Source organism: Bacillus rossius, chromosome 6 (genome assembly GCF_032445375.1).
Source record: "Bacillus rossius redtenbacheri isolate Brsri chromosome 6, Brsri_v3, whole genome shotgun sequence".
Classification (NCBI taxonomy): domain Eukaryota; kingdom Metazoa; phylum Arthropoda; class Insecta; order Phasmatodea; family Bacillidae; genus Bacillus; species Bacillus rossius.
Genome location: NC_086334.1, coordinates 38,960,895 through 39,172,907, shown reverse-complemented (window position 1 = coordinate 39,172,907; position 212,013 = coordinate 38,960,895). Strand labels below are relative to the sequence as shown.

The following is a 212,013-nucleotide window of genomic DNA, read 5'->3' as shown; positions in this document are numbered from 1 at the left end:
TCTCGTGAACCTCGTATTTTTAAACTTAAATAAATCCTGTATGATGTGCTGAAGCAATTTGATATGTATTTTTAATGAGTTTAGTGTTTGTTTGTGACCAGTGGTTACATTTTCAAGTGCTAAACAGACACGTTTATTTACATATCGATCACAGAACGAGTACAATGGATGTGGAAAATGATGCGTTTAATGATGGTTGATGGTACTGACGCCGACCGCCAATGCTCCTCTGTCGCATAGACCGCTATGCCTCATCAACGTCTCGTAAAAACGTGTGCACCGAACGCGCTCGTGCGCGCAGCAAAGTGTAGTGCGTGCGACGAGGCGAACGCCATGCAACGAGTGCTGCGCCGGCGGAAGGATCCGGCCGGGTGTGGCATATCCCTCCGCCGCACTACAACAAATTATTTTAATTATGTTTTCCACAGGTTTTTATCAAACATTATTTTTCATTAATTAATAATTCAGTCTTTGCAAAATCATGTTTCACTGTGCGATTTGTCCCGAACCTGGCCGGTTCAGTTTCCCGCGAAATTCACACGTTTCCGCGGGAGGGCTGGCGGGGGAGGGGGGTCGCGCGCGGCGACACCAGCAGTGTTCTTTGAGAGCTCAACCAGGCCGGCAGCCTGCGCGCAACGCGGAACCTTCAACTTTTGCTTTCACCGACATGTAGTTTTGAATAGTGTAATTTCTTTTCAACCTTTCACGTACAGTTCCGCGGTCGGCCTAATTTTACCATGAGGTACTTAACTTAATTAAATTAGTGCTCCGAGATGAGTGTTCTACGTCATACGTAAGTACTGTGGGGAGTTTATGTGAATTTACGTCGGCGCTTCACGCCCCAACCTAGCCTACCGGCTACATAGTTTTGGCCCGCACGGGGCAGCCAGCAGGCGACGCGTGCCATCGAACTTTATAACGAGTCAGTCCCTGGGACACACCTAGACACCACGTAGAGTCGCCGGAGACACGTGCCTACGTGCTGCTAGCCCAGTTTACTAAGAGCTAGGTAATAGTGTAGTGTATTGTTCGTCAAGATATCATGTGCCATGCCAGAGTGTATTTTGTAACTTTCGCATCACGTGTACAAGTCCGCCCCTCACGCGCATTAAAATCGTGAGCCGCCACTGAGGAAGTTAGCTGCGCGTGTGACTAGTCGCGTCGGGCAAACCGTTACGGCCAGAACGGGCGGAACCATGTATTGGGCTGTGCTGTATTAAATTCACCAACTAAACTTTGTGTTATTCTTCAGGCGTCCCGAGTGGCCATAACAGCTCGGGGGGCCCTACTGCGTTAACCCCTACCTCTAGCCACAAGGCCGAACCTTCCCTGAGATCACGAACCCGAACAAAATCACGTCTAAATAGTCAGAGGTAGCGGGGACGGCGTCAGTACATATCACAATCAGAAAATTTAATTCTACATTTGTGACACCCAGAATACATTAAAAACAATTTAAGAAAAAATGGCATTACACTGTTGATATAAAATAATTTTCCACAAATATTCGTTAGAGGTCTGGTAGTTAATGGTTATGAAGTTATGTTTCAAGTCAATTAATAGAGGAAAATATACGAATGTGGTTCAAATCCTGGCTCTGACAGTACTTTTTTTTTATAGTTACAGTTAATGAAAAATGCAAATATAGCTTTATTGTTATGACGTCGTACCGACCATGGCCTTTAAGCCCGTGCTCCGCACCGCCAGTACCGTATCCCGTTTTCGGAGCGCGCCCCTTGCCCAGCCAGATTGAGTCAGGCGAGCGCCTCGGGCGTGACCCCAATAGACATAACGAAATTTAAAGGTACGGAACCCCGGAGGCTCGAACCCATAATTAAATTAAGGGAAAAGCCATCAGTACGAAATTACTAATTACCCGACATGTAATAAGTGCGTTGTAGCCACTCCGGGCGAATACACCACGCACGTCGCAGACAACAAACCTCATTAACAGTCACCGCGGCCACTGGCCTTAATTAAAATGCCCGTGACTATGATCAAGTCAGAATAGGAGAAATCCCTCTAAAACAATTCACAGTGGGACAATATGTTAGTAAATTTACAGTCGCCAACTTGATGTCACAATTTAAATAATTAAATACATTAAAACCATTGCTAAGCCTTAAGCACCCAATTACCAGGTGCTACATTTTAATTGGGCACCTGGAACTTGTTTTAACTGGTAATAGAGTAAATTAAATTAATATAAGTTATTTGATGCCGACTCACAAAGAAGAGAAAGTTTCTCTTCCTTGCGAGGTGGCCATGTTCGGCAGTCTCCAACCACTCCGTGCCGGGAACAGACGTGTGTCCGTGGGCAGCATCCAAGTTTTCTTTCTTTGATTATTTTATTCTATACTAAATCTTTAAATTTAAAACCTCTTATTAATTTATTAATTCATCGCTGCCCACATCGACTCGGCGCGTATTTTACGGAACCGGGCCTATCCCGACCGTCTTCATCGTGATACCGCGACGTATCGTATCACAGAACGTACGTTACCGGCCAACTCCAGCGAAAGTGTTTATACTTAAGGACGCGTGCATATGCCTGCCGGCTGCACACACGTAAGTGTTTCGCCGAATTTAGGAGCCCGCTCATAGAGCCCCCCCTGCACCCGTTAACTTTCGGCGCTGGCCGTCTCCAGCGAGCATCGACCCACGTCCCGCGAGACTGCCGCGGTAACCATTGTCACGTTGTGTTGTGTTTAGTGTTAGTGAGAATTTTTGTAGCGGGACTGAACCGCGGAGCGGACTTGTAGAGTGTACCGTGTACCCACATGGACCCCCAGTGAAACTCACAAATTAAATGTATTCTCGCCAAATTGTATATCATTTTCCATAATTCCCCGTCCTCCACACAGTCGAGCGGCCTTCACAGTCAAGCGTAGAACCATTCAGGTTACATTCAAGCCGTGTACCTGGCGAGGCACACGGGGGCAGAGTACCCACGACCCCACACCAACGGCCTAGCAGCCCGCTAGCCTGGCGCCCCTCCGGACAACAAGAGCATCGCGACGCCCGTAGCGCCCGTCAGGTACCCCCCGGGCCTTTCACAGAGGTCGGGTGACGGCAGTTACAATTGTTATATTATATTTAAATGCATAGCTCAGTTTATTGATTTGGTTATTTCATACGCAGTAGGCTTTGAGACATACTGTAGTCTATATATAATACGATTAAATTATAGAATCACAAGTAACGTGAACAAGAAAAATTAACCTATTATATGAGGAAATTAATGTCTTATATTATTGATGAACAAACAAACACTTTATAAAGAGTTTTACAAAATTTTAAGTTCCTTTCTATGTACCCTTATCAGATTCGTTCAAACTTATTGTTATAATTCTAAACATACATTTTTCTTACTTAAATTAAATTTTTTCTTTTACTATGTAGTTAAATCTGTGATAATTTTATTAAAAACATTTACTGTACCTTATCCTGAAGCTGAAGCAGAGTGACATTTAAAAAAAAAAAAAAAAAAGAAATTCCACTACCTGAAATATTTTTTGATAATTCTGTAAGGACAAGTAGCTTTTAAAAAAATAGTAATTCAGTATTAACAGTTCTGAAGACGTTAATTAAATTATATTATTTTTTAAAAGGGTATTATTAAATCATTAGATACATAATTTCTTAATGTTAAACTTACACAGGAAAGACAAAAGTCTATAAAGTACTTAATTTCATTCATCTCAAGTGACAAGTTGAGATGTACTAGAAGGTGTGCATATTTGTGGTCTCAAAACATCAATTTTTCCATGTGTGATTCAAGAGTATTTTAAGACAAACGAATTCCTCACATCAACGTACAAACACACTTCGAATGTAGTGATATATATTCACTAAATCTTGTTACTACAAATAGCCTCAAATTCTGGGGTTTCAGTGCTTGGTGTGAATAGTACCAAAATATTTAACGAAAACAGTTCAATTAGCAAAGTTCGTGTATGCTCGTGTCTTTTCAGCTGTCTCAGTAAGTGCTTTGTCAGCCGTAAGTATGGCAAACAAGTTCTTGCTTGAGCATGAAGTCTTCATGAAGCTCGTCTTGTTCGCGGACTATGAAACATGGAGATTGAAATCGCTGCCTTGAGAAACAAGACAGGCTTCGTCAAGACGGTCTCAAGTCATTGCTCAAGATGCGACTATAAATACCAGCCTTAAAACATATAAAAATGCTTCAGCTCTTCATATAGGATTTATATAAGTTTAAAAATACGAGGTTCACGAGAATAAGCCATTTTATAAACTGCGATCTGATCAAGCAATTAATTGCTTCAGACATGTGTTCAGTTGTCTTGGCTGAGACTGTCTTATTCGTGTTCTTAAGCAAGGCCTCAGCGACTATAAAAACATGCTTATGCGATGGTGTTCTTAGACAACGACTATGATACATGAGAATACCCTCACATGAATAAGAAATATGGGACTATAATAAGATGGTCTTCATCAAGACAGTCTTGCTTGAGATCACTTGAGACCATCTCAAGCAACGTTTAAGGCACCCAAATATTAAAATATCAATGCATATAAGAATTTATTGACGAAGAAATTGCTCAAGACATAAATATGAATACCACCCTAGGAGGTGAGTGATCTGACAACTTCACCAGGTCCTGTTTTAATTATTTGAATGAAAATAAACAGTTTTAGCATTTGACATTTTTGTGTAATAATTTTGCATATAAATAAATTTAATATAGTTTTTATGTTTTTAATAATTCTTAAAACGAATTTTGTTAGAATCAATTTTTTTTATTTACCAAACGAAATAGTAACTAAATTATATTTGTTTCTTAATCTTCATGACCATTTTCCTAGAGTTAAATGTATGAATAACAAAGATCTATTACCGCTCTTTGGATGGGATATAATCAACGATGAAAACATGGCGTATGTTGGTGGTTTATTGGTGTATGCATTCGCGCTTTGCGGTTCGGTGAAGGCAGTTAAGAGATAAACAAAATGAACTGTCTCACGTGAAACTCATGACCTCTTAAAAGTGTAGTTGTTATTGATTATAATTCTCGGATGTGTTGTTTTGCTTGAAAATAGGCCATGAGAAGTGGACTATCGCGCTGTTTAATTGTGTCTGCGACAAGACCAAACGGCAAGTGTCACAATAAATGCCACCTTACTTTGGCCTGTAATACGGGGGAGTTATCTTCTTCCAGGTATCAGGCGGTTGTGGGAGGATCTGGTGTCCATCCCAGGCGTGACGAATGCCTCCTTTATTGACGTCCATGGAACAAAACACACTGACGGCTTACGGGAACAGCAATGGCCGAGACGACTCATGTAGCAGCGGTTCGACTCCGAATACCATCAGCACGGCCCAGCAGACAAGTAACCACAACAGTCCTGTTAAACACAAGGCTGAGGGTTCGTTCAACAGAAAATCTAACGATTCCGGCAGTAGCTCACTTTCCAAAAAAAGTGCTTCGTCCTTATGGACTGCGCTGTACGACTACGAAGCCCAAGGGGAGGATGAACTCAGTTTGCGGAGAGGGGAAATCGTGGAGGTTTTGTCCAAGGACTCCAAAATATCGGGTGATGAGGGTTGGTGGACGGGTAAGATAGGTGACAAAGTAGGGATTTTTCCAGCAAATTTTGTCAGTGATGAATACACAATAGACAGGGTGAACAGTGTAATAAGAGATATAATTCCTGTAGAAATAGAATTTTCGGAGCTTGAGTTGGAAGAAGTGATAGGTGTAGGAGGGTTTGGAAAAGTGTACCGTGGCTTTTGGAACAACCAGGAGGTCGCAGTTAAAGCTGCGAGGCATGATCCCGATGAGGATATCAGTGTGACCCGTGAAAATGTGCGACAAGAAGCGAAGTTATTCTGGTTGCTGAAACATGAGAATATTGTGGCACTGGAGGGCGTGTGTCTTCAGTTGCCCAACTTGTGTTTGGTTATGGAATACGCTCGGGGAGGGTCTCTCAACCGTGTGCTTGCAGGTCGTAAGATCCGACCTGATGTTTTAGTGGATTGGGCCATTCAGATAGCACGAGGAATGAACTATCTTCATAATGGAGCACCTATATCACTCATTCATCGTGACCTCAAATCTTCAAATGGTAAGAGTCAACATTATCATTTTTGTTTTTGAGCAAATCTTATGGCTTGGGGGCTGCTGTAACTATAGACATTCATTATTTTGGTGTGTACTAATTTGGTGCTGTTTGTTACTGGATCTAAGAATCACAGCACTTAGTAATACTTGGACATTGCGGTATTTAGAATGGAAAGAAAAAATTAAAAAACATAGTTATCACACACTACACACATCCCTAAATTTACCCTGAAGGGAGTGGTTTCTTAATTCCTACTGGTTCATGAAAAATAACAGTTTAAAGCTTACATTACAATACCTGTGTTTTCACACTGTTATCCCATTTATTGTTTACCTGCGATTATGTATCTGTATTATGTATCTTGTTTAGCACAACTGTAGCCACCTAAGGAGAATAAAAAATACACTAATTATTCTGTTTCGTAGAGTGAAGTTTATCCCTGAATCCTGAAGGCATGATCTTGATGTCTAGATCCTGTGGTACATGATGCTTGCTGTTTTAATTCATTATGTCAAGATCCTGTTCATAAAAATATTGTAATGTAATAATAAATTAGAACCGCAAGTTGAACAAAAATGATTTTTTTAAACTTTCAATCATAATTCTTACTTATTCCACAGTTTCTTTCATGTGCAGGATCTTCTGACATACTGAACTAAAACAGCAAGCATCATGTACCACAGGATCAAGCCAACAGGATCATGCCATCAGGATCTTTCGATGTTCTGAACTAAAACAGCAAGCATCATGTATCACAGGATTAAGCCATCAGGATCCAGGGATAAACTGGGATACATGAAACACAAGCCATATCAAACACAGAATATATGACAGTAATCAAGTAATTCCTTGGAAAGACTCCAAAATTCAATGTGTCAGCCAATTCAGTGCACAGCACGTATTTCTCAGAAAAAAATTACGACGATAACAATTCTATTCAAAGTTTTGTCTTCGTCTGTTACATTGTGACTCAAAATAGTAAATACTGTAAATGCAGTGTAACAAAACAAACATTGTGTAAAACAATTACTTATTCTAATAAAATAACAAACATGAAATATAATCATTAGAAATTTCTTACAATTGCAATTCAGTCATTGTTTAATTTTTTTTCATTATAACAACACCTATATTGACTAAAGTTCTCTAAACAAAAAATTAAAAATAACGTACATGGGACGAAACCATCCCTTCGGAGTAAATTTATGGATGTGTGTAGTGTGTGAAAACTTTGTTTTCCAATTTATTTTTCTTTCCATTCTAAGAAGCCAATAATTATCCAGCAATCTGTGGTCATTGTGCACTTAGTGCATTTCAGATTACTTGCTGGGATCAGCTACTTATTGTAATTTTAAAGGTGTTAATTTCTTTAAAAAGGTCTTAATCATGCTAACTCGATTAAGTAAAGTAAAATTTTTCTTAAACTAAAACACAAAGGGAATTAACTTCTTGGAAAAATAATTATAAATCCCCTTTTATCGTTCATGATTATTTCAAATGACATTCCATTTTTGGTGTAGCATTGCTAATGAGAAGACTTTTTGTGTTCTTGGTTTTAGGTGTGTCTTCAGGCTCGAGAAATGCATCATATGATGCAGATAAACTATATTTTTGAGTTTTTTTTATGCAAAATGATGATTGGTGTTATCTATTAGAATATTTACTAGATCATGACGTACTAACTTAACAAGTAATGTGCATAACTTACAAGCGATTATAGGACAACACAGTTTCGTTGCCAATGAATGACGGATTCACGTATTAGTAAACCTGTTTACCAGTTTAAATGTAATTACAAAAAAAATGAGTGAAATAAAGTAGTTCTTTGGCTTGCATTAGTAATATTTTTTTTGTCTGATATTTTCTGCAACTTTAAAAACAATGCTTTGTTTATACTAGGATAGAGAGACATGTGATTTTTTTTGCTTAAGTGTTTTTAAAGTTTTTTTTAATTGGTAATATGTTTTGGTGTTTATTTTGTTTGCAGGTATAGGTGAGGTTTTTTTTTTGTTTGTGTTTCATTTTGGAGGTTTGACAAAATATTTAATGTCTGAGGGTAGGCAATAACTTCTATTTCTAAGGTAAATTATTAAATTTCTGAAATTAAGTTTATTTACTTGTTGAGGTGATGAAAGAGAAAGTGACAGCCATGTTAAGTCAGATACATTAAAATTACTTTGGAATAAAAAAAAAAGGCAAAATTTTGGTTCTGACTGGATTTTAGAAAACATGGCAGTGGCAAAAGGCCTTGAAGTCACAAAAATTGCGTGGTTTGCGAGTTTAAAGAGAGTAGGTCTAAATATTGATGGAAAATACTTTTGATATAAATTTCTGGTCTTTAATGGCCTTTACCCCACAATTTCCTTGATTTCGTAGCCCTGCCCACTACTGAGTTTTTCAAATTCAGTCTGAATTTCAGAACATGAATTTTGGGGAGAAACAATGAACATCTGGATTGCTCAAAAAATACCATTTTAATTTTTTTTTTAATTTTTTGAAAAAAAAAAAAATGTTTCCTTCTGTTTTACCCCAAGTATTTTACCCATGACGGAGATCTGGATTTGATAACTTTTCAGATTACTCGGTAATTGCAGATTTGACCCTGTGTGATTATTGGCAAAGTTGAGAAAAGCAGATAACACAAAAGAGCAGCAGAAAATGTAAACAAATATATATATATATATATATATATATATATATATATATATATATATATATATATATATATATATATATATATATCTACATACACAAACACATACACACATACTTATATAATGGTACCTAACTTAGTAGAGGCATTTAATTTATTGTGATAAAATCATAAGAAATGGCTAATGGATGGTTTGGCTGGGTGCATTTACACATTGATTCATTAGGAAGCAAAGTCTGGATATGTACATGTACAAGACTGAGAAACTAATGAGCTAGTGTAGGAAAGATATTTTTTTACTTTTCATCTGCATTTTTACGGTTCATGTAGAGTTGTTGAGCAACTGTATTTGTATGTATGAAATCTTCAGAAATTCCAGAGATTTGTTTTTCCCGGGATAAGAGTCTGTTATTACCCTGCAAGACAAATAAATGGAGATAGGAGCACTGGTATGAAGCACATTCACTAGCATAAAAGCATGGTATTGGACATTGTTGAAATAAACGGCTGTAGTAATTTATTTATTCCTTTGAGCCTTTGATTAGGGTAGGTACCATAAGGCTGTGAAACAAGTCATTTGTACATAAAACAGTGTTATATTTAGTTTACATTTCCAAACTAAAAATCAAAGTGGGCCATTGAGAAACTGAAGTACATAGGTATGCTTTTGCAATAGAATATGTACTTACCTTTAAATGATAATAAGTTCAGTGACCAATTTCAATCATTATTTGAATATGCCAAGTCTGTACAGAGGCAAGAAAGACACTGGACACATGTTCCATAGTACCTGGGTTCAAATCCTTGTCATGATGTGATTTTGGTTTTTCATGGTTTTCCAAGATCACTCTATGCAAATGCTGGCATTGGTTTGTTACTGAAGGCAATTATTGATTCCATTTCATGTTTCCCTAACTTTTTTTTGTATATTTCCATAGCAAATTATTTTGTTAACAAGTCAAACTTAAATTGAAAATTTAATTTTTAAATCTTGTGTTATAATTAATTGTAGGCCTTAATATGACAATGAAAAAGTATACTAGCTTACTAGACTGAGCCATACATATTTATTCCTCCCTAAATTATTTCAGTATTAAATTACTAATGAGTAGCACTATGCAAAGTAAATGTCCTGACTTTTAAAAAAAATATTACAATGGCCACATGCAGATTACACCTACAGGCAAGAAAAGTTTTCACCTACAGTTTACAAAGGATTCACAGACAAATATAATTTGTTTATGAAACCTTTTCAAGTTACGTAATTTTATTGTAGTCACACTATAGTATTATGATCAATGAATAACATACCTCCTTACAAAGATTTGTTCTAACAAACAGGTAAAGTTATAGGTCTAGACATATTTTGTATTTAGTTCTTTTCATTGCATCAATTTCTTATGCTTTTTTTTGTGTATACAAGTTTGCACAAAGATATTGGCCATGCAATGTTATAAAAAAAAGACTTGTTCAGTGTCAACAAATTGAATAAAGGAACTTTTTTTCTCCTTATTTTGTATTTTCTGGAATTAACACAGGCTCTGTGGTATTTGTAACTGCTCAGCAGTATCCATGTTGAGAGAAAATAAGGAAAGAAGAGGAAACATTCACTGAACACTAAATTTACAAATACATGTTATATTTATTGATTTCAACACAAATATTTCGGGAGTAGTTTAGATCTAGATACTCTAACAATATTGATGACATAACCAACATGGTGGCACTGATGTCATTAAAACCCCTACATTCTTATAGAACAAGAGTGGAAATATGGGGGTTTTGGGCTGCGAGTATTCACATGCTTATATTGCACAAAATACATTTTCTTTACTAAACAAACTTTTGGGTATCTTATTCTATACTACAGCCTCGCCAATTCAATTATAGAACACGATACTGAAGATATATTTCCCACGATATTGTATTACATACTATAATCCTGCCTGGTTTAGTATAATTTGCAATATTATTTTTTATAATTTAGGCAAATTAAACATTTTCAAATTAATTTTAATGTCACAGGTTCTTTTAAAATTTAGCCCTACCTGTTCTAGTATATAACACAATACCAGTCATATAATATCCATGGTATCATAGTCTTTACTACAGTCCCACCCGGTTTTGTATATTTTGCAATATCATACATATTTGTCTAATTTTTTTTTACTCTGTATTGTGATTTAAAATTCTCGGGTATCGTAAAAGTATACTTCAGCCTGACCTGTTCTAGTATAGAACACAATACCAAAAATACATTCTGTACACTAATTTATTTTTCTCAATAATGATATCTTGCACAAAACAAGAATTTTAACCTTTCCCATTTAAAATGCCCTGTTTCTGCCATTGTACTGTAAGAACAAAGATCTTTACTTCAGCACTGCCTTGTTGATGACTTCATCGATAACTTTACCATAGCACAATGTAATCATATTAAAATTTTCTTTAATTAGCTGAGTTATCCTTACCAAACATTTTGCTTTGTTTTTATTACTTCAACAATTGCAAAACTACACTGAGGAAAATTAGCAGTTTTCACATTACTTAATAAATTTCATGATTCACCTAACCAAAGAAGATTAATATATTTTGCCTAACATCGCAAATGAAACGCACACAACACATCTCTCACCTAACAAAGCAAACAAAATGTAAATAAAATATTACTGTAAATCACAAACATTTCAAAACCACAAACAACCACTTATCTTGTCTTTAAGACAGTAATTGTTTTCTGTCAATATTACTTTTGTATATATTATTATATTATATATATATTATATTTATGCAAAAAAAATTTCATTCCGCCAGTGAATATGATGAAACATGTTGCTTTCTTTGCTACTACTACTACACATTCTTTCTTTACATTGTACCGTTATATTAATTCAATATAAATTAACACAACCTTGCATTTCTTTCATGACTACTACACATTATCACACATTTCCAATAAATTTCTTACTACCTACTAAATACTTATTGTATACTTATTTATTAAATTTATATATATATATATATATATATATATATATATATATATATATATATATATATATATATTCCATTCCACTTATTAACTCACTCCTACTCGTTCCACAACTGCTACTATCGCTCCAAAACTTACACACACTATTTATACTTTCACTGTTACCAATATTACATACTATATTTTCCTTTGTTCCTCCATTCAAGTTTATCATTGGCCAAATTCCATGACAATGACATAATTAATTTTCCCCATGTTCTTTCCAACCAATATTAATGCACTGTATTGTGTAATGAACTTGACCAAATAGTCCTCAACAGAATATAAAGAATGGCCAATCATGATACACATTTATTTGTGCCTAAACATTTTCAGAATGATTCTCGTGATATAAGCACAGTGTTTTAGTCTGTTAGTTGGCAATGATAATCTATAAAGTCAGCTTGATTCCTTAATAATAAATACTAGTACACTTAATTACATTACATATAATCACAGACTGTTGATTTGACTTGAAGACTGATGCAGTTGGGTACAAGCCCGGTGGCAAGCATACACCTGTCTTTCCTCTCACTCTTCTCGTGAATAGAGCCACACTCTCATTGCCATCACAGACTCCCCATCAAGACAAATCATTCCCCTGTCATTCTCACTACCATCAAGATTTACCCGCTTTCAATTTTCCTATTTTTCCTCAAAACCTTTTCTAGATTCTGAGATATATTTTATAAGATATGACACAAGAACAAATTCCTGGCATTCTAACCAAGTTGAATATTAATCTGTAGGAATAAGAATAAACTTACTAAAAAAAATTTGAAGTGAAATCAGTATAAATTGTAAAAAGTTGTCAGACTCCCCATAATTTGTTAGACTTGAAAGTGTTCAAGAATTGTCTGTTTGAAAAGCATGTTTCTTATAAATGTTGAGGCAGATTGTTGTATAGCTTGCTTGTTGAGGAATAAGCGTTTTTTTGTTATAAGCCATGCTGCTCGTTACATTTTATTGTGTTCGACTTCCTGTTTGTTGACCCTGTTTTATATATGCTGACTGCACTTATTACAGTTACTTTAAATAAACCAGACAGGTAGTTAGAACATTAGCCTAGAGCTTATTACAAATAAAATGAAAAATAATAAATTCAGAGGATAGTTTAAGCTCAAGGTTTTTGTGGATTTGTGGATGTGAAGAGTAAAAGAAATTATTACCAGCACTAATATATTTTGGATTTAAATGTAGAACTAATGCTTTTGTGATTATGAGCTTAGCTTTATTCTTTGCTTTCATAACTACCTATAGAATTTACTTTTTTAACTGTACTCGTACATAAGAATCTTGACACTATTGTTACTTTGTACATTTATATGGAGTTTACAATTACATAGGTGCATAATTTTCAAATAATAGTAGGGTAGAGTTTGCTTTCAAGAATTTTTTTGATTGGTAGTTTCTACAGATTAATGAACAGAACAACAAGCTAACTGTGTTTAGTACATCAGGGGTGCATGGGAGGGGGGAGATATAATTTCCACCAACAAATGGTTTGAAAGCAAACAGCGGGCAAAGTGGTCCTGTTCCCCCCTTCCCGCCAAAAATGAAATTCTGTGTACACTCCGGGGCATTGTACTAAAATTGGTTAGTTAATTTACACTTATTTTTTTACGTTTCTGTAATTTTTACCCCTAGCCATACAATAGAACATTTCATGTGGATTTCCTTCCTCTCTTAAACTGTTCATGCAAATGAATGCAGATGCTATTGTATTTTGAGTTTTTGAATAATCATCCCTTTTATACAAAAAATTTAAAGAGTATTTATTGGTCAGATTTTAAGTCTGTTTAAAGTATTCCTTGATTTAAATATTTTAAATGTATAAATGTCTTATTTGGTATATATATTTTTAGTTTCATATAGTTTTAATATTTAACTTTTTTTTTTGCCATACAAAATAGCACACAGTATTTTAATTACTAAAGAACAATTTACTCTGTTAAATAACTAATTTGGATGTCTAGATTTTTACTACTATTTACTAGGACAGTTTGTTCATGAATATTGGAAGCTTTGTATGTGCATTAAATTGACTTCACCTTCAACCCTGTTTGCCTCACCAGCTTCTCAGATATGAACATTTATAGGTTACTGATAAATATTTTTGGTTGACAGATTTTGTCATATGCTACAGGAAACCATCACATTATTCATCTTTGTGATGGCAAATGATATTCCAGAAGACCAAATATTGGTTAATTTAGTCATTGCTTTTGATGGTCATCTGACAATAGGCCATTGTGAAAAAAATATGACCACGATTAGCTGAGATACCCCAGTTATCCTTTAGAGACATTTCAGTAGGCCTACAATCTTTCAGTTGTCAACATTAATTTTAATTACTTACAAATAAACTTAAAAAAAATGGAGTGAGGTTGCCATGGAAATTCACACTTCAATAAGCCATTGAATGATTGAACAAAATATTCAATAATTCTTTTGAACGAGACTAGTGCACAATAACATGCTAAAAAACTATTGGAAACTTCTATACAAATTGTTACGATTATATATTTTTTTAAGAGAAAAATAGTTGTTTCCGGCATAATAAAAAAAAATCCCTTTCTGCACAGCTTACAGGCATATGTCGATTTTGAAGTACCTATTTATTCTGGAAATATTTTGGAAACTTCTAAACTTCTAGAACATTTTAAAAACTTAATGTACATAACATATTTATGTTCATCAAAGTGATCAATGCAGCAAAAATATTAAGAAAATTTTTAACTCAATGTATTCAGCATTGAATAGCTTAGAACAAATTTCATAATATATGCAAACTATGATAATCATTTAATTTTTTTGACCGTAAACATTATTTTTCATCCCTTTACTAATAATGTTGTCGTATAAAATTTGTTTGCACCAAGGTTTAATATCATATTAAGATGGTTAAAATATATTTGAACGATTTTGATACTAAGAAAGTTTTGATTTTTTTTCAACCCCTGTTTTTACAGTAATTTGTTTCATAAAAAGAAATTCATCCAAAGTTTTAGATGAAGTTTAGGATTTATACAATAAATTACAACTGATTTGATAGTTATCTGTTAAAAAAAAAAAACTATTTTTTTACTTTCAAACCTTGTTATTTCCACTCCTTGCAGTAATAGTTGGTTAGATAAAAATTTATTTTAACAATACTTTTAGACAATATTTAGAAAGTTAAGCAAAAATAAGAATGATTAGTGTACATGGTATGGAAATTATGAATTTTTTTAGAATTCTACCCTGATTTTTTCAACCCCTGCAACATTGGCTCACATTATCAAATATTATTTCAGACAAAAGTTTTAGATAAAAATTATAGGATTTTCAGACAATTTGAACAGATTCAATCGTGTCCTACTCAGTGAGTTATGAATTTTTTGTATCTTCCAAACTTTATTTTTTCTACCCTTTGCAGTTATGGTTAATCTTATAAAAAAATAGTTTCAGACAGAAATTTAAATAATATTTATTTGTTTTACAAACAATTTGAATGGATTCAATAGTGTGCATATTAAGAGAGTTATTAATTATTTTGTCTTGCAACCTCTTTTATTTTCAAATAAAAAGGAATGGATTTAATAGTGTACAAGGTACTGAATTTATGAATTTTATTTTTAAAATTTTCACTCCTTTTTTATTGAACCCCTTACAGCCAAAAATTGTTTTAGACAAAAGTTTGAGATAAAAATTATAAGATTTACAAACACTTGGAACAAATTTGATGGTGTATATATGAACAGAGTTATGATTTTTTTTTTGTCCTCAAACCCTTGTTTTTTCCCCCCTTGCAGTTATGGCTGGTCGTATCAAAAATGTTTTTAGATAAAAGTGTTTGGTATTACTCCTACGAGTTATAATGCGTTCAAGCAGATGTGCTATTCAACATATTACAGGAGTATGTGATTTTTCTGTTTTTTAAAAAATCTTTCCCATTTCTACCCCTTTGGTTGGATATTGCCCATTAACGAACTCGACCAAAATTTTCATTGCTTATATTTTATGTATCAATGTATCAATTTGGAAGTGAATTGTGAAAAATTACAACACACATTGTGTCCACACACACACACACACACACATATATATATATATATATATAAATACACACACACATATATATATATATATATATATATATATATATATAAATACACATACATACATACATACATACATACATACATACAAAATAGCGACCCTAATATTGCTTTTAATTGTGAATGTTCAAAAATCTATTTTTGTATTAATTTGTATTGAAAATATGACACAAATTTGTCAAAAAAAGATAAATATGTAGTTGGGCGGTATTTGCAAAAAAAAATGTTAAAAATCCGAAAATACCTTTATTTTATGCTCTTCAACTTCCTCTTTTCATTAAAAGTGGCGGAGGTAAGAAATTCCAAATACTTTAGGAGATATCGAATTTTTAAATTTCATCATATGTAGTTGAGTGGCATTTGCGAAAAAAAATTGTTAAAAATCCGAAAATACCTTTATTATATGCTCTTCAACTTCCTCTTTTCATTAAAAGCGGCGGAGATAAGAAATTCCAAATACTTTTGGAGATATCGAATTTTTTAATTTTGCAATACAAGACCTGTGGAACCATTCGAGCGACGCCATTTTTGTTGTTTTGCCGTGTGTTCGTGAATACGTGAATCGTCAATGCGTAATTAACAAAATGGTTGATTAGGTCAGGTCAGTTACATTATTAATACTTTCAAACTAAGCCGACATCAAAAATAATGTGAATTAATTTTAATTATTCTTTAGTTTTAAATTATTTATAATGTAACTGACCTTACCTAACAAACCCGTAACAAAGGATGCACAGTAACAACTCACGTAATTTTTTTTGATACTTATTACTTGCGCAACAATATAAAAATAACAAATAAGACTTTAAAATTAGAAACGTTAAAAACTCACCTAAGTTGGAGGCGGTAATTAAACACCGTTTTAAACAATAAATGAACTAAATAATCACGAATTGGTTCGTTTGAATTCTGGCCTATCACGAACAATCACGTGACATCATTATCCAATAAAAAAAGTAGTTACTCGTACGTAAACAAGAAACAATAGTATACGCCATATCAATGCACTGGTATTGTGATGAAATTTAAAAATTCGATATCTCCTAAAGTATTTGGAATTTCTTATCTCCGCCGCTTTTAATGAAAATAGGAAGTTGAAGAGCATATAATAAAGGTATTTTCGGATTTTTAACATTTTTTTTCGCAAATACCGCTCAACTACATATGATGAAATTTTAAAATTCGATATCTCCTAAAGTATTTGGAATTTATTACCTCCGCCGTTTTTAATGAAAAGAGGAAGTAGAAGAGCATACAATAAAGGTATTTTCGGATTTTTAACATTTTTTTTCGCAAATACCGCCCAACTACATACTTACCCAAAAAAACATAACATCAATATATATAAACTTTTGAGTTAACGAGGTTTTTGGGGTCTATGGACCATGAAACGAAAAACTATATAAAACATTTTCGGTAGTCGCACCATGGTAACGGCTACATTAGGTAGTATTTCTTCGAAATTAAATCTACCTAAAAGAAACATGGTAAGCCGAGGCCACACAGAAAGCTACGATCGCGGTGTTCGCTATGTTCGCTGCGCCAGGTGGCCAGGCAGATCAGTCTAGTTCGCGATGTTGTAGAAACGCTTTCCTTGGGATTTAAGTGATGATTCCTACGATGATATTCTGCTGTCTCTCAGCACGTAAACGTAAAAAGAAATGGATTCATGAAGATAATCTAGAAACAAAAAAAAACATTTCAACAGTTTCATGAAGCATTTGTTTGTGAGGACGAATCCAAATTTATGGATTATTTCAAAATAAATGCAACTCAGTTTGATAGCATTCCTATGACATTTCAAGCATTGTAATGCATATATTACCTTATATAGGTATTCTTCCATGGATTTATTCCATAAACATGGATATTTTCGTAATCCCTCAATGAATTTTGCCGTCGACATTACTACTTGAAGCACAATACTTAGAAAAATTAAACGTCATAAAAAGCAAACGCAGAAGTACGTTACAATTACGCGCGAAAACATGTTTTTGCTTATCTGCGCATGCGCGAAGTCAACGACGTTCAGAATTTTTTTTTTTTTTTTTAGTTGTTTGTATGGTTAACGGCTTTCGCCCACAACCAGAACTAAATCATTCCAATCTTAATCCTGTCGTAGCAATCAAATCTCTTACTGTAAATTAACACCCATGCCTTACCCGGGACTCGAACCCAGAACGTTCAGAAAAATAGCCGAGAACCAAACACCTGTCGTCGTTGCCAGGATCGCCAACACAGCTTTGTGTGGCCAGTGACACCCGAGATGCAGCTGGCTATATTTTGCTCGCGTAGCGGACGTCGCGAACATAGCGAGCGTAGTCTAATGCTTGCCTGACCGTGAGGAGTGAGGCACTGAATATTCCCCCTCCTCCACACCACTCTGATGAGATATTATTGGATTATTGCCTCAACTTACCCGAATGGATTTTCTCGGGGTTCTCCAGTTTTCGTCACCAACGCCAGCAACTGCTCCATCTCACATGTTTGCCTTTCGTCCATCTCACATGACTCTGATGTTAACAATTTGTTGAACATTTATACATTCATACGGACAATTAAAGTCATAAATAATACAAGTTTATAAAGCCGCGTATGAAATGTATCACTGTCATTACATTCTCTTAAATTAATACCTATTTTTAAATGTGTTGTTCATGGAAGTGCAGGTAAATGAGGGTTCAGTGAGGGTTTTGGTGAAGCTCTGTGTACTCAAAAGTTTTTACATTTTCCATGTCTGAAAATAAATTTAGAAAGAAAAACAAATTTTGATAATTATATATTTTTTTGAATAGTTATGAAGATGAATTGAGTTGACTTATATGTACTATTTAAAAAGTTATATCACATTTAAAGACTTCAAAATTTCCATTAGACTTGCACATTATATTTGTAAGTAATAACGGTTATTGAAACAACGTAATCCCTAATAAATTTAATATCACAGAATTGTTATTGGTTTTTATTTTTAGCAATATTTCTGATCAATTTTTCATTGTGTATGGCGGTTAAATATTTAACTTCATGTGTTTTATTGGAGTATTTTGTCATATTTAAATTTTGTTGTGTTGTAAAGTTATAGGTCATAGCCTATCTTTTATAAATTTTACAAATTGTTACACACAACTTATTGATGTGGAGGATTTTAGCCATTTAGGTTGGTTTTCTGTGACCTAAAAACGTTGCTGTAGGATGTAACCAACGACCTAGAGATATATAGACTGCTTATCACCCTGCTTTCAGCGCCAATTGCTGCTGTCGACGGCATACTGGGGAACTACAATCCGAGCGAGAGAGACAGAGAGTTGATTTGACAGAATGGTGGGCAAAACATAGCTGTAAAAGCATTGGTTCTTATGGGAGAAAGATGCAAGTTGCTAGTAAATTCCCTAAAAATGTAGGCATTTCGCAATTTTACAGTTTTTGCGGGTAGTATTTAAAGATGGAACGAGTGAAATATAATTTTAAATACAGTTTCATCGTAATGCGATGTGTAGGTACGACATTAAATGCGCTAGAAAATAGCTAACCCTTCTTCGACCCAACATTTGTGACCAATATGTAGATCAGTTATTGAACCTATTATATATGTATTTCGTGTATGTAATTTGATACAGTACATGGAATTTATCTCATCACTAAGTACTATTAATTTAAAATAATCGACTGCAATGGAATAATGACCACTTTTAAATGATTTGTGTAGGTTTGTTATAATTGTAGTCGTATTCGTTCATTACGAGTTTTAGTTGTGTCTTTACTGTTAATATTTCAGATGCAATGCAATTAAACAATTAACTTAGTACACTGCCATTTTTCTGCTGTCAACGTACATCGTCTGCTGACAAAGCACTGCCAACATATTATTATTACTTAACCTGCAATTGGGCTTTCACCCGGTGGCAAGAACTCCCACTCACTCCCCTCTCCCCCCCCCCCCTCCATCAGCTTTCTCCTCAGCTCCCTCCCATCCCTGACCTCCACCATTTCCTCCCCCAGCCCATTCCACTCCCTCCCCGTCCTCACCAGGAAGGTGTTCCGCCCTCTCTCTGTCCGCCTCCACACCCTCTGGAGCTTACATCTGTGGTCTCTTCGTCCTCTGTACTCCCCTCTATGTACTTTGCTTCCCAATTGCCCCCATCCCCCTTCCCCCTTCAGCACCTTGAACATCCTGACCAACCTTTCCACTCTTCTTCTCCTCTGTAACGTTTCCCACCCCAACTCCTTAATCATTTCCGTTGGGCTATGCAGTTTCCCATCCTGCCCCTCCCTCCTTCTCCACATTCCCATCACCCACCTAGCCGCTCTGCGCTGTACCCCTTCCAGCTCCTTCACCTCAGTCACCAGGTAGGGGTCCCAGACCGCCGCCGCATACTCCAACATTGGCCTGACCAATGTGGAGTATGCCTTCTCCTTTGTCCTCCTCCCAGCTCCCTGCAGGGTCCTACCAAGCAACCCCAGCGCCTGCCTTCCCCTCCTGACCACCCCCTCTATGTGCTCCGCCCATCCTAGGTCATTTTTCAGTGTCACCCCCAGGTACTTATATCCTGCTGCCTCTCTTATCTCCTGCCCCTTCCAGTAATATACATTTCGTGTGACTTTCCTCCTCTTTGTAAATCTGACAACTTTTGTCTTACCAACATTCAAGGACATTCCATTTTTCTCCGTCCATTGCTCCAACCTTAACAAGTCCTCTGCTAAACATCCCCCTTCCCCCACAACCTCATACACTACACAGTCATCTGCAAATAGCCTCCATCTGGCTTTCATGCCCTCCCCCAGATCGTTTATCATAATTGTGAACAACAGAGGCCCCAGCACACTCCCCTGTGGCACCCCCGACGTCACTTCCCCCTCCTCGGAGCTTTCCTCACCCACTCTCACTCTTTGTCTTCTATTCCTCAGGAAATCACCCACCCAGTTTACCACCCTTCCATCCCTCACCAGCAACTCAACCTTTTCCATTAACCTCCTATGGGGGACCTTATCAAACGCCTTTTCAAAATCTATAAAGATTGCATCTATCTGCTTCCCCCCGTCCACCGCTTCCACCAGGTCTTCCAACAGCCCAGCCATCTGGGTCTCGCATGAGAACCCCATCCTGAATCCATGCTGCCTGTTATCCACCCACCCCAGATCTTCCATTTCCCCCTTTACGTACCTTCCTACCAACCTCTCCATCACTTTTCCTACACAGGACGTCAAACTGACCGGCCTGTAACTTCCTGGCTCCGCCTTATCATTTCCCCCCTTGTAGATGGGAACTACCACTGCCTCCTTCCATTCCATTTGTAGTTTCCCCTCCTCCAGAGACTGCTTGAAAACCTCCAACAGGTACTTCCCAATCTCCCTATCACCCAACTTCAAATGACTATTCCCTATACCATCTGGCCCAGCTGCCTTTCTCCCTTTCAACCTCCTGATCACCTTAATTACATCTGTCAGTCGCAGCTCAAAGGCCTTCCTGCCCATTAAACTGTCGTCCTCTTTACCCTCCCATGCCTCCCCCTTTGTAAATACTGCCAGATATTGCTCCTGCAGTAAGTCTGCCTTTTCCCTGTCCTCTGTATATTCCTGCCCCCCTCCTCCTCTGAGAACCCCTATTCCCTCCTCACCCTTCACTCTTCTTATGTATCTGTAGAGCTCCGTCCCATTTACCGTCCCCCCTTCCCCCATCAGCTGTTCCATGTAAGCATCCCTTGCTTCCCGCGATTTCCTCCCTAGTTCCTTCCCAAGCGCCTTCATTTCCGCCTCTATCTCCTCTCCCCCAAGCTTCCTTGCCCTCGCATGCAGCCTCCTACATGTTTGCCCACCATTCTGTCAAATTCAATTGGAATCAAAGATGGCCTCCCACTAGCAGTCTATATATCTCTAGGTCGTTGGATGTAACTCACTAAACTGTATTTACGTAGTTGTTTACTATTTCAGCATGTTAGGCAATGGATAACTTTCATTTAAATTCTTACAGTCATTTATTTATAGAACTCTCAGAATTATTGGAACTAAATGTTGCTGAGGATTTAAACTTTTGGAAATATTTTTTAAGCGTAACAGTTATCGTCTATTTTCATTATACATGCAAGGAATTTGAATTTGAAAAATCATAGAAACAAACATATCGCGAGTGCGCGGGAAAAAGGGGATATGTCAAAATTACTTAAATTAAGATATTAAACATTTAAAGTTCTTCCAAGTATGCAAGATCAATAATTAATCATTCCAAAAGTTCAGTGCCATAGAATAAGACACAAGGGTGCTAGACTTAACCCATTTGGACCAATTGTTCTCCTTTATTTCATACCATAAAAAACCATTTTTGCCAATATTTGACTTATCCCCTTATTCCCGCGCACCCGCGATATACATTATTTCAGAAGGCTCTATAATTTGACATTTTAACTTCAGATTTTCATTAATGTTATGTAATAGATTTTTTCTTGTAAGGTTTGAATTAAGCAGAAATAGTTCTAATATATAATTTGTAATTGTTTAATTATCGGGGTGCAGTTTTACTGTAACTTTTCTTCCAGCAATATTTCTAGATATAATACGAGCTATGTATCCTTGCTTTACCATCTTTAACTGTATGCACAGCACGTTGGCATTATTATTGTTTTTTGTCGCTCGCGGAAAGTTGTGTGTGTTCCATGTGCACGAGCGTCCCACCAGTGTGATTGGCGAACAAATCCGTATTTAACAACTTCTGTGCCGAGCCTGAAGCGGTGGAAAATATTACTTTTTCTGAACCAGGATTTTCCTCATTTGGAATATTGATATTTCCATTGTGTTAAGTCTGCAAAGAAAGACATGCGTTACGATGAGAGTTGTGTGGCGAAAATAATTTTTTCATGTCTCACTGACTTGAAAAAATATTTTTGGTTGCCTTGATCTTTTTAATTGGGGAGTTAATAGATTTGATATATAGTCACGAGTGGGAAAACCAGGTTCTTAAATAGCCCAGTCAGTTAAATAGAGTTTTATTTATGAATTATTATTTACGCTATTAATTAATTTGCAACACTTAAAATGTCTGCCCACAAATTAACCGCTCTGTGCGGAGACTTTGTACTAAATAGGGCCCACTTGGGTTGTCAATTGAATATGTGGGGGAACAAGTAAGCTTAATGTCCCACACACTAAAACGTTGGGCTGTGTTAAAACTGTGTAACAAATTTTATTTTACTTGTGTGGCTCTCTACTGGTAATTCTGACATCAGGTAGGCCACAGTTAGGTGTTACTTAATTGGGGTACAAACATACATAAATATACACTGGGATAGATGGAACTACAAATAACATGACACAACACTTTGAATATAAAATATATAATTATTTATTCCCAATGTAAAAACGATTTCAAAATTTTACTCTTATTAATATATTTAATTTAATTACTATTTATATCCAAAACAACAACCTAACTTATAATTGACATCATATAACTCCAAATAAAAGTTCAATTACCAGGATTTATGTTGCGCACATTTAAATATTTACAAAAGTCTTTATTCGGGTTCGTTGACGCTACACAGTTTTTAATTAATGTTTTAGGGAACTTAAAATCAATTTACCTCGGCTAGTTAGGTTCAAAATGTCATCGGCATAGCTCAGAGCCTCTTATCTATAGGACCTCTGAGTCTGTTAATTAGTGTGTAAAATCGTAAAATTTATATCCAAGTATTATTCAAATCATATATAAAGTCAATTTACTTCATAAAATCAATGTTTATATTAATTTCCGGCGACGATGTGACGTAAAAACGGGAGTTGCGTGATCTGTGCATAAGATGAGGACATAAAATCTGGGCACTTTTATTACTCACGATTTTCACTCCTATATTATTTATCTTTTTAGATAAATCCTACTCCAATATTCTGGACTCCCTAATGATACATAATTATCATCCTCTATCCGGGATGCCTGTTGCTAAATAGCTAAATTTTCAGGATTTATAATCGCCGACGTCACGAAGTTGCCGCTCTTTCCGCTGGCCATTGTAGAACTCTCTTTCTTACTAGCTTCTCCAAATAAGCCAGTAAAACTCAACTTTTAAATGGTGGCCTGTGATTGGCCGAAAACCAAAATCAGTTACTTAATTTCTTAACGAAAACGTGAAATCCGAACGCAACAATTGCGCGGATAACAAAATTTCACGTACAATTTAAATCAACAAATATTAAAATAATAATTTACATTATAAATAAACGGCGTTAATTTTACCGTTTACAGTTTCCATCTTCATTAGTCCTTAGAGGGGTATCAACAATACCTAGTTCTAATAGTCCGGTAGAAATCCAAAGAATCACTTTTCCATAGACATACATAACAATAAATTGCCGTTTCTGAAAATAAATAATATTAGACATAAAGCAAACAAAATAAATAAATCGTAAATAAACAAAATAAATAAATCGTAAATAATAATAAATAATTAAACTGTCAAAACAAACATGTTGCAGTACAGCTCTCACATTTAGTCCACTATTTACTCTCACCACTGGAGCTTGTCTCGACAGTGGCTCTCCATACTGCTCATTTCTTACCTCGAACCTCTGCCCCAACACACTGCCTCGCAACACTTACTCGTCCGTCGCACACAGCACAGTCCTGATGCACCAGTCTCTGGTACACGAAGCCCGTAGCTCGTCATCCGCTGTCGCTCACCAAGGGGTCATTCGACTTCTCATTTCAATCCCTAGGAGGCTGGCGTCGCCGATTTTATACATACCCCTCAGCCCCTCTCTGGAATGGTCTCCCACGGGTCGTTCCATTTCAGATCAACCAATGATCTGATCTGTCTTTGATATCTCATATTTGCTACTTACGTGGTTCCTAAAGTAAATATTTTCAGTGAATAGTTTTGTTCTTAATAAATTATTTAACATTTGAAAATATTGCTATTTTTGGTCAACATTGGTTCAGTTAAAATGCTTCTTGTTTTTTAATCACTGTAACTATAAATCTCAAATAGGGCTCAATTAAAAAAAAACCTTGAAAATAGCTGCAATTTAATATGCTACATGGGCAAATTTAGTAAAAAGTAACATTTACACAAAAAAAATTGGTTGTCTGTAAAGTCGGTTTACGGACGATAGTTTAACGTGACAACGTCATAACAAAACATTGATGAAATGATTGCATACTTTTATGAATAAAATTGAATCATTTTTATAGAATTATCACTTTTTTTGTATGGATACAAAGGAGGAGTGAAATGAAATCTACAATTTAATTGATAAATTTACTTTTATTTGCACTCATTAATTCAAATATGTTTATTACTTTAACGAAGAGATTATTATAACTATAACTTTTATACATGTTTGCTATTTAACTTCTTCCAATCTGTGTTATTCTGTTAAGGATAGGACGATGATAGGAAAAGTAGGAAACGAATGGGAGTGTTTCAAGTTTAATGTGCCTCGAAAAAGTCAAATCGATGGTTGTTCCAATCGAGTGGAAGAGAGATAGATGCGGCGCAAGTGTACAATGAGCGCAACGGGACACAGCGTAACGGGACAATGTGCGTAACGGGACACTTCTTCGTGCGTGCAGCCGGCGTTCATCGATTTATTAGACGTCACGTCAAAAGTTAATAAACCAAAAATCCCCCTCAAAAACACGAAATTTAATTTGTCTGGAAATAACACATGTTGATAATGCAAGTTTTGTGGTATGGTTAGCCTAATTTCATTTTGGGACAAGAGTGGGATCAAGCTTTAATAAATTTCTAACTGGCCAGACTCCTAAAATTACAGTTTAAAAACGAATTACTGCCCATCCACCCTCAGCAGATACTTATATGCTTTTCATAAACAAGCACCACTCGGATATCTTGAGCAGTTTCTAAACCGCGTGGTTTCTTCTGAAGCTCTGCTCACTACGTGTGTCTAGGTAGGCAGGCGCCTTACGTTTGTTATGATTTTAAGGGGGGTGGGGGGGAATTTAGGAATCTAGTGATGCCATCTTGAGTTCAGCAGACTTGGGCCGTTACAGTTTCCTGTCGTTCTTAGAAAGTTGTCTTTGTTAAAGCATAATATATGATTTGATGTAGTACCTGCAGAGAATGGTGACTAATTGCTACAAGTATTTTCCCCTGTGAATTAGTGTTTAGTATTGAATTTTATTTTGGGAAATGACCGCAACTTTAATGATTCTGTCAATAGTCACTATGCTGTGTGGTCGTTGTAAATGTCATGTGGTATTTACGTTTTAAAAAAAAGAAGCAAATCTTCAGTATTAAAGTATGTAACATTTTTATAGCATCAAAACCGCTGAAACCAATAAAAAAAACCCCTTAAAACGATTAAAGTACAGGAAATGAAAGCTGTACGAATCAGGAAATTAAATCTCACTTTATCCCACCTCCCCCTTGCGAGTTATTGAACGTTTTGTTTATTGTCATTGAAAGTATGTTTTTTTATGGTTATAAAAAAAAAGGGGGGGGGTGGTTACTGTCCAAAATCGCTACTCGGGGCGCCAGCGACCTGCGAGGACTGCCCTGTCCGGAGCATAGAGTAAATAAAGTACTAGTACAAAGTGGACACTCAATGCTATTGCAGTTCTACGTTTTTTTTAAATTCAAAAAATGCCCTAGTTGCTATACAAAAACGCAAACTTGACAAACATTAAAACGAAGTTGCAGTGGCTTAAAACCTAGATAAAGTACCTTCTGGAGTAAGACTTACGTTTCAAATTATAAGTAAATTTTAATTTAAATACAACATTAATCCTAGAAAGTACAATTTGCAGTTAATATGCTTAAAACACTAATTTGAATAGTAGGGAAATTTGCAGCTTCAACTGAATGTTGGCGAGCTTGTGACTTGTTTCGTGCATGCATTAATATTTATAAAAATATTGATTTTATTTTTTTTCCCTTATAAGCAAATCATTTAACTAAATATCGGTAAATGTAACATATAATTATTTAGGAGAGCAATATTTTTAAAACAATAAGTAAATTTCTTACCTTCGGGACAGTTTTTGCCTTAACCTCATTTCGCTTAAAAATGTTTTGTTTACGTAGCATAACATTTGTTAAAATGCATAACATGTAACATATTTTCGGATTATAATAACTTGCTGCCCTTTTTTATGTACAAGAAATAATTTCTGTTCTAGTAGAATCACGTTGATTGAAGTTAAGGTTAGGATTTTCGTAGGTACCTACCGAATTGCATTACAAATCGCAAACAAAACTAATGCATAAAAAACGTGCAGAAGTATTTAATCATTAACACATGCAATGTGTATTTCTGGCAAATTTAACTGCCTAAGATGTACAATTTTTCCACAAAAACTGAAATGAAGCTGTTACCAATGGCATCTAATTCTTTATGGATTAGGTGAAAGTACAAATCTTTCTCGTAACTTCACTTCTTGAAGACAGGTGTATATCAATTGTTAAGGGGAAAAAAACCTTAATTTCAACATAAAAATTTAAAAGACACTTCATTTTATCGCAATCCTCACCTTGATAATTGTTCCGTATCACGTATCCAAGTTTATCCCTTGATCCTGTTGGCAAGATCATGTATGATTTATCCGGTGGAACATGATGCATGCTGTTTTAATTAATGTTAAAACAGCAAGCATCATTACCACAGGATTAATGTATTCAGGATCATGCCATCAAGGGATAGACTTGGATACGCAATACAACATTTTTACCCACACCTCATTCTCGACCTAAAAATAAAATTCATACAAAACATTTAGACTAATTAAAGTACATAAGCAGCAAGTTTGAGCAGAATTTGAGACTCATTGACATTTAGAACAGTACCTAAGTATTTTTGTATTGTGTGCTTGTCCTCAATGTGCGACTACACACTACCTAAAAAGAGGAAATTCTGTAGGGCATGAAAACAAAATGCACATCACTATTTTAATTACACAAAACTTTTATTTTGTTTCGTTTTAATAATTTACACATACCTAGTTTCGTCAAGTGGAAACTTAAAGTAAAGTTTATTATTATCTCTTCTCTTGAAGCAGTAGTAACACAACACGTAGCTGAATCAGGCATGTTTCATAACAGTGATTTATAAAGTAGTTCATAAAATCATTGATAATATTTAACGAGATTACTATTTCAACAAGATTGAAACAAAATTTCCTTAATTTTTATTAAACCTAATATTGCTTAATTCAACGCCGACGCCATTAATTATGTTGTTGTTGGATAAACAAGTGGTTCAACATGCCAACGAAAACTTGTTTATTTTATTTTAAGTAAATATATTATTTTCATTTCAACAATATCTATTTATGCTATAAATGTGATAAAATGTTAAAACAAATGTAATAATTATTTAATCAACGTGGTATTTTGATTATAATTTTTGTGCTCAGATGTTGGATAAAACTGTATAGCAACTAGAAAAATGCGATTGCTATACCCTATGAAGTGTCCCCCTCCTGGTCCGGAGAGCCAATTGCCAGCAGGATCCGCGGACGACGACTGGCTCCCGGCCAAGCTCCACGCACCCTCCCCTTCCTCCCCTTCCCTTGTAGCGATGCGAGTTCCCAGAAGCCGTGTATGCAAATCACAGAGGCCTGGTTCCGTGCTCGCCGTTTTCCAATTTGCCTTTTAACATTTTTTTTTTTTGTAAATTATCCGGGAAAGTGTCTGCCCGACCTCGCGCGACGTCTCGATAGTGGTGTTTCCTTAAGGCTTGTTCTCACACGCCGAGTGGTTTATTTAATTTCCTAGTCATTGCTAGAGACCGGAAAAATTCGCGGATTCATTTCACGACAGCCTGAAATTCAAATAGTTATACCTCAGTGCTGCCTCTGCTGTTGGCTCACAACCCACCTGGATGACTCTGAACCAGTGAGAAACACTCAACCGAAGCTGTGTCGAATCACAGGCCGCTACATTGAGACACCTTCACAAGACAGCAGCCAATGAGAGGGTGACATTTGACTGAGTGTACGTAGAACTATAAAGTTCATCCTAGAGGTCATTTAACCCGCGAATTTTTCCGGTCCCTAGTCATTGCTATTATTTGGTTTTTTTTTCTCCTGTAATGGGTTATTCCAAAAACCCTGAAAAACTCGTATTTCTATGGTTTTAGGAACACATTTTTTATTGATATATTAATTATATTCCAAAAAATTGAAGAGTTTTAAGACAAAGGCTTCTTACGAACGGTTCATCCAAACCTGTTTACCACATGATCTGATGCTATCATTACATCCTAGGACTGACATTAAAAATTTGTATTTAAGATCAGAACAACCCATAAACTAAGGACTTGTTAGGAAAAGCTTTTTTATAAACAATTAAATGTGGTTGTATTATGAACTTATTTAAAATGATGTGCAAAAACACGAAAAATTAGAAGCAAAATAATTCAGGATACTATCCCGTTAAAAGAAAGTAAAGCTCCACGGAGCTGGGGTGTTGCGACAGGAATCGGCTCTGGCTTGTAGATAGGAGCCTGTAGACCTTAGACCGCGGAACTAGCCGGTATTCGAACCCGGGAACTCTGCGACCCAAGTCCGGAGTCTCGCTTATGGTTGGCACCTAACAGCTGATTATTTATTTAACACCCTCACGAAACATTTTTACTCGAAGGCTTTGTTGTGAGGCACGTTATTCTCATGAAATGACAAAAACCATTCCATGGAAATACTTTTTGCGTAATGAACTGTCGAAATCCCATTTTATAACATTTCTGCTTCCTATTCGAAAAGAAAACAATCTGGATTACAAAATCGATACTTTCCGGTATGCAAGTCAGTGTTACTGGCTTATTCGTATAATTATTAGTTATTACAGGGTATTTTAATCTAAATTTATTAAGGTTTCATAATTCTCAAACATGTCAAGAATGTGGACATAAAAAATATGTTATTTACATTTCTCATAGAGAAATTAAAATTATGTTATGAGGTAGCCATTTGAATTTAATATTAACATGGAAATATTAATACTGTAATCCGTTAATTTTATTTTTGGCGAGGTAGCCAGAATATTAAAAGTGAGACTTTGACAGCTAGTTCTGCGAAATATAATGAAGCGTGTGTGTATATATATATATATAATATGGCAGTTTTTAAAAAAATACCCTACAGATATAGTGTTCCACGTGAATATTATATATTTAATTAGCTTCTACGTTCCAACCGCCCTTGCCACCGCGACAGCTGGAGGTTGTTTCGCGTTCGAGGCGTAGCAGCGCTTCAGGTGTCCGCAAAATGGCCTCCGCAACATTGTCGACCAGTCTCTATGGCGCTCAAAGCCATGGGCGTTTATCAAGATGGAGTCGGGGAGGCTAGAATTTAACCGCCCCTCATTGAGGAGGCAATCGTAACAGTGAAACGGTTTTGATAAACGTAATAATAACGCCAAAATTATGTTTTAAAGAAAACTATTTGAATACTTTAAAGTTCTCCGCTTATAGCTAGCATACAGAGGCTTACACCGCTTAGTGAGGATGACGTGTGTCGGTTACACCCACGCGCGAAACCCTTGAACCTCTCTTTCTATCTCTCTCTCTCCCTCTCTCCCTCCCTCTCTGTCTCTCTCCCCCTCCCCCTCCCCAGAATCCAACAGATTTGCGCGTGTTTGTCATGAATATATAGGAATCGTCAGGAGATGCCATACTGGGGCATAGTTGAAGTCACTTTGTACACTGTTAAAAATTCTCACCTTCAATTTACGAAGAACGCTGGTTACAAATTATCCATAGATGTTCATAAATTTACCGTCATCTTCGTCAATTTTATGGTACTACGTTCGCTCATGTTGAACATGAATTCACGAGTATAATCTTGGTATATTATAAAAACAATCAAAAACCCTATCAAGACTCCTGTAAATACACCCTTATTTCTTCGACGTGTGTGTTTACCTTAAAAACAGAACTCGAAAGTCTGAATACGACGTAGTTTATATGAAGGTACAGTTTTATGAAATGTCGAAGAACTCTTCGTTGATTTGAAGTGTTTCTTCGTTGAAAAGTCTACATTTACTGTAATTTCTAATAGTGTGCCTCACCATCGTCATGTTGTAACACCTGAAACATTGCAGGAATGGTGTTTGACCAGATGGTAGTTATTTAGTATGACTATTATTTACGATTTCCGTCACTTCCATATTTTATGGTCTAAACGTGTAAATTGTTTCCACAGTGCAAACGCTGAACTTCAGCCAATGTCGTGGTTGTGCCGTTATCATGACGCTGATCGTCAGCTGGGCAAAAATCGGCTTCATGCAGTGTCCATGTATTATTGCATACATGGACACACCCCCTGGTATTCAACAAAGTGTAAAACGTATTTTTATAGAAAGTGAAATTAGCTGTAGTGGATGTTAGAAGCGCCATAAGGAATTGCATTTCACCTTTCTCTCCATTTACGCGCTTTAAAATGTTAAGGTCACCACTCAACGTAGGCTACTAACAGTTTGTTTATTGATACGTTCTTTGAGTGACTTTCACTGGGAAGAAAACTGTCTAGCCATTTACTTTTGACTTCGGCTGATTTTGGTATGTTTTCAGTGTATTTGCGTATTCATCTATTTTGTTCATTTCCGAGCTTTGTCTATAATAAAAAACGGTAACCATGAAATAAACTGTAACCAACAATTGCGGATGCCCCAAAAAAATAATAAAAATTCTGGATGCATCCGTTAGATATTTTGTATATATGTCCAAAAAAATACATTCGACAAGTCACATAAATGTATAATGAACATTACTTAGTGTATAATATGCGACGTATGTATATATACACTACTTGTTGTACCAGTGTAATCGCGTACTATCAGTTCCATCAACGTAACTATAATAACATTCTGGAGGATAAAAAAATTATTTTTTTTATTAAGTCTTTATGTTCACCTAGGGGGCATAACAATATGGTTTGAGTAGTAAAGTGTTCTCCACTCATTGGGCTCGGTCTCGATCCTGCCATCTAGAATGGAAGAAGAAAAGAACAGGCGAGTCAAAACACACTTGAACAGCATCTGCATGTGGGTTTAATATTTTAGAGAGCGGTAATCTTCAACGGTAATTTTTTTTTTGATAATTAGGAACGCTGCAACCTTTTGTTGAAAAGTTAAGGTCTTAAAGTTTGCCGGGGAAAGATTTAAGTTTGTGTGGTGTAGGGCAGCGGAGAGACCGCGCGCCAGTTACGATCTTGCAACAGTGAAACGTTGGGCTAACATTCATGAAGCTTCGGTTTCGGATCTTTACCGAGGTTTTCCATGGTTTCCATAATTCAACACGTGCGGATCACGTTGGCCGAGCGGTCAGATAATCCGTCTCCCGCCAATACCTGGAATCGATTCCCGCCGTGCGTTGGGGGTTTTCTCGGGGTACTCCCGTCTCTCTCATCCAGTCATTCCGTCGTGGTTCAACTGACATCTCATCGCCTTTAGTCGTCTCTGTTGCTCTCGCTGTTGACGATCCCAGGCAAATGCTGGTTCCTTACTTTGGGCCAATTTCTTTGATTTGGAATGTAAGCGTCCCTTTAATGTCGTTGTTAGCTCGACCCTAACTTAACTCATTACATAATATATCGCTTCATTAGGTTGGGAGAGAGATAATTTTTTGGGGGCAGGTGGAGGAAGGAACGATTGGATGCCATTTCGATTCCAAAAATTTTTTTTTTTGGCCATTTCATTTTTATATTGTTTAGTTTTCAAAATTATTTGGCTTCGTTAAAAATAATACATAATTTAGTGGAATGCTTGAAGTTAATAGTGAATTGGTTGCTAAAAATAATTTCCACTGTGAAGTAATTGGCGATTTGTATTGAATTCATTTCTGAGAATGAGTACATCAATAATATTACTGTTAGCAGCCACACTGTTAGGTCTTGTTGGTCTTTGAAGATCTCCGACTGTGCGAGGCTGTGCTTTAACGAAGGCGAATTTTCAACACTGTCCATTAAAAAGCTGTTGGAAAATCAATGTGCCGTCTTGAGGCGCCTATCTCCCGTCCTGAAAACTTAGCTCGGCCCGAGGTCCCTCATGACCAGTAATGACCTACTGGTAGTATCCTAAATTATTTTGCTCCTTATATTTCGTGTTATTTGCACACGATTTTTAATAAATTCATAATATAACAGTATTTAATTATTTTTAAATTTATTTCTGCTAAACAAGTTCTTATTTAATGTTTTTCTTTATGAACTTAAGGTAAATTTTTATGTCGGTCCTAGCATGTACTGAAGGTATGATGAGATCACGTTGTGTACATTTTTGTGGTTTCACCGTTCGTGTGTAGCCTTCGTCTCTAGACAGTTTTTTTTTGTTTTAAGTGTGCCATCCATAAATCAATAAAAAATAATGTTTGGCCAATGCCACAGAAGCAGGAGTAGGTAGACCCGCGCGCGCGCCAGGAGGCGACGGTGTGCCTCGGTCCACGGAGCGGTGTGGTAACCTGCCGCGGCAATTCAGCGTGTCCTTGAACGACGCCACCTCGCCGCCATGTATGGCACCCGTCTTACATTCCCCCCCCCCCCCCCGGCCGTCTGGAAAGAAAAAAAAAATTGTGGTGTTTCGCAGCCTCGTCGGAGTTTTTCATCATTCACGATTTGACTTTATATATGATGCCCATCTTCTCTTGTCTCTAATTGCGAACACGGTAGTGCTGTGCGCTTTAACATCACGCTGTGATTATGTTGATGCGATCAGTTTAACCCTCCCCTCCCCCCTCTTCGTTTCACTAAGTTTTTTTTACAGTAGCGGACTCTTGTTTCAAAGCATTTTTTTTTTAAGTTTTAGCATATATTTTTTTTCGCAGGGTTCTTCTAAAAAAAATTGTTATTTGATGGTTATATTTTCATGGTTTTGAACGAGATTGTGGATTTCAGATAGTGTTTTGTTTTTGCGTAGCTTTTAGAATTTTCGCCAATTAGCTTTTGGAACTTTCTTAAGGATCAAGAGGGTATCACGAATCAGTAAAAATACATTTAAAAAAAACGCATGAAGGCGGAAAAGCAATTTTTAAGTCATGTCAGGCTAAATTAGGGGCGACTTTCCAAGCCATAGTTTTCATGCATGCCCTTTATCCGTAGGAGGCACATGAAAAAAAAGGGGGTTTGGCGGCTGCACGTGCTGCACTTTTAATATACTTAAAAACTATGCATACGCCCATATTACCCGCGATTAGTTCCTAGGAATTCTCATCTCTTACCGCGCGTTTAGTCGGCCTGCTGGCAACTACAATCACAGAGAACATTTGGTAGGAAAAAATAATTAGATGACAAAAATAACAAATACCATGTGTTCATAGTTTTTTGGTGCCAAAAAATGTAAGGTTCCGCAGTAACCAGCTAGATCCTTTTAGACTCGCAGCCTTGTAGCCTCATAGTCTTTTAGACTCGTATTCTAGCCAAATACCATTGGAGCTGTTGAAACAAAAGGCAGTTGGAGCCAATTACTGTAGGAGCCCATGAATATTGGAGCCAATGACTTATGGAACTACAAACTGATGGATTCATAGACTGATGGAGACATTATATCCTAACTTAACATTGCTAGTAAGGCTTAAGTAACATAAATATTTATAATGACGCTCGCGTTCAACTGACACGTACACATACGAAATACATACGGTCGAATCGCCTCGCCTCAAAATCGAATAAAGTTATTACGATAATTATTATTTTCACAAAAAGACATTTAATTTTTGTAAATTTATTTTATGCTTTACTATATAATCAAAAGTTATAATGTCCTGCATTCAATATCTGATTAATTATATTAATAAGTTGTAAAATACTTATTAGTCGACTAAATGTTTTTAAAATATTTTCCTTCTCTAAAAATTAAGTATCTTGAAAATAAATACAATTTTTCGAAGACTTGAACACTAATGGCTGAGTCGTTTGGGCCTATCAGCACCGTGTGTGAGTGCACTTAGAGAAGTAACGCGTGACACGTGAAAACTCTATTTTGATTGCCTGGCTTGCGATGTAACACACGTTCATGTGTGCGGAGGTATGATTCCTCGCACGAACAGTTGACATCACATCTCTCTCTGCCCGCCAATGTACAGGTGTCTCAAAAATAACGTTCCTATCCTCGGATTTTTTTAAAAAAAATAGAAAAAATATAATTTGTTTAAATAAACTACCATTTAATACAGCACCACACTAATCCCCATCTTACGTGTTATGAAATGTTCATTCACTGTATTTCCAAGTATTTTAGAACATCCGCAATAAAGCGGAAACGGAAACGGATCACGAAAGAGCAAAATATTTCCGTTCGCCGCTTGCATAGTTCATGGAAACGTAACACATGGTCACCAATGGAATTGAATTTTCACGGTTACGAAAAATTAATTAAATTAAACAAACTGTCGGTATTTACATGTATAATAAAACTAAACCACAAAGTAATAGATAACACAGGCGATCTGTTACTTGGAATTGTTTTTAACTAATTTTAAACGTAACCAAACGTGGCACCGCGGCCAAGTAAGTAATTTGTTCTATTGATCGCACTGAATACGTAAATTGAAAAGCTGAGCATTGCCGATACGATCCGCACGAGTATGCGATCGCATGCGTGCCAGGTACCATTGTAGATACTTTGTTATGCGATATCCGTCTCCATTTACGTGATACGTTTCCACTTTCGTGTCATTGTAGAAAGAACCGGCTGGGTTTATGAACGACGCAAGAAACGCGATAACGCAAGACGCAATATTTTAAGCAACAAAGTTTTAAAATCCTCGTTCTTGCGTTTCGGCTTTCTTATCCGGCTTCCATGTTTGAAGTGAAGTGTTCCGAAAACTGTTAAAGACGTTATTTACATAGAAGGCCTGATATTTTTTTAATTATATACGTGACGTTTTCACTTGAACTTTCGCACATTGAAAGAAAATAACACTTTTAAATCAAATTATTGACAATTTCGTATGATTTTATGATAAACTTTAATGATCAAAATGAGCGTGGGGAAGAAATTCGTTTTCTACTGTTATACGATTTCCAGTTACAGGATTGGTAACGTGTTGTGACCTGCGTGCTTTGTAAATACCGCGATCATTGCTTCGTTGCGATCCCCGAGTAGGTTATAAAGCCGGCCTTCGACGTCGGCCGCGCTGCCGCGTGGTGAAACTGCGCGCGCGCGCTCAAATGATGCTCGGCACGACCACGCTACGTTTGTCACAACGACGCGCGCGGCGTAGTACGCTCTCCGGGTTCGAAGCCCGCGTGACTCACTTGTTCCGAGAACGCGGCGCAAACAGGAACGGCGCCCGAGTCGCGTCGCGTCGCACCCGCGGAGGATAGGCGGCGTCGAAACAGCTGGTATTCGGCTTAAACGGGCCGGCGCGCGGTTGTTTAAGTGTCGTCTCGCGCGCCGTGGGCGGGGACTCGTACCGGGAACTGCTCATCCCGCCGAGTTGTTACCAGTTCGCGAGCGGCGGCCCCGAAAAACTGCCGTCCCAGAGGGTGACGCGGCTCCTCGGTTCTGGCGCCTCTCGGTCGCTTTGGGGTCGTCCATTAATCACGTGATGTTTGAATAGCAAATTTTTAACCCCCCCCCCCTCCCCCTAGTGATTTGTGGTGAGTTTTTAGAATTACCACCCCCCCCCCCCTCCCCAATAAATCACGTGTATTTTTTTTGTATGAAATATATATATTTTTTGAAAATTTCTGAATATTATCTTTAAATATAGGTATAATCTAATTTAATTCTGGAAAATTAAGCACAGTGATAAAAATGGCGAGACACACATTAAGGTTGCAGGTTTATTCTCACTGGCATAAAAATAATAAAAGGAAAGGCTTATATATATGTGATTTACGCATGCATTCGGCGCCAAAATCACAGTCTTACTGGCGACTGGCAAGCCGAGCCGGGTGGTTCATGTTGCGGCGGGGCGGGGATATTGTTGCCTGGCTACGGCGAGTCAAGGTCACGTGTCGCTTTTCGGTTTAGTATAAATCGCGTGAAAAAAAATAAATACACGTGATATCTCTCTACACCCCCCCCCCTCCCCCTTGTGATATTTCGTGATATTTCCCGACCCCCCTTACCCCCCCCCCCCTTTTTCGAGCCTCACGTGATTAATGGACGATCCCTTTGCTTATCTCCGCGCGCGCCACGAGCGAGGTCTGGTTTCATCGTCAGATTGCCGAGGATCAAAAGATTTGGTCGTCTTTATCATTCACTTGGATTTTACCAGTTTGTCACATTTTGCTGTAGGGGCCCGCCTAGTCAGCGTGGCATTCGTGTTGGTGAGGCGGGAATGATAAACGCGACGCTCGATGGTGTTTCTAGCGCGTTTTCGCCTCTAAGCGCAAAGCTGTGGACTGGTGTTCAGCCTTATCGTCGTATATTAGGACAACTACGAAATTCGAGAGGTAACCATAACATTGTATGGTAGGGAAATGAAGATAAAACAGTGTAATGCAAGTCCTTTTGAGTGCTTTCTAGAATCTGTATCGGTTGTGCCATGCCTGAAAGTTATTCTGGAAACACGCATTTTAACTATTTTCGCTCTTCAAAAAAATTAAACGTAAAAACGAATTACGGACACCGAACTACTCATCCGCCCTTCAGCTTATTCTTAAATGGCTTTCTTAAGCAGACGCCACTCTGATATCGTGATCAGTTTTCAGATCGCGAGGCTTTTTATGAAGCTCTGCACACCGCGTGTGTACCCGGGTAGTAATTATAGACGACAACACACAGCGGTGCAAAACAGGAAACTGTGGATGGAATCGGCAATGGAACATAGTAACAAACTATTCCAAGCATTTTGCCTGGAATGATTTCGGGAATAAATGAAATGCGATTTCGTTTTAATTTTCCGTTTCTTCATACCAAGTTATTTTATCACGATGAAGATGTAGCCTTTTAATTAATCATTCAGAATATGTTGAGTTTGTTACATTTTGTTGGAGGAAATCGATGACGGGGAATTAATTTTACCGCTTAGGACCGTTCCACAAAGACGCGGAAACATAAAAATGGAAACGGATCACAGAAGAGTTATATATTCGCGTTTCACTATCCGTCTGTCTTTTCCGCGCTGCAAGGAAACGTAACATAATGACAAACAATGATTTGAATATCACGGTAACGAAACATTAGTTTTTTGAAATACGAGTAGAACACAACACGGTCGGGATTTAGATATATAATACAAATAATCATTTAGTATTAGAATGCTGGTCATGTACTCAAAACGGTTTTTAACTGATTGTAAACGAAAAAAAAAATAATCACCGTTTCCAAGTATTCGGCCTCTATTGGACGCACGGAGTAATGTCAACGGAAGGGCTGGGCATTACCGAGCTAATGCGTGCCATTTTAGATACTCCGTTCCGTGATTTACGTATCTGTTTACGTGATCCGTTTACGTGATCCGTGTCCGCTTTTATGTCGTTGTGGAACGGGCCTCAGATATAGTGCTTGGAAGTGGAATATCTCCACACATGCCCACATCAATTTACGCTGTGCATACTCACTTGGCTCCCAGTCGTAGAGTGAATATACAGATACAGCGCGGACAGAGCTGTGGCCAACATCTGCCGTGTTTGCAAACACGCGACACGCTTTCGTGACCAATCAGAATTAAGGATGTATGCCGGAAAAAGCAAACCTCTGGAAACGAACATTTCTCCCATTTAAGAAAGTGTTACAAATCTATAAATCACTTAATTACTTGTACGTGAGCTCAGAAATAACCATCACCAGTATCGGGGGGAGGGGGGGGAGGGATATGATTTGCCTACAAAGTGCCGTATGTCCGTGACACGATGCGAGGCCTAAAATTTATAGTCATATTGATTCTATGCTCCCAACTCACTGTAACCGCTCGACTTAGATTAGTCAGTTTTTTTTGCTGTAATTCATATGTTTGAATATTACATAAAAATCTTGGGTATGGTAGGCATGGATAATAGTACATATATATTTTATTTCGAGTTCACTGATGTTCTTACGGTTTAATATTAATTAGCAATTTTTATAGACTGTGTCATCTAACTTACCTTAAAACTGATAGTTCTCAAAATTAGTACCAGTGATCCTTCTGCCACGGTTGTTTAGTCACTAGTGTTTGTAAACAACTTCGTGGTGTTGTCAGTGTTCGTAACCTAACAGAACAAGATACTTTGCAAGTGACATTTGGGAAATTGGTACTCCTGCTACTACTTCTGAAAACCGTCGAATTCGATCGCCACACTTGGAATAAACGATTGATTTAGACTTACGGGTGGCTACAAGCGTAACAATAATAAAAGTTCATAAATGTTTTTTTTTTTGTAGTTTCTAATGACGGCCTCTTTCCAGCCATGAAATATAAATACCCAATGTTGCTGAATATTGGGATAATCCGAGATGACAAGAATCATTGTCCGTTAAAACAAGAATTTATTTAATAAAATGTTGGTTCTTGCTAAATTTGTATTGTAATATTTATTCATGATCTCTTATTTTCCTTTTGAAACTCCTGCATTCGTCACATTGGTACGTAACACATAAAGAAACCTAAGAATTTTCTTCTGTTTGTAGGTTTCTTACGGTTACAACTAATCTAGGTGTTACGTTGATACTGTAGCTAAAATAAATTCGATATGACATATTTTATTTGCTAGAAGCGTTTGTAAGCACTTCATTTTATTTAAGTGTGGTTAGTTCTATTAAGTATATATTTTCTAAAGTATGTTTGAATTTTTGACGTGACAACGTCTAATAAATCGATGAACGCCGGCTGCACGCACGAAAAAGTGTCCCGTTACGCTCTGTCCCGTTACACTCATTGTTCAGTTACGCTGTGTCCCGTTACGCTCTTTGTTCCGTTTCGCTATGTTCCGTTACGCTGTCGGCGAGTGCAGTAATAATAGATTATGTTACAATTGACTAAAAAAATTATGGTGATTCATATAATTGATTATAGATATTTGATTACAGTTTATTTATATGAAAACTGGTTCATAATTATATTTAAACTTTATAGCTAAACGCCAGTTTTTAAAATTAGGCCCTAATTACAAGTCATCTACACGTGAACTGTTTCGTCGACTGTTTATAAAGTGAAGTGAAAAGTTAATGTGGTTTTCATTTCTTATTACAACAATTTCGGCAATAAAGGTTAATTATTCTTGCATTTTAAAAATCTGATTACTAGTATAATTTCAAGTATTTATTCTTTTATTATTAAAATAAAAATGTATACATTTTATTCCTAAAAGTATGCAATCATTTCATCTATGTTTTGTTATGACGTTGTCACGTTAAACTATCGTCCGTAAACCGACTTTACAGACAACCAATTTTTTCGCACAAAGATATCGACAAGCCATACTAAAGAAAAAAAAAAATGCAGCGATACGATGACAGCGAGAACTGTTACTTTGGAGTCGGCTTGTGTGTTTGTTCGAGGACCGCTAGGTTTGATAAACGTTCATTCCACGACGAACGAGGAAGGTCGTGGCGCAGGTCGGAGGTCGCCAGATAACCGAACGTGAGGTCTCTCGGGAGCAGTAACTGCGGGAAACTCCCGCCAGTTTGCCGATGGCGGCCGCGGGAATGACCACCAGTGCGCAAGGGACGGTGCGGCCCGCGCCATGTTGCGTTGGCCCAGGTTGCCGACGACGACGGTGATTCCCGGGCGAAAAGAATTCTACGTTTTAAGCGTCTGTTCTAAATAGTTTTAAAAACGTATGCAGTCCGCCCGTTTTTATAACACGATTTTATAACAAATACGCATCCCAAATACACCAAACATATTTATAATGTGTTACAATATTTTTTTAAAACATTGTGGTAAAGATCCCGGGTGTAATTTGAATTATTATCTGTAACTGTAAAACACCATTGTTCGTTAAAAACGTATTTGAATATTCAACATTACTTTTAAATAACCGTACCGATTGTGCTGAAAATCGGTGGACGATCGTTAAATTACATAATATTAATAATTCAAACGACGAAAATATGATTGAAAAGTCAAATCGATGGTTGTTCCAATGGAGTGGGAGAGAGATGCCACGCATGCGTACAATAAGCATAACAGGACACATCCGTAGTGGGACATCCGTAGTGGGACAATGTGCGTTACGGAACACTTTTTCGTGCGTGCAGCCGGCGCCCGCGGTTTATTAGACGTCACGTCAAAAAAAAAAAAAACTCTACGTAAGGTTTCAGATAAAACAATTTTTTTTTTGCGATAATATTAGCCAATATCGAAAAATGAAATAAAATATGTCTGTCAGCGGCATAAGTGCACCCCGCAGGCAAAACTAGCGTATATTGGTACTCAAGCACTGGAATATGCAGGAGAGGTTTGTGGCTGGGGAAGAAACGAATAGTGGGGTGTCGTGTGATCTCTAATGAAACCAACAACGATATAAAAATTACGTTTATATTGAAAATAAAACTTTGAAATTTATCTTGACTAATAAAGTGATTGTAAAAGATAAAATGTAGTTTTATCTTGTATTCTGTTTTAGTTAACATCCTTTATATTATTTCAGCGATCTTATTCACGTCAAACCTTCTAGGATGTGCTTATGATCATACTATCTTATACTAAGTAAAAACAGTTATTAACATCAACGGCGTGTTGTAAACTGATATAAATAATCGAAAGTCTCAGAGGAAGAAACATGATTGTGTTTAAACTTAAAAGGCAAATTGTTGTGTAGGTTTATTTTTTGTTTTAACTCGTTCTAATCCAATTTCAATGAATTTCGAATGTAAGTAGTAAAATTGGTTTGTGTCGTTTAGCCATATCTGCATTTCACAACTGTTTGCCTAAGCCATGTTGGAAATGCTGCAACCTTTAAAATTATTGATAGTATAAACTATTTTATTACCTATGACATAAAACTATCCCAGACATTTGATTTGAGAATCCAAGACCGTAGACAAAAATAGTTGAGAATTTCCAGGAAATAATTGTCATGTTTGAAATCCGGATATTTGTGTGCGTGGTAACTATATCACGAGTATTTCCGGATGTAATATGGTGAAGGCGATTGGTGTGGTATAGTTTTTTTCCTTGCTGAGTTGAATTAAAGATGAATAAAATCATAAACAAATTTATGCTCCAACTAAACAATAACTGTTGCTTTTACAACATAAATTAAATTAATTTATGTTGCCAAATCTTTGTTTTTTAAAAGTGTGCCAACCACTACACTTGTCACACACGATCAAATCTTTAACTTGTTAGTGACAGTTTTGGACAAATGCCTGTTCTTAACTACTCGATACTTACAGGACTTGTAGCCTACCGTATGACAGTCGGGGGAAGGCGTGGCCACGGCAAGAGCCTGACAGGTATGCAACCCGCCAAGCCACAAGCCGAGGTGCCAGATGGTTTCAAACACGCCAGTAGCCGCTCCGTTCCCTCATCCAGGACAGTAACTTTACCTGCTGCGTATCTCGTTGAAATAATACTGTTATCAGCCCCCGCTGTAGTGTAGGCCCACATGCCGTCAAGGTGTCGGTGGGCACTATTATAACTATGTCAGTTTATCATAGTTGTAACTGGTTCTTATTTTCGTTACGCAGTTGGATTCCGTTTATTGCCATTGCAGCCACTGACTGCGCACTAGGTAATCATTTTATTTGCATAACTCAGACATGCTCAAGCTTGAAGGAGGAAAGCCGTAAGCCGGAGACCCATGGCTATTCGAATGCCGTGTGATGTCACCGTGTAAGCTTTTCCAGAGCGGGAGTGGGAAATATGTGTTCCGGCTTCGAGCCCCGGGTAAGGCGTGGGTGTGAATTTGTATCCGTTCTAATTAATCCCAACCCTGTCCGCAGTCAAAGAATTGTCAACTGTAAATTGTACGTCAACCTAATTTTTCAGATGTAATGTATTGAAGAGGAAATGGTTGAAAAAAAAAAAAATCATGAAAGTCAAGCGTTTTAAAGTTGAGAAAAAAAAAGAAAGGCGAAACTGTTACGTTGTTGGAATGATAATATAGAAATATTGCTAGCACGCTAAGCCTAAATAAAGAAAATCTTATTTTAGAAAACACCAATTTGAAAACATACTAACTGTATTATTTTTAATACTAAGTGAAGGCACTACTTCTCTTGATTTACTGCCAGGATAATTGGGTGCACGCCTGCTCCAGGGATGAACATGTTCTTTCACTCCCAGTTCAATGCGTTCAGGTAACACTGAACGCGGACTGTATAAGGGTGTATTTGGCCGGTGGCATTGATACATCTTGTTTTTCTATGTTTTCGTTTATATGAACGATTACGAACTACTATCTCTGCCGTGTTCGTGTTTCGCCATCTACCCTGCGCGCGTGGGTCGAACGCCAAAACGCTTCCAGCTGCTGTTTCAAAAGCAGCCTTCGACGCAGACACCTCGCCCCTCGTGACGCAACCCCGACTTCGCAACTTCGGAGGTGGTCGCGGGAGCCTGGAATGCGGCCGGCCTCCAGCTTTAAGGCATCTTCTTAAGAGCTTTAATCTGCGTGACTTGGAACTCGGCAAAACGTTTGCCGCGAATTGACAAGAAAAGGAAAATGTTTCACGTCAGGCTGACGGCGTACAGCGTATTCTTTTAACAGTTGTAATGGCAAATCTTAGGCCGGTTTTATCCTGACGCGCAGAAATCGGAAATCGGTCTCTTATCATATCTCTAGTCAGTGGTGGCTAGTGGGCGGGGCCAGCTAGGGCTCGTATCCGACTTTCGGCATGAACTTGGCTGTCCCGTTGTTGTTGTTTTTTTTTTTTTTTTTTTTTTTTTATAGGAAGGAGGAGGGGGTTGGGCGATAATTTCTGCTTTGGAGCCCGCGTCCAATCGCAACTCGTAGCTCTTCAGCAGTGGAGTTTGTTGAGCCCGCTGCAACGCGCAGTTGGCGGCGTATAACGGCGGAACTTTGACCTAGAGTTTTTAGAACGCGCTCTCAAGGACGTAAGCACGATATAAATAAACAGTTTACCGCAACAAAAAAACAATCATTGCTGACCCTACCAAATGATATTGTGTTGGCATCTAAATAATATTATAGTGTCTACAAAATTACATTAGTAAATATAGTTTTGTTGTGACTACTACTCATTTTGTTGTGATCACAGTATGATTTGGTATATTGACAATATATTTATTTAATATATTTATTATTATTTTTTATTTTTCTGTTCACTGTGGGTATAGTTGGCTAGCGTTTAAATGAAAGTTTTTTGTTAGCCCTGCCTAGGACCCATTCTGTACGGAATTTTCACACACATTTACATTTGCTTTTCAAGTCAAGAGTTGGGAAATGAATACCACTGGTACTACTTTCGAGATCTGTCAAATTTGAGACAAATTACGTGACATAGGTTTGATATATATATATATATATATATATATATATATATATATATAATTAAGCAAATACGGCAGCCACGAGATAAAAGTAAAGTGGGAAATTTCTTTTGCTGGGGCGCTGCCAACATAACTGGGTGTGTATACGTGACTCGTCATGTTGGTTATTTCATTTTATTTTAATTGCTATTACTTAATTTTAGTTCTTTTCCTGTAGATTTATCACTATCGCTCCCTTGAATATGAAGAAAAAAATCAAAAATTTCTTCTCAGATATTTAGTAAATAATATCTGATGTCGTTGAAATACCACGCGATTTTTCACAATTATAATCACTTGTGCGACCTTTTACAAATCTTGAGATAGCGTTTAGTAAATATCTGGTGGGAAATGATTTGGCTAGAAGTTAACGCTAGATGGTTAACGGTATAAATTACAAAGAAAATTCTTGACATGGCGTGGGAAATAGAACCTTAAGGGATCCGTCCACCTAGGTGCATATGCGGAGTGCTTAAGTCATCCGAGTGGCGTCTGTTTTCGAAAACCATTTAAGAATGCGCTGAGGGCGGAGAGTATTAGTGTTTCCCTAAACTGTATTTAGCTAAAACGCGTGTTTTCAGAATAATTTTTAAGCGTGAAAACTCCCGCTACATATTCTTGAAATCACTCAAGGAAGGGGCTTGCATTACGCCTTCATCTTCATTTATACGCTCAGATGTCGTGGCGATGCTATGCACGACGAGAAGACTGCGTGCCAGCTCAGATGCGACACCGCGCTAGAAGCACCGGGGAGCGTCGCACTTGTCATCCCGCCTCTCTGACAACAGACACGCCCCTGACTAGGCGGGCCCCGTCAAGCTCGTTTTAGCGTGAATGCATGCTCTGCTGGCGGCTCCTCAGACAGCTGTGCACGTGGTTCAGAATTATTGCGTAGTGACTCAACCCCGCGCGATCATTTCTGACCGTCACAGGGCCATCATCATCGCCGTGGCAAGCCCCCGGCCCGCATCGAACCGAGGGCTCGCAAAGATTATCAGGCCGCGGAAAGCTGCTCACTCACTACCTCTAGTAACAAGCTGTTATTTATTTCTGTATTAATGGGAGATGAGTGTTGTAATGGTTTCTGACCGTCAGGCGATCTGTATAGGGATGGTGGTTGTGAATACAGTAAATACGTACATTTTATGAGTTAAGCAGTTTTTTTTTTTTTTTTTTTTTTACGAAATCAACTGTTAAATTGAAACACACTTATACAGATGAATAAAAAAGAACTTTGGTATTAGTACAGAGTATGAGGCCTCCTGATACTTATTATTGCAATAGCGGGCCACGTGGGCCGGGGGTTTTGCAGGGCTGGTTAAGTTTTCATTCTGATGAGTTTAAATGAAGTTTTTAGATTGCTATGAAAGCAGTTTGAAATTTGCGGAAGAGATACAAACTGAGATGTGGGTTTAAATAACCCTAACATTTTTTTAAAATTTTTAAAAATTACACACGAATAAATTTTTAGACAGTATTATTAAAGTTGCAGTCATTCCCAAAAATGAATTAATTTCTAAACGCCAATGACTTCACAAGGGAATCTATTTGTAGCAACAAGTTACTGACAACTTGAGACATTGCATTAAACTATATGATATTCTTTAACGAAGCCAATTATTGAAATTTAAACGACAGTAAAAAATTTTATGGCAAAAATAAAATGTAACCAAGGTGGCGTCTTTCGATTTCTTTCTCTCTTGAATAGTTGGTGAGCTGAGCAAGGGCCTGGAACCCATGCTTGCCGGGTGTGAAAGACGTGAGAGGTGTGATGGAGGCCTTATGTAGCGACATTTCCCCTCCTGCCCCCCCCCCTCCTTCCCCTCCCCTCCTTCCCCCCCAGCACGAGGCTCTTCTTGTTGGGATCGGTCACGTCCGGTCCTCTCTGCGGCGTGCGTTATCGCGGTCGGCACCCGGCTATCTGCAAGCGGCCGCCGACCTGGCCCGGTGGCGCGCGACACGGGGAACCCCTCGCGGAAAAAAAAAAATACTTTTTGACGGAATACGTCTTAAAAATTGCTTCCATAGTGGGAGACAATTAAAAAAAATTGGTTGTCTGTAAAGTCGGTTTACGGACGATAGTTTAACGTGACAACGTTTATGAAATGATTGCATTCTTTTATGAATAAAATTGAATCATTTTTATTTTAATAATAAAATAATAAATACTTGAAATTATACTAGTAATCATATTTTTAAAATGCAAGCATAATTAACCTTTATTGCCGAAATTGTTGTTGTAATAAGCAATGAAAACCACATTAACTTTTCACTTCACTTTACAAACAGTCGACGAATCAGTTCACGTGTAGATGACTTGTAATTAATTTTAAAAACTGGGGTTTAGTATAAAGTTTAAATATAATTATGAACAAGTTTTCATATAAATAAACTGTAATCAAATATCTATCATCAGTTATATGAATCACCATAAATTTTTAGTCAATTTATTAGCGTAACGGGACACAGCGTAACGTAACAATGTGTGTAAAGGGACACTTTTTCGTGCGTGCAGCCGGCGTTCATCGATTTATTAGACGTTGTCACGTCAAAAACGAATAACAAAATCGGGGGATAGAGCTTGGTGTTGCAGCTACATATCTATCATCTCCATCCAAACTTTAATTACACCACTGGATAGCGAAAGGATCAAATAATTCGTTACGCTAAGTGAGGACTGTGACGCATCGCGCGCGGTGGAGGGGGAAGCGCCGCCATTTTGAGGTCGTTTTTCTGCGTTTCGAGATTTCCATTCAGTATAACTTTTGACCCGGAGAAGCTACGACGTTCGTTTGAGTTTCAATCGTCAGCGCTCGTCAAAATATATCGATTGCAAATATAAAACATTAGTGTAAAATAATTACAGTGAATATATGGTGTAAAAATAAAAAAATAAAAAAAATATATAATGTCGGCCTATACGCGACTTCTTAGTGTTCAAACATGATTATTATGACATACATAAAATAGCGTATTTTATATATTGTATAGAAGATATTACCTGTTACGTACACATATTCACGTATCACACACGGCCGTGTCCATGACACAGCCACACCCCATTTTTTTAACCGATCGCGTTTGTCACATCTGTGACTTACATCGCGACAAGAAATTGCGAACGTGATAGACTCGCCGATTAGAACCATTTTTTTAATTCTCCTCACGTCGCTGGTGCGACGCTACTGAAAATATTGTCAGAATTTTTTTAATTTTCATTGAATATCATCCATATCAAAAACATAAATTTCACCCCCTCCTGACTGAGAAACAAGTAATGGGCGTGTGATGTAGTAATTTCATGGTTGGCTGTATCAGCCTGAGTGAGACTTTCAACTTTGCTAGTAAACGTCACATGTATACTTAGGTTGAGTACTATTTGTGAGCTTCACCAGTCGAATTGACGTCTCATCTCACCTGTGTTGCCGCTGATGCCTCAAGCGCGAAAGGATCAGTTCGCATCTTTATTATTTAATATCGGTCATAAATTAAATTACATAAATATTATGCTGAAGACTAGTGCAATTGTCTGCCTCAAGTATAATGTATGTGAAATAATTGTCTTATTTTTATTCGCATTTTCGATGGCCGACTTTGCTTAAATCCTTATAGAATTGTCTTAAAAGTTAATTCAACTTAAATTTAAAAAACGCATGACGTAAATAGTCGTAACTGTGAAATTCTACTAAATTATATTTTAAATATTAAGTTTACGATTTTTTTGTTAACTTTTGAAATATCCAGCGCATTTGAAGGGAAGTAATACAGTATAATAATTGGGGGGGGGGGGGGGGAGACGATGCAAACTTTTACTATTTGTGTACATGTCATGTTTGTTTATTATTTGTGTGCTCTTATTAGGTCACACAACTATTTTTATGTTAATAAAATCAATCAAATAAAATATGTAATTAAAATATTTTGATTGTTGTATAACATTATGTTAATAACATTTTATCATCTTCTTAATTTAGACAGTTTACAGTCGTGTTCGTTACGTCACGTACGTAAAATGATTTTTTTTTTGTTTCGAACTCTTTTTTTTTTTCGTTGTTCGTCTGCGCAGCGTACCTTCTATTAAAAGACGCAAACAAGAGGTCGCAACAACATGCACAAACTTGGCCTTAGGTCAAGTGGCTTCTCTTCCTGGGCGTTTGTTGTCGGTAGCGTGCGGCGTTTACGCAAGCCTCTTGCACCTTAAACTCGGAGGTCACCGACTGGCGCGCGGTGGAGGCGACATTTAGATATGGTCGTAAATGTCAGTTGTTGGGACGGAGCGCCTTGACCTCCCTTAGCCTTGTAGAGGGGTGGGGGGGGGGAAGTGGTCATCGCCCGGTGTGCCGACAGTGCTCAATAATTATACTCCATCAACCATGGGTGAAAATATAATCCTTTAATTCTTTCCCACGAATCTGAAATATTTGGAATCGTATTCAGTTGGTATTTACTATCAGGAAAGGGCACAAAATTCAAATCTTACGCCGTACTCTTGCGTTTGTTTTCTTACGACAGCACAGCGTATGTAAACACTAAGCAAGAGTTCAAAATGTTTTGAGATTAGCTGGAGTGAACTGTGTAAAGTTTGGAAGGCACATAAACTGCACTTTATTTATAGAAAGAAGAAAAAAAACGCACAAAATAGTATTCCCCAATTGCCTATGAAAATCTTATCTTCGAATTCATAATATTTATAATAAATTCCACTATTCGAAACCCCAATTATTTAAGGGGAGGGGGGGTAGGCCTCGCCATCTTAGGTTTTTAAATATTCACAGCTTGCAGTACATTTTTCTTATGACATTTTACGACTAGACAAGTCATAAGACACTTGATGAAGGCAGCGTTCATGACCTAGTGTGACTGTTGTGAAATCTGCAGTTTCCCGCGTAAAATAATCAGCTTTTTTTTCTTTTCTTTCCGGCGGTTACAGCCGGGAGGCCGTTAGTAAAGTAATTAGACTTATGTTTTTAAAAGTTAGGGAAGGTAATATTAGTGTCATGTTGGGCCAACATTTTGGAAGTATAGCTCAAAATGTAAATGACATACATATTTGGAAATATTCCCCTTAAGTTAGTTTTCTTTTGAAAATTTTGCGGCGGTACTATAAAAATTACCGGGATTGCTAAGGTAGGCGTGAGCAGTTTTACTTCCGGCTTTGAGTTTAACATACGCCATGTTTCAAACAAGGGAAGCAATTTCGAAACACGTGCGTGTTCCGCAGAGCGGCTGGTCCTGGAGAGGGGTGGCGCCACGTGAAGGCGGAGGGAACAATAAATAATGGCCGACACGCCGAGACCTGGCATCGAGTCGGAGACCTCAAGATTCGAGTGCCATTGTGTCAACCGTGACTCCCCCACCATGGAGTGAACACACACATGCTGCACATGTAGCCAATTTGTACCCGAACACGAGCGTCCGGTATAATTTGTAAGCTTGCTGGGTAAAACAAGATTAATTTTAAATGTTAAAGACTGATCAGTTGCGAGAAGAATTATTTTATTGGTTTAATAATAAAAGCTTCCATGCATATGTTGTTAATTATTTTTAATTAATTGAAGTCCTGAGGGTAGTTTTACACTCTATGAAAACTCCCGTAGAGGGTTGGACTTACAAATCCCGTGGTAGAAGTAGAGTGCTAAGCCTCGGTGACATTAGGCTGATAACGATTGAGTAGTACCGAGCGTGGTGTAGAAAATGTCTTCTTTATGGCCACGAATAGTTTCAAATGTGTCTAGAATTTCTTTTTTTTCTATTTTTAATTTTTTTTAATTTTTGCAAAGGTCCCAAGGTAACATTTAATTTCGTAGGATTTTAATCGTCACTTTTAATGTATTCACTAGATGGCGCCCCATAAGCACTCGCACTTATTATATACATTAAAAAAAAACTATAACTTTGTCTCATGTCCACTCTAAACTCCGTCAACGCGAAATGAAACAATGTACTTTTCGGTACTAACAAGGAAACCGAATACTCCATTGCCCGCAGCTCTGCACTACAGCCGCTTGTGCGTTGCTGAGGCTCAGACTAGTAGCTGGCGGGTCGCTGCCAGCAGCTACCTGCCGGTCACGTGGCAGGCAGCTCGTGACACGTGCTCGCTGCCGGCTGCTGGGATCCGAGCGTGCGCTCCTTGAGACAGCGCTGGCAAGTCCACTCTCCGGCTGGCACAACGAGGCTTTACCTGTAGCACGAGTGCTCTCCAGTCGCTGCCATGGCTGGCCGGTCTCCGATTAAAGCACACGATGCATGGTTGAAACCCCGCATGATAAGGCGTAGACGTACTTAATCTTCCCTGACCCGGACCACTCCCAAAACAGTACACTTAAAGATAAGTTAGATTAGGAAAATAAAAAAAAATCCCTCCCTCGGAGTAATTAGGTTTATTGGCGAGTTTGACAGTTCTGAATCACACACGTTTTATTTATTTATCCCACCCTGTTACAATTTTTCAGAATTTTGATTTATTTTCCTGTTTGTGTGCGCGGTCGCCCGGTGCTAGCGCGCGAGCCACGGGACGTCGAGGACGATGGACGACTTGTCGGACGTTGCCCCGACGTGGTTTCCTCGCGGCTTCCGCCCCCCTCCCTATAGCCCCTCTCTGAGTGCTTCGCCGCGCGGCTATCTGAAGGTCGTCCTTGTGAAGGCCGCGCCAGAGGCTCAGAGCAGGCAGCGCGGAACGCCCACAACCCGGCACGGTGGATGTAGTGTAGATATTGTGTGTAGCGTTCTCACCGTGCCAAGATAAACGTCACTGGGTGGGCAAACACACGGCAGGCGGTGATGTGTTCCGGGCCTAAGCATGAGAAATTACGGAGGTGAGATAGGAACCGAGATAGGTACGCCATATTGGTTTCAAAATTTTTTTAAGCCACAACAATTTTTTTTTATAATTTTTAATATTGAAATTTTGATTTTACAACAGCAGAGAACACACTTTAAGAGATGTTCAAAGACCACAGCATAGTGTCCATGGGCGTATATCCCGGAGGTGGGGGCAGGGGGTTCGCCCTCCCCCCCTGGAATTAAAAAGTCCCTCTCTGAGGGGGATCAGCTTGCGCTTTCAAAATCGTGACACTGAAACGGGATTGATAAACGATAACGTCAAAAAAATTCTGGATATTTTAAAGTTTTCTGCTTGTTGAATTCATACAGGCCAAAACATGGGCTGTATACAACATACAAGCACCCTTTCCAGATATGACTTGTGTCGATTAAAATCCACGCGCAAAACTCTCGGGCCGCCACCCCCCCCCCCTCCTTTTTCTGAGAATCCTCCAGATTTGCGCCCCTGATAGTGTCTATCGTCATAATTATTACAGTTGTAGTGATTTCAGAAAAAAAAAAAGAATCAAATATATACACCAAATATCTGTTGACAATATTTGTGGAACAATAGCACATGCAAGGGAGGGTTGGATTTAAAATTAGAAAAATAGCCCTTAAATAAAAGTAATAATGAAAAAAAAAACAGATAAATAATAATATTGTGTGTGAGGCCAAGACTTAAGGTATTGCCATGTTTTTTTACTAATTTTAAAAATAAATTTTGGGTGTTTGTATACATCTTTTCTGGTGATGAAAGCGAAAGTACTCTGAAATATACATATTATGTTTTCGACCGGTTTCTTTTTCGGTACACATTTTTCATGCTGATTGGTCAAGCGAAAGTGACTGTAGCGGTTGGTTACGAAAAGTTCGGTGCTACGCAGCCTCGCCCGCGCTGTTCGGCGAAGTCGCTGAAGGCAGCATCATTTTTCGTCTTAGTGCAGGGAAACTGGGGAAGGAATCGCAATGACCTACAGTGAGCGGCCATCCCAGAATTTGCTTGGAGTGATTACGGGGAAAACATTGAAAACATAAAACAGAAATACCAGACCAAAATTTTCACCCGACTCCTCTGGAATGCGAGTACAGTGTCTTACCACTACTCTTCTTACCACTACGCTCCTTACCACTACGCTCCCTGAATCGCCAGCCATAACATGAAATTAGTTTTTTTTCCCCCCTTTCAATTTTGTGTGAATGCCTTACGACTGTTCACATGGGAAGGGGGGGGGGGGGGGAAAGGCGTACCACCACATAACTTGGCCCGTGCGTGTATTTGTTGTGTTCGTGCGCGCACTTGTGGGTGGCAGCCTGACACCAATGTCCTGCGACTTGGTCGCCGTGTGAGACTCCGTAGTCACCTGGTGAGCGAACAACAGCAACAGCACCCGCACACGACGACCTTCGAAGCATACTACGACGTGGCGGGCCCCTGCGTTCTGACTCCGGTCTATCCGTGTCCATGTGCGTTGTTGGTAATGGAAGATGCAAGCTTCTCTTTTCGCTCGTCCCTCCCTTCATCACTTTCCATGGAGTTGGGGGTCTCTTATAAAGTTAGTCGCTTTGGTTAGCGAAACAAAACCGTAGCTGTATTACAAAGTCCAATATTTACAGGTTTGTTAAATAGTATGAAAGTAACTCTCTGGGAAGAATCGTTAAGTGAGTGTTGTTAAACAAAGATTTTAACAACACAGTAGCTAGGATTTAGCATTCAAACTTAAGGGTAACAAAAAATAAACTTTTGCGGAACTTTTCCCCTAATATTCTGGGTCCCCCGCATGTATCATTTCCGAAGATTTCCTCCCCCCCCCCCCCCCTGGCTGTTAGTCTTGTCTATGATTAAAGGTAGAAGAGTCACGCGTGACTTGTGTAGAAATTTCAGGAAAATGTTACGGATAAGTATCATAAATTCAGCGAAGACAAAAGAAGACATGCAGGATCTCCATTTTTTCACGTACGGAATTTTCTGTATTTTTACTTTCGCTCCATGAGCCCGGGAAAAACATTGCCACGCCGGCGAAACTCGAAAATGCATTTTTCCCCCCCTACTGTGAATCCCCCGTAACAGGATCCGTACTTCTCCTTAATATCCTTAATTTATCTTTAAATGAATATAGGTCCTTAAAAGTCCATAAATTTCACTGACAATTTTTTAAAATTCCAAAATAAATTATGATAGCGTGCAAATAATGTTCCTTCGCTTCCGACTTAGCAAAAAACGCTGTGCGCATGCTAAATACAATCCGCGAATTTCGGGACACGGGATTGGAGTTTATAAATAAAAACGTTTAAATTTTTTTTCATCCCACCTTTAAACTAAAAGGTGTGTTTTACTCTCTTACATTGGAACTTATAAAGTAAATGTGATCAAATAAAATGTTAAGGCTGCAAATTTCAGATGGATCCTAATAGGATCATCCTATGATTGGGTTAGATGTGTGTTACCAGATATAATTCTGGACTACGGGAGCTCATCTGTAAAAAAAAAAAACTAAATAAATAAAATAAAATAACCAAAGAAATTATTTTTTGTGCATTTACTTTTTAACATTGTCAGTTTCATAATTTGTTTTCTACTTTTCGATAGTGGTAAAGCCAATATAAAGGTGTCATTAAAAACTCCTTAATTTATGGTTGCGTTACCTTTGCGCGCTAGCATCCACCTCCATGTCGGACTATTGACTGAGTGCGCATATTCGATTTTTTTCGTAACAACATTAAGCTGCGCGAACAGGTGCCACGCCCCGCATTATACATTTTCTCCGTCAAGATGTTTGGCGCGGACTGTCACGTGAGTGGTCGTTACTCTGCCATACTTGTTAGTTTGGCGGAACCCTCGGGTTTACCGTGTTTCATTCGTAGCTGTAACAGACAGTTTCTATTTACATTCATTTTTTGCAGGTCTTGGTTTAACATTGGGACTTGTGATGGTTTAAAAATGTTGGTCACGCAAAATGTGTGTCGTTATGTAATTTTATGCTGATAGCCTCTAAATGTTGTAGCTCGACAACAGAGCTTGAATGGTGATTGAGCCCTTGTTTAATTAATATTGTAGCCACACATATAAAAGGCTTGCCGGGTTTTAAAGGTTTGTTTTAATAAAGGATACACCAATTCCACAGGTAACCAGGCATTGCTCCAACTTTTATTCTTTTTGGTGCGTTAAAAACAAGGATATGAGATGTTTTCCCCGTGTGTTCTGCTATCTCTTAACAGTTAGAAGGTAGTTTGGATGAAAATTATCTGTCGCTGTTTTATATCTGTTGCCGCAGGAATGCGCTCAAAATACGGCTTGTAATTTTACGATCTTGTTTTGCGAAGACGCAGAATTCGTGCCGTCTCGCTGATCCGCACCGAGGTCGGGTGTTACCAGCCTGTCCTGAGCTGGTGTGTTTGCCGGAGGATTGGCAGCCCCGGATGTGGTATTGGCTGCACGGAGGTGTCGTCGACCTTCTGTGGGAGTGGTATTTTTGTAGGCACTGGAGCTCGCGGCTGACCTTGGAGGATAGCGCCGGGGGGAGGAGGGATTTCTTGCGAATTGTCAACGCGCGGTGAATTTAGTTGCGCGGGCCAGGGAGGCCGACAATAGATAGGTGCTTCGAAGCTCTTACCTGAAGTTTGTCCCTGTGCTATTATCAATCTCTAAATAATGCACCAACAGAATTATTTAAAGGCATTCTGCTATTTGAGCAAAAATAATTATTTTCCGACAATCCAAATATGGTTCTTTTGCATTATTTAATATTTAACGGTTATAAGACCATTTAATTTTAGTGTATCTGTTATTTTTGTTTTTGTTGCAGATGTTTATAGTCTTTTCGCACGTGTATACATTCATGGCTTTTGTTGCAAGGTAACTTGAAAGTTCTAATTGAATTTGTTTTTACAATCTTAAATGGGCCGGGTAAGATATTGGGCGTGAGTTGTAGACAAAAATGAGAGAATATTGAGAGGAAAAAACTATCCTATATGTAGGAATAAAATAAACTAAAATGCCGCATTGCCGTAACCTTTTGTTGAGAATTTAGATCTAAAATGTATTTTGACAAATAGAAGACATTATAAACATTTAACATGAATATGTTATTTGTTGGCATTAGTGTGCAGTACATAGGCGCTATTACATATTCAGAATGCTTTTCGTATATATTATTTGATGGTTTAGTTTTCCGTTTTTATTGACTGAAGTTAGTCGTATCTAGAGACCTACTACACAACCACCCAAAAAATACTACCCAATAAGGAACTTTCGCCAGTTTGGGATGACGTCTGTGGCGCGGGCTGTGTAACCCTTTCCCCTGCTAGCTTTTGTCGTCCGCCATATACAACGTTCAAGCACACTAAGAAGTCTGACCAGGTCGAGGTGTGATCCTCAACTTGGCAGTGCGTGTAGTATTTCGGAGAGTCCTCCGTGGCCTTGGAAATCGGCGTGAGATATACTTTTATATTTGGAAAAAGGGGAGGCGGGAATGATTATCTACTTAAGGCATACCTATATATAATTCCAAATCCAATTCAGAATTACATTGAAATCTCAGAACAGATGTAGGTTGTCTGGTTAAAATAAACGAACTCAATATAAAACACGTGTAAACAAAGCTACTTTCGTAACTGTTCACTGACGAGCACATAGGAGACATGATGGGATGGAGATAGAGAGTGAGTGAGCGAGAATACATAGAGGGTGAGGGTGAAGTGGCTGGAAGGCGCGACTTGGTCGGAACTTCCATCAGACTGTCATTTCCACCGCCTAGGCTCAAATTTCCGGTAGTGTGGAGAGCAGCGTGCGTGACGTCATGGGTTCCCAGCTCCGCTCCTTGATTGAGGATTCTCGGTCCGAGCCGGTCTGGCGAGGATGCCGATAAAGTTATTACATTTGTTTGGGATCTTTTTTTAGAGAACAATTCCTTATAATGTTTCACTGTTTTAAGTACTCCACATTAGGATTTGTTGCACAATTTTCCACCATATATGGCGATCATGTGTTACATTCTATTTGTAAAAAGCCACGATTAAAAATTTTTTCATTGACCATTGCGTCATGGTTACTCACCATATGTAATTTTTTTTTTCAGCTAGGTAATGCACGCAACGTTTCTTACATAGTCTCGTTTCGAAACTTATTTTTTTCCATAAAAACCTCGAATTAGCAAAAAAATTGGATTTTATTTTTACATTTTTGATGGTTTCAGGTATTTTTAAAATTTAATACTAAACGTTAAGTGGTATTAATTGCCCACTCACAGTCTCGAAGCCAGCCATAAGGATCGGTGGTGGCAGAGCCAAGGCATCTCGCTGGTCCCCCGAGGCTCTCGCCCCGGATTGGACAGCCTTCGTCTCAGTGGCATTGCCCAGTGATCTACCAACCACAGCAGGCCTCTGGCTAGGAAGAACAACAGCTCGCAAGCACAACTCCAGGGAGGGACGCATGTAGCTCCTGCATAGTTATTGAGTATGGAGATAGGACCAACATGCGCCAGTTTGACAGGTCCCAGTTTGCCACTTAGTTACAAGTGTTTTCATCCTTTACAACCTGGAGCTGGGTAGGTCTGGAGAATGAGAGGCTGTAACCGCATCACTATCATTTTCATTGGTCTCTCATGCAGCAGTGGTAATTCACACCGAGCTAACCACTTCCGTAGCCACGAAGAGCTCGCGAGTTTTGGCTCCTGATCAGAGGTGCTTGGGCCACCACCCCGTCAGCACTAACCTGACTCATGTCAGATGGGCGTGTGTTAACGGACTGAAGGGTCAGTGATTAGGACAGAAAGGTAAATAGAAACAAGTAATAAGCAACCCTGTTGCTAAGAACTTGTTCACGCATGCACCTGGTACGCAAATGGTTCACCGCGTACGGTCTCCCATGAGGCATGGAGGCAGGATAGGCGTGGCCAACCTAACAACTGAGAACCCAAGTCTGCCATCACAGTTGGAACCCAACAAATTTTTTGTCAGTCACTCTGATGCGCCATGCTCCCTTGCTGGCTTGAGACCATCCACTCAGAGAGAACCTGTCTGTCCCGGGTTTTATAATCACCTCTGGCACTTTAACGATAAGTGAAATCGGAGGGTACCGCCTACCCCCACGGCGAATCTTCGCTGGAAGGGTTTCATTCTTGAAATCCGCTCAAGCATGTAGGATACCACCGCCAACCAATGTTTCGATCCAGGGCCATCTAAAAAAAAAAAACCAGTGGAGAATCTAGTCTCCTCACGTATCATTCCGTGATAATTTCCAACTTTCAGAGTCTCAATACATGATTTTCCAGATGTTGTGCGTGAGACTGTCACCTTTTTTTCCATCTTGACAGAGCCACATGGTTGCTCTCCAAATCTCGGTCTACCACAGAGCGCAAATGTTTACAGCCATTTGTGGCACTGGCGGGCCATTGTCAGTGTTCATATTACCCTGTCTCAAGGCAAGCATCTTGATCAACAAGACAAGCCTTGGAGTCTACAGTCCTGCAGGGTTGTTCAGTTCCGACTGGTGCCCTTACTCCCTTCAGAGGACGGAGGTAAAGACAGAGATGCGTGGAGACAAGAGGGGTTCGCGGTGGTTTCGGCCGACGTCAGCGCCTGGGCGACGCGAGCCGCCGGCCACCCTGCGCCACTTTACAAACAATGAGCGGGGCGGGGCCTAGCGCGCCCACGCGCAGGCGCGCTGCACCGCCCACCGTGCGTCGCCGTCTCCCTATCCGTGCGGCGGGCACGCCGCGGTGCCTTTGGAAGCGCGCACCAATCACCTATTCTGGTCTTCTGCGCACGAGGTCAAACATTGGCTAGCTCTCTTTTGGGGCCAGCTGATGTCAACAAAGCCACGTGTGTTTCTTTACTATTGATACCCCAACACACAATTTTTTTTGGTTAAAATGATTACAAGTAAACTAGCGCTTTGTAGAGTGGGAAAAATTTCCGTTTGCACAATTTTCTGTAAAAATACAATCACACATATTTTTTTTCCCGGAAATATATATATTTTTTCAATTACCAACATAGATTTACATAATTTAAGATAGGTTGATTTGCATTATACAATAATTTATATAGATTGGTATGTAGCTACTGTTCAAACAACAATTTTTTTGTTCCTATTAGTTGGTAGAGAGTAGCATTATTACCTCCTGAGTCGTCTCGCGCTATCTTGACCTAGTTGTGACACAGCAAAGAAGATTTTCGGCCAAGTTTTGTCCCCTGCTATTTCACTATACTGCTATGATGTTAATTCAACACCATGGGCGTTGATCCGTGAGAGGAGGAGGAGGGGGGAGGGGGTTCTGCCTCTGGAATCAAAACGTCCCTCTCTGAGGGGACCCGCTTGCGCATGCAAAAATCGTAACTGTGAAATAGGAATGACAAACGCTATCCCCTCTCCTCCTTCGGAATCTCACAGATTTTCGCCCATGGCCAACACCTTATCATGTACTGGAACTCATGCCGTGTTCCTGGTGACTGTGTTCCTGGTGACTGTGAATGATTTCTTGTTCCAATTTTATTTTTAAAAACAAGCCAGCTCCATTGTGACAAATTTTTGTAAAGATTTAATTTCGGGTAAAGTGCTTCTCGAGACTTTTATTATAATTGTTCTAAAGAAACTTACAAGTTTTTACCGTATACATCATTGAACAAATTTTACGGGGAACAGAGACTGTTGCTACCTCGCGATCCTGTTGTGATGCAGTGTGCCATTGGGCCAGCTCATCGTGTATTCCGCCATTACCCGAGTGCGCCACCCTCGGCAGAATCAAACCGGCAGTCCTGCCTCTGACTACAGTCGGTCTCACGGACGGGGAGTATTTTTTTGTTGTTTTAACATTCTGTTAATGCGTATAAGCACACAACTCAGCTATTTGTTAATCTGGTATGTTTGTACATAAATGTATGCAGATATGTACATATTATTATTCTAAACAGGTATGTGATTGGAATTAGTAGGAAATGCGGATCTCCCCCCCTTAGAAAATCTATCGCTGAAAACCCCAGAAGAAACTTTCAAATAATTTTTTTCATATAATATAGTTCAATCTTTTGTCACAAGATTGAAAATTATTGTTTTTGTTTGCAGCCGTTACCATGGTGCGACTCCCGAAAATTTTTTATATAGTTTTTCGTTTCATGATCCATAGATCCCAAAACCATCGAACCTTGCAGTTTTATAACAAGGGTTGAAGGCCAAAAAAAATAAAATCCTTTCTCCCTTCGTAGGCACAACATAAAATTCGTACAAATTGTTTGTTAATCGTATAATTTTTATCTAAAACTATTGTATGAAGCAATTTTTGATTAGACGTACCATCATTGCTGTAAGCGGTTGAAAAACGTGGGGTGGACATAGGAAAATAAATAAAACTTTCGTACCACGTACTCTAACGAATTAATGTTTATTTTATTTAACTTTTTAAATATTGTTTAAATTTTTTGTATAAAGTAAATTTTATGTAACAAGTCATTATTGCAGGGGGTGGAAAATACAAGGGTGGAAATACCAAAAAGTCATTACTTTTTAAAATAGATATTCTATCAGATCCGTTCTAATTTATTGTAAAAATCTTAAACTTTATCTAAAACCTTTGGCTGAAATTTTTTTGATGGAACTATTACCATAAAACAAGGGTTGAAATAAAAAAAAACTTCTTTAGTATCTTATTCGTCGGAATTTATAACTAACCATATTAATATAACCTTAAACATTTGTACAAAAATTTATACGGCCACATATTAGTGCAAGGGATGAAAAATAGTGTCTGAAGTACAAAAATAATTGCATAACTACCTTAGTAGGCATAATATGAAATTCGTTAAGACATCCAATGCTGGATGGATTCAGTTGAAAACATAAGAAATATTTTCACTGCATGTAGGTAATATGAGAAAATGTTTAATCCATCTTTTTTTTTTTTCCCAATATTGGCGAACATATAGAATGTTATGTACATTAGTTATTAAAATGTTCCAGTTTGCAAAAGCATTCCCAGAAGAAATAGGTATGTACTTCAAAATCTACCTACGCCAGATTTTTTTTTTTTAACTAAGTTTTTAATGCCTTTACCGACTAGGTAACTTTTTATCCTCTTTTCAACGATCAAAACACTTATCGCATGATATTTTGTAACAGTAAGCTGTAATTGATGTTGAATGATGAGTACCCAGTGAATACAGGAGTTTGTCTCAGATCCTCTAACCAGGCGACGGGCCCGCGATACACCTTGAGCAGGGGAAATGCGGGAGACAAAGCAACGACGATGTCGTGGAAAGTGGGTATGATTTTCAGCATTTCGAAAAATGAGGGGCTTGAACCCCTCCCTCTCGGAGTGGCCAAAACCTTAAATATTCCAAATCCTAATATCTTGTTCTTCCCTTCACCGGCTGAAAATATTATCCTAAGACAAATTTACATCTTTGGGGGTTGCGCCCCCTCCCCCCTTCTTCTAATTGTAGGGGAACTTTAATATAATCCAGCCAATGGACACTTTCGACATTTCCCTCGGATGAGTTCGAATTATGTGCGAAACTTTCGTTCTTGAATAATGAGTATAATTAATTCTTTGTGTGCAACCTTCATACCTAATTTTAGTACAGGTTGGAGGCATGAAGGAAATGATAAATTTAGTGCGTTTCGCCTAATTTGAACATTTACAACAACATGTGACAACCATTACTGATGATATTGCACAAAAAGTAACTTAATCGTAGCTTGGCTTATATTATTGTTCCAACTGACAGTATGTTTAATACTGTCTCTTATTTACTGAAATAAAATACTTAACAAGGGCTTTTAAGGCCCGACCTCATTCGCTAGTTGTTATTTTAGTTTTATAATCTCCAATAATCATGGTCTGTGTTATTAAATTCATGTTGATAGCTCTTTTGCTTTTGTAGTTTGGCCACAAAATTTTACCCAGGTATTTTAAAAACTTTATTTACGAGGTATTAAATATCATGCAAGGGATCATATTAATAAATGCCTGCCATGACGTTTGACCGCTATTAAATAACACTTGAAACATTTTTGGTAACAGAAGTTGTGATGTGATACATTTACTAGAAAGCTCTTAAATTATGATTATTGCAATAAAATGAACTAAGCAATATACTGAGTGAGATCGAGTGAGTCTAGGGTGTAAACATTTTTCTAGAATACCTTTTAAACATGTTTTCTTGCAAACTATTAGCCAGAGAGATATTTCGTACGTTTTGACGTGTTAAGATATCATGCATGGTTGTATTAATTTAGTCCATTAAAATACATTTTAATGCAAGTGATTTTTATTTTATTTTTAACTTATTTAAGTTACTTGCTTCAATTTTCACATTAGCAAATAGCTCGTAGTTTATGCATGACAACAACATATATACATACATTCAAAGTTTATGTAGTGAAACGTCTTTAGTAATTACTGTAAAAATAAAATGAAGATACAATAATCAAACATAGCGTGTGCAACCGAGCGTTAACATAAAAAATTGTTTTTACTGCAAATGTGTTAGAGTGTAACGCACATTATGTTTTACAGTACAGCATTAAACGTTAATATTTATTCTTCGGTGTTCTGAAACATGTAATTGTATGTATAGTATCTATGGTTTCACAAAGCGTTACCAGCCGGCCGCATGAGGCGAATGGAATGATGGGTGAGGGGGAAAAAAAGGGGGGGGGGGGGCGGGCATCTTTCCAATCCCGTAACTGTTGTGCAGATAAGGAGCTGGTTGCCTTATCTGCCGCTTTAAACCTCTTGACGTCAGATGGGCGAGGCAGGAGTCAGCCGCCGGCGCATTCCGATGGAGCTTGGACCTGTGCCCGTACGCGCAGGATGTGTCTAGTAGATGGTGAAGGGTACACGGCGAGGAATGAAGTACTTCTTCCGCTTTGCGTTACTGCTTCTCGTTAACATGTAACCAATGGGATTAAATATGCATTACGTTTGTGATTTCTTATTACATATTTGTTCAGCCCCGGAACAGCAATTTCATATAAAACCAGCTAGCGTTAATTATATATATATATTGTTACGATTTACCTGCGGGTTCGTAAAGGATAGCCCAATTAATAGATTTTATTTCACACACACAGTTTTATTTATTACCACTACTTGTCACTTACAATTCATCTTCTAAATTTGCAGATAATTAATTAACCATAAATAAATGTCAATTCCCCAGTCACTTGTTTCACACACCTCGCTGGGCCGCACTTCCGGCGCAACTCTCGCCGCAGCACCCCTCGTGGGTCTCCGCCGCGGGACTCCGTCGCCGCACTCCGCCGCCGCCGTCACACCCTTCGCCGAGATCCCACACGACGACTCACTCGCAACTTCACTCAGGACTCCGCCGCGCCCGCGACTCTGTCGCCCGGAAACTCCCGACTCCACTGCACTCACTCACTCCCTGCCCTGGAACCTTCGTCCAAGGACTTCGCCACTCTGCCGCACCCGCGGCACTATCGCCCGGAAACTCCGCCGCGGGAGAACTCCCGACTCCACTCACTCACTAAGACTCTCTGCCCTGGAACCTTCGTCCAAGGACTTCGCCACTCTGCCGCACCCGGGGCACTATCGCCCGGAAACTCCGCAGCGGGAGAACTCCCCACTGAACTTACTACTGACTCGAAGGTCGGCCCAACCTCCTTAAATAGCCCTTGGGTTCCCGTCCAGAACAATCGGGCATGTCTCCGAGATATCGCGCGACCTTCGTCGTCGAAATGCCCAGAAACGCGTCGTGAGTCCTCGAAGGACGCGGCGGCTGCTCAAAGAACGCCGATAAACTCAACAAGCATCGGGTTCCCACAAAACACACCGATAAACATGTCTGAGTCCCTCCATTCCGCAGTGCGGCCTCCCTTAAGTAACTCGATCTGAGGCAGGTGCGCGCCGCGACAGTCAGGATGTCACGAGATAGTATGGCACGAGATACCAGGGAGAGGATGCAGGTGGAAGGGGGCGCAGACAGGCCGAACAAGCGCGGCGACGCCAAGCACTGCAGCCAAGCGCGATCGTAACATTGCCCCCTCCTTAAACCTGTTCGTCCCGAACAGGTAATGCATCTCCTCCTGGAGGTCCCCATGCTACTCGAAGTTTAGGCCTCCTGCCTTTTCTCCATCGCGGGCTGTACAGTCTCACCAGGTAACCCTCTCTCGCAGTAGATGTTGCTTCTCTCGTCACCCAGTGACACTTCTGCGTTGCTGATGACCAATGTCGTTCAGTCAGCTGCCCGAGACGGGCCGACCGTTGCCTTGGACGGACCCGATTCTCTTGAGAGCATTGCTCGTTGCCTCCCAATGGTTCGCTTGTTACTTCCCTTTTTCTCTCTGTTTGTTCTCTCGTAGCTACTTGTTCACAAAGCATTTCTTCCCAGCTCTTCTTCGTCTCTTCTTGGTTCCTCATTCCCTCTTTGTTCTTATGAATATCGTCTGAACTGCTTTCAGTTACTCCTTGCACCATCTTCTTCATTCTTTTTGTTCTCATTTTCTCTTCTCGGTCTTTCTTCCCCTGTTCTTGGTCCTTCTTCACCTTTGCATGGTCTTTCTGTGTCTCTTCTTGGTCTTTCTTCGGTTCTTCTTTGCACTTCTCTTTCTCTTCTTGACCCATCTCTTCTAGGCTTTTCTTCAGCTCTTCTTGGCATTTTCCCCTCTCACTTTGGTTTATCTTCATTTCTTTATGTTCAATATGTCTTTCTTTGTAACTCATCTTCACATCTGTAATTTTCTTCAGCTCTTCTTTCATCCTCATGTCCTGGCTATTCTCTCCTTGGCTAATTATCTCATCACAGTTCTTCTAATCGCTGTTCTTCTCATCGCTGTTCTTCTCATCGCTGTTCTTCTCATCGTTGTTCTTCTCATCGTTGTTCTTCTCATCGTTGTTCTTCTCATCGTTGTTCTTCTCATCGTTGTTCTTCTCATCGTTGTTCTTCTCATCGTTGTTCTTCTCATCGTTGTTCTTCTCATCGTTGTTCTTCTCATCGTTGTTCTTCTCATCGTTGTTCTTCTCATCGTTGTTCTCTTGGCCGATCTTCTGTTTTCTGTTTTTCTCTCGGCTATTCTTCTCTTGTCTGCTGTTCTCTTCTAGGCTTATCTTCACTTCGGTCTTCATTTCATTCTTCATTTCTTCCTGGCCATTCTTCATTTCATCCTGATCCTTCTTCATTTCCTCTAAGCTATTATTTGACCCACTCTTCGTTTCATCATGATGGTCCTTACCCTCATTATTTTCACTCTTCACTTCTTTCGCAGAGTTCTTCATACTGGTTCTCCATGCCCTCATGTCATTCACCATTTCTTCCAGGAGAACCCTTATCTTCCTGATATCTTCTACATTTAACTCTTCAGCAGCCATTTCTCTCTAAAGCATTTACTAATTAAACAACCTAAATATTTTTTTTCTAATATTGTTCTTAATTTTAAATGCACTAGACGAACCTACTAATTAAACTAACAATAACTCTATTACATTCAAAACTAACACTGACTAAAGTATACTCAAACTAACATTAGAAAATTTCAAATTCACTAAAGTTCTAAACACTAACTATATTCTCGTAAACTAAATTCTATCTTTAACTTTTATTCTAATAATGTAACTGAATCCTAAATCTATTAATTAGGGCTATCCCACTTCTGACACCAAAATGTTACGATTTGCCTGCGGGTTCGTAAAGGATAGCCCAATTAATAGATTTTATTTCACTCACACAGTTTTATTTATTACCACTACTTGTCACTTACAATTCATCTTCTAAATTTGCAGATAATTAATTAACCGTAAATAAATGTCAATTCCCCAGTCACTTGTTTCACACACCTCGCTGGGCAGCACTTCCGGCGCAACTCTCGCCGCAGCACCCCTCGTGGGTCTCCGCCGCGGGACTCCGTCGCCGCACTCCGCCGCCGCCGTCACACCCTTCGCCGAGATCCCACACGACGACTCACTCGCAACTTCACTCAGGACTCCGCCGCGCCCGCGACTCTATCGCCCGGAAACTCCCGACTCCACTGCACTCACTCACTCCCTGCCCTGGAACCTTCGTCCAAGGACTTCGCCACTCTGCCGCACCCGCGGCACTATCGCCCGGAAACTCCGCCGCGGGAGAACTCCCGACTCCACTCACTCACTAAGACTCTCTGCCCTGGAACCTTCGTCCAAGGACTTCGCCACTCTGCCGCACCCGGGGCACTATCGCCCGGAAACTCCGCAGCGGGAGAACTCCCCACTGAACTTACTACTGACTCGAAGGTCGGCCCAACCTCCTTAAATAGCCCTTGGGTTCCCGTCCAGAACAATCGGGCATGTCTCCGAGATATCGCGCGACCTTCGTCGTCGAAATGCCCAGAAACGCGTCGTGAGTCCTCGAAGGACGCGGCGGCTGCTCAAAGAACGCCGATAAACTCAACAAGCATCGGGTTCCCACAAAACACACCGATAAACATGTCTGAGTCCCTCCATTCCGCAGTGCGGCCTCCCTTAAGTAACTCGATCTGAGGCAGGTGCGCGCCGCGACAGTCAGGATGTCACGAGATAGTATGGCACGAGATACCAGGGAGAGGATGCAGGTGGAAGGGGGCGCAGACAGGCCGAACGAGCGCGGCGACGCCAAGCACTGCAGCCAAGCGCGATCGTAACAATATATATATATATATATATAAAGCGGGTTCTTAGCGATGACCATGCTTTATTAGAATAAAATATTTATATCTATCATTGATAATTTAATACTCAGTCTATAAAATTAAGTACACCAATCAGAATGTAGGTAGACCTGTAGTAATCTTATATCACACCGTTGTGAATAATAATTCAAAAAAATGTTCTTAACTGAACAGTACCAACCATACATTAGTGTTACTGAAATAAGTCATAAAAGACTCCCCACAGTACCTATAGGCGCTGCAAATTCCTCCACAACTGTTCACGCAATAGGTTTCTTCTACACACGCACTCTCACCCGTCGAGCCAACAACCTTCCATTCGTTTTTTTTTTTGTTTTCGCCAGTTTGTCAGCCCGCACGCAAAACACTTTTGATTGTAACACGACGCAGTACTCAAACTCTTCTCACGACCTCACAAGAACTGACTGTCGGACCGTGAATCAGTCCTGGCTTTTGTAGGTGTGAGCGGCTTACTTAGAATGTCCACAACGAGTCCATTGACTCGTAAGAGCATTGGAAGTTGTTGACTCGTCAAGAACGGCGGAACACCTTAGAGACGCTTCTCCTGTAGAGTAGGAGTTGTGTGGCATCGCCTAACCCCCCCCCCCCCCCCCTTTTATGGTGCCGATTGGTAACAGGAGGTGTCAGTCACGCGGGTAGAAGGGGTGCCTACAAGGTAGATTATGTCCCGAACTAACTTACGCGAACTGGCTTTATAGTTTTGTACTTGAATTCGCTATAAAACTCGTGTCTGCAAAAAAAGATTTCGTTTTATCTTTGAGGAACCATCAACCACCTATGTTTATGATTTAGAATGTTGAACTGTGCTTGGGAAATTGCGTTGTTTCGTCGTAAGCTTGGTAATTAGAGGATGATGATAGACGTGGTGATAATTACCCGTCCTACCACACATTGGTAGGAGAAACGCGAGTACTCCGAAAAAAAAACACCCGTCCACGGCAACGTCGGCTATGTTTACCTCTCGGGGAAAAAAAATATCTGGGTCTGACCCGCGGGGAATCGAGAATCTGTGATAGCTTTTTTTATGGGGGGGGGGGGGGGAAGTGAGCTGACCAATCAACCATCGTGGCCTCCCTGTTGAATCTGACAGAATTTCTGATAGTTGGTAGCGTGTGTTTTACAAGGAGATTACAGAACTGAGAACATTCCTCTTTGAATTGAAACCTTCTGATCTTTATTATGTAAAAAAAAAAATAAAGTATGTTCTGCGGGTGGTATAGCGGTGGCGAAACGCCGGCCACATTGTTTGTAGTAGTTTCACGAACTCGTGGATCAAGAGTCGCGATAAGAGACCGACGAGTGTGTGGTACATGTCAGACCGGTCGATGCGGCCCAAGGCCGCCCCGGTGCGTGGTGCGCATACATTAGGATACCTGCACACGCGCTCCTCCTTCTTAACGACGTTGTTTATTGCCCATCGTCTCCAGGAAACAAGACGATCGCCGCGCGCCTCTTCAAATCCAGCCCCCGGGGCTTGCCTGCTTTCGTGCTGCCCGAGAGGACGCTTCCAGAACCACCTCTCGTCTCAGCCGAGTTCGTCGCCTTCCTTCGTATTTCTTTTACCTTTTCCTCGCGCTTATTTCCTTCTTATTCTTCCTACAAAGTTCCTCCCAGGGTTTCTGTAGAATATGCTTAGAATGATTTTCCTACTTTTGACTATCTACATACAGCCTGATGATCTTTTGGTTTCATGTCTTAAAAGTTAGCACCATTTAGAGAGTTCATTGTTTTGAATGATGAATTTTCACCCACACTATTGTTCAAATTAACATCTCTTACCACACTATAGCTAGTAAAATAGCTTTATTATGTTTTTTTTGTTACTTTCGTAACTGTAACCACGGGCAGACAGTTTGGCCAACTATGTAATACAAGTTTTATTTCCCTCAGAAATTTATTCATTTTTTAAAATCTAAATTCTTTGTAGTTATGATAGTTTTCACATATCACAAAGTAGCCAGCAGCTTTCAATAACAATTTTAAAAGTTTTGTTTCTGTACTCTATTCTCTCAATGAGTTTGTTGTTGATTTCAAAAGTGTTTAAAAAGTGACTTGTTCTGCTAATCATGCAAAAAATTACGCAACCTTTGTTTTTAATTTCCTGTGGATTTTGAAAGAAATATTTTTGTTCCCGTCATATCGACGTATTTAACACTTCTCTGTGTAAGAAAAAAAACCTACTTAAAAAACCGCAGTAGCTGAATTTAAAATTTTTACACGATACACAAACTCAAGAATCTCTGACGCATTGTGGAATATTACAAATCTGAATTGCCTCTCTACTCCCTAGCGCAAACAATCCATGATATTACGGCATCATCCGTATTATCCTACCGAACTATGGAAAAACCAATGGCTCATCATCCAACAATAAGACATTGAACACTGTGTCTTAGGATAGACATGGTATCCTCCTAAGGTTTATGCCCTGTAGTCAAGCGATTAATGCGATAGCATTCTGTGACGTCTGAAGAAATTTTAAAAAGCCATTCAGAACCATAGGCGTGCTTGTTATCCACAACAACCGGCATACCACAGCTGCTCTAGAAGTTTAGGTTAAAGGAACGTTTTTGAAGTTCATTCAAACGTTATCTACATTTCACTATGAACTGGTTGCAAATGTGAAGAAACAACGAGAGTATGAGTACAAAAACTAGTCTTCTGGTACGATAACGACTGATAAATAGTCCAAGTTATATTGTTTTAGAATAAATAAAAAAAAAACGTTGGAAGAACTTTGATCGTTTACTTTTAACAACAAAAGTGCTGTCTGTGCTAATAAAAAATCCACTATCTTGATTTTATCATCTCCTTTTCGTTGTCAGTTTTGTGAGATGTTGAGATTTTTCTGCGATGTTTGCATTGTAATTGAAATCAAGATAACGCAACTTATATTCTCGTGTCTTAGTATTCACAGATTACTCTCCAGTACTGTAGTGACGTCTGGTGCGTGAAATGTTTAATTACCGCGACCATTTTTATTGCCACTCGTATGTAGTGGCTTTTGGTACGTTTATCAGACTGAGCAGCAGGACCTGAAAGATTTTAAGTTGAACTCGAGTGAATGAATTACCTAGGCCAGGGGTCGGCAACCTGCGGCTCGCGAGCCACATGCGGCTCTTTGGATGTGAAGCTGCGGCTCTTTAGTTCCGTTCCAGAAATACTGCATCACCAAGTCATTTATAAAGAAAATACTTTTTTTATTACAAACCAGTAGTAAGCCTGGTTTTTTTCCACGCTTGTTATATTTCACTAAACAAAATGTCATCAAGCAGTTAAATTATCCATTTAAAGCTATCCATCCGCCCGAGTACTTACGGGCCCACCCAACAGATAGGCTTATATATGAATAAATTTTTCTTATGAATAAATATTAGTTTTTTTTATCAAAAAACTTTATTTATGCAAGTAGGTACTATTTATTGTTGGCAAGAAAAAATTTTGTGGCTCTTTAAAAACATTGAAATTTTGTAAATTTTAATTTTTGGCTCTTCCGACTCAAAAGGTTGCCGACCCCTGACCTAGGCTATTGTAATGTAAGCTGTAGAAAAAAATTGTAACTGTACTAGTACAGTAACTCGAACCACCTTGGCATTATCTTGCAATCCATTTCATTTTGGAGCAGATTTTATTAACGTGGAGCGATAATTCTGAGCGCTGCACGCCTTGTTCTGGCGCGCCAGATAACAGTCTCTTTGAATCCAGTTTCGCAACGAAACACTGCCGCTGTTTATATATTTAGAACCTATCTCGCGAGGCGTATGTTGTACCTGTACGGGCGTGGCCTGCCCTTACCTGCCAGGAGATTTGGGGGGGGGGGGGGGGGGGGGGGGGGCGGCTGGTTTGCCATCGTCCGTAAAAAGGATATAAAAGGTACGGCAACAGGTACCACGGATAAATATTATTGTGTGTTGTGGAAAGTGAATACGTTTTGTTTTGTTGAAAATCTGGTTTTGTTAATTCATTTGAAAAACTGTTAAATCAAGTGAAGAAAAGAACGAGGCGAATGGGCGAGGCGTTAGCCTACGACGAAGTGATAAATTGCTGGTATTGCGCGGGCGACTGCAATGAGCTTTGACGAAGAACAACAACAAAAAAAAAAAAAACCTGCCACAACCACCCACCGCTTTAACATCCACTGTCACAACTGCCGCTACGTCCATCACCCCACCAGAACCGCCACCAAACGTATTGTCATCAGACAGCTCTTCAGTTCAGTGCCTTGCGCGTCGATGCGGATGGAAACGTCTTGAGCGTTTCCTTGCCGACGAGCAGAAAGACAGACGGACGTATCGCTGTTGAAGTGGCGACCGAAGCAGCAATACGCCCTCGGATCCGTGATGCCGCGGCATCGAGCAGTCGTGTAGAGCACGTGCTTGTCAATGACTTGGCCGCCACCTTATCTGCGCGGCCTCGAGAGGTTATCTGCGGCCCCCCCCCCCCTTCCTTCTCCACCTGCGCCGGTCTCCGCGGCGTGATATCTCGCCAAACAGTTGGGTGTCGGCGGAAGCGGCGCCCAAATATTGACGGACCGCGCGCACTTGTGTGTTTGAGCGCGCGCGCGCTAACCTCTGCAGGGTTATTCGGCGACATCCTCCCGGGCAGTGGCGGATCCAGGATTTTGGTTTGGGAGGGGCTTGACCCAGCTGAGGCTAGGCTTTATGAAGGCAAACACTAAAACAATAGTGGACCCATATGCTTTTGGAGGGGGCTTGAGCCCCTTAGCCCCCCCCCCCCCCCCTTCTGGATCCGCTACTGCTCCCGGGTCAGCATGTTACTGCAGTTGTTCCATCGGCTGAAGTGTCGAGGCTCGCACCTATTATACACATGCCATCGCCATAAATCAACATTACGATGACTAGTTTTTCTTCTTCTTCGCGACGACTTGTTTGTCATTGTGCTATATGACGAAATTAACTTACACTTACAAACTGCATGTTCTATATGAATATAAGTTCAAGTATGTCAACTATTTATTACAAAAATTATAAAATACAATTTCGAAACTAACAAGTTGTTGCTACAAAATTTTATTAAAAACATGATATAGTAAAAGGATCAAATTTTAATTCTTTACATCATAATTCGTGTTTAGGAGAGCAATAACATTTCACAATGTTTTCTAATGAATGAAATAAACTTTGGCATTATTAATTGCATTAATTAAACATGCATGTAATAAATAGCCAGTAGTCAATCACAAAGGTTATACCAAACTTTTTTTTTTTTAGACTTAGTCAGCCTTGTAAGTGTGAAGGTTGTAAGCAAATATAAATACCGCTGAATCATTTTGTACGGGACTCAAGTGGGGCGTGGGCTATGGGTTGAAGACCTCCGCTACAAGCCATGGCCAATTCCTTCCACAGTTTCCTTTGACTATGTTGTTGAGTTAATCGTCTGTAATGACCTGTCTACCTAGTAACCACTGTTACTCCAGTGGTTACACGCTTGCCTGATATATTATTATGCAGGAATGAATTTGATTTTACTCGTAATATAATGTATTTAACGTGCATCACAGAATCCTGCTAGGGAAAACCTACGAGAAGTGTAGTTTTGGTTTTAGCCAAGAGACCACACTTTCCGCCAGTCTTGTTTCTTTCTGTTTGGCGAATTTTCCGTGTGAGTTGTTTGACGGAAAAAGAACGATCCTTACTGCGACAGCTAACCACATTTAATAGTTGTCTTTAATCTATGGATATGTTTTAAGTCGGCATGTAGTAAATAATGGATCGGTGTTATGTTATTTGGAGCATTATTACTTCATGCACGCAAGGAGCAAGGAGGATATAAGCGTTAAACCTCCAGAATATATTTCACGCTACAAACATAAGTATGTTTTACGTTTAATGACAACGAAAATAAATTGTCGTATCTGAAAAAAAGCTTAGCAATTGTAACACTTGTTTAAATACTATTTACCGAGCATGAACTAAAATAGCACAAATATAGGTACGTTTAACTTCACAAACTGTTCAGTAGTTTTCAAGAACGGACGGATTTTTAAGCTAGGCGTGTCATTTTTGTTACAGACAGGCGGGTCCCCTAATCGACGAAACAATAACAACTAATTGGAAACCTTGATTATTTCTTGAAACCTCCAACAGGAAAACACGTGGAACGGCTTGGGTGTAGGCTGTCGATGTAGAACTTTGACAATAATAGTTGTTTGTAATGTAGTAAAAGGCTGCAATATGCAAACCCTAGGAAGGACATTGCTTTTTCCATCTGCTAAGACAGTTTCAAAGTTTTGTACTTCCAAGAGAAATAAAAGTGTAATGAAAGTCTCTGGAATGCTTTCAAGTAACTGTACCGTGTGTTTGATGCCTAAATATTCTAAAAACACGCGTTTAATCAATTTTCACTCTTCTAACAATACAGTTTAAAAACTTAAGTATGGAAACAGGACTGCTCATCCCTCCTCAGTATATTCTTAAATGCTTTTCCTAAACTGACACCACGTTGTTATCTTGAGCAGTTTTCAAATCGCGTGGGTTTTTATGTAGCTTACACACTGTTGTGTGCCCCAGGTATAGGCGGGGCCCCCTAATAACAGTCGTGATTTCTTCTTTATTCGTTTTGGAGCTTACGTTTGGGCATTGTTCACTGGGGCTTTACAACGTAACTATTTAGCCAGCGGCGTAATTGCGTAATTGTTACTTTGCGGTGGATGGATTGAATATCCCTTATTATACACGCGCACGGAGATATTCATTGTATGTGTACAGGGGCGTGAATTTGTAGGATTCGCAGATTGAGCCCTCGGCTTGTATGTTGTATAATTTATTCCCTTATTTTGAAAAGAAAAAAAATTATCAATTATTAAAAAATTGTGTTTACTGGCTAAACAGAGTAGAGCAGCGTATGATTTTAACAATTATTAATCAGTGACTGTAAAGAGTGGAGCATGAAGTTTTTCCATGTAGTAGGCCCCGTCATTGAGAGGTTCTAACATTACCGGAAAAAAAGGGGGGGGGGGGTAAGTATGCAAATGGCACCAATAAGGGTTGGAAGGGGTCAAGAACCAAATTTATTAATACTCTATCGTCTAATATTTTTTTCATACTTGTAAGTAGATATACTATGAACGTTGTTCTATGAAATAAGTTAATGTGTATATTGTCGTTATATGAGCAGGGAGATAGCTTTGAACGCAGCAGCAGCAGGGTTGACCCAGTTAGCGTGGCGACGACTCGCTCGGGCGGCTTGTTTAGCCAGCCGCACACACAACTGTGTCGTCACGACCACCACGGAAGTGCTTCTCTTGTCTTCGCCCGCACGCACGGACGCACTCATATAGCCTACGTTTGAACATTAATGCGCGCACTTGGAGACTACATGTGACACGTGGCCCACAAGCTCTTTTTTTTTCCTTGGCCTGCAAAGGCTTGGGCAGTGGAAATTACCACTCGACTGCTGAACAGACGGAAAGTGAATAAATGAATCAATCACGTGCATTCGAAATTTTTATGTTTGAAAAAAATGTTCTCCAAATTGCTGTAGATTGTAGCTGTGATTTTACTGATATAATGCTGGTTCTTATTTATGTTTTATAAGAACCAAAATAGGATAACATACAAAAGACAACAGAATTTGCTAATTTTTTTTTATAGTTTTGTAAGTGACCTTGCTGTTTAAAGATGGTTGGCTACTCCTGGAATCATCCAAATATTTTTGCCTGGATTGATTTTGTGAAAAACCAATTTTAAAAAAATCGAGACCAGGATGGTTCGAAACTTCAAACTGAAAGTCGCTTGGCGTACGCATTGCTATTTAGTGGATTCCAGCCAGTCTTAATATTTTGGTGGGTATACTCTCCCTCGCAAGAACTGCACAATATTAAACTTACACTACAATTTTTTTTCAACTGACGCCTTATTAGGGCAATAAATGGAATATTTTAAGTTTTTCTTTACTGAATAAAATCACTTAGCGAAAATATTATTGTGTTCATATTAGTTAAGGTTAAGGCTCAGCTTCGCCCAATATGCCGGTGATATTGTTTTCATTTTTGTTGTTGTTTCAGGCTATAAATTCCTCCTGAAATTTAACTGTACCAGCATACCTTGTCATATTACTTGTTGCAAATTTAGTCAATAGACAGACTTGTGGTATTTTTAGTAAAACTTGTATTTGACTAATTGCCTAATTTTCACTCACTAGTGGTTCATTTTCTGGGTTCTCACAGACGAGTAAAGCACTCGTCTTTACTTACTTACACATGTTAAAAAAATTTTAAACTATCCCTTCAGCAAAGAAAAAAAAAAGAGCGTTTTATCGGTACACGTGGTAGAAGTGAAATTTCGTTGGCAATCCAAACCTCGACTCGTAAGTGGTCTCTTTACAACTCTTTGGCATCAGAAACGTTAAATAAAAAAATAATATATATATGTTTCACGACAACGTTGCATTAAAATTCGGCCTCGGAATTGTAATTGAAATTTTACTCCCATCGCGCCCAAAGACGGTTTCACTTCAAAGGCAGGCGGGGATCGTGATTACGCAGGTGGTCGGGCGCGACCTGGGGGCGGAGCGTGTGTCCGCTTGTCCTTCGGCGGGCACACATCCGCGAGGGAGAATCCCCCTTCTTCTTCCCCCCGCGGAGATGTAGGCCGCTTCCGTACGCACGTTCCCGCCCGAGGTGTCTTGTGTAAGAGAAGGGGGAGGGGGAGGGGGGGGGGAGCTCCCCGCAACTGCGCGAAACCGCGCGCCATGTGGGGGTCCCGCGACGCGGATCCGTCTCGCCGCCGACGACCTCGATTCCTCGCGGCGCTTTCTCCGCCAGCTGATCGCGCGGCGCCGAGCTCCCCCGACGCGACCAGACATGCGCACACGCCCCCTCCCCTCTTGAGCTGGATGGCTCCTTGCCGCGACATTTGTTTTAAAGCTGCTGTGGAAACAAAGAAATTGCAAACAACATTGAGTGTTTAAAAAAATTCCCGAGTAAAATTAGGGGGAAAAAAAGATTCAAGTGTTTATTGAACATTAAGAGTGGGATAAATAGCTAATAGAAATTCCAGCTGCTTGAAGCGTAACATGTGCGTCTGATATTGTACGTTAGACCGATATTGCTCTGAGTCCCTCGCGATAGGCGACTCTTTTCAGTCCCACGATAAGGACCGAAAGGGGTGGGGTGGCACTGCGAGGCAGTCGGATTTAGTTTTCCTGGCTGTCTCTGTGTTAGCTCGAGATATATGAATGGATGGCGAAAACAAACGCACGTTTTTTAAAAGGTAATGGTCGTGGTAAATTGCATTTGTCTGTGCGAAGAAAACGGAATAGAGGTAAAAATCTAGCAAATTGGAGAGAGAAAAATAAGTAAGTTCACAAATTATTTATAGTATTCGGGGCGTTTTCAGTGTATAGCTTCAGGCAGTGTTATTAATAAAAACATGTGTTTTTTTTTTACCTTGATTTAAGGTTAAAGGAAAGCACAAAGACTGAAGAAAGTACGCCAATTGCAGAAACTACATCTGAGATTGCTAAAAGCAAGAAGAAATTACGTTATGAATAGTTTATATTGTGTATTTTATTTTGTAATAAAGGAAAAACCTTTTTACTTCAGTAACTACTATTCATGAAATATACATGTGTTATATGTGTGATACATTATATATAAAATACACTGTAGTGTTAAATGGGATACAAACAAGCGATACTTTTATATGCTACGTAATGAAACATGATAGCTTTGAAAACTTGTAATATTTTTATGTATATTATCAATTTTTATTTAACCGCGAGGTAAACTATTGTAACTTATGTATTTTGTTTACAAATCAGCTTTACAGTTTTGTGTAATTATTCGTATTTTGTTCTGTGCTTATAGTGTTGGAACTGCAAAATCTGTAAAAATTATCCCCCAATAAATGCCTTGCAAAGTAATATCCCACGCTATATTTAGTTCATTTAATTTTTATACAACTATTATTATTTGGTTGAAAATAAGATTTATGCCAAGTAACCTAAAAGCAACTAAAAATTATTAATTGTATATCCACAATCCAGTTAAATATTTGTAAATAAACTGTACTTTAAAATATATATGTGCAAAGAATACTCTAAGAATAATGTAAAGGAGGTGGACGCGAAAGCAATGACAAGAGAAATGCAGAGTAACCCGACAAGACATGTGTTATCGAAAACCAGACCTTCCTCTACACCCCTTTCACACATTCGTAAACAAGGCGACAGATAACAGCAGGAACCCGATCACTCTAATGGCGAGGATTATCTACAGCGCTCGGGTCTTGCTGAAGGGATGGAATAAAAGTGTCCTATCTCCCAACAGTGAAGTAGCAAATTTTCGGCTCAAACATGAATGTGCAGTGACTTATGCGTGTGCAAGTTATTCGCAATTGTATGAAGATAATTATTTTCAAAAATCATATACTATAAAAGAATGTTACATGTAAATCGTTCAGTTTTTACTCTTTTGTTATTCCGATTACTTTATTTTTTGCAAGTTGTCAAATTTGGGCTAATATAAACCTTTTTACTAATTAATTTTTCTTATTAATAACAACATTAACCACATTCTGACAACTGGGATCAGTCATTATACCTTTCCTCAATGATGTGTAAAAATCTCATTCATCTGCATTAACTGGTTTGATCTCTACTTGCCGTCGTATTGACCACTAAAACAGCTCTAAATGAAGCCCTTTATCGCCCTCTTAAATCAAACAAATTGGCCTAGAGTAAGGCACGAATGAATATAAAAACAAAAAGTAGTGTGAAATTCATTTGGTACGTTAACAGTGTTCCCACCTTCTGGGAAAATCGGGGATTTTACTTGAAGTTCTGGAAAAGTCATGAAAGTCCCCAGTGATAATAATTTTAAAAGGGGTAAATTTCATGCTCCAGTCTGCCGTCACTCGTACTGTGATTATATATCATATAGAGTTTTAGTTCATGTCGTATGCAAGGTTCTGAATTAGTAATTTATTAATACTAGTCTTTCTTTAATGTATTAAGACAGTCTGTATTTTAATCACAGATCCGTGTGTTGTCGAGAACCTAACTCTTATAATTAATTAAATTTAAGGACAACAGCCACCAATGAATCAATTTTTTTATTTATTGATTTTAAGAACTATCAAATAATGTTGATAGTCACTCCCTGATTACGATCACTAAGTAAGGTATTTTTTTTCTTCAAAGTTTATCAGATATTAAATTTCACACTAGTAGCGTTGTTTGTATCCATGTGATGTAAATAACACAGCACACTGTAAATTAAGGAAAATATTTAATAATAAACTATACATTTTATTTTTTTAAAACATATTTATATAATTTTTGATGTGCAACATCTTAGCTCTCGGCATGCGGCATTTAGTAGGTGGAATTTCGTGAATGCGACGAAAGTCAAGGATCAGAAATGTGTAACAACCACGGTGCTGCCATCTGTGGCGCTTGGCGCGAACCAAAGTTCACCAAGCCAAAGGGGAAACTTTATAGTAACAACCGTTGAATGAATTTTAACAAGCTGGGCAGTATTTTTAATAAAATTCTTTGTCAAAATCAGGTCCAAAGCCGGGTTTTAGTATTTTTTTCAAGTCTTTTTCGCTTTTATCGAAGCCGTTTCATTATGTGGTTTAAACTTTCGGTCTTCTGATAAAATGTTAAATAGTCAATGTAGCTGCTCTGGCAGCGAAATTCTAGTGGCGGTTGCGGAAACTACGTGATAAGCTTGCAGAAATGTAGTTGAAAGTGTAACTTTCGTATATTTACCACGCTTGGCATTATTTTAAAGAATTTTACGTTAAATTTCTTGTCCGAGTGCAACATGAGAACACATGAATTTGCTTGTAACCGAGGTTAGATGTCACACCACTGGCAAGTACTAAAAGACACGCCCACATTTTTGTGTGTGTATATATATTTAATAAATATATTGGATATATGCCATTGCTAGTTTGCACAGTATGTGATAGAGAGAATCCGAAGAACGGACAAAGAAATATGAACACACAAACACACAGAAAGCAAGCCAAAATCAGCTGTCAAATGTTAAATGAATACACAGCACAGAGAATTCGGTGGAAGGAATTAGATCAATACACAGCACAGATGTACACAGTGGGTTGACAATGCCGAAACAATTGCAACAAAAACTGTAAATACAGACAACTTTGGACAACATACCCACCCAGCTATGAAATTAATCGTATCCTGACAGCACAGCAGTTTTGTTACAGTCTGTGCCGTCGTCATTTTGTCGTTGTGTCGTTCAGATTATCTGTTTAGTATCATCGTTGGGCTCTTCTGTCTGTCGCTATGTGGTCCAAAGTTGTTGGTACGTATTTACTGTTTAGGTTGCAACTGCCTCGTCGGCCCACTGTGTTCTTCTGTTCTGTGATATTGTTCTAATTCCTTCCACGGAATTCTCTGTGCTGTATATTCATTTGCCATTTAAAAAAAGGATAATTTTGGCTGGTTTTCTATGTGTTTGTGTATTCGCCTTTCTTTGTCCGTATGTCCAACACAATGAATTAAATCATTCTTCAACCCATTTTAGGAATCATTCACAGAAACGTATAATATTATTACAAGTGGGAAATAAAGGCCCGGAAATGATAATCCAATTAATTAATTGCTGATTTCTTTATTATCTCTAAAATTAAAAATAACACTTAAAATGTCTAAACTAAACACACTTTCATAAATCGACTATTCATTCTCCACACTGGAGCTCGGCTCGGCAGTGTCTCTATCTCTCTCTCTCTTTCTCTCTCTCTTTCTCTCTCTTTCTCTCTCTCTCTCTCTCTCTTTCTCTCTCTCTTTCTCTCTTTCTCTTTTTCTCTTTCTCTTTCTCTTTCTCTCTCTCTCTTACCAAGCAACTCGGACCTAACCCACTGATTCGCACTACTCGCTCGTCCGCGCCGCGACACAGTCTCCGATGCACCAGCCTTCGCGCAAGAAGCCCTCTCGTCGCCCTCTTATCGCTCGCCAAGGGGTCAGTCGCCCTCTTCGCTTCAGTAGCCGAGCACACTCGCTGCCGCAGCTCGGTATCCGTCTCTTATACACCTGCCAAGTCCCGCCCTATGAATGGTCGCGTCATCGTAACACACGACCTGACACTCGAAGCTGCGAGAACAATGACGCTCTACTAGCTACAGTGCTCTCGGGACGCGCGGAATGTACCAGGCGAGAAAGTAGGGCGCCACCCCCGGTTTTCATAAAGCAGTCCGCTGATGGCGTCGGCGGACGGGAATTACCTGGGTCGCAGCGGGGATTTCCCCAGAGATAAGCGTGGCCAGTGCGCCGCTCCAGCCATCTCTGGTCGCCTCGTAACAATATATCTCCATGTTAGCTTGCAGATTTGATTAACGAGACGGGGAAAAAATGTTGGGGTGGACTGGGAAAACAGCGAAAGTTTAGGAAAATCGTCTGAAGTAAGAGTATGGCAACCCTGTTAGTGCATCTACTCCAGTGTATTCCTGCATGGCCTTTGTCCTGTACTAGGTAGTGTTAAGGGTTGCTGAAGGAGGAGGGGGATCGAGATGTCATATCACCCAATTTAGTCTCCAAAATAGTTCTGCTGTAGTTAAAGATTATACATAAATGTTAGCATTAGGTAACTATGTAGCGCACTGTGAATGTCGCGGGAGGAAACATTAAAAATTTACAACCAAGAAAATTTTTTTTTTTAATTGACGATTGTCAGCAAGTTTTGTGTTCGTGCTAAAAGCTCGAGGAAAAAATATATATATATATATATATATATATATATATATATATAAAGGAAAATTCGTATTCAGAAGTGATGCCAGTAGTGCTGGAACACTTGCCATATTGCATGAACACTGTGTATGTTCGTGTCGCCAGTTTCTTGGCGGCAGAGCGCCGGGCGGAGACGGGACCTGTGTTTGTTGACGGCGGCCTGGCGACGACCTTGGGCGGGCCGAGTGCTTCGAGGCTGGAATGCGTTTTGCTATTCTTAGAAAATTACGCGCCTGACGAGGTACATACGTGTACAAGCTTTTTTAACACTTGCATCAAAGGTGTGCGTATTTCATATCTTCGCCGCCACTCGGCAACAGCTGTTGATTTCAGATGCTGTTTAGGAATAAGAATATTGTTACAAAATATTATAAGGGCATCAAACGTCACTGAGCTTAATTTTTTTCTTGTAATACAATGTTTTGGGCCCACTGTGATTTAATGGTCAGATCACTCGTCTCCTACCAATGGGATCCGGGTTTGGTTCCCGGCGGTCTCAAACCCGAATCTTTCGCAAGTGTAAACGTGGCGGACGTTGCCGTGAATCAGTGGATTTTATCGAGGGACTGAAATACTTATAATTTTTGGGAGGGGGTATTTAGTTGTTCCCTATATATATATATATTTAAATTTCTTACATCGCCTGTTTTGTTAATTTTCGTGTCATTGATAGATGATAATAATTGTATTGCGTCCCTCTTAACATAATTTATTTCCAAATATCAAATTGTCATAAAGAGGTGTCATTATGATCCCCGGGCTAAATATTTTATTTCGGGATTATGCGTCAAATCTTGGATCTCGAAGAAAATAGAGCGCGCGTCTTTTTTAACGCGCACAATGCATCATCGCATGTTAATTTTCTTGTAATATCGACAGTAAGTTTTGCAATGCGGTGGTCGCTGGCGGGCACATCGGCGCGCGGCGCGTTTCCTCCTCGGGCGTCCGTTTGTTTACCCCCCGTCCCCGCCGAACAGGACGCCCTGCTGCGTGGCGTGTTGCGCAACTGGCCCGTGTCGTTGGCCTTCGCCGCGCGCCGACACCAGGCGGTCCGCCAGTTGATGCCCGGGCCCGTGCGCTCCACCTGATCGGGTCGACCGGTGATCAGGGTCGATTCCAGTTCGACCCCTGTGCGGTCAGTGGATTAAGCTCTTTCAGAATAAATCGAAAGAGATCCACTGTTAGAATCTCCTGTTTTGGTTAAATGCATTCCTCAATTACCTCAGATGCAACTGTTATAGAAAAATTTAATTTTTTTAAACCACTGATGTTTATTTCCTTCATTTCAATTATTTACGTTTCGAGTCACACTCAGTTTTTATCCAATTTAATTTCTCGAGTGGAACACGACGTCATTATAACTTAATGTTTAGGGGCTTCAGTGCTTTCACGGCAATTCGTGTGCCCCGAAAGATTTTGAGAAATTATTTGAAACCATGTTAATTAAAATAAAGGGATATAGCACATAACCTAATATTTGAAACTTTTATGATAGTAGTGTGATTTTGATGTTCTAAAAGTTGTTTTAATTAAGTTTTCACGGAAAATTGAAACTAACCAGTAAACACAAACTTATATTAGAATTTAAATGATTTTATTGCTACCTGCGGGAATTACAGGTTCTAAAGTGATGGCTGAAATTAATTAGTTAGAACGTATTTACTAACCAATATTTATTCTATTATGTAGTTATATTACAACAATCTGGATGTGTGCCCACACAACTGATCTGAGTCCCACTGGAGCTCGGTTCCACACTGGTTCTCTCTGTACTGCTCGTCTCTCACCGCGCACCTCGGTACCAGCACACTGCCTCGCACTGCTATATCGCCCTGCGCCGCGACGCCGTCCCTCGACGCTCCGATATTCGCGCGCGAAGCCCGTCGCCTCGTCGCCCGGGGCTTCGCTGCAGCTCGCAGATCGGCCTCCGAAGTCCCCCCGACTTAACACTCGAAGCTGCTAGAACAATGGCCTCCTAGTTGCGCCACGCAACGCGACGACGCTCTGGGAATCTGCCTAGCTTTCCATACATACACGCGGCCGGACTCTGTGGGGAGGGGTGTAGTTGTCACAAAGTTTCCCGCTAATGGAAGCTCCTTGTTGTATGGCGAGGTACTGATGTTAGGTGTGTCGCGCTCGCTCAGAGAGGAAGAGGTGGGGTTTTCCCTAGGACTCCACCAGGTCTGCGCGCCGGTATGGATTGCCGGAGCTCGTCTATAGCAGCCTCGTAACAATATAATAATCAAACCATGTTAACAGAAACAGTTCAATCAGGCTATTAACATTTGAAGTCCTTTCACAGTGGGTAGAAATCAATAAATATTTTATAGTGGGATAAGGCTTTAACTAACCGGGTTAACTGAAATTTATTGTATATATTTTATTCGACGACCTAATTTATAAATTCAAATTTAATAAATTAACAATTGCACTTTTATTTTAACAGCGAATACATTTTTTTGTAATTGTTTTGTAATGTAAATGGGCTACTACATAATAAGTGTCATGTAAGGTAATATCAATTCAAAATACAAACAAAAAATTTATGGAATACTTAATGATTTATCTGGGATATGAATGCAGGTCACGTGACCATATGTTGTTCACAAAATCTGCCTGTTCGAACACGGACGGGCCTAGTTTCAATGCGCTCTGCGCTGCTTGAACATAATTACTACAGTTGCAACGGCGCGGCGTGTCTGTCTTCGTCCTGTCTCAGCTCTGTGCTTTGAAGTCATACCGACACGAATTGTGGGTGGGTGCAAAGGCACGTTTTCAAATGGCAGCGGATACACTCAATAGAATACCACCGAATAGTATTCCTGATATAATGTTGAGTATGGTATACTTACGTGTGAGGTTTAGCAGTATTTTGACCGCAACAGGGTAAAACCAGTATGCATATCTACGTATGTATTTACGGCAACTGTTTAAAATGTTGCGTTCATATGTACGGTACAACGTTTTGCGGGTTGTCATAATGCATTCAAGCAGAAAACGGACCACAGCTGTAGTTCTTTCTGTTATTCTATGTATTTGGCCATATCAAATCGAAAGGGCAATTGTATGTTTGCAGGTTGTTTAAGTTTCTGTACATCCATCGTCCAAATTCGGAATAAACGTAAGGAAAGGGAGCATACGGACTAGACTAACACAAGTTTAAATAATTTTATTTCCCCTGCTTGTTATCTTAAGTTTATCGTGTTATTTAACCAGCTGTATTTTCCATTGATTGTATTTGCATTCGTCATTCACGTGTATATTTGCCTAGTTGTATACATGTTGTGCCCACTACAAAAGTTTTCCCCAACCTTTAGTGTGCTGGGCATGTAATAAATAAATAAAATATATTAATTTAATAAAAAAAGCTTATATCTATTGAGACTGAACTTCGTGGATTTATTAGCGACCTCAGCCACGAAAGTTAACCGTTTCATTGCTTAGAAAAAAAATACATATTTGTTAGTGACGAATGACTTTCAGTGGAGAGTGATTTCTGAACTTTAGGAAAGATTTTTATTGTTATCGTAAATTGAAGAGCGCAGGCGAATTTATGGCGATCGAAATTAAATATCCCCAAAATATGGTTTTTGTATCCTCACATTTACTCACTACGTTTTGCTATACCCGATGAAAGTTTACTTCGGTGTTTATTGTGTGAGTTGATAACTAGTTCCTATCTCTAAAAGTATATAATTGCATTATATTGATGGTTTTTTGAACGCTCTTTCCACTTTGTTCATACTTGAATTAGTCTGGTGATATAATTAATGCGATTACCATCACAGCGTTTAATATTTTTCTGCATATCTTGTTCAATAAAACATACCCTTTTTTGTTTTATACAATAGGCTACTAATTATATGTACCTGAGATTTCGAATTAGACAGATTAAGATTAAGTTTTGTAAAGACAGTTATATTTTTGCTGTGTGTATTTTTGATAAATGTAAGAAAGATAAATAATATCCAAACAAACATACCTACTTTATCTGGTTGTTGATGTTCTGCCGCCCTTTAAAGATTTTGGACATAACGTTATTTTCCTTTCTGTTTTGGTTTCAATGCGTAGGCTTAGCCCCATTTAGGCAAGCAAGTTAAACGTGTGGGTGTTGAAACTTAAGTAGAGTGGGGCTTGCAATGAGTGTTGGGTTCAGATGGGATTGGCCTCAAAGTGAAAGAAAGAAACACTTTTAAATCAAACTATTGACAGTGTCATATTTTGTTGTTGTTGTTTATAAATATGAAGTAACAAAAGAAGCCGGGAGAATAAATTCGTTTCCTAATGTTTTAAAATTTCAAGTTGTTGGGTTGGTGATATTTTGCGACTTCCTACTTTACCAACGATAGTGATTTTCTTTAAATTGCTTGCGTGTTGCGTTTTTGCGTCGTTGCATTTCTTGTGCAGTTCATAAACCCGGCCTAAGTCTTGAAATTGGTTCACCAGGTATTTGTAGACACCCAGGGTTTTTCAGTGGGCGTGCTTGTGTGGCGTGCGTGCGCGCGCGTTAATGCGGTCATGGTCGTGCGACAGTCAACTCTGACCGCCTCTGCTCGGCCGAAGTGGGCCGGAGACAAGCTCCCGGGTCTCTGCCCCATCGATATTCCCGCGCAACCGCGCGACGGCACGGAATGCTCGGGGCTTGCGGCGTTCCACGTGTCTCGCCGGAGAACGGAGTGGCGTTGTTGTTTCCCGTGAGTTTCTCGCGTGCTCCGGAAAACGTCCCCGGCCTTTCAACGGTACCCAGTCTCCCGTTAAAGATATCGGGCGAATAAATGGTTGTACCCAGCAGGAGCGCAAATCCGTAGGATTCGCAAGGGGGGCACCGCGGAAATTCGATTGGCAAAAGGGGAAGGAGGGGTGGGAATAATTTGGCACGTCGGGTTAACTAACTAAAGTTATCTCTGGATAGAGTGCTTATATGTTGTCTGCTGCCCATATTTTGGCCTGTATGGATACACTAAGCAGAAAACTTTATAATAACAAAGTTTTCTATAAAACATAGTTTTAGCGTTTACGTTCATCAACTCCGTTTCACAGTCACACTTTTGCAAGCGCAAGTGAACCCCCTCAGTGAGGGGCCTCTTAATTCCAGTATCACTGGAATGCAGTTTTGATACTACTGTGTATCTTGATCTCTGAAACCAATATGTGTAATAATAATAATTTTTTTGTGCCGTATGTTTTAATTTAAAGCACAGTAACAATTTTTTTTTCTTTTCAGAATGGTTGTGATGGTTACGTAGTGTTGATGGAAATAACAGTGCAACACCGTATTGTCTAGGAAAATCTCGCACAGTCAGCTAGGCATATTACGTATGTTTGGTGAAGTGTAATGCACATTGAAATATATTTGTGGACCGGCGAGGCAGTGTGAATGTAATTAGGTGGCACAGACGCTCGGGAAAATTGACTGAAGTTAACGGTGGGTATACTGGATATGCTTGTCGAACAAAAAATTTAGGTTGCAGCAATTGCCCGTAGTTAAAAAAAAAAAAAAAAAAAAGGTTGATGGCCAGAGCAAGCGGTGTGCCGGGGCAGGCCCGGTACGGCAGAGCGGTGCGGAATGCCGCCGCGGGCGCCCTGGGCCGGCGCGAGGGCCGCTGCAGGGGAGGGGGGCGGTCTCTGCCGGTTCCCACGGCGCGGCGGCCGGAGATGTCCGGAGGCGAGAGAAGCCTGCCAGGACGACATTCCTGCCCGCGGACCCGCCACGTGCCTCCCGCTGCTCCGCTTCCCTCCGCTTCCCTCCGCTTCCCTCCGCGGCGGCCTTGAACCGCACTTCCCCCGACTGTCGCAGCCGCTACTTTTCAAACCCAACGATTGAAAAAAAAAATCTAAAGACTGTAAACGTTACATGATGTGTGCGTATCGCGTAGCTTGTAAGAGAGTTACAATAAATTTTACTAACAGATTTGTAATCTTCATCCTATTGTATTTTGCCCAACCTCCTCCCCCTTTTTCTCCTTGAATATCCATCTTGACACTGATAGTATCGGACAGCTCTTCCATATTTTTTTGCGAAAAAACCCCACGCTTGGTCGTTGTCTAACCTCTGTAAAATACGGCCCAGTATAAATCATCAACATTGTATATGTTTCAAATTGGTAATGCCAACACTTGGTCCACAAAACAATTTTTTTTATCTCTATGAGCAAAAAAGACCATATAATCATCAGCGAAAAGTATGATAACGAGAAAAAAAAATATTCTCCCGGTGCTTCGGATGTCGTAATAATCAAGTGATAGGTGTATGCCATGATGTAACTTTTTATTTATGAAGTAATATCGTAATGACACGTCTTCCTTTCCTCTAGGTTAATTTTCGCACTTTTGCTTGTGTTGGTAATACAACTGTCCGGTATAGGCAAATTGGCAAAACATCGTGCTAGTAAAATACTCTGTCTATGGAGGCATGTTTACAAATGTATCACGATGTGCTCAGCCAATACGATGCACATGACCTGGACAACTCCGGGTCATATTACAGCATGGGAATTATATGGGCCTGTGAATAACTTTATACAGTTTACACCTCAGCTACTGTCATGGTGATGAATGTGATAGTAATGAGTGTATCCAAAGGAATGTATATAGGGTGAGCGGTCTTCAAACATTTTCAGCCACCTAGCCTTTTTTCTCGTGGAGACCATGAAACGTGTAGTGACTGTGGACTGCGCATCGTGCTGATTTCGCATTCAGATTTAAATAATTTACAGTGCTCAGAAATGTGTTTGGTGTGCACTTTTCAATCAGGAAATGGACATAGAAAAATAATCAGGAAGAAAATACTATTTTTTTCCCCTCGTTTTTCTCCCCATTAGTAATCCCCGTAATTGTGGTCATATGAATAACTGCCGTGGACGTGCTGAAAACCAATAGCTGAGCCCCAAGGGCTGTCGGGAATACTGTTTGGGAAACGTTGGTCGAGGCTGCATCACTGTCGTGGACAGTCTACGACTCTCGGTCTTATGCACAGGGAGTTAATGCTAGTGTACGATGAAGAACTTCATTCTTAACATCGAGGATTAGTCGTGTAGGAGTATTGACGAACCTTGTGCGAATCAGCTGTTCACTTGAGAACTAACCGAGGTGGTTACATTTTATATTATTCCGTAAAAATTGTGAGAAAGCGCTTATCAGAGCACAGTAGAATGTGTTGCTGGCGTGAAATAATGTAATCAAGAAATGATTAAAAAAAATTTAAAAGTAATTGCACCAAACTAAAGAAAGCCCGATCGCAGTTTTTATTTTTTTTTCTGTTAATTGGTTGTTATGACATGTTTCTGGTTAATTTTTGCTATTACACAAGTCTATAAAATGTGTCCACAGTTATTTAAGAATATATTTTTAACTGAACAGCCATTCATTCGACGTTACACTATTGGCTCGAATAAATGATTTTAGCATTACGTTTAATAGTACTTATTCAAGTTTAATATTCGTGATTCTGGTTTGTGTACGAATTCTAAGCTACGAGTTTAAATGCTGTAATTTTTAGTTTCTATGGTACTAGCCATTTAATGTACATGACCAATGTCACCATGAATAAAAATGCTACATTTAACAAATTATCAATCGACAAGGATTCTTAACCAAAATGCATTTCATAATTATTGCAGACAATCCCTACAAATACAAAAATTTCGTTATTTTAACATGACTGCACCTGGCCTGTTTTCATTGCCTGTAAGTAAAGCCCAACCCCACACGATGCCCATTTTCTACTATACCGTCTGTTATACCCATGGGTATAAAAGTAGGCATAAAGGTTTGAATATCAGAAGAGAAGAAATAATTCTTAACTCTATACACACGATACCTATAACGTTAACAGAAAACCAGCCAACGCAGTTTTGGGATGGAGATTAAGAGTTATTAACATTGTAAAGCATTTTCATTGCGTATTTTAAAACTTGCGATTTTCTTTCTACGATTATTTTAGTCTATTCCAGGGTAGTTTTACTATCGTAAAGTTTCATTTAGCATACCATTACGTTTGTTACGTACCCAGATGTTTACAAAAGGAACTAACACTGGTTCATATTGCTACACATTTGTCTGCCATCTTGACGACTTCCGCTCGTGGGTATAGCAGAAAAATAGAACACGTTCTATTACGGTTTTGGCAAAGACATGGGTATGAAAACTTTCACAGACCCCTTGGAAGGGTGCTGGAATGTTAACAACACGAGAGCAGGCGCGCGAACAGAAAATAGGCACGAAAACTGCAAAGGAAATGGGTATCGTGTGTGGCTGGCTGAAATTACGCAGTATTACTTAACCGTTTTTTAATCGGCGTACATGTTGAATTTATAATTCAGGCCTCTAAAAAGTCACTGAAAGTTTAGGAGCTAGCAATAAAAAAAATTGGTTGTCTGTAAAGTCGGTTTACGGACGATAGTTTAACGTGACAACGTCATAACAAAACATTGTGAAATGATTGCATACTTTTATGAATAAAATTGAATCATTTTTATTGAATTATCACTATTTTGTATGGATACAAAGAAGGAGTGAAATGAAATCTACAATTTAATTGATAAATTTACTTTTATTTGCACTCATTAATTCAAATATGTTTATTACTTTAACGAACAGATTATTTTAACTATAACTTTTATACATTTTTGCTATTAAACTTCTTCCAATTTGTGTTATTCTGTTAAGTATAGGACGATGATAGAAAAAGTAGGAAACGAATGAGAGAGTTAAAAGTTTAATGTGCCTCGAAAAAGTCAAATCGATGGTTGTTCCAATCGAGTGGAAGAGAGATAGATGCAGCGCAAGCGTACAATGAGCGTAACGGGACACAGCGTAACGGGACACTTTTTCGTGCGTGCAGCCGGCGTTCATCGATTTATTAGACGTTGTCACGTCAAAAAGTTTTGTGGGCATTTTCACTTCTGGATTTTATTTTAACATTAGCCAGTCATTTCTGAACGACAATATTTTGTAACGACGAAATTGACCGATGTTTTCAAAACAACTGTATGGTTATATGTTGGTATCCTGGCAGAAGTTAATCGCGTCGAGCAGTCACGTGAGCTTATCAGAGTCCCCGCCGGGCGCGTGACCGAGGCCGGCAGAGATTCAGCATGCGCGCTGCGAAGGAGAGCATCGCCGAAGATGTGATTATTTTAGCGTGATTGGCTGCCTTCACTTGCTGGGCTCGCGTTCCAATTTCCATGCGTTTACTACTTGCCCATTACTTGCCGTGCTCGCCAAACTGAAACGACTACAACGAGATCACGCGCGTTAGCGCCGGCAGTGACAAACCTTCAAAACTTTGTTTATGTCTTAATATGGATCAGTGTGACATGTTTTGGCGGCATTTTCGGATGCTTGTCAATCTTAGTATGTATGCAGTTTCTTTACTCGGGTACGTTATCTCTTTTAATGTTGCGAGGCATGCCAACCAACCAGCCGGGGGATCCAGGGAAGGGCCCACCTTCCCACCGCGACACTGTACCCCTCCCCTCTCCTCCTGTCAGTACATGGACTCCTCTCTGAAAGCCATACCTATGTCCTCGTGGTGGGCTTGGGGTGAAGGGAGGGGGCTCCTATGTTTGAAACGCTCTGCTTCCAGCAGTACGCAAGCTCGTCCAGACAGTGAACTCGCGCGCGATACAACCCTCGGCACGCTCGCTATGCTCGAACGAAAATTTATTTTCCTCATACGATTCCACCACTCGTCTTCGAGAAGATGTCGTATGCGGCTCGTGTGCGCCAAAGATTTTTTTTTTTTTTGGTTTTCATGTTGTGGCTAATCTGTTTTATGGCGAGGCGATAGTCTTTTATTTTTCGCATGGTGCCCGTGTGGTCTTGCAGGTTTTATATAACACTGTGACTGTAATTGTTAAACTTTATGCTGCAACTAAAATTTAAAAAAAAAAAAAATAAAGATTTAACCTATGAAGATTTTTGGGTCTAATTATTGTGGCGTGGCTAACGAGAGATCAGTGCGAAGCAGTGTGTTGTGTGGTAAGAGGCGAACATGAGAGAGAGAGAGAGAGAGAGATCCAGTGGGGAGAATAAAAAGTGGACTTAGAAGGTGTGGTCAATCTTTATACAGGCATTTAGATTGTTATAATTAAAGAAACTGTGTAATTATTAGTTAATGAATAAAACTGCTTTTAATTATTTGGACTAGCTTTCCGGAGCTGTTTTTCTACTGAACTTACTGAACAACTACCTTTCCTACTTAATATTTACATCCCACAAAAAAATGAAACTATTGTATGATGTAAGAAATATCTGCACACTACACACTATTAAACGATTATACACTGATTAAACTATTGCCAGTTTATATTATTTGCAAGACGCTTTTTATTTATAGGCTTCTAATGTTAACTTCTTGTTCACTTTATACCGTCTTGTGCGTTGTGGTGAACGAAATTATATTTTAAATTGCTAGTTCAAGCATGTTGGTGGTTTTCCCTTATGGTATCATGTAGGATCGGTGGTATTCAACCCGCGTCCCGTGAACTATGTTGGCGCTAGTGTTATCTTTTTACAACCTTCACAAGTGCGAGGAGTACTAAACTTAAGAAATACGCCTGGTAGCACTGTAGTGACTTGCTCATTGTCTTTTGGGTGCGTTTTTTTAACTGATGCAAAAATCAGTCATCAAAAGAGCAAAAAAAAAAAATCTAAGAACAAATGTTAATATGCATTTTTATTTTAAAAGGGTTTAAGCTTCCTTACATGAAATTTAATGTCAAATTTAAAATTTAATCATTTTTCTATATAATGTTTTAATATAATTTTGTACCACATCTTCATAGTTTAAGAAAAAGTATTTTATAAACTTAAAAGAAATTAGTCGGCATACCCAAATTCTATTTTAATGCAAAACATATATAGGTATTTAAAATAAGTAATAGGATTTAATTAACTTTTGGTCATCTTGCAAAATACAAACAAGTCCTCGTGAAAAAAACAGTCATCTCAATGATTATGATATGTGCAGTGCGGTCCGCAACACTTGAGTTGAGGGAAATTTAGCTCTTGATTAAAAACTGGTTAAATACAACTGGTGTAGGTAATGTGTGTGAGTGTGTGTGTGTTTTTTTAAATTTTAATTTCGCCGCTCTTTCTTCTATTCTCATTCCTACAAATTCTTCAGATTGGCAGGCACCAACCAACTTTTCATGGCCCTTTTGAGACCGCTTTCATATTACGTCAGATTTAGTATTGTGACTGGCAGTTGTTTAACCTTGTCATTTAAGTTGATAGTTTTGAAATTCACTGCAGTGTTCTGGAACTTCCTCCTCCCCCCTTTTTTTCTCATGTTTTGTAGACGTCGCACCTATCGTATGTCCTTTTGTTGTGTTGCTTATCGCGGGACTTTGGTGCCCTAATTTTTGCTCCAACTTTCTGCAGTAACGTCAATTGCTTTCTGCCACTAGCGATGCACTACTCACGAGCTCCGGTGACGTCCCTTGCTCTCGGCAGTCGAATGACAGTCTCACGCAGTGTCGCATCCAGTAGCGTGGGGAGCGACTTGCAGCGGTGGCAGCATCTGAGACATCACCTGGAGTCATTCAGTGGCTTACTGTGAAGCCTGACTGTCCGTGGGCTTGAGTCGTCTGCGACCGACTGTGTAGTTACTCGTGTTCGGCTAGCACTGGAAGTAACCTGGGAGTATACGGCGGCTGGTGGATGTTCGGGTGGCGTCGTGTGTTGAGATCGGCTTCCTTAACCTCTGCATAGCCATCCAGTCATTATTGCCATGCCGCGTTTGAATAGCGTTATCATTCCGGCCCTCGGGGCCCGTGGTAGGTGATGGGTACTTGTACCTCCACATGCCATTATCTCATTGGATTCAGCCCATTGGGGAGTAGGTACAGTGAGTCTGACGCCGCACAGCCAGCCTAAGTAGACTGAGAAAACATTTGTGTACTCGTTTTCTGAACGCTGTGAGTGGGCGTAGGCCCACCGCTGGTTCGTTCTCTCGACCCTCCGCGGCGACATCTTGTTTGGGGCCCTACCCGTTTGCATTCTTTTAATTCAGTTTGCATGTTATGTAGTTACGTAGTCGAAACTCGCGTAAGGTGAAGCTGGTGACTGTGGCGTTATTTCAGTGGTTACCAGCCCTCGCAGTGGATGTCCAAACTCGCCCTCCTTCGGAACGGAGCGTAGCGCCGCACGCATGTGAACCGCGCACGCAGCTGGTACGTGTTTAGCGCTCTGCCATCAGCCGGCTGATACATCGCGGACGCCTAAGTTAACACCGTGCCCGCACCCACGCCGTTCGCGATCATTGGCGGAATCTTGATCGTGACGAGCCACAAGTTGCACACCCGCGACGACTATATAGCACGTCTCATCCTTAGTTTTCAGTGTGCATTTAAACGGGCATTTACTCTATCTTTCGAATGTACGATTTATACCTTTAGCGCTGTTTTTATTGTTTTCGGTGTGCTCTATTGCTAAATCTACATCGATGAGGAAAAAAAAAAAAGTTTTAAACACAAGTTAGTTATGTACTAAAATTTATTTCGAATGTATCTTAAACTTTGAATTTTCTAAAGTATAATGTGGAAGAGAATTTTAGAAAATAGTTTCCTGTTGTATTTCATCAAGAGCATCGTCTGATAATATTCATCATTTATTTATATGGAGTGGTATGTGAAAGACGCCATCTTGTTATCGACTGTTTTTTTCTCAAAATGTTTTATTTAATTTAAATTAATTTTTTTATACTTTCATGGAATGCCTTGCTATTAAGATGGACGGGCTGCTGCAAATAGTTTGTCCTCTGTAGTAATAATTGGTGTTAAAAATTGAATTATTATTTTTTGTCAGAATGACAACTTTGATAATACTGTCAATAGACATTTATAGTCTTAAAAATAAAAAAAACATTAAAATGGAAAATATAAACTTATTATAATTATACATGGTATAAAATATAATTTTTAATGTTAATAAGCTGAGTGTTATCAGTGTGGTAACACTGGTCGCCATTTACTATGTACTGAAATCCAAGCATGGGACAGACTTTACCACCGGTCAGTGCTGCGAGCGAGCGCGCTTCACATGGGTGCGTTTGTTTTCGCATCAACTTCGTACGTGTTGTATTTGTTCTAGTGAGGCTAGATGATTAGTCCAACGCTCGCTGGTGCTTCTAGCGCGGAATCGTCTCTAAGCGCAAGTCTCTGATAAAGGTGTAATCCAAAACCCTTGAATGCTTTTAAGAATCTCCCGAATGTTTCATACCTAACATTTATTCTGAAAACATGTGTTTTTAGCAATTCCACTTTCCTAAAAATGCAGCTTAAAAACAAAATACGAAAACAGAACGAACTAACTACCCATCCACCCTCAGCGTATTCGTAAAGGCTTTTAGTAAACTGACACCACTCTGATATCTTGAGCAGTTTTCAAATTTTAAATTTTTTTTTTCCTGAAGCTCTGCACACCGAATGTGTGCCCGGGTAGGCGTAGCCCTTCAACCACCCCCCCCCCCCCCCCCTTCTCTTGCCCAAATCTCATTCAACAGCTTATTCGTTTATTCCATTTCGTCACCACACACTCTTGGATATCAATGGTGAGTAAATGATGCAGATTTTAGGGGTGCTCGAAGACGTGTATTTTAAAACGTGTGTGAAAATCGATTCTAGAAAGTGCTGCTGATGTGATTTGTGTATCGATCGATGTCTTACGCTGCCGGGGTGGAAACTTGGCATGCAGCTTTCTGGGACGTCATTCACGCCAACAAAATGACTTATGTGGCTACGGCCGTCAACATCATTATCATGTTGACAGCTTGGAAATGTGGCTCTGTATACAAATAGACGGAAGTGAAGTTTCTGCGTTGTGAGCAGACCACCCGACAGATTATTGGTAGCGCCTGCTTGGAAGGGGCTATGCAACCCGGTGAGCCGCGCGGTGTTGTGGGTTGTATCACATAATTTCCCCTCCCATATTCTCGATTTTTACGCATACATTTCACCGATATTTATATTGATTACAAATCTGTGCTGAGAGTTTACAGTCTCTTTGTGATGAGAGGTTGCGTCGGGTTTATTTATCTCATCGCGATCAACCGGCCTTGCGTAAGAAAGGTCTCCAGCGTCTTTGCGTTTGTCCAACCTTTCAATGCAGTCTAAAAGTTTTGAAGGCACAAACAAGGTGCAGTTTTGAAGGCACAAACAAGGTGCAATACTTCTGTTTCTGGACATGCGAAAACGAGTGGTGAATTTAGCCCGTCGATGGAGTAATCACATCGAAAATTTCGCCAATTACATTTTTAGATTTAGGTGACATGCCATAAGTCCCACTAGAATTCAATCCAAATTAAAACAAAATAGTTTTTCAATTCTTAAAAAAAATTTGAAGAAATAACATGTTATGATAGTGGCATGTGATTTTCACTGGATCATTTAGTCTTATGACTTGTAAAAAGAAATGAAAATGGTTGCGAGCTTCGGCAAGAAATTATGGACGGAATCTTACACCCATTGCGAGAAACGTTAAAACATCACAAACTGTAAGCTTTTTCGGAAATCTTATATTTTGAAAATCATTAAAAATAATTACGACTGTGGTTGAAATTATGTTAAAATGATACTTTATTAATCATTATGACTAGTTAAAATTTTAATACATTATAGGCTAATTTAATGAATGTTTAAGATATTACATGTCATGAAAGAGTACCTCGATAAAATATTTAATGTTAGCATGTTTATATTTACATTATATTTTTGAATGGACCCAAATGTTTTGAATCTATAGTTACAAAATGTACTACACAAGCAGGAAAAGTTTTTGTGTTATTCACTCTGATTAGCTAATAGTTCTATAAACCGTACGCTTGATATATATTTTCCGTAGCCATACCTTCGGGTTATAGTTGTGGAATTTGAATTTCTCTGGTATGTACTTGTGTGTGTGTTTGTGTGTGTTTGTGTGTCGGCAGGTATAATTCTGTGTTTTGATTGCAGTAATTATTTTATACAGTTTAAATAAGTCTCCTAATTTTTATAAAATGAATTTAAAATACCATTGTATAGCAAACATTGTCAATTAAATAAATTTCTTGCATTTTGAATTTTTAAATTTACATTATTTTCCACGTACAGTATCTACTATCAAATGGTTTTCAGCTTCATGTTGGGACTTGAAGTACTTAGTAATTTGTTTAATAGTTCTCACTAATGTGCATGTAAAACAAATGTTCATCTAGTTTTATGTTTTGTGTGCAGTTCTTTTGAGTGAACCTATTGAGAACGATGACCTCCAGTTCAAAACGCTCAAGATCACCGACTTCGGTCTGGCGCGTGAAGTGTACAAAACAACCCGCATGTCGGCTGCGGGCACCTATGCCTGGATGGCGCCCGAAGTCATCAAGACATCCACCTACTCAAAAGCCAGCGATGTTTGGAGGTGAGTGTATGTTCCAGGCTTTGTGAGTGGTCTTCCGATCTAAAATCATCTGATGGCATATGTGTGACCATTATTTTTTTGTTTTAGTTTTTTTTGGTTGTAATTAACTTTAATGTCATATATATCTCTTATTACTTTTAGGCATATATTTTCCTAGTCATTACAACTGTGCATACGTTGACAAGTTACAAAATTATTGTCTTCTTGCTCAAGGGGTTTGTTCACATCAGCTGTAGATCCAGAATTCTTTCAGCTTATGTATTTAGTTTTAGCCCCCTCAGCACCTCATCCTTAACATTCAAAATTTTATGGGTCAAAGCTCTAGTGTAGAACCCAGGTTTTACACCCTGCATTGTAGAATAAATTTTCCTTAGTGTACCCATATTCACATTGTGCTTTTTTTTCTAGGTCCCCTGAAAAGTTTATGACAAGAGTTTTCACAGTCTGTAGTTTTATGCCACTAACTTTATTATATAAATTGAAGAACACGACAGTGACAAGCCATTGCATTTACATATCTGAAAAAATTAAGTGTGATTTAACACAAGCATTATTTTAAGTTAAAATACTGGTGAAGCTAAAATTTGATTATTTTTTTAAGATAAACATTTCAACAGAAAGTAATTTTTTATGTTGGGTTAAATTTATTGTATACTTGATACTTTAATGGTTGATGAAAGGAGGCATGTGAAACCAAAATAATTTTGCACGCCTTAGGTAAAAGAAAATATAGAAATACATTCAGAAATACTTAGAAAGCCTATATTAATTTCAGCCTAAACTGTGAGAATATTACACATTGTAAACTTAAGGCAAATTACAGGATTAATAATTTATAATTAGTGCTTTTAGAGGGTGGTGAATGTGTATTTATTTATAATGAGCAAGTTAATGAAACTTTCAATTGATTTTGTTTACAATTTTTTTTTTAAATTCTTGAGTACAATTTCAGCAGAAAAAATTTTTTTTTTACAGTATTTTCTATATATGTAGTGGCAAATGAATTTATTGGCATGTCAGTGTGTAAAATAAAAATGTACATGTATGAAGTATGATGTTTGCATCATTAATGAACTGTATGGTTGTTGGTGGTGTGTTGCAGAGTATTTCACAGCATGTGTGTGTGTGTTTGTGTGGCAGCTACGGCGTGCTGCTGTGGGAGCTGCTGACGGGGGAGACGCCCTACAAGGGGATCGATGCCTTGGCGGTGGCCTACGGGGTCGCAGTCAACAAGCTGAAGCTACCCATCCCCTCGACCTGCCCGCAGCCCTGGAGAGAGCTCATGGAAGGTCGGTGCCAGGGCTTGTGTGCCGAGTGAGGTGGCCCGCTGGTGAAATATTGGACCTGGGGTCGATTTCATTTTCCACTCATGTCCACTCATCCTTATTTCTGTTGGTCATGATTTCCCGATATCACTCGTAGATATTATTGGGACATTCCTTTAAAACAGGCAATGGCTGATTTCTTCCTCTACTTCCTAGCATTGTGTTAGTTGTCCTCAAGATGTAGAGCCCAAACAAATATTTAAAAAGCGTGAAAATTATAGCTGACATTATTTAAATCAATGTATCAAGAAGCATTCACTGCTCAGTTTAGCAAAAATGTGTTAGGAATGTGACTGGAAAAAAAATGTTCATACAGTAATTATTCAAATAGAAAAACAGCGCGTGGCCGCACGTATAATCATGCGTTGAATCTAGACCTTTATTTACTAATGTGTGTCCGTGTCTTCAATGAAATTTAAGAATGTTTTAATGGGTTTACAATAGCTGAAATATGATACACAACCCTATTAGAAACGTCTATACAAATTGTTACAATTCTAGTGCTAACTCTGAACCCAACTTCAGAGTTAGAGAGTTTAGAGTTGTGAATTACAAGTTGCAAAAGAAAACAAAATTGTGCCAAAGTATGAGCAAGTATGAATATGTTTACAAAAATATCAGAAAATATGTAAACGTTTGTATAAGTATTGGAAAATATACAAAATCATGTGCTGCAGCTGCAATCTGTAACTGGTAGCCAAGATTTTATGGTTTTATGTATAAAGAAAGCAAGTATCATCATTAAAAATTGGGGATTTTTTCTTTATTGTTATTAAAAATTAAAATCACATGTAAAAAGGACATATCAAGAACAATGACTTTGATCTACTGCTGTAAAAATTCATGGTAAGACATTTTAAAAGTGTTCATAAAACAATGCATGTTTGATAAGAGTAAGTGAAACAAGAAACCGCAACTGTAACATTCAATATTCTTTTGTATGTTTAGTGTACAATTAATATATATGAAAAATTTATATGCAATGTTAAAAACCCAAAATCATCATATTTATACATTTCTGTATGACTTAAGCCATTTATGTAGCTATAGACTGCTATGCTTTACTTTGTAACAAATATGCATGGATACTAAATAATTTTTTTACTTAGTAGTTAATATTTTAATTTTTTATAAACTGCCTAAACTAAATATTTATTTTATTAATTCTATATTTTAATAATAATGAGGCAACTGAAGTACTTTTGCTTCTGGTCGGTATTATTCCATTTCGGTGTTTGGTGGTGTATTGACTTTATTTTGCTGTTATTTCGGTTTTATTACTATTCACCATGTAATCTTGCCTCTAGTAACTGGCTGTAAAGATGTTTCAACTCAAAACTTTTTTTTTTTTCAATCCTACATCGAGCAATATTTATAGCCCTATGTGGTACACACGTTAACTCCATTACCCACCTACTTCTGTTTCCCTGCGATTCTGACATTACTCTACCGGCTTTAAGAAAGTTCAAAACAGTGATTAAATGTGCGCGTGACAGCCTCTTGCGTGTAACTGTAATAGTAGGCTTCGGTGTCATTTTTGACGTGTTGTTCAGTCGACTGTAGAGTGATGCTGGATGTTGACGAAGTCTTATCTCGTGCGCGTGTTTCCAACTTACTGTTGTTTGACAATAGAAGCGTTAGAATTTGCTGGTGTAGTAAGTGCCTGTGCATTTGTTCACACGTGCAGGGCCGCAACTAGAGTCTCTGGCAACCGGGGCATGAATGGATTCATGCGCGCCCCCCCTTTTTTTTTTTTGGCTCATACCACACCAGGGTCCCTCCCACGAAAAAATGGTGCTATTTAAGCATTTTCCATACCTACATGTAACAGTTTCTGTGCTACCGTAACTTCCACGCATGAACCCACTATGTCTATAAAGTAGTCCGTATAATCACTAGACTTGTTCATTATTTATATATGTTGAGACGTTATATTGTAAATCAGATTAGACATTCCTGGCATGCAAGTTAAAAAAAAACTTTTTACTGGTTACCAGTTGTAGTCGGAAGTAGGAATTACAATACAAGCGATTTCGGTGCCCCCACAGCTTTGCGCCCGGGGCGTGTGCCGCCCCCCCCCCCCCCTCCCCCCCCCCCAGTTGCGGCCCTGCACACGTGATACTCTTAAAGGGGTACGTGCTCTGGTCGAAGTTGTCACCGTGCAGCCAGATGATGAGTGCGCGTGTTGCAGCGTGCTGGGAGTCGGACCCGCACCGGCGGCCGTCCTTCGAGGAGATCCTGGTGGCGCTGGACGGCATCGTGCACTCGGCCTTCACGCAGACGCCGCACGAGAGCTTCCACACCATGCAGGAGAACTGGAAGGTGGAGATCGAGGAAGTGCTTCACGGCCTGCGCATGAAGGAGAAGGTGGGTCTCGGCCCGCCTCCGTGTGCGTGGGCGTCGCAAGGACGGGGACTGCAATTGATTTAGTTGTTGAGGAATATCCATCCCCTGGGAAAAAGCAGGGGGTCCTCCCCCGGGAAAATTTGGGGTTTGAAGGTGCAAAAAGGGTGGTTTTTAGGAATTTTTCTTTTCTAAATATTCTAATCATAGTTGGTTGCAATATATATAATTAATTTTTTTATAAAAAAATATTTTCAGAGAACAAATTTGTAAAAATCACAGTTAACATATCTGTATTCGGTACCGGACCTGATTTCGATTTTACACGAAGATTGAATTAAAAAAGTGCTCACATTACCACGATTGGACTAAATGCACCATGCACAACATTTGGGTTGTATCACAGAAATCATAGTTTTAATATAACCACGAAACTAAATATATTATTGGAGGGGATGAAATTGAAGACTTATTATTGGGGGGGACACGTCCCCCCCGTCCCCCCCCGGTTGCGACGCCCATGCTGTATGCCATCCTTCTCTGCGCTCTGTTCTGAACTTGTGTTGCTATCTGTCCTGTGCTGCTCAGGCCTGCCGCTCCTTGGAGGAGGTGAGTAACCTCGTCCGCCAACACACGTAGTTCATTCACAGCTGATCTGAGACTATTAAATACATCATTTACGTATTCTTCCAGCCAGTCATCTGTGTCCTGATACCTTGTCAACTTCAGTAGCAGCATACTAGGCTGAGTTTCAGAAAAAAAATGTTTATGCTGCTGCGGACAGGTGCAACTTACAGAAACGGATTCCAGAATGTTCAGATTAGCTGGTAGGCTCTGTGTCTGATAAAACAGTTAACATACACTTATCATGTTTAAGTAGTTGATCTGAGGTGTAGAGGAACACCAGCCAGTCTTGGTGCCATGAATTCTGGGCTGGATTTCAGCGTGAAACATGAATGTGTGTGGCAATTAGCAGATTAGCATTTTTCACACCAGTAGAAGAGTTTACGCCATCAGTAAAAATAAAATTTTTATCTCTTGAAAATGCAAAACTATCTCGTCTATGTAAAATGTTTTTGTAACAAAGTTACTTCAAAGTCCCAGTTATTTCTCTCCTTTAATGAATCTGGGGGGGGGGGGGGGGGGTGATGTAATTATTGGCTGAACTATTGCAGAACTTTGTTGTAAAGTTGCTGGAATAATTAATTTACAAAGCATTAGTAAAAATTGACAAGTGGAATTCAACATCAGTAGCTTGATATCATTAGTGTGCAATGAACTGAAAATGTGTTTTAAAAGCTGGAAAACAAAGGTAGATTGTCAGTATCTAACTGTAAAACAGTATCATACATTTTTCATACAACTATGTATTTAATATCCAAACCAAATGTTCAAACCAAATGTCTTTCAACTAACATTAATTTAACATAAAGGATTGAAACAACTGTGAAGTAATTTGACTTACTGTCAAATATTTGCAGTCTTTCAAACAAATTTGTGTGTGTGTGTGTGTGTGTGTGTTTTTTTCCAGTCAGGCAGTGTTGTTATGTAGTGTTGATGTAAGTGACCACAGTGCAAATTCTGCAATTTGCAGGAAAAAATTTAAAACAATTTTGCATGTTATGTGTGTACATTCGTTGAAATGTATTTAAATAGTAATTTGTATTGAAGTTTATCTGATATCTTGCCAGATAGACCGATGAGTAGAGACTGGAAAACTTCGCGGGTTCAATGACCTCCAGGATAGACTCCACAGTTCTCTGCACACTCGGGCAAATGCCACCTGTTCATTGGCTGTTGACTTGCGAGTCGTCTCGACTGGGTAGCCTTGTGATTCGACACTTCCGTGAGCGAGGGGTCTCTAATTGGCTCTCATTACTCCAGATTAACAGTGAACCAATGGCAGAAGCAGCGCTAAGGTACAATTATTCGAATTTTAGCATTTCACAAAATGAATTCCAGACAACCACCAAAAGCACTTTCTCTCTGGGAGGGTTGCTCTACATCCCCAGACCACCATCAGGAGCACAGCACTTTCTCTCTGGGGGTTGCTCTACATCCCCAGACCACCATCAGGAGCACAGCACTTTCTCTCTGGGGGTTGTTCATACATCCCCAGACCACCATCAGGAGCACAGCACTTTCTCTCTAGGGGTTGCTCTACATCCCCAGACCACCATCAGGAGCACAAACAGTTCTCTCTGGGGGTTGTTCATACATCCCCAGACCACCATCAGGAGCACACACTTTCTCGCTGGGGTTGCTCTACATCCCCAGACCATTGAAGTTTATCTGACATCTTGCCGGATAGACGGACGAGACGGGGTGAAACAGGGAAGATCGGCCGCTGGAGGAACGGGCGCGAGGACCCGGACGGCCGAGTGGGCTGAGGGGGGGGAATGACGCGGTGCCGGCAGGAGCTGCGCTGCCGCGAGGAGGAGCTGACGCGGGCGCAGCTGCAGCAGAAGGCGCTGGAGGAGAACCTGCGGCAGCGCGAGCAGGAGCTGGCGGAGCGCGAGATCGACCTGCTGCAGCGAGAGCTGCACATCATGATCATCCAGCAGCAGACGCCCACGCCCAACAAGCGCAAGGGCAAGTTCAAGCGCAGCCGCCTCAAGATGCTCAAGAAGGAGCCCGGCCAGATCAGCTTTCCCTCAGGTGCGTCGCTGACCCCGCCGTCTCCCTCTGGCTCTGGAAGCCATGGGGGAAGAAGTAAAGAATTGACTTGATGTAAGTTTTTGGACATTTGCCATTGCTAAGAACTTTTTCTGTTGAAGAAAAACTAAAAAATAAAATAAATAAATAAAAATACCCAAAAAAAAAAGACAGAAAACACACAAAATTAAGCAAACAATTGTTGTTGTCGGATGTGAACACCACAAAATATTCCGTAGCAGGAATATTGTCAACAAACAAAGAAAAACAAAGAAAAATGTGCTAAGAGAACAAAAAACCCCCACAACTGATGACAACACAAAAATATTGAACCCAAAATAATTCAGCACAACAGTTGAAACGAGACAAAAACACGACAAAACGAAAAGACAAACGAACACAATAGTTTTACCAAAACAGAAACAAGCGACGTTTCGGGAACTACTATCTGCTCCCGTACTCAGGCAGAGACGCACATGGTACGGAAACACAGGTACGACTTATTTTTTAGATTTTCTTCAACAGAAAAAGTTCTTAGCAATGGCGTATGTCCAAAAACTTACATCAAGTCATGCACTCCCATTGCACAAATCTTTTAAAGATAACAGGTAAAGAATTGTCTATGTGATATGTGTTACGATCGTAGCATTATTTATTTTGACACACAGAATTGTAGCATAACCCATTCTAATACTCTTAATTGGACGTAGTTATGCAAAAAGGAACCAACCCACATGAAACCTATTCTGAGCATTTTGAAGTTAAAGTTAATTATTATAAACTGTAATTCTCGTATTGATAACATAATGTGGGTATAATTTTAATGGTCTAGTATAAATACTGATATAATAATAGCAACAACGGTACGATCAACCTTTTACTATTTTAATTTATTTTCAAATAAAATATAACAAAATTGTGGGTTGGTTCCTTTTTGCATAACTACGTCCAATTATACTACAGCTCAAAAAAAAAAAAAAAATCTTCTGCAGCTACCTGAGCTGAACACAGTTTTTTAGGAAGCGACTAAAAAATAAAAAAATAATCAAGTTTGCGGTTCACTCAGCAGGTGAAAAAACTACATACTGAACTTGGCCCAACTCGACCATTAAAATTTGTAGACCCATCCATCGCTAATCAATTTTAAATTTAAGAGTTGAAATTTATGTTGTTTATTGAAAACAAACAACAAATGTTTCAAACCCAATTATACTAAAATATATGCTTTCAATTTTGAATTTTTTTTCATTTAATTATTTCTAAAAATTTATATTAGCCAAGTGTTTCATCTAACAGAAATATAAAATGTTTTGATTGTCACACCTTATTTTATAAGTTCAATATGATTGAATAATTGACACCCATTTTTATCATAAAAGGTAAAACCAACATGATAAACTGATAATTTGGAAACAAATTTTTATTCTAATTTTGTGAATATGGCTGGATACAAAATATGAAAATTGAATTTACAAAATACGCTAACATTTTTGTATTTAAAAAAAATTGAGTTATGTGACCAATTAGTGTACAGTAAGTATTTGACAATTTGGATGACATGTGTGTTAATCACAAGCCTAGAAAAAAAAACCCATGCACATTTTGTTGCATATTAAAATTTCGTCCTTTCAATTTAATCATGAGACTTTTAAGTAAACAATTCAATTTCTACTCACCTCTCATTTTGAAATTTCTACTACATTGTCTCTTGCAGCTTGAGGAAGCTTGTTTGACTGCATAAATATCACTCTGTACGTTGGATACATGTTTACTTATATCAATATTTTTATACAGAACTGTGATAGCATCTATATAGATTATTAATGATCAATATAGTAGCATATCCAGGTTGTGAGGGGGGGGGGGGGCAAGGTGGCACACTGCCTCCCCCTTTTAAGGGAGGGAAATGGGGGATTAATTAAACAAAAAAATATAACACCTATTTCTGAAAAGTTTATTTACAGGTTGGTTGTTAGTATTTCAACATACAAAATAATCTAATTACAAAATACAGACTCTACTCATCTGTTTGTTATTGTTTGGCACTATGGTCCCTCCTCCCCATTAAAGAGGTTGAATTCCATTTTGAGCTGACAATTTTGAATCAAGTGTGTGTGGGTTTCATAGATTTAAAGTTCCTTCATGTGCAAAGTTCCATTTAAGTATTAATAAAAAATGTTCAAAATAGCTTTATTCTTACAAAAACATGAAAAACCACATTATTTAAAAAAAAAAAAAAAATGATACTAGCAATATTAACTTAAGGGGAACAAAAAATTGTACCTTGATGATGAAAACATGTTAAACGATCATTGTTCCATATTTTGGGAGCCATTTCTTAAGTGAATTCATATTTTTATGTCATGCAGGTTGGGTTGTTTCCTTATGGATGGTTGTCATAGATGTTTAACAGTGATACTGTGCATATGATAGTTAGGGTGACTTTCCACACAAAAGCAACCTAACTAGGGATCATAATATTCATCCATTGAGGAAATGTTGACATCTGTTATTTACGTTGACTTCCTATAGAGCTACATAGTATTAGCATGTTTCCTTGTGATAACAGTTCTAAGGTTGACCAACATGTACTTGTAGTCCTCTTGAGGGTTGCTGGTTTTGTACCTGAGCGCACACTGCTCATGGGTGCTGAGAGCATTGTGACTGCTTGGCGCAGACTTCCGCCACAAGATCACGGTCCAGACGTCGGCGGACCGCAAGACCCACAACGTGTCGAGCCCGAATAGCCCTCCGGGGTCTCCCAACATTCCCCGGCTGAGAGCCTTTGCACGTGAGTACCTGCTGGCGTCACGTTTACCTTTGAACACTCGCTGCGTAATAGCTTGCAAATGAAGTAGTGTACCTTGGAGTGAATGCTAACTCACCAACACACGAAAAGTAGCTAGTTTTTAGATTGAAATCTGCTTGTGTGCGCGAGTAATATTTTCGGCATACGCATTTAAGCACACATTTATGTACATTATAGCGTGATAAAAGGTAATGTTGCAAGTGAATTGCAGTCATATTGTTTTTATTTCAGCCCAGAAGACTGTTTCTGTTTATAATATCTGCAAGGCTGTCAGCAGAAGCATCAGCTATGTGTATTGTCACAGATTGAGATACTGCACTTTAAAAATGTGCCATCATCTCAGTTTTAGTTCTATTGAATTGCTACAGGTTCCAGTGGATGTCACGTTCAAGCTAGTCTGGGCTCTCTCTTGTAAGAGATAAATGTGGTTTGGTGATAAGTAGGGGTATGCACATTTCGTGTTTATTTGTTCACAGAATTCGAGGTTATTTTTCTGGAAAATCGGTGTTATTTTTCTCTGAAAGGGAGGTTATTTTGACTACCAAAATGGATAACAGTAATACCAATTTCATATCTCAAGTGTCGTGAAAATTATTTTAACACTTAATACACACCAAATACTAACTATTTAATATTAAAAAAGGTGACATTTAAAGAGGTATAATTAAAATTGAATGTCCAGTATTTGGAGAAGTATGAAGTCATTTCTCAATTCTTATTTAAATACTTACTGTACTCACTGAATTGTTCACTTCAAACCATTGGCAAACTGCTTACTTTAACTTACCGCTTCAAAATTATTATAACACTTTATTAACACAGCAAACAATATTTAAATTGAAAGTTAACTTAAAATAAATGAAAATCAATTAAAAACAACACAGTAAGTAGGCTATGCTCACTAAGTTATTCACACTTTCTGTTGGCCGTTTCTTGTTTTTCACTGCCAATATGCTTCGCACACGAGTCTTTGCGGTCCCATGTCACAGACACATTACAAAAACGACAGAAAATGGTTTTTTCATCGCTTGCATACAAATCGTGTTGTGAAAACTCTCCGGCCCGTTGTTTGGCAGTCAATACAGGTTTCGGCATTTTTGTCAACAAAAGTAATTACGGTAAATTAACGCATTTTTGTTAAAAATATTTATTACTTCGGATAAGTATGTAGGCCTACGCCACGTAAGTATTAGAGCACAACTACCACGCCATTCAAGTTCAATTAATACCGTTTACAAGTTTGTCGTATTCAACCACGCGCGGGCACGGCCGTAAACAGCTTTGTTTTGTTGTGACTTCGTGTGAGTGTGCGTGAGCGTGACTGAGCGCGCAGCCTACCGGCTGCCAGCTGCACTGTGCTGCTGCTGATTGCATCATTGTGTGAGCTCAGCGAGTAACGACATGTTGTGTAGCTACTGCGTATTTGTTTGATGTTTTGTGTACAAATGTCTCAAACTATACTCACGTCTTTGCTTACATCGTTCAAGTTATTCAAAACATTCAATTTCGACTCTATACATGTTTACACCGTTTTTCTTACCATAAATACTAAAAACATAGTCACATGTTCGCGTGTGAGAGGAAGCAGCGTATCGTACTCTAGTTGAATTATGGCGGCCGTGTTGATTTACTAATTCTGCACTAAGTTAGGCCTACGTTATGGACTTCGTCAGAAGTATGTTTTTTTTAGCAAAGTTTAATCAAATAGTTATGGATATCGGGTTTATTTGTTTTCAAACGTTAAGATTTGCTTAAAAATAGTATCCTATAATGTGGATATCTGGTTTATTCATTTTAAACTGTTAAAATTTGCGTAAAAATGATTTTATTGCAAATTCGTGATTATTCGCTTTAAAATGTCAAAATTTGCGTAAAAAATTGTTTTATCGCAAGTGCGAATTTTGCATACCCCTAGTGATAAGTGATGGTGATTTTTTAAAAGATGCCTCTTCTGCATTACGTTTGCAGGGATCTGCAAAACATCATTTATTATTTTGTTAAATTCTCTATAGTTTCATTATCTTTTTTACTTTTCAAATTTATACTTAGTAATAATAAGATTAAGATAAATGAGAGAAAAATAATTTTAACTATTGAGACTCAACAGATTTAGATATTCATTCAGTTGAATATTAATATACTTCAGACTTTTACAAAAGGTTTTGGGCACATTTTAAGAGAAAATTTTGTGTTAAGATATCAGAATATATTTAAATCGCTATAAATGTGCATATTTTTGTATTTTACTGTAAAGTATCTATTTCTGAACTGTTTATGTATATTATTAATAAAGAAGGTGCATTAAGTAGTAAATATTTTAAAAATATTTGAAGGATCATACTTCTCAAACCTACTTTGTTGATACCTTGCTTGGGCCATTGACATGAGGTGGACATTTCTATAGCTAGAAAACACATGAAAATGAACCATTGAATGTATTGTTACACAAATCAGCTAGAGTGCGTTATTCTTATAGGCGAATGAATGAATGAATGAAATCTAATTTTTTTCCAGGCTCATTTTTAATCATTCTGGCTCTACCAAAAGTAAGTCTTTTAAGTTATTAGCCACATGCTATTAGACGATTTTGACTGTGTTCACATTTATATATTTTTTTAAAAAGTCAACTGATCCACCCCTTTCCCCCCTTCTCCTTATTCTCCCAGTCTAGAACCACACAAACCCCTTGACTAGTATAACGGGACAAGAAACAAAAGAGCCTTCTTGGTTGCAGTACGCATTGACTGCCTTGTCCTCCCGCATTATGCTTGAGTCACTCTTAAAAAAGCAGCAATTTCATAACTCAGAAATGTATTTGATCACCCATTTGGTAACTTAATCAAGTCACACCTTTTTAAAACTGCTGTCCAATCATTACTTTGTCCCTCATGGTTTGGTGAATTTTTTAAAATTTTTTAATATAATGATGTAACAACTGGGAGCCAAATATATGTCTCAGTTCGTTGTTTAACTCACTTCTAACTGGTGTGAAAAAAAGAGTCAAATTTATGGCATAGCAAAAAAATTTAACTGCACCAATATTTTACCCAAAGTGCTTTAGTATCCATTTAACACATAGATACCACTTCGGAATATTGAAACCGGAATAAAAAGGTCACCACCATTAGTGAACAAGAAAAAATAATAACAAATTAATGACATAATAAGAAATTAAATTTTTTGCTGAAATTATTTTTACTAAATACAAAAAATTCACTTTTGTCATTGTTTCTAGTCAGTAAGTTTTGAATGCCTTGTTTAGGTATGATGCTGTGGTTTATTGTTCTACTGAAAAAATAGTAACCATTTTTCACATACGTTGATATGCTTCAAAATTAATATCATCGAAGTTATCTCTGGACTTCTGCTTTGACTTAAAAAAAAAGAACCATTCAGAACTAAGCCTTTTCCTCCATATAAGTACACAATAATTTATTCTGGACCTGTCCTAATGAATTTTTTGATGCCAATTTCTGTATTTGAGTTCTTACAAGAAATTACGCTGGGTGTAGCTGTGGTTTTGTCAACAAAAACTACAACTCCGCCAGTCTTACGAAATTCACGTACCTATTTGTTTGAAATAGTGCCTTCTTCTAACAGTTAATGCAAGCTTTACAACCAAAATATTTCTCTTGGATCTGACATTTTTTCCAGCAAAACCTAGCAACGAATTTCTCCAGTATTTTCTTGCAGTTTAAACTGCCATATTCTTGCAAAGACTTGTAAAAAAATTTTTAATGTTAAAACCAATAAATTCTTTTAGAGAATAATACACTACATAGGATTTTTCTCAGTCTACTTTAATTAAACTACTGTGCACTTTTTAATTTTTCCTGATAGCATCAAATAATCAAACTGTTTTATTGCTGTTTGCCTTTCCCTTTGTCGTAATTTGTTCTATTGTTGATATTGAAACACTTGTTGGAGTAATAGTTGTTTCATTGACATTGTACGTCAATATTTCCCTGACATGAGTCGCATCATTGTAAAATACATCTCCCGTGCTTGTTCTGCAGTAGTGTAACCAATTTAATACACAATTTAAATTGGGATTAATAAGCCATTCCATAATGTTATCATGTTCCTGCCTATATTGTTTTCCTCTTATAACGTTATATTTTCAAAGTCCCAATGCTTTCCCCATAAGGAAAATAAATGTATTTACTTCCTATATATAATGTTTCACGAATTATTCATTTCCTGTTTATAACCTTTGTTTTCTAAAATTCAAGAAATGCAGGAAAAAAAATTGAAAACCTCTGGGTTCTATATATTATCAGAGGTACAAATGTTCGCAGCTACGTGTCTGATGGAACCTTCGCCTTGGAAAATGAAATAACAAATACTTTCATTCCTTGTCCCTCCGCGGTTCACCGCCCCCATACTCAGCGAAGGTCCTCGTTATTCGCATTCAGTGTATTTTTATATTTCTGGCTAGGATATTTTTTATTTGTTTTTATGACTACTGAGGTGTTTTAGTAATGTTAAGGTTTTTCGGAAAAGCATTTTTGAGGTAATTTACCAGAAGCTATTTACCGGATATTTACCAGAAAATCTTCTGCAGAACCGAAATATTTTCTAATGATTTATACTTTCACAGAAACACACAAATAAATTTTATCAACTGTTTTGTACAAACACAACCGAATATTAAAATAAGAGTCATTAAGTGGCGAAGAAAGAAAAAAATATACTAAATATGTTCATACTCCACAGTTCTATGCCTATTTTTCTTAACTTCAAAAGCTTTTTACATGTACTCTAATAAATGGTAATGTATAACTCTACAAATGGTATATAAAGTTTGTAAAAGTAGATGAATACCAAATACTATACATGTGTAAAGACTACAGCCTAAAAAGATTTTACTATTATGTTAGTATATTCTCATATTTTAAATGATAAAAATCTTTAATATTGTAAATTGTTGTTTTTTTGTAATATACGTGGTTATATTTTCCCAGAAAATTTTTCGTCACATCTCTTTTATTGACAACTAATGAACTCAACTTTTGATAAATGTTAATAAAAGTAATAATGGCCTACAGATAGACTACCCTGTTGCCTCAAAAATGTAGGTTTGTATTGGATAATTCTAAGGTAGGAGGTATTTATGTTGAGAGAAACATTGCAGACAGGATTGCTGTATGGTGTTTCCATTGCCTCCTGTGGTGATGAACCTTTGCTCTTTCATCACGGGAATCATCTCATCTCCACTTGCTGCGGAAACAAATATACCTCATGTGCTCCAGACTTGTAAGATGGGCTGTTACAACATGAAACCATCTTGTATTCATTATAGGATGGTAATAAATGTAGTATTAGCAACAGATTTGTCAGTTCCTTTACACTTTTGAGCAGTGATTTTGTTACGTTTTTTGTTTTTTTATTATTATTATTATTGTACCTAGCTTAGTTGATTTCAGCTTCTACTCTTTTGTATGTTGTTCAATTGGCATGTCTTCAAGTGCTGTTTTTGAAGCTTAGCATGTTTTAGTGATTTTTTTTTCTGACTTTTTTGTTTTGTTTTTAAATGCTTGTCCACTGTACGCAGCATCTTTCTCCAAACTTTTATCACAGCTCCGTCTGGGGAGAAAAATGATTCAGACTGTCCAGTCTTTTAGTATTGAAAGATTATAAATGAAATTAGCTCTGGAAACTTTATGTCGATACATGATTTTGATTTTTTTTTTAAAGAGTCAAGTTTGGTGTATCATCATGATAGATATCTTTTTTGCACCGTTAGAAAGTAATAGTTTGAAGAAAAGTTTGAAGTACTCAAATAAAAATGTTATTATGCTTTTATTAATTGTGTCAATAAAATTCAGCTATGTATTAAAAATGTTTTTGGAATTTTGGATATTTATTTTTTACTATAGACACATTGCACAAAAATTTTCCACGTGCATTAATTTTTAGCTTGTAGAGAATACATGAAGTGAAACCGCACATCATTGTTTGGGATACATATAATGCTAGAATGGGATGCAGAATATTTATTGGTACAGTTACTGTATCAAGAGTGCAAATTGAAGTGTTATTGAAAAGCTCTTGATTTACAAAAAAATATTTTATGTATATTTTTAGGGTGGCAGGAAATGTAAAAGAATAAGTTTTTTTTATTGTACAATGCAGTATCTCCCAGATGAAAATTTTTGGTAGGGATAGGCTCCAATATGAGTTCATTTGTAACACAATTACATACATTATTGCATTATTGGTTTTAAAAATGCAATACAGTAACACACAAACGAAGTTATTTGATGTTTAAACTTATTTGTTTATAAAAAAAATTCATTTTAAATTGGTTAATACTTCAAATACATACATAATTTTTACTCAGCTTGTGAATTGCATTTTGTCACATTATATGTCAGCTATGTGTCAGACTAACTCGCACTGCTCATAAATTAACTCCGTTAGATATTCTTCTGTGACACAGTCATGTTGGTGCAATTTTTTCAGGATTCAAAATTTTGACTTTCAAAATAAGTGTTAAATAGGTAGGGTATGTAATAAGAGAATCTTAAAAATTAAAACTAAGGTAAAACAATATGTGAATATAAATCTTTTAAAACAATTCGAAGTGGTGTACCTCTTGGTTTTGGTTTCGTTTAGGTGAATAAATTATCAAGGCAGTGGAACTACGATTGATGCGTACCGTGGATACGTAAACCATGGAAAAAGCAATTTTACTGAAGCAGGCCCATGTCTTGAATGTCACACTGTCGTGTGGGGATAGGAATAGGCGTGAGGGACCGTAGTTACGGAGTGGAGTTCGCGTTGCGGCTCCTGTTGTTGGGTGTTGTGTTTTGCAGCTCAGGGGAGTTGCAGCATCGCTGCGGTGACGGGGGGTAGGGGAGGGGTGGTGGGGCCGGGAGGTGCTAACAGGGACGGGTTGGTTGTGTTCTGTTTTGGCCAGTGCCGGCAGACGGGGTGAAGGGCAAGACGTGGGGCCCCAGCACTTGCCACCAGCGGGAGAGGGGCCAGATCATGACCCGCGTGGTGGACGGGCAGAAGCGCTGGAGCAAGTCCGCGCCCAACCTAGAGAAACAGTCGGGCGGCCAGCGAGCAGCCGCGCTGCACGACATAGGTATGGCCGGCCCCGCTTCGGTATCCACCAGGCCGAGACAGTCTGCACCGCCGGACGTGCTAGGGCTCGACAGCTTGCTGTGCGCGTTCAGGATAGGCCGCAATTCCAAGTGACCAAACTTGTTGCTCCCGTGCCGTTTCCCGCGGGTTTTTTTATCGGTTCGGCTGATTGAGAAACACATTCCAGTTTTAAAAAAAAAAAATTTTTCCACATGAGCTGTTGGATTTGGTGATTCCGATAGTTTGCTCCCATAGTTCGTCAAATTGTTAACATTAAATAATGATTATGGCCTTACTTCATAATATTTCTTCATTCTTTATAAATTATATTTTACATAGCTATTGAAATACCACTAGACACTTTTTTTATTACATATTTTCTACTCATTAATTATTACTTTGTTTATGATTACATTAGTGTATATGCATAGAAGTAGAGCTTTATGTGACATTTTACAATGTTATGAACTGGAATTGTTGGCTAGTCAGTTTAGCTTATCCTTTGCATATAATATTACGCAGGTAGCTGTCGTTATCATTTTGCTCGTGAACGTCAAAAAGATGCGTGTGTGACCTACTGGCGGAGGAGAACAGGTTAGAAACGACCGAGGCAGACGTCGTGGTGCAGGCTGGTCTTGTCTTGTTCTCTGGGCTTGTATCAAGGTGGAGGGCTGCAGTCTGTGTGAACAAACAGTGTTAAAATAAGTCAGCAGTTGAGTGAAGAGCTGGACAAAGGACTTGAGAGAGAGAGAAAAACTAAAACTTAAAAAAAAAAATAATTTGTTACCATTCCTGAGAAAGATGTTATGAATACGTATCACATTTGGTTTCCATTATGTTTTGCAACTTTTGTTTTTTTTTGTTTTTAGCAGAAAAGTTATATTTTTTTCACATGCTCGCACTCATTTTGTAAATTTTCACTTTGCAATAGTAATTGAACTGTATACTATATGATTTATGCTGTTACACTCTTTTCGTTGATGACTTCACCTTGTTTCTGTTCAGGCAATTCATTGGAGCTTCTAAACTGTTGTTGTAAGTTTCACATATTTTAATAGCACTGTTTAGTGAATGCATGAGTATTTGTAGTGATGTGTAGAGCTATTTTTTTTATAATTTGCATCACATGTTATGTGTTATATTACTGTTATAATTTTTTTCCTATGTAAGTTGAAACTTTTATTTATGAGCATGATCATTCGAGCACTGCGTTTGGAAGCTATATATGTATTGTGTTTTTCTGTAGATGTAATTTATGGAATTGCTTAGCAGTACACATAATTATATAATTTTTTTGTTTTTGTTGAGATTGTAATTGAGCGTAAAGGTTTCTTCGATACAATATCATGATCATTTTGGTGATAAGGAATAAAGACTTCTAAAGTTATCAGGTGTTGTTCTTTAGTATCAGTTAGAATTTTGAGAAGTTATATCAACCATATTTGTACTGCACAGTCAGTGTATGTTGTGAAATGTTGTTAATTTTGGTCAAAATTTCTCCTGATATATTAGTAGAGTTATTTATTACATCACAAATCAGCAATTAACTATGGTGAAACCTACATTTAAACCACAACTTCACATTTCCCTGCCTTATACATACTAGTTTTAGTTTTCTGTGATCCATATACAGTACACCAGTGTACCTAATGCTAAAGAAATTTAAATTTAAAATTACCCTTTTTTATTTTTCTTGCATTTTTGTAGAAATTTGGTTGAAATATAAGTTAGTAAGTGGTTTCTCTGTTGTAGATATTTTTGAGTATGGTTACGAACAAGACAAGGATAAGTATACTATTTTTGCACTAGTAACCAATGGTTGGATGTCGTAATTACGTATTATGTTTAGTGGTGATACACTTGAGTTTCGCTCAACCAGGTGAAATATCTCTGTTACATACTTGGATGTAGGCAAGGAAACACTGGTAAGTGAAGAATATATTACAGCATGGTTTGTATAAGTGTGTGTGTGTTTCCATTTATACTTCTGAGTTATGTTTGGTCTGTACCATCACTTTGGGACTGTTTGAACAAGCTTATTTGTATTGTGGTCTAGGAAAATATACATGGTTATGAAAATGAATATGCTGTTACCAATACACAGGTAAGAATTGAAGTAGTATCTGGATAGGAAGTATTTACCTGAGTGGATGAAAAGGTACACCAGTGCTTTTGATTTCCAAAACATTTTAAAATTATTTTTTTTGCTAACCTGCAACTATTGTTGTACTGTTTGGTTTGTTGTGTGTTATTTGGGCAGAGTAGGGAAAGTAAATCACACTATCAATTTATTTGTATTATATATAATTTATTTCTATTTTATACTTAAATGACTATTTGCAGCTGTTAGTTCATGTGTGATATGCTGCAAAATGTGGGAATGCATTTAGTTGTTGAATGCCCTATGAATGAGTTGGTATGATTTTTTCATGTTGCTGTTTTTCTAATTTTATAGCACTGAAAATTACTTTTTATTGTTATGTGTGTACCAGATACTATCTACATGTTATCTGATTCATTAATCATAATTAAAAATTTTGAATGACCCGATAGCATAATGATAACTTGCAAGAAGTTCCTTTTTTGTTTCCGCAGCTGGTTAATACATACAACTTTACTTTTAATCCCAAGTCTTAGAACTATGATTTGCTGCATTGATAGGTTTAAGATTAAAAAAAAAAAAATATGGTGACCAAGATATTCGAGGTGTAAGTGTTCATTAAAACTGGATTCTACAACTGGGACCATGGGAAAAGATTAGTCTGTTCACTCTCCACTCACCATGGTAGTCTTGTTTTGATTCCTGGCTAGGTCTCGCCCAGATTTGCAAGTGGGTAATGTGGTGGAGCAAATGGGTTTTCTTGGAGTTTTCTTGGAGTGGCTATTCTAAGTTTATCCTCTCACGCATTCTGTTGCTAACTCCATGTCTTAGTTTCATCATCTCATCCATCAATGAGTCTTAGTTTCACCATCTCATCCATCAATGAGTCTTAGTTTCACCATCTCATCCATCAATGATCACCTCAATGTCGTTGAGATGTTAAACTCTTAATTTATTTGTTCATTTATGAATAACTAATGTACAATATAAGAAAATGTTGTTAATTTAGGGTATCATATAAAATAATTTAACAGGTAATATTTTATAGGTCAACTTGTGGGATTGTTTACAATGGAAAAATATGTAGTTTTGCATCACATTTAAAGTGAAAAATGGATAGTAGCATTAATAATCAAACTGGTCTTGTAGTATAGAAAGAAATACACACACAATGTTAACACATTTTAGAGTGTATGTTGTTGCAATGTGCTTGTTCGTCCAGCTTCCAAGGGTATTAAGATAAATGGCGTTATTATCTCTTTTCCTCTGAGGAAGATAGTCTAACCAGCAAAATGTCATGACCAGGCATACGTGAAAAAATGTGTTTTCTTTCTGTGTGTGTGAGTGTGTGTATGTGTGTGTGTATGTGTGTGTCTGTTGAATGGTGATACTCAACTCCTATGCTTGGAGCAAGTCCATCAGAAGTTCTCGTTCCAATGACACGTGAACGCAGTGAGAGGCAATATACATATACAATACTGACCTGGAGAGCTAGGAGGGTTTTGGTAGAATCTCAATGGATCACTGGGTCTCTGGGGCTTTTGAGGATTCCTGGACTAAGGTGAGAGGCCATCTTGAGCTCTAACTGGCTATATTCCTGTCACAGTGTCTAATTTTTCATTCCAACTATATTTGACTGTAGATTTGGAGGGGCAGTATTGGACAAAAAATGGCTTCTAATTTTCTGTGTCAAATAAAGTTTGACAGATAACCTAAAATATTTTGTAAATCATGTCCCACTATCAAAATTTTATTTTTGGACTGAGCTATCTCAAACTATTCAATTTTAATGTTTTTTTTAAAATTAAGTTTTAAATAATGAATCACAGTGCTGGATGCAATTTTTGAAGTTTTTATGATATTTGTGCATTTTTAAACTTTTAAAACATCTATAAATTGAACTCGTATAGATACTCGTTACATAATAAAATAAATGTTGAGTGATTTTTCAATGTTATAGATACATAATTTGCTTTTTACGTATAAAATTATTTTCCTTACAACATTCATACTAACATTATTTTAGTTATTTCTTTTTTATAACCTCTTTTTATCCTGTGTGTTCTTTACCATTTTAAAGATTTGTTGTGATGGAAACAGACACCATTTCCATGTTCACCCGGCATGATTCTGATTGGTTGATTCCGACCAGCGAATTTTAAAACCCGTTGTTTATGCAAAGTTTATGGAAATTCAATTTATCCAACTTAACAAACAACTGTAGTTGTGCTATTGATGTTTTCGGTGACTCAATAACCCTCCATCATTATTTGACAAATCATATTGGAAGGTTTGGTAGCAAAAGTTTGACAGTGTGAGAGTGTCGTTAGTAGGCCTGTTCCGATACCTGGTATTGGATATCAACCAATTATCACTTGTTAGACGATATCAAAGTATTAGTACAGTATCAAAATAATTGAAAAAAAATATGTGCATAATTTATATTTTTTTTTAAATAATTGTCCTAGTTAAAAGTGTTATTTAAGCAAAAAATTCATAAATCTACTAAACATCCTGTTAATTTGTATAACATGTGTGTTAAACAAATAACGAGAATTATGTAAGTTTGTCGGTTGCATTAGTCTGATTCGCACAATTTTTTTGTTTTATGTTGGTAAACATGTCTGAACAATATCTGTACATTGTTAGTCATATTGGATGATTAGTTTGTTTTCAGCTGTCAAAAAGGTAAAATGTGTTTGGGTACCATCAGCAATTTATTTTATTTATTTGTTTAAGAAAATGGCTCGGAGAATTTGCATTAAATGTTGTTATAAAATGGAGTATAGTGTAGCAATATTTTATACTTCCCGAGCCTTAGTCTGCGGCTGAGCCTGTTGCAAAAACAATATTTAACATTTCTAAAACATTGATACACTTTATTCCATTCTGATAACAAATAACAAAAATGTTTACCTACAAAAAAACAAAAAATTGCACAAATTGGACTAATACAACCTGTGAAATTACAAAATTGGGAAAATTCCCATTACTTTTTGAACACACCTCGTATGTAGCAGTATTCATAATTCTATTATGCAACAAAATTGTGCAGAATGCCTCCAAAGCTGGTCATTTCATGTAGGTTAGCTGGCCACATCACCGGGGATTAGTTCTGAGTTAATCTGAAAGGAGTTCTCAATCGTAAAATTAATATTATTGGACAATTTCATGTGTAAAGTATTCTGAGTTACGAGTGGCATCTCGATTCTCGCAGGCAGCTTATTGGGAGAGCCCAACTGCTACTTGAAAATATGTACAATCAACAACTTTCTTTCAAACATGATTGATTGAGAGCATGGTAGAAACAGTTATATATAAGCATATATTCACAGTTTCAATGTTTGGGCATTACTCATTATTCTTAAAGTAAATTATCTAACATTTGTGTAATTTTGGTTCAATAACCTATTATACAAACCATTTTAATACTGTTTTCTCTCTTCGTGCATAAAATTAGAAATGACTGAATGGTTAAGGTCGTGGAAAGATAGCTGTCAAAGGAAATAATCACACGAGTTAAAATTTCTCCTTGGTTATTTTTTTCTTCAAAGCATGTAGGTTTCGTTGTGTTTGAAACAAATGCCATCAAATGGAACAATGGAGTCTATGTTGCCAGCACCTTTAATATTGTATCGGTAATCACGTACGTGAATAAGCTTCAAAAGTCGATGAAATCCAAACAATATTTTCACTGTTTGTAAGGTTTGTAAGTCTTTGTGCTATTTACCACACACGTTTCTATCGCTGTGTCATTGCAACATATATGCAACACTTTCAGGTACATCCTGCATATTGGCCTACAGTTAAGAAGAAAAAATAAATTCCGTTTCTAGGTACTGAAACGCCCCTCGTGTCCTTGTTATTAATATTGACAAGATGTCGACAAAACAGGCCTTGGAAGTGGCGGGCAAAAAAGAAGAATTAAGAACAAAATTTAAACATCAGAGGTGGACACGGGGTGGGTCCAAAGAAAATTTGTAAACTCCCTATCAAGACCTGGGAGTTTAGTGTGGATCGTTATTGCCTTAAGTAATAAAAATAAACAGTTACGTTTATAGGCATCCTTTTATTTAAGATCAAAGTTTGTTTGCAAGATTTTCTATTACAAGTTATAAAGAGAAAATACTTCTATCATTTAACCATTATTAAAGAGAGCTTATTTTACCTAATCATTTGCCGACCCGGGCCGCGAATAGAAAATTATTTTTCAAACACATCATTCTTAAATAAACCGTAAAGTTTTAACATTTTACAATAATCTGTAATCACCATATTAGCTTATCATTGGTTAGTTATAACCATTTCACATATACAATTTAGAGATGGCTGAAGAGACCAAAACTCTTAAACTGGTTCGAATCTGATATCTAAAATTACATTTGGAAATTTACAAAATAAAACCAAAAAAAAAAAAAACTTTCACTGGCACTCGCTCTCACGAACTGAAGATTTTCTGGCGGTTCGTAGCTGATGGCGAAAAGGCTGGGAGTGAGGGTTTCCACTGGCGAAACCACCAATTCAAAATTGGAGGTCGCCGGGCTTCCTTAGTTCCCCATGATGGTGTCTTTCTCTTCGGGAGGGGGGACTAGGACCCTGTCTGTGGACAGACCAAACCAAAATAAATTAGATCTGCACCACAGACAGAACAAGGTCGGGTCAGAAAACGACCGCAAGAGAGACAAAGTTCAAAGGACCGAAGAGAGAACTTACCAAAACAGGGTAGTAGTTGTTGTTAGGCACAGCCATGTTGCCTGGTCGGAAGATGGAGGGCGATGCGCGGCCGACGTCGCGGTTAAAAGAAAAAAATATATGCGGCACCAGACAAGAAATTTGGTTCGCGGAGAAACTAGGATTACTATGTAGAGGCTATACTGAGATGACTAAAATAAAAAACCAAAAGGTAAATAGGGAAACATCCCTTTTCTGATCGGACTACATCTTAGTACTGTTGCTCGGCGTCAGCTTTGATTTAACTGGACGGAGCCCGAAACACGATCAGCGGTCTACCGACGCGGTCGTTCCAGAGTGCAGAGCAAGAGACCACTCACATCCGCGCCGCGTCGCTAATTCAAAAAAAGGACTTCGTCCTAGAGGGTGGAGGGGCGTCGGAAACCTTCGGCAACTCTCGTCGTCCGGCTCGAAGTGAACTATCGTAAAAGACTTCCCTCTGTCGGAGGTGGCACGCACTAAGGTCGACCAGGGGCGAGTTGCGGTACAGTCGACTTAAAAAAAACTACTCCCTTATGAAACCAATCTATATGGAAAATAAAATTATTTCCAAAAATAAATTTAAAATTATGATAAAATTTAAAAAAAACGTGCCAAAATACCTAATTTACGGCACATACTCCCCCGCTTGAATGCGGAGCATAAAAAAAAACAACACTTCTTGTTAGGTGAGTAACCAGGTTCCCCTGTATCCTACTACTAACTTTTATCGCGCGCGCGCAGCGCTGTCACGTCTCAAAGTCAGGCTTCCGACGTATTCGGACCTCGTAGGGTACCATGATTTAAAACATGATTCTGTGAACTTGAAATACTGTTTATATTATAAACTTTAGTAGGTACTAAATTAATGACGTGAAATTTAGACGTGGTTGATCTCTATGATTGGACAAGCTGTAGATTCCATCTGTTGGGCACTGTGAGGGATGCCATAAGGCCACTGAGGCGAAAAAGGTACCTGCGTCCTTGCACTCAGTATAAAATGTAGACTATACACTCCTTGTAACTTAAAACTAGAATGGGAATTAAAACCCCTGTACAAAACATCTTTCCACAAGAAGCCGAAGGCATTGGGACTCAGCCCTGCTCAATCAGGCTATGGAGAAGACTTGATGCTTGCTAAAAGCGAAGCAACACCTAGGTCCCGGAATCTACGGATCTTAGCTACGTAGGCTCCGTATGTCCGTGCACTGATGGTTGATCAGACCAACAGGCCGGAGCAAAGAGACCTACGAGGGTTTTTTCCCCAAGCTAGACTGGGTTCGAGACCCAAAACGATCAACCACATTAATAAATTTGAAAAGGGTAAAAATACTTTGAATGAATTTAGGAATATTATTAATAATAGATTTGATTATACCTCTAATTAAAGTTAATGTAATGAGTAAGAAATATGATGTACGTTTTAAATATATAATCTTATAGAGTGATGACTGCCTTGTATATTTTGCTTTTAGGGATTTCAGCCTCAACAACTCTGATGTTTTTAATATAATAAATTGAATATCTATTTTTAAAAGTTTTCTGCAAACCAAAAAAAATAAATTAACTACTCTTCGCACTTGAATTTAAATTATTTAAAAATATATATATATAAATCGCAATAAAAATATATTAAACGAAATCTAAAAATGGGTGAATTACAATTGAGCGGTTCGACCTTCCATGACTGCTGATAGATTTCACACTGCCAGTAAGGAAGGGTTGGACAGGTCGTCCAAATTAGAGTGCTGGGGATTTGACCCAGGGTTCACTCCAGTGGTCATGGGATATTTCACCCAGAGGACCCAGTCTTGGCTCGTTGGCTCAGAGGACTGATTTTTGTGCTGCACTGTGGCCAGCTTGACCTAATTCCTACTTTTGAAAACACATATAAAAGAAACAGTTTGCCGTCTGGAAGTCACGTAGCTCTTACTTAAATAAACAATGTGATCATTAACGGTGTAGAACAAGTACGACTTTGGGGGTAGAATGCAAAAGATAAAATAAAAAATGGCTAGATGTGACAGCTTCTGTGCTCAGACTCTATATACGTCGCTGTACATCACATTTACGTACAAGGAAAATAAAAAATATAAACTTTTTAAATCAAAAGGCAGTTAAAAAAATTACCACAAAAATTATTCTTGCTTACTTTATAGATTATTGTTATTATTTATTAAAAAAATTGAATGTAATCAAAAATTCACTAGATAAAAAAAATTGCAGGACAACATTCATGAAAATTCAAAAGGCATCAGAGAAGTATTACAGAGTAAAAAAAAAAAATTTAAAAATTAAAACTATTTACGTTAGTCAGTTTGCTAAAGACTGAACTTACGTATGTAAAAATTAACAATTAAAGTATCTTAAATTACATAGAGTGTGCTAGCCTATAAACGGAATGCTTAAACATACACAAATTAATTTAGTGGACCTCTCGTTGGAGGTTGAAAAGGATTTCACCACTCTCGGTCATTAGTATAAATATGAAATGAGGCTAGTCACCTCGTAGGTGCTTAATTTCGGTGAAATACTTTTTTTTGAATATGCTTGATTATATTATTATTTTATTACTATATTATGTTTATTACTACTTTAACAATTTAAGAAGTGAAATTTTTATAAAGCAAATGTCTTTAAGTATAGGTTGAAACAATTATTATGATAAGGGAGGGAAGGCCTTGAAACATAGGTATATTAAAAATCATTGTTTAACTAGTACTTGCGTGTTAAACTAGTAAAGACATTCGTACCAGATAAAAAGATACTCATAACGTATAGTTCTTTGTTTACCACTAAACTTAATCCTTAAATTTAAATCATTTAGTTAACTTCTGCGAGGCAACAATAGTAAACGATAATTTAGATAATTCTCCGTCGTAAAGAAACTACGGCAGGCGGAGATAAACAAAACCTGGCGACACTACAGAGACGTCAACTTTGGTCAGCCCTAGAAGAATAGATGCTGGCGTGCGACACAGTGCGCATGGCGTGGAACGAAGAGGGGATATAACAACATGACAGCAACCACCTGGCTATCAGAAAAAAAATGAACTAATCAGTGGCTCACGTGAAACTTTACTCTCCAGGATTTACTGGACATAAATTTTAAAATCATGTCGCGGGCGATAGCCTTGCGCTAAAGAGACAAAAGGGTCCCGGGGAGAGGGACTTGGGTACCCCTGAAGAGGGTACGAATAAGCTAACGCGGCTCTGGGCGTCAGCAGGGCCACTGGAAAGGGGGGGGGGGGGGAGAACAGGCGTCGACGGCCGGTAGAGTTACAAGCGATAAGGCAGGCGCTTGCTCGTCCGGCGTCGCGCGACACCTCGCGCAAGCTTGCGTGGGCGTTGGAAGCTACGACGTTCACCGCACGTGAAAAACTACGAGAGAAAAATTAATTTAAAACATTTAAAGAAAGACAAGAAAGTAGTTTGGTGCCAGCTCCAGCTTACAATATATCATACAAAACAGGTCTAAGTACCAAAAAAAAAAAATTTAAAACTTTTCAAAAAAAAATTCCTTTTTTTTCTTTTTTTCTACGTATGCCTATTCAGGTATGCCTATAGACGAAACCATGCTCTGCTACCAATTGAAACGCCCCTCGTGTCCTTGTTATTAATATTGACAAGATGTCGACAAAACAGGCCTTGGAAGTGGCGGGCAAAAAAGAAGAATTAAGAACAAAATTTAAACATCAGAGGCGGACACGGGGTGGGTCCAAAGAAAATTTGTAAACTCCCTATCAAGACCTGGGAGTTTAGTGTGGATCGTTATTGCCTTAAGTAATAAAAATAAACAGTTACGTTTATAGGCATCCTTTTATTTAAGATCAAAGTTTGTTTGCAAGATTTTCTATTACAAGTTATAAAGAGAAAATACTTCTATCATTTAACCATTATTAAAGAGAGCTTATTTTACCTAATCATTTGCCGACCCGGGCCGCGAATGGAAAATTATTTTTCAAACACATCATTCTTAAATAAACCGTAAAGTTTTAACATTTTACAATAATCTGTAATCACCATATTAGCTTATCATTGGTTAGTTATAACCATTTCACATATACAATTTAGAGATGGCTGAAGAGACCAAAACTCTTAAACTGGTTCGAATCTGATATCTAAAATTACATTTGGAAATTTACAAAATAAAACTAAAAAAAAAAAAAAAACTTTCACTGGCACTCGCTCTCACGAACTGAAGATTTTCTGGCGGTTCGTAGCTGATGGCGAAAAGGCTGGGAGTGAGGGTTTCCACTGGCGAAACCACCAATTCAAAATTGGAGGTCGCCGGGCTTCCTTAGTTCCCCATGATGGTGTCTTTCTCTTTGGGAGGGGGGACTAGGACCCTGTCTGTGGACAGACCAAACCAAAATAAATTAGATCTGCACCACAGACAGAACAAGTTCGGGTCAGAAAACGACCGCAAGAGAGACAAAGTTCAAAGGACCGAAGAGAGAACTTACCAAAACAGGGTAGTAGTTGTTGTTAGGCACAGCCATGTTGCCTGGTCGGAAGATGGAGGGCGATGCGCGGCCGACATCGCGGTTAAAAGAAAAAAAATATATGCGGCACCAGACAAGAAATTTGGTTCGCGGAGAAACTAGGATTACTACGTAGAGGCTATACTGAGATGACTAAAATAAAAAACCAAAAGGTAAATAGGGAAACATCCCTTTTCTGATCGGACTACATCTTAGTACTGTTGCTCGGCGTCAGCTTTGATTTAACTGGACGGAGCCCGAAACACGATCAGCGGTCTACCGACGCGGTTGTTCCAGAGTGCAGAGCAAGAGACCACTCACATCCGCGCCGCGTCGCTAATTCAAAAAAAGGACTTCGTCCTAGAGGGTGGAGGGGCGTCGGAAACCTTCGGCAACTCTCGTCGTCCGGCTCGAAGTGAACTATCGTAAAAGACTTCCCTCTGTCGGAGGTGGCACGCACTAAGGTCGACCAGGGGCGAGTTGCGGTACAGTCGACTTAAAAAAAACTACTCCCTTATGAAACCAATCTATATGGAAAATAAAATTATTTCCAAAAATAAATTTAAAATTATGATAAAATTTAAAAAAAAGTGCCAAAATACCTAATTTCCGGCACAGTACATTAATAACATATATTTTTACAGTTCTCTAATGATTGGTCACAAAATCAACTGTGTGTTGTTAAAGTAATAACAAGGATTTTTTTGGAATTACAAGATTCTATGGTGAGATTCAAGCTGTATATTGATAAAAGGAACAAGAATAGATTCTTGTGTGTGTAAGCTGCCATTGGTTAAATTTTAACATTTTTATAAGTATGTCATTTAAAAGCTGCAATTACAGTAATGATTGGCACACTAAAATAAAATTAATCCTGGTACACACAAGCCTCTCTCTTGTGTAATAATTTGCACACCTTCTTGTACACCTCTTGTGTCAGACTTGTATTGTGAGAATGGCTGCTGAGTATTCTAGCCAATATTATACGAAGTATGATGTAGGAACTACAATCTTTGTTTTAGAATTACAGTTGAACAAAAGAAATTTATTCATAGAAGCACTAAGAAATAAGTATAACATTTATTTCAAAACACACGCTCATTTATTCCATTCCAAGATAAAAAAAAGTATAAATAAAATCATTTTTAGTACTAAATTTGACTCAAGCCAATAATAATAAACACATCTTTCTTGGATACTAGCTAGAATTGTAATTAATGCACCCTTTGTTCACTTTTGTTCACTTCTGTTCACTTTTGTTCACTTCTGTTCACAAGAAAGATTGATGTGTACTGAGCTTTAGATCACTATGCCATGTCACAACTGCACAGTAATCATGAAATTAATAATTATAAATAATGCAATAACTGACTTCATAAATTATTAAGTATAATCTAATATAAATATACCTACTTATTCAAGTATATATAATATATATTTTCAAGATTGTAAATATCTTGGTATTAATTTTTTGGAAATTTTTTCTGTGTTTATGTTTTATAACATCTTGATCTTCATTACATCGGTGGAAATAAATTTGTCTTCTTTGGAGCACATTTTCCACACAGATCTCCAAGCAAACTGGAAGCCTTTACTATTGACATTTCTCCAAGTTAATATGTTGTATTATTTTGTCAATAGTGAACATCAAATTGATTTCTTTGTGACCGCAATTTTGTCAGTAATTTATAACCCATCATCTAATTTAATTATTCTTTGAAGATAATGAAGAATAGGTACTTAAGGTAATTTAGTCTGATGTCGTCGGGCTCTTGGTGCCCCTCGGGACACAGGCTAGGCCGTTACAACGCTCAGTTCCTCCCCCCTTCCTCCCTCCATCGTCAGCAAAGTGTACACACTTCAATGAAATGTGTGACTAAGTGAAAGTGTGCAACGGTCTTCTGACAGCTTCAAGAAAGATAAATTGTAACAGTTAATTAGCTTATTGTGTTATTTTCCACAGCTGACATATTATATACAGTGTTAATTAATGTGTGTGTAGTTTAGTAATCTCAGTGTTTCTTTGCCGCTGAAAACACTGCATGTAATCATGTCAGGACCCTGTAATGTTGCACACTGGCCTAAAGCCACTCTTCCTGCTACACTGTGTGTCTCTCCCAGGAGCTCATGGTAGCAAGACATTGTATGGCACCGCACAACTCTTAGCAATCGCCTTATTCATACCGTTAGGTAGCTCCACATTTTTGCATTGTTTAGTTTTAGTCTTTTTATTTATTCATCTTAGTAATAATGCCTCTTCTAGTGGCTTGTGGGCATTTGTCAATATAAGAAGTGTTTCAGCTTTAATTAATTTGCGTAGTACTGAGCCTGTTTGGGTCACTATTGAATCAACACAACTGTGCATAATTACTTCACAAAGTGATGAGCCCCACGTGAGTACAGCTCAGGTTAGATAAGTACAGCACATTGCCTACAATTAAGACTAGTTATTTTTAAATTTGTTCTTATTGTGTAATTGCGTCTCAAAGGCAGGCGGTCGGGGAGTTTTTTTTTTACGAGATTCAGTTCCTCCTGTGTCCTCCTGTGCCACGTGATCAGGCCCCTCCAGAGATTCATGTAATACCGTGAGTTCATGCATGGCCCTTTGCCATTAACGTCAACTGGCAACTGACCTGACACCATTCATCCAAAAACAGGGCAGCACCTCACCCACTAGAGGCCTCACTTCCATCCTTCCCAGTGCTTCATTTCTCCATGCAAACTCCCCAGGACACCCAGGAGGCAACAAGTTATTTAAGGATTTACACTCCACAAACTATTTACAAAGCTCTTAAGTGTGATGGTGAAATGTACTTTGTCTGTAAGTTTTCAAATTAACCTTATTTGGATGTATGTGGATTGAAAGTTCTAGGGTTGTATTCCAAGATGTTTGGGTAAGGTAGCGAATAAGCACTGCCTTGTTGAGATACAACTGTAACCTTACCTCAGACATATTCCAGTACACGTTCAAATGAATCCCAGGAAGGAAACCAGTTAGAAACTGTTTTAATAAACATTGGCCTGCACGAGGATAGAAACTGGTCTCAATGCATTCTAGCAGACATTTTGCAACCATTGATATAATTGTTACAGCAAAAGTACCATCGCACAAAAATAGAAGTCTTTCTAATTTTCTCAAGTACTTTTAAAGTTGGCGACTATTTATTGCTATGACCATTAAAGAGTACAAAATGTATTCCAGGATATTTTTGCTGTAATAAAGTTTCATTTTGCACACCAACACACTAGGTACATCACCTGATGTTCTCAAAAATCGCTACAAACGAGTTAATGGCACCAGACACAGGTCTCAATCTGGACGAAATCAACAAAAAAATGAACTTTGCGCATGTGCGAAATTTGGGCACAGAATGGCAACGGATAGGACACCAAAATCCATGCCCTAAAAGTAAGGCACTGGCTATGTCGTATTGTGCACTAGGAATACAGTTTAATGTACAGATGTAGCATATTCAACACCTAAATTTATTGGAATACCGGTCCTAAAGTTTAATTAATTTTTGTAAATGTAAATAAAAAAGGCTGGCAGAAAAAGCTGGAGTTAGTATGTGTAGGTGTACGTAAGTAATAAATACTGAAATGGAAAATAAAAAAAATGCACTATTCCTATGGACAACCTCGTTATCAATTTAATACAAGTTCTTGGACATACATCATTGCAGTTGGCAATGCAATGCACTGCAATGGCTTGTATGTCCAAGAAATTGTATTAAATCAAAATTCCCCATTGCATGAATCATCTAAAGAACAAACCTTATTATAGCTGGATGTAAATTTCCTTTCCTGCATACTGTTTTTCCTTACCAATCTACAAATTTATTTCCCTGAATGTTGATTTTCACACAAAAAAGTAGATTGAGCTACTCTGTTTTTGGTACTTTTGCTTGAATCAAAATGAGAAAGCATAAATGCCCTTATTCACATGTGAATTATACTCTGGAGTTTAAACGTTTAGACATGTATGACTTTTTCCTACATATTGACAGCTCATTTTATCAGAATACTATATGAGACATTATTGGGAATTGATGCACATCCTCTATAAATTTGTAACTTTAGTAAGTTAATACTGCACATTAGAACTAGCATTTATGTTTTGAGGAAAGGTGTGAAATATTTGATTAATATTTTTTTAAAAATCTCCTAGCAATTAATTGCGTTGATAACTCTTTTTTATCTTCCAGAAGTACATACTACGTTTGTGGATTGATTTTTTTTTTACACTTTGTCCTTATGAGTTTATTGGAGACCGATAAACACTTAACAAGTCAAGGAAATCGTGGTAGAAGTAGGTCATGGCCTGTCGTAAGGAACTATCCTAGCATTTTCCTAGAGTGAAAAACTGGAATCGGGTGGATGAGCTGGGTTTTGAACCAGAGTCCTAAATGCAACAAACATTTTACAGTTGCATCACATCGCTCAGTTTAGTTGATTCGAGAGAGGCAAGCCACCAACAGTATACATGTATAAAGCAGAAATTGGCTGTTAGTGAACTGTTTTAAATACAGCCTAACAAAACTGTCTGGTGCAGAGCAAGGTGGCATGCTGGTAAGACACTGGTCTTGCATTCCATAGAACCCATGTTCGAATTCCGTTCCCCGCCATCCCGTGTTTGGTTTTCCTTAGTTTCTCTAAATCACTCCTGGTAAATCCTGGAATGGTTCCTGACAATGGTACCTGACAATGGTACCTAACCCACTCCTTCTCCAACATCCCTAACGTTCGTTGAGTGTTACCTTCTCTAATGATATCTTAGTCGAAAAGACGTTAATTACATCTTAAAATAAAAAAAAAATTAAATTACCACCATAATGCATATAACTGCTGGCTTACGTGCATTTTTATTTTTACCTTGTGGAATCTATCATAAGCCACTTCTGGCAAGAGACTATCAGTCCTACGAAAATATTTCCTTTGTGAAGTTTTTTTTAAGAGGCCGTGTCACAAATTTGCGCTCCTATCTATATCAATGTTATTTTAAAAGGCAGTTTTTCTCAAAGTCTATAAGAGGTAGGGGCCAGAAATTTTGCCTACTGAAAGTATACAATACATTTAACATAACCGCTTTTTTCAAATTTAGTTATCATATCATATATTATTTCTGTGATGAAAAAAATATAATCAATATTTTGATTTGTCCAGATACAGTGAAATTTCGTTTATATTTATAATTATTTAGCAAAAACTGAAAAGGCCATTGAAATGTATTGTACATTACCTTCCGATCAGTGTCTTCATGATCATGATGGGTTTAAAAACCTGGTTGTAATCAAGTCTTTAACTATTTCATGACAACATTTATACTTAATAATTTGGAGATAGGCCTTTTCTATCCTAAGCCCCTGAGCTTTTACTATCTGGTCTGGCGACCGACCTGACACTCTTCAACCACCCCAAGGGTCTCCGATTGCACATCCTATAAAAAAAAAGCTGTTCGTTCATTTGTTTTTGTGTCACAGACTTCACACATTTATGCCAAGGGAATATTCCGCTGATGTGACGCCATACGAATGTATTATTCGCGACCATACAACTTTTTTGTTTGTCATCGGGAAGAAATGTTCATTTTGAATTGAGCATTTTTAAATGTCAGCGTAGAATATGCTTATCTGCCCATTTTGTTTCTTCCCATAATAATGAGTAAAGTTAACATTGTCATAGACATTTTATTATATTCGTTTGCCGTCCAAGTAAAACGGTCACACTATATCGCACGTAAATATATATTTTACTAATTTGTTAGTTGTCATTTTATTTAAGTTACAAATAACAGTATTCAAAAACTATTACTTAATAGTCCAGAAAAGAGATTGAGTTATTATTCATTTAATAGGGGTTTAAAATATGGTACTACATACATATTATATATATTATACATATTATATATATTATACATATATTATCTTGTTGTCTTCTTTGTAACTTTACTGGAAGAATGGCATTTGGTATGTATGTTAACTCACAATGAAAATACTTCAGAAGTACTCAACAGTGAACAACCTAGGCCCTATACTAATTTCATTATGTTCATGGAAATATAATTGAAATTACTAATAATGAACGGTATGTGTTTCATGTAGAGATATCGTACGAACTGTATGTGGTACAGACCAACATTTGCTAAGGCTCTGAAAATACTTAATTTCAGTTAATGTGTGGAGAATATTAAAAGTTAGAAATAATGATATATATAAAACAATGCAAAGTTATCAGCATAAAAATAGAAGTTATTTTTACGTAGCGCCTATTGGAATGAATATTTTGTGTTGAATTATGTGGCATGATTAATATTCTCTTATGGTATGTGTGTTTTGTTAAAATCTTATAAAACATAACTTACTGTTGAATGATTTTCATTTTTTTTATGATCTTATTTAAACAAGTTTTAATTATATTACACATGTCTATTTTAAAAGCATTTTAATGTATACTTATAGAATTGTAATAGGCTTTATAAGGACTCTCAAAATGCATGTGAGTATCTATAATTATCTACATCACCATTATGGCCGTTTCACAAGATCAAATATTTATTGAATTCAATCAGTTGCATTCATTGTACATGATTTTCAATTTGTACATTGAATTCAATACAAATTGAAGATGTTATTCAACTAAGCTTATTAACTTATAAGTATTTTGTTTGTCCAGTACATAAAAGTAAAAGATTCTTTATTATTTAAATAATGAGCATCTATAAGCAATAACGTTTTCTAAATATTTACATAAACATAATGAAATCTAATTTTTCAATACTTTATATCTACGATCACATCAACGGCAGTATTATGTAATCAATGAGGTAATGAAATATCTTTAAAAGATATTTTCTCCTCTGTAAAGTAAATTTGTGATACAGCCCTCTTAATGTTAGTCTAGTGAGTTATTTCGTCTTCTAATATGCTACAGCAATATATAAAACTAAGTTTTGTTAGTGTTTTAGTCTTTTGTAATGTTAAAGTGTAATGTAATCAATTAATTTTTTTTGTAAATTCTTATTCATAAAGATAAATATCATAATAAGATAAATAGTAATATTTGTAAATTTAGAATTCTTTGAAACAATATCGATAAGAGGTTCTCCTACCTCTGTTAAACTGTATGATGGTGCATTGTAAAAAATTAGGTAGTCTGACTTAAGTGAGATTGTATTTAGATTGTGTGTAATGCATATGCAATATCTAAGCATAAGAATTTAGGTATTATCCTTTTAAAACGTTACACTATGAATTTCGTACACTTTTTAATGTCAACTAACATTATTTTTCACGGAATATTACATCCAGATAAAGAATAATTACCAATGTTTGAAGATTAATTATATTCCGATACATTTAAAGTATTAAAATTTTTAGATACGACTCATACTACAGTTGTAAATGTGAGATTTCTTGATTCTGAATCCCTGCATCCGCAATTTCCTAGTGAGCCGCCGGTCAGATTGTCATCCTCTCAGATTGTCGAGGAACCAGATACATTTTTCGTCGAGTAATCTGGCGGTATAGTAGCTTTATCACGCGCTGAGGTTACAGTTACTTCGGTTGAATAAGCCACTAAATCTCACTGTTAAAAGAGAGAACTTCTAGACCAGAATATTGGAAATAAAAATTTACTGACACGGCCTCTTAAGAGAATGTTGTTTATATGTTTAAAGTAAGACACTTCACCTTAACTTTACATTTAAGTAGATTTATTGGAGTCGCAGAGAGGATATGACACAACATGTGAGAAGTAGTTTGTGATGCCTAGAATTGGAAAAATAACCAGGACACAATGAAGAGATGCCAGCGTTCCATTACATTCCAGACACTTGGTTGATAACATGCTTTCATTTGCATCTGTGTATTTAGTGTTGTCGTCATCCTCTGCAGCTGGGCAGTGGCTGCGGGCGTGTGTAGGGGGTAATTTGGCACCCTGTGCACAGATGGGGACTGGCCCCCGGACAAGCCCCCAGTGTTCCCTCACCCCCCACCCGTGCCGCTGCCGGGGCTGTACAACGGGGTCCCGGACGCACGCAACAAGCAGAAGCTGTCGGCCATTGAGCTGGCGCTGTACAACATGGCTGCCATGCTGGCAGGGGTGGCCTCCGGCTACGACGTGCGTCTCTCCAACGTGATGCCTGTACACCCTCGGCTGCACCCTGGCAGGTAACTCCTTGCACCCGGCTCGGTGCGGCCCGCTAATTCAGAGTGTGTTTTATTGGGTCTAAGGTAAAGGTGGTTTGGGTGCTCAGCGGAGTCTCGTGCAGAACTTACTAATACAACAAAAATTAACAAATTTCAATGCGTGTGTTCATATCCGTATTTGATGTAGTGACTAAAGGAAATTATTGCCTAATCTGTTTTGATTTTCAAATAGTTGTTTTTCAGTTAGCTGAAAGTCATGTTCAAAGTTGGTATTTTAATAATTTAAAAAATACATTAGTCTCTTGAATCATCACCGTATCTCAAATAGTATTGTTACGAATAAAGTGGGGAAAACTGGGTTCCTAAGGGATAGCCCAATTAAGTTTTATTACATTTTTATTAATTACTAATAAATAATTGTACTTAATAATGTCTGATCACCAATCACTTGCACTTAAAAATGTTTATTCGCCAGTCACTCAATGTCTGTCAAGTTCCACAGTTCGCACTTCTCACTGGAGCTAGGCTCAACAGTGATTCACCCCTTACCTCGCGCCTGTCCTCACACACACAGCCTCGCGCCACTCAGTCGCACTCCCACGGTCCTGTCGCTCCTCGTTGCGCCGCTCTCGAAGGGGTCTCTCGCCCTCTTCGCCAATGTCGCACTTCCCACTTAAGCCAGCGTCGTCGCTTATATCCTCATGGTGTCCTTCTCGAAGAGACAAGAGTGGCTGTGACATGTCGCATCATCCCAGGCCGACCCGATGCCCGAAAAGTCCAGAAAGACTGCATTTGTTCGCGCCACTCCGCTTGGCGGACTTGGGAAACCCGCAGAATCCTAGGCTGCTTAAAGTGTCATTGACAATAATCCGAGGCGGGATAGTGAGCAGGGAGCAGAGGGGGATTGTTAGCCTGGCCAGACTCGCTGGAAGGCCCGCTCAGGTACCTGGCACATGTCATGGCCTTTCCTCCTAGCACGCGTGTAACAGATTCAAGAAATTGTTTTCTGTTATAGGTATTAAACTGTATGTTTTGGAAAATGAAAGAAGTTAAAACTGGTGTTTTAAGAATAAATTTTTACTAATTTTTTTTTTAAAGTAGGTACCATAGAGAAATGTATTAAACTTTTAGCTTATTATTTACACCTTAAACTGCGTCACCATTCATTCTCATAGGTTGTACGATGAAAAGACTGCACCGCAGTTCAGAATCTTATGCTAGAACCATCACACTTATAATTTTACCAGACTATCACCAATACCTTTAGGCATTACTATAATGTTGAGAATCTGGAATTACATAAGTTGATTTCATATAATCAAAATCCATATTTTTGTTACATTTGCTATCTGTTTTTTATTTCTCTGTTTACATTTTCTACAATGATTATTAAGTCCTATTCTTGCTATTTATATTTTGTCTTTTCGATGCTGCAAGTATTCCAGTCATATAACTAACTGGTTCAGCCGGATTTTTGTTTTCATGTTTTTATTTTAGCGTAACATTAGCTGTTAAATCTGGGCATCTCTCTCTTTGCACATCCTTGCTCTCTTGTCTCTTTCTCGAGACTTGCCTGATGTGTGCCAACCCGTACTCAACCCCGAGTTCTCTCCTGCCAGATGTCGAGGTCACACAGCGGGAAAAGAGATTTGGAAGGATTAGCCAGAAGTGCTGGTTTGCAGTCAGTCTCATCACACATGATCATTGCACACAACCCAAACAGGTGTCTTTCTATAGTCCATTCTCTGGGTTTTTCATGTAATATTTCTTCTGTCACATTTCATTGTCATTCATGTTTCATTTTTTCAAGATTTCAACCATCTTTTGGACATTCTTGTATTAACCCGGAAAATGGTTATTTCAGTATTTGATAGTAACTTCATAGTCCTAGACTCATTGCAGTTCAGTTCATTATCAACTAGAAGAAAGATCTTAGATGCCATATTTGTTTTCAATTGTTATAATGGCAATCTTATATGTCCTCATATATTTGATGTTACTGGCTTTAAAAATCCTTCATTTAATAGCCGTAACCCACCATTTTTGTGCACACTCTTAAATACAAATGATATTATATATAGACTTGTTAACAATTTCAATATTTATGTTAATCACTTACAACCTACCAGAGAGAAAAAACTTGTTAAAAAAAAATATTTTTTCGGCATCCAAAGATTAATCATCTTTATGCTCTAATGTTTTTCCCTAAATTATTTAAAACTAGATATATTAATATAAAATTTTATATCAATCTATGGATACTAACAGTAATTATCTTCATAATATTATATGTTCTGTACTTAACTTAGTTACATGTAGTATATTCCATGGTGTTTTAATGCATTATATTTCCTTTTGTATTATCTTTTACTTTATGCTTCAATTATTCACACTAGATATATAACTTCAGATTGTGTGTCTGTTGTATGTGTCAATGTTTTAATTCATTTTGTTTTTTATTTGTTAATTGTCTTTTTTTTTTTGTGTTTGTTTTTATGTATGGTGGCTTCCTCCCTGGCTAATCGCTGTTGGTAGTCATCTCACAACATTAATAAATAAATAAGTAAATAAAATAAATAAATAATCACCGTATCTACAACTCTCGCTGGTCTGTAAAATTCCGTCCCCTCTGTAGAGTAGTTGACTTTAGAGGTGGGTCGAAAAGTATCAACCTGATACTTTGGCACTGATACGCACCTGTATCAGGAACGGCAAACGAGTACACTTGAAAAGTATCAAGTACTTTAGTATCAGTTCAGAATTCGCCTGGAACAACACCACGGCCAATGTGCGCGTGCGCAGAACCCGATCGCAGAATATGACGGTCACTTGGGCGGAGCTTGTGAAAGGGGGGGGAGCAGGAACGACGAATAAGGGATAAAGAAGGGAAATAATGTAGGGGAGGAAGCGCAGGGGAAGGCGTTGAAGGAGAGGCGCAAAGCGAAATTCTTACGAGTCGTTTGGTTATTGTTCCACATCAAAGTAAGCTCAGTGCGCAGTGCGTGCACAGTCTCGTTCAATAATAAAACTAATGAAATTTTAATATTAAAAAGTACATTAATACAATATATAATATTTATATTTGTGCACCTAACAGCTATGAAAATGCAAATAAATTCTCAGTTGACACTAATAACAGATGTAATCAACAGATGGACTTTTTTTCCGAAAACAATTAGTAACTAGTGTTTTCATACATTAAAAGATTACGATTTTATCAAAAATTAAAAATAAAAAAAACAGATATGTACATTAGTGAGCATACTATATCAATGTTTACGTTTAAAATGTTTCTTCAGATTAGTAGATGATGATTTATAACTCAGTTTTTGTTTACACAAATTACAATTAGCAAACTCATTATTTTCCGTAAAAAAATTCCACACAAATGAAGTCTTTTTCCTGCACTTATCCATTCCTTATTTCACTATAAAGATACTAACTACAAAGCATGACAGCCCGCAACAATGTACATGGTGGTAATTAATACACGGCCAGGACGAACTGCAGTGAATGTTGAACTGATTGATACTGGCTGTATCAGGCGGGCATGAGAGTAACAGAGGTAGAGAATTACCGGGCGTGATATATAATGTATCAGAGACACCGATACCTTTTTATGCTGGTGATGATGGCACGGAGGATGTGTACCCTGTAACGAGAATGCTGATACCTTGTCGCTCCCTGGGACCGCTACTGCTCTGATACAAAAGTATCAGAGACTTGTAACTAGGTCCATTACTGTATCAGTATCAGGTTGGAACAGATACCGAAAATTGCTGTAACAACCCACCTCTAGTTGACTTGCTCTCCTCGCAGCGCAAGGACTGGGTGGGTGAGTGGCGGCGCGCGTGTTGCAGGCAAGAGGAGGAGCAGGAGGAGCGACGCTGGTGGTTCCACGCGGACGGCAGCTCCCCGAGCGGCGGCCAGTCGAACCGCAGCTCCTACCTCGGGCCCGACTACGAGTTCACCAGCACGTCGGGCTACCCCCACAACACCTACCACGGACCAGCGCGCCACTACCGCCCGCTCATCGGCGCACTGGAGGGTGACAAGCCCCTCAGGTTCACAGACTCCCCGCAGCACGCCTCCCCTCGCCGCAAGTCTTCCAGCACCAGCAACGAGATGCCAGAGGTCTGTTGCTCCTACATGCCTCGTCTTCACCACTCTCAGCTTGATACCGTTAGTGATGTGTTCCCGTTTGTTTTCTCGTCTTCGTTACCCTTGGCTTAAAACTATTAAGGAACAATTGTGCCAGTATGACATCAGGCACGCGTTGTTAATTTTGGTTTACAATGATAACATTTATGTTAACCATGCTGTCAGTTAGAATATACGTTGGCCTGTCAAATATTTTTAAAGACAGTTATTACAATTTTTTTTAATATTTTTCAGTTTCAAATACATCTTTGTTTTATTGTTTGAATTTTTTAAGCATGGTAATGTAAGAAACCATTCAAGTATATTATTGACAAATTGAGGAAAGCAATTTCAATTATTTGGTTGCCCAATTAAGAGTGTTAAGTCATCCTTGAGGAGGAAGAGACCAGCTAACTGCATCTCTGGCTATATAAGACCTCAATAAACTGTACCTCTTCTAGACACCCTAAAAAAAATTATTCAAAATTAATTTGAAATTGTTTACAATAATGTGCCTGTCATATTTTTTAATAATGTTTCTAATAAAAAATTGCCTTCTACATGTACATATATAATATAATTTAAGGCAAAGAAAAATTTGGAAGTGTTACTTAACTTAGAAAAAATACAGATTTATGCAGACAGTTTTGAATGTAATTTTGGCATGTTTCAGTGTTCGTATCCTCCCCCACCTCCAGCCCCTTCTGGTGGATTCTACTCCGAGTATCTCGCGTTGTATCCCCCGGAGATGCTGAGGACAGACCTCGCCATGTACCCGTACCCCCACGCCGACTACACAACCCTGCAGTATCCCGAGTTCCCCGGCCAGTACGCGGCCTACGACAACCCCAGCTCGACCAACAGCGGGACGCGAGCGGCCGCCAGGTACTCGGGCCATCGGCGCACGCCTTCCAACGTGTCCAACGCCTCCTCCAACAACGGCAGCTCCAACGTGAACCCCAGCTTCCGGCTGGAGGACGAGCTGGAGTACTCGCAGTACGCCACGCCCACCCACCAGTACTACCAGCCCCGCGACTACGCCACTCCGCCCCCCCAGTACTTCTCCAGGCAGAACTCGTACGACTCCGGCTCCTCGGACCGACCGGGGACGCTGGAGGTGGGCGGCACCCGCTTGCGGTCCAGCCTCAAGAAGCACAACTACTCGCCGGCGGCGGGGGCGAGGTCCCAGGGAGGCCCTCCCTCGTCGGGCGGGGCCGGGACCCCCACCAACCCCACCCCGCCGGACAGCCTGACCAGCGAGGACAGCAGCTACGTGTCCGCGAAGGAAGGCTCGTACTCATCGGCGTCGCGGGTGCGGTTCTCGCCGGTGACGATGGCGGGGGAGGCGGCCCGGGAGACGCTGCTCGACATCCCGGTGCACGGCCAGAGCCAGGACGCCACGGTGCCCCTGCAGGCGGTGGCGCGGCGCGTCAGGCTGGGAGGGGGCGATGCTTGCAAGGGCCGCAAGCCCTCCATCAGCGAGCTGGAGCGGGAGTTTCTGTCATAGTGCAGGTGGCGCTCCAGGGCTCGGTCTTGCCGGTCAGAGCTCCATTTTTTACCCACCTGTCAAACCATGTGAAGAATGCATTTATGCTGGCTGGCATATGGCCTATTAAGGAAAGATCCTAGTTTCATACATATTCATGGTTGTTATAACTACTTTCCAAACTTTTTAATTGCTCTATTTTTATTTTATTATATTATACTTTTCTATTGGTACCTTGAAAAGTGTTTTAGAAGTGTTAACAATCATGTGCCAGAAAACAAAAAAAAAAAAAAGATCTTAATAAGTATATCTCATGTACAGCCATACAACCAATTGAAATGTGATGTACAGTACTTTATGAAGGTTGAACTGACAATTTTCTGACTGTATTTTTGGGCATTGTTCTGTTGTTTTTGGGGGCAAAGCTAGAACCGCAGAGATTGGATCTCCTACTCTGTCGGTTACAAGCAATGGGGAACCAGGGCCATTGCATTGGCCATGATAGCCAGCCCTCGCTGGTCGCGAGATGCGTTGTGGCAAGACCGAGCCCAAGTGGGTATCATTAACTGTAGCTTGCCATCTAGGTATGTACTGCACATGTGAAGTGTTCCTCACACCTCTACATTATCTTGAATAATGGAACATTCTTTATTACCTACAGTATAATTTTGCAATATGTGTGATTTTATTTTTAAATTTTAATCTAACTGGGCCAGTATTTTCTTGTGTCCATTTTTGTGCACTTAAAAGCCAAGCGTTTCTTATGGTTTTTGTTTGGATAAACTGCATGCGAGATATTATATTTGCTTACTTGTTTTTATATTTTGTGTTTGTGCTTAGCTTTCCTGATAATTTTAAGAATGCAATTTATTAAATTTCATTAGAAGTTTTTTGTTGAAAATTGTTTTTAGATTGAAATTATATTTATCATGCAACTGTGAAATGGCTGAAGGCGTTTAGGAGGTTGCAGATAGCAGTAATATTCTTTTTTCCTAAAGAAAGGAGTCCAGAAGTTACTGCCAGTAAAGGTGGTTTATAGATATGCAGGTTGCAATAAACATATGTTTAATATTTTTCCGTATTAATTTTCTATCTGCTATTTTTCGTGTATTTTTAGGGCTCTCAGATTTTTTATATGCTGTCCAAAATGTTTGTCCATGCAGACCTTTTCTTTTCAAATGCAATATAAAAGTCCCAGAGGTGGTTTTTGAATGTTGATTTCATTGTCGTGTCATAGTAAGAAATGGAGTCTGACGTGAGACCATTTTCATAAATATGTATCTGTTGTCCAGTTCAGATGTGAACATACCTTTTTGATGTGAATTTTTTTGATCTGCCCTAGAAAACCTTTGGGAAGTGAATTTGTTGACAATATATTTAAAAGAGGCCACAGTTAAGGGCGATAGGGCGATAAATAAGTGATCTGCATTCTCCGGATAGTCGGAAGAGATGCCAGAGCACATACACATTACTGGAGAAACTGAATTACATCCTTGGAAACAATCTGATACGTTTTTAAATCCAAAAATTTTTAAACTGCAACATTTAATTTTGTTCCACTACTCTTCTTCATTATTCCTTCGTTGGTATCTCTTATGATTTATTTCTTTTACATTTATTTTTCTGCATCAGCCATTTGCTTGCTTGGTATATCTGTGGTAGTATGATGCTTCCTCTTCAGAATGTGAGAGTCAATGAATAAATAAATATATATATTTACACTTGCAACAAACATCCCAATGTAATGGTTGTACTTTTCAGACTTTGTGAAAATTCTATCAAACATTTATCTGTTATTCTATTTACCTTCTCCAACTTACCTCTGGCTATTACATTGTTTTCAGGTGTAATGGCTGAGCTAAGTAACTATATGTCAGTTTTAGTTTTGTTATCAGCTCTGCTTCAAGTGTACCATGTCCACTTTGAGATGTCAGAGTGAGGTACCAGGACTAGTTTCCCAGTATAGTGTGATATAAGCTTGCCCCAGATTACTATAATACAATGTTGCTGCTCTTTCATGCCTTAGTAAACCATGACAATCAACAACTATCATAACCAACTTAAAAGGTCATTTTTGGCAGATTGTCAAAACTTATTTTAATATGTGATTGACAGGAAATGTGTTTAAGTAACATTCATGTTAATCTAATTGCTTAAGGGCTCCGCCTATCTCGACACACATAGAATGTGCAAAGCTTCAGAAGGAACCACGCAATTTGCAAAAAAAAAAAAGATATCAGAGAGTAATTTAATGTCTGTTTACGTAAAGCATTTAAGAATACGCTTAGGGTGGATAAGTAATTCTGTTTCTGGATTTTGTTTTCAAACTGTTAGTTCGATTAGATTACGGATATGAATACCAAATTATTCTCAAAAACAAATATTGAATTCGAATGTGAGATTGAGATTTAGATACCCACTAAAAATTATTTTACATTGTGTAACAAATACATAGGGAAAGAAAAATAAATGTGTAGTGTAGTAGCTTCTGGGAAAACAGTCAAATAATACTAAACTGAAAGTTAAGTTACGTTAAGTCAGCTACAATAATTATACGTAAAATGTTTCTTAAAATATTTAAATTATGAAAAACAAAATTGGGTTTTTATTTATGCAGCTAACTCAACTAAGACCTTACCTAACCAACCAACCTTTTATTTCAGTTCATAGTTACATTATTTTCCAGAACCTGCTACTCTACATATTGAGCTAGGAAATTTTTGTGAACCGCAAAATATAATGCAATTCAATAAATGTCACGAAAAACGTGAATCTTTTTTAAAATGCTGCATCCCTTATTAGTTATTAGTGATTGAGTGAACTCATATTTACACATTCCAACCCTAGTTATGTGTTTTTGTTGTTAACGGCAGCTAGGTAAACCATATTTTAGTTCAATACTATAAACACAATTTCTTCTAATTTCATCAGGAATCCGAAACAATTATTTACATTTTTTATTTTGTTAGTTAGCTGCAAGGTCTGCTTCGTCACAGATTCACGTAGCAAGTAAGCTATTATTGTGTCACATTGTGTTGGATTGACCAATGAACTAAAATTCATTATTTCGAAGTGTTAATATTTGAGGTCGAATCAAATACGAATAATAAAATATTTGTATGCAAAAATTAAAATATTTGCACGTGCCTACTTTTTAGGCATGAATCACGCAGTACAGATTCTTGAAACCACTCACGGGACTTGCATTACACCTTTGCTGCTGAAATCCCGTAGTTGGCCTGTGCACGACGAGAAGACTGCATGCACTTAGAGGTAATACCATGCTCGAAGCACCAGCGAGCGTCACACTTATCCTGCCACACTAACACAAACACACCCCTGACTAGACGGGCCCCTTAATTTGTAGTATTTTAAACCAAAATTACATAAGTACCACCATGTTTGATTGTCCCACAAAAGTAATGAATAACATTATGAAGTATGTAATGTAAGCTGGATTTTTAATTTACATTTGCCTGTACATAGGCATGATTATAGTGTTCTGATTGTGTTATAACAAGTATTACTCAAAAGAAATTAGTACATTTCTGTGCTCTTTAAAATTGAAACTAAAGTTGCTATGTAGCTGTCTTAGTAGGTCTGATTTCTGGTTTCTCTAGAATTTCCTTTTACTTCAAATGCTATTTCAAAATTACTTATTTTCAGTTGTGACTTGTTATAACACACCAGTAAAAAACGAACATTTATTTTAAATCCAATGATAAAGTTGTGATATTTAAACTACTAGTATATTAATAGACTTAGGTTTTTTTTTTAAAAAGACATTATTGTAATTTCCTTGCAAGGGCTACTTACAGGGGTGATATTTGGAGAAGCTATTGGACATTATAACTATCACGGTAGTCCACAAAAATATGTTCATGCTCTGTCCTAAAGAGGAAAAAAGTAACATTAATGGGCACATTGAGTGGAAAATAAATGAATTTATGTGACTCACAGGGATATCCATCCACCTTAACAGAGATGGGTCACCAAGGTTTCAAACTGGGTTTTTCAGTAGCATCATTTTCTGTGGGTTTCTCAGTTAATATTTTACATCTGTGTAATCTTGCTCTCTTTCATGACTAGCAACATATTCACTGTAGTTGGCATTGTTTGAGCAGTTTTATAAAAGTACTTTTTATTACTTTACTTATTGGACAAGTTATTCCATGCAATTCAAATATGTATTCCAATTTTACAAAATATATATTGTTTACACTTTCTGTTTTTAGAGAGTGTAAATTTACTATCCATATATTTACAGTATTATGTTTTGTGTCTATTTAGTTGTTAATACATAGTGATGTTTAAATTTTTACTGCGGATTAATTAAGTTTTATTTGTGAAGCTTAAATCAATCTCCAAAGCAAAATGCTCAGTTATGAATTCTCACAAGAATGTTTAAATGTTCGTAAAATTACTCTTCCTGTAAGTGAAATTTATTTTTTACTAAGCATGACTCATAATAGATCCAATGTGTGTGTGTGTGTAGGATGTTCTCTACAGTTTTGCCAATTGTAAGCTTTTCATATCAATCATTGACAATACACAACAGTTCAAATATTAAAGCATTAATGTGTTGTATTGTAAGTACTTGTGGAATTTTGAATATCTTGGCACTAGGAAATATTGGCTTTCCAGTTACAAGTAGTGGGTTTTAAACCAAAAAATGTTGTATTGTAACAGTTCAGAAAACCGCTACGCTATGCTATGCTGTTTAGCTTTTGGAATTTCAATCAAACAGTTTGCATCAAGCAATCACTATTACATATATATTTTTCACAACATATGTGCAGTAAAGTTAAAATGTGCCACTCATTTTTATTGTGCAATATTATCAGTCTAATGTTTAAGCACATAATATTCTTTTAAAAATGAACTGAATTATTTGTGACTTCAAAATAATTGTAATCAAAAAAACTGTGTAATTTAATTATTCTGTAAATATAGTTTTAAGAGAGACTTTTTAAAAGTGACTATTCAATAGTATTTAAATTATTGTACTTTTTTTTAATGACACGTGGGTTGTGGTATTTAAATAACAATGGCCCCTAATACTTTCTGTACGTGGAGCGCAGAAACTCACTGTGGGATATGGGCCAAAAAAAGAGGGCAAAAACATGTTCAAAGGTAAGTTTTTAGCTTGACTGAATTTGTGACACATTAATTCCTGTGTTGCTCATCAGTGATGTTTTAACTAGTAAGAAAGCGATGTCTTTTTATGTGATGTCCATATTTTAACGTATTTTTAATGTATGTTTTCTTACCTATAGCCAGATTCAGCTGTCATAAACTCCTGATTATCTGTATTGTTCATATGTGCGCTGGTATTACCGATTTTAAAAAGTTTGATACATTGTTAAAAAATGCACTGTCCGCTTCTTCCAAAACATACGCCTAATATCCAACTTGACTAATTCAATCAGTCCTATTTAGCAATCAAACAATTTTTTAACCATCTTAAATTTGTAATTGCTGTTATTCTTTCATTTGCCAGATAGATTTTTTTTTTGTTGAAAATTACAAAGATTTTTTGTGTGAGAAATGTTTCGGACAATTCAACTAAGAATTGATCCTGTTACTCATGTGCTTGAAGGCTTGAAGGCTAGGGTAAGGCTTGAGTGTTTTTAGACTAGTTAACATAAAACTATTCATTCAAGGTTTTTTATTCCATCAAAACATAGGTTATTCAAAAATCAAATCATTTATGTTCATGCAAGCCAAGTCAATTTCTTTATAAAATGTGTACCTATAATTTTTTTTCAGGTGCTAGTACTTTCTCGGTAATACACCCAAATTATTGGTTGCCGTTCACATGCTAGGTAATTACTGGTGTTATTTTCTCAGATATGTGGTCAACATATCACAGTAATCAAACACAAAGATCCACCTTGTACCGCATTGTATCGTACATCAAAAAACCAATAGTATAGCAACCTAACCCACCAGTGTACTGAGATGGACTGATGATGTGCAAATAGCAGAATGCGGATTTGTCTTTGCATTAGGGGTCAATGAGTATTCAGAATCTGTTTGATATTCTTGAATAATTTGATCTTCGATTCAATATTGCAATTTTAATATTTTTTTATTTTTCATAAAAAACTTCAGAAATTCAAACTGGGCCACAAAAAAATTAAATAAGAATAGTGTGTGTAACATGAAGCCAAAGAAGTTTTATTGAGATATTCAGATTTGTTTTCTATAAGCTATAACATAGTACATACATGCTTTTTATATATAACCAATAATATGTGATTATATCCATAAAAAATAAGAGTATTTTGTAATCATGATCAGTTTTATTCACAAAACATTTTTCAATTTTTCATGCATTGCCCCCCCCCCCCCCCCTTTTTTTTTTTTTACTTTACTTTACTTTACTTCACTTCACTTCACTTCACTCTAATATGATTCACACGCACACGCACACTTGAATTATAGACAAATTTTTTTCTTGTACTCCTTTTGAGTGTTTGCTTATGTTTGACTTATAAAAGATTTGATATAATTTAATATGTTATTCAAATTTGATTCAAATATAGAAAAGAGGATTCGCAGAAGCCAAATTAAAATGTTTTAGAAATGTCAGTTGATAGAATGAGAAATTTCGAATGGAAAACATAAGAATGTGCCTAGTGTAACTACTGTAGGCCTGTGCGAATAATGGAAATTTCAAATATTAAAATGGTTAGTTAATATTTGTATTAAATTTCAAATAATTATACTTCAAAAATATTTAATGTTCAATTGTATTGAAGTGTAATAACCTTGGTTGGTGGTTATACAATACCCAGTTTCAGTATATTAAGAATCCATACATTAACTGTCCATACTTTTTTTTCAGCATGTGCACAATGAAAAGCAAAAAAGTTTAAGTTCAGATGGTGGAATAGTCTTTAATATTTTGAAAATTTTTAAACAAGCGTGTATAATAAGTATTGTGCAACTACCATGAACAAAATTTAAAAAAAATTAATAAATTTATTGCCGCTATATGAAAGCAATGTTCACACTATCATAAAAAGATTAAAAAATATATACTTCGCTTCTGTGGCTATTTAAATGAGATATTTGTGTTCAGGAATATTTTAACATTTGTATTCAAATTGGAAACCGAAAAACTGATTTTCGCTGAAGCCTACCATTCAGGTTTGCCTTGAACTACAATTTTTTTGCATGCTAGATACAATACACACAATTCAATTTTTGTTTAATTGAAGAAGCAAGCTAATGGGCCAGATTCCCCAGTATGCGTCGATGTGCCAGATTTATGTACTGCCCGCATATATAATGTATCACAGACTATCAGTATACACACACATCTTGTATATTATTACATGCACTACGCTACAGTTACATAAATAACATTACATTCGGGGAGTGTGTTTTTAACATAATATTTTATATTTAAAATTTTGTTACTGTGATACATTTTACCATTTACAAAGACAGTAAGTACCCTTTTTCCTGCACAAAATACGCTTGACATTCACATAAAAATTAAATAGACAGTACCTGAATAGTATAGAAATTATATCAGTTATAGTTTACCTACTACTATAATTGATTTATATCAACTTTTGTTTCTGGGTCTCAATTTAAAAGTACGTAACCTTTACACAAGGATTATCTCAGAGGTTGGTTTAGCATGAATTCTTTAAAGGACTACTGGCTTTACTTGAACCATAGGAACTGTTTACTTATCACAGTTTAAAAAATTTATTTAACAGAGTCTGTAAAAGTTTATAGTAAATCAATATATTATTGTCCACAGTTTTTGATTTACAACCATTAACGTCCACTGGATTACGTATTTATGTTACTCGGCATCACTGCTATAGGAGTTATGCAGACTTGCCTTAATGCATTTACACACAGACTATTCACGCCTACTTAGATATTATTAGATATCTTTATATCTATTTAATAACTAACTGAAGCTCTGTTTATTTTTCATGGAGTCATTTCAAACTGATGCATTTCAAAACTTTGTGGATTCATAATAAAAATATCAACTTGCAGTTGAGCCCTATTTTCGGACGATTCTGAGAGTCCATACAGTACACCGATAAGAATTTACTCGATTCCAAACTTGAGTGCGTTGCAAGTTCCAAGTCATATAATTTATTGAGTGATTGTATTGTTTTTTTTTGTGAAGTTTAAAAATGTAGCAAATCAAAGCAATGGATTGATTTTTTAATGAACAAATTTTTATTTTTAAAGCAGTATATTTCATGATTCTGGGATCATCATACTCTAACACTGAGTAATTAAGCTGTTGTAACCATACCAAGTAATCTGTTAGCAGTTGAAAGTGGTTTTCAGGTTAAGGTAAATTTTTCAGAATTTGTACATCCCTGGTTTTTATTTTGGAATCCATGTATGATTGTTATTTAATGCGGATTAGGCCTCGCCATCTTTCAGTTTCAGTAATTTTGATATCGTTTGCATTAGAGCTTTGCTACTCATTTTTTGTTTTGTTTGACATGGCATAGGATTTAGCTTTCTTTGGCTACTTGTTGAAGTCATTTGTAAATTGGTGTGATTATCATTATAGTTATAGTTGCCCGTTATAAATAATAAGTTATTTCCTCGCAGTGCTTACAGACTAAAACCTGTTGGTAAAGATTTGCTTGCAACAAGGTTTTGAAGGTTGGGGAAATATGAATTATGTCTTGACATGCCAAAAATTATTGGTAAAGAGTTCAAATTTAGATTTATGGCAAAAAGATGGCAAAATCTAAGATGACCTGGCCTAATTCCTTTTAAGAAATAGAATTTATGGACCATGCATTTGGATCAGTGATAAGGGGTGTTTAGTCAGAAACTGAAAATAAAATTGATATTATCATCTTTTTTTATAGCTTTGGATTCTGTGCAAGAATTTTTGATATGTATTTTGAAAGAAGTTGTAAAATTCCTAAGCAAAGAGAGAAATTTCCAATCTTATACATAAATATGTTTCAGTTTTTTGAGAATGCTTGTGCTTATTTAGTGTAATGGAATTGGAATTGTGGAATGGATTTCCACAATGGAATCGGTGGAGTTTCCGAAAAATGTTCCTCTTCAGATTGTTCACCAAATTTAATTAAACTAGTTATAATAATGATATATGAAAATATCTGTTAATCAGGAGTTTATTTTTAGATTTCAGAAGAAGTTGTCAATTTTTTTCTTTATTAGTTTTTGGCATGTGCAATAAAATACATGTTTACAATATGTAATGTGCAATTGAACAATTACTGTTTCACCCTTGTATTTCTTTATACGTGTATGTGAATCAGAATTGACTTTTCCATTCACCTATAGATTTCTGTAATTTATATTCTGTAAGTTGTTTTGAATGTACGTAAAGTACATAAAGTATTTGTAAGTTCCTTAAACTGAATTTATTTTACTTTATTAATAATCAGGTGAGATATTTACCTTGCTCTACATTCCTGGTAAATCAGCACATTCTTTGCCCTTATAATTTATTGATGAATTTCATGATTTCTTTTTTTGGAGTTGTGTTTACAAGTTAAAGTTTTGTATAAATACCTACCTAAAGTATGTTTTTTTGTCCATTTCCCATTGTAACTATTTATAGAGGCCTTGTCATTCCAAAAGTATTATTATCAGTAATAATAGTATAACTTGTAATTCGTTTGTAAGTAGGTGAAGTGTATATTTGAAGGTGGAAATTGTTCCATCAGTGTACATAAGAGTGTTGTAACTGTAACCATTATTTGTATATTACAAATGTGGCTTCCCTCAAGTTTCACAAAGACAAAAAAAAATATGCATTCCGGAAACTATGTGATGTGATGTCAGTCAAATATTATGACAGTTAAAAATAAAAATTTTTTTATTAACAAACACATTTTTTATTCTTTTATTTTTTACTGTCTTTTTTCTCCTGATTTTGTTGAACTTTGGTATTAAAAGAAAAAGATATCAACTTAAATTTACATATTTTGTTATTATTTTACAGTGGTAAAGTTTCGTAAATTTTAGGTAAATTAATAAAGTAATGATTTGGGTGGTAGTGGCTGGCCCATGGCCAATGGCCAAGTCAATCACGGGTTTAGCAGTGGCTTGCTGCACCAACAGTATAGCTCTGTTCTTCTGCTAGGCTATGTAAATTTTTAGATTAAATCTGTTAATTATGCAGGGTTATTGAGAATGATTGCCGGGATTCAAAAACTGATTTTTATATAAGAAGTTTATATCTTAAAATGTTCAGAGAAGTCTTAAGTATTACATTAACTTAAAACACTTGGGTATGGGTACCATTTGTAGCTCTGATGGATGTTGATTCAGTATTTAAGCTCCTGCCACTTCTGAATTGTGTCCACAGTTACAGTTTCGAGGTCTGGAAAGGTATTGATAAGGGCGAAATCGGCACGCACATCAACCTGTTCACTTCTATGCGTGGGACACTGAACTGTCGCACTGTCTTTTTCGTTTGGTGGTGGGTGTGATGCGGGAGATTTTCGTTGAGTTCAAAGTTGCCATTAAATGGTGAGTTTTCTTGTTTCCAAGCCATGCATTTGTTCTGTCATGTTCCACTCTCATCTCATCATCCCCTTGTTACTAGTGACCCGGATGTCGGCGAAAATTACAGCATTAATTCTTTCGTCCTTATCTTTGTGTGCTGCTTGTAAATTGTGGGGCTTTATGACTAAACAATGTTAGTTAAAAGTGTTTTTGTAATGTTATGTGACTTAGATAGCCATCTTTTAAAACAAGCATTACGTACGGCGACAACATTAATCATACACTCCATCAAAAACAGAGGGAAGATCAACGGTTCGTCAACCTTGAGGTCATTAGTCGTGTGAGAGCTGAAATGGTGGGATGGAGCCAGCAACAGAATTGATTGGAAGAGGAAAACAGGACCACCCCATGACAAACTCAACAGTTCATGATATGATTTTCATTTGTTTGCAAAAAAAAAAAATATCTGTGTTACCACAAGTGATATGACCACTTTTTGTTTGTGCCTTGCTTGCTGAGAATTTTCATTATCAGCTTTACAACTTATTTTGGATGATGTAATTAACTTATTGACATATTCTTTGACTAGTGATGGATTTTTTAAACCCCAAACAAAATAATTTACACCCATGTCTTACCTAGGACTTGAACCCAGAACCCTCGCACTGAATACCGGTGTGCTTCCACTCAACAGCAAAAATAAGAATTTAAAATGCTATATACATATATAAATGGGGCAAGGAGATGTAAGACATTAGTCTCTCATCTGATAGGATAAGTGGCGGTGGTCTGGGACTCGTCTGTGAGGATGGAGATGAGTGAGCTGGAGAAGGTACAGCGCAGGACAGCGAGATGGGTCATGGGCATTTGGAGGTGAAGAGAAGGGGAAGAGGAGAAAGACAGCCCATCGGTGGTGATCAGGGAGCTACAGGAGAGGAGGTGGGTGGAATGGCTGGTGAGGCTGTTCAAAGTGATCAAGGGGGAAGGGTGCTGGGGGGAGAGGTTTCACATAGGTATACAGATGGAGGAGAGACCATGTGTAGAAGACACAGAGAGATTGGAGGCGAACACTAAAAGGGAATCACTTGTTTCTGGTGAGGACAGTGGAAGTGAAAGGTGCAAAAGACCGTTGAGAAAACTAAAAGGAATGGGAGGGTTACGAAGGGTGAGAATTCATTGCCACAAGGTGAAAGCCCAGTTGCCGTTGTAAATTCTCAATTTCTAGGGGATAACAGGGATCCATGCTCGAACTTTGATCAACCTCATAGTTATAGTTTTCCAGAATCACTAAAGGTTACTGATTCGATGGGGCCGATCCCTTCTCAATATGTGTTGCGTGTGTGTGTCTCTTAACAACCTTACTATCATCATTTGTACTTATTGGCGTCGCAAGCACTTTTTTTTTTGAGGGGGGGGGGGGGGGCAGGCATACAATTTTGATTCATTTATTTGAAGCCCATAACTATATTTTTGATATTTTCATTCAGGTATGACACATAAATATAGAGTTGCTCTCAACAGATTCAGCTAACAAAAAAGGGTTTTCAAAGTCATTGTCATGAGGTCCTGTATTTTTACACGTATGGTCTTCAATAATTTACTGTGAACAAAGAAACCAATCCCGTTAGTGGATGAAGGAACAGAAGTAAGCACATAATGCAACATCGTTACATCCATGCGTATTTTCATACAATGGTAACTTGGTGCCAAGTTCACAGTTTTCTCGCCAAATTCACAGATATAAATACGGGGTGTAAATAGGAATTAAATATCTGATCTATCGAAGAAACCACAGCAGAAGTTCCTGGAGGTTTCTGCGCGGCTGGCGCGCGCGATGACGCTCGAGAGGCATGTCTGTGCTGTGTTGTGACCCCAAGTGGTATCTCGCACCCGTGGCGAAGACGTTCGTTCGTCTTGAAATCGCACGTCGGTTGTGTAGTACCAACGTCACGGACCCTCAGCTTCCCTCGTGACGTCTGAGGGCATCCGAGCCACAGATGCGGTGAGCAGTGGATTGTCCGCCTCGGTTCGACTCCACCCGCAGCAGTGATCGCGCACGATCAGGGTTGCAACTAGGGGGGGGGGGGGGGGGTTGTGTGTTTGCGCTAAACTGGCCTAGTTTCTTTTACTATAGATATTTACTTGAATATGGAGGGTAGATGAACTTATTTGTATTGAAATACATGGGCGTAGATCCCGATGGGACGGAGGGGGGCCAAGGAGGCCGTTTGCATAACGGGGTAGATAGACGTGAAACGTCAAAACTATGTTTTATGGAAACCTTTCTGTGGGTATATTTTTAAGTTTTCTGTTTATCGCATGCATATAGTCCAAAATATGGGCAGTATAATACAACACGCAAGCACCCTATTTAGAGATGACTTGTGTCGCGCAAATCTCTAGTGCCGTCGCCCCCCCCCCCCTTTTTTTTTTCTCCCTCCTCCCACGGCAGCGAATCCAGTAGATTTGCACCCCTGTTTAAGTATACATACATGTATATCGTCAAATATTTGAAAACTGAAAATTTTCACGTACTATCCAACTTGAGATTTGTTAAAAAAAAAAAAGAAATAAATGACAGCAATGAAGTATATTTACTTACCATCTAAGTTGAAACACACATATTTGGAATTGGGGAACTAATAGCCTATGTGGTGGCGATATGAGGTACTGGTTTGGTTGGTTTGAAAAGAAAAGGGTACGCCATAATGAGTTTTTACCCCGGGCGTGAACCTGCGCACAGTTACACCCCCTGCTGGACACCCGCCCGCCCTCGTACCGTCACGACCGACATCGCCCGAGGGGTCGCGCTGCCTGCGAATCCGTGACGTTACCCCTACACGGGCTCTGTCTCAATGCCGCGGTGCTGCACATCATCCGTGTCTAGTCAACAACGTCTTGAGTACAGGTGACGTGGCGCCGAAACCTACACTCACTTCTCTAAGTTCGTGAATAATTATAAGTACATATACTTCTAACTATGGAGTCACGAATTGTCAAGCAGACTGCATTTGTGTGACTTAATTTGAAGTCACTTTTTTTACCTCGCTATCGTCATATCGTCACGCCCAAAATATTGAGGAAAATTTTGCTTTACCACTTCCGATGATGGTTAGTACGAGTTAAGTCACTTCTATAAAAAATACAGTATTTTACAACTGTTTCCACAATGCGAACACTACATTTCAGCCAATGTTTCGGACGTCTAAACAACATGGCGCAGAAATTAAGGGTTTCACCTGGTTAACATGTGACGTGGCCGTCCCTTGCTGCTAACGTTACTGTTTCCATGTTACCAGATTACGACAACGGAAGGTATAGGGAAAGAGACACCGGAAATGTGTGTAAAATATTAAAATTAATACTGATATGTGTAGTCAGTAGTGTATGTAAATGGGTTGTCGGGGGGGGGGGGGGGATTGGGTGTTAAGGGGCTGAAACCTTTCGCTTATGATCAAAGCTTACAATGGATGGCTTGTACCGGTTCTGAAAACGAGCCCTCCCATTCACAGCATTTCTGGATCAGCAACTAACTGTAAGTGGTGGTTCTCATTTCCTAGTTATATTAAAAATTGCCGCAATACCTTTGGATGAATTACACAAAAATACTATCCTTTTGGTTTTTTCTACCATACAAATCTGTAGGTTAAAATGTTGAATTGGGCTTATGAATATTTCACTCCCAATATGGTCGGTGTATTTATCTTCGATAACTGTAGTTCTCAGACACCTACCAAAAAGTATGAGGAACAACCATCGAAGAGAATTTAGCAACTCTTGACATACATCTTGGCATGCCCCTTAGATGTTATTTCCCAAAATTCAATAATTGTGACTACGAGAAAATTTTACTTAGGCAATGAAAAGTATCTTGGTAGTATACAATATTATTTGAATGTCAACTCAAGCCTCAGCTGATTTTTTTTTTTACTTAGCAGTAGTTCTGTTTAATGAAGTTAAAATTTCGTGTTTATTTTGAAAAAAAAAAAAACTCTAGTTCGTTTATTTATAATGCTATGTATATGCCAGTAGATCTGAAATATAATTCATAAAAGCTCAAAACATTTTTGATTACCCAAATAAGTATTTTTAGTAATTTTAAATAAATAAATTTGAACGATTTTAAAGTAACGAATAACAACGGATGATTAATTTGCCACATGCCCAATCTGGTGATAGTTTTAATGCGTGCTCCTCTATCCATGTATTGTTAAAACTTCTCTCTTTGAAATCAAATATATACCTGTAAACCAGCTTCATAATTTTCACTGTTAAAATTTTTCTTTTGGCTTATGAGTCAACATGGTTGTAGGTAAAAAGCTTTTGACACTCTTAAAGTGGTCTTCAGCTGCTTTGTTAAATTTGAAAATCCAAATACAGGTAGGAAAGAGACTGGGATCATCACATCATTCCAATTTTTGGCTCCTACCTTAAATAAAACATTTCCCCCCCCCCCCCCCCATTTAAGTATATCTTAAGGGGTATGAATTGTAGTTTGGATAGTTTAGATGTTTAAATTGTATGAAAACCTTCGACTATAAGTTATCCGTCACAATCGTGGCCTTCTCACAGTAAATGACTGTCTACACGAGCAAGGGTTGTGCACGCAGGTGTAATTTGCAAGTGGTACAAGAGGTGGCGACCGGCGCCTAGACTCGGGAGACCAGCTGCTCCGCCTCGCCGCCCCACCGCAGCCTGAAGCTCCTCGCCCGCCAAGTCACAGTCGGGCTGCACAGCGCGCGCACGTACACGCACGGGCTGCTCAGCTCGCGGAACAGCCACGCCGTCACGAACTCCAGCTTGCCGAAGGGCAGCGCGCCGTTCTGCACGACGGAGAGCAGCGCCCAGTCGAGCAGCAGCCACACCAGCGCGTGCACGAGGTAGAAGCCGCAGGGGTCGGCGCCGAGCAGGCGGGCCGCGCCCCACGAGGCGCACACCCCCAGCACCGCGCACTCGGACAGCGGCTCCACGAGGATGGTGACGGGCACCATGGCGGCGCGCAGCTTGGCCCACCGGGTGAGCCTCGCCAGGAAGCCCGACACCTCGCACGCGCCCGGGTTCTGCCAGGCGGGCTGGCCGCTCACGCAGGTGCGCCAGCCGCGCCCCACCACCCAGCGGCCCAGGAAGAAGTCCTCGGCCAGGTAGCGGCCGAACGCCGCCAGGCCGCCCGCCTCCTCCAGCAGCTCCTTGCGCACCAGCGACGACATGCCGATGTGGCAGGCTATGCCCAGGAAGTCGGAGGCCAGGTAGATCCTCGCCTGGACCGTGCCGAAGTAGATCTTCTGGAGGGCCGCCGCGAAGCCCGCCCCGTCGCACGTGAAGGGCAGCTGGTGCACCAGCCCCACCTGGCCCGTCATGCGCGACGCCATGTCCCGCAGCGTGTCCGCCTTCATGCGCACGCTGCTGTCCGAGATGAGCACCAGCTCGTAGCGGGACGCGGCGTAGCCCGGCTGCATGTTGTTGATCTTGGGGTTGACGCCGACGGCGGCTGCGCGCGTGAACAGCCTGCACTCCACGCTCGGGTACTTGCTCATGAGCCGGCGCGCGACCATGGTCGCCGGGTCGCTCTCCTCCTCCACGCACAGCAGAATTTCGAATTTAGGATAGTCCTGCGTGAAGAACGTTTCCAGATTACTGTAGAGGTTGGGATCGACCCACATCAGCGGCTTGATTATTGAAACTCCCGGCCACGGGACTTCCGACGATGGTGGAACTGTTTTCCGATGAAGCTTCCATTTCCCATAAAATATTGCAGTTAAGTGTATTGCCCATTTGACGCACAAAAATAACAAGAAATATACTGCAAGTCCATGAAATATGTATCTCATAGGAAACATATTGACAACATTCAACATGTCCGTTCATATTCTAAAATTAAATTCTCTGTGTAAAACGTCGCCAGCGCACTTTTGGTCTTCCTGAGTTAGAGGAACAGAGGCAATTGATAAAGCGTTTTTGCCGTCACTTTTTGATAATGGAATATAGTCAGTTGATCCGATTCTATATAAAAAAGCATATTTCTATAATAATTTCATATTAACATAGGCCTACTGTATAATCGGAGGCTGAAAAGTGACCAAACCATCGATATGTTAATTTTTCACTATATAAATGCTCAGCAAACAAACAAACTATAACATTATTTTTAAAAAGCTAAACATAACCTATGTTAATTATATTTTGTTTAATTTAATATTCATTTTATTTCATTATTAACAATTTTAGTTACTGATTACAGCTTATTTTAATTTTATGATTATAATTGATTAAAATATGATAATAATTGTATTGAAATAATTAAGTATGAAATAATACATGGTCGAAGTTAATAAACCTAATCCGAACCTTTCGATTTACAAGAACTGTTAAAGAATTAAATAATTCAAATTCCTTTCTTCAACAGTTTATTGGTTGCTAAAGTTTTATTCAAACATCTAAATATTTGCTCTCTCGCTATTACTTAAAAAAAATACTTGTCTAAGTGTGCACAGATTAAATAAAATACTCTCTCTGTAATCCTTCTATAGTGTAGGGTTTGATTTGTAATGCAAATTCAATAATGACAACAAAGAAGAATAGAAATGGTTAATATTTATTCTTAAAGAAAATAAAATATTTTTTTTAGACAGACAATAGGCCAAGACAAACAGGATGTTGAAAAAAAATACTATTTAAATTTGCGAACTATTTTGAACACAAACCCTACCAATGCCACTATTGTTTTCAGTAATATTGTAACAGTTTCTTAAACATAGTAACTAATTCTGATTCAGAGGCGCACACTTTGCTAATATGCTATCGAATTACAATACAAAATTTATAGAGATTGTGGGTAATCAATGTTGTAATGCCAAATTTATAACGTATTTTTAAAGTTGAGATTACTCCTTTCTATGACTAAGCTTACAACTATTTGTGTTCGAGAATTATTTTTGCTACTAAAAATTTTCATTTGTCACACCAATGCGATTGGTGCGCCGCCCAATGTTTACGAATTGGGATGGATATGCTGCAACACATGGGTCCGCCATGTTGCCTTCTTCAGTTCGGCGGTAGCGATGACGGGTTCTCGCGCCAGTGGGCCTCACCGAGGTACTCTTGAAATACTAACGGCAAGCCCCAGGCGGGAGTTCGACCGCAGCTCGTCGCTCATGACAACTAGTCAGTCATTTCCCAAGCTCCTGTGCACGAGGCTACAATCACTGGGCACACGAATGAACTATAAGCTAGTCAAATCACAGGCACTGTCACAGACGAGAGAGCCACACCCGAAGTTCCCCGAAGTTCATGCTCGCTTTTTTTTTCCCGTGCCACAACAGGTGTATTTATTTGGGGGAAACAGTTTACATGATTCCACAGTATCTTTACTGTAGCTACAACGTGAGTATTCGGGTATGTCCAGAAGGACGAGTGAATCGTAGGCTTCCCTTCCTTGTGCGGCGATGTTGGTATCCCTGGCTGCTAGCTGCGAAATGCGTTTTCCGCACTACCGAAGTTGATTGTTTGTACTGTAACTTGCAGCATATATGTGTTAATTTATTCAACTTTTGATTTCTTTATTTGAGGTTCCTATGAATTAATTTCAATATACATTTTCACTCTTCTGTTATTTTATGTCGTCTCTGGTTCTTTCCTCATTTTATTTACTCGATTGTGGTTACATCGTTGTTCAACAGATTGACGCTGCACAATATATTGTACGGGTTATATCTGTATCAAGCGTGAATAACTAAGTAAGTCGATATCTTATATTATAAGTAGGGACCGGAAAAATTCGCGGAAACAATGACCTCTAGGATAGCCTCCATTATCCTCTACACATCTCAAGTAAACACGCGTGTTCAATGGGTACTAAATTGTGAGGCGTCTCCACTGGGTAGCTTTGTGATTCGACGCTTCTTTGGTCGATAGTCTCTCATTGGCCCAGAGAGCTCCAGTTAAACTGCGAACCAATAGCAGAATGAGCAGAATTGTACACATGTTTGAATTTCAGCCTATCACGAAATGAATCCGCGAATTATTCCGGTCTCTTATTATAAGACTGACTTACTTATTCACAACAGGTACAGATATATTATAATAAAGGAGAGGGAGCAGCAGTGAGTAGCTAAGTATTAAAATATGAGCCTCGTTGAGTTACGCCCTACAGGTATAGTCGCGAACACCCGCGGCGGAGCTGAGGTGTCGGAAGCGAGCGGCGAGGGATCGATGCCCGGCGACCGCCCAGCGTCCCGACGCTCTGGGGCGCCGGGTCGTCGACGTCTCGACGCCGCTCCACGTGGCGCCCAGGATGGAAGCACCTGTCGCCACCTGGTTCCTGTTATGTCACTGCGCCGGACTGCGCGCTGCCCCGGACTGAGGTCTGTCGTCGGCTGCCATTATGATATTAACATGGTACAAGGGCTAGAAAATATCATTTAAGGACTTTAATTTACCTATGAAGATAAGATATCTGTTTCAATAAAATCAAGTTTTTCAATAAATGGTACAACGGCTAGAAAATATCATTTAAGGACTTTATGGACTTTATAACACAGTCCGCTGCGTTGCACTTATTGTGTCGACGGAGACCTCACAGGTGTTTTTGCTTCTCGTGTTGACGGTTGCGGCGTGAGCTCCTCGCAACAAAGTGCGCGAGGAGTGCGCGGACTCGTGTACTCAACATACTTCACTCCCGATCCAGAGATTCAGACAGCCCTCGTGACGTCACTTCCGATGACAATTACGCGTAAGTATGTGTGCTTCCGGCGGATGCGAGCACGGCCCTAAGTCGTGCAGAGTTCTGCAGGGCGCGCACGTTTGCGGTTCGAAATCATTTCATTCCGTGTTTTCAACAGGTGCCGGCCTGTTGGGGGGTTTCACGCAGCGTATCTGGGAACTACTGATAAGATAGCGACTATTTCTTCGTACGCGCGGACCAAACATTCAGAACTCCGGAACAGGCAGACTCCATGTATACATCGCTCGTGTTTGTAAATATCGACTTAGACTGAGGTGAGATCCTGGAGGTGAGTGGAACAAGTACCTAAGTTCAAAGAATAACCAAGTAACAAAATTGATGACGCGTTTTTAAACTGTGCGTTTATACACACCTTTCAGTACCTAGTTTCTCTGTTTTAAGTAGTTTTAATGTATCAGTCACATACGTGAATGTTTACTGGATGGGCATGGGTAGAAAATAATTTTAGGTAGCTCGTACCACAAAGGAATGGTGTTTACTTGAGTTGGCACCACTGCGCGTAGATCCCTGAAGCTAGGCATGATTCGTGCCCTCTAATCTTTTTTAAAGCGACAATGCCAACATATGTATGTGTTAGCATTAAGTACATAACATTTAACTGCTGGAAAAGCATTGTTTTGTAGTGAAAAAGATTTACAGCGAAATAATGAAGAATTAATATATATAAATAAGAGATGCATGCAATTTAATTGGTACATAGCCTACATTTCGAAATTATTGATCAGTATAATCGTACTTTGGTTTAACGAGCTGTGAGCAATAATTTAAAATCCATCTTTAAGAAAACAAATAATGCATTAATTCATAAGCGTAGAAGAAATAAACAAATTTGAGACGGTTTCAGCCATTATCAGGAGTTATTTTCATTGGATAATATAAATACAATGTTTTTCATAACTCAAAGTCAAACTGAGAACAGTCGATATTCCAGTTTATTACAGTTCTGAGCCAAAAACCAAAAGTCAAAAAGAGTTGTAGTTTTCGAGGCATATATACAGAGGCATATTTTTAAAAGTTTTTGTAACACCACCCTGCACCAAATTATTTGATACTATGACTAAAAGTCTTTGCTACATAATCATAAATAATCCTATTATTAATAATATTTAAAATTAAACTTTGTTTTACTTTGCGGGTATAAATCATTTCTAAGACTTATGTGACAAAACGTTTTTAATCAGGTAAATAATATTATTCACACTGTAAAAATTACTTTACTAACTTAGCAAGTTATTGTCTTTAATTAGCCACCTTTTAAAATAACTTGCTAGTTTAGCATAGTTTTTTTTACAGGATGACTTGTCTGCCAACTATCCCTCCTAGGCTAGGTAGTTTGCCAGGAAGGAATAGTTTAACATTGAAAGCTCCATGAACCTTTGGCTCGTTGGCTCTCCAAACTTGAAGTGCAGAGAAAGTATCAGTGAAAAGGTAAACTGCGCCGACTGGTTCGCCACGTTGCCCATACAATAGGTGCAAAAAAAACTTAGCTGAAGTTAGCTCTATCCGCCGGCTCTATCAGGCCGCCCGGGACAGAGAGCTTGGGACAACAACAGCCTAAGTCATTCCACACAACTACGACAATTTCCACCCGAGATTTTATATTTTTACAACAAAATGTGCAAAGATAACGATAGCAGTTACATAGCGACCTTCATACATGTGAGAACTATCAATAATAATTAAAACAAAGAGTGCGAACCATCGTACAGATTGCACCAGGGCCTAAGAAAATTTGATTGTTTTGTGATGTTCTAGTATTTGTTATGCCTATATTATTTAGACCTAACAAATTAAAACAGCAAGCATCTTGTACCACAGGGCCAAGGTATAGTTTAATTCTAGATCGCACCAGTAGCGTTAATCTAATCTCGTTGCCGCTTATATGACTGCAGTTTATTGGCACATCCACTATCTCAAAACAAACAATTTTTTTTGCAACGCCCTACTTGCAACCTCTAGCCTGTTAGGCTTTCTGCATGTGGCCACTCGTAATCTTAAGATATTTACTTTAGATAACTACTTAACGTCACTCACAATATTGATAATGGTAGCCTTCTCATGTGATGGGTACCCATTTAGTCTTAACCCAAGAAATTAAGGCCCCCGCCTACCCGGGCAAATACATGGTGTGCAGAGCTTCAGAGAAACCACGCGATTTAGAAACTGCCCAAGATATCAAGAGTGGCGTATGTTTTTGAAAATAATTATATATTATATTTTTTAACTGTTTTGATAAGCATGTATTCATTATAGGTTTTAGGAAAGAAACATTTGGTTTAGATTCTTGAAAGCACTCAATGGTCTTATTTTCATTTATCCGCTATAAAATGTTATGGTTACCACTAAAAACTCACAGTTGTCCTATTCACAACGAGGAGACTTCGTGCCAGTCCACAGCCTTGCTCTTAGAGGCGATACCGCGCTGGAAGCACCAGTGAGGGTCGACGTTATCACACCGCCTCACAACACAAATTAACATCTGACTAGGCGGGCCCCTTAGTGAAATAACTCACTATACAAATAAATTTAATACATATTAAAATGACCATCAATCACTTTTAATTACTCTTTATTACCGTTGATTTCAAGTAATTAATAAATCGCACAAATCTTTGCACAAGGCACTCTTTATTCGTTAACTTACCCGAACGTCTTTGAATACCGCTCTTAAACGTTGCGCCGCCTCGCTTGGCGGGCAAAGTAGTCGAAGACGGTCACAAAGAAGGACTGTTTACGATAAAGTTTTTCCTTATAGTTTTTTTTACTTATCAGTTCCTAAAGTTGGTTCAGTAAACAAACTAGTATTCATTGAACAATCGATTAATTTTTTCCCTACTGCGGTCATATGCCGAAAACTGTACAAAATTAAATATATATATATATATATATATATATATATATATATATATATATATATTTGATGTAAACACCCAACGTTTTCTCAGTTTTCAGTTTCCTGGAAAATCGCTAATTTAAAATAAAACCACGCCAAAAACGGGTATGGTTGCAGCATAGTATGACATTAAAATAAAACACATGAATAACCGAACCGTTATATTCAATACTCTATTTAATTAAAAACCATATTTTATCTTCGAATACTTCGTGCCAAAACGACATCAGTGTGCAAGCATGACCACTAAAAGTAGGAAGAAAAGTTTATGCCAATACGACTGTCCATTGAAACGGATTTGTGAATCGGATTGCGATTTACGCACGAGACTCCACCCGGCCGAGGTGTCAGTTTGTGCTTTTCACACTCAAACCACCTTGAACTTGAACGCTATAAAGCACTCTTTCCGGTGTAAAAGTAAAACAAACAATTATTTTGTGAAAAATAAAGGAAAAAAAAAATTTATGTGTAACTTTTTGGTGAGTGTAAACGGGTGATGAAAGTGTACTCGCTGCGCGAGTTACTCTTGAGCCACTCCCGCCTTGTGTTCCAGGCTAGCCTCTCCATGAACTCACCGAGGATCTAGGGGCATCCCCGCCGGCGGTCGTCCCCTGTCCGCACAGTGTCCGCACAGTGTACGCACAGTGTACGCACAGTGTACGCACAGTGTACGCACAGTGTACGCACAGTGTACGCACAGTGTACGCACAGTGTACGCACAGTGTACGCACAGTGTACGCACAGTGTACGCACAGTGTCCGCACAGTGTCCGCACAGTGTCCGCAGTGCCGGCGAGTGACGGAGGAGGAAGAGACCTCGACACAGCATTCCGAGACTTCAACCCTCATCACACAATGCAAACGTAAAGTCTGACTAAGCCTTCCGTGTTCTAACCTAACCAGCGTAACTTCCAAAATCGCGGCCGATAATTTTGCCGATGTATTTCAAGAATAATTGACCTCCAATTCAAATCGCACAATCTCTCCCACCCAACGCCGCATAGATAAATCCGGCTTGTTTGACGGTTTCTGAGTAAACTGACCAATATTTCAAAAACTTCAAGTCAATAGTGCTTTACTAGGGGATGGTAATTATCGTAAAGTGAAATCGTAAAATTGAAGCAGATGCTTCTGCTTCCAGCCGCAGCGCAGCGCAGCGCTCCTATCCCCTTTTCCCCTCTTCCCCCATCCTGCCGCCTCCTTCCCTCCCTTATTTTCCCCACTCCTGTCTTCTCCTTCTCTGCCCGCCGCTACACCAGCGCTCCTTAGGTTCTATAACCTATTTGATTTCTTATATTTATATGTCTACTGGCATCGCAACCGAAGGGGACGGGGGGGGGGGGGGACACGTCCCCCCAATATTAAGTCTTCAATTTCGTCCCCTCCAATAATATATTTAGTTTCGTAGTTATATTAAAAATATGATTTCTGTGATATAACCCATATGTTGCGCATGGTGCATTTAGTCCAATCGTGGTAATGTGAGAACTGTGTTTTTACAAATTTGTTCTGAAAATATTTTTTATAAAAATAAATTATATATTGCAACCAACTATAATTAAAATATCTAGGAAAGAAAAATGCCTAAAAACCACCTTTTTGCACCTTCAAACCCCAAATTTTCCCGGGGGAGGACCCCCGGACCCCCCGCTTTTTTCCCAGTGGATGGATATTCCTCAACAACTAAATGAATTGCAGTCCCCCCCAAAAAAATATATCCTTGCGACGCCTATGGGCTGGAGTCAGGCCGCGTGTCTAGTGCCTAGGCCTGGCTTCAAAATCACAAGTAGAAACTTTTCAGTTGTGTTAAGTCTAGGAACACAGGATGAGCATTAAGCCAAAGGAAGCCAATGTGCCATGTTAAAAAAAACTGATATTTTTCCCTAAGAAAGGGTAGAGTATGTAGATCTTGTGACAGCATTATCGGAAAGATAAAAAAACTGGTCGTTGCCCGGCAACGGTCCTGTTTGTTTGGCTTCACTTTCGATAGCACATCTGTTGCATCTGGACTGTTGGACATTCTTGGTCGGGAGGTACTTGATGGTGCGCATCTTCGAAGACTCGTTTACGTCAGCCGAGCGCGCTTTTCCAGCTACGCTCCTGTAATTTATTTCGCTCGTCGTGAACAAAAACTCGCTCGGCGTAGTCGTATTTACTCATGCATTGCTTTATAGTGAGTAAAGTTATAGTAAAGTCAACATTTCTTGCAGCTTACTTGCCATATATCAATTATAATGGATCGTCAAATCCTCGACAAAGGGTTGAAAAACGAAACTGTTAAGATATAAAACAAAATTGTTATGTACTGTTTGAAAATTAAAGCTTATAAAAAGGTCTCGTGAGAGAGTAAGCCAGTATACTCGGCTCGCTTAAAAGACACTTACCGAGTAGTGACAATATACGAGGGCTTTTTTTTTTTTTTTTTTTTTAACCACAGATGGGCTATATAAATAAGACAAACTTAAACAACATAATAATTATGTCACCAAAAGTGCAACAGGGTCTTTCTTATTTTTCTGCATAATCGCCAAAATGATCGAGGCATTTGTCATATCGTGACACAAGCTTCTCGATGCTTTCTTCTAAGAAGTCAGCCGCCCGTGAATAGAGATACAGGGCCAGCGCCTGGGTCTCCCTTTCCCTCACGACGCCACTGTGAGGCGGGTGGACTAATAGTGCGGGGCATTCTGCCCAACTATTCGCAAATTTTGCGATAATTCTTGACGCGGGAGCCAAATCCAGTGATAGGACAGAGCCCGCGAATTCATGTGTCATGAACACAACTCCTTCAGTTGTAACGGGCGCTGAACCACCCATGGCGTGAAAGTATGCGCGTGCTATTACAGCGCACTTTGAGTGCATCATTGCAAGTTGTGCTGATGATAGAACACTGAACAGCCCGCAGTATCGTGGCAGCACTGATGAAGTCTCAACTAGCATATCGCTCAGAAACCACGCATCGGCCACCCAAATATGTTAAATACTTTTGAACCTTTGTTGAAAAACTTCTTACAAATGTCCGAAAGAAACTTAAACGTATCAGAGTACGCATTAACCATAATTTAATTTGAAGTATTAAACCTATCTAACTGTCAGATAGACAGTTAGATAGGTTTAATACTTCATACTTGAAACTGTATGACTGTTTGTCGAGTACTACGCAAAAATTACCGGACCGATTTTGATGAAATATTTTGTTTTTTTAAAGCTTACAATTGGACTTAAAAACTTGCATATATTTTATTTCCTTAAAACGTCAGGAGCTGGAGATATAACAATAAAACCAATTGTTTTTACACTTATTGGCGAGGCTTGTCCGCAGAGTGAAGCTCGCGGCGGCTAGCAAACTAACGGACCGATTTTTATGAAACTAATTTTGTTTAAAAGCTTATGAATAGACTTCAGAACTTGTAAATATTTTATTTTGCTAGGAAATTCGAGCCGCTGAAAGAAAAAAGATTAGGAGGAAAATTGTGTTGAAAAAACACATGTCAAAAATATCTAACATTTTGTTGGTTCTAAGAAGAATTAAGAACGATGCGCTATCTTTTAATATTTTTCAAACTAAAATATGCACATCAATAAATAAATGTTTAGTTTTTCTCTAAGTTATAAAAGTAGCGGTGGTTTAATTAGCACACATCACCTTTATTTGAAAACAGTGAAAATAATTTTGCAAAATGTTTTATCAGACACGAGATTGAATGTTGACCATTGGCCCTAGATTTCTTTCATTGTTACTGGCTATAGAAATGGATAATGGCTAATGGCTAATGTTGTAATGTAAGATACGAATTTAAAATACCGTAAATAAATAAAAAAATAAAAATGTGAGTGAGACTTTCAGTACTTGTTGGTGATGTGAAAACGTCTAACCTCGGTAAGGAGTGGATACATGTGCTCTCATGTTGCAAATAAACTAATTTGTAGAATTCTTTGAAATATTCCTTGGATAAGAGGCCAAATTGAGTCCCCGTTATGATACCCCGGGGTTGCTGGAGAAAAGATTACAACTATCAGAAACGTACAAATGTTTTGTTACCATTGATAAGACAAAACTTAACTGGCCAGATTTATTAACGACTTTAAAACCTATAAGGGATACGCTCTTCATTTTCAAACTTCCCCTAGACCCGGAAAAGTTTTTTTTAATACTTTAGATGTTTTAAAACACCATATAACACCAAGTAAAATTAATTTTGAGCAGAGCAATGTTTTGCTTATCTGTTTGTAATATGGTATTTTGTGTTTCGTTCTTATTGTCTCATTCAGAGTGTGAGTTTTTAACATCCTTGTTTAAGTGTTTCCACTCTTCTGTCTTTCTTTGGGTTGCGGCGCCTTCGTGTGTGCGATGCTGGCGGGTCGTGTCGCATCTACTTGCGAGTGGTGGCTACCCGCACGGATTGTTCTCCTTGCGTAGTGCAGACATGCTTGCGGTGCCTTGACACGGGCAAGGACTGCTTTCTTTGTGTATGTTCGTGCCCACCTCAAAAGTTGCAAAACTGTTGATGGGCATGCCACAAATTTAATAAATATATTTAGAGGAAACTACATTTGCCAAATTTTCCCAATAACAATATTTCGACGTACGCCCGTGCAAGAAGCCAAAAGGTTGTAGCGTGGCCGTGGTGCAGTGTTGCAGACATGCGCGCCGCCCTCTGCGCGCTGGTCTCGCTGGCATGCGCGGCGCGCGCCGACGCGTGCCCCGCCGACTGCTACTGCGGGCCGCTGGGCCGCTACCGCAGCGTCGTCGTCTGCAGCCACTCCGAGTGGACGGAGATCCCCTCCAACCTCAGCGCGTCCCTGCAGGCCGTCGACTTCTCCAACAACCGGATAGCCGCTCTGGCGGGCGACGACCTCCGAGGGCTGCGTGACCTGGTGTCCGTCGAGCTGCAGTGCAACCTGGTGCGGGAGGTGCCGGAGGACTTCTTCCAAGACGCCGAGCAGCTGCAGGTGGTGGACCTGTCGTTCAACAGCATAGGGTCGCTGCCGCGCGGACTCTTCAGGAACAACGGCCGTCTCGAGAGGCTCTACCTCAAGCGGAACCCGCTCGCGACCCTGTCCGCGACGACCCCCCTGCTGTCGTCGAACGCCTTAAGCACGCTGGACGTTTCGTACTGTGGCATCACGGAACTGTGGGGAGCTTCCTTCAGCGAGCTGAGCAACCTGAAGAACTTGAACCTCGTAGGAAACAGTATCACCACCATGCGAGTCGACGTCGTGAAACCACTCCTGAAGTTGGAGCGAATAGAGATGTTTGGCAACGAGCTCGATTGCAAAGACGCCAGATTTCGCGAAACGGTGGACTACTTGCGAGAAAACTCCGTGCTTATCGTTCCTTACGGATTGTGCGAGGGTACTGCCGTAAGCGCGAAGCTGATGGCTAAAGCTTCTCACGGCGTTGAAACTACTGGAAGGACACTTCATTCTTCGGAGAGCGACGTGGTGACTACTACCGGGAGTAAAGAGATTCTGATGGGAAACGTCTCGGATACGATGACTACCAGAAAAGTTGCGATTGTCGAGGGGAGCGTCACGGATGCGAAGACTACCAGAAGATCCATTGCGATGGGGAGCATGCTACACGGGATCCCGCTGTCGGAGGTCGTGCAGGCGTCCAGCCTGCTGCTCGCCGCGCTGTTCCTCATCGTGGTGGCCGTGAGGCTGGTGAGTCTGGGGCGAGGCGGGGGCCGGGCGGGCAAGCAGCTACCACCCCTGGGGGAGTCCCGCAGCCGCGAGTACGCCGCCGCCTCAGGTTCGCTGCACGAGTACGCCTACCCGGCGCTGGGGAAGCAGCAGCAGCAGCAGGAGGAGAGCCACTACAGCGAGGTGTCGGGGGGCGACGACGGCTACCTGCCCCCGCGCCCGCCGCCGGCGGCGGCCTGGGCGGCGCAGCCCCTGCTGGCGAGGCCCGCGTACCGCGAGACCACGGTGCCGGTCCCGGACGTCGTGGGCCAGGCGGGTGCGGCCTACGTCGCCCACAGCTTCTTCCTGAGGCCGCCGCCGCCTCGGCCGTCCTTCTGGGCTTGAGCGCCGTGGGCGCCGGGTGACATACCAGACAGTCCTCTGCCGCGCAGGCAGCTCCTTCAGCAGAACTGAAGGAAGGGCTGAATCCTACCACATAGAGCTCCCTGGAGTCGTGAGGAAATGGATACGCTATTTCAACGCATCTTGGAGGTGTTTGAGGAGAAGCTACAATGAGAGGCTGAGGCGACCCATCCCAGCATCATTGCTAATTATCCCCCCCCCCTTTTTTTTCTTAACCTTTCGGCTAACCTGCGGTTGCTTCAAAGTAGTGTAAGCATAGGCGCACCAAGTATAAACGGCACCTAACAGCCATTTGTGCCACAAGAGTATGCTTCCCCTCCCCCCTGGCATACCCCCACTCCTGGTGGTCATCTCCCGCCTCGAGTAGGACGGGTTTTGTGGGGGCGCTGTGACTGGTCGAGAGTATTGCTCTATGCAGAAGTGGGCGGTCAGCATGGCGCGCGGAAGAAGAAACCCGCCAAGAGCCAAGGGTCAGGTGCGCGAGGCAAGGTCGCCGTCCAGCGAATGTGGCCCGCATCTCCCCTCCACCCACCCGCCCCAGTGGTGTCGCAGTGCTGAGATGGAAACAAAAATTAATTTCACTTTCAAAGGTAGCCAGTCCTTCCCGTTTCTCACCCCACCGATGACCGACAGAGGGGAAAAAAAAATTACCACACACGTCTCTTGCTTGGTATACACACAACACTGTATATTATATATTATTGAAGTATTTAATATTTTTATCGTATTAAATTTTTGTTTCTGACGCTCGGCTGATAGAATGTATTTTCCTGTACACCTCAGAATTTTGTTATTGAAGTATCACTGATACCAAAGTTAATTTACTTTGTCTTATTGGCTGTGAGATAAATATTTTGTACACAACTGAAATGCTGTAAGTATTTTATATTACGGTTTTATTTATTTTTTGCTATATGTACAAAACATATTACCTACTTTAACATAATTTTTTTATGTTTTGCTATTTGTACGAAAATATTTACTGTACCATACGTAGATATTTGTTTTGTTGTGGTTTTTGTTATTGAGTACTGCGAACTATTATATATACATACACGTAATTCTTTTGCTTTGCTGAGTGTATGAAAAAAAAATTGATTTAAACGCGAGATACAAGACCACGATGAGCGCCATGTTCGGAGCTGGCTGCCACGCACGGCCATTGATTTCACGCGCCGGCCATTAACGTAAGGCATACCACGCGTGCTTGGTCGGATTATAAGGGTCCTCGCTACCCCCCTCCACTCCCCACTCAGTGTCCCGCCTCGGGCAATTATCTCCTATAGCGACTTGGGAATTCAGGGTTTACAGAGGCCGCCACATAGAGTGGCGTGAATAAGCGTCTCCATTCACGATGTTTCGAGCTTCGGGTCGGCCCAGGATGACGCGACACGACACAGCCGCTCTCGTCGGTTCGAGAAGGGTTCCACAGGTATTTAAGCAGCGACGCCGGCCTCCGTGGGAGTTCGACAGTTGCGAGTTCCGAGAGTTCGGAGAGTTCCGCGAGTGAAGGGAAGTGCGACATCGGTTAAGAGGGTGAGATACCCCCTCGAGAGTGTTGCGATGTGGAGCGACGGGATCGAGAGAGTGCGACTGAGTGTGTGGACAGGCGCGAGGTAACCACTTTTGAGCCTAGATCTAGTGAGGAGTGTAACTGCGGAACTTGGCAAACGTTGCGTGACCTGAAATAGAAATTTTTAAGTGCCAGTGATTGGTGAGCAGACATTTTAAAAGTGCACTAATTTATTAGTAATGTAAATATTAGTATTTAATAAAACTGTAATAAAACTTAATTGGGCTATCCCTTACGAACCCAGTTCTTCACACATAGGTCGTAACATTTTGGTGTCAGAAGTGGGATAGCCCGAATTAAATAATTTACGAATGGTTAATAGAGAATTAGGAAAATTTATAATTTAGATGTGGTATTAAAATTAGTGTTAGGATCTGTAGTTAGTTTGAATGAAGTTGTAGCAAAGTCAGTTTTAGTTTTCAGTAGAAATTTAGGTCAGCTCGTAGGTCAAATTACATTGTATATCACAGGACAGTAGTGATAGTGACAGACTGGTAGTGTACGTGGACCAGAAAGATGGCTGCCGACGAGCTTAAGACTATAATGGTTTTCCTAGCCGTGTTTGAAAAATGATATGAGTGAAATGAAGAGGGGCCAGGAGGAAAGGAATAAAGAAATGTAGAGTAACCAAGAAGAAATGAAGAATAAAATTGATAATAGCCAAGAAGAGATGAAGAATAAAATTGATAATAGCCAAGAAGAGATGAAGAATGAAACGAAGAACCACCAAGAAGAAATGAAAAATGAAATGAAGAACTGCCAAAAGGAGATGAAGACTGAGATTAAAGACATGAAGAAGAACCAATAAGAAATGAGGAGGGGTCAAGAAGAGTTGCTGCTCGAGAATAAATGAAGAAGAGACTATACGAAACCAGAATTCAGTTAACAGGTAAAGTCAAGTGTTTGGAGCAGCATGTTGCACAACAGGGACAACAGATAATTCAGCTCGAACAGGACACTGAACGGCGTGTAGAAGCTGTAACCGAGGAGTGAAGAAGCCTCTGCTGCTACGAACCGTAACAGTTTCTCCCAGGATGTTAAGGTGGGGGGCACTTCCAGCGGCCACTCAAAATTCAAGCCGCCCACCTTAGTTGGTCAATCTTCGTGGTCAGTGTACAGACGACAGTTCGAGGCAGCTTCGGAAGTAAATGTTTGGGGCGAAGAAGAAAAGACTACGGCACTCTACTTGGCCCTGAGAGGATCTCCACTAGAGCTGCTGCAGACCATACCAGTCCCAGACCAGGAAGACTATGGGGCCTTTGAGCTGAGGTATGGTTTTGATATATTTTATATATATATTATATATATATAAATGTATTCTTGTAAGTTACATAAATGTATTGTTTGATCTCAATTGTATTCAAGGTAATTGCTAGCCCTGGAACTTAAATTATTATTCAGTAAAATATTTAAATTTAAAATATTGTCATATTTGAGTGTTTATAGATGTAATCCTATGAAGTATTTATACTCGAGAATAAAATGTATTATGTGCTGAACTGCATTGCACAAAGGAAAATAAATATGCTTTAACTGATTTTGTAAATATGTAATTAGATTGTATGTTAAAATATTGGTATTAAATGTACCCCAATATTATTTATTTCGTCTGAGAGCAAGAGAATTTATGGAAAAATGTATGTAAATCAGTCAAGATAAATAAAGACAAAACACAACTGTGTAAAAAAAAAACTGTAAGTAAGCTAACATAATTCATCCCTTGAAGTATTAGTTAAATTTTTCTTCTGTACATGCAGCTGACTACTAGAAAGGAGTGAATGATGGCACCAAATTGAAATTCTAGGCTACCGTAACACATTTTCCGATATTTTGGGTGAAATATGCATATAAAATTAAAATATTCCATGCACATTCACGCCTACATGCAGCCATACATTTGCATATACATACGGCCACACATCCACGCAAACATGCTGCTAACCCATTTCACACATATATATTTATGTATATTATAAACCAAGTTCTATGTCAAAAGTGCCTCAATTGCAGTGTACCAAATTTTCAATGGCGAAACTCTTATGATATACCCTTCTTATCTGTGTATTTTGGTATCATACTTATTATTTAAGAACGAAAGAAGTTTTGCTCGTAATTCAAACTCGTCCCAGGGAAATTAAAATAGGGTGGAAACCCCCCCCCCCCCAAAAAAAAAATTCAAAATTGTCAAAATTCGAAAGTTCCATATGAAAGCCCCTTATGATAAAAAGGGCAACTAAAATAATTTTCGCTGTCGGTATGGATTGTGTGGATTGTGCTAAGTTGTGGTGCTTATCTTCTACGGCATTGCAAGCATATTGTAACTTTTAATGCGTGCGGTATACCGCATCACCTGGTGGTTTAATATTCAATGAATTATTCAAGTTTTGAATAATATAGGAGAGAAATCATCATTTTTCGAAACTGCATCGCCTCAAATAAATTAAAATTTCAAAAGCTTCCAGTTGATTACAAAAAGAATTTAACTATCAATTCAGTGATGTTTTTTAATTGAACGAAATTTTAACAAATAAATTAAATAAACGTTTTTAATAAAATCATTTTAGTCTATTTTTCCATAACCTAGTGTAGAGAATAAGTTCTAAACGTAAACGGTGAGAAAATAGCATTAGTGTTAAAATAGGTTGTTAACCCTCTAACTTTATAAATGTCTTAATATAATACTAAATAAAGCACCAAATTAAAAATACAATTTTTTCATTTTATTATTACTAACAGGATTTATAGACTACCTATAGTCATTAAGTGATAACCTGAAACATTCACGTGTCATAAAAAAAGTCCCACTATTCTCCATAACGATTTTATACGAAATGTTCTATTCTAAATCTTATAAAAGCTAACCAAAATCAAGAAATATATTTTTGTGATAGTTATTTGCCTCGTAGTTCTGAATAATTACCGTAAAAGTTAATACCACACAAGATCTTAAATTGAGAAAACATTTAAGCGAATGTTTTTTGAACTTGAATTTTTGAAATATTTGACCTAAATGTGAAAATTTTAGACTCTTAGAAGCTTATGACAGCTCATAGGCAATTTGAAAACATTATAAATAATTCCTCTCGTGTCCTATTTTCTTACGGAACTTGCGTTGATGTACTGCACAATGAGAAATACAAATGTAGGTATCAAGTACATGCAGTTAGAAGTGTAGCTCACTTTGGTGTATACAGTGGCAAAAAAAACTATAAAATTATAACTCTGAAAAGAGCTGATTATTATTATTTTTTAAAATAAATTTTAGTGATTAATGATTAAGTAAGTCTCGTATTCAGATCGGTTCAGTTCAAAATACTGAAAATACAAACTTTTTGATAATTCACAGGAAACAGTATTTCTTGTTAACATTTAAGGGTGACATGTATTAGGCTCGCACGCCAGGGTAAGAGAGAAATGCTCAGTGGTTCCTCGGGAGTAAATGTTTTAAGAAGCGAAACGGGACGTCTGCAGACGACGCGATGAAAGTTTGATGGCCACTGCAGGCGCCGTCTGTCGCGGGAAAGGCGACAGTTGCTGGTTGCTTATTGAACACGCCGCTGACCTCGAGGCTGACCACGGTCACGTGACACGAAGGCCGGTGTCGCCAGGGCCGCCAGAATGTCCGACTGTCCGGCCAGGAGTGTTTGGACAGGTGAGTGTGACGCTCCGCCGTGCATTAGTTAGGAACGTTGCGCAGCGCTTAACACGTTTTCAAAAGCTTATTTTTTTTTTCCGGCCAACAGCAACGGCCAGCGGACAACCAATGCCGTACGGCAATTAATTTTTAAATTTTAAAATTTAGGGTATCAACTCTATTGGGTAGAGGCCCATCGATCTGTGATAATAAGAGGCTCTGAAACAGAGGAATACTACGGATGGCTGGTCCGGCCATCTTGAATGATTTAAAGTCCCATTATACATATTATATTTGTATTCGAATTTTTCAATTTTTTTTTATGAATAAAACGGGAAATTTTCACTCAAACCGGGAATTTTTCCCTCGAAATAGGAAAATTTATAGGAATTTTGAGTAATTTTTGAGGAAATTTGACATCAAGATGACCACCGTGACGTCAGAATCCAAGATGGCGACCGTAACGTAAAGTGCAATCAAGATATCACTCAGGATAGCCACCATGTCGTCACAATCCAAAATGGTGGTCGACAATCCTCGGTCCTCGAACTAGAACCAGAACCAGTCCCCGGACATACTATGACAATTCACAATCCACGCTCTGGACCATGTACCAGGAGATACCAAATTTCTTAATTTTTTTACCTAAACGAGTGAAATATTTAACAGTTTATTTTAAATCTGTCATTGGCTTTCACTTTACGATATTTAATATATATTTAATATTAGCCTTCTAATCACACAAAGTTTTCATCTTTAAAAGTTATTCGGAATAGCTACTTCACTTAGATTAATAAGACAGAAACGTAATCCAAAACGCAAGAAGTTGAAAGCTGCCCGATGCTTGCGTTTAATTTTTGAAGTGAAACTTCTTTGGGCGCGATGGGAGTGAAATTTAAAGGCCGAATTTTAATGCAACGTTTTCGAGACACATTGTTTTGAAAAGGTTCATGGCGCCAAAGAGGTATAAAGAGAGCATCTACTACCAAAGAAGTTTCAATTCTATCACGTGTACTGAGTTACATGCGCTCTTTTATTTATTTCTTTTTGCGTCTTGGGTACTTTATAAACGGGTCCTATCTGAAAACGCAAATATTTAACATTTTGCTTCTTGAAGCTGCGTTCTGGTTTTTCTTGCGAAGTCATACGCTCGCCTTTAATAAAATAAATAAATACTAAGACAATTTGGATTTACTATTTCGGTGGCCAATGTACACAAGAGAGTAAGATGGTTGCGCATTCCCCCTCCCCCCCCCTTCAACTAAATTGTTTCAACAAAATAAGCCAATCGGGAGCTGGAGCTCCGAGAACGTATTGCGAATCTGAATGACCGCAAAGTAGCGTGGAAAGTTGCCTTCTAGCATCGTGTAAAGTTCGTCTCCCAGGCACTGGCAATGACTTGCCTTCACCTTGCCAGCAGATCGGCCTTCTTATCGGGGCCTGCGGTGCAGTCGAGAAGAATTTGACCCTCCCGGCCTTCTCGTGTTCCAGCAGAGCGGAGAAACCGAGCTACCTACTGTCAGACACAGCAGGCAGTGAAGGCAAGTGGAAGCCTAACTAATTAACATATCCTGCGTTATCTGCTCGCTCGTCAACTTCAAGGTCGGAAATTAAAAAAAAAAACAACTTGTATGCGATAATTAAAATATTCAAATGATTATGAAGAATTTTAAATATCGCTGATTCAACCCATTCAAACTCTAATTTAAGGTACTCTCATCTGGTCGTACGGCAATATACCTTACCGAAAAATTTTTTTTTCTTAGTTCTTAAAATACGATTTTATGCATTATTTATGTAATTGACATACCCTAATATAAACAAAGTATCATTATATATACGATCACCTAGATATGTGAAAACCTAGCCACAAGTTTTTTTCTTCATTTTTTAATACTTTAAATATTTTAATATGTTATCTATGTACATACCAAACCTAAGGTATATTTCTGACTCGGGATCAATGAGTCTTAAGTTTCTCGAAAACATGTCTTGTGGTTAGAGTGATTTAGGCTAAATTAATAATTAGCTCACTGCAAATCTTCAGAAACATAACAGAAATAAAAACTTACAGTAAAACATTTTATAAAAAATAACTTTCAACTCTAAAACTAAGTAAATGTTACAAAATACTTGATTAAAAGTTCGAAGAATAAGTTTCAAACTAATATGCAGTCATGAAATGTATTAAATGTGTTTGTAACATCGTAACAGTGTAAGAGTTATTGTACAGTCCCGTTTTCTTTGTGTCCACAATGATCCGCATAAGCCCAGATTTATGTATGTATGTGGCTGCTTTAAGTTTCTGAAACCTACGCTTAGAAACTGCGCGTTTTCCCGATAAGTAGTGCTTACACATATTTGTGTTAGATAGAGAAGCTTTTGAACACGTAGAGATAAGATAGCGCGAATAAAAAAATATACCTGAACTAAAAATATGGAAAGATCATAATGCGGTGTTTTTTCTTCTTTGCTTCACTGATAAACTGTACAAAGCTAGCGCAAATATGCAAAGAGGAGGGAGGAATTTTTCTGGCTGCGAACGCAGGGCGTGGAGAGGGGGATGGGGAATTTTTCCGAATCCACCCTCTTTCATGGGCGAGGAGGGTCCACTGTGTTATAAAATAAGAACCATTAAAAAAGGAATAACATCATTTACAAAAGAAAAAAAATTCTGAAAATTGTTTGTGAAGATTAGTTACAAATGTTTTCTAACTATGATTCCTTGCTCCTTGTTTTAACTTTCCCTCTGGATATGCTCATTCACTGCAAAAAGAAGTTTGGTAATGTACTTAAACATATAATGTGGAAGCTCTTATATATACAATTGCATGGAAATTTACCATAACAAATATCATACGTTTCCCATCTATTTGACTTCTGGATAAACAAATTTAGGAGAGGTACAATGGATTCGTGGAAAATTTCCTATACCAAATGTTAAGAAACGTTCTTTTAGGACGGTATTCCAAGAGACAAAAATAAGAGTTCGAGTGTTCAATATGCTATACTTGTACTCTAAGCATATTCCTAATGCACGATAGGACACTGCCAGTACCTTATTTTAAGGGAACAGACCTTTGTCGGCCAGTTGCCCAAATTCCGCGCATGCGCATAGCTCACTTTTTCGTTGATTTCGTCCAGGTGGCAGACCCACGTCTGGTGCCATTAACTCGTATATCGTCACTTTCATGAACATCGGGGGACACACCAAGCGTGTTGATGTGCCAAATGAAACTTCATGACCGCGATAACTATCCTGGAATACATTTTGTACACTTCAATGGTCATAACAAGAAATAATAGCAACTTTGCAAAAGTACTTGAGAAATAGGTAATAACACAATTTAATTCACGTGACGATGCTGCTATGTCTAGTAACAATAGCATCGATAGTTGCCAAACGTCCGCTCGAATGCGTTGAAATTCAGTTTCTAATCTCGCGCAGGGCACCGTTTTGTAAAAAAACTGTTGCCGATCTGATTCCTTACTGGGATTCGCTTTGGACACGTTCTGGAATACGGCCCGCGAGTCGGATTTGGGGTTGTATCCCAACACGGGAAGTGCTTACTCGCTGCCTTACCCAGGGGCGTAGGAACCAGGGGGGGGGGGGACAGGGGGGACGTGTCCCCCTGAACGTTTTGGGTGGAGGGGATTGTCCCCCCCCCCCCCCAACTTTCTAGACCGTGATATTTTTATTTTATAATATTATTCTGCCCAACTTTATTTGTAATTTATTCACTCTCAAATTTTATCTTAAGGAAACAATAATAATTTTAACATCGATGTATCCAATGGTTAGATACAAAAACTGCTTAAAAAGCGCTATTTTGCACTTTTAAAATCAAAATTTTCCGGTGGAGGACCCCCGGATCCCCCCGTCTTAGTAACAGGGGAATGGGTTTACATGACATAAAAATCATTATTTGTCCCCCCCCCTCCCCCAACTTTATGAACACAGCTACGCCGATGGCCTTACCCGAAACGTCTCGGAATGCCGCCCTCAGTGCTGTGGCGATCGACAGCAGGGCTTGTTACCGGGGTAGTGCCCTCAGGCTGGCGACCCACGGGATGACCTCGCTGCCCGCTGCCCCGGGAGACCTGGAAGATCTGGGAGAGGCGGGAAGAGCGATGCCGCGGCGAGTCGACCCGGTGCATCGCTGGCTCAAGTGGCAGACCTTCTTCCTGAGCGTGTGGGGCTGCTGGCCGCGCGGCAGGTACAGCCTTCGCACCGACCAATCAGCGTGCTCGCAGTTCAACTTTAACGCTAAAAAATATTTCCACCCTTTGTAGCATTGTGGTTTGCTTGGTTTATTTCCGCCACGCTGTTAGAAATGACAGTAAATTGATGCACTTCACCAACGAAGAATGCATGCACCTCGTGTAATCCAAGAGTTGTTCGTAATTTCAGGTGACTAAATCTTCGTAAAAAAAAAATACGCTGGATTCAGAACACTTTGAGTTTTTTGTGTTTCGCACCTAAGGTAAGCGCACACGTGCAAGAAACAGGAGTGACTTTCGCTGTAGACTTAACATGTTTTGAATGTTTCGTCCATGTACCAAGATCTTGACGGTCGGTTGGCCACGTCAGGAAAAAAAATTGTGACACCAAACCGGGACAATCTCGGCCCGTGATTCAAAACCACTGGCTCAACTGGCTCCACGTCAACATCAGAATCATCAGAGAGCATATCCATGCCCATTACTAAACAATGTTCTGCATTCCCCGTCGCTTCTCGCGAGGTAGACGGCTGAGGCTCGCTCAAGAGCAACTTTCGCGCCTCGTTCGAGTACTCGTTCGGATTCACTGGCTCATTTATCGGCTACTTTTTGCCTCATTCGACAACTAAGATACTTCTCTGCATTTTTAATTGCTTCTGCTCGGGTTATTTCACTTGTTTATTTTTTTCTCCAACATAGCCAGTTTTCACTTAGGCATTTTGAAATTAATGGCTCCAAAACCAAAGTTATTAATTTTATAGTTATTCCTTTCAACTAGCACCACTCAGTGCTTATTCACGAGAAAATTAAAGTTTAAATCACTGAAATAGGTCTATTAATCTCGGAATTAAAGCTCTCGATGTTTTCAGCTTCAACGCTCCCCAACAATATTCTTTACGCCGTCACTGCAAAATGTTAACATGCTGAGTCATACGTTAACGACCCCGAGCATAGTCTGCTCTACTAAGATATATTTACTTCAACTCTGTAGCTTTCGGTAGTTCACGAGTTTTAATCGGTGTCGATTACTCAGCCGAAGTGACACATAACCCGAGATTAAAGACATTCGTATTCTTCTCGGAAATTCATGTCAAATAATTTTGGAAGTTGAAATATATCGTAGTTTCTACGAAGATTAAGTTATACGAAATCACGCAGACATCTTCGTTTATTTGAGGAGAATTCTTCTTTTGAAAAGTCCTTAAAATGACCGTTGTTTCTAACACTGAGGTTGTCAAGTCCGAACCGCAGGTCGCTGGACCCGCGGAATGCCGGGTCTCCGGCCGTGACACGTGTGTCGCTGAATGTCACGTCCTCGCCGGCAGGTACAAGCTGTACTACGCCTACACGGCGTGCTTCGTGGTCATCTACGCCAACCACTTCTACTCGTCGCTGTACGGCATCAGCCGCGTGCTGGGCGACCTGGACAAGGTGCTCACGTTCGCCAACAACTCGTCCATCACCATGCCGGCCTGCCTGATCTTCGCGACGGTCCTCACGCACCGCGGCAACATCCGGCAGCTGTGCGAGGTGGTCGAGGCGTTCTGCCACCAGCCGGAGGTGGCCAAGCACCTGCACGTCCTGGAGCGGACCCGCAGGTACGCGCTTGGACATGGCCATGCACATAGACATAGACATACACATAGACATAGACACAGATATAGACGCTTACATAGACATAGACATATACATAGACATATACATAGACATAAACATAGACATAAACATATACATAGTCAAAATACAAACATAATAAGAAATAAATATATACATATACATATACATAGTCATTAATATATACATATACATAGTCATTAATATATACATATACATAGTCATTAATATATACATATACATAGTCATTAATATATACATATACATAGTCATTAATATATACATATACATATACCTTAATATATACAAATACATAGACCTAAATATAGACAAATACATAGACCTAAATATAGACAAATACATAGTCATAAATATAGTATTATACAAAGTCATAAATATAGTAATATACACAGTCATTAATATAGACGTATACATAGTCATAAATATAGACATAGACAGCGCGAAGAAACTGCACAGTAGGAAAGTTTTCAGTCCATTATTAAACAAGAATTCGTTTTCTTAAATTACGTCTTAAAATTAGTTTTTTATGCATAGAAGAAGGTATGATTTCATCAACCAAAATTCCACGTATGTTAAGTTTTTTCTTATTAACACGTTTTGACTAAGAAAATTGAGTCACGCAGGTTTCATTAAAAAAAAAAGAAAGTTCTATGACCGATTCAGAACTACCGAAATACTTTCAGGCTCACTCTGACAGGATATATATCAACACACTGAATCAACAAACTGCGTCCCTTTAAGGTATTTACTGAAACAGTAACATCAGTTTCAGACACTAGCCATTCTGACTCAGTATCTCGTGTAATGAGGACAGCAGGAGGTGACGGCCGGAAAACACTGGCTAGCTATTACTAGCGTTTGGCGCACGGATCCAAAGCTGACTTCCGACACGACTGTCAACTTCAGTTGACGTATAAAATGCCATGTCCGTTTGTTTACAATAAGTACTGCAAAATACATGTTTATGTGTTAAAATTTTACTAAATGAAAAATAGTAATTTGTATCAGAACATATTTAACTCCACTGTGCCGAAACGTCCGCACAGATGCGATGATTTAAACTGTTATTTATTAATGGCTGCTGACTTAATAAAATTTGCACGTCTACGAACTCTGTGTCTTTGTACTTCAGACAATTCTAAGCAGCATCAACAATTTATTTTGTCTCTGAGTGGCCCATTTGAATCTCAATAACTAGACCCCTCTACGGACAAATGACATTACCAAAGAACTTCATAACTACTATTTTTATAAAAACAGCAATTTTATCAATGAAAGTATATTTAAAAACAGTAATATTTCACCCTTTTACAGTATAGTTAAAGACTTATTTGTATTGTCTGCTGCATCTGGCGACGTTGGGCATCGCAGCAGTGGACCAATAGGCGCCGTCTATTTGAACTTGAGTGATTTTCGAAATGCTTAAATGAACATCCTTCTTCTACGTTTAAAATCCATAGCAGGAATATGCCATCATGAAGCACTGATGTAAATCAGGCAGTTTCAGACGGTTTCAGAACGATCCAGTTTTCTATTGATGCGTAATTTAAAGTGTGAATTATTACTTATTGCAGTACTCAGCAGAATTTTTTGTAATTGTGATTGAAATATGTGAAAACAAACTGTTGCAGTAAGTCTCCCTTTTCCCTGTACACTACTAGAATAAATATAGGACCGTTAATAAATGCAAGGGCGTTATTCGAAAACTGTTTATATGACTAAATTGAAATAAACTACATAAAAACGGGACTTAAAGCCAACTTAAAGGAATAATTACATTTACCACAAATGAAGTGATAAAATTAAATATCGAGCTGAAAACACTCTCACACCCAGTGGTCTTGAAATTAAAGATTCTCTGTTCTCCAATGACCTATTCTAATCGGAGCCACCTATTTAAACAATAAATAAATTAAATAAAGCGTTGCGTTATAATAATAATACGGTATAAACCGAGAGAATTGTTGGTAATTGTTGGTGTCCACACTACCTCCTGTACATTAAGTAAAAAAAAACTTGGATTGAATCTGTTTACACATTATATAAGATATTTAATAAATCTGGATTGAACTGTGTTGCCAGATAGATAAATACTATCTTGAGGTGCCACTACCTATGTCCTGTTGTCTGCACAAATGTTGTATATATATTTGTACAAATACTCAACAATATGCATATAAATTAACTTAACACACTTCTTGCGAACCTATTTTAATTGTTGTGTGCATCCACCTATTAGCTCGGAACGTAGGTATGTGTGCAAAGTAATGGCGTCTGTGTGTTCTTTGAATGATTAAATGATTTAAAGTAAAATAGAATCAATTTCAGTGTATTTATCGATTTGCATTATTAATCATCACTGAGCTTGATTATTTTAATAAATGAAATAATTAATTTTATGCCAGTGCTTGTAGTAATGTTGAATACTGGGTATTTATTTAACTTGTTTTGATTTTGATTGAATTCATACTTTACCAACAGTACACAGTATATAATATCACACCGGTCTCTGTATTATTCTACTTGAACGGGACAATGTAACTACGCCAGGTACGCCAGGCGAGTGAGTGCATGTGACATGTGACGTGTGACGTGTGACGTGTGACGTGTGACGTGTGACGCGCGCTGCAGGATCATGCGCAACCTGACGCTCGGCACGCTGCTCATGGGCGTGCTCGACTCGCTCACGTGGTGCCTCACCGAGCGCAGCGTCACCTCAGTGTTCGCCTACGCCAACCGCACCAACCCCTTGCCCTTCGACCGCTACCTGCCGTTCGAGCCGAGCGCCTCGGCGCCCGCCTTCCACGCCGCCAAGGCGCTGCTCTCCTTCGAGTTCACGCTCAGCGTGTGCACCTTCCTGTCCACCGACATGGCGTCGCTGGCGCTGCTCGCGTACGCCTCCTCGCAGCTGGAGGTCCTGCTGCGCTGCCTGGCGAGCCTGCGCCAGGACTCGCTGGAGCACGTGGCGGCGCGCCGGCAGGGGCAGGCCCCCGCGGAGCAGGAGGTGCTGACCGAGATGAGGCGTCGCCTCAAGGTGCTGGTGGACCTGCACCGCTCCGTGCTGCGGTGAGGACCGCGTCCCTGGAGACGCTCCTTGTGCGAACAACAGACCACGTGCCTGGTGACGCTCCTCGTGCGGACCACAGACCACGTCCCTGGAGACGCTCCTTGTGCGAACAACAGACCACGTCCCTGGAGACGCTCCTCGTACGAACACCTGGAGACGCTCCTCGTACGAACAACAGACCACGTGCCTGGAGACGCTCCTTGTACGAACAACAGACCACGTGCCTGGAGACGCTCCTTGTACGAACAACAGACCACGTGCCTGGAGACGCTCCTTGTACGAACAACAGACCACGTCCCTGGAGACGCTCCTCGTACGAACAACAGACCACGTGCCTGGTGACGCTCCTCGTACGAACAACAGACCACGTGCCTGGAGACGCTCCTTGTATGAACAACAGACCATGTCCCATCAGACGCTCCTCGTACGAACAACAGACCACGTGCCTGGAGATGCTCCTCGTACGAACAACAGACCACGTGCCTGGAGACGCTCCTCGTACGAACAACAGACCACGTGCCTGGAGACGCTCCTTGTGCGAACAACAGACCACGTGCCTGGTGACGCTCCTCGTGCGGACCACAGACCACGTCCCTGGAGACGCTCCTTGTGCGAACAACAGACCACGTCCCTGGAGACGCTCCTTGTGCGAACAACAGACCACGTCCCTGGAGACGCTCCTCGTACGAACACCTGGAGACGCTCCTCGTACGAACAACAGACCACGTGCCTGGAGACGCTCCTTGTACGAACAACAGACCACGTGCCTGGAGACGCTCCTTGTACGAACAACAGACCACGTGCCTGGAGACGCTCCTTGTACGAACAACAGACCACGTCCCTGGAGACGCTCCTCGTACGAACAACAGACCACGTCCCTGGAGACGCTCCTTGTATGAACAACAGACCACGTGCCTGGAGACGCTCCTTGTACGAACAACAGACCACGTGCCTGGAGACGCTCCTTGTACCAACAACAGACCACGTCCCTGGAGACGCTCCTCGTACGAACAACAGATAGAATTGTGCCCGATGGGATCTCCCAAAATTACATCCCCTATTTAACCCCCTCGGCGGTGAATTTTTACAATAGCCTAATTCCCCTTTAATTGCTCACCTACATTATATAAGGTACTCCTGTGCTGAGTTTCATTCTTCTACACCCACCTGTGCGTTGTATGTCAGTCAGTGGCCCGATGAGATTTCCCAAACTTTTATCCTCTATTCATCCTCCTTAGGAGATTAGTATTCAAAATATCCTTTGTTAATGTTCACCCACGTCATTTAAGGAACTCCTACGCTTAAATTTCGTGCTTCTATACCCACCGGTTTAAGCATTGCGTTGTCTGCCTGTCAGTTTTATCAAGTTGATTATCCTTTTTAAGGAATTAGAAGCACTGGAGTTTAACTGTTTCCCCATACATCTGTACAGTGATTAAATAAAAAGTTTTTTTTTTTTTAACAGAAAGGAAGTTATGCTCGTTGTCATGATGTCGGTACCATATGTGTTAAAACAGATGCATTGTTCGTGCTGGGGATACCGTCTGCCGTCTGTCGGACTGACGCGACAACGACGCCAGGTTTTTCCGGTGTTAGTCTCCGGTGTATCTGCTATAGCCTGCGTGGCGGGGACGAGGTCGGCCGTGGCGAATCGCGACACTGGACCGCCGCGTCGCTTCGCTCGGTCGTCGCACACTTCCGCGGGTCTTCGGCGAGGCCGAGCTCTCGAGCACCACGTGGTTCGGAGACCATTGAAATCACGACGGTCCCGTCGCCTTAAGCTTCTGTGGGTGACAACTGACAAGTGTCACCTGAAACCATGCAACCAAAAGAACAATCAAACATTATCAATCTGCTTGGAAGTTCCTTGACATACGGGAAGGTTGGCACCCCTTTCGTTTTTTTTGCTACCACATATATACCCTAATATAATGCTATGTTCGTTTGTGATAGAACATAGATACAAGCAACTGAGAATAATTATATCCTTAAAATCATAGTTCTCATAAACTATGTTTTTTTTTTAAACGAGTTTTTATCTTGTGTGGCCTTATGCCGTCAAGACGTAGTTTCATGTTGTTGAGGCGAACCAAACAGGCGGGCCAATCATTGACCGTCACGTTGGCAATAAGTTCGGCCGCATTTTTTTTTTCTCGCTTCATGTTCTGGGCACTACAAATACCGAACACGAAGGTCTGTTACTGGTTGATTTATCATGATCTTCTGAGATAAATGTTCAAAGACAACTGATTTCGCCAGTATGTTGTAAACTCCCTTTTAAGCACTATCTCCATTCCGAAGTCCTTTCCCCGAACCACAGGGTGATAACTATTCACAGTTACTATTATTTCATAGTTAAAATACATTCATTTAACTTCAACTAAAGTTAATATCTATAGTAGGCCTTATGTTATTTTTGAAATAAAATCACAAATGTGTACTGTTGTATCAAAAACGTAAAATCCAAAATATTCTATTTGCGAAAAAAAAAAAAAAAAAATAGGGTGGTTGAACCAAACAAGCACTTTAACATTTAAAAAAAAATAACGTAGGAACGTGCAAACAATATAATCTGAAAAATAAACTTTACAAAGATACATTTTTAGTGAAATCAATAAGACAAGAAAGCGATGTAGTTTGTTTGAGATGCATAGCCAGAAAGACTTTTGAATAGGAGCTGGAGGGTATAGGCAAATTATGTGATGATTTTGATAGTGCATGCATTCAGTTTACACATTTTATAATAATAAAATATGACATAAAGGAAATACGTGAGAGCTGTCTGTTTTAGAAGTTAAAATACAGCTTATGATAAAAGTCACGTGTAAAATAAGAAAAATAATAATAATATGTATCACAATCATGATGGAAATGATAATACATCGATAGTGAAAATTCTGATAGCAGTGACTGCGACATGCGTAATAATATATATCTCATAGTTATTGACAGTTGCATTTGAAAATTATTTATTGGTTGTTGATATGAATTGATCAACATGGGTCAGCGAAGCAATCACGTGCTATAAATGTCTTCACTTGCTTATTTTGCGTCAATCAGTGTTGATCGCCGCTTATTCAGAGTAAGAATATTGATGATGCGCAAAAAATTAATTGTTACTTTTATGCATTTCGTTTTTTAACATCAATTATCGAATGTCCTTTTCTTTAATTTTATATCGAAAGGAGTAGGATTTGTTTCTTAAACGAAGGGTAGCTAAAGACTGTTTCCGGATACAGTTTTCCTTTTAAACTAAAGGATCCTTTAAATGCGTATCTTAAAGTATGCCAGCTCTCGTTAACCTCTCCAATAGTTGCAAGCAAGGGCGAAAATCTGTAGAATTCTCAAGGGGGGCTGCGCGGCCCGAGAGTTTCCCACGTGGGTTTTAACCGATACAAGTCATCCTTGGACGGGGCGCTTGTATGCTGTATGCTGACCGTATGTTGGCCTGTACACATGCAATAAGATGACAACTTTATAACACACGGAAAGTTTCCCATAAAACATAGTTGTGACGTTTACATTTATCCGCCCCGTTTTACAAGTTACTATTTTGTAAGAGCAAGCGGGCCCTCTCAGTGAGGGAATTCTTAATTCCAGGGGGTTCCCTCTCCCCCCTGGATATACGCCCAATGATCCTTACAGATACACTGATGTAGACTTTCGTGAAAAGGTCCGAATCATTGCATGCATTCTTGTAGTCTTTAAGCAGCTTGTGTCTCTCCCTTTAGTACAAATGTGACGATAGTCCATAGACGAACAAGCCAATCAATGCCCCTATTTTTTCTGTGTATTTGTTATTGTGAGTGCATCAACTTTGAACAAACACAAATCAAAAATTTCTTCGAAATATATCACGAAGAAAATAACAACACAAAACAAATTCACCAACGATAATTTATTTCTTTTTTGATACACCAGGTTGTGTTAGCGCCGAAATATTTTGGACAACCTTTAACGACACGTTTCTCACTAACTGCATCCTTCACACAGTAAAGGACACATCCGTGCTGTCAGAAAGAGCCTCAGTTCACTGTATATTTTTTTTTGTAAATTTAATTGAAATAGGGGAAGGTAGTCGAATTTGGACCGCCGCCTAAGTTAAACCATGGAATTTTCCGCTCCACTGGTAACACAACTGTCTGTGTGGCCAGTGCGCGGTGTAGCTACCCCCTCCATGCGTGGCCGTGCCGAAGGTCGAGTGTCTGGCGCCACTGGTCCGCGCGAAGTGTGGTTTCATGTGTTCTCGTTGAAGCTGGTGTAAATGTTGAGCGACAGTTCATAGTGATTTACAAAACCACTTGGTAAGCAAACAAAATAAACATAATGTTATTGAAAACTACATTATGTAGGCTACACATTCATCAGGATGGTTAATAATAATAATAATAATAATAATAATAATAATAATAATAATAATAATTGTTACTCATTTATGTCACGTGTATAAAAAACAAAATGTGTGATGTTGCCGATTTTTGACCATTTGAGGTTTCCAAAATTGGACTGGTCCAACTTAGGAAAAGTATGATAAAAATTGTTTTGCCAATAACTGCAGTCTGTTCTCTGGGCCGCAACCAGGACTTTGTTTGAAAAAGGGGAGGGGGGTCCATTCCCCATGGGGCATTTTGGGTTCAAGCATTAAATTTGGGACATTTAGGCGATTTTTGAGTCAAATATTTAATATACAGTTGTAAAAATTGTAGTATTTTTAAGAACGATTTTTGATAGTTTACTTAAACTTATGTTTCATAAAATATTTTAAGGGGGGAGCTGTTGGACGCCAAAAATACCCCTTTGGCTACAGGTCTGCTGTTCTTGCACTCAAGTTAGCCTACATTTTGTGGTTCCTTTGTTTGCAGGGAGTTTTTATGGCTAAGCGAGGGCGATACGGCGATTGGACAGAAGTAGAATTGCAGTTAGCTATTGCAGCTTACAAGAATGGAGACTATGGACTGAATAAATATGCTCGTGTGTATGGAGTACCAAAGGCGACAATCAAGCGTCATGCTGACAATAAAAATGTCTTCGCAAATGAGGTGAAGTCGTTTGGGAGGCGAGCAACATTCTCAAAGGATATGGAGGATGAACTAGCCTCGTACATTCTCAAATTTGAAGAAATGTTGTTCGGGTCAACCATAAAGGATATCAGGCGATTAGCTTTCGACATAGCAGAGAGGCACTCTGTTCCACACTCTTTCAATTCAAAAACACAAATGGCAGGAAAGAAATGGTTTTATGCTTTCAGGCGTCGTAATCTCCATTTGTCCTTACGTCAACCGGAGGCTACCTCCATAGCCAGAGCCAGAGATTTCAACAAAGAAAATGTTGATCATTTCTTTGGACTCTTAGAGAAGACTGTGGATGAGAAGAATATTACAGCTAGCCGCATCTACAATGTAGATGAGTCGGAATTCACGACTGTGCAAAAAAACCTCAAAAGGTCTTAGCTCGCAAAGGAAAGCATCAAGTAGGTGCAATAGCAAGCGGAGAGCGAGGAATAAACACAACAATGGTGTGTTGTGTCAATGCAGCAGGGCACTATGTCCCACCAATGCTGATATTCAAGAGGAAGAGAAAACCTCAAGAACTCGCCATTGGAGTGCCAGCAGGAAGCCAAATTGAGATATCTGATACAGGTTACATAAATTCGGAACTGTTTGTACTATGGTTGAAGCACTTTCATGGATCTGTGAAATCTGATGACAACAATCAGTATTGCTTTTGCTTGACGGTCACACAACTCACAGTAAAAATCTTGCAGCGCTTGATTTTTGTAGAGAAAATGCAATAATTTTGTTGCAACTGCCAGGGCATACCACACATAGACTTCAACCATTGGATGTTGAATTTTTTAAGCCACTGGAGACATATTTTACTCAGGCTCAAGAAACATGGTTTCGGCAACATGTTGGTCACACCCTCTCAATGTTTCAGATTGCTGGTTTGTTGAATGCAGCATATTGACGTGCAGCAACAGTCGGGACTGCCCAAAGTGCTTATCGTGCAAAAAATGTTTAGCCTGTAAATAGGCACATATTTCAAGACCATCACTTCCCTGCTTCAGAAGCTGTAGGCCTATGTAGGCCTATTGTCAACGATATGCCTTTGACTGAAAATAAAGAACCGGAACAATCACTATCAAACCTAAGAACACCTTGTGAACTAGACTCTCAAGACAATGATGCAAATGAAATTGAGGCTTGTAGCAATCAGAAGTCTTAATTACATTAATAATTTCAAGTTAAAAGGAGACTTTCTTTAGTTTCTTATATGTACTATCATGAAAGGCGAAACCAAATTGTGATTAATATGTTTACTGAAGATGTTAAACAATAGGTCCATTTTAGAACACCTGGTCCAATTAATGAAACCTAAAGTCAAATTTAAGAAACCGATTTCCTAATTTGGACCATTTGCAACAGTGCAGAAAAACCTTTATATTTTTGTTTATAGCTTGTATATTATGTAAGTTTTGTATATCAGGAGTAAGCCCATTAATTGTAGAAGATATTGGTTTGTTAAATTTTTTTTGCGATTCAGGTAACTGAATTACAGAGACAAATAGTCAAAACGATCCAATATAGGTTACCTTCCCCTAATAATGTAAAATTACAGATATTTATAAATTTGTACATTTACATGAAATCACCTTTAAGGTAAAAGCACCTATTATGAGACCTTTCCTAATATGAGACCCTAGACTTTCTCAGCCGGGAGCTCCTGAACTCTAGCGGACAATACACTAACTCGGTGCAGTGAACGTTTTCTTGCGTGTGTATTGTTTTCATTAGCGAGCGAATGTGTAGACAAGCGTGGTTACCGATTTTGTGTTTTACGAGCTATCGAGTTTTCCACCGAGATAACAGAAACGGCTTACATATAAATCAAGGTAAGGTTACTTGTTATAACATTCATACACGATGGTTGCTATATAGATGAGTGGTTATGTGCATGCTAGTGAGATTGTGTTTTGTGCACTTTTTGTATCCGCAACACAATGTCTTTTGTTGCATATTGATGGCTCCTATTATGAGACCTACAGAGTACCCTTTTATGGGATACTATCTCATATTAGGAACCGGGTCTCATATTAAGAGCTTCCTGCTAAATAAAGTGTTATGCATTTAAACATCAGAATATCATTTAACTATCGCCTTGTTACAATACAATGATTATTTATTATGTTATAATGTAATTAAATTGCTTCATATCTAGTATATAGTAATATAATTCTCGTTATTAACAAACTGTAATGACATATATCATAAGTAATGCTGGTCTTAGAATATAAATTCATAGTCATAAATTAACAGTTTTCTTTGCCTAAAATGACATTGATTTTAACTTTATTATTACCTTTCATATTAATGTTTTTCTTTTAGATGGATCCTAGCCGAAATCCGAAAAGGAAGAAATGGGACAAGGAGCAGATGATCCTAGCTGTCAAAGCTGTACAAACAGGTACTATGGGTTACAAGTCAGCAGCGAAACATTTTGGGGTACCAAAAAGCACAGTGGAAAGGTATGTGAAAAATACTGAATTGCGTTCTGATGATTTGGTAAATGTGCCATTAGGAAGAAGGCCTACATTAAGCTGTAAACTAGAAAATGAACTTGTAACGTACTGCATTGAGATGGATAAAAGGTTTTATGGGTTGAGGAAATGTGATATTAAAAGGATGGCCTTCCAACTCGCCATTGCTAATGGTATCAAACATCCATTCTCAGAAAAAAATAAATCAGCTGGTAAGAAGTGGATGGGTTCTTTCTTAAAGCGTCATCCACAGTTGTCATTAAGAGTTCCCCAAGGCATTTCTCACGCCAGAGTAAAAGGTTTCAGTCCTGAAAATGTAAAAAAAATTTTTGAGCTCTATGTAACTGAATTTGACAAAATTAAAGGCCGTCCTCACAGGTTGTACAATGTTGATGAGACTGGGGTAACTGTGGTACAGCACAGAGCTGAGAAGGTAATATCCCTGAAAGGAAAACGAGAAGTAGCTGCACTGACATCAGCTGAGAGAGGGTCACTCATAACAGTCGTTACTTGCATGAATGCAGTTGGTTCTTTTGTCCCTCCATTGATAGTGTGGCCAAGGAAGAATATGAAAATAGAACTCATGGATGGGGCACCAGCTGGTTCTATTTGGGGATGCCACCCTTCTGGATGGATTCAGGGGGATTTGTTCACAAAGTGGTTTGATCATTTTATTGAATATACAAAGCCATCACTTGAAGACCCTGTTCTTCTTGTTCTCGATGGCCACTACTCACACACCAGAAATGTTGATGTGATACGATTGGCTAGAGAGAACCACGTATCAATCATTTGTATCCCTCCTCACAGTTCACACAAAATGCAGCCACTGGATGTAGGCTTCATGAAGCCACTGAAAACCTATTATGCCTCAGAAATACAGTCTTTTTTAAGAAACAACCCTAACCGTATTGTAACACCACTCTTGGTTGCAAAGTTGTTCAGTGCAGCATATCAACGAGCTGCAACAATGGAAATAGCTGTCAATGCATTCCGCAAAACAGGATTGTACCCATTCAACAGTGATGTGTTTCGTGAATGTGACTTTGTAATTCACAGTTGTCAAGAAATTCTTGATAGAGATGTTCATACCAGTGCAACTATCATCGCCACTTCGAATGACACATCAACTGGTGCAGGACCATCTAATTCTCACCCTGTTCTACCTATGGATCGCCCACATTTTTCTGGCACAGGGCCTTCTGATGCTAGTCCTGCTCAAACTATGGACATCACACCTATCTCTCCTAAAGATATTAAGCCACTTCCTAGTCTTTCAGCAAATTTACAAAGCCGAAGATGTGGCAAAGCATCTGTAATAACCTCATCGCCTTACAAATCTGATCTCCTGAAGAGTTTGGAAAGAGATACAACAGCAAAAATTAAAAAAGAAGCTGCATGGAAATGTCATAAAACCCTGACGAAAAAACCTTCTGCCAACACACAAAAGACAAGATCACGAAGTTGTACAAGAAGATTAATGGAACAATCCAGCAGCGACGAGTCGGATGATGATTTCGACATCTTATCAGATAGCTCTGGTGAAGAAGACAACGATGCTGAGTGCCTCTTCTGTGGATGCATATTTTCAGATGACAAACATGGCGAACAGTGGATATAGTGTATTGTCTGCTGTCGTTGGGCTCATGAACATTGTGGTGCCACTGACAGTCACTTTGTGTGTCCTCAGTGCCAAAAGAGGATAAAGAAATAATGTGTCCCATATTAGGAAACCTTTTTTTTCCTTTGGAAAAGTGCAGTGTCTTCCTTTTTTTGCATAGGACGTAAATTTATTAGTTTAAAACAATATGTATATATTGCATTTTATAGTTAAACATATCAAGTGATTTATTAGACGTCAAATGTTAATTTATGTTCACTTAATAAAAATATATGAATTTTATTTAAAAGGGGTCCCATAATAGGTGCCTTTAAAAAAAAATGTTTGCAGTAATACTGGGCTCGGATTCTTGCCCGGTTATTTATGCATTACCAACATTAGTTAGTTATAGCGCGACAAGAATTATTCAGTATTGTTCCCAAAAACGTATTTTATATGTGCCAAAAATAACCATTGTGTACACATTTACAATATTTTTTTCTCTTAGTACCTATTACATTTTCATGGCAATTGGTTTCCAAATGAATATTTTGTTAAAGTAAAAAAAATAATTCTGTGTGTATATCAGGTCGTAAACCTGTCTCCTGGTAATGTCAGATCCACTCGTCGTGCGAGGGGGTGGTTGTCGGAGCAGTTTGACGTGTGTCCGGCGACCGAACTGGACCTGTGTGATTTCAGGTACGTGAACGACCTCCAGAACATGATCGGCATGCTGATGATCGTCGTGTTCTTCGCCCTGACGTTCATGATCTGCCTGTCGCTCTTCCAGGCTGTGGTGAGTCACTCCGTACGGGCGTCGAGGTCGTTCACCCAGCGCGTGAGAAACTGTTCGTTCCTAATCCGCCGGGGAAATGCACCGCTGTCTTTGAAAATGCACCATATCAATTTGGGTTGGGTGTCGCTACTGCCGAGGATTTGACGTCGCTTAAAACTCGTAAACTATGAAAGCTACAGAGTTCAAGTAAATATATTGTTACAAACGTAGACAGGACCGCGACTCACGCCATGTTCGGGAGCTGGCTGGCGGCCCCACACGGTCACTGTCATAAAGCATTAAACGCGTGCCTGGCTGGATTAAAAGGGTCCTCGTTACCCCCTACCCTCTTATGCTCCCCTCGCACCAACCCAACTTCAGGTCATTGTCAATGACCCTTTTAGCGGCCTGGGAATTCTGCAGGGTTTCCCGAGGCCGCCGCGCGGAGTGGCGCGAAAAACGTCGCCTTCCTGGACGTTTCGGGCTTCGGGTTGGCCCAAAGTGACGCGACACTTCCAACCCCAAGTCGGTTCCAGAAAGTCTTCCAAGGGTATAAAAGCAGCGACGCCGGCCTCCGCGAGAGTTCTGAGCGAAGAGCGGAGCAGCGGAGAGAGTCTCCCCCTCGGGGAGTGATACCGGCGATACCCGTGCGATCAGCGAGAGGTGAAGAGGGCAAGTGACCCTTGCCGAGCGAACCAGACCTATCGGGAGGCGATACCTGTGAGTGAAGGCCTGGCAAGCCAGTCGGGTGCGACGAGTGATAGTTGGGGACTGTACTGCGGCGCGGCGTGGGTGAGTGCACGAAGGGAGCGGACAGAGGAGGACAGAAGAGCGAGCCACTGTCGAGCTAAGCTCCAGTGGAAAGTGTTAATGTTTCAGTTACCAGTGTAATACTAATTGTTGTGGACAGAGATCTTAAGTTTATTAATTAAATTTATGGTGTAGACATAAATAATAAATAAAACTGAATCAATTAACTGGGCTATACCTTACGAACCAAGTTTTGTCCCCACATTGTACTCGTAACAATATTTTAGTCAAGCTGACTTTGCTCGTGGTCGTTACGCACGACTCACCAGGTTAACATTTGCAGTGACGACGTAATGAATATTGTTGGGGAGCGTCGAACTGAAGTCAGTGAGAGCTGTAACTCCGAGAGTAATAGACCGATTCCCGTGATTTTAACTTTAAGAGGCTCGTGAGTAAGCACTGAGTGGTTATAGTTGAGTGGAATAACTATAAAGTTACTAACTTTGGTTTTGGAGCCATAAATCTCCAAATGCCTAAGTGGAAACAGGTTAGCCTATGTTGGAGAAAAGAAAGATAGCAAGCGAAATCGCCCGGGAAGAGGCAATTAAAAATGCAGAGAAGTGACGTAGGTATCGAATGAGAACAAAAAGTAGTTGAGAGAAATGAGCCAGAGGGGCAAAACGAGTCCCAGATCGAGGAGCAAAGTTTGCGTTCGAGCGAGCCTTAGCCGTCCACCTCACGAGGCATCAAAGAAGTATCCAAGTGTCTGGCGAACGAAAAATTATTATTTATTCACATTAATAATATGAAGTGTATTTTTATTGGTAGACACTGGAGCCGGAAAGAATAATATAATGCAGTTTTATTTATTTGCCTACCATATATATATATATATATATATATATATATATATATATATATATATATATATGATTCTGAATTATAGCCTCTGCAAAGTACATGTTTTTGGTGTCGCAATTTTTCTGGCGTGGCCGCCAGACCGAAAAGCCAGATGTTTAATGAATTCTCTTCAAAAAATAAAGAACCATAAATTTTGTTAAATTATTCTATTTATTTAATACACATCATTCCCGTTCAGCGCGACGGAAATTCACGAAACAAACCCTTGGCGGCTGTAGTCCAAAATAAAGCCTTTTAACGAATGAAAATGGAAGTGTGAAGTTGCATCGTGCTTCTCTAACATACCAATTATAAGGCAATCTTCGAGCACTAGACCACGAAGTTAAAAGATAGCAGTTAACTTAATCCCACTGAGTAAATTTGGATTTTAGTGGAATATCGAGTATAAAGTTGCAACGTAGCTGAGATAACTTCTTAAATGCTTACACTAACGAAAGAATAAAGTGTTTAAGGCTTGGTCCAAAAAAAAGTATTAGTGCAATGAATAAAAAATAGTGTTTGAATAACAAAAATCACTCCTACCTTAATAATCATAATATGAAAAGTCGTTCTCAGCTATTCAATTTGAATTTAAAACATTCGAAAGATTTTCGCTGCATGGAATCGGAGAAAATGTTTTATAGGTCATTTTAGAATATTGGATATTGGAGAAAATAAGGGATGTAATGTACATTAGGTATTTTTAAATGTTTCAGAAGTTTATAGTTGTTTCCCGAATAAGTAGTTACTTAAAAATCTATCTACGCCTTGTAGGCTGTACCGAAAGTTTTTTTTTTTTAATTATCGCAACCGCTGTAAAGAAAGACTGCATGAATCGAAGCTGGTGAATTCATATTCCGACAAATTCAAACACCATGAGCGGGACGTGTTTTCGGCATCGGATAGCAAATTCTGGCAACAGGATCCAATAGAATCCAATAAATAACCCACGGATCCAAAGACATATGAAACTTCTCATTAAATATAAATTATCAAACTCGTTGATAAAATATTAATTATGGGCTAATAGTGAAATCCCCCCCCCCCCCAAAAAAAAAGCTTTGAAATCGAGTGTCGTATATCAGCGTTCATTTTCAGCTGATGTAGCGGACGAGTCCTCTGCTACACAAACCTTTAATTCCACAAATTTGGTGTCTACTGGACACGTGCTCACCGCACCACAAGAATAATGTCGCAATCTCTCCCCATTTCTCGCACGTGTGTAGGCGGAGTCTTTCCTCCAAGTTACCCTCTACCGCCCGTAGTGTTCATTAGTGTCTTGAGTAAACTCGCACGGAAATTTTTTATCCAAAGAGTTTTCTAAGCACATGAATGTAAAAAACTCTAGTTGGTTTCTTTGAATTGTGATTTTGGTTGTGTTCCAGACGAGGGACATGTCCTTCAGGCAAACATACAAGTTCGCCTCGGCATGCATACACGCCACGGTAGAAGTGTTCATCTACTGCCGACTGGGGGAGTCGATCACTTCTAAGGTGAGCCACTATCCCCATAACTAGGACTGCTATGAAATGAGTTTAAAGTTTCCTCCCGAGAGGAAGACGTTTTGAGATAAATATTACATTACAAATTTAAAGTTGAACAAAAGTAATTACTATTCAAGAGCACGTAAGCATTTTGGTTGATGAAAACACTTATGTTGGAGCAACAAAGTATTTCCTAAGAAAAAAACATCCGATTCATAATATAAAAAAGTCATTGGTGAAACTCTTATCTTGGAAAAAATATTTTCATATTTTACATAATATATTGCATTAGATTTAATATATATCAATCATGATATTCATATAGGCCTAAATTCCATAAATAATTCCTACATTGATAGGTATGAAAAATGGTTTTGTAATCATCAGTACATTAAATTATAGATTTAACTTCCAAAGAGATGCATCTTTTTTCTGCAATTTAAATTAATTTTAGTTGTATAGATGAAGAACTAATTCTGCGGAAAGTAGATACTACAAATTGCTGCAAAAGTGATAAGTTCCTTTCTTCTCTTACAAACAACTTATGTTAATTTTTTTTACTTTTTAAAAGTTGCTGTAGTATAGGATAATAAATTCAGCATCTTTTATACTCCTAGTTGTACATGGATATAGGCTAATTGTTGTACCCGGGACTGGGCGCAGGGACTTTGGGGTGGAGGCTTTTCAACCAATAAAATATTATTTTAGCGTTTTTTTTCGTACAACAGCAATAATAAATTGGAAATATTTATACTGGAGTCACTCTAATCTACGATTGCAAATAAACGTTTTTTTATTAATAAACTTATTATCCGCAACATATATATATATATATATATATGTTTTCAATCTAATCAAGGTTGTATGTTCCTATAAAACAATTTTTGTACTTTAAATTCAGTAAATGATACTTAAACACATACAAGTAGTAGTATTATGGCCAAATACTCCAAATCAGTCATTATGTGCATAAAGTAATTTATTATTCAGAAAAAATTAAATGATAATACGAAAATTAAGCTTATTTTTAAAGTTTTTAGAATTAATATAATTAATTAAATAAACATGGGCAGTAAATGTCACTCAAGGAGGAGCCTGATTTGACCGTTTCTGAAGGGAATGTGGGATGAAGCTGTAAGGGGTAGCTGATTGAGCCATTTAAAAATACCTGTTTTTTTTTGTCCTTGAAAACATTAAGTGGATATTATTACTAGCTACCTCCATATTGGGAAGTGGAATTGGGTCGTTACTTAGCTACGGTCCTGTTTGGTTACTCTTCCGCTGGCACATGCTTCATCATGACTCTTCCAATATTTTTGGCTAATGTCTGCTATTTTATTTCCTCTCCAATGAAAAGCTGCGCAGCTGATGGCTGTAAAAACAACGAAATCGATACGTACATTTAAGTTGCGAGACACATTGTCCTTCTAGCGCTATCTGTGAATAACTCTTGAAACGTTTCTATCGATTAGCGTATCGATAGTCACCGGTAAGTTCTGACGGCGAAACTGCTCAGATCCAAGATTGAAGAGAGCACCACTGTGTACAGTAGATTTCAAATCGGCAAATACTGTAGACAGAATAGATACATGACCTGATTATAGTTTAAATTAATTAATTTGACTAAAGACTAAATGTTATTTAAGAATTGGATTGCCTCTTAGAAGAATATTTTAAATTATTAAGTCTCTAAAATAGAATTTTACCTATACGAACAGTACAAAAAAAAAAAGAAAAGAAAAAAAGGTGAAGTAAATCAAATTCAGAGTTTAGTTAAATTATTTTAACTATAATCATAAAATCGAAGCATCAAGAAAGTACGTAGGATTTCACCTATGAGGGCGGAGGGGGGGGGAAAGGTGAACAAACCAATTTTCTCGCCGTTTGCTTTCAGATATTCTTCCTCTGTTGGTAGAAATGATTTTTTTTTTAATATACGCGGGGGGGGGGGTTGGGGGGGCACACACGAGGACATCTTCCCATCACCGCCCATACTTAGTCTACGCCCCTGCAGAGCACCGAAAAAATAAGCAAAGAAGTTTCACTTCAATAAAAAATTTAGTTAAAAATATAAATAAAATAGAATGATATCTAAGGACTCCCCCTCGCCTACAAGCACTCACGTCAGCCGTCGCGCGGTGTTCGCAGAGCGGGGTCGTGGGCACGACGCTGTACTTCACGGACTGGTACGACGAGCCGGACGACCTCAAGAAGGCCTACCTCGTCATCATGACGCGCTCGGACCGCGCCGTCGTCGTGCGCGCCAAGCCCTTCTACGACGTCAACATGGCCACCTTCGTCAGCGTGAGTCGGACCCCTGGACGCGCGCTCTCTCGGATGTTACAGTACATTCACAGGGTTTCCATAAAGTCCCCGTCACCATTACATGCTGTTCCTACAACCAAACGGGAAGAGATGAAACGGTGGCGGTTTTCACCATTATGTTCCAAGCTACCCCAAAGTTTTGTTTTCTAATCACGCCGTCTCAATGTGAGCCCCTTTTTTTGTTGCCCTCAGGATGTCCAGACGATACTCGATCTCCGCCCACGTACGGCCAAGGATAGCAGCATTCACTAAAATAAACGTAATTTCAAATAAACGAATATTCGTAGAAACTACGCCGTGTTTTTACTTCCGAATAGTACGTTTCGTTCTGAACGAAGGTGAACACACACACTTGGACAAAATGAGTGTGTTCTTGCTGTAGGTTTTTAAATAATTATCATTGCTAGTTTGCACTGTACCTCATAGGCCTATACCAGTGCTGGCCTACTTCACTCTTTCCGAGGGCCAGATATCATTTTTAAATTCATCCGAGGGCAATGAATTATTATTGAACAATAAGAGTACATGAATAAAAAAATTTTTTTTGTTGATATTTTTGTGAGAATACTGTGGCTCTGTACATCGTCTGTTCGGAGGCATACGACACTATGTCACACAAACCGTATTTTTTACGAGAGCAGTTTAAGGAATTTTAAATATGTAGCTCCTTACTTAATTTATTCAACTATTTTCTACCCAAAATTTGTGAGTTTTTGAGCTATTGTAGATCTTATTGTGGTGTGCCACTAGAAAGAACGTCAAACAGTGGTCAAGTTTAGGGTTGAAAGTGCATTTTGCGCAAAAGTGGACATATTGTCTTACGCTTTCGAGTTAAAGATATAATTATGCAAATATAGATGGCCTGATAGTATATAAGTAGGCCTATATATTTTTTTTGTTGAATTAGTGTTTAAGTGAGTCTTGCCAAATTAATTTCTCGAGCTGGATGTCGTTCGGGAAATTTTCCCATCAACATGAGATAGGAAAATTTTAATTTTTTCATTTTTTTTTGTGGAGAATTTGTTTTCTATAAACTAGAAATTTTGGCGTATTTGGATGAATTTTTGGTAAATTTGGAAGAATTATGAGTTATTTATCTCAATTGTTGGCAAATTTTGAAAGTCAAGGTCATCCAAGATGGCCGCCATGACGTCACAATCCAAGATGGCCGCCATGACGTCACAATCCAAGTTGGCTGACCCCGGTGCCGCCTCCACGCACTGGCACCAGCCGCCGGAGGAACTATTTTGTACTACTCCAAACATTATTTTAATTTTTAAAACGTGACTAGACTAATCAACTTCCACCCAAGGCGATCCCGTTTCGATTCCCGGCAGTCAATTTCGGAATGTTAGCAAGTGGGTAACTTGGCGGACGATTCCGCGAAATGAGTGGGTTTTCTCGGGGTTATCCTGCTTCGTTCCACCACCACAGCTCCGTCTCACTACTCGTCCGTCTCCGTCTCTAGCACCCACGATGTCGATCTGGCGTTAAATACTATTACATACATACGTCCATCAAAACAGTTTAACTTTTATCGAACAAATCTAAAATTACAGTTATGTTTCACCGGCGTTTTTTTTTCTGGTGCATTGTTCCAGGTGATGAACGCGGCCTACACGTACTTCAACCTCATGAGAGAGTTCAACAAATAAGAACATGAACAACACCTGGTGCACTCAAAGCTTCACCGCACCACCAACAGTCACTGCACAATAACGGCGAGTTCAAGTTTCTTTGTAGGTTTGAAGACGTCTGATAGTCATTCATCAGACATGTATGTTGTTTTTATTACCCGTAGTCACTTTGCAGTATTTAACTCTTTCTTGCCGATAATTAACTCAGCCATAAGTACAGAAACACGTTGCTTAATTGCTTATTCTATTGCAGCGAGGACACTAAATGTTTTGCCAAAGAGTCACCGCACCTGTATATATAATTATATAGGTATATATAATTTATATATATAGGTATATATTGCTATTTATATGATTATATTGAACTTTATATTCATTTACAGCAACAATAATAAAAAAAACACCAATACTTTTTTTCAATAAATATGAATATGTTGATAACCTGAAACCCATAAAATAATTTCGCTGAGTGGCGCGAGACTGTGTGTGTGTGTGTGTGGACAGGCGCGAAGTAAGGGGGCGAACCACTGTTGAGCCTAGCTCCTGTGAGGAGTGCGAACTGTGGAACTTGAGACACATTGAGTGACTTGCGAATAAACATTTTTAAGTGCCAGTGATTGGTGATCGGACATTTGTTTATGTAAAATTATTTATTAGTAATCAATCTAAGTATTAGTAATGAACAAAACTGTAATTATAAAACGTAATTGGCCTATCCTTTACGAACTCAGTACTCCCCACAATGTCTTAATAATATATATATTTTTTAATTTATACATAATTGAGGAAAAAAGCTTAGGGCATAATTATTTTGGAAATACTTTTACGGACTACGAAATCCACGACGCCTCATTGAATAAACGACGCGTAGAATAGCCCAGTGTGCCCGTCAACGGACAACATAGCTTTTGAAACGTGAACCAGCGCTATTGCTGAACGCGGCACCGGAAGAGAGAGAAGAAAATAAAGCACGTAATGGCGCGTACTCTTCAAGATGTCGTGACGTGCGACGTCACGTTTGAAAAAAAACAAAAAAAACGTCTGTCCGCTATTGAACACGGCGGACCCAGGAACACGGCACAAAAGTGCGGCCCCGAACCGAAACCCTTCCTCTCGCGAGAACTCCCTTTTCACGTGTCACGTGACAGGAGGACTGAGGACAGGCCCTCTGCCCACGGACACTGCCACCGGCATCACGGGAGACGGCCTGAAAGGACTTGCTGCTTCGAGAGGGGGAAAATGCTGTAAACAAAGAGACCGCCCACAACCAATTACGTTGGAACCCCAGACTGCCACCGCCGCAAAGAACCGGCAGGCGTACAGAAGCACATCCAGCACACGGTGCATTGAGGATGCCGTGTGAGTAGTAGGAAATAGGGCGTACTGGCACAGTGTATTTCTTATGGGACTACGATTTGGTGGTTCGCTCATTTGTGGCATTTGTGGCATTTGTGGCATTTGTGGCTTCGACCACGTTCGTTTCGTTCTCTTCTCGTTGCCAATGATCGGGATCAGTTCGAGTAAAATTCAATTGAGATAATTCGGCTACAAATGCAGACGGTGGCATTGTAAGAAGACGGAGCTATTGTAGCTGATTTCAATGAAAATTTGCCCGAAATGGTCCCAATCATAGGCTACGAAAAGCAAACAGCCCCGAACATGGCTGAATCCTAACGATTGCCAAGCCACAACTGTCAAAGCCACAAAATCCTAGTCCCATAAAAAAAAAAAAAAAAACTTCGTCCCAGTATGCCCTGTTTCCTACTACTCCTATGAAGTCTGGCTAGCGATCTTTTGCTTTGAAAGGTTTTCTCTTACTCACGGCTTGGAAATTATTTTTTATATTTAAAAACATTCAATGATATTCGCAGCTCAAGTATTCAGGCGGTAGTGGTCGTTATTGTAACTTATAATTTGTCCATCATGGTTAAACCATCCAGATTCTTGATATGAATGTTGGTACGTGCTGCGAGCTCCCTGTACCAACCAGAGACCCGGATGAAGGACAAGAGGCAGGGGAGGAGGAATGTGCTGGCCCCCGGCGGCGGCGGCGCGGGCACAACAAGCCGCCCCCGGGGGCGGGGGGCGTGTCTTTCAGCCGCCACTCACCTGTCAGCGCTGCTGCGAGGCGACCGGCGGTCGTAGCCGGGACTGCAGGCTGCTGGCTGCTCCTCTGCCCCACCCTCCATCAGAATTCCGGGATAACTTAGATACACACAACTTAGAAACACGCAACATAGAATTTTCTAAGTTATGTAGTTCCAGTTTGTAATAATACTAAGATACGTGTTTCTAAGTTATGATAGTTTAAAAATTATGTGTTTCTACGTTGTGATAGTTCTAGGTTATGTTCTTCTAAGTCACTGAGTTTTAAAATTGTGTGGTTTGGCGTTTAATTTCTAAGTTATTTTCGTTCTAACTAATGACAACTCTAAATTACGTAATTTTTTTCCGAGAACTTTAAGTAATGACTGTTCTAAGAAAGATGTGTGGGGCTCTCTGAGTTGTCTGAGGAGTCCCAGAGATGTGATAGACTTGATTAAGCGCCTTAGGGTTAGGCTACTTAGGCTAGGGTTACTTTAAATCGACCACAGGTTAAGTGGGACTGTGTTGTTGGGATGGGTAGCCTCAACCTCTCACTGCAGCTCCTTCCCAAACACCTCCGAGTCGCAGATGGAATGGCATATCCATTTATCTAAAGGTCTAGGGAGCTCGTGCAGGTTGGATGCAGCCCTTACGGGAGTACATGCCAGTCAGATCCTGTACTTCAAAACCACTGCAGGATTTTCGGTGACACTAAACAATCTGTTGTAAGATGTGTGTTCTCTAAGTTATGTGTGAATCCTGATTTTTATCACCTTTATACGTCATGAAATGGTGTCAATCACTCGGAGAGAGAGGTGACGCAGTGAAAAGACACTTGAATTAGCATTCCAGAGGAGCTAAAGTCCTGAAACCAGCACGCCCGGAAAAGCCTGGGGCAGTTCTTCGCCATACATGGATCATGGTGTATAATGGGTTCTCGGTGGACGTCTATTCTAACGCGTCGGGTTCATGTGGTGAGGGTAGCTGGTTCGATTCCGATTCCCCGGCATGACTATAGTGAATTACTTCAGCCTATCCCTCTGACGTGTGCTGTGTGCATCCATCTCTTCAATTACCTCGCGTTAGACGAGGCGTTAACTGGAAAATATACGCGTAAGTTTGGGTTCAGAGTAGCAAAATTTTAAGGCATCTTACTTGAAGCCGATATTCCGACACAAAAATAAGGTTTAGGTGTTGAATATGCTACACCTGTACCCTAATAGTGTTTCTTGTGCACGATAGGACACGACCAGTCCCTTATTTTTAGGGAACGGACTTTGGTGTCCTATCCGTTGCCGACCTGTTGCTCGAATTCTGCGCATGCGCAGAGCTCACTTTTTCATTGATTTCGTCCAGTTGGCGGACCCGCGTCTGGCGCCATTAACTCGTATATAGTCATTTTTGTGAACATAGGGAAACGTACCATGTGTGTTGGTGTGCAAAATGAAACTTTACGACAGCGTAACTATCCTGGAATACATCCCTGTACACTTTTATGGTCATAACATGAAATAATCGCGACTTAAAAAAATTCTTCAGAATATTAGAAAGGTGGTTCTATATTTATTTAATAGTACTGCTATGTCTAGTATTTTTGCTGTAACGATTGTATCGACGGTGACGAAACGTCCGCTATAATGCGTTGGAACCTGTTTCTAGCCTCGCGTAGGTTATCGTTTATTAAAACGGTTGCCTATTTATTTCCTTCCTGATATTCTGTTCGGACACATTCTGTAATACGGCCCACGAGTTAGGTTACGGTTTTATACCAACAAGGCAGTGCTTATTCGCTATCTTACCGGAAGTTTTGGAATACCGCCCTTAGGCACCAAACGTATTACGTTACGGCACACCAACGTGATTTAAAAATAAACAAACAAAACAAATAGGGTTTTTTTTTTCTTCGGATTTTCACTTCATGCTTTTGAATCTACGTGTGACTCAGTTAACACGTTGGGCATGCATTGACGGATGATAAACTCTTAAAGTGTAAGTATGTTAAGCTAATTGTGTTAATACAATATATACGTACTCTTGGTGGCTTAGGGAGATATAAATTTAATATCTCCCTATACATATTTTTTCTGAAGCTTTTCAGCAAAATTAAAAAAAAATCAAGTAACTTTTACTACAATACTGGAGGATGTTGTGAATGTTACTCAGGACAATGAAGTATCTTTGGGTGAAATTCGGTAACATTTAAGCTAGTGGCGAAGCGACAGCCCTGCTAGGGTCTCCCCTACAAGGCTACTGTTCGGACGCCCAGCATCCCTTCCGGACCGAGGGCGTCCCCTGCCGCGGAGGGCTGCGCTCTTGGGGAGGGGGCGGCCCTTGACCAATGGCGGTGGCCGGCTGGTCAGCGGCGGCGGCAGCCAATGGCTGGTGAGCAGCGAGGCGGCCGGGGAGAGGGGTGGGAGTTATCCTCCCCCATACCTAGTCCCCGCAGCACCCTGCACGGGGAGGGTGGCTCTCCCCGTGGGAAGGGGTTGGACGTCCTCCTGGGGGGGGGGGGGGGGGGGGGGAGGCCTCACCCTTCATTTTGGAATACTGAATTTTCTCATTTGATTTCTTTGCGATTCCTACGAATGTTTCATTATTAAAGAATTTTATATATTTTTGTGTTTTTTTGCGACATCTAGGCTATATAAAATTTTAAATACACACACAGATATTTATATATACCTATATATATAATTTGTAATAAAAAAAGTCAAACCGGGGGAATACTATATATATATATATATATTATTTGTAATAAAAAAGTCAAACAAATATTCATAATTAAAATATTTTCCTGGCTTATTAGATATGTTCACTCACTAAAACTGTACTTTCTATGTTCCCAAATGTGAGTAACGCATAGCTACAGCTTTACTTTCATAGTACCGTTTGCTAATATATATATATATATATATATATATATATATATATATATATATCACAGACGTTTATAAAGCACGCAAGTCGCAAGACGTCACCAACGCTATTACTTAAAAATTCAAAACAGTAGAAAATATTTATTTTTTCCCCCGGGTTTCGTTTGATGAGTCAGATTTATCATCAAAATAAAATAAATGGTAAAATAATGTTATTTGAAAGAGTTAACTTTCTTGCCTTGTGTGATAGTTTTAACAATATTATTGTAAACGTGATGTATGGTATAATGCAAAGAGCAACATGGAAATCTATGCACGGGACGTCTGCGTCTTTAAAAGTTTCCGAAACACGTCTCTCCAAGTGTGGCCGTCGGAAACACAAGCCGAAACGCAAGAAGTTGGAACTTTGCAGATGCTCGCGTTGCAACGCGGCCTCAGGCACAGCGTCTACTGTACACCTGTGTTTTTGTTTTTATATGATCGACTCGACATCCGGCCGCGACCTCGCGAGGACCGGGTCGTCAGGAACGGAAAACAGTAACAGTTCGAAACAGGAGGTGTGTTGAGGATGGGACGTACACCGCCTGTTGCAAGCACTCGTCTCGGTAGTGGACGCACCACAACGCCGAAATACCACAACGCCGAACGTACAATAACGCCGAATACCATAACGCCGAATGTCAAAATTGACCACAACGCCGACAGCTAGAAAACTGCTGTGTACCACAACGCTGAATTACCACAACGCCGAAATACATTAACGCCGAAAAATGTCATTGCATGACTGCCACTAAGGTTAGTACACAAATTCATTCAGTTGTTTTTCATTTTGCTCCTGTCACCCCCCTCCCCCGCAAAATATTTTTTCGGCGTTATGGTATTCGGCGTTATTGTACGTTCGGCGTTGTGGTATTTCGGCGTTGTGGTAACGACCCGTCTCGGTATTCGCCTGCAGCGGCTCCGAGGGTACACGGTGAGCCGGAACGGAATTCGAAGCCGGAGCCTTCGAAATGCGAGCTCGGTATTCTCACCACACGGCGCCACCTGTGATATGGACATCTTACTGAATGTATTAATTACCTGTGGTAACACACACAAACATACAAATTTCTCATGAATGGTCACATCGCAATTAGTAATAAAAAAAGGAGGTTGTCTGTAATGTCGGTTTACGGACGATAATTTTACGTGATAACGTCATAGCTAATTTTTTTAAATTGCTGCTTTTAAAAAGCCCGCCTTAACCTGTTTGATATTATAGAAGATTTTCTCGCACGGTGGTTGGCCGGTTCTTGCACGCTCGGATCAGGCGGAACGTGACAATGAGTCATGCTTTTTCGTGCGTGCAGCCGGCGTTCATCGATTTATAAGACGTTATCACGTCAAAAAGATTTGATTATAAATACCTGCCTGTAACGTTTCACAAATTGCAGACGGTGTTTTATTTACCTATATCTGGCGAAACTTTTGCAGCGAAAACAAAAAAAAATGCTTCCATATAGAAACACCACCCTGAATCGCTCTAAAACGTAACAATAATATAAATATGCAGTAAATCTACATCGCGGGTGGTGCAAAATGAATGAAATAATAATATTTAAAAAGACCAAAGTATTGTGCATTGCTTATTTGAAAACAGCACTGCTAAGCCGTGGATCTAATAGGGCCAAACACGCGCTAAATATTGTTACGGCGTGGCCCTTTGCAGCAAAGAGTGATTCTATTGGCGGTTTCATTCTGACCAAGTGACTGCCTCCACAGATAAAGGTAAACAAAGGTAGAAATTACACGCTATCTAGCTGTGGCTGGAATATTCCTGCGAAACAGATAAAAATATATAAAAGTGTCAAATGTAAGGGAGTTCAAGTAAAATTGTGAAAATTTTTAACTTGTACGAAAAATGTCTCTCAAACTGCAAATAATGGAGAAAGTATGTAACATTTCACACTGAGCGTCTCGGTAATGATTAATTGAACTAATTTCTACAACCACCACGCAAAGTCTTTGCCGTCGTAAAATTATTTCTTTGAGATAACTGGGTGTAATAAAAATGCCAGAGGATTCTTTGGGAAATAATTATACTTTCTTTGAAAGATTCTTGCAATGGGAAATATTAATGCTATTCCCAGTTATTTTAAAAAAAATCTTGCCACAAAGGAAAGGTTTTGTGGTAGTTATAGAAATTAGTTCAAATAAACATTATCTATACGCTCGGTGTTCTATTTTAAACACTTGCTCTAATTATTATTAGCAACAAATATTTGTTCAGCTTCAACTTCAAAGCCGTATATCAGCCGTGGGAAGCACTTCAGAACGTACACTGTAAAAAACGTTCAAGTAATTTTTTCAAGGATAGTCTTTGAAAACTCGGTTGCCAAAAATGTGCATGATACAAGAAACGTCACACTTCGCCTTCTGCGATTCCGTGGCTGGATGGTCGGTGCACTTGCGACGGTTGTTATTGGGCTGCCTCGCGCTGCGCTGCCACGGTTACTGTTTCCTTGGAGACCCTACCTGCCGTTTGGCCCCCCTTCCTTCCCCCCTCCCCAATCACATCCTCGACGGCCCAGCTGCTGCCGCCGCCGCCGCTGCGCAGTTGTCGCGCGGCGGATATCGCAATAAATTAGAAATTGGCGAGTTTATCGAGCATGCGCTCCCGTCTGAAAAGAGGGCAGGCGAGCCCCGCCGCGCCGGCTGGCCGAATGACGAGTCGACGCCGGCATCGCCGCACCGTCTGACGGCATCGCCGGCGGGACTAGACCACCGACAGGCGTGTACCAGAGCCTCCTGAGCCGGCGCGCGGTCTTCTCGCCGTGCGCTGCGACGAGACTACGAGACGACGAAGACAAGGTGTGATGCGAGTCCCTTGAATACTTTCAATACATTCAATACACGTGTGTGTTGAATGACTAACGATTATTCCGAAAACACATGTTTCAGCCATTTACACTTTCCTAGAAATACAGTTCAAAAACGAAAACCGGGAACAGAACTACTCATCCGAAACCCAGCGAGTTATTAGATGTAAATGCTTTTCGTAAACAGGTACCTACACCACGGATAGCTTGGTCAGTTTTTAAAATGCATGTAATTTTTTTATTTTAAAAAAAGCTCTCCAAACCGTATGCAGGGAGTGTAGTTTGGGGCCGTATCGATATCCTTCCTTGCAATACTGCACCATTAAGTGAGAATTCCCAAGAGCGTATCCAAGGGGTTGGGAAAATAGGGAGAAGGGGGAGGGCGATCTTGCTTTGCCTTCCAAACTGGAAACCGTCGATTGGTTTTTGAAAACAAGGAGCAAGGAGCTGTAGTCAAAACATTTGTGTAGCTAATCCTCAAAAACTGTTGTTCTTCCATTTTAACATTGTTTGTTATTTCATGGCACCATGAGCCCTCCGCCCCATGGAAGAGGTTGAAATCCAAAAAGTCATCCCCCTTCCCGTTTTGAGCTCGATACGCCCCTACAAGATCCCCTTGTGAAGTCCAGCATAGGCGTGTTGCTGACGAAGAGACTGCACGTTAGCTCAGTATCCTTGCGCATAAAGGCGAATGAGACATCTGAGGAGCGTGGCAGTGTCACCCTTAGAGATACCAATAAGGCCATTATCATTACGTGGACTCAGTGGGTAACGAAGTCGACTTGAAGCACACATACATCTGCTTCACGTTTGATGATTGGTCCACAGTGTTCTTGTCACGCCCTTCACAACCCTCAGCCAGTTGTGAACAAGTAAAATAAGTGTTTTCCCAATTGCGAGGAACCCGCTAAAAGTATGTGACCTGCTGTCGACCAATGAGCACGCCGTGTCTAGCCTGCAGTGAAATAGAGCCGCTTGTTAGTGACAACAGAAAATACTAAATACTTGGTGTGCATGTTGACAAAATAATTAATGGCTGCCACAATTTTGTTTTCCCAGTTTTCTCGAGCCATTTCTTGCAGAGGTGCACTGTTATAAATCACAGTAAATTTTTTACGCACAGAATTAACACGAAACAAACGAAGAGTTCTTCGTAATTTCACATAACTCGGTCTTCGTAGAAACAACGCCGTATTTCGACTTTCAAGTTCTGTTTTTCGTTATAAATAAGAGCAAACACACACGTAGAAAGAAACCATTGTGTTTTGGTAGTTGTCTCAACCAGTTTTTTGAACGTTCTGCTTGTACACCAAGAATATTCTTCTTTATTCACGTTCGAAGTACGTGAACTTATCACCCGCAAATTTACGAAGCTCCCTGAATGACTTGAAACCAGCGTTCTTCGTAAATTTAAGGTGGAAATTTTTCCAGCAGTGTGTGGGACGCGAGTACCCGTCACGACACGTCCGGCGCCTGCGTGAAGGAACGAGAGGGGGGAACGGGGGGAAGCAGGAGGATGGCCGTCGGAGGTCAAGAGGTCCTCCGGCTATCTCCCGGCAAGCCACCCGGGTGCCATCGACGGAGCCTCGCCGGAGCCGAGGTGTCGCCACGGGGCGGTCTATGTGCACCGCCGCGCCGCGCAGGGGTCCCAACCCCTACGGAAAAACATCCCATTAAAAAAAAAGTTTTTTAAAGAAGAAAAAAAAAGGATTGCCCTCCCTGTCCCTCTCCAGCCCGACCGCTAACCCCTTCTCGCGCCACAGACGCCAACCCTTTGCCCCCGCACTCCAGAGCTGGCCACAAAAACCCTCGCATGAAAGGGAAACACAGACGGCGCGGGTCCCGTTGTGAGCGGCGATGGGGCGAAGAAGGAAAGAAAAAAAAATTCGTTTGAGGATTTTTTTTTTTGCCGTTGATGATGCTCCGTGGGGTGGCTCGCTACCCCGGCGGGGAACCCAGCACCCCTGGAATCATGGAGAGGGGAGGGGTGTTGGCACCCCGTGGGTCGCGCAATCGCGCAACTGGCACTTGGCGTCGTAAACTCTGCGAGCCGCGAGACTGCACTGCACTTCGAGCACGAGAAACAGATTCTGTTGACCCAAGAAAATGATTTTGTCAACTCAAATATATATTTGGTTAGGTGTAACAAATCATTTTTTTTTTACTTACCGAGTTTGGTTAAGCTAACAAAATATTTTGTTCTACCAAGTAAATATGTGTTTCGCCATATATAAACAAATATTTGTTTGATTCAAACAAACCTTTTTCTCTGTGAGAGATTCCAGGCCGTCAGATAACCTCTTTGCACCGTAACTCCAGCCTATCTACACCTACTGGTCCCTGTCCCTTGTTTGAATTATCAATGGAATATCACTAATTTTCACGAGCCATTTCCAACAGGTTTCATAGCCCGATCAAACCCGCTTGAAACTGTTACAGTATTTATTTATTTTTTAAATTCAGAACCAATTCTGCACTTCCTTGGCTAGGAGCGGATGGTACTCACTCTACCTCCTGCGCCACACCGGCGAACAAAGCTATGGGTGCGGGTTTTGGTTTTGAGGAATATTTACCACCCCGTTTATCACCGGGAGCTTTATACATGACATCTGACAAACTGACATACCGTTTGCCTAGCTGGCAAACCTCGTAAATGAAAGTTTGTCATTTTTGACTTTTTTTTTGCATCAAATTTCTGATTTTTTTTTGCTCTTTCTATCCAAGCCTCACAATCTGGAAAATTCTCTACGCAACGTTATTCCCATCTTATCAAACCTCTAGACGAAAATGGTTTGATTAGTGAATTAGCAAACCTCGATTCTCATTGATATCTTAAGCAATATTAGATTTTAATTTTGAATAAATATCGAAGAATATTTAAGTATTATTTTGCAGTAAGCATGTCTAAATGCGCATGTTTATTGCCTTAGTACAGCTTTATTCTCAATTAAATTAAAACTGGTAAGTTACGAGGTGCCATGTTGTTACGCGGCGGCCAGAGATAACTGGAGCGGCGCGCTGGCCATGCCCATTTCCGGGGAAACCCTACTGCGACCCGGGAATGCATGTCCCTCCCCCCCTTCCACCACCTGTACACGGACCCCCTCCCCAATTAATGGGTCTCTTTCGGTCCCGCGGAGTCCGAGTGCCTATCTGTCCCTCTTGAAGGTTCGGCAGGTCCCGAGAGCACATGCGCTTCAAGTGAAGTAACTGGATCGCCATTGTTCTCGCAGCTTCGACTGCTAAGACCGGTATTCCAAGACACAAAAATAAGGGTTTAGGTGTTGAATATGCTACACCTGTACACTAAACCGTATTCCTAGTGCACGATAGTACACGACTAGTCCCTTATCTTTAGACAACGGATTTTTGTGTCCTATCCGTTGCCGTTCGGTTTCCCAAATTCTGCGCATGCGCAGAGCTCACTTTTTCGTTGATTTCGTCCAGATGGCTGAACAGCATTTGGCGCCATTAAATCGTATGTAGTAATTTTTGTGATCTTCGGGTGACATGCGAAACTTAATGATAGCGAAACTATCCTAGCATAAATTTTGTGCACTTTAATAGCCATAAAATCAAATCATCGCAACTTTAGAAGTACTTGAGTACGAAATACGCAAGAGATGCAAGACCGCGAGAAAGTGCAAAATGAAAAAAAAGTAAAATCATAACATTTTGAATTACACGTTTGTAAATTACGCATGTATTCTCTAGCTTCTTGCTTTTCAGCTTGTGTTTTCGACTTCTGTATATGAAGTGAAGTGTTCCGAAGGCTACTACAGTACAAAACAAAACAAAAAAAAAATTGCTTGTCTGTAAAGTCGGTTTACGGACGATAGTTTAACGTGACGTCATAACAAAACATTCATGAAATTATTGCATACTTTTATAAATAAAATTGAATCATTTTTATTGAATTACCACTATTTTGTATGGATACAAAGAAGGAGTGAAATGAAATCTACAAATTAATTGATAAATTTACTTTTATTTACACTCATTAATTCAAATATGTTTATTACTTTAACGAAAAGATTATTTTAACTATAACTTTTATACATGTTTGCTATTTAACTTCTTCCAATCTGTTATATTCTGTTAAGGATAGGACGATGATAGGAAAAGTAGGAAACGAATGGGAGTGTTTCAAGTTTAATGTGCCTCGAAAAAGTCAAATCGATGGTTGTTCCAATCGAGTTGAAGAGAGATAGATGCGGTGCAAGCGTGCAATGAGCGTAACGGGACACATCGTAACGGGACAATGTGCGTAACGGGTCACTTTTTCGTGCGTGCAGCCGGCGTTAATCGATTTATTAGACGTTGTCACGGCAAAAAATATTAGTAGCTGTTATACATTTTTGTGGTAAACATTATTTACGAAAAGAAGCCCAACGGATATGCAGGGTTGGTGATGTCTTGCGACTTTAGCGTTTCATAAAGTACGGTAGTTTTCTTACGTTTGTTGCATATAGTGTCCTTCAGAAGCAGATTCAAAGCCTTTCCTTCCACAACCTTACCATGTTCAAATAACCCCAAATGTTCATGTGTAACGTCTTAGCTCTCGGTATACGGCATTTAGTAGGAGTCATTTTGTGAATGGAACGAAGGCGCATGGAACGTAGGTAAATGGGTAACCACGGTGCTGCCATCTGTGGCGGATGGTGTGAACCAAAGTTTATAGAGCCAAAGGAAAACTTTATAGTATTAACTGTTAAATGAATTTTAGCAAGATGGACAGTACCTATTTTAATAAAAATATTTTTCGAAAAATCAGGTCTAAAGCCGAAGTATAGTACTTTTTTTCTCAAGTCTCTTTCGCTTCTATCGGAGCTGTTTTTATAATATAGTTTAAAATTCAGGCCTAATGATAAAATGATTCAATAGTCGACGTAGCTGCTCCGGCAGCGAATTACAGCGGCGGTTGCAGAAACCACGTGTGATTCGCGTCCAGAAATGTAGTTTGAAACTCAATTCGCGTATTATTTATCACGCTCAAAAGAATTGTACGTTAAAATTTTCGTGGCCGAATTTTGTGTTACAAGTGTAATATTTGCAACACGAGAACTCACGAATACGCTCGTTACCGAGGTTAGATGTTACACATCTCTGGCGAGTACTGGAAAATTCGCTCACAACTTTTTTTCTTTTTTTAAATTTCGATAGTGGTAACGTGACCCATATCGGCAGGGCGAGACGTGGACCGGCTGGGAAGGTGGGGATGGGGTGGCTGAGCATGAAAAAGAAAATGTAAAAAGAGGGGACTTTTGGTAAAAGGGACCCGGGGGGGGGGGGAGGGAGAACGCTGACGCAGAGTATCCTCTCCCAAGTCGTGGGGGCGACCACCACCGAGCGACATCGGTTATAAATTTAAAATTGAACCGGAGGGGTGCCGCTGGGTGGATGGTTTGGGCCGAGCGTCACGGGAGTGGAGGTGGAGAGGTGGGGGGGATGGTTCTGCCCTGTTTCCTAATGTACCAGCGCCGGTGGAAGGGGTGGTGGAGGGTGGGGGGTGGGATCGAGGACAGCGGAGACTGCGAGTCGAACAGGGAGATACAGAAGGAGAGGGACGGACGGCATATAAGCCGCCGTGCTGACTCTGGGGATGGCTGGCTCGGCATTATGTCTTTATGGACCGTGTTGGCGCGACAAGGGCGCAAGGGTTGGCCGGACAAGTCGTCTGCAGCGGCCTGTCTCCCGTCCTGCCGAAGATCAGCAAAGACTTCGTCAATAGTTTTGAAAACACAGGCATTAGTAGTTGAAATTTCCTTTCAACCACCCAACTTTTTGACTCTGTGGTTTCAACTACGTTGTTTAAAATGATCACTTATAATTTCCGAAGTAAGCTGGTTACAAACTATCCAAGGATCTTCGTTATCTTCTTAAGTTTACGGAAATTGCGCTAAACATGAATCCACAAGAATAATCTTAGTATGCCAACAAAAACATTCGAAAACTTTGCTAGGTCAACACCAAGAACGCTCTTTCCTCCTTACACTTGAGTATTTACCTTCATTACAGCGGAACACGCAACCAGGAAGTCGAAATACGTCGTGCTTTTTACGAAGACATTAAAAAGAAGTCTTAATTTATTTGAAGTAATTTCTTCTTTAAAAAGTCCGTAAATTTAATGTATTTTTCAACATTGTAGAGTCATGCAAAATTCTCCGTTATTTTGTTGTACCAAACTAGACTCCGAAAAATTGTGCTTAACTTAGTCTGTGCCCTGTGTGATGTGTTCCATTAGATGCTGCCACAATTTCCATTATATCAAGGTCGTACGTAATTAGATAAGATTTTCTTTTAAAATTTTTTCATTGGCTTTTGATTCTTTAGAACGTGTCAAATAACCCGTGATCAATCGACAGGGCCCAATCCAGTGTTCTGGAGCCTGAAGCGTAATCGCCGACCCCAGAGAATTGTATCGGCCCGTGGGGGCACGAGATAGTTTGATTATTGAATAATAAGCAGTGTTTTAAGATAGACTCTTAATAGTAAATAAATAATAATTATATTAAATTCTTCATAAATTTCATATCTAGCTGCCAAGTTTTACGAGCGGCCATTTAGAATTTAATTGTTGTTTTTTTTTTGTCTTATCTCGCAACCAGTCTTGTGATTTTTACCCTGTCCTAGCCGGAGCATAAAGTGTAGAGCAGCTCAAGACTTAGCTGACGGCTTTCAATAGAAAAGTGCGGGTTACAAAAGTTTATACATAAAGATTAAGGACCTTTATATTTCGCGAAAGGATTTCGAGGCTAGCTGAGAGTAAAACCACTGTGGCATCGTCTGTGCTTCGTAATTAGAGACCGGAAAAATTCGCGGGTTCAATGACCTCCAGGATAGACTCCAATATCCTCTACACACTCGGGCAAATGCCAACTGTTCATTGGCTGCTGACTTGTCAGTCGTCTCGACTGGGTGGCCTGTGATTCGACACTTCTATGAGTGAGGGTGTCTAATAGGCCATCAGTCCTCCAGATTAACCGAGAACCAATGACAGAAGCAGCACTAAGGTATAATTATTTGAATTTTAGCATAACAGGAAATGAACCCGCGAATTTGTCAGGTCTCTATTCGTAATTGATTGAGTTTTTCAGGTACGTGTTTACAGCTAGTACACGAATATCAACCACGCAGCGTCCTGATTGGCGCGGGCATACCTTAGTGCAGTCTAATGAGCGTTCGGTTTTTTTCCCCGAAAAAATTCATGTTCCTAATGATGATTATATATCCGGTAGTTTCGCGTATTAATTTGGCCTCAGACTAGAACCCAAACTCCTAGCTGTGCTCAACCAATGTTTTTTTTTCCAAGGGTTGATTTCGCTGCGAGCATCATTTCGTTCTCGATAATCGGCACTGCCTGATTCGCTCACATCCCTCCCAGCTGGACATCGTTGGCTCAAGCTAACAGAGGGGCGTGTCCAAACACCTGCTGTCCAGTCATTAGCACAGTGCGGGAGTGTGAAGGGTTGCATACTTACTTGAGATTTAATGAAAGCACGAAATTCTTGTATCTCAAATGATGATTTATCGCGAAAACGTGTTGCGGGTCTAAAATAGTCCACAAAACACTGCGAATTACTCGCAATTTTCTGGTTGAAAGAAATTTTTTTTGACGTGACGTAGTTTATTTACAGATGGATCGCGGAATTTCTGTAATGCAACGTCTGCTTTCTAATTGACCCAGTCAGAGAGCCTCACAAGCTCTTTGTTACGAATAAGGAATTACATTTTGCAGACGTAAAGCGTACTTAATTCCAGCAAAAAGTCGAATTTTCCCTAATGAAATATTAAATCACTATATATACATATATAAACCACTTATGGAGACTGGGAAAATTAGTGAATTCAGTTTGTGATAAACTAAAATTCAAAAAGATACTTATACCTTTGAGTTGTGTCTGCTATTGGTTCACTGTTAATACGGAGGGAAATTATGTTGAGGCACTCAAAGACGTATCAAAATCACGTATTACCCAATTAAGACGCCTCACAAGTCAGCAGCCAGCCAATGAACGGGTGACATTTTAGAGTATGCAGAGGATCGTGCAGTATATCCTGGAGGTTATTGAACCCGATACATTTTCCAGACCCTAATTACAATATAGATGTTACCCTTCAAAAATATGTACGTTTTTTCCCAAGTGCGACAGGACCGCCGTTGATTCGAAAATCCCCAGTAGACTTTGAGCCAATGGTAATGAGTTATCTACCGGCCGGGTGTGTGAAATTACAGCTAGTAAACAGCTCACAACTGATCGAGCATTGTGTATGACTGTGGCGTCTAGCCTGGCAGTCGAATATACCACAAAATGACGGCGTTTCTATTGAAATTTGAAACACGAAACTACATTCCTAAATAGCTGCCAACTAAACAATGTGATTGCCTATTGGACAGCGAATAAGTGAGTAAATTATTAAAATCACTTTTTTATCTAAAGAATAGTAATTGTAACTATTATAAAAATTTGTTATTACTTTTGCTATTACAAGGGTTGTACGCAGTAATTATAGTTCGAAAAAAAAACAGTTAATAAAAATATAACAAATTTGATAAAAAAAAAACTGAAGACGGACATTCGCGCTGAAAAGTGTTCTGCCGTACTCAATCCATCTAGCAGCGGAGTGAGGGAGGCGAGACAGTTGAAGAGAAAGCTAGAGTGCGCTGTTGACAACTGTTTCTGAAGCGCATTCACTTCGAGTGGCAAATTGCCTAACATTCATTGCAGCTATGCTTTAGGGGGAATACGTGAATTCAGAAAACTTGCCTGGGCAACAGCGGCAGTAGAATCTTCCAAAGTAATAAACGCTGTATTTTAAA

General features: G+C 39.2%; 4 protein-coding genes across 6 annotated transcripts; 3 read left to right on the top strand and 1 right to left on the bottom strand.

Annotated features, from left to right (window-relative positions):
- Nucleotides 1–4,873: 4,873 nt before the first annotated feature.
- On the top strand, nt 4,874–146,536 carry LOC134533060 (mitogen-activated protein kinase kinase kinase 11-like). The gene is made up of 10 exons (XM_063370257.1): nt 4,874–6,087; nt 94,598–94,778; nt 95,919–96,067; nt 98,295–98,470; nt 100,864–101,104; nt 103,779–103,892; nt 110,833–111,003; nt 130,243–130,465; nt 134,305–134,578; nt 135,258–146,536. The coding sequence occupies exons 1-10, from the start codon at nt 5,229–5,231 to the stop codon at nt 136,089–136,091; spliced, it is 3,222 nt and encodes a 1,073-aa protein (XP_063226327.1). The 5' UTR covers nt 4,874–5,228; the 3' UTR covers nt 136,092–146,536.
- A 4,612-nt stretch (nt 146,537–151,148) lies between these two features.
- LOC134533542 (ceramide glucosyltransferase-like) lies at nt 151,149–152,640 on the bottom strand. Its single transcript, XM_063371075.1, has one exon. It carries the CDS (start codon nt 152,408–152,410, stop codon nt 151,205–151,207), a length of 1,206 nt encoding a protein of 401 aa, XP_063227145.1. The 5' UTR covers nt 152,411–152,640; the 3' UTR covers nt 151,149–151,204.
- A 2,819-nt stretch (nt 152,641–155,459) lies between these two features.
- On the top strand, nt 155,460–166,028 carry LOC134533054 (leucine-rich repeat-containing G-protein coupled receptor 5-like). 3 transcript variants are annotated; one of them, XM_063370241.1, is made up of 3 exons: nt 155,460–155,563; nt 158,742–159,050; nt 162,822–166,028. In XM_063370241.1, the coding sequence occupies exons 2-3, from the start codon at nt 159,043–159,045 to the stop codon at nt 164,215–164,217; spliced, it is 1,404 nt and encodes a 467-aa protein (XP_063226311.1). In that variant the 5' UTR covers nt 155,460–155,563; nt 158,742–159,042; the 3' UTR covers nt 164,218–166,028. The 3 variants fall into 3 exon arrangements, with proteins under 3 accessions (XP_063226311.1, XP_063226312.1, XP_063226313.1); XM_063370242.1 differs by having other exon boundaries at nt 155,492–155,549; XM_063370243.1 differs by lacking the exon at nt 158,742–159,050 and having other exon boundaries at nt 155,497–155,563.
- A 4,835-nt stretch (nt 166,029–170,863) lies between these two features.
- LOC134533541 (odorant receptor 22c-like) lies at nt 170,864–195,730 on the top strand. Its single transcript, XM_063371073.1, has 8 exons — nt 170,864–170,983; nt 173,498–173,659; nt 174,989–175,261; nt 177,930–178,364; nt 188,202–188,298; nt 191,313–191,420; nt 193,560–193,715; nt 195,338–195,730. The coding sequence occupies exons 2-8, from the start codon at nt 173,514–173,516 to the stop codon at nt 195,389–195,391; spliced, it is 1,269 nt and encodes a 422-aa protein (XP_063227143.1). The 5' UTR covers nt 170,864–170,983; nt 173,498–173,513; the 3' UTR covers nt 195,392–195,730.
- Nucleotides 195,731–212,013: the final 16,283 nt, after the last annotated feature.

Coding starts and splice junctions, on each gene's coding strand:
- LOC134533541 (XM_063371073.1), top strand. CDS start 173,514: ATGACCTCGCTGCCCGCTGCCCCGGGAGACCTGGAAGATCTGGGAGAG. Junction 178,365..188,201: donor CTGCACCGCTCCGTGCTGCG/GTGAGGACCGCG, acceptor GTGTGATTTCAG/GTACGTGAACGACCTCCAGA. Junction 191,421..193,559: donor GGGAGTCGATCACTTCTAAG/GTGAGCCACTAT, acceptor CGGTGTTCGCAG/AGCGGGGTCGTGGGCACGAC.
- LOC134533060 (XM_063370257.1), top strand. CDS start 5,229: ATGCCTCCTTTATTGACGTCCATGGAACAAAACACACTGACGGCTTAC. Junction 98,471..100,863: donor GCCTGCGCATGAAGGAGAAG/GTGGGTCTCGGC, acceptor CGGTGCCGGCAG/GAGCTGCGCTGCCGCGAGGA. Junction 103,893..110,832: donor CCGGCTGAGAGCCTTTGCAC/GTGAGTACCTGC, acceptor TGTTTTGGCCAG/TGCCGGCAGACGGGGTGAAG.
- LOC134533542 (XM_063371075.1), bottom strand. CDS start 152,410: ATGTTGAATGTTGTCAATATGTTTCCTATGAGATACATATTTCATGGA.